General features: G+C 48.1%; 7 protein-coding genes and 1 long non-coding RNA gene across 14 annotated transcripts; all 8 read left to right on the forward strand.

Moving 5' to 3' along the window:
* Positions 1–8,563: 8,563 nt before the first annotated feature.
* LOC137305931 (HHIP-like protein 1) lies at positions 8,564–37,459 on the forward strand. Its single transcript, XM_067974886.1, is given in 11 exon segments — positions 8,564–8,760; positions 12,920–13,108; positions 18,411–19,057; positions 22,931–23,074; positions 28,379–28,707; positions 31,595–31,721; positions 33,693–33,838; positions 35,070–35,151; positions 36,181–36,263; positions 36,675–37,140; positions 37,142–37,459. Coding segments are annotated over 10 exon segments (2,460 nt in total). The 5' UTR covers positions 8,564–8,760; positions 12,920–12,973; the 3' UTR covers positions 37,443–37,459.
* A 2,918-nt stretch (positions 37,460–40,377) lies between these two features.
* Positions 40,378–50,992, forward strand: kcnk6 (potassium channel, subfamily K, member 6). The gene is made up of 3 exons (XM_067974888.1): positions 40,378–40,858; positions 44,754–45,149; positions 46,674–50,992. The coding sequence occupies exons 1-3, from the start codon at positions 40,540–40,542 to the stop codon at positions 46,928–46,930; spliced, it is 972 nt and encodes a 323-aa protein (XP_067830989.1). The 5' UTR covers positions 40,378–40,539; the 3' UTR covers positions 46,931–50,992.
* Positions 50,993–53,523: 2,531 nt separating this feature from the next.
* On the forward strand, positions 53,524–83,792 carry ppp5c (protein phosphatase 5, catalytic subunit). Its single transcript, XM_067974889.1, has 13 exons — positions 53,524–53,616; positions 57,186–57,427; positions 64,597–64,744; positions 65,458–65,579; positions 68,065–68,130; positions 69,158–69,256; positions 70,828–70,933; positions 73,893–74,035; positions 75,513–75,600; positions 76,563–76,603; positions 77,550–77,728; positions 79,155–79,236; positions 79,678–83,792. The coding sequence occupies exons 1-13, from the start codon at positions 53,532–53,534 to the stop codon at positions 79,738–79,740; spliced, it is 1,464 nt and encodes a 487-aa protein (XP_067830990.1). The 5' UTR covers positions 53,524–53,531; the 3' UTR covers positions 79,741–83,792.
* Positions 83,793–86,037: 2,245 nt separating this feature from the next.
* ppp1r13l (protein phosphatase 1, regulatory subunit 13 like) lies at positions 86,038–126,724 on the forward strand. Of its 3 annotated transcripts, none has more exons than XM_067974892.1 (13): positions 86,038–86,266; positions 109,132–109,307; positions 110,564–110,712; positions 113,474–114,113; positions 114,972–115,070; positions 115,682–115,764; positions 117,095–117,443; positions 118,319–118,779; positions 119,836–119,973; positions 122,538–122,671; positions 123,431–123,597; positions 124,707–124,906; positions 125,735–126,724. In XM_067974892.1, exons 2-13 carry the CDS (start codon positions 109,262–109,264, stop codon positions 125,768–125,770), a joined length of 2,502 nt encoding a protein of 833 aa, XP_067830993.1. In that variant the 5' UTR covers positions 86,038–86,266; positions 109,132–109,261; the 3' UTR covers positions 125,771–126,724. The 3 variants fall into 3 exon arrangements, with proteins under 3 accessions (XP_067830993.1, XP_067830992.1, XP_067830991.1); XM_067974891.1 differs by lacking the exon at positions 86,038–86,266 and adding an exon at positions 90,896–90,985; XM_067974890.1 differs by lacking the exon at positions 86,038–86,266 and adding an exon at positions 107,479–108,284.
* A 12,604-nt stretch (positions 126,725–139,328) lies between these two features.
* LOC137305936 (uncharacterized) lies at positions 139,329–142,514 on the forward strand. Its single transcript, XR_010958787.1, has 3 exons — positions 139,329–139,417; positions 142,253–142,296; positions 142,428–142,514. It is a non-coding gene; the product is annotated as an uncharacterized lncRNA (long non-coding RNA).
* A 61-nt stretch (positions 142,515–142,575) lies between these two features.
* Positions 142,576–156,822, forward strand: LOC137305935 (bone morphogenetic protein 2-like). The gene is made up of 3 exons (XM_067974893.1): positions 142,576–142,660; positions 152,643–153,004; positions 154,993–156,822. The coding sequence occupies exons 2-3, from the start codon at positions 152,650–152,652 to the stop codon at positions 155,817–155,819; spliced, it is 1,182 nt and encodes a 393-aa protein (XP_067830994.1). The 5' UTR covers positions 142,576–142,660; positions 152,643–152,649; the 3' UTR covers positions 155,820–156,822.
* A 21,332-nt stretch (positions 156,823–178,154) lies between these two features.
* On the forward strand, positions 178,155–221,138 carry LOC137305937 (protein phosphatase 1 regulatory subunit 37-like). 2 transcript variants are annotated; one of them, XR_010958788.1, is made up of 14 exons: positions 178,155–180,574; positions 189,006–189,103; positions 193,585–193,630; positions 195,401–195,501; positions 196,425–196,544; positions 197,599–197,749; positions 199,875–200,030; positions 201,520–201,632; positions 203,394–203,535; positions 204,795–204,961; positions 207,193–208,225; positions 210,242–210,334; positions 211,613–219,034; positions 219,130–221,138. XR_010958788.1 is itself a non-coding variant. In XM_067974894.1 (13 exons), the coding sequence occupies exons 1-12, from the start codon at positions 178,549–178,551 to the stop codon at positions 210,322–210,324; spliced, it is 4,236 nt and encodes a 1,411-aa protein (XP_067830995.1). In that variant the 5' UTR covers positions 178,155–178,548; the 3' UTR covers positions 210,325–210,334; positions 211,613–221,138. The 2 variants fall into 2 exon arrangements, 1 of the variants encoding a protein (XP_067830995.1); XM_067974894.1 differs by having other exon boundaries at positions 211,613–221,138.
* A 6,619-nt stretch (positions 221,139–227,757) lies between these two features.
* On the forward strand, positions 227,758–271,878 carry clasrp (CLK4-associating serine/arginine rich protein). 4 transcript variants are annotated; one of them, XM_067974896.1, is made up of 22 exons: positions 227,758–227,816; positions 228,292–228,365; positions 229,346–229,486; positions 229,642–229,739; positions 231,208–231,309; positions 233,007–233,086; positions 234,730–234,814; positions 236,467–236,612; positions 238,231–238,327; positions 239,010–239,088; positions 239,206–239,279; positions 240,520–240,561; positions 243,006–243,224; positions 248,200–248,448; positions 249,759–249,962; positions 251,340–251,379; positions 254,499–254,559; positions 255,571–255,629; positions 257,643–257,689; positions 261,999–262,081; positions 269,270–269,297; positions 269,943–271,878. In XM_067974896.1, the coding sequence occupies exons 3-22, from the start codon at positions 229,388–229,390 to the stop codon at positions 269,983–269,985; spliced, it is 1,935 nt and encodes a 644-aa protein (XP_067830997.1). In that variant the 5' UTR covers positions 227,758–227,816; positions 228,292–228,365; positions 229,346–229,387; the 3' UTR covers positions 269,986–271,878. The 4 variants fall into 4 exon arrangements, 3 of the variants coding, with proteins under 3 accessions (XP_067830997.1, XP_067830996.1, XP_067830998.1); XM_067974895.1 differs by lacking the exon at positions 228,292–228,365 and having other exon boundaries at positions 227,760–227,816; XM_067974897.1 differs by lacking the exon at positions 228,292–228,365 and having other exon boundaries at positions 227,760–227,816; positions 236,470–236,612.
* The last annotated feature ends 13,800 nt before the right edge of the window (positions 271,879–285,678 follow it).

A 285,678-nucleotide genomic window follows, 5' to 3' on the forward strand; every position in this document is an offset into this window, starting at 1 on the left:
CCCCCCCTGCCCCTTTCCGGTTGGTACAAGCTGGCATGTGGCTTGGATCTGCTTCCACCCTTGTCTATGTTGAAGGGGCACTAGGATGGATCGCAGGGCCCCTGGGCTAATGGGATGGAAATCATCCATGATGCCTGCTCCTGGTAGCAATCCATGACCCCACTGGAACTCAGGAACAGGACTATTACATAGAATGTACAGCACAGAAACAGGCCATTCGGCCCAACTGGTCTATCCCAGTGTTTATGCTCCACATGAGCCTCCTCCCTCCCCTCTTCATCTCACCCTATCAGCATCTCCTTCTATTCCTTTCTTCCTCATGTGTTTATCCAGCTTCCCCTTAAATCCATCTACACTATTCACCTCAACTACTCCTTGTGGGAGCGAGTTCCACATTCTCACCACTCTCTGGGTAAAGAAGTTTCTCCTGAATTCCCTATTGGATTTATTAGTGATTATCTTATATTGATGGCCCCACAAGTGGAAACATCTTCTGTATGTCTACCCCTATCATACCCCTTCATCATTTTAAAGTCCTCCATCAGGTCACCCCTCAGCTTTCTCTTTTCTAGAGAAAAGAGTCCCATCCTGTTTAGCCTTTCCTGATAAGCTCCTCTCAGTTCTGGTATCATCCTTGTAAATCTTTTTTGCACCTTCTCCAGTGCCTCTAAATCCTTTTTATAATAATATGGAGATCAGAACTTTGCACAGGAGGCCGCTCAGCCCCTCGAGCCTGTTCCGCCATTCAATTAGATCATGGCTGACCTGTAACTTAACTCCAATTACCCGCCTTCCATATCCTTTGATACCTTTACATAACAAAAAAACAAAAGGTTGCCTCCTCTCTCCCTTCTTTCCTTGCAGTTTTTCTGTTGGTTATAATAAGACTTGTCAAAAACCATCACCTCAACCCTATAAATTCTAATCTGTTTGCTGTTTATCTGTATGTGGACAGCGGCCAGTGTAATAAACCACCTCCGAGCTCTTAGAAATCTCACTGTCAAGAATAAAGAGATAGTAAATTTTGTCTTTTGCAACAAACCCTCTCAGATTTGGAGACAGACTGTTATATCGGCCCAGAATTTGCCGGGAGACTATCAGCGAGTTTAATGGCGCCAGCCGTTATTGGTGTGTAAATTGTCCAGCAACTTGTGGGGAGGAGAAGATACGCCGTGAATTGCAAATCGCCACGAGTTGCCGGACGATCCGCGCTGCTCCACCCGTTACCCTCGCGAAAACGGCACCTCGCCCTCCATCAGTTTCGTGACGTTGCTGCATTTGGACCTTAAATGCCAATTAGACTCACTGCAGAAAGTTAGGGCTGGTACTTAACAGCGTAAGAACCCTTTAAAAGAAAAACTTGCATTTATATAGCACCTTTCACAACCTCAGGATGCCCCAAAGCTGGTTGTGATGTAAGAAAGGCAGCCAATTTGCACACAGCAAGCTCCCACGAACAGCAATGTGATAATGACCGGATAATCTGTTTGGTTGAGGGATGAGTATTGGCCAGGACAACAGGGAGAACTCCCCTGCTCTTCTTCAAATAGTGCTGTGGGATCTTTTACATCCACCCGAGGGGGCAGACCTCAGTTTAATATCTCATCCGAAAGACGGCACCTCTGACAGTGCAGCACTCCCTCAGTACTGCACTGGGAGTGTCGGCCTGGATTGTGTGCTCAAGTCTCTGGAGTGGGACTTGAACCCATGAACTATTCTAACTCAGAGGTGAGAGTGCGGCCCAGTGAGCCACGGCTGGCACTTAAACTGATGAGATTTATGTTCCTGCAATGCATAAATTAACCACTCTGGCCCAGGAAGGGAACAATTTAAACTGTGGAGTCTCATTCCTGCAAGCAGTAAATTGTTGTTCGAGATTTTTTTAAATTTACATTTTTTTTTCTTATTTTTCCTTTGTATTTTTTTTTTCTCTCTCTTAATTCAACCTTTCTTTCCCTCTCTTTATTTCTCTTTCCATACCTGATTTTATTCTAATTCACCCAATTTCCTTCTCCGCCATTTCTGTTTCTTTCTCAATCCTTCCATCTCTTCGGTTAAGGAGACTGTGGGTCCCGCCCTTCACTAAGGTCCCAGGCACCCCGTTATCAGCTCGCACGGCCAGCAAGTTACAGGGCAAAATATTTTCGAGCTGAAGGGTGAGAGAGAAGGTCTAACTAATGGGACACACGGTGAGATGCCCCGTTCCAGCAATTCTGTGGCAGCACAGCCTCCGGCCTACTTTAAACAGCCACACAGGAAATCCACTTGTACGTTTAATAAATGAGGAAAAAGTATGACCTCAACGTTCCCCTGATGGCTTAGCAAGTTTCTCCAGCGAGCAGCTGAGCTATACGGACCGGCCATGAGGAAGAGTTTCACGTGACGGGAGGGTATTTTGGGAATTCGTTACTTAAGAACGTAAGAAATAGGAGCAGGAGTTGGCCATACGGCCCCTCGAGCCTGCTCCGCCATTCAATAAGATCATGGCTGATCTTCGACCTCAACTCCACTTTCCCGCCTGATCCCCATATCCTTTGATTCCCCTAGAGTCCAAAAATCCATCGATCTCAGTCTTGAATATACTCAACGACTGAGCATCCACAGCCCTCTGGGGTAGAGAATTCCAAAGATTCACAACCCTCTGAGTGAAGACATTTCTTCTCATCACTGTTCTAAATGGCCGTCCCCTTATCCAGCAACTATGCCCCCCTAGTTCTAGACTCTCCAGCCAGGGGAAACAGCCTCTCAGTATCTACCCTGTCAAGCTCCCTCAGAATCTTATATGTTTCAATGAGATCACCTCTCATTCTTCTAAACTCCAGAGAGTATAGGCCCATTCTACTCAATCTCTCCTCATAGGACAACCCTCTCATCCCAGGAATCAATCTAGTGAACCTTTGTTGCACCGCCTCTAAGGCAAGTATATCCTTCCTTAGATAAGGAGACCAAAACTGTACACAGTACTCCAGGTGAGGTCTCACTATACAACTGTAGCAAGACTTCCTTACTCTTGTGCTCCAACCCCCTTGCAATAAAAGCCAACAAACCATTTGCCTTTCCAATTGCTTGCTGTACCTGCATGTTAACTTTCTGTGCTTCATGTAAATGGACACCCAAATCCCTCAACACCAACATTTAATAGTTTCTCACCATTTAAAAAATATTCTGTTTTTCTATCCTTCCTACCAAAGTGAATAATCTCACATTTCCCCACATTATACTCCATCTGCCACCTTCTTGCCCACTCACTTAACCTGTCTATATCCCTTTGCAGACTCTTTGTGTCCTCCTCACAGCTTACTTTCCCACCTAGCTTTGTATCATCAGCAAACTTGGATACATTACACTCAGTCCCTTCATCTTAAAGATTGTAAATAGCTGAGGCCCGAGCACTGATCCTTGCGGTACCCCACTAGTTACAGCCCGCCAAACTGAGAATGACCCGTTTATCCCTACTGTCTGTTTTCTGTCCGTTAACCAATCCTCAATCCATGCTAATATATTACCCCCAACCCCATGGGCCCTTACTGTGTGTAACAACCTTTCGAGTGGTACCTTATCGAATGTCTTTTGAAAATCCAAATATACCACTGGTTCCCCTTTATCTACCTGCCAGTTACATCCTCAAAAAACTCTAACAGATTTGTCAAACACTATTTCCCTTTCGTAAAACCATGCTGACTCTGCCTAATCATATGATGATTTTCTAAGTGCCCTGTTACCATGTCCTTAATAATAGATTCCAGCATTTTCCTGAGGACTGATGTCAGGCTAACTGGCCTGTAGTTCCCTGTTTTCTCTCTCTCCCTCCTTTCTTGAATAGCGGGGTTACATTTGCCACCTTCCGATCCGCTGGGATTGTTCCGGAATCTAGGGAATTTTGGAAGATCACAACCAATGCATCCACTCTCCCTGCAGCCACCTCTTGCAGGCCATCGGGTCCAGGGGATTTGTCTGTTTTTAGTCCCACTGTTCTCATCGCAAGTGTGCTGATCAGTAAAATCTACCCGGCGCCCCGCATCGAATGAAAATCAACAGCAACATTTCCGTGCAGCAGGTGGACGGCCCCTGGCCTGTGTGGGCACCGGGGGGGGCACTGCTGGAGAAGAGGATTTCAGTGAACAAGCTGTCCCGTTAATTCATTCCTCCGCCACTGTCGAAATCCACATTTAATTCACTGCGTCCGATTTTTGTCCCGTTTACACCGAAACAAAAACTGTCCGGTGGTGGAATCGAAATTGGACTGAAACCCGAACCGCCAGAGGATGGAATTGTCACTGGAAACAGATGGAAAGAGGGGGGGGCCTCGTAAAGAAACAGAGGTCAAAGGACGTCAAGACCCCAATGTCATTTTCATCCCTACCTGCATTGCTGCTGCCAATTCCTCCACGTGCCTTATCTGCTCCATCGCCAAGACCGCCGACTCCCACCTCTGTGATATCACTCGTCTCCACCCCTGCCTCAGCTCATCTCCTGCTGAGACCCTCATCCATGCCTTTGTTACCTCCAGGCTCAGCTATTCCAATGTTCTCCAGGCCGGTCTCCCATCTTCCACCCTCTGTAAACTTGAGCTCATCCAAAACTCTGCTGCCCGTATCCTAACTCGCACCAAGTCCCGTTCATCCCTCACCCCCTGTGCTCGCTGACCCACATTGTCTCCCGGTCCAGCAACACCTGGATTTTAAAATTCTCATCCTCGTGTTCAAATCCCTCCATGTCCCTCACCCCCCCCTCCCCATCTCTGTAACCTCCTCCAGCCCTACAATCCCCTGAGATCTCTGCGCTCCTCCAATTCTGGCCTCTTGCGCATCCCCGATTTTCATCGCCCCACCATTGGCGGCCGTGCCTTCAGCTGCCCAGGTCCTAAGCTCTGGAATTCCCTCCCTAAACCTCTCCCCCTCTCCCTCCTCCTTTAAGACGCTCCTTAAAACCTGCCTCTTTGACCAAGCTTTTGGTCACCTGTCCTAATATGTGGCTCGGTGTCAAATCAGGAGGAAGTGTTTAGTCAGGATGCTCCGGCCATTATGAGTGTGGGTTTGATGGACCAGCTGGTCTTTTCCTGTCCGTCAATCACGTGTGTTCACCCTGTATATTCCATTGGTGGTATATCCCGTGTACCCCCAGGTATTGTGTCACTATTAAAGCTGCCTCTAGTGTCGAGCTCGTCCTGCGACACAGTTTCCTCCAGCTTCCTTCCTCACTCTCACCTTTCACCTCCAACCTTTCACCTCCATCATGCCGTCACTCAGCGGACATGTGCAGTACAGTTTAATAAAAAAAGTGCATATTATTCACAGAGAAAACCCCTTGACTGAGCGAGTGGAGTCAGACCTGTGCTAATATTCTCAGTCTTTGCTCTCGCACTTTACGATGCTATCGGAGAGGCTTGATAAAACGCTGCCTTGGAAATCACTGACGACCATTTTATTGCCCTGTAAGTAACAGGCAGGTGTGAGGCACCTAATTATAACTCACGAGAACAGAAGGCCCCTCATAGGCTGGTGAAATATCAAACTTAATCATTTACAACATTCTTATTGAGTGTTTTCACTCATCAATTTGTGAAATGTCAGTCGGATACAGAGTAAAGCTCCCTCTACACTGTCCCATCAAACACTCCCAGGGCAGGTACAGCACGGGTTAGATACAGAGTAAAGCTCCCTCTACACTGTCCCATCAAACACTCCCAGGGCAGGTACAGCACGGGTTAGATACAGAGTAAAGCTCCCTCTACACTGTCCCATTAAACACTCCCAGGGCAGGTACAGGGTTAGATACAGTGTAAAGCTCCCTCTACACTGTCCCATCAAACACTCCCAGGGCAGGTACAGCACGGGTTAGATACAGAGTAAAGCTCCCTCTACACTGTCCCATCAAACACTCCCAGGGCATGTACAGCACGGGTTAGATACAGAGTAAAGCTCCCTCTACACTGTCCCATCAAACACTCCCAGGGCAGGTACGGCACGGGTTAGATACAGAAAAGGGGAACTTCTTAACTGATTTGGTTAATATTACATTATATTACTACAGGACTACCTGTATTGAAATGATTTACAAATGTTCGTCGTGTTTAATGCAGCTTCAAACTACTAATCAATTAAACCTTAAGAATGCAGCCGTGCTGTCCTCTGCTGCCCAGGTGGGAGCAGCTCTGATCGGCGATGAGTTAACTAATCTGTACCCAGGGCAGCAATGAACCGTTGCATGTTGCGTCAATGCCCCGGAGGCTAGGAAGGGCAAAGATCAGAGGTTTTCTGACCTGATCAATGTCCAGTGACCCTGCTTGACGAAGGGATCAGGCAGTGCTGTGGGGTACTGCCCCAACAACACTGTGCATTTATATAGCACCTTTAACGTAGTAAAATGTCCAAAGGCACTGCACAGACAAAAATTGACACCGAGCCACGTAGGTAGATATTAGGACAGGTGACCAAAGGCTTGGTCAAGGAGGTAGGTTTTAAGGAGGGTCTTAAAAGAGGAGAGAGAGGGGGGAGAGGTTTAGGGAGGGAATTCCAGAGCTTAGGGCCCAGGCAGCTGAAGGCACGGCCGCCAATGGTGGATCCACGAAAATCGGGGAAGCGCAAGAGGCCGGAATTGGAGGAGCGCAGAGATCTCGGAGGGTTGTAGGGCTGGAGGAGGTTACAGAGAGAGGGAGGGAGTGAGGCCATGGAGGGATTTGAAAACAAGGATGAGAATTTTAAAATCAAGGACCAAGACCCAATGTAGGTCAGGGAGCACAGTGGGTGACGGGGGAACGGGACTTAGTGCGAGTTTGGGTACAGGCAGCAGAGTTCTGGATGAGCTCAAATTTACGGAGGGTGGAAGGTGGGAGTCTGACCTGGAGAAGAGATACTCGAGCAAGGAACGGCATAAATCAGCATCTGCCAGAGGAAAGAATAAGGAGGAGGAGGAGCTGAGAACCTAATGGAAATTCACTGAACGATCTCTCTCCCCTGCTGTAACCCGGCACGATACTGGGAAATATCTTGGTGCAGTGCCCGAAGGTCAGCTGACCATGGTTGACCAGCTCGAAACAAAACGCCAGGGATGGGATTGGCAGGATACCCAGTAAGAAAGCACGTGGGTCCCATGGCAACAGTGGAAATTCCCCGTCAGCATAATTTCACTGTCAAACACGATTCCTCCGGAAAAGTCAGTCTGATGTTAAAAGAGACAACAACATGGTGAAAAGTGTATTTAAGGAAGTTCTCAAACACACAGCATAGTGTCATCATGATAAACTGGTGTAAAGCATCCCCTCTCCCCATTCCCACCCCCCTCCCCCTCTCCACCCCCACCCCACCCCCTCTCCACCCCCTCTCCACCCCCTCCCCATCTCCACCCCCTCCCCATCCCACCCCCTCTCCCCACCTCCACCCCCCATCACCACCACACCCCCCTCTCCACCCCCTCCCCATCTCCACCCCCCATCTCCAACCCCTCTCCCCCTCTCCACCCCGTCCCCCTCTCCACCCCCTCCCCATCTCCACCCCCCATCTCCAACCCCTCTCCCCCTCTCCACCCCGTCCCCCTCTCCACCCCCTCCCCATCTCCACCCCCCATCTCCAACCCCTCTCCCCCTCTCCACCCCGTCCCCATCTCCATCCCCTCCCCATTTCCACCCCCCCATCTCCACATCCATCCCCTCATCTCCACCCCCTCATCTCCACCCCCTATCCCCACCCCCTATCCCCATCTCCACCCTTCTCCAAACCCCCTCCCCCATCTCCAACCCCTCTCCCCCATCTCCATCCCCCCGTCTCCCTCCCGCTCTCTCCCCATCTCCTTCCCCCTCCCTACCTCCATCCCCTCCCCACTGACAAAGCGAAATTTGAGATCAGTTAGGCCACGAAAAGAAAAAAAAAAGATGCCTCGGAAATATTTTCACAGAAGCCGTTCGATGCCAGTACCCTCTTTGTTGATGAGCCCCTGAGCTCCTGCCAGAGCTCAAATAGAGAGACTGTTCATCCTGTGCCAGCAGCTGTGAGCAAACTTCCAATTTTCAGATATATTTGACAATCAGAAGCAAAACTTTTTTTTTTCCCCCCTCTCTCTGACATTCATAACATTTGTCGAGTCCTCGAGCCCACAGATCACAGTCTCCGACAGGGGGGGGTGGGCGCAGGCCAGGGTCACAGAGGCATGGAACGAGCTAGAGACAGACAGCATAAACAAAGTCAAGAGACAATTAGACGTGTTTCTGAGAGAGACGGGATTGAGGGATATTTAATAGAGGGTTTTTCAAATTCTGCTGGAGTGAATAGGGAAAGATTATTTCTTTTGATGGGGGACTCGGTGACAAGAGGTTGTGAATTGTCAATAAGAGAGTGAGGGGAGCCGTTAGGAGAAATTTATTTATACAGAGGTTTGCCGAAGCACGGAAATGCTTTTCCACAGGGAATAGTTGAGGCACGGATCTCCTAACAAAAAGCCAGAGAACCCCACAACTCCCTGTAAAAGATCGACTGTCCCGAGCCCCTCCTCCCTGCTGCTCTCTGAGAGGACGCCAGGCCACAGCTGGTTGAAAATCAGGATCAAACTTCATCCCGCAGATCTCCCACTGAATCCTCGATCCCGTCTCTTCCTGTTTTCACAGGCTGGCTGTTCCCAGGGGATGGGACTAACTTGCATTTATATAGCGCCTTTAACGTAGTAAAAACGTCCCAGTGTGCTTCACAGGAGGGTAATCAGAGAGAATTTGACTCCGAGCCACATAAGGAGACATCAGGACAGGTGACCAAAAGCTCGGTCAAAGAGGTAGGTTTTAAGGAGCATCTTAAAGGAGGAGAGAGAGGCGGAGAGGTTTAAATCCAGCCCGGAATGGTGGGATGAGATTGTCCTCCACGTGCTGGCTGTAAGGGCCATACGTAAAATGAGTTTAGAGGGAGCATGGCCTCCCATTGCAAACGCCGAGCCTGATGCTAATTAGTGCAGGATGGCTGGCGCAGGAAACACAGTTTATTACACTAGTGCTTTAGGAGGTGCTGCTTTGAAGTTGGGGCTGAAACATGTTGAACAGGCAGTGTCGAGGAAGCTTTGCTCAGTAAATACCCACTGTTGTACCTGCCCTGGGAGTGTTTGAAGCTGACAATGTGCCTGCAATGGAAAGCGTTCCAGTGCTAACATCACTGACCTTGATGAGCATGAAAATCCCTACAATTCTTTTAATGAGAAGTTGTGTGTGAGTGTTAGAGGCTGTGTTATAAAGAAAGAAAGATTTGCATTTCTATAGCACCTTTTACCATCTCAGGACATCCCAAAGCACTTTACAGCCAATGAAGTGCTTTTGAAGTGTAGTCACTGTTGTAATGTAGGAAACGCAGCAGCCAATGTTGCGCACAGCAAGATCCCACAAACAGCAATGTGATAACGACCAGATAATCTGTTTCTTTAGTGATGTTGGTTGAGGGATAAATATTGGCCCCAGGACACCGGGGAGAACTCCCCTGCTGTTCTTCGAAATAGTGGCCGTGGGATCATTTACGCCCACCTGAGAGGGCAGACGGGGCCTCGGTTCAACGTCTCATCCGAAAGACGGCACCTCTGACGGTGCAGCACTCCCTCAGTACTGCACTGGGGGTGTCAGCCTGGATTATGTGCTCAAGTCTCTGGAGTGGGACTCGAACCCACGACCTTCTGATGCAGAGGTGAGAGTGCGGCCCACCGTGTGAGCCACCTTAGTTAGTTCTACTGAGTGTGACAGACCTCGATCTGGTTACCAACAAACATTTGAAAGCCGTCTTGCTGTTCTCATCTGGCTGGTACCAGGTCAGGGATAAGATAAATCCATGATATATGTTTTTGTCTGACGACGATCTCCAGCCGTTATAAACATGTTTTCTCCTCCCCGTTTCCTTCTGGTGACTCACTGCTGCTCCTTAACCCTCTCCCTGCAAAGAGAACAATCCAGCTCTCAAAGCTGTGTGACTCCGCAGTTCTGCGAAAGCAGTCGGTGGGACGAATGAGGACAAACGGTGAGGAGGAATTTTGAAAGCCACAGAATAGAGAAGAGGCCTCGGACTTCCTGGGTTGGGAGAGGGAGAGGGTGTAATCCTGGAAGCTGCCTCCGCAGGGATTCCATTCCCCGTCAGAGCCCACCTTTAAATTCCGGTTGTGGAGAGGGCTTCAGATATTCAATCAAATGGCACAACGCTCCCTTGGCAAATATTCTAAAATTATACGACAAAAACTTGCATTTATATAGCGCCTTTAACCTCCCAAAACGCTTCACAGGAGCGATTATCAAACAAAATTTGACACCGAGCCACATAAGGAGATATTAGGACAGGTGACCAAAAGCTTGGTCAAAGAGGTAGGTTTTAAGGAGCATCTTAAAGGAGGAGAGAGAGGCGGAGAGGTTTAGGGAGGGAATTCCAGAGCTTAGGGCCTGGGCAGCTGAAGGCACGGCCGCCAATGGTGGAGCGATTAAAATAGGGGATGCGCAAGAGGCCAGAATTGGAGGAACACAGAGATCACGGAGGGTCATAGGGCTGGAGGAGATTGGAAGGTGATTTGCCATAGAATTATTATATAGAAATTACAACAGGGAAACAGGCCGATCGATCCAACTAGTTGGTGTTCGACCTCCTTGCATTGTCCTAATCCCATGTGTTCTGTTCCCTAATCCCTTTATTCCCCTTTCCTTCACCCACCTATCTAACCTATCCCTAATTCTTGACGCAATCTCTACTTGAATCACAAACGCCAGTAGTGAATTCTGCAGCCTCTCAACCCTCTTGTGTAAAAAGGTTTCTCCCACTCTCTGCCCTAAATCTCTCACATTTACTCTTATCTGCCTTCGTTCCAGGCCCTTCAATCATTGGAAACAGATTGTTTCTATCCACTTGGCCCCGTTCCTTCATAATTTTAAACACCTCTATCAAACCAACTCTTAATCTCCTCTGTTCTAATAAAAAATAGCCCTAATTTTTCAAGTCTCACTTTGATTTGTGTTTTCTCATTCCAGGCAGTGTCCCAGTCAATCTGTGATGAACCCTCTCTGTTGCCTCAATATCCTTCCTGCTGTGTGGAGTACTCCAACTGTGGCCTGACTAAGCTTTTATACAGATTCACCATTACATCTCGACTTTTATATTCTACACCTCCTGGTAAGGAGAAGCTGTTTCCAGTGGCAGGAGGGCCAGTAACCAGAGGGCACAGATTTAAGATAATTGGCAAAAGAGCCAGGGGGGGTGAGATGAGGAGAAATTTTATAACTCAGTGAGTTGTCGTGATCTGGAATGTGCTGCCTGAAAGGGCGGTGGAAGCAGATTCAATAATAGCTTTCAAAAAGGGAATTGGATAAATAATTAAAAAGGAGAAGAAAAAAAATTGCAGAGCTGTGGGGGAAAGAGCAGGGAGGAGTGGGACTAACTAATAGGACAGCCCTTTCACGGGCACGATGGGCCGAATGGCCTCCTCCTGAGCTGTATGATTCAATGAGATTTCAGGATTTCCTTTTTTGAACGGAACCTCTGGTATTATGGAGCGTGTTGGGGGGTTGTTTTGACGGCTGTGAGTTAAAGGCACCCCAGGGGCCCACCCCCAAAGCCTCGTTAGAGAAGACAGGAATCAGGAAACAGGGTTCCTGAAAGTTCAGCAGCAGGGCCTCAATGCTCTGTGCTAATTACTTTTCATTTTACTGCCCAGCATCAGTCAATTGACAAATACACATCAATAGCTCAGATTCTCAGCCTGTGCTCCCACACACCAGTATATACAATTTAACAAATTAATTAAATACGATTCCTTACATTAAAGTCATGATCCTAGTTATTGAATTAATCCTCTAACCCCTGAGATTTCTCCTCTTTTTTGTTTTCTCTTCGCCCTCCCCCCGAACTTTCTCTTTCTCCTATTTCTTTTTCTCCTTCCTTCTCTCTTTCTCCTAACTCTCTGTTTTGGTTTGCTTGGCCAATGTCTCCCCCTCTGTGTCCCTTTTTGTTCCCGTCCCCTTCTCGCCCCCTTTCACAATGGGAGTTCAGCCCTTTCACGCACAGATTCTGCTGGCTCAAAACTTGGATCAGATTAAACCAAAGACACGTGTCCAAAAAAAAAACCGAGCAGCCCTCCTCACTGAACAAAATCAACACAGAGCTTAGAAGCACTGAGGAAAGAGAGAGAGAGAGACACACACAGAGAAAGAGAGAGAGAGACAGAGAGAGAGAGACACACACACACAGAGAGGGAGAGACAGAGAGAGAGACACACACACAGAAAGAGGGAGAGAGACAGAGAGAGAGAGAGAGAGACACACACACACAGAGAGGGAGAGAGAGACAGAGAGAGAGAGCGAGAGAGACACACAGAGAGAGAGAGACACACACAGAGAAAGAGAGAGAGACATACACAGAGAAAGAGAGACACAGAGAAAGAGAGAGAGACACACACAGAGAAAGAGAGAGAGACACACAGAAAGAGAGAGAGACACACACACACAGAGAAAGAGTCAGAGAGAGAGACACACACAGAGAGAGAGAGACATACACACAGAGAAAGAGTGAGAGAGAGAAAAAAAAGCAGAGAGGCATAGAAACAGAGAGAGGTACACTCAGCACAAGAGAGAAAAAGGTCACAAGACTATAGAAAGAAGGTAGGGAGAGAGAGCAAGGCACAGAGGTAAAACAGACAAGGAGGGAGAAACAGACAAAGAAAGGGAGAGAGAGAAAAATATTGACAGACAGGGAGAGACACAAGCAAGGAGAAACAAAATTGGAACAAGAGAGTGAGAAGCAGAGAAAGAGAAAAGCACAGAGAGAGAGAGAGAGAGATTCACTTTCCAACACTTAGTGAAGTTTAAGTCCCAATTTTCCTGTTTAGAATGACATTCCTTTGCAGTGTGAATCATTTCTTCAAGGGCAGTCTGATCCTTCTGATCATTTCTTTTCAAATGCTGGCTGTTGCATCTCACCCCCAGTGCCTGGATTTCAAGCCCCCGTTCGAGCCCTCCGAGCCCCTGTCCTTCTGCTCTATGTACTCATCCTTCGGATGCTGTGATGCTCGCAAGGACTCTGCCATTGCCCGAAGGTACCGTCACATCCTCAGCTACTTCCATGATTCTGGGATCTCCGTTTGTGCAAAGTACATCCAAGAGCTCCTGTGTCAGGTGAGGTCGGGGTGGGGAGTGAGGGGGGGGATCTGATAGAGGGCGTGGGATTCGGGATTGTGTTTGGAGTTTCGGATTGGGGGCTGGTTTTGGGGGTTTATTTTGTTTTGGGGTTTTCTGGTTGGGGTTTTGAGTTGGGGTCTCTGGCTGCGGAAATAGAATTGGGTGGTTTGCAATTATTGGTTTCTGATTGTGAATTTTTGGATTGGGATTCAGATTGGGCTGTGATTCAGATTGAGAGATTCTGATGAGGGACAAGAACCTCAGATTAAAGTTTCCCCTCCCACGCCACTATTCGAAGAAATGATGTGGAGATGCCGGTGATGGACTGGGGTTGACAATTGTAAACAATTTTACAACACCAAGTTATAGTCCAACAATTTTATTTTTAATCCCACAAGCTTTCAGAGGCTTCCTCCTTCCTCAGGTGAACGGTGTGGAAATAACATTTTCGAATCCTTCGCATTTTAAAATCACAGAACAACGCCTGGTGATTACTGCCCGTTGCCAAGGCAATCACAGTGAGCAGACAGAAAGGTGTCACCTAAAAAGGCCACCGAATATACAAACCCCCAAAAACAAAAAAAGAGAGAGAGAGATAAGGAAGACAGTCAATGACCCGTTATATTAAAAACAGATAACATTTGTTCGCTGGTGGGGTTACGTGTAGTGTGACATGAACCCAAGATCCCGGTTGAGGCCGTCCTCATGGGTGCGGAACTTAGCTATCAATTTCTGCTCGACGATTTTGCGTTGTCGTGTGTCTCGAAGGCCGCCTTGGAGTACGCTTACCCGAAGGTCGGTGGATGAATGTCCATGACTGCTGAAGTGTTCCCCGACAGGGAGAGAACCCTCCTGTTTGGCGATTGTTGCGCGGTGTCCGTTCATCCGTTGTCGCAGCATCTGCATGGTCTCGCCAATGTACCATGCTCTGGGGCATCCTTTCCTGCAACATATGAGGTAGACAACGTTGGCCGAGTCACAGGAGTATGAACCGTGCACCTGGTGGGTGGTGTCCTCTCGTGTGATGGTGGTATCTGTGTCGATGATCTGGCATGTCTTGCAGAAACATGCCAGATCATCGACACAGATACCACCATCAACGAGAGGACACCACTCACCAGGTGCACGGTTCATACTCCTGTGACTCGGCCAAGGTTGTCTACCTCATACGTTGCAGGAAAGGATGCCCCAGAGCATGGTACATTGGCGAGACCATGCAGACGCTGCGACAACGGATGAACGGACACCGTGCAACAATCGCCAGACAGGAGGGTTCTCTCCCAGTCGGGGAACACTTCAGCAGTCATGGACATTCAGCCACCGACCTTCGGGTAAGCATACTCCAAGGCGGCCTTCGAGACACACGACAACGCAAAATCGTCGAGCAGAAATTGATAGCTAAGTTCCGCACCCATGAGGACGGCCTCAACCGGGATCTTGGGTTCATGTCACACTACACGTAACCCCACCAGCGAACAAATGTTATCTGTTTTTAATATAACGGGTCATTGACTGTCTTCCTTATCTCTCTCTCTCTTTTTTTGTTTTTGGGGGGGTTTGTATATTCGGTGGCCTTTTTAGGTGACACCTTTCTGTCTGCTCACTGTGATTGCCTTGGCAACGGGCAGTAATCACCAGGCGTTGTTCTGTGATTTTAAAATGCGAAGGATTCGAAAATCTCATTTCCACACCGTTCACCTGAGGAAGGAGGAAGCCTCCGAAAGCTTGTGGGATTAAAAATAAAATTGTTGGACTATAACTTGGTGTTGTAAAATTGTTTACAATATTCGAAGAAAAGCAGAGGAGTTGTCCCTGTGTCCTGGCCAATATTTATTAACAACAACAACTTGCATTTATATAGCGCCTTTAACGTAGTAAAACCTCCCAAGGTGCTTCACAGGAGCGATTATCAAACAAAAATTGACACCGAGCCACATAAGGAGATATTAGGACAGGTGACCAAAAGCTTGGTCAGAGAGGTAGGTTTTAAAAGCGTCTTAAAGGAGGAGAGAGAGGGGGAGAGGTTTAGGGAGGGAATTCCAGAGCTTAGGGCCCAGGCAGCTGAAGGCACGGCCGCCAATGGTGAGCAATGGAAATCGGGGATGCACAAGAGGCCAGAATTGGAGGAGCGCAGAGATCTCGGAGGGTTGTAGGGCTGGTGGAGGTTACAGAGATAGGGAGGGCCGAGGCCACGGAGGGATTTGAATACAAGGATGAGAATTTTAAAATCGAGGCATTCCCGGACCGAGAGCCAATGTAGGTCAATGAGTGCAGGGGGTGATGGGAGAACGGGACTTGGTGCGAGTCGGGAGACGGGCAGCAGAGTTTTGGATGAGCTCAAGTTTACGGAGGGTGGAAGATGGGAGACCGGCCAGGAGATCATTGGAATAGTCGAGTCTGGAGGTAACAAAGGCAGGGATGAGGGTTTCAGCAGCAGATGAGCTGAGGCAGGGGGCGGAGACGGGCGATGTTACGGGGGTGGAAGTAGGCGGTCTTGGTGATGGAGAGGATTATGGGGTCAGAAGCTCATCTCGGGGTCAAATAGGACGCCGAGTTTGTGAACGGCCTGGTTCAGCCTCAGACAGTGGCCGGGGAGAGGGATGGAGTCGGTGGCGAGGGAACAGAGTTTGCGGCGGGGACCGAAGACAATGGCTTCAGTCTTCCCAATATTTAGTTGGAGGAAATTTTGCTCATCCAGTACGGACAAGCAGTGTGACAAATGAGAGACAGTGGCGGGGTCGAGAGAGGTGGTGGGGGCGTAGAGCTGGGTGTCGTCAGCGTACACGTGGAATCTGAGGTTATGTTTTCGGATGATGTCGCCGAGGGACAGCATGTAGATGAGAAATAGGGTATCCATCAACCAACACCTAAAACAGATTATCTGGTCATTATCTCACTGCTGTTTGTGGGATCTTGCTGTGCACAAATTGGTTGCCGCATTTCCTACATTACAACAGTGACCAGGCTTCCAAAAGAGCTTTGGGGTGCCCTGGGGTCGTGAAAGGAGCTATAGAAAAGCAAATCTTTCTTTTTTCATAAGGTTTGAATCCCTGTTCCCATTAATTCCCATCTATCTGAAGTTGCCGGTCCTAACAGATCTCAGCGTTCTGATTTAGGATTTAACCAACAATGAGGGAACAGCGCTAAGAAACAGATTGAGTTACAGAGCAGCAAAGGAGGCAGTGACCGGCCGCCTGGTTACCTACTGACTCTTACCCAAATCACCTCAAGATGTGCGATGCTTTAAGGCTTTTGAGCGATGCAGGAGACGATGGGACGAGTCATTCCCCAGCTTGCAACTGTGCCCCCCCCCACTCTGCCACCCACCTCTCACCCCCCCACACCCACCCCTGCCCCCACCAAGCCCACCCAAGCCCCCTCCCCTACCTCCCAGTCCCACGTCCAACCAAACCCCCACTCCGCCACCCACTCCAACTCCGCCCCTGCCCCCCCCTGCCATGCCCGCCCACCAAATCTCCCCCCACCCGCCCCCACCCCCAACCCTCTCCCACCCCCGCCCCCCCTTCAGCAGGGTTCCTTTGCCACCTTCGTGCCTGGGTGCTTCAGATTACACTGATATTCTACTTGTAACAGAGAGATTCCTGCAGACACCCAGCTGATTCAGCCTTTCTCCAGCTCGCCCGCTATCCCCAGGCTAAAGGAAAATATAATTAGATTTAGTCACATACTATAAAGAAGCAAGCAATTACGCATTTTTGAGGGATTAAGGTGGGTTTTTTAATCTTTATCTTATGTTTCTAGCAATGAATCATCTTCATCCGAAAAAAAATTAATACAAAAAAATTAACTCTTCAGAGACAGTTTCATGCTAATAAAAATGGAACAAAAATTGGGAGAACAGCACAAATCACAGACTCGAGGCACCACAAACATCTGCAATAATTAGAGAGACACGCTGACTGTACAGACTCACTGTTTATTCAGCAGGGTAAGGATTATTCACTGTGTAAATGTACAGAGTTACCCCAGTCTCTGTTTAACCCTGAGCCCCAGACATACTCATGGTACAGTACATGGCCAGCTTCCAATTGCCCAATTTGTATGTGTGAACTCAGACAGTAAGCAACAATAGACTATTCGGCCATGGCAGGCATCAATGTTGAGCCCAAACCTTTCCTCACCTGACACTCACATGGACTTTACTGGGAACCCTGTCTGATTCACTCACTAACCCAGGGGGCTCTGAGAGACCGGCTGTAGCAAATTTCCCTTCTCATCGTGGGTATTGCTAACACATCTTGACCCAACTCTAAAGTCACTGCAGGTCCCCGGGCCGTGTGTGTGTCTGTGTCTGTGTTGATTCCCAGTGTGTTACTGAAACAAAATTCTGCCTGCTCCCCCCTCCCACGCCCTTAGTCAGCCGTGGCTCAGCGGGTGGCACCCTCACCTCAGAAACTCATGGGTTCAAGCCTCCCTCCAGAGCACAAAATCCAGGCTGACACTCCCAGTGCAGTACTGGGGGAGTGCTGCACTGTCGGAGGCGCCATCTTTCGGATGAAACATTAAACCAAGGCCCCCCCGTCTGCCCTCTCGGGTGGAGATAAAAGATCCCACAGCCACGACTGGAAGAAAAGCAGTTCTCCCCGCTGTCTTGGGCCAATATTCATCCCTCAACTCAAAAATCACTCAAACAAAAAAAAAAAGCAGATTATCATTTATCACATTGCTGTTTGTGGGATCTTGCTGTGCGCAAATCGGCTGCTGCGTTGCCCACATTACAACAGTGACTACACTTCAAAAAAAAAAGTACTTCATTGACTGTAAAAGCTCTTTGGGCTGTCCATTACTAGACAAGAGTTAAATTACGAGGAGAGATTACACAAACTAGGGTCCAATTCCCTGGAATTTAGAAGATTAAGGGGTGATTTGATCAAAGTTTTCAAGATATCGAGGGGAACTGATAGGGCGGATAGAGAGAAACTATTTCCGCTGGTTGGGGGAGTCTAGAACTAGGGGACAGAGCCTAAAAATTAGAGCCAGGACTTTCAGGAGTGGTTCTTCGCAAAGGGTGGTAGAAGTTTGGAACTCTTCCTCAAAAAGCAGTCGATGCTAGCTCAATTAATAATTTTAAATCTGAGATTGATAGATTTTTGTTACCCAAAGATATTAAGGGATGTGGGGCTAAGGCGGGTATATGGAGTTAGGTCTCAGATCAGCCGTGAACTGACCGAATGGCGGAAGGGGCTCGAGGGGCTGAATGGCCTCCCTCCTGTTCCTATGTTTTTGAGGTGGTGAAAGGCGCTATATAAATGCAAGTTCTTTCTTCTCTCTCTTGTAGCAGTGCTCCCCGTACGCAGCTCACTTGTACGACGCGGAGGACGCTGAGACTCCAGTGCGACAGCTGCCGGGGCTTTGCCCCAATTACTGCTCTGATTACTGGAAGCGCTGCCGTTCCACTCTCAGCCTGCTGACCGGAGACGAGCGCTCCGTGGAGCTGGAGTCAGACCGGGAGCGGTTCTGCAGCTACCTGGAGCTCGGCGATCGGGACTACTGTTACCCCAACGTGTTGTCCAGCAGCCGTCTCAACTCGGGCCTGGGGAGGGTGCGAGCCGACCCTCGCGGCTGCCTCCAGCTCTGCCTGCGCGAGGTGGCCAACCGTCTCCGCAACCCGGTCGCCCTGCTCCACGCCGGGGACGGCACTCACCGCTTTTTCGTGGCCGAGCAGCTGGGCCTGGTGTGGGTCTACCTGGCCAACGGCTCCAGGGTCGAGCGGCCCTTCCTCAACCTGACCCAGGCCGTCCTCACCTCCCCCTGGCTCGGCGACGAGAGGGGCTTCCTGGGCCTGGCCTTCCACCCCAGCTTCAAGCACAACGGCAAGGTCTACGTTTACTATTCGGTCTACGTGAGGAAGACGGAGAGGATCCGGATCAGCGAGTTCCAGCTGCTCACCAGCAACGCCAACGCCCTGGACCACACCTCGGAAAGGTGAGCAGCACCGCGCCTCTTAAAGGGCCGGCTCACCTCTGAATGGCCCACAATTTAAAGGGGCATTCCTCCTCCCTGAAATAACAATCCCCCTCTTTCCAAGAGCATTGTTGTTTGATTTTTTTTACGGGTTCCCCTGGTGCTGACTCTCACTGGGGTACAGTTCCACAGACACTGACTCTCACTGGGGGTCAGTTCCACAGACACTGACACTCACTGGGGGACAGTTCCACAGACACTGACTCTCACTGGGGGACAGTTCCACAGACACTGACTCTCACTGGGGGACAGTTCCACAGACACTGACTCTCACTGGGGGACAGTTCCACAGACACTGACTCTCACGGGGGTACAGTTCCACAGACACTGACTCTCACTGGGGGTCAGTTCCATAGACACTGACTCTCACTGGGGGACAGTTCCACAGACACTGACTCTCACTGGGGGTCAGTTCCACAGACACTGACTCTCATTGGGGGTCAGTTCCATAGACACTGACTCTCACTGGGGTACAGTTCCACAGACACTGACTCTCACTGGGGGTCAGTTCCATAGACACTGACTCTCACTGGGGGTCAGTTCCATAGACACTGACTCTCACTGGGGGACAGTTCCACAGACACTGACTCTCACTGGGGGTCAGTTCCATAGACACTGACTCTCACTGGGGTACAGTTCCACAGACACTGACTCTCATTGGGGTACAGTTCCACAGACACTGACTCTCACTGGGGGTCAGTTCCACAGACATTGACTCTCACTGGGGGTCAGTTCCATAGACACTGACTCTCACTGGGGTACAGTTCCACAGACACTGACTCTCACTGGGGGTCAGTTCCACAGACACTGACTCTCACTGGGGGTCAGTTCCACAGACACTGACTCTCACTGGGGTACAGTTCCACAGGCACTGACTCTCACTGGGGTACAGTTCCACAGACACTGACTCTCACTGGGGGTCAGTTCCACAGACACTGACTCTCACTGGGGTACAGTTCCACAGGCACTGACTCTCACTGGGGTACAGTTCCACAGGCACTGACTCTCACTGGGGTACAGTTCCACAGACACTGACTCTCTCTGGGGTACAGTTCCACAGGCACTGACTCTCACTTTGGTACAGTTCCCCGGGCACTGACTCTCACTGGGGTACAGTTCCACAGGCACTGACTCTCACTGGGGTACAGTTCCCCGGGGCACTGACTCTCACTGGGGTACAATTCCACAGACACTGACTCCCACTGGGGGTCAGTTCCACAGACACTGACTCTCACTGGGGGACAGTTCCACAGACACTGACTCTCACTGGGGTACAGTTCCACAGACACTGACTCTCACTGGGGTACAGTTCCACAGACACTGACTCTCACTGGGGTACAGTTCCCCGGGCACTGACTCTCACTGGGGTACAGTTCCACAGACACTGACTCTCACTGGGGTACAGTTCCCCGGGCACTGACTCTCACTGGGGTACAGTTCCATAGACACTGACTCTCACTGGGGGTCAGTTCCACAGACACTGACTCTCACTGGGGTACAGTTCCACAGACAATGACTCTCACTGGGGTACAGTTCCACAGACACTGACTCTCACTGGGGTACAGTTCCACAGACACTGACTCTCACTGGGGGACAGTTCCACAGACACTGACTCTCACTGGGGTACAGTTCCACAGACAATGACTCTCACTGGGTACAGTTCCACAGGCACTGACTCTCACTGGGGTACAGTTCCACAGACAATGACTCTCACTGGGGGACAGTTCCACAGACACTGACTCTCTATGGGGTACAGTTCCCCGGGCACTGACTCTCACTGGGGGACAGTTCCACAGGCACTGACTCTCTCTGGGGTACAGTTCCCCCGGGCACTGACTCTCACTGGGGTACAGTTCCCCGGGCACTGACTCTCACTGGGATACAGTTCCACAGGCACTGACTCTCACTGGGGGTCAGTTCCATAGACACTGACTCTCACTGGGGGGACAGTTCCACAGACACTGACTCTCACTGGGGGACAGTTCCACAGACACTGACTCTCACTGGGGGTCAGTTCCATAGACACTGACTCTCACTGGGGTACAGTTCCACAGACACTGACTCTCACTGGGGGTCAGTTCCACAGACACTGACTCTCACTGGGGGTCAGTTCCATAGACACTGACTCTCACTGGGGGGACAGTTCCACAGACACTGACTCTCACTGGGGGACAGTTCCACAGACACTGACTCTCACTGGGGGTCAGTTCCATAGACACTGACTCTCACTGGGGTACAGTTCCACAGACACTGACTCTCATTGGGGGTACAGTTCCACAGACACTGACTCTCACTGGGGGTCAGTTCCACAGACATTGACTCTCACTGGGGGTCAGTTCCATAGACACTGACTCTCACTGGGGGTACAGTTCCCCGGGCACTGACTCTCACTTTGGTACAGTTCCCCGGGCACTGACTCTCACTGGGGTACAGTTAGCACTGACTCTCACTGGGGTACAGTTCCCCGGGCACTGACTCTCACTGGGGGACAGTTCCACAGGCACTGACTCTCTCTGGGGTACAGTTCCACAGACACTGACTCCCACTGGGGGTCAGTTCCACAGACACTGACTCTCACTGGGGGACAGTTCCACAGACACTGACTCTCACTGGGGTACAGTTCCACAGACACTGACTCTCACTGGGGTACAGTTCCACAGACACTGACTCTCACTGGGGTACAGTTCCCCGGGCACTGACTCTCACTGGGGTACAGTTCCACAGACACTGACTCTCACTGGGTACAGTTCCATAGACACTGACTCTCACTGGGGGTCAGTTCCACAGACACTGACTCTCACTGGGGGACAGTTCCACAGACACTGACTCTCACTGGGTACAGTTCCACAGGCACTGACTCCCACTGGGGTACAGTTCCACAAACACTGACTCTCACTGGGGTACAGTTCCACAGACACTGACTCTCACTGGGGTACAGTTCCACAGACACTGACTCTCACTGGGGTACAGTTCCACAGACAATGACTCTCACTGGGTACAGTTCCACAGGCACTGACTCTCACTGGGGTACAGTTCCACAGACACTGACTCTCACTGGGGTACAGTTCCCCGGGCACTGACTCTCACTGGGGGACAGTTCCACAGGCACTGACTCTCTCTGGGGTACAGTTCCCCGGGCACTGACTCTCACTGGGGTACAGTTCCCCGGGCACTGACTCTCACTGGGGTACAGTTCCACAGCCACTGACTCTCTCTGGGGTACAATTCCCCGGGCACTGACTCTCACTGGGATACAGTTCCACAGGCACTGACTCTCACTGGGGTACAGTTCCACAGACACTGACTCTCACTGGGGTACAGTTCCACAGACACTGACTCTCACTGGGGTACAGTTCCACAGACACTGACTCTCACTGGGGTACAGTTCCCCGGGCACTGACTCTCACTGGGGTACAGTTCCACAGGCACTGACTCTCACTGGGGGACAGTTCCACTGGCACTGACTCTCTCTGGGGTACAGTTCCCCAGGCACTGACTCTCTCTGGGGTACAGTTCCCCGGGCACTGACTCTCACTGGGGTACAGTTCCCCGGGCACTGACTCTCACTGGGGTACAGTTCCCCGGGCACTGACTCTCACTGGGGTACGCATCCCCAGGACACCTACACACGTGCCCCTTCCAGCTGGTGAAGAGGAATGGGTACCCTGGCCGATTTCCCCCTCCCTAACCCAGGGGCACTGTGGCCCCTACTGGCACCCTGGCTGATTCCCCCCCTCAATCTCTTGACCTTCCTGGCCGGTCTACCTCAGTGTGTCTGCGCAATCCCGGCTGGTCGACTTTCACAGGAATTTAATGGAACTTTAACTCCCGCAGGGTGGTATTGGAGATGGTGGAACCTGCATCGAATCACAATGGAGGGCAGCTACTGTTTGGAGACGACGGGTATCTCTACATCTTCACCGGCGATGGCGGCCGTGCAGGAGACCCCTTCGGCAAGTTTGGAAACGCCCAGAATAAGTAGGTTTTACGCTGGGTGTGTTTGTTCTTGATTGACCTTCCAGTGGCATCGCTCGGTGCTGTCCGGCGCACGGTTTGGGTTTTTTTTAAAGAATGTCTTGATTATTGACCGTTTAACACATTTTGAAATTAGTTTTTCCCGTCTGTCCGAGCCTGAACTGGTTTTTGTGCAGTCAGGAACGTCATACCATGTGACGCACGATGTATTATTCTGCTGCTAAAGGATTTAACCTGAGAACATAGGAACAGGAGGAGGCCATTCAGCCCCTCGAGCCTGTTCCAACATTCAATCAGAACGTGGCTGATCTGTATCTTAACTCCATCTACCCGCCTTGGTTCTGTAACCCTTAATACCCCCTTACCCAACAAAAATATATCAATCTCAGTTTCGAAATCTTCAATTGACCCCCAGCTTTTTGTGGGGGGAGAGTTCCAGATTTCCACTCCCCTTTGTGTGAAGAAGTGCTTCCCGACATCACCCCTGAACGGCCTGGCTCTAATTTTAAAGTTTTTATATATATAAATACATGAGAGTAATTGATCTCTCGGCAAAAATTAAAAAATATATATACTGGGTGTCTTGCTCCTGTTGTCACCGTATCTCTACTTATCTTCCTGCATCTTAATTCTTCCTGGCTCTCTCCCTCTCTGTCTTTCCGTTAAAGTATTCCCAGAGTATTAAACCACAAACTTAGTAACAGTGAGCATCTTCGTCCAATTACAGTTCTACCTGTGGTACCAAAGATTGGCAGCGTTGATTGAGGGAGGGGCTGTCGGCCTGACCTCGATCAGCATCGATCTGGACACTGGGGAGGGGGGCGACGAGGTGCGTGGGGAGCTCATTAGAGTTTGTGGATGGAATCTGGCGTTGGTTTGACTTGGCCGTTCGTACAAAGAGCTGCTGTGCCGTGAGGGGGAGGTGATTGGAGAATGCAGAGCCCTCTAACCTTTGGGACGTCCTGAGGTCGTGAAAGGCGCTATATAAATGCAAGCCCTTTCTTATTTTTGCTTCCGCCCCTGATCCGACTCACTGGCTTTTTCTGTAAGATGCAAATTTTAGGACGGACTACGTCTCTCCACACCCTGGGTAAACTGACCGGACACCTGGAAACGGTGAGAGGGAGTGCATCGTGGATCAGGCCTCCCGTACTGCTCGCAGGCCCCCGTATATCCACTCCTCGCCTCGTCTATTCCTCGACAGGATTGTCTCAGCAATAAATCATCATTAGATCGGGAAACTAACTCCACAATCTGACCCAGGGACTCTCCCCGCCAGTGGCACCAACCGCAGGCTTCTCACCATCCTCTGCGATGGACAATCCTCACCGTCTGATGTGAGGTTAGGGACTCAGAGAGTGGGGGCAATCGGGAGGAGGGGGGGGGAATGGAGGAGTCCGGGAGGGGGGGAATGGAGGATTCTGGGAGGAGGAGGAGGAGTGGAGGATTCTGGGAGGAGGAGGAGTGGGTAAGGGGGAAAAAGGGGGGAAGAGGGGGAGGGTAAGCGGTGGAGAAAGGGAAGGGGAGGGGGTGGGGGTGGGAGGAGGGGAGGGGGAGAGGGGGCAGGGAGAGTTGGAGGGAGGGGGGACGGGGAAAGGAGGGGGGAAGGTGAGTGGGTGGGAGAGGGGAAGGGGGAGGGGGAGTAGGGGGAGGGGAGAGAGGGGGAGGGGGAGTAGGGGGAAGGTGAGTGGGTGGGAGAGGGGAAGGGGGAGGGGGAGTAGGGGGAGGGGAGAGAGGGGGAGGGGGGAGTAGGGGGAGGGGGAGAGAGGGGGAGAGAGGGGGGAGGGGGAGAGAGGGGGAGGGGAAACCAACGATTCATTGTCCAGAAAATAAAATGATCCCGCCTTTGTGCTGAAGAGGTGAATTAAAGGTTAAAGTGCAAAGGACAAGGGAAAAATAGCGACAAAACGAGAAATGCTGAGTGAATCAGCGCTGAGAGAATATTAAATGGGCTCCTGCTTCCCTCCAGATCCTCACTCGAGTGATCATTCTTCACGTGTAATCCTCGGCTTTGTGCCTCAGCAGCTTTTGGACCAGGGGGGGCATCATATATAGGAATTGCCAGACTGGCCTACGTCACTAGGTTCTAATTCCCCTTTCGCCATCCTCATACGATAATGGAGTCGTTGCCTCCCCCGCTCCCCCCAATCTCTGAACCTCCTCCAGCCCAACTACCCTCCGAGATCTCTGCGTTCCTCCAACTCTGGCCTCTCGTCCCTCCCCAACTTCCTTCACCCCACCATCGGCGGCCGTGCCTTCAGCCGTCTAGACCCCAAGCTCTGGAATTCCCTCCTTAGACCTCTCTCCCTCTCTCTCCTCCTTTAAAATCTCCCTCTTTCACCAAGCTTTTGGTCACCTGTCCCAGTCTCTCCTTCTTTGGTGTCAATTTTTGTCTCATTTACGCTCCCGTCTTGGGACGTTTCACTACGTCAAAAGCGCTATATAAATGCAAGTTGTTGTTGTTATGGTTTTCTTAAAATTGTGATGACCCCCACAGTCAAATAGCCATCCGACATTCACTTCTTGGGCCAACACGCGTACCGGTCAGCAACCGTTCCCATGGGTTCGGCCATCAAGAGAAAAGGCTAGAAAACTGAAAGATAAAAAAGATGATACATTAAAATAGCTGACACTTTTATAGCAGACTGAACGAGCCTCGATGAAGATGAGTGAGCATTGGGCAGGACATTATCCTCACTTCAAGTTCTGGGGTATCTGGAGACGCTGCGTTCAGTTCTGGGCACCGCAACTCAGGAAGGATATATTGGCCTTGGAGGGGGGGCAGCACAGATTCACCAGAATGATTCCGGGGCTAAAAGGGTTAAATTATAAGGACAGGTTTCGTAGACGAGGCTTGTATTCCCTCGAGTGTAGAAGATTAAGGGGTGATCTAATCGAGGGGTTTGAGATGATTAAAGGATTTGATAGGGTCGATAGAGAGAAACTATTTCCTCTGGTGGGGGGAGTCCAGAACAAGGGGGCATAACCTTAAAATTAGAGCCAGGCCGTTCAGGGGTGATGTCAGGAAGCACTTCTTCACACAAAGGGGAGTGGAAATCTGGAACTCTCTCCCCCAAAAAGCTGTTGAGGCTGGGGGTCAATTGAAAATTTCAGAACTGAGATTGATAGATTTTTGTTGGGTGAGGGGATATTAAGGGTCACGGAACCAAGGCGGGTAAATGGAGTTAAGATACAGATCAGGCGGGATAGGCTCGAGGGGCTGAATGGCCTCCTGCTGTTCCCGTGTAGGTTCTCGATAAACAATAAACCGTCCTCGACTTCCGAACGCTTGCCTTATCCCACCCCCCCACCCCCCCCGTAGATTTCCTTGCATTATGCTAAACGAGAAGAGCTGGAGGCGCAGAGCAGGAGCGACAGAGAGGACTGGGACTTAGGGAAAGGAATGTGTCTGGTGGTGAAAGGGTCAGGCTGCAGGCTTCAAATGGAATTCCTTTCAGCCGGGTGTTCCTGAGCGAGCTCCCGGCTTGGCAAACCGAAACAGAGAGAGAGAAAAAAAAAATGGCTCTGTCACTTGCTGACTCAATGCCTGAAATCTCTTTGCGAGTCTCTCTCTCTCTTAATCTCTGGCTACACGTCGAGGAGGGAGGGAGGGGGGGGGAGTTCAGTATGAATCAGACCCCACCTCTCCCGTCCATCACTCCTCACTTTGAGGACCAAGGCAATTTGGTTAATTAATCGCCATGGTAACGAGGGTCAGCCCAGCTGCTTGTCTTATGTAGGTCAGAGTAGGCCTCAGGCTTGTAGGCTCATCCTGGAAAGATGAAAAGCATAACAAGCTGTTCCTCTCGGTTTACGTCACTCAGCGAAACCCCCCCTCCCGCCCGACTCCTTCACTCCCTCCTCCCTGTTCCTCCTTCAGACATCTGACTTGACTTTGGCACCGTGCGTTGGCAGACACTCGCCATTTCAGTCTCAGTTCCTTTACACGTTGCTTTTTTTTTTTTGTTTTGGCCCACACTCCCGGGCCACCGAGCTTCTACAAACAGCGACCCTGGCTCTCCCTGCCACCGTCGCCTTTCCCTGCAGAATAAAGAACAGGCACAAATTATCAACGATAAGTGGAAAGATGTGGTCTCCATCACTCGCAAATACACCGTGGGCTCCTTCAGGTGCCAGCGTTCAGCGCCAGAGAAATGGGCCGAGTGCCCCTCGGTCGCTGGGCCAATGCTAACAGTGTGTGTACCCGGTATTCATCGAAACCACCCAGCATGGGGAGCCTGTATCCTCCATTTATTTACACACTGAATTGATTTTTCTGTCTCGTTCATTCCAGGCTTTTCACAAAAATTCTCGGCACTTTCTGCATCTTCATAGTAGACAGGGCTGATGGCCGGCGCGGACACGATGGGCCGAAGGGCCTCTATCCGTGCTGTATAACTCTATGACTCTATAGTGAGTTTTATATCCGTCAGGTTTGTTATACGCAGCACAAGGTAGAATATTGCTCACCCTCGTCCCATCAAACACTCTCAGGGCAGGTACAGCACGGGTTCGATACAGAGTAAAGCTCCCTCTACACTGTCCCATCAAACACTCCCAGGGCAGGGACAGCACGGGGTTAGATACAGGGTAAAGCTCCCTCTACACTGTCCCATCAAACACTCCCAGGGCAGGGACAGCACGGGGTTAGATACAGGGTAAAGCTCCCTCTACACTGTCCCATCAAACACTCCCAGGGCAGGTACAGGGTTAGATACAGAGTAAAGCTCCCTCTACACTGTCCCATCAAACACTCCCAGGGTCAGGTACAGGGTTAGATACAGAGTAAAGCTCCCTCTACACTGTCCCATCAAACACTCCCAGAGCAGGTACAGGGTTAGATACAGAGTAAAGCTCCCTCTACACTGTCCCATCAAACACTCCCAGGGCAGGTACAGGGTTAGATACAGAGTAAAGCTCCCTCTACACTGTCCCATCAAACACTCCCAGAGCAGGTACAGGGTTAGATACAGAGTAAAGCTCCCTCTACACTGTCCCATCAAACACTCCCAGGGCAGGTACAGGGTTAGATACAGAGTAAAGAAAGCCCACCTCCATGTTATCAGGGCAACTAGGGATGGGCAATAAATGCCGGCCTTGCCAGTGACGCCCTCATCCCGAAAATACATTTTAAAAAGAAGTATGGCTCAGTGCGATCCCAGGGGATGAATCGCCCCTCCCCCCTTGCCCCTCAGTCACACCGCGCTGAGTGAACCCGGGCGATGGCGGAGACGCACGTGCGTTGTCGCGGTGAGGAGTGCGTCTCCCATGGGGACTGATGTGCTTTCCCCCTCCCCCCCGACACAGGTCGTCCCTGCTGGGAAAAGTGCTGCGGATCGACGTCAACCACAACGACAACGGCCCCCCTTACCGGATCCCGCCGGACAACCCTTTCACGGGGGACCGGGACGCGCGGCCCGAAGTCTACGCCTACGGCGTGCGGAACATGTGGCGCTGCTCCGTGGACCGGGGGGACCCGGTCACGGGCGCAGGGAAAGGGCGGCTGTTCTGCGGGGACGTGGGCCAGAACAAGTTCGAGGAGGTGGACATCATCCAGCGAGGGGGAAACTATGGCTGGCGAGCGAAGGAAGGCTTCTCCTGCTACGATAAGAAACTCTGCGCCAACTCGTCTCTGAGTGAGTCACTCTTCTCCTTGTGTGTTTGTTCTTCTCCGGGGTGAATATTGACACCGCTTTGTGTGTCAGCCAATGAGTTGGAGGCGGGGACGGGACTTGAGAGTCTCCGAACTCATGACCGAAACTACAGCAAAGTCTCCCGATTACAGCAGGATTATTTCTCTTTACTTACAGCAGTGCGGTCTCCGGGCTTGATTGGCGGGGGAATTACCCAATCATCTGCATTCTGGCCGGGACTTGTGGTGACACGACATGCAGCCATGTTTTCCCCCCCCTCCTGGTTTTTTTCCTCCCCTCCCGTGTCCTGCGGGCGCTGAGCCTCACCGGGGTACGGGTTACACAGGCAAGGCCCGACCTCCGATTCCTCACTCAGGCGGCCATTCTTCATGGGTGAGCCCGGACAGCGAGTGTCGCCAGGATATTCGATTGTGCAAAAAGCACAAGCACACTCACGCGCACACACTAAATGTGCATACTCGCGCACGCGCTCACACTCATGTATTTGCACTTGCGCTCACACTCGTGCACACATTCACGCTCACACTCACACACGAGGTCCAGCAGGGGTCACTGTGTAGCGATCGTGAGCTGAATCCCGAATGATTCCTCTCTTCCACCCACCCTCCTCTCCCTAGCCCAGAGGCCAATTCTAGTGCTCTAGTCACAGCCCTGATAGAGAACAGTTGCCGCAGTCCACACCAGGGATGGAAATTGGCACTGTCCTTCTCCATACGGCTCAGGGCCGGCCTGAGACTTTTACTAACTGAACCATCGGTGGGAGGGGGAAGATGCTTAACGACTATTGGTGTGGTGGGAGGTGTTTGAGAGACGACTTGGGCGACACTCCCCTTTAATAAATTCATCCTTCCCCCCGGCCGGCCGCCCGCCCTATGGGAATACCTCAACACATCTCACTGCCAGCAGTCACATCTGTAAGTAATTTAGTGATTGGAAATGTCTGAACCGATCCTGGAAACAAGATCAGGCCCACGGCACTCACCGCATGTGCAGACATACCGGATAAGAATAATTTATATCCTCCCTCCCATCATCAGAATACTTTCTCACCCTCGTTTACCCCTTCCCTCATCACCCAACTTTTCCAGTTTGAAGAATTTCCTGACATCAGTCCTTAATTTGCCTTTGCTGCCTCTTCTCCTCCCTCAATTTGGTCTTTTTTTTTTATTATTCGTTCACGGGATGTGGGCGTTGCTGGCAAGGCCGGCATTTATTGCCCATCCCTAAGAGGGCAATTAAGAATCAACCACATTGCTGTGGGTCTGGAGTCACATATAGGCCAGACCGGGTAAGGACGGCAGGTTTCCTTCCCTAAAGGGCATTAGTGAACCAGATGGGTTTTTACGACAATCCGGTAGTTTCATGGCTATCATTACTGATACTAGTATTTTAATTCCAGATTTTTATTTAATTAATTGAATTTAAATTCGCCAGCCGCCGTGGCGGGATTTGAACTCGTGACTCTGGATTTTTTAGTCCAGGCCTCTGGATTACTAGCCCAGTAACATAACCACTACGCTACCGTACAGTCTCCAGCTCTACCTTTTCCATCTGTCTTTTCGCCAACTTATGCGCCTCTCAGTTGCCTCTCCTTCCAAGGCCGAGTCACCACTGAGCCCAGGCGTGACACTGAGGGACTCTCTGGTTCACTTCAGAGGGCATCATGTGGGACTGGAGTTCGAGTGTAGGCCCAGAGCGGTAAAGGACGGCGTCTTTCCTTCCCCGAAGGGCACTCATGAAGCAGTTGTGGTTTTTAGCGACAATCTGACGGCTTTTATGATCATTTTCTTCATCCGATGCCGACTGAGTTCAATTTCACAATTTGCCAGGGTGGGATTTGAACCCATGACCTCTAGGGTGTCGATGCCAATCCCATACCCACTACCGCACTATTTGTACTTTGTGGCACACACCCGGTCGCCACGGCAACACGTTACGGAATCACCAGAGACCGCGTGCTGTGATATCATCGACGCATCGCACGGCCTCTCCGCACTCCTGCAGGAACAACACCACCCGCGGTCTGCAAGATCCAGGGGGCCGCCAAACCCACGGCAACCAGTGTTAAACGTCTCGCACCTAGACCCTCACAGCACAGAGGGCGGCCATTCGGCCCATCCTGCCTGTGCCGGCTCTTTGAAAGAGCAATCCAATTAATCCCGCTAATCCCCCCCCACCTCTGCTCTTTCCCCGTAGCCCTGTAAATTTTTCCCCTTCAAGTATTTATCCAATTCCCTTTTTGAAAGTTATTATTGAATCTGCTTCCACCGCCCTTTCAGGCAGCGCGTTCCAGATCAGAACAACTCGCTGCGTTAAAATAATCCTCCTCATTTCTCCCCTCTTCCATTTTACCCGGTGGTCATGAAATTCACAATGCAATTAAAATATAAGGAAGTCAAGAAGAAGAATTAGATAGAATGTACAGCACAGAAACAGGCCATTCGGCCCAACCGGTCTATCCCGGTGTTTATGCTCCACACGAGCCTCCTCATCTCACCCTATCACCATATCCTTCTATTCCTCCCTCCCTCATGTGTTTATCCAGCTTCCCCTTAAATGCATCTACACTATTCACCTCAACTACTCCTTGTGGGAGTGAGTTCCACATTCTCACCACTCTCTGGGTAAAGCAGTTTCTCCTGAATTCCCTATTGGATTTATTGGTGACTATCTTATATTGATGGCCAAAACAAAACAGACAGAGTGGTGGAATATTGAGTGTAAGTGGGGTTCGAGAGACAATTTGAGTGAGTTTCAGGAGAAGGCAGCGATGAGCAGGTCAGGTTGATTGATGAAACAGGACAGGCTTCTCAGCCCCTGTTCCGTTCCCGAATGTCCTTCTTTATTTGGGCCTTTGCCTCTGTTGCAGACGACATCCTGCCAATCTTTGCGTATCCTCACAAGCTAGGCCGGTCGGTGACGGGCGGTTACATCTACAGAGGCTGCGAGATGCCCAATCTGAACGGACTCTACGTGTTTGGCGATTACATGAGCGGGTACGTCCTCTCTCCTCGCACGCGCGGAGCAACCTCTGATAGCGCAGCCCCCCCACCTCACTCCGCAATCCCCTCACCGCATCCCGAGCAATCACCTCCGTTTTTAATGGATCTCAAATATATTTTTGTATCAAACAGAATAAATAAAAAGAACTTCCATTTATATAGCGCCTTTCATGACCAAAGGACGTCCCAAAGCACTTTACAGTCAATGGAGTACTTTTTGAAGTGTAGTCACTGTTGTAATGTAGGAAATGCAGCAGCCAATTTGCGCACAGCAAGATCCCACAAACAGCAATGTGATCATCTTTTTTATTAAAAGATGTTGGTTGAGGGATAAATATTGGCCAGGACACTAGGGAGAACTTCACTGCTCTTCTTTGAAATAGTGTCATGGGATCTTTTACATCCACCTGAGAGGGCAGACTGCGAGATGCCCAATCTGGTTTAAAAATCTCATCCGAAAGACGGCACCTCTGACACTGCAGCACTCCCTCAGTACTGTGCTGGGAGTGTCAGCCTAGATTTTGTTCTTAAGTTTCTGGAGTGGGACTTGAACCCACGACCTTCTGACTCAGAGGCGAGAGTGACACCCACTGAGACACACATAAGAAATGGATGAGATGGTGGAGAGCTATCGGCAAGAGTCAGAACCTCCGGAGAGGAGAGGTGAGAAATATATGAATGGGAACAGGAGTCCAATAAATGATAGAGTGTAGATAATTCTCTGCTTATTATTTATTCGCGGTGTCTGTTCCTCCTCTCCCAGCCCACACTCCTGGTTATAAAATCTCACACTCTTGACTTTGCTCACAGATCGCCTGTGGCATTGCTCATTGGTGATCAGAGGAGATGCTGGTTTCTAAGTATAGGAGTGTTATATTATGTAATGCATAATGTATTATCCTGTGTTGGTGTTGTGTTGTGTTTTAAATACCCCCTGAATATGTTGTGCTGTGTTGTGATGGTGTTGTGTTGTGCTGGTGTTGTGATGGTTTTGTGATGTGTTGTGCTGTGTTGTGCTGTGTTGTGCTGTGTTGTGCTGGTGTTGTGATGGTGTTGTGATGGTGTTGTGTTGTGATGGTGTTGTGTTATGATGGTGTTGTGTTATGCTGGTGTTGTGATGGTGTTGTGCTGTGCTGTGTTGTGCTGTGTTGTGTTGTGATGGTGTTGTGTTGTGCTGTGTTGTGTTGTGATGGTGTTGTGCTGGTGTTGTGTTGTGATGGTGTTGTGTTGTGCTGTGTTGTGCTGTGTTGTGATGGTGTTGTGATGGTGTTGTGTTGTGATGGTATTGTGTTGTGCTGGTGTTGTGCTGTGTTGTGATGGTGTTGTGTTGTGATGGTGTTGTGCTGTGTTGTGATGGTGTTGTGTTGTGCTGTGTTGTGCTGGTGTTGTGCTGTGTTGTGTTGTGCTGGTGTTGTGCTGGTGTTGTGCTGTGTTGTGTTGTGATGGTGTTGTGTTGTGCTGGTGTTGTGCTGGTGTTGTGCTGGTGTTGTGCTGTGTTGTGATGGTGTTGTGTTGTGCTGTGTTGTGCTGTGTTGTGATGGTGTTGTGTTGTGCTGTGTTGTGCTGGTGTTGTGCTGTGTTGTGATGGTGTTGTGTTGTGCTGTGTTGTGCTGGTGTTGTGCTGTGTTGTGTTGTGCTGTGTTGTGCTGGTGTTGTGCTGGTGTTGTGCTGGTGTTGTGCTGTGTTGTGATGGTGTTGTGCTGTGTTGTGCTGTGTTGTGCTGGTGTTGTGCTGTGTTGTGATGGTGTTGTGCTGTGTTGTGCTGTGTTGTGCTGGTGTTGTGCTGTGTTGTGCTGGTGTTGTGCTGGTGTTGTGCTGTGTTGTGCTGGTGTTGTGCTGGTGTTGTGCTGTGTTGTGCTGTGTTGTGCTGGTGTTGTGCTGTGTTGTGCTGGTGTTGTGCTGGTGTTGTGCTGGTGTTGTGCTGTGTTGTAGACACCCCCCTGAATGTGATGTGTTGTGTTTCAGGCGGCTCATGGCTCTGAAGGAGGATGCCCTCTCTGGGCAGTGGCACTACCACGAGATCTGCATGGGCCGTGGGCAGGTGTGCAATTTCCCCAAACTCATCAATAACTATTACCAGTACATCATCTCTTTTGCTGAGGATGAGGCAGGTAACCTGTCCTACTACACACCACAATTCTTTCACCTCTGGGTTAATGTAAACCTCCCATTTTTGTTCCAGTGTTTTCTCTGCTCCTCTCCTGAAGGCACGGACTCCGACTGGGACACAAGCCCGAGGCACTGGCAGCCCTATAGTATCTCACTCAAGTGGCCATTCTTTGTGTGTCAGGCTAGGTAGTGCTGGCAGGCTGCTCAACTGTGGAGGCCAGCACAGTTGAACCCAACTATGTCCTATGTTGGGGTTCACACAAGAGCACTTTCAATGGGGGGGGGGGCGGAGAGGGGGTGTCACTGGCTCGTGATCAGGACCCAAAGCGCTGGCTTATTTCTCCCTTTCCCCACCCCAAGGGAGATTATCACTCTCTCACCGGAGTCAGAAGGTCGTGGGTTCGAGTCCCACTCCAGAGACTGGAGCGCAAAATCCAGGCTGACACTCCCAGCGTCAGTACTGAGGGAGTGCTGCACTGTCGGAGGTGCCGTCTTTTGGATGAGATGTTAAACTGAGGCCCCGTCTGCCCTCTAAAAGATCCCACGGCCACTATTCGAAGAGCAGGGGAGTTCTCCCCAGTGTCCTGGCCGATATTTATCGCTCAACCAACATCACTAAAAGCAGATTATCTGGTCAGTATCACATTGTTGTTTGTGGGATCTTGCTGTGCCCAAATTGGCTGCCCCGTTTCCTACATTACAACAGTGACTACACTTCAAAAGTACTTCATTGGTGTAAAGCACTTTGAGTCGTCCTGAGGTTGTGAAAGGCGCTGTATAAATGCAATTCTTTCTTTCTCTCTTTCTCCTCCTCCACCGTCTCCCCTTCCTCTTCCTCCTCCTCCCCCTTCCTCCTCCTCCTCCTCCTCCTCCCCTCCCTCTTCCTCCTCCACCTCCCGTTCCTATGGTGCCTTTAACATGGAAAAATGTCCCACAATGCTGCACAGAGGCCCACTCGGTAACCGGCCCAAAGCAGTCGGATTGAGATCGGGAGTCAATGTGAGAGCGATCGCAGGATCAGACCTGCCCGTTGCTCCAAGCAAGACGATGGCTCTGCTTGTGGTCTTAGCCAAAAAAAAAAAAGTCAGTGAGAAACTCCGAGCTGGGGGTACAGAGGAAAGAAACGTCAGCAGACTGTGACAGTCTCCCCCTTCACGTCATTTAATGGTTTGCTATTTCTGCGATGTGTAAATGTACAGAAGGTGGTGGCACAGCCTCTTTCATTCCTTCCAGGTGAACTCTACTTCATGGCCAGTGGCAACCCCAGTGCGTATGTACCAGCTGGGACTGTGTACAAATTAATCGACCCTTCTCGGTAAGTGGCGAGCTTTTTAAAATGTTCTCATTTACAATAGTCCCCATGTTTATGAGATAAATAGAAGCCCTTCGACCTGCTCTGATTTGGACTCTCCCTATTCGTGCTCATCTCGTAAGACAACTTCCAGAGTTACAGGGCTGTGAGATCAGCCCCAGCGAGAGCCTAACAGAATCGTAGAGGAGTCGTAACTAAAGGCACTGCTGCTCTCTGACCGATGCCGCCCTCTGCTGCCCAACTTAGGACTTGCATCTAAAAAATAGCCCCCCCAAAAAAATGCCCTGTACGTTGACATCTGGGCAAAGGGAAAAGCACACAAGGTCATTAAAGACGAGGCAGGTCATCTAACGGAACGATGATTAACTCTGAGCTTTTTACCCTCATTATCCTATCCGTACTTCACAACCAGTGACGGACTTTTTGAAGTGTGGTCACTGTTGTAATGTAGGAAACACGGCAGGCAATTTGCGCACAGCAAGATCCCACAAACAGCAACGTGATAATGAGCAGATCATCTGTTTTTTTAGTGATGTTGGTTGAGGGATAAATATTGGCCCCAGGACACCGGGGAGAACTCCCCCTGCTCTTCTTTGATTTTTTTAAAGTCATAAATGAGAAGTTTCCGTTTCTTTCTGTTGGGGGAGATCTTACCAGCTCAAGACAGGGGCATTCACAGAGAGAGAGTCCGTACCTCTAAGTGTGAAAACTTACTTCCTGGTGCATTTCAGTTGTTTCTCTTTATTGACTCTAATGTTGCAGCCGAGGAACCATAACAGAATCTAAACATAATTTACAGAACTATGACAGATGAAATTTAATGCAGGTAAGTGCATCACATTCCTATGTCTCTTCTCTCTCTCTCTCTCTCTGCTTATTGAATCTTCCACACATTCCCACTGCCCGCTTTGCTGTCTTTTCCCTGCTGATTTAATCCACAATCTTATTATCCTCCGACTTCCCTTCTTGCTCCGAATGTCCTTATTTTTAACCTGCGATCCCCCACCTTGGGGTCTTCTCTTTCTGTTCAAGGCGAGCACCGCCAGGGAAATGTCGCATTAACCCGACACCCGTGACCGTGAAGGGAAAGTTGCTACGTTTTCGGCCGAGGCAGAGTAAGTCCGTCCTAATCACGATATATATATATATATAATCTAGACTATATTAAGAGCCTTGCCCACCATGCGTGCTTCCTGTCAGTGTCACATTTACTTCCTGTCACACTTACTTCCTGTCACACTTACTTCCTGTCACACTTACTTCCTGTCACACTTTCTTGAATGACGCAAGGTAAAATGGCAGCAAATCAGAAAGGAAGAGGTGGGGAATGTAAAACAAGTGACACTGAGCCAGGTCACTACATAATGAAGGGACTGCAAGGACTGTGGGTTACGGAGAGCGAGACAGCGTCCATTGATTTCGTTGCATGCTGTTTGCTGAGGGTTGGCCTGTGGGTCGAGGGAGGGACCTAGAGGAGAATGAAATCAATTCAAACTGATGTGAATCCGCTCTGTTTGCCTACGCAGAACTCATCCTGGAATCCAAAACCACAACTCCTGCTCCTCCGAAAGCTACCACGGCAACCGTCGCCGCCACCAGGGGTCTAACGCGGAGGCCAAAGGTCGTGACCTCCAAAGCGACGGTGGCTCAGAAGGAACGAACCCGGCAAACGACCCCTGCCCCGCGGCCGACCTCTCCGAGCTGGTACCACCGGCAGGTCCCGGGCACGGTGGAGAACCGGGAGTCGCGGCGCGTCACGCCCAAACCGCCGCCCAAGAGCCAAAGGCCGCAGACCACGTTGCCGAAACCGCCCACCAAAGCCGACGGGGCTCAGCCGAAAGAGAGCAGGCCACCGGGCGGCAAGAGGAAGGGCGGCCGAGGCTCAGCGGGCAGCAGGGGCAAAGGCCAAGGGTCGAGGCGGGGCAAGGGAAGGCGCAGGAAGCCGCGGGAGGGAGCAGTGCGCCTGGCCGGCGGCAAGGGGGGAGGGGGGGGCGGCGGCGGGCCGGGGGAGGGTGGAGGTCTACGTCGGCGGGGAGTGGGGCACGGTGTGCGACGACTCGTGGGACTCCAAAGCCGCCGCGGTGGCGTGCCGCCAGTTGGGGTACCCGGCCGCGGTCCGCGCCGCCAGGAAGGCGGAGTTCGGGGCCGGGCGCACCCTGCGGATCCTTCTGGATGACGTGCAGTGTGTGGGGACGGAGAAGAACCTGCTGCGGTGCCGCCACGCGCCGATTGGGGAACACAACTGCTCGCACGATGAAGACGCTGGCGTCATCTGCGGCAGCGAGGACCAATAAACTTTCTTTTGACAGAATGAGGATCCTAAGTTTGAATATTTTGCCTCTTTCTTTATGGTTGAACGGAGATACACTGCTCTCAGTCCCAATGTCTTGACTTCGCCATTACCCAGCTTCAAAAGCGTCCGTATTTTTTTTGCTTCTCAAAGCAGTCTGAATAACTTCCACCTCAAAACGCGCGAGCACCCCCATATCCCGCACCAGCTCTGATTCATTCTTAAAACTAGCTGACCTCCCGTGGCATTGCGCACATCCAAGCGTGGTCTTCCGATGAAGTGAGGTCGGAGGGCAGGGGGAGATAATTGAACCAGGGCCTGCTGATGTAACTCAGTCCGATTTTAAAGTCATACATTCTGTCCTTATCGCAGAATCATACAGCACAGAAGGAGGCCATTCGGCCCATCGTGCCTGTGCCGGGTCTTTGAAAGAGCTATCCAATTAGTCCCACTCCCCCCCGCTCTTTCCCCATAGCCCTGCATTTTTTTTTCCTTTTTGAGTATTTATCCCTTTTGAAAGTTACTATTGAATCTGCTTCCACCGCCCTTTCAGGTCATAACTCGCTGCGTAAAAAAAATTCTCATTTCCCCTCTCCCCCTCCTTTTTTGCCAATTGTCGTATCTTTGCATTTTTATTATAAATTCCCATGTCCACATTTAGAATGGAAACTGCCTATGTAAACTTGTCACGTTACACCCTCCCCCTAGTGGAAGCTCTGCAGCACCGCCACTGGTCGGAGGGTGTAATCACAGGGTAACAAAGCTTATTTCGACAACACCTCCCAGCCCCGCGATCTTTACCACTGAGAAGGACGTGAAAAGCAATATCAAAGGAACATCATCACCTCCAGGTTTCCCCCTCCATGTCACGCACCATGTCACTTGAGGTGCTGAGCACCTCCGCTGGCGGAGGGTGTAATTACAGAGTGACAAATTTCCAATATCAATGGGGACATAAAGAGTTAGATTGGAAAAAATTGACCAGACAGAGATGCAAGATTTTGTTTTTATGTATTATAGATAAATACAGACAGATATACCTGCAGTGATCCCCATCAGTGGTACACGATGTAGCCAGTGTGCCAGCAATGGATTGGGGTGTATACTGAGTCTGAACAGAACAGGTCTATTGGAGGACCCTGCCATTCAATGCCAGATTTGAGCTGGGCTATTGCAGGATCAAGGGGTCCACTGGTCAATCAAAACCTCCTTTGTGGAGATCCTGGAATGTGTTTGGTTGTACTGGGAATCATAAGACAATTTTTAGGAGCGGTGAAAAGGCCATTCGGCCCCAATTAGCCTGCTCCCCTTCATGGATCACCACTCCGCCAATCCCATCTTGCTCCAGAAACTCATCCAATGGCCTTTCAAACCCATTTATACTTCTCTGCTTCAATGTCCTTCACTTATTCTACAAATCTATTTCCCTTTGAATGATAAAACTTCTCCCAGACTTCCCTTCACACTCCTAACTTCCTGATTTTTAACTGGTTTCCCTGGGATTCGAACTCTTTGCACGCTGATACAGCCAAACCCGGCAACTTTACAAAATACAATTGCAATGTGTACGTTGGTGTACACCAGGGTCTATTTATAGACACAAACTGGAGGCATGGACTGTCTCAGTGAAATGATTAAAAGGCAAACCCGTCCTCCCCGTGGAGTTTCCAGCCTGCGGCTCGCGAGAGCCTTGCTGTGGCGCCTCCTGATGGTGAGTCTGGGAGTTGGACGAATTGTTCAGAATTTGAAGGCGAGCTCCCTTCAAACACGCTGGTCCCACTGACTCAGGTTCTGTTCTGTGGAGATCCCCAGAAAAAGCCCAATTGACAAGGCACAGAGTGCTGTGTCTGTGCATCACCCCGTGGAATGTCCCGGCGAGCGGAGACCGCAGCTCCGGCTCTGAATTCCAGCGGGATACTCACGTCCGGTGGGTGCGGGCGCCTCCCCCTCATTGAAGGGGTTGTGGGAGCCCCTAAACCCTCCTGCCATACAGGACTAACCCCCCCCCTATCGCCTGGGATAAAGATGGTATAAAAGGCATGGAAGAAGCACTCACATCGCAGCCTGTCAGACTGATAATCAGCCTGCAAATAAATCCTTCTATTCTCCAAGGGAAGAGTGTGAAGATACAAAGACAACATCTCCTCAGAATGAAATTTACACCAGCAACAGAAACCCTGACCGAGCCTCCCCCATGGTTCAGTGCGACTTGATCTTGGTCGAACTGTTTGGCTCAGTATCACACTGGGTGTATATTACAGGAGGGAGTTTCTCACTCACGAGTGTATATTACAGGAAGAGTGTATTTCACTGAGTGCATATTGTAGGGTGTATATTACTGGAAGAGTATTACACGGCGTGTATATTGCAGGGTGTATATCACAGGAAGAGTATTACACAGGGTGTATATTGCAGGGTGTATATTATACTGAGTGTATATTGCAGGGTGTATATTGCAGGAAGAGTATTACACAGGGTGTATATTGCAGGGTGTATATTATACGGAGTGTATATTACAGGAAGAGTATTACACAGAGTGTATATTGCAGGGTGTATATTGCAGGAAGAGTATTACACAGAGTGTATATTGCAGGGTGTATATTATACGGAGTGTATATTGCAGGGAGAGTATTACACAGGGTGTATATTGCAGGGTGTATATTGCAGGAAGAGTATTACACAGGGTGTATATTGCAGGGTCTATATCATAGGGGGTGTATATCATACGGAGTGTATATTGCAGGGTGTATATTACAGGAAGAGTATTACACAGAGTGTATATTGCAGGGTGTATATTATACGGAGTGTATATTGCAAAGAGTATTATAGAGTGTATATTGCAGGGTGTATATTATACTGAGTGTATATTGCAGGGTGTATATTATACTGAGTGTATATTGCAGGAAGAGTATTACACAGAGTGTATATTACAGGAAGAGTGAGATTTTACAGACGTTTCCTCTGAGCCTCGATGCTCTCTTAAGGCAGGTAGCAGCAGAGCTTGACACTGGGGCGGAAACCTAGCTGCGGGAAAGTTTTTGGTTTGTTTTAGGGACTGGGCGGCGGGTCCAGGACTCCAGCCGAAGGCAGGGATCCGTCGGATGGCGGGGATCGGGTGCTCGACGCTTCTCCTGCCGCTCCTGTTTCTCTTTTACCTGTGTTACCTGCTGCTCGGGGCCCTGATCGTTTCCCTGGTGGAGCAGCCCCACGAACGCAGACTGCGGGAGGACCTGCGGCTCCTCAAGTCCCGGCTCCTGAACAGCAGCTCCTGCCTCGCCGAGTCCGACCTCGAACGCTTCTTGGAGCGGGTGCTGACTGCGGACCGATACGGAGTCTCCATTCTTAGCAACACATCTCACAATACCAACTGGGACTTCCCGTCTGCTTTCTTCTTTGCCAGCACGTTAATCACCACAGTGGGTGAGTCTGACAAAGTCCTTTTTTTAAAAAGAAAAGTTTTTGAATAGTTAAAAAAAGTTTTTGAATAGTTAAAAAAAGTTTTTGAATAGTTAAAAAAAGTTTTTGAATAGTTCATAAAAGTTTTGAAAAGTTTTAAAAAACTTTTTGCGTATGTTTCAACCAAGCACCAGATGGGAGATGAGGAGACATTTTTTTTTAAAAAGCAGCCAGTTGATATGATCTGCCCTGAAAGGGCGGTGGAAGCAGATTCAGTTGTCACTTCCAAAAGGGAATTGGATAAATACTTGAAGGGGAGAAAACTTGCAGGGCTTTGGGGGATTGGGACTAATTGCGGTGGCTCTTTCAAAGGACCAGCACAGGCGTGATGGGCTGAATGGCCTCCTTCTGTGTTTTATGATTCTAAGCCTTAAAAAAAGAACTTGCATTTATATAGTGCCTTTCTCAACCTCAGGACGTCCCAAAGTGCTTTACAGCCAATTAAGTACTTTTTGAAGTGTAGTCACTGTTGTAATGTGGGAAATACGACAGCCAATTTGCGCACAGCAAGATCCCACAAACAGCAATGTGATAATGACCAGATAATCTGTTTTTAGTGATGTTGGTTGAGGGATAAATATTGGCCCAAGACACCAGGGAGAACTCCGCTGCTCTTCTTCAAAATAGTGGCCGTGGGATCTTTTACATCCAGAGAGAGAGAGCAGACGGCACCTCTGACAGTGCAGCACTCCCTCAGTACTGCACTGCGAGTGTCAGCCTAGATTTTGTGCTCAAGCCTCTGGAGTGGGACTTGAACCCACGACCTTCTGACTCAGAGGCGAGAGTGCGCGTGGGCTTCCGATTTGCTACCGACAAAGACCAATTTCACCCCGACCTTCTCGGCCGCCTCCTTTCCAGCCCGGGAGTCTCCTCTCCGCACTCCCTCCAGGGCCGGATTCTGTCCCCTAGTGTCTGGGTGACCAGGACTGGACGCAGTGGTCAGACCCTGCCTCCGGTTGCCAACTCTGGCTGGATGTATTCCTGGAGGTTTCATCACATGGTCTCGTTCCCTTCGACCGCCCCGCCCCCGCACTCCCGCCATTGGTCGCCCAACACGTCCATCCTCACGGTGCCCCGCCTTCCCACAGCCAATTGGAAAGCGGACAGACTCTTCGTTAACCCGATTGGGTGATTCTTGACTGTCGGTCGAACAGCCCTTTTCTATCCCATCACCAACGTTTTTATAACTAATAAATAAAAATGTTGATAGGAATTTTTTTTCAATGCCCTCTATGATTTTTCTCCTGGGTTTTTGCCCCCAGCAGTGTCCTGGAGAATAATCTTCAATTCCTGGAGACTCCAGGGCAATCCTGGAGGGTTGGCAACCCCTAACCCTGCTCAAGTGGCCATTCTTCATGTGCGAGCCTAGACAGAAGGCATCGGCAGGCTATTTGACCGGGGGGGGGGATGTGGGGAGGTGCAGGCAGCACAGCTGGAACGCGATCCAGTCCACATCGGGCGTCCACGTTAGTGATCAGCCTGGGAACTCCTCTTCCACCACTCGAGGTGATCTTTGACTCCCAGTAAATGAAAACATCTGGGATCTGGGTTGGGGAACGATGATGACTTCGCTCCCAGAGGGACTCATACTTGGCCTGGGCCAGGGAGCAACTTGCATTCAGGAGCCTCAGCTCGACTCAGACTGATGTTTACCCCGCCGCTGATGTATTTACGTCATGTGTTTAGAGAGCTGCGCACGTACTTCATCCAGACGGAACATTCCAGAAGAACAAACTGCCTCAAATGAAATCTTGCGTACAGTTCCAATTGTGTCCACTTGATTCCTGGGGGAGGGGCGGGTGGAGGAGAGGGGTGAGAGGGGGATGGGGTACAAGACAAGAGCTGAGGGGTCCTAAGATAGTAAGACTTGCATTTATATAGCGCCTTTCACAACCTCAGGACGTCCCAAAGCGCTTTGCAGCCAATGAAGTACTTTCGAAGTGTAGTCACTGTTGTAATGTAACAAACGGGGCAGCTAATTTTGCGCACAGCAAGATCCCACAAACGTGATAATGACCAGATAGTCTGTTTTTAGTGATGTTGGTTGCAGGATAAATATTGGCCAGGACACCGGGGAGAGCTCCCCTGCTCTTTTTCAAATCTTCATGTCTGCCTGAGAGGGCAGACGGGGCCTTGGTTTAACGTCTCATCCAAAAGACGGCACCTCTGACAGTGCAGCACTGCCTCAGTACTGGCACTGGAGTGTCAGCCTGGATTGTGTGCTCTCAAGTCCAATGCTGGTTAATTGTGCGTAGCTGCAGTGATTGTTGTCACCCTCGATCGCACAGGCCTAGGGCTGGGCATCGGGCTGTTTGTTTTTGGACATGACAAGTCTGCAGGGCGGTGGCTGAGTGGGAGCAATCTGTTCTACACCCTTGTCGTTTGTGTGCAATCCGGAATTACCTCATGTCTGAGTGCTGAGACTGCACAGCTGAACTGCAGCAGAGACTGTCAATGCATTCCCAGCGCCAGTGAGGAAAAGCGAGCAGAGCAAGCCAGCTTTTAGCGTCACAAACAATGGCGGCCAAGAGCTACACATCCTTTTGTCTCTCCAATGAAGTGTAGTCACTGTTGTAATGTAGGAAATGTGGCAGCCAATTTGCGCACAGCAAGATCCCACAAACAGCAATGAGATAAATGACCAGGTAATCTACTTTAGACGTCGATCGAGGGATAAATATTGGCCCGGACTCGGGGGGGGAGAACTCCCCTGCACTTCTTCAAGACAGTGGCCTTGGGATCTTTTCCATCCACCTGAGAGGGCAGACGGGGCCTCGGTTTAACGTCTCATCCGAAAGACGGCACCTCAGGACAGTGCAGCGCTCCCTCAGTACTGACGCTGGGAGTGTCAGTCTGCTCAAGTCTGGGGAGTGGGGCCTGAACCCACGACCTTCTGACTCCGAGTTACCAACAGGAACCCTTGAAAAATTTGGACGTGATCAAAAAGTTCAACTGTTTACATTCCAACCTGACATTTTCTGCTTTTATTCCCACCTTACTGCGTGTGCACAGCTGATCCGAGCTTAATTCTCAGTCAGCCTCCGCATCCTGTACAACTGACTCATCCAAATTACATTTAGTGGATAAATTGGGATAAATTTAACCTCTCGATGCCTGGTTTGTAATTTTTCTTTCTGGTTTTGTCCTTTTATTCCTCCCCCATCTCTCCTGAAGGTTCTGACTCATGCCTGGGGACAGTTTGACTGCTGCTTGTCTCAGTCTGCCAGTTACCATTCTCCCTGACGGTCTGTTCTGTGCTTCGTTCGCTGATCACGGACATGACACCAGTTGGGACGCTGTACTATCCTAAATTCGCACCGAGTCCCGTTCACCCACCAAGCCCCGTGCTCGCCGAGCTACATTGGCTCCCCGGTCCAGCAGCGTCTCGGTTTTAAAATTCCCCCGCTCCCTGTCTCTGTAACCTCCTCCAGCCCTGAGTCAGAAAGTTGTGGGTTCAAGTCCCACTCCAGAGACTGAGGGAGCGCTGCACTGTCGGAGGGGCCGTCTTCCGGATGAGACGTTAAACCGAGGCCCCGTCTGCCCTCTCAGGTGGACGTAAAAAATCCCACGGCCACTATTTTGAAGAAGAGCAGGGGAGTTCTCCCCGGTGTCCTGGCCGATATTTACCCCTCAATCAACACCTAAGAAACAGACTATCTGGTCATTTATTTAATTGCTGTTTGTGGGATCTTGCTGTGCGTAAATTGGCTGCTGCGTTTCCTACATTACAACAGTGACTACACTTCAAAAAGTACTTCATTGGCTGTAGAGCGCTTTGGGACGTCCTGAGGTTGTGAAAGGCGCTATAGAAATGCAAGTCTTTATTTTTATAATTGTAATTAAAATTTCTGCTCTGCAGGTTATGGCCATACAACTCCGCTTTCCAATGGAGGAAAGGCTTTTTCCGTCTTCTTTGCTGTCCTGGGCGTTCCCCTTACGATGCTGGTCCTCACCGTGGCTGTCCAGCGGCTCATGATCTTCCTGACCTACCGCCCGATCCGTTTGTGCCAGGATAGGCTGGGCTACACCAAGAGGCAGGTGACTCGGGGCCACCTTCTCCTCCTGCTTCTGCTGGCTCTGGTCTCCTTCTTCCTCATACCTTCCGCCATCTTCAGCGCCATCGAACGGAATTGGTCCTTCCTCGACGCCTTCTACTTCTGCTTCATCTCCCTCACCACCATCGGCCTGGGTGACTATGTTCCCGGGGAGCAGAGCGAGCAGGCACTGCGCCCACTCTACAAGATATCAGTCACCTGTAAGTAATGGTTCATGAGCTGGAGATATTCTTGGTTATAACATTGTTCCATTAGGATGGATCTCTCTCTCCCCCAGTCTCTCTGCCCTCTCTCTCTGCCCCCCCTCACTCCCTTTTCCTTCCCCTCTCTTGCTCCTCCCTCTCTCTCTCCCCCCTCTCTCTCACTCTCTCCTGTTCTCTTTCTCTCTCTCTCTCTCCTGACCCCTCTCTCCCGTCCTCTCTTTCTCTCTCCCGTCCTCTCTCTCTCTCCCGTCCTCTCTTTCTCTCTCCCGTCCTCTCTTTCTCTCTTCCGTCCTCTCTTTCTCTCTCCCGTCCTCTCTTTCTCTCTCCCGTCCTCTCTTTCTCTCTCCCGTCCTCTCTTTCTCTCTCCCGTCCTCTCTCTCTCTCCCGTCCTCTCTCTCTCTCCCGTCCTCTCTCTCTCTCCCGTCCTCTCTCTCTCTCCCGTCCTCTCTCTCTCTCCCGTCCTCCCTCTCTCTCCCGTCCTCTCTCTTTCTCTCTCTCCTGTCCTCTCTCTCTCTCCCGTCCTCTCTCTCTCTCCCGTCCTCTCTCTTTCTCTCTCCCCCCTCCTCTCTCTCCCCCTCTTTCTCATTATTTCTCTTTTTCTCTATCGATCTTTCTCGTGCTTGAGCTCACTCACTGCAATAAATAAATCCTCTAATTGGTTCTAATCCCACAATCTGTCTCTGAGAAGCCCCAAGGGCTCCAGCAAGTGATGTGTCCAAAACAAGCAGAAAATACAGAATATGTGGTTCTGCCATTGGGGTGAAAATATTGGGATGGGGGAGAAGATTATCTAAGTGGTTGCTGCCTGCTGTGAGTCACCGCACTGAGATATTTAGGCTTTATTTGTCAAAGAAAGAAAGAACTTGCATTTATATAGCACCTTTCACAACCTCAGGACGTCCCAAAGCGTTTTATAGCCAATGAAGTACTTTTGAAGTGTAGTCACTGTTGTAATGTAGGAAACACGGCAGCCAATTTGGGCACAGCAAGATCCCACAAACAGCAATGTGATAAATGACCAGATAATCTTTTTATTAATGTTAGTTGAGAGATAACTAATGGCCCCCGGACACCAGGGAGAACTCCCCTGCTCTTCTTCTAGACAATGCCGTGGGATCTTTCACATCCACGGGCAGACGGGGCCTTGGTTTAATGTCTCATCCGAAAAACGGCACCTCCGACAGTGCAGCGCTGGGAGCGTCAGCCTAGATTTTGTGCTCAAATCCCTGGAGTGGGGACTTGAACCCACGACCTTCTGACTCAGAGGCGAGAGTGGTACCCACTGAGCCAAGCTGGGGGACGCTAGATAAGTACATGAGGGAGAACAGAATAGAAGGATATGGTGATAGGTTGAGATGAAGTAGGGGGAGAGGAGGCTCGTGTGGAGCATAAACACCGGGATAGACCAGTTGGGCCGAATGGCCTATTTCGGTGGTGTAGATTTGATGTAATTTGGTTGCCTGAAATGCTGGTGGGGGTCACTATGCCCGATGAATAATGCTGCCTTCTGTTTCCCCGCAGTGTACCTCCTCTGTGGCCTCACCATGATGCTGCTCCTCATCCAGACATTCCACAAGGCGGCAGGGCTGCACGGCCTGACCCACTTCTTCAACCTGCCCCTGGATGAGGACGGGGAGGACGGGGAGGAGGAGATGGTCTTACATCCGACGGACCCTCGCCCCTCCCTGCAGAGCAACGGGCTGAAAGACGATGCTCAGACACCGAGCAACACCGACCTCCCTTCCTACCAGTCCATTTTGCCCTCCGTGAACAGGTGATGGAGCCAATGAAGGGGTAGGGGGAAGGGTCACGGCGGGGTCGGGGTTCATGACCTCCCCACCACCCCCGCCCCAATCATTTGGAGGTCAGCCATCGCGGCTTTGGGGGACCCCCCTTCATTACGCTCCCAGGAACCCCTGCCCCTCCCCCTCCACCTCCTACTCCACCCCCCACCCCCCCCCAGCCCCCCCCACCTTCTTAGGCCTCCAGGTTCGGCCTGCAGGTCTCTGCAGATCCCGGCAAGGTCTTGGGACTAGGGTATGACAGCACTGCCCGCTTCCCCTTGCTGCCAAGTTGGCCCAATCTTGGGTTCGGACCCCCAACCCCCTCCCCTCCCCCCACTCAGCCAAACCTAGCTCCGCCACTGCCTCCCTCCCCGCCCGTCTCGTTCCACGTATCTTTTGAGACATTGAAACTGGTTGGATTGCTACTGTGAAATGCCATCTTCCTTCCAGGTTGAGCGGGCTCGTTTAGAATTGTATTAAATTATTGTAATTGTATTTACAAAGAAAAATGTTTAATAACTGACATGCCCGATGGCTCGGTGGCTAAGCAGGCCATCGTGTGTGGTAAAGACGAGGAGGAGGGCAACCCCGATCGCTGGTCTATGGGTAGTAGGGGTGCAACCATTGACCTCAGGATTCCTGGGATGGGGAGGGAGAATCAGCCATCCTTCCTGCTCCTGTGACCCTGCCTGAAAAACCTGGATGTTGGGAATGGCAGCGATACCTCCATTAGTGGAATAGCCTGCCAAACATATTCTCCCCTGAACTGAGCTTCAAAACCCCACATTCCCTCCATCCAATACCGCCTCTTTCCAACTGCGGAATGTTTCCCACTTCCACACTTGCACTGCTGAAACCCATATCAATCTTTTCTCTCCTCTAGGTCTATTATTCCAAACCCTTCTTTCTATTGCCTTCCATCCTCCACCCTTCACACCTCTAACCTGACCTTCACTAAGTGCCACTCGCACGTTCTTGCTGACATACACTGGCTCCCTGTCCCGAAACTATTAAATTATAAATCCATGTCTTCAATGTAAAAAGTCGGATAGCCATGTGGTGAAGGATAGAACACTAGAGCCTGGTCTTCAGTTGCTTCCAAGCCTCTATTCACAGAGATCCACATTAGCCATCGTGCAGCCCCTAGATAAGCTCCCTCCTATAAATGGATACAGGAGAGTCTCCAATCGATACCCATCACCTGAATATAATTAACACTAATTGATATAAATCACATGGATTAACATTCAAATCCCTCTGCGGCCTTGCTCCATCTATCACTGCAACCTCCTCCAGTCTTAAATCATTCCCTCTCCCAGCACGACTTGGTCCTTTGCTTCTGGCCTTTAGTGCAACCACCCTCATCAGTGGGCAGCACTCTCGCCTCTGAGTCAGAAGGTCGTGGGTTCAAGTCCCCACTCCAGAGACTTGAACACAAAATCTAGGCTGACACTCCCAGAGCAGTACTGAGGGAGTGCTGCACTGTCGGAGGCGCCGTCTCTCTAATGAGACATTAAACTGAGGCCCCGTTTGCCCTCTCAGGTGGACATAAAAGATCCCACGGCCACTATTTCGATATCCTGGGGCCAATATTTATCCCTCAACCAACATCACTAAAAAACAGATTATCTGGTCATTATCACATTGCTTTTTTTGGGATCTTGCTGTGCGCAAATTGGCTGCCGCATTTCCTACATTAAGCCAGTGGCTACACTTCAGAAAGTACTTCATTGGCTGTAAAGTGCTTTGGGATGTCCTGAGGTTGTGAAAGGCGCTATATCAATGCAAGTTCTTTCTTTCTTTGCCCAACCATTTCTGGGACAGCCTCCAGTCCGCTTCGCCCAACTATCTGGAACTCCCTCCCTAAATCTCTGCGCTTCTCTCCCCTCCTTCAAAAGCCATCTCAAAACCCATGATTTCGACCAAGCCTCCTAATCTCTCTCCCTCCTTGGTCCATTCTTCATTTCCCTGTCTTATATCCATTTGGGAACTGCCTTGGGACATTCATTGCATTAACAGGAGATCTTTCGTTGCATTGTTATTATTGGCCTGGACTCGCCCGTGAAGAATGGGGAGTTGGGCATGAGGTACCAGAGGAAGGGGGGCACCCACATGGACCCCTGCAACACTCAACACCGTCCGGAGAGGAGAGGAGGAAATAAAGTGAAGATTAACATTGATGGCCCTGCCTATGGCCGTACTCACTACAGGGGGGAAGCCTGTGTGCAGCTGCCCTTGACTGTAAGGTAGGGTTGCCAACTCTGGCTGGGCGTATTCCTGGAGATTTCATCATATGACCTCCCATCTCCAACCACCCCACGGGGTCAAATAGCCTTTTTTTCCCCCAACTCCCAATATTTTAGAACTAAAAGAAAAAAAGTACACCACATTTTGTTAAACACCCCAACCATTTATCTCCTGGGTGTTTGCTGGCAGCAGTGTCCAGGAGATTAATCTTTAATTCCTGGAGACTCCAGAACAATCCTGGAGGGTTGGCAACCCTACTGTAAGGTGACTGTACTTTGGCAGGTGTATGGTGACTGACTCTTTTGTTTAATATGTTATTCCTGATGTCAAAGTGACCTCATGCTGTGAGTAACAATTTATTTTCAGAGTGTGACTGTTTGCCAGGTTATGTCAGTGCAATTTGACTAATGGCTCATTGTGTGTGTGCGTGTGCTCGAACACACACACACGCAGAAATAAGAGGCATCGTTACAGTCAATCCTCTTACATCTCACTAACACACTAGTGCAGCCCAGAGATTAGCTCCTTGACCAACTAAGGTAACCATCACACACACACACACACACATACACCCAAGCACGCACCACGTGTCTGCATCTGAGTGCTGTTCTCCCAGGTTTTTAAAAATTCGTTCATGAGATGTGGGCGTCGCTGGCGAGGCTGGCATTTATTACCCGTCCCTAATTGCCCTCGAGAAGGTGGTGGTGAGCCGCCTTCTTGAACCGCTGCAGTCCGTGTGGTGACGGTTCTCCCACAGTGCTGTTAGGGAGGGAGTTCCAGGATTTTGACCCAGCGACGATGAAGGAACGGTCGATATATTTCCAAGTCGGGATGGTGCGTGCCACGGAGGGGAACTTGGAGCTGAAGGTGTTCCTGTGCTGCCCTTGTCCTTCTAGGTGGTGGAGGTTCCCAATTTTCATGCAAAACTGTCTTGAGGGAGATTGCCAGTAATGTGCTACGTTTATGCTCTGGGCCCAATTCTACTTGAAACTGGTTTGAGGGGGTTTATGAAGGTGCCACAAAAGAGATTTTCATCCCATCAGTTTGGGCTGGAGTTAAAGCCGGGCCTTAGAGGAGAAAAGTCAGCCTCTAACCCAAGCCAAGATCCAGGCCTCCAATTGGATACATTTCATTACAACAGCCGATTCTGGAATGAGCTGCCATTTTAGGCCCGATCACATTAAGTTACACTCTGTAAAATACCTCAGCGTGATGTCACAGTGTTCCAGACACTTGATTCCAGTTCTCGATGGGTAAACGTGTGGTGTGTCACGGAGATATACACACCAGGAAGGCCTTGATCTCCCCCCCCCCCTCCCAGTGTCTGCTGAGTCAGCTGGGCCAGCGATAGGGGATGCTATAGTTGGCCTCAGTGCCCCTGAGCTAGAAAGGGAGGAAAGGTCAGCCCAGGGTTCCCCAATCCTGATCACTATCCAGCGGTCCCTGCTGAAAAAAGGGCATCGATGTTGGGTGACGGCAACTCCCAAGGTCGAATAGCCTTCTGACATTCGCTGTCCGGGGACACAGAAGAAAAAAAAAATAAGTGAGGGACTGTACCCCAGCAGGAGTCAGCGCCTTCGGGGGAAGGAGGGGAGAACTGGGGATAAGTTTTTTTTAAATTGTAAACACTCCTGTATGAGAGACAGCGTTGCAATTGTGTGGGGGTTTTAGCAATCCTGGGGCTGGGTTGTCGTGGGTGAGTCGGTATGTTTTTAAAAACAGAATGTAAATAGAACAGAGTGACAACGAGAGGACAGGAAAATACTGAGTACACGTAGCATCGTTAACTAATAAAGCCGCTACATTAAAGATGCTCGGTGTCGAATCATTCTAACGTGATAAGTATGGTGGGTGGGATGCAGTGACACTTTTGTTTATTAATTATAAAAATATTGGAGGGGGGGCTGTGAATAAATGACTGTTTGACTGACAGACAAGAATCATCCAATCGGGTAAAGGAGAATTTGAACGGTTTCCAATTGGTGTGGGAAGGCGGAGCACCGCGAGGATGGATATGTCAGGTGACCAATGGCGGGAGAGTTGGGGGGGGGCGCGGGTGGTTGGAGGGTCATGTGACTACACCTCCAGGAATACGTCCAACCGGAGTTGGCAACCCTACACTGAGGGCAGTTAGAATGTGGAATTCTCTGCCATAACCTCATGTTGAAGCAGAGCCTCTCAATTCTTTTAAAAGGTTGCAAAGTTGCTTCAAGAAGAGAAATTTTAGTCAAGATTTACAAGGATGACACCAGAACTGCGAGGTTACAACTATCAGGAAAGATTGAACAGGCTGGGGCTCTTTTCTCTAGAAAAGAGAAGGCTGAGGGGTGACCTGATAGAGGTCTTTAAGATCATGAAAGGGTTTGATAGGGTAGACGTAGAGAAAATGTTTCCACTTTGGGGGAGACCAAAACTAGAGGTCAAGAATACAAAATAGTCACTAATAAATCCAATAGGGAATTCAGGAGAAACTTCTTTACTCAGAGAGTGGTGAGAATGTGGAACTCGCTACACAAGGAGTAGTTGAGGCGAATAGTGTATGCATTTAAGGGGAAGATAAATAAGTATATGGGGGAGAAAAGAATAGAATGATATGCTGATAGGGAGGGAGGAGGCTCGTGTGGAACATAAACATCAGCATAGGCCAGTTGGGCCGAATGGCCTGTTTTTGTGCTGTAAATTCTATGTAATTCAATCTCCTGTGGCATGCACATGGGGAATCTTCAGGTGATGCCTGCAGAAGTAAATCATAAAGTGTAACCTTATTATATTTCCAATATAAATTCCAATGTCCACATTTGTAATGGGATCTGCCTCGGTCTGTTCTGCTGTAATTACACCCTCCTGTCAGTGGTTGCACTGCAGCGCCTCCACTGGAGGAGGGGATAATTACAGTGTGACAAGTTTACATAGGCAGTTTCCATGGGGAGCAAAGACCAAACGTGACAGTGTTAGAGGTTGGAGGATAATTGCACCAGGACCTGCAGATATAATTCATATATTGTGCCCTTATTTTTTGATTTTCATTGGAAATGTCAACTACAATAGGAATCTACAATGGAAAAAGTTGACAGGAAGTGCAAGATGTAAGATTTTTAATGTATTATAGATGGGGACTAAGCAAGAGAGTGGGGTGAGTCTATGCAACTGGTGGAGACTCAGACTTGGTGGGTGGAACAGCCTGTTTCTGAGTTGGAATATTCCATTGGAACATAGGAACAGGAGGAGGCCTTTCAGCCCATCGAGCCTATTCCGCCATTCAATTAGATAATGGCTGATCTGTGTCTTAACTCCATCTACCCGCCTTGGTTCCTTAGACCCCCAATACCTTTACCCAATAAAAATCTTTCTATCTCAATTTTGCAATTTTCAATTGACCCCCAGCCTCAACAGCTTTTTTGCGGGGAGAGAGTTCCAGATTTCCACTCCCCTTTGTGTGAAGAAGTGCTTCCTGACATCACCCCTGAACGGCCTGGCTCTAATTTTAAAGTTATGCCCCCTTTGTTCCGGACTTTCCCCACCAGAGGAAATAGTTCCTATCTACCCTATATCAAACCCTTTAATCGTGATTGCAGGTGGAATCATAGCAAAAGGAGGCCATTCGGCCCATCGTGCCTGTGCCGGCTCTTTGAAAGAACTATCCAATTAGTCCCACTCTCCCCCGCCCCCCCCCCCCTTTGCTCTTTCCCCCACAGTCCCCCGTGCACATTTGAAATAAACAAAACAGAAAATGCTGGAGACACTCAGCAAGTCAGGCGGCAATGTGCGGAGGAAGAAACAGAGTTAACCCTTGGATGACCCTTGGTCAGAACTGGAAGATGCACATTAGCAACATAGGAACAGGAGTAGGCCATTCAGCCCCTCGTGCCTGCTCCGCCATTTGATAAGATCATGGCCGATCTGTGATCTAACTCCATATACCTGCCTTTGGCCCATATCCCTTAATACCTTTGGTTGCCAAAAAGCTATCCATCTCACATTTAAATTTAGCAATTGAGCTAGTATCAATTGCACCCCCCCCCCCACAACTCAAGTATTTATCCAGCAATTTTTTTTAATGTCCTATTTCCAGCCCTTGCAGTTATTTTCTCCCCTGTTTATGTGCTTAGATTGGTTGCGGGGTTGGATTTTGCATTGCATGGGGCGCTGAGCCTGTCTTGGGGGATCCCGCTCCTCTTCCTGGGACTCCCCTGTGCAGCCAGCGTGTGACGTCAGCGCCGGGGGACTCCCCTGGACGTCACTTTACGACACCCAGGAGAGCCGGGGGGGGGGGGGAGCCCGCTGTTTATTTTACGACCGGTTGCTAAGGCAGTGGGCGAAAGGGCGCGGTTTACGGCAGCGTTGCAAAATGGCGGAGGGCGCGGATGGGGCGAGCGGCGAGAAACAGGATCAGGCGGAGGGGCTGAAGGCCAAAGCCAACCAGTATTTCAAAGGTGAGGAGGCGCTCGCCGGGTGACGGTCACCCCGTCCCCGACCCCCCACCCCACCACCACCACCACCACCACCTCATCCCCCCCGGGTAACCAACCATGCCGGGTGTGGGGCTGCTGCTGCTGCTGGTGGGGGGGAAAGGAGCCCGGCCCGAGTTGGGAGGAAATGGCCTGGTGTCGACGTTGCCAGATAGTGAGGCATTAGTAACTATTGGGAGAGGCTGCCTGCCAGATAGTGAGGCATTAGTAACTATTGTGGGAGGCTGCCTGCCAGATAGTGAGGCATTAGTAACTATTGTGGGAGGCTGCCTGCCAGATAGTGAGGCATTAGTAACTATTGTGGGAGGCTGCCTGCCAGATAGTGAGGCATTAGTAACTATTGTGGGATGCAGGATGCCAGATAGTGAGGCATTAGTAACTATAGGGAGAGGCTGCCTGCCAGATAGTGAGGCATTAGTAACTATTGTGGGATGCAGGATGCCGGATAGTGAGGCATTATTAACTATTGTGGGAGGCTGCCTGCCAGATAGTGAGCCAAAGGGAATACTAGAGAGAGTGGCATTATTTGGCAGATGGGGAACTACCTTAAGGCACTGCAATGATGTCACTGATATGTTTAATATGGTGACTCTCTCTCTCTCTCTCACCAATCTCTTGTATATCTATACAAGTCTAGTGTATGTTCATTGCACTTTGCAAAATAGTTTTTTTTAGCCAGTTATTGCTCAGGAGCCTGAAATTTACACGGAGTTAGTATTTCCATCTTATTGACCTCAAACAGCTCCAATTACCAGCATTTACCTGTTTAAGATCACTGACTCACAGGGAGTGCTTGAGTAATGGTCTTAAAGGGATAGGCCAGGTTAGATGTCAAACATAATCATGGTCAAGATCCCATGTTACCACTGGGCAATGCCATGGGGCATCTGCTAGTACGTTTTAATGTAGTGTGATATGCTTTTTGTCTTATTCGCCCCTCAAATTGCTCCACCGCTTCTACCACCAGTATTTCACTCTAGTGTTCGGCTCCAAGTGCTGTCTTTAGACACAGCCCAAGTTTGGAAAGGCAGAATCTAGAATTGTACTGCTGGGTGTTTTGTAGTTCAAGGGAACACAGTTCTTTCATGCAGCCGCCATTAGCCCTACTCAGTCACCAGTGATGGTACAGTTTGACCTAGAAGTCATACTGAATGGGATTTACAGCAGGGGGTGAGACTGATTGAACTGGAGAGAATCTATGTTCATTTTCAGTGAGTGCACAGTGCAGAAACAGGCCATTCGGCCCAACTGGTCTATGCCGGTGTTTGTGCTCCCACCCCACTTCATCTCACACGATCAGCATATCCTTCTATTCCTTTCTCCCTCATGTGTTTATCTAGCTTCCTCTTAAATGCATCTTTGCTATTTGCCTCAACTACTCCTTGTGGTAGCGAGTTCCACATTCTCACCACTCTTTGGGTAAATAAATTTCTCCTGATTTTTCTTATGGATTTATTTGTGACTGTCTTGTATTTATGACTCCTAATTTTGGACTCCCCACAAGTGGAAACATCTTCTCTACATCTACCCTATCAAACCCCTTATCATCCTTGTAAATCTTTTTTGCACCTTCTCTATTGAATTACAAATGGTTTAGCAAGAAAGATAGTGCAGTTGGGTAGTCAGAGTGAGGGGAAGGAGCAAAGCAACAGGACTTGAAGTTTAATCCAGTAAGACTGGGATGGCAAGCTTACAGCGGGCCCAAAGATATAGCGTAATGCCTCTCCAAGAGTGAGTTGCAGGCTGAAATCTAATTGAAGTTCCACAGAATAATGGCCTCCCATCAGTGATCATTGGGCTCTAGATAGGCACTAACAAAAGGCAAGCAAGACAAAGTGATGGTGGACAAAAGGCCTCCCAAAAATTGAATATATTCAGAAGATTGCACAGCTATTACATATAACTTACCTGCTTTCATGACCTCGGGACATCCCAAAGGCTTTAGAAGTGTAGTCAGGGTTGATATGTAGGCAAAAGTGGCAGTCAATTTGTGCATAGCAAGATCCCATACACAGCAGTGAGATGAGAGATCAGTTAATCTGTTCTTAGTGGCGTTTGGTTGAGGGACGAATGTTGACCAGGACACTGAAGGAACTCCCTTCAAGTAGTGCCACGAGATCTTTTGCGCCCACCTGAACAGGCAGGCGGGTGCTTGTTTTAATGTCTCATCCAGAAGGTGATACCTTTTACAATGCAGCACTCAATATTGTACTTAGCCTGGATGCTGGGTCAGTTGAATTTTTTGTGACTGAGCTCCATAGATTTTTGTTTGTTGGGTAGAAGGCGGGTAAATGGAATTGTGGTATGGATCAGCCATGATCGGATTGAACGGCAGAACAGGCTCGAGAGGTTGAATGGCCTATCCCTGTTCCTATGTTCATGATCTCAAATCCTGGAGAGAGGCTTGGATCCACAACTCTCTGAATTAGAGGCGAGGATGCTGCTGCTGAGCTAAGCTGTCGAGGTATCCCCTCTGGAAAGAGCTGATGCTGAAGAGACTCCATGCATTTTAATTCATTCTTAAAATCACTTAATTTCCACTGAGAGTGCTCATTGAACAGTTTGTGCTACATTTGCTGCGAAAACATAAATCAAAAGTAATGGGTCCCCTGTCCCAGTACCAGGGTAATTCCACCCCTGTCTGCCAGCACAGTGATATATATTTTGTTCCTGATTAGAGGCCGATGATCCGAACTTGGAAAAGGCATGCGAACATCGGGTGATGAACATCTTGGCGCTGATAGGAACAGGAGTAGGCCATTCAGCCCCTCGTGCCTGCCCCGCCATTTGATAAGATCATGGCTGATCTGTGATCTAACTCCATATACCTGCCTTTGGCCCATATCCCTTAATACCTTTGGTTGCCAAAAAGCTATCTATCTCAGATTTAAATTTAGCAATTGAGCTAGTATCAATTGCCGTTTGCGGAAGAGAGTTCCAAACTTCTACCACCCTTTGTGTGTAGAAATGTTTTCTGATCTCACTCCTGAAAGGTCTGGCTCTAATTTTTAGACTGTGCCCCCTAGTCCTAAAATCCCCAACCAGCGGAAATAGTTTCTCTCGATCCACCCTATCCGTTCCCCTTAATATCTTATAAACTTCGATCTGATCACCCCTTAACCTTCGAAACTCTAGAGAATACAACCCCTGATGCTGCCCGTAGCTGAACAGCCAGCAAGTGCTCAAAAGCCTAGGCTCGCACAAGGCGGCTGGGCAGTCGGGAAAGGTGCCTGTGACGATGTAGCCTAGCACCTTCAGAAAAGGATGGGAGAGAATTGATGGCTGGGGGGGTGCGGGGAGACCGTTTTGAAGGTCCAGTTTAGGGTATTCACCCCTGGATTCTGCCTTGTGGCGCTTCATGCAACACCTGCAACAAGTGTTGGCTTTGACCTGAAGATATTTAAGTAGCGACAGTGCCCAATACAGTTAAGAGCCAAAGTACCTAATTGTGTGCAATTTCTGTTTAACACTGCAAGCTCTGGTAGGTGCGTTGCCTGTTGAAGTTTTCTAATGACGGCTTCTTATCCTTGCAGACAAGGACTACGACAATGCCATTAAGTATTATACACTGGCCATCGAACTGAACTCGCAGAATGCTATTTATTACGGGAATCGTAGTTTGGCGTACTTACGGACTGAATGTTATGGATACGCCTTGTCAGATGCCACCAAGGCAGTGGAACTGGATAAGAAATACATTAAAGGGTACTACAGGCGGGCAACAGCCAACATGGCACTGGGCAAGTTTAAGGCTGCACTCAAGGACTACGATGCGGTGAGTGAATTCTCCTGATTTTTTTTTGTTTTATAAAGCAGTTTTTATACTTGCATTTGTGTGATGAGACTCTCTTTCATGGGGCACAATCAGACTTTTTAGTTTTGTGAATAAAAGAAGAGCAAAATTAATCAACGTTGGGAGTCGGAAACAAAAATGCTGGTAACGTCCAGCAGGTCAGTCCGCATCTGGAGAATCAACAGTTTTGTCGACGGTTAGGACTTTGGGGCCCTCCACATCTGCAAATTAAGAGACGGACAAACATAATGCAACCAGGAAAGAGGGAGAGAAAAACAGTCAAACAAACCGAGAGGAAGCATCATCAGAATGATTGTTGGATGATAATGTCACAGTCAAATAATGGAGAGAAGCCTTAAAGAAATTGGAAGACATTAAATGGACAAAGAGAGGGTCGTGGGTAGGTAGCTGAGATAGTGGGAAGCCTACGGGAAAGACAGGAATGTGGGAACGGTGGAATCCAGAAAACCCAGGGATCGGGTTTAAAAATAAAAGATACCAACAAAGTACAGTGGGCCCACCACGAGAGAGAGAACTCGGCAGGAAGGGTACAGCCCCCTCTCCGTCTATCCGTGTCCTGTTTTCTTCCCCCCCCCCGCCCCCAAAGCACTGTGTCTGATGAAGGGTCTCCCTCCAATCCTAAGATGGGTTGTTGGCGTTTTCAGTGGGGGCAGACCCATCATCAGAACGGGTTGGGGGGTGCACGAGAGATGGGGCTGGGGCTGCTGTCCTGCGCTTTCTCCTTTCAGAACTGGTGGACCTGCTGTACTTTTGTGGCATCTTTTTGTTTTAAAAAAATAATTCTAAACTGTTGGTTTCCTGTTGTCCACCGTTCCCACGTTCCTGTCTTTTCCGTAGGCCTCCCACTGCCTCAGTGACAGGCCTGTAAGTGCCAGTGCACTCAGTGGTTGGACAGAGCCAATTATGACAATTTTGCACACTGTTCACTGAAATCTCTAGTGACAAAACTGTAAAGGGAAATGCAACATTGCACTCCTATTTTCAAAGCATATGCTAACCGATTAATCCCTGCGATTAGTATTTGAAGCTGTGCATCATCTGTTGTTTCACTGAATTTATTATTTCCTGTGTCAGTTGTTTCATTTCTGGGAGCTACGGTACAACTTTTAAAATCAGAGCACTTTTTAGAGGCCTGTTTGTACTCGTTTATCCAAGTTAATCACAGCCCAGTGACACCAGGACAACTTCAAGTGCCCTCCACTCTGTACAAAATAAAAATGAGCGTCAGTGGGGTCAGATTATAAATTTCTGAAGTTCAGAGGGAAAGGGAATTTCTTCACACAGATTTTTCTGAGGGTTTGTTTCAGTGCTTTTATTTTTCGAAAAGAGAAAGTTCGCTTTATTTGTTAGCATCAGTTTGGCTCAGTTGGCAGTGCACTCGCCTCTGAGTCAGAAGGTTGTGGGTTTAAGCTCCACTGCAGGACTTGAGCACTTAATCTAAACTGACCTTCCAGCGCAGTACTGGGGAAGTACTGCGTTGTCAGAGGTGCTGGCTTTCAGGTGAGAGGTTAAATCCAACCCTGTTCGGCTAGGCATAAAAGATCCTGCGGCATTTTGTCAAAGAAGAGCAGGGAGATCGTCCCATATCCTGTCCAACATTTATCCCTAAAGCAACATCACCAGTACAGACTGACTGGTGATTCATCTCGTTACTGGTTGTGGGACCTTGCTGTGCGCTCACTGACTGCTGCATTTTTCTACATAAGTGACTACACTTCACAAGTAATTCATTGGCTGTCAAGCGCTTTGGGGTGTCCTGAGGATGTGATGGGTGCTATATGAATGCACATTCCTTCTTTCTCTTGTTATTTATCTGTTGGAACTGTGAGCCTTGGGTTTGTTTTATTCTTGGTTGTTTTTACACTTTCTCTTCCCCTGAATGTGCTAAAGTGTTGGGGTGCAGTTCCACAGAACTGGTCGTTCTTTCACGTGTGATCCTATACAGTTGAGCTTGGTCAGGCTGTTCGACTGTGGGGTCTATCGCAGCTGAGTGGAATTCTGTCCTTTCTCTCACTCACACACACATACCCTGTGGGTTCCAACAGGAACTGCAGGAGCCTTGACTAGTTAAGAGGAGAGAAAAATGTGTGGAACTCAAAGCACTGAACACAAATGGGGGGAGGAAGCGATTTGTAGGATGGACTTCAGTTGGTATTTACAAGTGCTGTGACTTCACAGTGTGTCCAACCAAGATGTCCTCCCGTCTGACCACACAGACCTCTCTGCTCCGAAGCGAGGGAAGACAGTCCTGTTACTGCACTGTGAGTTTATTAAAAAAGGGATATGTTAAGTCCAGACATTTCCCTTTTGACTGACTCCCGATGTTGGTCCTTTGAGCCGATTGTTTTTTTATTCAGCGCGATACCCTCCAACAAATCCTATAAATGCTGGCAAACGTTTTAACAGTTGCTGCCGTGCGTTGTCAGGTGCATGCACAGAAATGTCAGGGTATTTATAGCAGGGCAGTAAGGACGATGAATCTTCTGTAAAAGCTTATTAGAAAATCATTCCACATACAGTCAACTCTTATAAATACAAATTGGGGGCATTCACAACTTATTTTAGCAGCAGGCTCGTCAGTCCCATTCTATTCCCCCCAAGAGGGTACGGTAGCATAGTGGTTATGTTACTGGGCTAGTAATCCAGAGTTCCTGGACTAAAATCCAGAGTCATGAGTTCAAATCCCGCCACGGCAGCTGGCGAATTTAAATTCAATTAATTAAATTCAATTAATTAAATAAAAATCTGGAATTAAAATACTAGTATCATGGCCATGAAACTACCGGATTGTCGTAAAAACCCATCTGGTTCACTAATGTCCTTTAGGGAAGGAAGCCTGCCGCCCTTACCCGGTCTGGCCTATATGTGACTCCAGACGCACAGCAATGTGGTTGATTCTTAATTGCCCTCTGAAATGGCCTAGCAAGCCACTCAGTTGTAAAAATCTCGCTACGAAAAGTCATAATAAGAATAAAACCGGACGGACGACCCGGCATCGGACCACTAGGCACCGGACACGACAACGGCAAAACACCAAGCCCAGTCGACCCTGCAAGGTCCTCCTTACTAACATCTGGGGACTTGTGCCAAAATTGGGAGAGCTGTCCCACAGACTAGTCAAGCAACAGCCTGACATAGCCATACTCACAGAATCATATCTTTCAGCTAACGTCCCAGACTCTTCTATCACCATCCCTGGGCATGTCCTGTCCCACCGGCAGGACAGACCCACCAGAGGTGGCGGTACAGTGATATACAGTCAGGAGGGAGTGGCCCTGGGAGTCCTCAACATTGACTCTGGACCCCATGAAATCTCATGGCATCAGGTCAAACATGGGCAAGGAAACCTCCTGCTGATTACCACCTACCGTCCTCCCTCAGCTGATGAATCAGTCCTCCTCCATGTTGAACACCACTTGGAGGAAGCACTGAGGGTAGCAAGGGCACAAAATGTACTCTGGGTGGGGGACTTCAATGTCCATCACCAAGAGTGGCTCGGCGGCAGCACCACTACTGACCGAGCTGGCTGAGTCCTGAAGGACATAGCTGCTAGACTGGGCCTGCGGCAGGTGGTGAGCGAACCGACACGAGGGAAAAACCTACTTGACCTCGTCCTCACCAATCTACCTGTCGCAAATGCATCTGTCCATGACAGTATTGGTAGGAGTGACCACCGCACAGTCCTCGTGGAGATGAAATCCCGTCTTCGCACTGAGGACACCATCCAACGTGTTGTGTGGCACTACCACCGTGCGAAATGGGATAGATTCAGAACAGATCTAGCAGCTCAAAACTGGGCATCCATGAGGCGCTGTGGGCCATCAGCAGCAGCAGAATTGTATTCCAGCACAATCTGTAACCTCATGGCCCGGCATATTCCTCACTCTACCATTACCAACAAGCCAGGAGATCAACCCTGGTTCAATGAGGAGTGTAGAAGAGCATGCCAGGAGCAGCACCAGGCGTACCTAAAAATGAGGTGCCAACCTGGTGAAGCTACAACTCAGGACTACATGCATGCTAAACAGCAGAAGCAACATGCTATAGACAGAGCTAAGCGATTCCACAACCAACGGATCAGATCAAAGCTCTGCAGTCCTGCCACATCCAGTCGTGAATGGTGGTGGACAATTAAACAACGAACGGGAGGAGGAGGCTCTGCAAACATCCCCATTCTCAATGATGGCGGAGTCCAGCACGTGAGTGCAAAAGACAAGGCTGAAGCGTTTGCAACCATCTTCAGCCAGAAGTGTCGAGTGGATAATCCATCTCAGCCTCCTCCCGATATCCCCACCATCACGGAAGCCAGTCTTCGGCCAATTCGATTCACTCCACGTGATTTCAAGAAACGGCTGAGTGCACTGGATACAGCAAAGGCTATGGGCCCCGACAACATCCCAGCTGTAGTGCTGAAGACTTGTGCTCCAGAACTAGCTGCGCCTCTAGCCAAGCTGTTCCAGTACAGCTATAACACTGGCATCCACCCGACAATGTGGAAAATTGCCCAGGTATGTCCTGTCCACAAAAAGCAGGACAAATCCAATCCGGCCAATTACCGCCCCATCAGTCTACTCTCAATCATCAGCAAAGTGATGGAAGGTGTCGTCGACAGTGCTATCAAGTGGCACTTACTCACCAATAACCTGCTCACCGATGCTCAGTTTGGGTTCCGCCAGGACCACTCGGCTCCAGACCTCATTACAGCCTTGGTCCAAACATGGACAAAAGAGCTGAATTCCAGAGGTGAGGTGAGAGTGACTGCCCTTGACATCAAGGCAGCATTTGACCGAGTGTGGCACCAAGGAGCCCTAGTAAAATTGAAGTCAATGGGAATCAGGGGGAAAACTCTCCAGTGGCTGGAGTCATACCGAGCACAAAGGAAGATGGTAGTGGTTGTTGGAGGCCAATCATCTCAGCCGCAGAGCATTGCTGCAGGAGTTCCTCAGGGCAGTGTCCTAGGCCCAACCATCTTCAGCTGCTTCATCAATGACCTTCCCTCCATCATAAGGTCAGAAATGGGGATGTTCGCTGATGACAGCACAGTGTTCAGTTCCATTCGCAACCCCTCAGATAATGAAGCAGTTCGAGCCTGCATGCAGCAAGACCTGGACAACATCCAGGCTTGGGCTCATAAGTGGCAAGTAACATTCGCGCCAGATAAGTGCCAGGCAATGACCATCTCCAACAAGAGAGAGTCTAACCACCTCCCCTTGACATTCAACGGCATTACCATCGCCGAATCCCCCACCATCAACATCCTGGGGGTCACCATTGACCAGAAACTTAACTGGACCAGCCATATAAATACCGTGGCTACGAGAGCAGGTCAGAGGCTGGGTATTCTGCGGCGAGTGACTCACCTCCTGACTCCCCAAAGCCTTTCCACCATCTACAAGGCACAAGTCAGGAGTGTGATGGAATACTCTCCACTTGCCTGGATGAGTGCAGCTCCAACAACACTCAAGAAGCTCGACACCATCGAAGATAAAGCAGCCTGCTTGATTGGCACCCCATCCACCACCCTAAACATTCACTCCCTTCACCACCGGCGCACTGTGGCTGCAGTGAGCACCATCCACAGGATGCACTGCAGCAACTCGCCAAGGCTTCTTCGACAGCACCTCCCAAACCCGCGACCTCTACCACCTAGAAGGACAAGGGCAGCAGGCGCATGGGAACAACACCACCTGCACGTTCCCCTCCAAGTCACACACCATCCCGACTTGGAAATATATCGCCGTTCCTTCATTGTCGCTGGGTCAAAATCCTGGAACTCCCTTCCTAACAGCACTGTGGGAGAACCGTCACCACACGGACTGCAGCGGTTCAAGAAGGTGGCTCACCACCACCTTCTCAAGGGGCAATTAGGGATGGGCAATAAATGCCGGCCTTGCCAGCGACGCCCACATCCCGTGAACGAATAAAAAAAAACTTTTAAACTCAGCACAACAAAATTACTGCTAACTCATCTCCGTCCCGACAGCTTTAGGTTTAAGGTGAGATTCTCTGTGTATATTTTTCCTTGTGTACTTGTTGGCCTCGACCGATTTTGCTCTGAGCTGTGAGTATTTCGTGTGTTTTACACCTGCAAATTTTTTTGTGTGCCAGTCTTGGTGGTAAATAGGCTGCTGTGCATTTCCGAGAGTCCAATTGTATCCAGTCTGGCATTTAGTTGTGTTTCTGGACAGTCCCAACTAAGGATGAGGTCGTTAATTAACCCTTTTAAAGAAAAATCCACCTCAAAAGTTATCCCTAGTAAAGTATAATGATGAATATATGCCATTTTCGTACTGTTTCTAATGGAATGCAATTCTAGATTGTGTCTTTCCAACCCTAGGTTGAGTCTGGAAAATTTTGAGCTGTGACACACTGATGGTTACAGGTCTGTTGCTTGTGATGGGAACAAGTTGAGGAGATGGATTAAGATTCAGACGCAAAGCAGATCACACACCATTTAATGTGCACAACATTTACCTGAGGAAGGAGGAAGTCTCCGAAAGCTTGTGAATTTAAAATAAAATTGCTGGACTATAACTTGGTGTTGTAAAATTGTTTACAATTGTCAACCCCAGTCCATCACCGGCATCTCCACATCATTTAATGTGCATTGGGCTAAGCGTGACTTCTCAGTAGTGTATTGGCACCAATACACAAAATAAGCCCCAGCGACAACACTCGGATGTGAGCGAGCCAGGCAGTCTCCAACGTGCAGACAATCTCATATTTGAGTGCCGTTATTTGACTTCAGCTAGCTGTTTATACTGTTGGCCCCCCCGCCAAAGTAAGTTTTTAAATTGAAAAATCCACATAGCAAGTTTGGCAAAGCTGGAAAACTCCCTGGTCCCTAGTCTTCACCTGTGTCGTCTGTAGTCAAGAGATGGCCAACAGATTGGGATCAATGGATTGAGAAGAGGGGGGTAGGGAACAATGACTTTGGAGGGAGAGGGCTTGATGGGCAGAATGACCTCTTCTCACTCCAGACTTTGTTCTTATGAGTGATTGCCCGGATGGGTTGGAGCGACTTATTTTTCGGAGATGGGTCACTCTCTGCATCTCTCCTCATGATAAACCCTCCGCGGTACACAACATGCGGTCGGATATAACCTTTGTGCCCGTCTGTTCTGCTGCAGGTGGTTAAAGTGAAGCCAAATGACAAAGACGCTAAAATGAAATACCAAGAGTGTAACAAAATTGTCAAACAGAAAGCCTTTGAACGTGCAATAGCAAACGATGAACTGAAGAGATCGGTGGTGGACTCTTTAGATATAGAGAGCATGAGTAAGTATCGGAGATGGCTAACTTTAAAAATGGAGACCTTGCGTTTCTCACTGGGGACACTGGTCCTGGGTCTGGATCCAGCTTGTGGAATCATACAGCACAGAAGGAGGCCATTCGGCCCATCGTGCAGTGCCGACTCTTTTGAAAGAGCTATCCAATTAGCCCCACTCCCCTGCCCTTTCCCCATAGTCCTGCAAATATTTCCCCTTCAAGTATTTATCCAATTCTCTTTTGAAAGTTATTATTGAATCTGCTTCCACCGCCCTTTCAGGCAGCGCATTCCAGATCATAATAACTCGCTGCATAAAAATTCTCCTCATCTCCTCTCTGGTTCTTTTGCCACTCTAACTGAAAATGCTGATTCTTGCTGGGATACGGGTACCGGGAGCTCTCGGCATTCTTCTCGTGTGAGCTTAGAGGGCAAGTGCTGCTAGGGTATTCGACCATGGAAAGCGTCACAGTGTGAACTCTGGTGATATTTACCCACAATACCATCAGGTGTGCTGAAGTTTTTTGAGTTGGGATAGAGTGTAGAACAAACCCCTCCCTCCTTTGCTTATTAATCGGTTTCAAGATTTCTGTGATCTTTGAGGAGACCCCCAGTGCTAGCAGTGCGCTGTCTCTCTCCCCCCCGCCCCCACCATCTAAACCTGTATTTTGATCCTGTACGTGTTGCAGTCTTTCATTCTCCTGGTTGTTTTTTGTGTGTTTAGCAATCGAAGATGATTATACTGGTCCCAAACTGGAAGATGGGAAAGTCACTTTACAGTTCATGAAAGATCTAATGCAGTGGTTTAAAGACCAGAAGAAATTGCACAGGAAATGTGCTTATCAGGTAGGTAACAGCAAATCCTGGGCACTTCTCAGAACTCTCGTGTAGATATCTAAAGAGGAGCCGCTTCGCCCTCGGGTAAGGTGCCTTCTTTCGCTTCCGTTACTCATTATTATCCTTGGCTGTTTGTGACTTCTCGTGGTACAGCACTTTGTGATCTTTATTCCAACCACCCCATAACCTTTACTCTTCCCTGCTAAGTCCTTTTCAAAGACTTGCTGTAGCGCATTGTAACCAGGAGATGTCAGGGTGGTAATGGCACAAGATGCTACAAATACGGTAACCCATAACCCACGTCTTAACCAGAACACTGTAGGCCATATCATGGAAGCAGCGTCTTTATTTTTTGTCTGATTACACTGCTGTGAAGCGCCTTGGGACGTTTTACTAAGTTAAAGACGCAATATAAATGCGAGTTGTCGTAGGCCAACCAGTTTTATTTGTTTTTGTTTTCAGCTTACAAATTGTGACAATTAAACAATCACTAACATTACAGTAATAAATCCACTAGAATTATTTTTATTACTATAGTAACCCATAAGACCATAAGAGATAGGAGCAGGAGTAGGCCATTCGGCTCCTTGAGCCTGCTCCACCATTCAATGAGATCATGGCTGATCTGATTTTTACCTCAACTCCGCTTTCCCGCCCTTTCCCCATATCCTTTGACTCCCTTGCTGATCAAAAATTTGTCTAACTCAGCCTTGAATGTATTCACTAACTCAGCCTCCACAGCTTTTTGGGGTAAAGAATTCCAAAGATTCACAACCCTCTGGGAGAAGAAATTCCTCCTCATTTCCGTCTTAAACGGGCGACCCCTTATTCTGAGACTATGCCCCCTAGTTTTAGATTCCCCCATGAGGGGTAACATCCTCTCAGCATCTACCCTATCGAGTCCCCTTAGAAACTTGTGTGTCTCAATAAGATCTCCTCTCATTCTTCTAAACTCCAATGAGTATAGACCCAACCTGTTCAATCTTTCCTCATAAGACAATCCTTCCATACCCAGAATCAACCCAGTGAACCTTCTCTGAACTGCCTCCAATGCAGGTATGTCCTTCCTTAAATAAGGGCACCAGAACTGTACGCAGTACTCCAGGTGTGGTCTCACCAGCACCCTGTACAGTTGCAGCATGACTTCCCTGCTTTCATACTCCATCCCCCGAGAAATAAAGGCCAATATTCCGTTTGCCTTCCGGATTACCTGCTGCACCTGTATGTTGACTTTTTGTATTTCATGTACGAGGACACTCAGATCCCTCTGTACCGCAGCATTCTGTAGTATTTCTCCATTCAAATAATATTTTGCTTATTTATTTTTCCTCCCAAAGTGGATGACTTCCCATTTTCCCACATTATATTCCATCTCCAAATTTTTGCCCAGCTCTTTTTTCCCCCCTCATCTTTTATTTTCCCTCCCCTTCTTACCTCCTCCCCCCCCCCCCCCCACTCAATTTTTATGTTTAAAATATTTAACTTTATTCCTGTCTCCCTGCTCCCTCCCACCCACCATTCGCAGTGGCAGCCTTTTTTTTGAAGAAGGTTTTCACTGTAAACCTGCTTTAAAGGTTTTTTTTTCCTCAGCTTATGGGAAAGCTATATTTAGAAGATCACCACTGGCATTATGTAGCTGTGAATGTTGCATTCAAACACAAGTAAACTTGTCCTGAATCCTGGCAGTCTGACGAGTTAAACTGGTCTGTGGCGCTTGGGAGGGCTGCAGCTGTTTAAAATGCAGTAGATCACAAACCTCCTAGTTTACATAAGAACATAAGAAATAGGAGCAGGAGTAGGCCAATCGGCCCCTCGAGCCTGCTCCGCCATTCAATAAGATCATGGCTGATCTGATCCTAACCTCAAATCTAAATTCATGTCCAATTTCCTGCCCGCTCCCCGTAACCCCTAATTCCCTTTACTTCTAGGAAACTGTCTATTTCTGTTTTAAATTTATTTAATGATGTAGCTTCCACAGCTTCCTGGGGCAGCAAATTCCACAGCCCTACTACCCTCTGAGTGAAGAAGTTTCTCCTCATCTCAGTTTTGAAAGAGCAGCCCCTTATTCTAAGATTATGCCCCCTCGTTCTAGTTTCACCCATCCTTGGGAACATCCTTACCGCATCCACCCGATCAAGCCCCTTCACAATCTTATATGTTTCAATAAGATCGCCTCTCATTCTTCTGAACTCCAATGAATAGAGTCCCAATCTACTCAACCTCTCCTCATATGTCCGCCCCCTCATTCCCGGGATTAACCGAGTGAACCTTTGGTTTGCCTGGATCCTGGATCGTGCACGTTGTTAAAGCAGCAAACATATTACCCCCCACCCTTCACTAAATGGGAGGTCAAGTTCTGATACCAGTTAGTATTTTTAACATCTATTCTGCTCCCATATATCCGTATCTCGTGAGTTTAGAATTAAGGCTCCTGTTCAATTCTTAGTCCCACTCTCCGCGTTGTGCATTTGACTTTTCTCACCTTCTCTTACAGATTCTGGTCCAGGTGAAAGAAGTGCTGTCGAAATTACCCAGTCTGGTAGAAATCACACTGGGCGAGGTAAGGTCTATGATGGGAGCTGGTAATGTTTCTGTCACCATAATGACAGGGGAGTGGAACTAATTGAATAGCTCGTTCAAAGAGCCGCCACAAGCACGATGGGCCAAATGGCCTCCTGTGCTGTATGATTGTAGAATCCTAGAACCATTCCTTATTCTCTAGTTAGTTAGTTAGTTATAACCAGAGAATAAGGAAAGCGCAAGATGCGCTAATGCTAAGACTGAGCACTTGTGCAGGAAACGTGGGGTCTATAATACACAAGACCCTACTTTTCCTGCACAAATGCTTAAACTCCTTGCCCAGATGTCAACACCAAGGCTGCTCTGACACAGAACCCCAAGAGCAGCTCAAGGTCATTTTCCTTTTTCTTCTATTTTTTTTCTCAATCGTTTGTTCCTCTTCTTCCCAGAAACTACTCCAGGCCAATGGCAGCCCTCCTCTGAGTTCCCATATTCCTGTGTGAACCTGGATATCGAGTGATGATAGGGGACTCAACTGGGGCAGGCATCACAGCCAAGCCCAATCCTGATGTTGCGCTCTCGTTCTCTCTCTCGTCCTCCCTCTCTCTATCGTCCTCTCTCTATCGTCCTCTCCCTCTCTCTCTCTCTCTCTCTCTCTCTCTCTCTCGTCCTCTCTCTCTCTCTCTCTCGTCCTCTCTCTCTCTCTCTCTCTCTCGTCCTCTCTCTCTCTCTCTCTCTATCGTCCTCTCTCTCTCTCTCTCTCTATCGTCCTCTCTCTCTCTATCGTTCTCTCTCTATCGTCCTCTCTCTCTCTATCGTCCTCTCTCTCTCTCTCTCTCTCTCTCTATCGTCCTCTCTCTCTCTCATGCATGAGTACAGTGACTGGAAACTGAACCAAGGACCGTCCTGGTCTATTGGGCTCAGATTCTCTCTGCACAAACTCCTTGAGACATCACAGAGTCCGGTGTTACTTTCTTTATATTCTTTTGTGAGAATAGTGATTAGACTGTTGCCTGCATTTGTGGGTCGGTGACTTGTTTGTACGCAGCTGCCTGTTTCTCTTTCAGAAAGAGTCCATTACCATTTGCGGAGACATTCACGGACAGTTCTATGACCTGTTGAATATATTTGAACTCAATGGATTACCTTCAGAATCTAATCCTTATGTATCCTTTTCACATTGAGGGAGCCCTGGTAAAGTGCACATGGTGCAAGTGGCCGCAATGCAATTCAGAGAGGGACAGAAATTAATAAAGAACTTGCATTTATATGGGGCCTTTCAAGTCCTCAGGATGTCACAGCCATTGAATTACTTTCTGGAAGTGCAGTCACTGGTGTTATGTGCGGCAGCCAATTTGCACACAGCAAGATCCCGCAAACAGCAACGAGATGAAAGACCACTTAATTTGCATTGGTGATGTTGGTTGAGGGATCAGTGTTGGCCAGGACACTGGAAGAACTCCCTACTCTTCTTTGATAAAATGCCTCAGGATCTTTTATGTCCACCTGAACAGGCTGGCGGGGTCTGATGGAACTTCTTTCCTCTGACAATGCAGCACTTCCTCAGAGCACTTCTGTAATCCATCTGAACAAGCAGGCAGGGCCTCATTTTAACATCTCATCTGAAGGACAGCACCTCCAGTAATGCAGCACTCCTTCAGTACTGCACTGAAGTGTCAGCCGGGATTACGGGCTCAAGTCCTGGAGTGGGGATTGAACCTACAACCTTCTGCCTCGGAGGCAGGAGTATTACTCGCTGAGTGCGGATGATTGAAAGAAGGGTACTTATTCCGCTGGTTGATGGGTAACAATGTGTCACGTGTTTGGGCTTGACTGTGATATTACTGATGAGAAACCAGTGTCCAGGACATGGTGTCCCTCCCACCCCATTTATTTGTTTTTTCCTCGCTGGTTTTCTCCACCAGCATTGATTCCTTGCTAGTGTCCTGTTCCAGAGGTGTCAGCGTTCTGGTACCTTGCCCACTCTTCCGTATGAGTGTCAACAAGACATTCGACTATGGGCGGCATCGCAGCCCAGCCCAATCCTTTCTGCCTACCATCCACAAGTTCCCTTTCCGGCATGGATCGCTATATAGTGATTAGGAGCAGGAATCCTGGTTGATTTCCCTTCTTCTCTCCACCCTCCTATTCCCTAGATCAGGGACGCTGAGGCCAATTTTAGCAGCCTAGCTAAGATTAGTAAGCGCAGACCAGAGATGAATTTGGCCACATGGCTCGGTTATTCGCTGTGTAAACTCGCTGAGCCGTTTGTACTGCAGAATGGATTTCAGCGGTACTGGTTCCACAATACGGTCTGGCCGCCTGTATTCGAAATCTGCCCCATGAACAGCAGGAACAACAGAATGGCAGCATAATCGCTTTGTGCCTTTTACTGTTCTGTGCATGGGCCTCTTCAGCCGTGCACACGGCCCCAACGATTGTGAAAATTGCCTTACCCGCCACTGGCACCCCCTCCGTCTGAAGCAGCTCGTTACACTGTCCTCTGCTTCTGGCAGCAGTCGCGACACCTCAAATTATATTCCTCCAGAGGTAGGACTGGAACCAGAAATTGTGGGGGTCGTGTACATTGCCCCCCCCCCCCCCCAAAACCAGGCAAGGTATTTCGTCACTGCTCACCCCACGTCCCTTCGTGTAACAGAGGAGCCAAATCCTGTTTGATTTCATGTGTTCTCCACTGCTAACCCAGCTCATGGTCCTTAATGTGCTCGTCGCTCAGTTATTTAATGGTGATTTTGTAGACCGAGGGTCTTTCTCCGTGGAGGTTATATTAATCCTGTTTGGATTCAAGCTGCTCCAGCCAAATCACTTCCATGTTCTTCGAGGTAAGATTTGTTTTCCCTTTTTGTCCTGTGTAAAACAAAGAACTTGCATTTATATAGAGCCTTTTATTAATTGTATCCATGTGATTTATATCAATTAGTGTTAATTATATTCAGGTGGTGTGTATCAGTTGGGGACTCTCTTGTATCCATAAATAAGAGAGCTTATCTAGGGTGTGGTGGGTGTCATGTGGAGCTCTGAATAAAGGCTTGGAAGCAACTGAAGACCAAGCTCTAGTATTCTATCCTACCCACCGGGCTATCCAGTTTACAACACCTTTCACTACCTCATGACATCCCAAAGCGCTTTACAATGAAGTACTTAAGAAGTGCAGTCACTGTTGTAATGTAGGAAACGCAGCTGCCAATTTGTACACAGCAAGATCCCACAAACGGCAGTAAAATAAATTACAAGATCATCTTTTTTTTCAGGTGTATCTTGTCCCTTTTGACCTTCTTAAATGGGTGTCTTCTCTGATTCTGGGGGAGGGGTCTCCACACCAACCCAATCAGTTTCCCTTTCTCCCCTGCCCCCCACCCTCCCAATAAAACAGTCCCATCTAGTCAGGGTCCTGGTTTAAATGAGGCACGACACCGTGCCATGAATCAATGCCAAGAAAAGAAATGTGCCATGAGCGAGTGTGATGGTGCAGCAGTTTTGACGGATAAAAAGGCTTTGTAAAAAAAATCTCTTCCCACTTCAAAATGGAGAGGGGCAGATTAGAAAAGAGGCAAGAACATGGGTTAAACGAAAGCGGAAAAAATAGGGACAGATAGGGGGAAATTGAAGTTCTTGAATAAGGGAATAACTTGGAATGAGAGTGAGGGTTGGCGGGGGGGGGGGGGAATAAGAGCGATGAGTGGGCAGAATTCAAATTTGGACACTTTTTTAGTTGAGATCAGTTTGGGTTTAACGCTCCAGACAGGACAGTTGAGCATTTTAGGTGGAAAGGGGTCACTGAGCAGGAGAAGGGGAAACATTTCGGGGTGGTGGGGCGAATGAGGAGAGGAAAAGAGACCAAAGGAAGGCAAGATGGGAGGTAGTACAGCATAGTGGTTGTAGGGGAGAATTTAAGATGCGAGGAGGGGGATCAGTGGCAGAGAGCAGACTGGCAACTTAGACACTCCTTTGTAAATAATGCTCCTTGCCATATAGCCTAGACACTAGGTATTAATGCAGATGAAACAGTTTAAGCCTGTCTTGGCTCATCCTTTCCATGGGAAACAGATGGGTGGCTACAGAGCCTTTCATGACCTCAGGGCACCCCAAAGTGCTTTAACTGCCAGTGAAGTATTTTTGAAGTGTTGTCACTGCACAGCAAGATCCCACAAACAGCAATGAGATAAATGACCATCCAAGATGATCCATCTTAGTGATGTCGGTTATGAGATAAATATTGGCCCAGAACATCAGGGAGAACTCCCCTGCTCTTCGAATAAGCCGTGGGATCTTTTATGTCCACCCGAGAGGGCAGACATGACCTCGGTTTAACATCTCATCCGAAAGACAGCACCTCCGCCAGTGCAACACTCCCTCAATACCGCACTGGAATGTCAGCCTGGATTATATGCTCAAGTCTCTGGAGAAAGGGTTGAACCCAAGATCTGTGCTACCACTGAACTTGAGGCTGACATCTAAGATTATTTGAAGTTCAAAGCAATAAATTCTCCTGCTTGGTGACAAGACGTTATTGTAACATGGTGTAATATAATCCCACTGGGCAAGCTCCTGACACATAGGGAGGGAGAGAAAGAGCAAACAAGACACAAATACCACAAAAGTGAGTGAAAGTGAGAAAGGGGAGGCAGACAAAAGCATGAGCAAGGAGGGTGCAAAAAATAACGGCTTGCACGGCAAGAAAGAGTAAGAATAAATTAGTGTGTGAGCTGCAGCAAAAGAGCATCCACTTGGCGAACATTAGCTGATCCACTTCCCTTTTATGTGTCTTTTTTATTCCCCCAGGATTTTTCCTGGCTCCCCCCACTGGGGTGCCTTGCCCAGGCAGCCATTTTGCATAGAGTGACATAGAAATTTACAGCACAGATACAGGCCATTCGGCCCAACTGGTCCATGCTGGTGTTAATGCTGCACATGAGCCTCCTCCCGCCCGACTTCATCTCACCCCATCGGCGAATCTAAATTCATAGCTCACGTCCCTGGATTTGTTGCCTGCAAGTCGAGACTGAAAGTATCTGCAGGTTGATTGACCGTAGGAGAGATTGCAGCCGAGCCCAGCCCCGTCTCTGCACTTTTCAGCTGGGGGTTACTAGATTGCAGCCTGGAGCAGCGGGAGACCTGCCTGTCTGTTTCTCCCCCTCCCACACCCTGTCCCCTTTCCCTGCTTGGCTGAATTCTAGCAGGGAGCCCAGAGGCAAGCTTAGCTCCCCTGCTGTCTTGCACTGAATGGCTTGTGACACCATTCACTCTCTTCACCACCGGCGCACAGTAGCTGTTGTGTGTACCATCCACAGGATGCACTGCGGCAACTCGCCAAGGCTTCTTTGACAGCACCTCCCAAACCCACGACCTCTACCACCTAGAAGGGCAAGAGCAGCAGGTACATGGGAACAACAACACCACCTGCACGTACCCCTCCAAGTCACACACCGTCCCGACTTGGAAATATATCGCCGTTCCTTCATCGTCGCTGGGTCAAAATCCTGGAACTCCCTTCCTAACAGCACTGTGGGAGAACCTTCACCACACGGACTGCAGCGGTTCAAGAAGGCGGCTCACCACCACCTTCTCAAGGGGCAATTAGGGATGGGCAATAAATGCCAGCCTCGCCAGCGACGCCCACATCCCATGAACAAATTTTTTTTTAAAAAGGGAGGATTTCAGACAGCAGCAGGTAGATTTTGAGAGACGGCAGCAGGCCATTGCAATTTGCAAAGAAGTTTGACGTATGGCAAAAAACAGTGATGCCTGTGGTTAACGGGAGGCGTGTTTTGGCCATTGCAGGTAACCACGAAACGGACAACATGAACCAAATGTACGGTTTTGAGGGTGAGGTGAAGGCCAAATATACGTCGCAGATGTTTGAGCTCTTCAGCGAGGTGTTCCAGTGGCTGCCTTTGGCTCAGTGCATCAACAGTAAAGTATTGGTGAGGAAGCCTTGGTATAAACTCTCCTGTTTCGGTAGCGTCTGACACTGACCGCTGTTTCTTGGCTTTCCAGGTTCTCTCAAGAAAAGGTCAGAAAGCCACTGATTAAAAGAAAGAACTTGCATTTATATACATGAATTCCAGCATGGACTCGATAGGCCGAATGGCCTCCTTCCGCGCTGTAACCTTTCTATGATTCTATATCGTGCTTTTCACAACCTTAGAACGTCCCAAAGCGCTTTACAGCCAATAAAGTACTTTTTAAGTGTAATCACTGTTGTAATGTAGGAAACGCGGCAGCTAATTTGCGCACAGCAAAATCCTGCAAACAGCAACATGATGAATGATCAATTAAACTGAATTTAGGTATTGGTTGATGGATTAAATATTGGCCTGGACACCAAGCAGAACTCCCCTCCTCTTTGAATAGAGCCATGGGATCTCTTACGTCCACCTGAGAGGGCAGACGAGGCCTCGGTTTAACGTCTCATCCGAAAGATGGCACCTCCGACACTGCAGCACGCTCTCAGTACTGCGTTGGAGTGTCGGCCTGGATTTTGTGCTCAAGCAGAATTATTTTATTTTATTGCCTTCTGGGTTTTTCTAACCTCCACCACCCTCTGGTGCGGAGGTGGGTACAGTTCCACAGGCACCATTAGCCCTCTGGCGCCTCGCCCAAGTGGCTGTTCACGTGTGAACCTAGACAGTGAGCCTCACCAGGCTATTTGACTACAGGAGGGAGGGGGACATCACAGCTATGCCAGACAGTGTCCGCGCGTACAGGGCTCGCTGGACAGTACCCCGACTGCTGCCTGGACTGAATTCAGCCAACTTAGCATAGGCTGGGTCTTCGCGATCTGTTTACCTCAACAACTTGCATTTATACAGAGCCTTTAACGTAGTAAAAGCGTTCAAAGAAGCTTCATCTAGACAAAATTTTACACCAAGCCACATAGGAGATATTAGGGCAGGTGACCAAAAGTTTGGTCAAAGAGGTAGGTTTTAAGCAGCAACAATGGAGGAGAGCGAGGAAAAGCTTTAGGGAGGGAATTCCAGAGCTTGGGGCCCAGGCAGCTGAAGGCACGGCCGCCAATGGTGGAGCGATGAAAATTGGGGATGCGCAAGAGGCCAGAACTGGAGGAGCGCAGCGATCTCGGAGGGTTGTAGGGCTGGAGGAGGTTAGGGAGGGGCGAGGCTACAGAGGGATTCGAACATCGAGGTGTTGCTGGACCGGGAGCCAATGTAGGTGAACGGGGCATTTGGTGCGAGTTAGGATACGGGCAGCAGAGTTTTGGACGAGCTCAAGTTTACGGAAGGTGGGAGGCCGGCCAGGAGAGCATTGGCATCGTCGAGTCTGGAGGTAACAAAGAATACTTTTTCGCTCGACCGGGGAGGGCTAGGTGAGGTGGGGGGGCTGCTACAGGAAGATACTGGACTGTGCAGCCTTCTGATCGATTTAAAATTATTCACCATATAGATTATGCACGGAGGGCTCTTCAGTGAAGATGGCATAACCCTCGACGACATCAAGAAGATCGAGCGGAACAGACAGCCTCCAGACTCGGGTATGAAATCCCATCCTGCCGCTCTCTGACGGGACTCTGAGCATGTTATCTGGCCGAGGCTTCCATGATTGGTGGCCTGTGCCCATGACTGAGTGCAAGATGTGCTGGGGCCTAGCTGAGATCAAACATAGTGGAGGCGTTGACGCCTTATGAAATAGATCAGTGTAAAAATTCGATTTTGTTTCTTGAACCTTAAGTCTTTTTCTTAAAGCTATAAATTTTTGCGTTTACACTTCAAGAGGGATTATACATAGAAGTGTAAAGCTTTAATCTTACTGATTTAACCCCTCAAACACTGCCCTGAATGTGATGTGTGTGTGTGTGTGTGTGTGTGTGTGTGTAAGTGCACGCTTATACACTAGTGCCAAACGCATTCCACTCGTTTAAGTGGAATAAGTAAATAAAGAGAAACTATTCCCATTGGCGGAAGGGTCGAGAACAGAGGACACAGATTCAAGGTGATTGGCAAAAAAAACAAAGGCGACTTGAGGAACAATTTTTTACGCAGTGAGCAGTTATGATCTGGAACGCGCTGCCTGAAAGGGCGGTGGAAGCAGATTCAGTCGTGGCTTTCAAAAAGGGAATTGGATAAATACTTGAAGGGAGAAAATTTGTAGGGCCATGGGGGAATGGGACTAACTGGATTGCTCTTACAAAGAGCCGGCACAGGCTCAGTGGGCCGATTGGCCTCCTGTGCTGCAATCTATGATTATCTTTTATTTAGAGCAGTCACACGGAGATTTCTAAGCTACAAATGAAGAGGCTTTTTTGTTTCTCATAAGTTAACAAAGGTTTTTTTTTTGAACATACGAAGAAGCAATAAATTGATCTGTCTCTTTCCTCTGTCTCACTGCCATATTTCATTGTATCCAATACCAGGCTTACTGTTTCTCTGTTCCTGAGTACTGCACTCCTCCTACCTTTTTTAAAATATTCTCTTTTATCTGCTTGTTTTGCAACAGGTCCAATGTGTGACTTGCTCTGGTCAGACCCACAGCCTCAGGTAAGAGACCAAAACCAGGACAGACTCCGGCCAAACCTCAGCCATTCTTTGTGTCAGCCTAGACCAGAGGCATCCAGTGTCCAACCTGTGAACCTAGGACCACATGGGTTTCTTCCCCCGTCCCGTCGGCGCCCCAGAGCCTTGGTAATCGAAGCCCATACAGCTCCCAGTTGTGCTTTATTGTTTGCTGGTTTGTCCTGTTTGAATTTTCTGGGCCTGGACGTTTGCAAGGACTGTTCACGCTGTTTTCTCATTGGTGGATAAATCCTAAGTCAGAACACACACATCTGTACTGGGAGAACTCACTCGCTGCTGCTGTGAGAGCTTTTACGTCCACCTGAGAGGGCAGACGGGGCCTCTGGTTTAACGTCTCATCCGAAAGGCGGCACCTCCGACAATGCAGCACTCCCTCAGTATCAGCAACCCGAGATATCTGCAGGGGTAATGGGAACAGGATTTCAAAAATTGTGCTTCCCCGAGGCTCCATGGTACGATCTACACAGCCCACGAAGGCAGAGGCTCGGACACCTGTGGCCGAGGGCAGTGACTGCTGGCAGACAGTTCAGCCATAGGAGAATTGTCGCCAAGCCTGGCCCTGGGCCCTCTAGACATGCGTGCCCTTCCACTGGATAGTGTTCAGGGGCTGGATTTCCCCCCACTGCCCCTGATTCCTTCCCTAACCCAGGATTCCAGATACCCATTGTGGCACCCCAACTTCACCAATGTCGCATAGCTGGGATCAAACCTGGGAATGTTCTGATCCGTGGGGCTCCGTACCATACTGAGCAATGCATTTTCCCAGTTAGCCGTCAGAGGAACTCTGCCGAAATCCTCTAACCCTGCTGCCCACACCCCCCGAGTAGTTGCGTTAACGGCAGTTGTTTTTGTGGTATGTCTTGCCCAGTGCCCAGAGTGAAAAGTGCCCACGTCTCCGTTGCCTTTCCAGAACGGGAGGTCAGTCAGCAAGCGTGGCGTCAGCTGCCAGTTCGGACCGGATGTCACCAGCCGGTTCCTGGAAGAGAACCAACTAGATTACATAATCCGGAGCCACGAGGTGAAGCCAGAGGGCTACGAGGTTACGCACGACGGCAAATGTATCACTGTGTTCTCGGCACCAAACTATTGGTGAGTATTCTGTACTGTTCCAGTGACTCTTCGGAGCACCGTGGATTGGTTCTGCCCAATGAAAGGAGGGGTGGGGGGGGAACTGCTGCCCGTTCACCTTTTACTGCCCCCACCAATTCTTCTCCCGAAGGCGCCGGCTGACTCCACGAGTTTACAGATGGAGGCCATCCGGCCTGCCACGTCTGTGCTAGAGCAATCCAAAACGTAATCCCACTGCCCTGCTCTCCTCCCCACCTTCCTCTGCCTCAAATGTTTATCCAGCTTCGAGCAGAGACGGTTAAGGGGAGATTTAATGGAGGGGTTTCGATAGAGTAAATAAGGAGAAACTGTTTCCGTCGGCAGGAGGGTCGGTAACCAGAGGACACAGATTTAAGGTAATTAGCAAAAGAGCCAGAGGGGAGATGAGAATGTTTTTTTTACGCAGCGAGTTGTTCTGATCTGGAATGCGCTGCCTGAAAGGGCGGTGGGAGCAGATTCAGTAATAACTTTCAACAGAGAATTGGATAAATACTGGAAGGGGAGAAAATTGCAGGGCTTATGGGGAAAAGAGCAGGGCAGTGGGACTAATTGGATAGCTCTTTCAAAGAGCCGGCACAGGCACGATGGGCTGAATGGCTATCATTTTTCCCTTTAACAGGTGAATGGTCCCTGCCGTGGCCACTCTCTGTGGCAAAGCATTCCATGCTCCAACTTTAGCTACATCATTAAATAAATTTAAAACAGAAATAGACAGTTTCCTAGAAGTAAAGGGAATTAGGGGTTACGGGGAGCGGGCAGGAAATTGGACATGAATTTAAATTTGAGGTTAGGATCAGATCAGCCATGATCTTATTGAATGGCGGAGCAGGCTCGAGGGGCCGATTGGCCCACTCCTGCTCCTATTTCTTATGTTCCAACAACCCCCTGAGTAAGGAAATCTCTTCCATACCTCTCCTCACTCGCTCTGTGACAATTTTAAATTAATGCCCCCCCTCGTCACTAATTCCCCAGGCAGAGAAATTAGTCTCCAAAGCACTTCACCCGAGTGGCCTAGATAGCAGTTGGTGACAGGAGATCCAACGATAACAGCTGCACTTGAGCTTCTGAGCGTCCTAACATCCAAACAATGGCCTGCTTTCCAGTAGGAGGCCATCGCTGAATATTGACCGGGAGCAAGAATCTTGTCTGATTTCCCTCCCTATCCTAGGGGTGCCCTTGGCTGAGATCAACAGACTCAGCACAGATCACGGGTACATACGGAATTGAGGGACAGGAAAAGTCCAGCTGGTCCATCAAGCCTGCCCCGCACGCTCGTGAGGACTGGAGCATCAGGACTAGATGCTCCCTTAGTATCGCAGCACTGGACGCCCGCTGTCTCCGGTCCTCGTTCATAGTAATTGCCTGTATCTGAAGCCGTCTCTCTTAATGAACGCTCTTTCTGTTGCAGTGATCAGATGGGAAACCAAGGGGCATACATTCATCTCAAGGGTTCCGACCTAAAACCCGTCTTTCATCAGTTTAAAACTGTGGTGAGTTAAGTTTGGAAATAGTGACTAAAATGAGCTTGGAGGTGGTGAGAAGGAGCTGGGTTCGTATCCTGTGAGGTGGGGAAAAGGAGACGTGTTTCACAGCGGAGCAGGAGTGGGAAATCAGTTTGTAATGTGGGGAAAGAGGAAGGGGGGTGGGGGGTACAGGGATTGAGGTTGGGTGACCTGCCACAGGGTTTTCATGGGAGGAAACTAGGTGGCGGGCCAGAGACACAGTAAAGGACCGCGGGCAAGAGAGGAGACATGTGGTACATTGAGATGCAGTGATTAAGCGACACCGAGTTTGGGTTTTAAAAGCCTAAACGAGGGTGGGAATACTGAAGGAGATGAGAAGTTGCACAATTTCGACTCCTGGAGGTTGGTAGTGCGGGGGTGCGTGTTGGGAAGGTTTTACCAAGTAACGCACGTGTTTTTCTCTTCCAGCCTCACCCGAACGTTAAACCGATGGCGTACGCTAACTCGCTACTGCAGATGGGGATGATGTAGCATCCGAGCGTCTGGTTTGGACAACAACCCCTCCCACGGGGGTGTCAGGGTTTAATTTAATCTTCCTCACTAGCTCTGCCATCTCTGAACCAAGTCTCCCGCCTTCCCAATACCACGGCCCTCGCTGACTTGTGTTCCGTGAATTGCAGGGTCCCCCTCGTGCGTAGAGTATAAATCACACTCGCATCCCGGTTAAACGGGTGACTCGTGTGCTGTCTCTGGCACATGATGCCTACACGTACATGCGTGCACTGCAAGCATGGTTTCAGATCAAATTCTTAATATCTACACCGGTTAGACTGTGCAGAATAAATTAATTTAATTTCCTTACCTGCTGCGGTTTCTCTCTCTCTCTTTCTCTTCATCTCCCCCTCGCCCGCTCCCCCACCACGATGTCCAGCCCAGTAATTGTTTTCAGCCCTTACCACCTTCACGCATGGAGGAGGGCAGGCGATGAAAGAATGTAAAGTCGGTCCTATTCCACTAATTGGTTGATTGAGCAGGGTAGCAATGGTGTTCTCTTTTTCCTGATTCTGCTCTTCCATTCCCTCTTCCCCCCCCCCCCCCCCCCCCCCCAAAAACTGGACCCCCTAACGTTCCATAAACAAATGACAAGGTCCGAAAATATAATAGAACACTTAGTTAATTGAGATGCACAGTGGTTTTACACGGGGAAAGAAACTTGGTAGCACGAGTGTTGGAATAGGTTGCAACTCCTCCGTGTACCCTCCCTGCCCTGGGTTGTTCAAACTGTCATCAGTGAGCCTCGGCAGTCCAACCCTTGGCTCCCACGCAGTTTGGTTTCTATCTGCGTTTATATTTCTTACTCACTGCCCTGTTTCGATTACATGGGCGCGGGGGTTTCGACTGGGCTGTTCTTGACGCTGCTGCCCGATTGGCGGATCAATCCTAAATCAGAACCTGTTGCTGTTCGCAATGTGAGATATATGCAAATTAATGGGAGCAACAATTTTTGGCTCCGGAGCTACACACCTGTAAACAGCTGACAAACAGCATGTCAGTTCTAGTTAAATCTATTTGTGGCATGAGAAACCTGCAGTTTGAGAAGGCGAAGAGCTGCATTAATGAACAATGAAAGCAGCGCGTTTTATCCAGTGGCAAAATGCTGATTTTTTTTTGGGGTAGGAGTAGGGGGAAGGAAGAGGATTGGGGATAGAACCATTGCATTACTGCACCCTTGTCAGTGCAGATTAAGAGTTGTGCAGCTGAGGTTGCGTTGTTTATCAGACGACACTCGTGAGAGAGACCATCTAAGAAAGAAAGAGAACTTGCATTTATATAGCGCCTTTCACAACCTCAGGACGTCCCAAAGTGCTTTACAGCCAATTAATTATTTTTGAAGTGTAGTCAGTTGTAGTGTAGGAAACATGGCAGCCAATTTGTGCACAATCAGCTACTACAGTACAGAGCAGGAGTCAAACATCGAGCCATCCTGCTCTCTTAACAGTCCAGTGCCACGCTGGACAGCGCATTTACGCATCACCATTAGGAGACTTGGGCCCAGACCAAATGGGAAATGCTGCTTTAATATAAAGTTCCAGTATCATTAATTCTGTGCATTGATAGGGAATTAATGTTTTGAGTTAGCAGATCACAAGATCCCTACGGATGAATGGGGAGGGTCATTTGGCCCATCCAGGCTCATCCACAGTTTCCCCCCATCCCAGCATCCAGCTGTTTCTCCAACAGTTCCATAGCTATTGCCTCTGCTACCCTACCTTACCCTACTCCATTCCATGTGTTGGTCACTGTGCGTGAAGAACTTACTGATGTCCATTCCAAATTTGCCTTCTGTTAATTTGACCGTGCCCCCTTGCCCTATTTACACAGTTTAGTTTGACGTTGTGTTCAATTTATCGTTTCTATCCCATCACCTCTCTTCAAGGGTGAACAGTCGAGGTTTCTCCAGAGGGCGAAGTCTCTGAATTTTGATGGGGGTGGGGGGTGGCTCCATTATTTATTGTCTTGGGATGCGATTCTATCCTCCCTCTTCTCTTTCTCCACCCCCCCCCCCCGGCCCAATCTTCTCCACTGCAGAAAACAGCTGGTCTCTCACTCCTTTCGAGGTTGTCAAAACCCAACTTGCCCTTCTGGTGTCTCCTGGCTGTTCTCCACACTGATTCCTACTGCAGTTCCTGTAATTAAAATGTGCGAATGGTCCTTTCAGCAGAGGCCACCCTTGCACAATGGGGTTCCTTTTTAATCTTCAGCAGAACGCCCTGAGTGAAAGTTTAGAGTTGGCATTTCTAGTTCCTGATATATTTAATTAAGAAGTACATCATAACTGGTGACTAAAGTAAGTTTACCAAAGGATGTTTGGTAACAGACAGGCTAGCGTTTTATTCCAGCTTTTCTTATGGATATTCAATTCCTGTAATAGCCAGCTTTCCGGTTGAGATGTTAAACCTGTTCAGATGAACATACAAGGTCCCATGGCACTGTCTGAAGAGCTGGGAATTTTCCCCGGTGTCCTGGCCAATATTCACCCCTCAACCAACACCACTTTTTAAAAAAAACATTATCTGGTCATTCATCTCATTGTTGTTTTGGGACCTTGCTGTGCGCAAATTGGCTTGTCACCTAAAGCTTCAAAGTAATTCATTGCCCGAGAAGCACTTTGGGACGTCCCGCGGATGTGAAAGGCGCTATATAAATGCAAGTTTTCTTAATGTGTACACGTGAAGGTCCCTGCAGCTTCACATTCACTAGAACGGACACTGCCAACAGAAGAAATTTTAAAGAGCCTTATGCAGTTGAATAGCCTACTGGACATTCGCTGCCTGGCTCGCACTTCAGCACAATCCCATTAGCCCCTGCTGCCGGTACGTACACTGTGAATGCCCACGGGAAGGATGGGGAGAAAGTTAGAGGGGCGCGAAGGGAGGAGTTTTGTTTAGATTTCAAATCATACATTGGTTGGTGCTGGCTGTTTGTTCCTGCGCAGCCAAGTTAGTTCAGCCTTGGTGAATAGAAGTCTCCCACCCGAGATCAGTAACTGAGGGATGTGTTTCCTACTTTACGATTACTCTGCCATCTGTAACTGGCAAAGAAAATGCTTTTCAGAACTTTTTAACGGTTTCGAAAATTTATTAAAACTAAAAGTGACGGAAGTAAATGGGGTAAGGAAGGTTTGGGCAATCTCATCCCAGCATCTAAGGCACTGGGAGCACATTCAGTCTATAAACTAGCAGGAGGTGCACTGGGGAAAACCCTGATCTTGGAATGTACGCCTATTTCAGGGGGAGGATCGTGGATATTCATCAACTGAGTTTAAATTTCTTCACTTAACATCCAATATTTGTAATTTCTTACCCCCTCCCTCCCCAAGTTATTTTTACCAAAATGCTCCTAGTTCTTCCCACCGTTAATATTCCTTGTGAATCTTCCAGGGTAAATTCCCATGATCCGTACGCCCATGTTGTATTGACTTCTATACAAGAGGAGAGAATGAGAGGCCTGCTCCAATGGGGAATGTGACAATCGTTCAGAGCCTCTAGGAAGTCCTACAAGGTAACAATTCCATGACCGTTTTCCCCCCTGGAATTTTCCGCACCTCTGGGAAGCACTTTGGCCGTTACAAGCCTGCAACGGTGGCTTTTCCTGCCGAGGGAGTAAAGGCTGACGCAGTGTGAGATAGATTTCTTTGTTTCTCTCCCCTCCTCGATAGCTTGGTATTTCGTGACCTTGACACTCCCTAGTTCCAAGACCATGTCTGATCTACGGGCAAGAGCCCCATAGGCATCGTGTGTCTTGTAGACTTCAAGCCTGCTCGCAGTTTGATGTTGAGTTTGAAACAAAAGGGGGGGCGGGGGGAGACTTGACGACCTGGTGCTCAGTTTAGGCACAAGAGTTTTATAATTGTACGTGTTTGCCATCATAATGTCACTGTCAAATAAAAATTTATTCAAATGTTAGAATTCTGAATTATATTTAATGACTGTGCATTGTGGTGTTTGAAGGCTTGCAAATTCTTAAGACTGTATTTGCCAAGAGGCAGCAATATGTTGAATAAACAAACAGATTGCAAGGAACTTGTGTTGGCCGAGACCTTGTGGAATGTATCGCGTGGACAGGTTCGGTGGGTCAGGACACTGCGCCTTCATCTCGGGGGGCCTTAGGTCCAAATGCAACACTAGAGGATGAAGATACCCTTCTCTCTGGAGTTAGCCGAAGGGAAATGTAACCTAAAGGTTGTGTGTGGGGGAAATTGTGCTCAGTGTCAGAGCAGCTGATTGATGACTGAACAGCGCGAAGCGAGAGCTGATTGTAGCACGCTGCAGTTGGGTATACAACTGGTCCAACTTTAATCCCAATCATTTAACAAGTTTGTCGATGATTTTTAAACTGGTTCCCAGAAAATCTTTGGCCTCTATTGTTAATAAGCTCGTAACATCACTTAGTGTCAACGTATTGGCAACACCCTAAAATCTCAACAGTTCTTTCAAACATCTTCCACTGGACATAGTTATTCTAGGCAACGTGATGCAGAGCCCATTCTCGAAATAATTGTACAGTCTACTGTCTGCTCCTAACACAGCAAAAACCTGCTCACTGAAGGATTGAATCCAATTGAAAATCAGACGCCTCATTAAATCGGCTGCTATGTAAATCCCACTTGAAGGGGAGTCCAAAACTAGGGCTCAGAAATATAAAATAGTAACTAATAAATCCAATAAGGAATTCAGGAGAAACTTCTTTACCCAGAGAGTGGTTGGAATGTGGAACTTGCTACCACATGGAGTAGTTGAGGTGAATAGTGTAGATGCATTTAAGGGGAAGCTAAATAAATACATGAGGGAGAAAGGAATAGAAGGATATGCTGATAGGATGAGATGAAGTTGGGAGGGAGGAGGCTCGTGTGGAGCATAAACACCGGCATAGACCAGTTGGGCAGAATGGCCTGTTTCTGTGCTGTAAATTCTGTGTATAAATGTTAAAATCCTGGCGACATCGTCATACATGTCACGTAGGTTAACTATAATCACATGGTACCAGGGACGAGGGACATCAGTCACATGGTGAGACTAGAGAAACTGGGATTGTTCGCCATAGAGCAGAGGTACTTAAGGAGGGATTTAATAGGTGTTCAAAATCATGAAGGGTTTTGATGGAGTAAATAAGGAACTTTCCACTAGCAGGAGGGTCGGTAACCAGAGGACACAGATTTAAGGAAATTGGCAAAAGAACCAGAGGGGAGATGAGAATTTCACAGTGAGTTGCTATGATCTGGAATGCGCTGCCTGAAAGGGAGGTGAACAAAAGGGATTTGGATATAAACTTGAAAGGGAAAAATTTGCAGGGCTATCGAGGAAAGAATGGGGGAGTAGGACTAACTGGATAACTCTTTCAAAGAGCCGGCACAGGCACGATGGGCCAAATGGTCTCCTGTGCTGTATGATTCCGTGCTCTCAGGCCATACATAATAAGGCACCTGCCTTATTCAGTGTGTTGCTGAGCTGTACAAACCAGGTGGGCCCCAGGTTCGATCCATGGTCTGTGTTGGGACGTTTAAGGCACTGTATAAATGCAAGTTGTGTTGAGTTATCTCAGTCGAGGGCATCAGTAGGGGTGCTGTAATTGTTCTCGATGCCCCTGAGCTATGTGGGGGGGTAGGGTACCAGCTTAGGCTTCCTGCTATCCAGTAACCCTTATGAGAAAGTTCATGAGTCAAAGGATGACAAATTCAAGCTTGGTTGGTGCATAACCCCATGGTCGGATAGCCCACTGGCTCAGTGCCTAGACTCGTACTTTAAGCAGAGTCCATTTAATAAAATGCAAATGTAACCCATAGCCCAACCAGAGTCCAGGAGACGTGGGAAAACTGGTGAGGGGAGGCCGCTAAATTTGGTCAGGAGGATTTAGCCGTGGCTAAGTGGGTAACCCTCTCGTTTCTGAGTTCAGGACCCACGCCAGAGACTTGAGCACAAAATATAGGCTGATACTCCAGTGCAGTACTGAGTACTTGTTTTTTAGCTGTTGGAATGAAGAGCAGCTAAAAACAGTTTCACCTACAAACGTATTTTGTTTTAAATAAACAGAGGTTTAGGTTGCATTTATATTATAATTGGTGTCACTTCATACCAATGTTAAAGTTTCAGTGCGAATCGGGGCATGGACCAGCCTGACTCCGGAGCCAAGCAGAGACTCGTTCTGCTCCGGAATCAGATTTACAACTACAACTTTTACATAGAATTTATAGCGCAGACATGAGCCACTGGGACCAACTGATCTGTGCCAGTGTTTATGCTCCACATGTGCAGTCTGCAGCAGTACTATTGTGTGAATGCATTGCAGTACTGCATTCCATCCATCAGGACAGGCTTGTGGCTCTTTTTGAACAGGACAGTGATTATCTTTGTGGATTTGATCGATGTTGACACTTTATAACCATTTTAAATTTTCTCTTCTGACGGTACTGATTCTTGTTGGGATACCGTACTGCTGGCTCCCTCTTACCCCGCCCAACTGGCCATTCTTCGTGTGAGAGCAGAAGCGGTGACTGTTGGTGAGTTATTCAACCTTGTAAGGCATCACACCCGCACCCTATCTTGTCCTAATTTGACATCTCACGCAAACTTTCCGCTGGACAGTGATCAAAAATGGCGAACCCTGACTGAATTCCCCCTTCTCCAGTTATTATGGGGTCTCCCTTTCCCCGGAAATGTTAACTTGCCTCCTCTTTCAGACGCTAACTTGTTGCCGTGTATTTTTCCATATTTTTTTTTGATTTCATTTCAGATTTTCTGCATTGGCAGGTTTGGGAGGGGGGGCTGGAGTTTGGTATCTGATCTGGAATCTGAGTTGTGCTTCAGCCTTGGCCCGAGTATCGGGAGCCAGCAGCTAAAGTAGGGGGAGTGACTGCACCCATCTCTCGGTCTGCCAGCTGTGGTTTTGTCATGACAGGAATGTGCCTGTTTGATCCACACAAATCTGTTACTCTTAACTCATTCTTCCCTGTGGCCCTGAAACTGCAGAACGCAATCTCCCCTCGATCTTCCCTTCCTCCTACAATCAATAAACTTTTAAATGCCCAACTATCCACACATCACACACAATTGCTCTATGACCGTGTGATGGGTCTAAAAGATTAGTTAAAAATTAACGTGTGCTACGTAGTGTTGACGTGTAGTTCTTGCCCAAGAGTTGTGGAGTGTTTGGCTGTGGCACAGTGGGTAGCGCCCTCGCCTCTGAATCGGAAGGTTGTGGGTTTAAGTCCCACTCTGGAGACTCTGAACAGTGCAGTAGTAAGGGAGGTGCTGCTGTCTTTCAGATGAGATGTTAAACCGAGGCCCCGTCTGCCCCCTCGGGTTGATGTAAAAGATCCCGCGGCCACTATTTCGAAGAAGAGCAGGGGAGACCTCCCCGGTGTCCTGGCCAGTATTTATCCCACTAAAGCATATTATCTGGTCATTATCTCATTGCTGTTTGCGGGATCTTGCTGTGCGCAAATTGGCTGCCACGTTTCCTACATTACAACAGTGACTACACTTCCAAAAAGTACTCAATTGGCTGTAAAGCGCTTTGGGATGTCATGAGGTTGTGAAAGGAGCTAATAAATACAAGTTCTTTCTTTCTTTGTTCTGATAATGAAAGGTCTTCCTGTACATTTTCCCTCAATTTTTTTTTCCCCCCAGATTGAGGTCGTTCACTCTGTGTGCATCTCGACATCCTCCTGAGCCCCAACTACGACTTTATTTCCATGGCATTCTCTAGGCTGACATTGCAGTGTAGTACTGAGGAATGATGCATTGTCAGAGGTGCCCCGTTCAGGTGGATATAAAAGATCCCATGGCACTATTCATAGAGCAGGGAGCTCTCCTGATGTTCTGGCCAATATTTCCCCCTCCACTAATGCCACCAAAAGCAGATTAGCTGGTCACAACTCTAAAAAGGGTGGAGGAACAGAGAGATCTGGGGGTATATGTGCACAAATCATTGAAGGTGGCAGGGCAGATTGAGAAAGCGGTTTAAAAAAAGCACATGGGATCCTGGGCTTTATAAATAGAGGCATAGAGTACAAAAGTATGGAAGTCATGATGAACCTTTATAAAACACTGGTTCGGCCACAACTGGAGTATTGTGTCCAGTTCTGGGCAACGCACTTCAGGAAAGATGTGAAGGCCTTAAACTGGGTGCAGAAGAGATTTACTAGAATGATTCCAGGGATGAGGGACTTTAGTTACGTGGATAGACTGGAGAAGCTGGGGTTGTTCTCTTTGGAACAGAGACGGTTGCAAGGCGATTTGATAGAGGTGTTCAAAATCATTAAGGGTCTAGACAGAGTAGATAGAGAGAAACTGTTCCCATTGGCGGAAGGGTCAAGAACCAGAGGACATAGATTTAAGGTGATTGGCAAAAGACCCAAAGGTGACATGAGGAAAAACTTTTTTACACAGCAAGTGGTTAGGATCTGGAATGCACTGCCCGAGGGAGTGATGGAGACAGATTCAATCATCTTCAAAAGGGAACTGGATAAGTACGTGAAAGGAAAAAAGTTGCAGGGCTACGGGGATAGGGCGGGGGAATGGGATTAGCTGGATTGCTCTTGCATAGAGCCGGCGCGGACTCGACGGGCCAAATGGCCTCCTTCCATGCTGTAACCTTTATGATTCTATGATTTCTTCTTGTTTGTTAGACTTGGTTCTGCATCAATCGATTGCTGCCTTTACCTAAAAGACACAAGTAACTACGCCTCATAAATAATTCTATAGGCTGTGAAGCCCTTTGGATAGGATTTATTCATTCATTCCTATCATCTTTAGTTCCTGAAGAAGCCTGTCTGAATTTTGACCGGGGAGGGGTGGGGAAGCTCACTTGGGATTCTGTTTAATGAGATTTCTGCTCTCCTGGTTGGACCAGGGGTGGATCGGAATATCCAAAGTAAATGGAGGTAGACTATGAAACCCGTACTTGCTAGCGCACTTGAGATGAGCACAAACCAGGAGTTGAACCTTGAACCTTTGGCTCTGGTCTTGGCTCCTTTCTCACCCCCCCCCCCCCCCCCATTCTTAACACTTGGCTATTTTATCCAATGGTAAATGCTTCTGGGATGTTTGTAAACAATTTTACAACACCAAGTTATAGTCCAGCAATTTTATTTTAAATTCACAAGCTTTCGGAGGCTTCCTCCTTCGTCATTTTCACATCGTTCACCTGACGAAGGAGGAAGCCTCCGAAAGCTTGTGGAATTTAAAATAAAATTGCTGGACTATAACTTGGTGTTGTAAAATTGTTTACAATTGTCAACCCCAGTCCATCACCGGCATCTGGGATGTTCCCTGCGCATGCTTCTTGGCTAGTTTGGTGATGTCATTGGCATGTATTGCAGTGCTCTCTGGGAGTTGTAGTTCAATCAGCAATGGGAAGCTACATAGCCTGTAATTGCAGGAGGAAGGAAAGACTGAGGGAGGTAAGGAATTCCACAGTTTTCGGACCCTGAAAAGGATGACAGAGTGGGAGACAGCGCGACGAGTTTTAACTTCAACCACAATGGATGTAGGGAGGGGAAAACATTGATCGCAATTTTATCGATTTTTTTTTTAAAAGTAGAGAAAAAAGATTGTGACAAGGAAAAGGATCAGGTGTCAAACTCGGCTACTACCAAATTAAGGCATAAACCCCAGTCAGGAAAGTACCGTTTATCAGACAGGAGAAACACTATCAGGATTTATGTGGCTGTCAAGGACTAGACTGATGATAACCTTTTCAGAATGGCCTCCATAGTCCTATCCTGATAACTCTCGTTTGAAAATGCACATTCCACATTCCAAACTGCGGGCTACAGATATTTAAAGGGGGGGTGCATTCCATTGCAGCATTGCCTAAGACTAAATGCATCATGGAGACTGGTTTTGTGGTTTTACTCTGTTTCGTGGTGTCAGTCTGCTAGATGAATTGTAGCCATTTAGTGTGTGACTCAACATGTTGTGACATTGTGAATGGGAATGGACGGATTGAATGTGGGGCACCGAAGTCTGATCTTGATGTTGGTCAAGGTGAGAACTCATGGGGTGCCAGTTAGCGCCTGATGAGAGTTCACGGGTGTTGGGTAACCAGGAGGGGTGGTGCGCAGGGCGTTCGTTTCAACCACGGTCTCGAGCGTACGTGATTTTTAGCTCGAGTACTGTGTGCGTTGCCCGTATTGGGTGCCTGCTTAAGGTTGCAAACTCTGGTGGAGCTTCCATCGCACGACCTCCAGCCTCCAACCATCCCGTCCCAACCATGCTTCCGCCATTGGTCGCCCGACACGTCAATCCTCGCAGTGCCCAGCCTTCCCACGGCCATTTGGAAAGCGAACGCTCTTCATTACCAGTTTGGATGATTCTTGACTGTCAGTCAAACAGCCTTTTTCTCCTTCCTCCCTCCCCCCCCCCCCATCTCCAATACTTTTGCAACTAATAAACTAAAGTATGAAAAGAAAATGAGAAAAAAAACCCACAATTTTTATTAATGCCACTGTGATTTTTTTTTTCTCCCTGGGGTTTTGCTCCCAGCAGTGTCCAGGAGATTAATCTTTAATTCCTGGAGCCTCCAGGTCCATTCAATGCCAGGGCCGCGGGGGCTGCCGGGAGCTGGAGTCCTGGCACCGGGAAAGCACTACAAATCCCAGCATGCACCGCGGCGCCGCGCCTGCGCACTGCTGCCTCCCGACGCTCACCTGGGGGCTTCACCTGGAGACGCGAGCGGACAATGGCGGCTGCGCCCGGAGAGTGTGGAGGAAAAGTTTGAGGAGGGGAAGGAGGAGGAAAAGTTTGAGGAGGGGAGGGGAAGGAGGAAAAGTTTGAGGAGGAGGAGGAAAAGTTTGAGGAGGGGAGGGGAAGGAGGAGGAAAAGTTTGAGGAGGGGAGGAGAAGAAGGGGGAAAAGTTTGAGGAGGGGAGGAGAAGAAGGAGGAAAAGTTTGAGGAGGGGAGGAGAAGAAGGAGGAAAAGTTTGAGGAGGGGAAGGAGGAGGAAAAGTTTGAGGAGGGGAGGTGAAGGAGGAGGAAAAGTTTGAGGAGGGGAGGAGAAGAAGGAGGAAAAGTTTGAGGAGGGGAAGGAGGAGGAAAAGTTTGAGGAGGGGAGGGGAAGAAGGAGGAAAAGTTTGAGGAGGGGAGGAGAAGAAGGGGGAAAAGTTTGAGGAGGGGAGGGGAAGAAGGGGGAAAAGTTTGAGGAGGGGAGGGGAAGAAGGGGGAAAAGTTTGAGGAGGTGAAGAAGAAGGAGGAAAAGTTTCTCGCCCGGAACGGAAGGTCTGCAAAAACTTTTTTTTAAATTAAAAACTTTTCTTTTGTTGTTTTTATATATATATTGTATTCGAGTCCGGAGCCGGAGCTTCAGTTGAGCGAGTGCCCGCAAGGCACCGTCCGCTCCGGGCTGCAAGAGGGGTTCGCACCCCCTCTAGGGCTGGGGCTATAACGCCCCCCCCCCCAAAAAAAAAGCCTGCACCCCTTGGGACTTGTGGCTTTATTATCCCCCCCCCTTCTTCCTGAAGGCTTAAAAAGACCTTAGGGCACGGTTTAGTAATCGGCGGGCTGTTCGGCAATGGAAAGCATCGCGGCCTATTTTACCGTGGGGAGCATCGTCACGGTCATGCCCTCAACCGGGCGGCCTCTGGCGGAGAGGCCAATGCATAGCGATCAAGAACAGGTTACCCCGGTTGATTAGCCGCTCCCCAGCTTTGTGGGGGGGGGGGTGGTTTGAAGCCAATTGTAACCCACCCCAAAAAAACCATCTCCCCAGCTGGGATCAGTTAACCCAGCATTCTTGGGTTTTCATGCCATTTGCTTTTGTTTAGATTATTTTAATTTGAAGGCTTCTGATGTTCTGGTCCATTATGCTGTCTGATGTAGGGCGAAATATGTTTTATGCTAATACTGTGAACGTGTCTCAAGTCCGGGATTTCACACCATCAGTGCTGTGAGGTTTTTTTTTCTCTCCCCAGTTGAACAAAGCAACTATTACTTTGCAAAGTATAACATAACCACACTGTGGTATTGGTATCTCGATTGATGGTGGTAACCTTTCATGTCTATGTTGCAGTCCTCAACCTACAATGGTGAAGGTTTCCTTCACAAATCCTTAGAAGTTTAAATAGTTTCTGAAAGAGTAAGTCCTGTGTCGCAGAGAATAGTAGTAGTTGTAATTCTGCCTTGAGGATTTTTGAACTGGTGGCTGGGTGATTGTTGTGAGCTGTCTGAAATCACAGTTGTGTTGGACCAAATGTGGTGAGACTTGCCCAGTTTCCAGCCCAGAGCCTGTAATATAACCTCAGTGTTTGAGCTGAGTTTTGAAAGAAGTGAATTGCCCACTTGTGACAAATGATTCCAATACAGGGATCACTGCTGGGACCACTGTTCACAATTTACATTAACGATTTGGGAATCAAGTACAATTTCAAAATTTGCAGAAGACACCAAATTGTGGGGGTGTAGTTAACACAAAGGAAGAATGCGAAAAAATGCAAGAAGACATTAATAAACTTGCAGAACGGGTGTGCAATTGGCAAATGAATTTCAATATAGATAAGTGTGAGGTGGTGCATTTTGGTAGGAAGAATAAGGAGGCCACACACTGCTTGGATAATAAGAGTCTGAACGGGATAAAGGAACCAAGGGATCGAGGGGTACGTATTCACACCACTAAAAGTAGTGACGCAGGTTCGTTAATACGGCCAAAAAAAGACAAATCAAGCACTAGAGTTCATTTCTAGAGGGATAGAATTGAAAAGCAGAGAAGTTACGTTAAACTTGTATAGAACCTTGGTTAGACCACACTTGGAGCACTGTGCACAGTTCTGGTCTCCATATTATAGAGGCATTGTAAGAGGGTGCAAAAAAGATTCACAAGGATGATACCAGGACACTGAGGTTATACCCATCAGGAATGATTGAACAGGCTGGGGCTCTTTTCTCTAGAAAAGAGAAGGCTGAGGGGTGACCTGATAGAGGTCTTTAAAATTCTGAAAGGGTTTGATAGGGTAGACGTAGAGAAAATGTTTCCACTTTGGGGGAGACCAAAACTAGAGGTCATCAATATAAAACAGTCACTAATAAATCCAATAGGGAATTCAGGAGAAACTTCTTTACTCAGAGAGTGGTGAGAATGTGGAACTCACTCCCACAAGGAGTGGTTGAGGTGAATAGTGTAGATGCATTTAAGGAGAAGCTGGATAAACATGAGGGAGAAAGGAATAGAAGGAAATGCTGATAGGGTGAGATGAAGTAGGGAGGGAGCAGGCTCGTGTGGAGCATAAACACCGGGATAGACCAGTTGGGCCGAATGTACAGCTATGTAATGGACTCGGGAATTCCAACCTGCACCTTCTACCTCTCTCTACCTTTAAAAAACTTTCTCAAGACCCGACTTTCCCACCAAAGTTTCAGGAATCTCTCCCTCCGTGGCTCAGCATGCATTCCCAGTCCCATCTCTCTATCTGTGAAGCTCCTTGGGGTGGGTTTTTTTTTAAATTTTAAAGGTGCTCTATCCAAGCAAGTTTTTTGCTGTAAGAAGGCAAGTTAGATAAGCCCAGACAGACTTGAGTGAGTTCGACCAAAACTTCCCTCGCCCTGCAAAGTTTTTTGGGCGCTCAAACCAGGAATGGCCACTTAGGACAGGTATTGGAGGCCAGGCTGGTGCACGTGGAGTCACAGGAGCAGGAGGAGGCCATTCAGCCCCTTGATCCTGTTCTGCCATTCATTTAGATCATGGCTGATCTGTACCTCAACTCCATTTACCCGCCATTGTTCCACATCCCCTGACGCCCTTACCTAACAGAAATCTGTCGATTTCAATCTTGAAAATTACAATTGACCCTCCGCAGCATCCACAGCCTTTTGGGGGAGAGAATTCCACATTTCCACTGGCCTTAGTGTGGAAAAGGTGCTTCCTGATTTCACTCCTGAATGGCCTAGCTCTAATTTTAAGATTGTGCCCCCCTTGTTCTAAGAATTTAAGAAATAGGAGCAGGAGTCGGCCATACGGCCCCTCGAGCCTGCTCCGCCATTCAATCAGATCATGGCTGATCTTCGACCTCAACTCCACTTTCCTGCCCGATACCCATATCCCTTGAGTCCAAAAATCTATTGATCTCAGTCTTTAATATACTCAAGGACTGAGCATCCACAGCCCTCTGGGGTAGGGAATTCCAAAGATTCACCACCCTCCTGAGTGAAGAAATTCCTCCTCATCTCAGTCTTAAATGGCCGACCCTTTATCCTAAGACTATGCCCCCTAGTTCTACACTCTCCAGCCAGGGGAAACAGCCTCTACCCCTCAGAATCTTATGTTTCAATGAGATCACCTCTCATTCTTCTAAACTCCAGAGAATATAGGTCCATTCTACTCAATCTCTCCTCATAGGACAACCCTCTCATCCCAAGAATCAATCCAGCGAACCTTCTGGACCAGCCACGGAAAGAGAGGGTGAAGAAAAGATGACTTTTTAAAAGAAAAATGCTATATTGATTTTATATTGGAGACTGACATTCACAATTGCTGACACTCAGTCTTGCCCACTGTGCCAGTAGATAGTGACACAGGAAAGCTATGCAGGTTGGTGATTTGCATTTTAAATCAAGCAGCCACTGACAGATATGAGCACAAACCTTTGCAAACCAGGTTGCTACATGCCACAGAGTAAAACACACAGACGGATTTGCACGGCAGGGCAATGGGCCAGACATTTGCCTTTTGTGTGAATCACCCCAGTGACGACAACGCTGGCGTACGTCAGCTGGTTGGAGGTCGATGGGTCAGATTTACACGAACCGGCTCTTTTGAGTTCAGCGGCTCAGTGAAATATTTTCTGGTGCACGTCTTTCCCCCCCACCCCAAGACGAGGAAAATCTTCAGACACGTGCGGCTGTCACAGGGGATATTCATTAACCTTCTGTCAGGCCCTCAGAACCCGCCCTCTGCCTCCGTGAATCGACTGCCCGGTGTGGTACCGAGCGGTTCAGTCCAAGGAGATCCTGGTTCCGTCCTCGGCCTCCGCTACTATTGTCCACACGGGGTTTGCCGACCTCGGTTAGTATCCGTTGACCTGCGGCCCCTTGCACCAGGCGGGGCCAGACAGCATTGGCTCTGCCGCGAGGCCTTCCACGGCTGAATAGCTCAACGCCGCACGACGGCTAGGCTCGCCTGCGCAGAATGGTAGCTTGGATTCGGTTACGAGACGGTGTCGCTACATAAAGAAAAGGAGGGGCTGGCTTTTTTTTAACAAAAAAAACGCCGTACCAGGTATTTACCACTTCACTCAAGATGCATTAAGTTGAAGGACAGTCACTGTTGTTATGTGTCAGACGTTTTGCACACGCAGCAACTGAGATGAATGAGAAGTTAGTCTGTTTTTGGCGTTTGAAAGAAGAACTGGGGCCAGGACACCATGAGAACTATGTGCTCAAACAGAATGAACTCATTAGTTCACACATTCTGTAGCTCAGTCCCAACGACAACTAACTTGCACTTAATAGTGCCTTTTAACAGAGAAAAGGAAAAGAAAGAGTTGCTTTGTGTTTTAAGATTATGAAAGGGTACGATGAGGGTAGACGTAGAGAAGATGTTTCCACTTGCGGGGGGAGACCAGAACTAGGGGCCATAAATATAAGATAGTCACTAATAAATCCAATAAGGAATCCGAGAGAAACTTCTTCACCCAGAGAGTGGTGAGAATGTGGAACTCGCTCCCACAAGGAGTCGTTGAAACGAATAACACAGATGCATTTAAGGGGAAGCTGGATAAACACGTGATCTGATTGAATGGCGGATCAGGCTCGAGGGGCCATGTGGCCTGCTCCTGCTCCTACTTCTTATGTTCTTATATGAGGGAGAAAGGAATAGAAGGATATGCTGATAGGGTGAGATGAAGAGGGGAGGGAGGAGGCTCGTGTGGAGCATAAACACCGGCATAGACCAGTTGGGCCGAATGGCCTGTTTTATGCTGTACATTCTTACGTGTCTGAAGATTTTCCTCGTCTTGGGGGGGGGGGGTGGGGGGGAAGACGTGCACCAGAAAATATTTTACTGAGCCGCTGAACTCAAAGAGCCGGTTCGTGTAAATCTAACCCATGTAATTCTTCCCCCACCCTTCACTCATGTTTTCTGTCTGTGAGCCCCTCTGAATGCTGCAGGACAGTGGGGCACTGACACTGTATGAAAGGTGAATTTGAGGCCACCGTCCCAGGGCTCTAGAACAATGATGCCTTTGCTCCTGCCGGCTTGAGACGTGTCTGAAGACAATCCAAGGCCTGGATATTCAATTCTCTCCTTGGTCTCACTCCCACCCCCCCCAAACCTCCTCCAGCCTTACAGCCCTCCGAGATCTCTGCGCTCCTCCAATTCCGGCCTCTTGCACATTCACCATTTTAATCGCTCCACCATTGGCGGCCGTGCCTCCAGCTGCCTCGGCCCTAAGCTCTGGAATTCTGTCTCTAAACCTCTCCGTCTCTCTCTCCATTAAGATGCTCCTTAAAACCTACCTCTTTGACCAAGCTTTTGGTCACCTGTCCTAATATCTCTTATGTGGCTCGGTGTCAAATTTTGTTTGATAATCGCTCCTGTGAAGCGCCTCGGGATTTTTTGCTATGTTAAAGACGCTATATAAATGCAGGTTGTAGCTGGATATAAATGTGGGCATGTTTGGATCTGAAAAATTGTGCTTATAACATCAGGTTTATCCTGCCCGCTGCTTTTGAAAGTGAAGGGTGTGGCAAGAGATTGATATTGTGTGCTAAATAACTAACTTCACATTCCTGTGGGAGAGATGTGCTTTCATCCATTTTATTTCACCTCCTTTTGTCATCTGTGCGGTTTGCTTTTTTAAAAAATGATTGCATTGTAAGTCGCAAGGGAGGGTTTTTCTACTGAGATAAATTTTAGCTGTCAGCCATGACTCATTGAGTGGCACTCTTGCCCCTGAGTCAGAGGTTATGCATTCAAGCCCCATTCCAGAAACTTGAGAACTTAATCCGGGCTGACGGTCCCGGTGAGTACTGAGGGAGTGCTACACGGTCGGAGGTGCCGTCTTTCGGAAGAGACGATAAACCCTCTCTGGTGGATCCCCTGGCACTATTTCGAAGAAGAGCAGGGGAGTTAGAATCGTAGAATCTCGCGGCACAGAAAGAGGCCCTTTGGCCCGTCGCGCCTGTGCTGGCTCTTTTGAAGGAGCTATGGCCAATTTAGTCCCACACCCCAGCCTTTTCCCTATAACCCTGCAAATTAGTCCTCTTCAAGTTCTCCCGGTGTCCCCTCCAATATTTATCCCTCAACCAACATCATTAAGACAGGCGATCTGGTCGTTAGCTCGTCGCTGTGGGATCTTGCCGTGCACAAATTGGCTGCTGCGGTTCCTACATTACAACAGCGACTACACTTCAAAAGTACTTCATTGGCCCTAATGCGCTTTGGGGCGTCCTGAGGCAGTGAAAGGCGCTATATAAATGCAAGTTCGTTCTTTTTACCCAGCAGCAGAACTCTTAGATTCTGCCCTAAATTTTGTCTGGAGTTTGAGCCAAGTGACACGAGGGCACTGGTTTTCAAACTTTGACACACTGCTGAGGGCCCTGTGTAAATACTGACGCGCTGCCTGAATATCGAACTAGTAAGTCAACACATAACAGAATCCCTCAGACGCTGCTGCGCCCCCCTGTCACCCCATGGGAGGGGATGTGCACTTTTATCTCTACACAATGCGCTGAGCCACAGGGAAATTAACTAAAGAGAATAATAGCGAGACCAAGGGGCCGTGGAATAGAATTCGAGGGAATGTGGCCAGAAGACCAGCCTGTGAAAATGGAGTAAAGGGAATGAGGATCATGGATGGTGTGGGCTGGAGCTTCCCTGATGAGGCAGAGTTTTAATCTTGTGTAAACCTGTTGTTTTTCCCCTCAAATAAACTTCATACACTTAGCCAAATCATTCCACCATTGCCAGAAAGAATCGGATGTGTAAATAATCTGGTGCACAGACGCCACTCACTAAACGTTGCACATTGTTGCCGATGCAAAAACAAAGGTCAAATTTAGTTAAGGACCTGGAACCTGAAATTTAATATTAATTTCCTGACTTGAGCGAGTTGCAGGAAGCTCTTTATAACCTAAATTCCCACGGCAAGAGACAGGCCGGATCAGGAGCTAAATTTCACAACCCTGCTCCGGTATAGACTCTATCCGAGAGCAATGCCACGGGAGGTATGGTAAGATCTACATATTCATTCTTGCCTGGTTTCTGTCCAGAACCCTGAAAGAGATAAAAAAAAATAAAGACAGACTTGCATTTATACATCCCAAAGTGCTTTGCAGCTAGTGAAGTCCTTTTTGAAGTGTAGTCACACAGCAAGATCCCACAAACTGCAATATGATAATGACCAGATAATCTGTTTTAGATGTTGGTTGAGGGCTAAATATTGGCCAGGACATCAGGGAGAACGCCCCTGCTTTTCAAATAGTGCAGTGGGAATCTTTTACGTCAACCTGAGAGGGCAGACGGGGCCTCGGTTTAATGTCTCGTCGGAAAGACAGCACCTCCGACAGTGCAGCACTCCCTCAGTACTGCGCTGGGAGTGTCAGCCTGGATTATGTGCTCAGGTGTCTGGAGTGGGATATGGACCCGCGACCTTCTGACTCAGAGGCGAGAGTGCTAGCCACTGAGCCACGACTGACACCTTCAGGGTAGGAGGAGGGAATGGGGATAAAGAGGAGAGGGTGGATAGCGATGAACAGCAGGAATCCTTATCCTGCCCTAATTGTTTACTATTTCGCGTCATCTGAGGAAATCTTCAATCCTCGACCAGCTGCCCACATCCTTCGAAGCTACTGATCGTTAGAGAATTTGGCCCACGTCCAAGACTGTGTCTCTCTCACTCTCTCTCTCTCTCTCTCTCTCACACCGGCCCGCTAGATCGGCAGCTCGGGGAAGAGTCCCCGTTATTATTAAGTTTAGCTAACATCACGTCCTGGCTGCAGATAAATTCCCTCGTTGCAACTTGGGGGTTACGGTCGTGTGTTAACGTTCACAATCCCTCCCGCGCAGACCCCTCACCGTTTGAAGATCACCGTGTGATTCAAGCCCACTGAGATTAGCGACAGCTTGAGCGGAGCCTGACTCAGTTGTTTATTGAACTAAAAATTCCCTGTGTGTGAGGCACAAATGTGCAAACTGAGGCCGGACTCTGTGGGTGGTAACATGTAGGTTTATATATTCGTTCAACTTCCAGAGACTGATGCGCATTCCTTCAGTTTGTTAAACCTGTCGTGACGCTCGCGTTCTGGAATTCACACCGTTGCCACTTCCTCTCCACTGGAGGTCCCTCTCCCTCCCGACCTAAAGGTGCCGACTCTCATTCAGGTACCTGCAGGCCCCGTTGTGAGCCTGGACGTAAGGCCCCTGATTTTCCGATCGGCTTTGTTTTAATGAATGTGGCCAGTGGCATTGTTAAGACGACACCGGGCAGAAAACCTCGGCTTGAGTGTAGGCGAGTTATTTGACTGTGGGGGGCACCACATCCGAGCCCAAACCTGTCCTCACCCGCAACCACGCTCTTTTCAGCTGGGGTCACTGAATAGTAATCGGAAGTAGGAGCCCTGGCTGACTACATCCCTCCCTTTCCTAGCTCAGGGTGCTCAGGCCAATTGCCAAACCCCTATTGCCACCCCCAGCGGAGATCTGGTGATTCGGCACAGACTAAAAATTGAGCCAGAGAAACTTCAGCTCCCGGCGTCAGGGAGGGGTGGGGGGCAAAGCTCTATTGTGGTCTGTACTCAGACCTTTGGTCTCCAGAGACAGCTGGTTTCCTGGGGCTGGCTGGTTTGTGGCCCTATAAGCTTACGAATAGCCTGTGTGTACCCCTCATTTGCATGTCGCTCTTGTTGAGTGAAATATCTGTTCACTGGTAACCAGAGTGGCCGGTTGGCCAGATCAGGCCCTCTACGCTGCTGCCATTATTTGTGAAATGTCTTGATCTGCCACCAGCATCTTTAATATTAATTGTTTTATTTTCTCTCTCCTATACAACCCCACAGCGCTATTTCGAAGAACAGCAGCAGAGTTCTCCCGGGTGTCCTGACCAATATTCATCTCTCAACCAACGTCACAAAAAAAAAGATTATCTGGTCATTATCTCGTTGCTGTTTGTGGGATCTTGCTGTGCGCAAATTGGCTGCTGCCTTTCCTACGTTGTAACAGTGACTGCAGTTCAAAAGTACTTCATTGGCTGTAAAGCACTTTGGGACGTCCTGAGGTCGTGAAAGGCGCTATATAAATGCAAGTCTTTTTCTTTTACCCTGTCACCACACCAGAGTGTAAGGATGCACTTTTTAAATGCTCCTCCAGTGTTTGGATGTTAACAGTGATGAGCCTTGCTGTCCTCCGCAGGTCCCTAACGGAGCTGGAGTTACCTGGGTTAGATTTGTCCCCCTTTGTAAAAATACAGACATTAGATTGCTTCCTATCCCAGTGTGACACTGAGCTACAAGAGACCAGAGAGCTCCCAGATTACATCGAATGTACAGCACAGAAAAGGGCCATTCGGCCCAACTGGTCTATGCTGGTGTTTATACTCCAGACGAGCCTCCTCCCTCCCTACTTCATCTCACCCTATCAGCATATCCTTCTATTCCTTTCTCCCTCATGTACTTATGTAGCTTTCCCTTAAATGCATCTACACTATTCGCCTCAACTACTCCTTGTGGGAGCGAGTTCCACATTCTCACCACTCTTTGAGTAAAGAAGTTTCTCCTGAATTCCCTATTGGATTTATTAGTCATTATCTTCTATTTAGGGCCCATAGTTTTGGACTCTCCGACAAGTGGAAACATTTTCTCTACGTCTGTCCTATCGAACCCCTTCATAATCTTAGAGACCTCTGTCAGGTCACCCCCTCCGCCTTCTACTTTCTAGAGAAAAGAACCCCAGCCTGTTCAGTCTTTCCTGATAGTTGGTGCTGAGTTAGCTAATTCCAGTGAAGTCTGACTACAGTCAGTCTGAGCAACTCTGGAATGGTGAGGAGAAAACCAGCCAGAGTTGCTTTGTCTGATGAAAGGCTCCTGCGAGAAAGCGTGGCTGAGTGAGATGCTGGTCAGGACAGCAGTCTCCTGGGTTGTGGCAGGTGTGTAAAGGAGGGAGGGCGAGGCAGTTGTGTAAAGGAGGGAGGTGTGTAAAGGAGGGAGGGCGAGGGAGGTGTGTAAAGGAGGGAGGGCGAGGGAGGTGTGTAAAGGAGGGAGGTGTGTAAAGGAGGGAGGGCGAGGGAGGTGTGTAAAGGGAAGGGCGAGGATCTCGGGCAGTTTTAACCCTGGGGGTATAATACCCGATGATTTAAGAAAAAAATACACCTTTGGAGTCGTTCAATGCAAAAATCACAGGTAAAACTGTGGGCGTCACCAGAAAAAGGTACACACACCTGCAGGATTGTCAAATGACCGGCTTTACTTGTGTGTCTGTGTTTTTCTATGGAATGATTGAGAGTGCAACTTGAGTTTGTACTCAGGCTGATGTTTCAGTGCTGAGGGGTTGCTGTATTATCATTCGAATGAGATGTGGAACCAAGGCCGTGTCTCCCCTCGGGCGGAAAGAGGTGCTTGACACGCTATGCAGCAGAGCTTCTTGGAGGCTGTTCCGTTTGAGATCAGAGGAGACACAGAGGCCCAGAATGTTGATGGCGAAGAGCTTTCCAGCGCCTGGGATGGGGGGCTAGGTAGATGTAGCTGTAACTCAGTCAGGTTCAAGTCCCACTCCAGAGACTTGAGCACAAAGTCTAGGCTGACATTCCAGCCTTTCTTATCTTCCCATGTTTCTCAATACTGTGGTCATTGCGGCTCTGAATATTCCTCCCTTGATGTATCTAAACTCCAAATATGCTGTTCCACTCGCTCTTCCTCCTCTCTACTGATATCGAGACCAATGCACTGTGCGGTGTCTTCTTTCCCTTAACACTGTGGTGCTCGTTACTTCCCTCAATCTGTCTTTCCTCCTGTCGTCCTCGGGGTTTTAAAGCCTGAACTTTGTTTTTATCCAATCTCCGCCTTGTCATTTACCTCATCTCATCTTTTAATTCTTTGCGACCTTGTTGGGTTTGGCCGTTCACCTCGGGTTCCTGAAAAAAAGTATAAGGGAGATCGTCCCACCTTTATTCTGATGGAAGACTAAAGTCACAGCTGACAAAGACTTTGTAGGAACATTGTCTACCTATTAATACAGGAGGGGAAATATCAAGCTGTGCCCAGCTTCTGCTTTGAGACACTGTTTTCCAGGTTGCGAGCTAGATCCATGAGCTTTGTGTACGTAATCTCTCTAACCTTGATGATTGTGGTTAGATCTTTTTCTAACCCCGGTGCCTTCAGCTCTTGGACTAATTGTTTTTCCTATTACGTGCTCTCCCTATTCTTCCAGGATTACAAGCTTTGTAATTGCTTGTATCGTGGGAATTAAAGTAGAACAGCTTTTAACGTTTGAACTACCTGTCAGTGAGTTCGCCTCTCGTAAACCTGATGCCTCGCAGATGTGTCCGCACTCTGCGCTGTGCGTGGGTGAAGGGGAATTGGCTGAGCGCCCGTGGCATTGCTCACATGTTCTCTCGGATCTGGAGCATGGCTGTGATGTTTAGCTGGCCTGTGTCTTGAAGCTTGTTGCTCTAACTGGTAGCTGCTTATAAGCTGCTGTGTCAGCGGTGGTTAGCGCACTCGCCTCTGAGTCAGAAGGTCATGGGTTCAAGCCCCACTCCAGAGACTTCAGCACAAAATCTAGGCTGACACTCCCAGTGCAGTAAGAACATAAGAACATAAGAAATTGGAGCAGGAGTAGGCCAATCGGCCCCTCGAGCCTGCTCCGCCATTCAATAAGATCATGGCTGATCTGATCCCAACCACAAATCTAAAGAACACAAGAAGTCGGAGCAGGACCCGGCCACACAGCCCCTGGGCCCTCTCCGCCACCCACAGGGCATTGACCGATCCGAACTCAGCTTCATGTCCAATTTCCTGCCCGCTCCCCATAACCCCTAATTCCCTTTACTTCTAGGAAACTGTCTATTTCTGTTTTAAATTTATCTAATGATGTAGCTTCCACAGCTTCCTGGGGCAGCAAATTCCACAGACCTACCACCCTCTGAGTGAAGAAGTTTCTCCTCATCTCAGTTTTGAAAGAGCAGCCCCTTATTCTAAGATTATGCCCCCTAGTTCTAGTTTCACCCATCTTTGGGAACATCCTTACTGCATCCACCCGATCAAGACCCTTCACAATCTTATATGTTTCAATAAGATCGCCTCTCATTCTTCTGAACTCCAATGAGTAGAGTCCCAATCTACTCAACCTCTCCTCATATGTCCGCCCCCTCATCCCCGGGATTAACCGAGTGAACCTTCTTTGTACTGCCTCGAGAGCAAGTATGTCTTTTCTTAAGTATGGAGACCAAAACTGTATGCAGTATTCCAGGTGCGGTCTCACCAATACCTTATATAACTGCAGCAATACCTCCTTGTTTTTATATTCTATCCCCCTAGCAATAAAAGCCAACATTCCGTTGGCTTTCTTGATCACCTGCTGCACCTGCATACCAACTTTTTGATTTTCTTGCACTAGGACCCCCAGATCCCTTTGTACTGCAGTACTTTCCAGTATCTCGCCATTAAGAAAATAACTTGCTCTCTGATTTTTCCTGCCAAAGTGCATAACCTCACATTTTCCAATATTATATTGCATCTGCCAAATCTCCGCCCACTCACCCAGCCTGTCTATATCCCCTTGCAGGTTTTTTATGTCCTCCTCACTCTCTACTTTCCCTCCCATCTTTGTATCATCTGCAAATTTTGATATGTTGCACTCGGTCCCCTCCTCCAAATCGTTAATATAGATTGTAAAGAGTTGGGGACCCAGCACCGACCCCTGTGGAACACCACTGGTTACTGGTTGCCAGTCCGAAAATGAACCATTTATCCCAACTCTCTGCTTCCTGTTCGATAACCAATCCTCCACCCATGCCAGAATATTACCCCCAATCCCGTGATTTTTTATCTTAAGTAATAATCTTTTATGTGGCACCTTGTCGAATGCCTTCTGGAAGTCTAAATACACTATGTCCACTGGTTCCCCTTTATTCACCCTATACGTTATATCCTCGAAGAACTCAAGCAAATTTGTCAGACATGACTTCCCCTTCATAAAGCCATGCTGACTTTGTCCTATTAAATTATGCTTATCTAAATGTTCCGTTACTGTCTCCTTAATAATAGACTCCAAAATTTTACCCACCACAGATGTTAAGCTAACTGGCCTATAATTTCCAGCCTTCTGCCTACTACCCTTTTTAAATAACGGTGTTACATTAGCAGTTTTCCAATCTGCCGGGACCTCTCCTGAGTCCAGGGAATTTTGGAAAACTATCACCAAAGCATCCACAATCCCTACTGCCACTTCCCTCAAGACCCTAGGATGGAAGCCATCAGGTCCAGGGGATTTATCCGCCTTGAGTCCCATTATTTTACTGAGTACCATCTCCTGAGTGATTTTAATCGTATTTAGCTCCTCCCCCCCGAGAGTCCCCTGTTTGTCCAGTGTTGGGATATTCTTAGTGTCCTCTACTGTAAAGACTGAAACAAAATATTTGTTCAGCATTTTTGCCATCTCCATGTTTCCCACCATTAATTTCCCGGTCTCATCCTCTAAGGGACCTATGTTTGCCTTAGCCACCCTTTTTCTTTTTATATAACTATAGAAACTCTTGCTATCTGTTTTTATATTTTTTGCTAATTTCTTTTCATAATCTAACTTCCCTTTCTTAATCAATCCTTTAGTTACTTTTTGCTGTCTTTTGAAGAATTCCCAATCTTCTATCCTCCCACTAAGTTTGGCTACCTTATATGTCCTTGTTTTTAGTCGGATACTATCCTTGATTTCTTTACTTAGCCACGGATGGCTGTCATTTCTTTTACACCCTTTTTTCCTCAGTGGAATATATTTATTTTGAAAGTTGTAAAATAACTCCCTAAATGAACACCACTGCTCATGTACCGTCTTACCCTTTAATCTATTTTCCCAGTCCACTTTAATCAATTCCGCTCTCATACCATCATAGTCTCCTTTATTCAAGCTCAGTACGCTTGTTTGAGAATCAACCTTCTCACCCTCTAATTGGATATGGAATTCAACCATGTTGTGGTCGCTCGTTCCAAGGGGATCCTTAACTAGGACATTATTAAGTACTGAGGGAGTGCTGCACTGTCGGAGATGCCGTTAAACTGAAGTCCCGTCTGCCCTCTCAGGTGGACATAAACGATCCCACGAAGAAGAGCAGGGGAGTTCTCCCCGGTGTCCTGGGCCAATGTTTATCCCTCAACCAATATCTCTTTTGAAAAAAAACAGATTATCCGGTCATTATCACATTGCTGTTTGTGGGATCTTGCTGTGCGCAAATTGGCTGCCGTGTTTCCTACATTACAACAGTGACCACACTTCAAAAGTACTTAATTGGCTGTAAAGCGCTTTGGGACGTCCTGAGGTGGTGAAAGGCGCTGTAGAAATGCAAGTTCTTTTTTCTTCTATTGTAGCCAATCAGGGCGCTGTTGTAACTCCTTGTAAATTTCAGGCTCCAGCTTTTTGGTTTTCTTTATCACTTTTCTTAAAAGATTGTTTTTTGCATGTGTAACAGCGTGTGACGTCTGCAGTGAGGACGTACTCAACGTCTCCAGTTGCTTTATGGGGTGGCCTCCTAACTTCCGGGTCCCTACCAAGCCTTGGATACAAGTTTTGCTCCCAGCCAGCCCCCTTTGCACTGGGGCTTCATTGGGTGGGTGGGGGTTGTGGGACCTGCTCCTCTGCACGCACCATTGGATTATCATCCCCACGAGTTAGAGTCTTAGGAAAGAATATATCATAGAGTAGGAGATGGTGGGATGAGGCTTGTGTTCATCACAGTGGGGATGCACGGAGAAGGGTTTGTAGGACAGTGTATATGGTGCTCAATAGGGATAAGTGAGGAAAGTTCAGAGAAAGAAAGACTTGTATTTCTATAGCGCCTTTCATGACCTCAGGACGTCGCAAAGCGCTTTACACTCAGTGGGGTACTTTTTTGCAGTGTCGTCACTGTTGCAAGATCGACAGGCATTGTTGTACTGTTAAAGTAGGGAGAGGTGTAAGAGAGAGCTTTTTTTAATTAATTCTCAGGAAATGGACATCGCCGGCATTTATTGCCCATCCCTAATTGCCCTTGAGAAGGTGGTGGTGAGCCATCCTCTTGAACCGCTGCAGTCCGTGTGGTGAAGGTTCTCCCACAGTGCTGTTAGGAAGGGAGTTCCAGGATTTTGACCCAGCGACGATGAAGGAACGGCCGATATATTTCCAAGTCGGGATGGTGTGTGACTAGGGGAACGTGCAGGTGGTTTTGTTCCCATGTGCCTGCTGCACTTGTCCTTCTAGGTGGTGGAGGTCACAGGTTTGGGAGGTGCTGTCAAAGAAGCCTTGGCAAGTTGCTGCAGTGCATCTTGTAGATAGTACACACTGCAGCCACAGTGCGCTGGTGGTGGAGGGAGTGGGTGTTTACGGTGGGGAGTGGAGCTGCTTTGTCCTGGATGGTGTCGAGCTTCTTGAGTGTTGTTGCAGCTGCAGCTATCTAGGCAAGTGGAGAATATTGACCTGATAGTACTGTGGCTGTCATCTTATAATCTGTATATACCAAGACTGGAGACACTTGTTTGATAAACAGGTTTGTTAACATTTCTGTCAGATTATATAAACACAGTATTATGAGAGAAGCTACAATGTGTTCAGAGTCTGGTTTTACCTTACAATGGGACCCCGCCCTGACCCAGATTTTAACAGGGGGGTGGATGGAGGGAAAGACAAAGGGATGGAGCCATCTCCTCGGGCAGCTCGGAGTTTGTTCAAATCTTCAGAGCGCCTGCCTTAAGAGTCAGTTGTAAACAGACTTGTAGGGAGATTGGGGATAAGATTATCTGAACATTGAACATGATACTGTACTGTGCTGTGCTGGGAGCCTTGTAAACTATACAGATGGTAATAAATTAATTTGCGTTTTCTTAAAATTGCACCATAGTGCAGGCTGGTGGGGGAAGAGGACGTGGTCAGCTGGAATTTACAACAACAGCAACTTGCATTTATATAGCGCCTTTAACGTAGTAAAATATCCCAAGGCGCTTCACCGCAGAGTTATTGAACAAAATTTGGCATCGAGCCACATGAGATATTAGGGCAGCTGACCAAAAGCTTGGTCAAAAAGGTAGGTTTTAAGGAGCGTCTTTTTAAAGGAGGAGAGAGGTAGAACTCGGGAGTTCCGATGCCGCTACCTCTTTAAACCATGTGTAAATCTCTCAACCATACAAGATTGTTGAAGCACCCCTTCACATCCCGTGCAGCTGTTCTCTGCCTACCTCACATGCAAACCGAGATGTTTGCTCCATTGGGATTCTGTATGGGAACGAGTTTGACCTATTTGGATTTTATTCAATGGGAAGGCGTTTGGTCCCTTGGGATTTTGTACAGACAGTAAATGGGAAGGGGTTCAGTCCATTGGAATTCTATACAATGGGAAGGAGTTTGGCTTATTGAGATTCTAAATAATCGGAGTGAATGGGAAGGCATTTGATTTATTGGGGTTCTATACGATGAGACAAGGCATGTTCCATTGGGATTCTATATAATGGGAGTGAGTAGGAAGGGGCTTGGCCCATTGAAGTTCTAGATGGTGGGAGTTTGATCCATTGGATTCTATAAAATGGGAGCAAATCTTTTGGGATATGATATGGTGAGAGTAAATGGGAAGAAATTTGATCCACTGGCAAATCTCCCTTGGATGGGATTGGAGAGATGGTGCTTTCCCAATCTTGTTGCACCTAAGAGACTATCCCAGACAAAGACCTCTGATATGTTGGGAGATTTTTTTTTTTGTTGCTTTCTTACTCTTAAGGTGCTGACTGTCGCTGGGATACACTTCCCAGGAGCACCACCTTCTCTCCCCCCAAGCGGCCATTCTTAATATGTTGGCAAGATGTTCGACTGTAGAGGGCATCGCGGCTGAGCCCGATCCTATCCTCATCCTGCGTTCACACAGGCACTCTCCAGCAGGGGGGGGGGGTCATTAGACAGTGATCAGGTGTCGGGAATCTGGGCTCACTTTGTTTTCTCTCCCTATCCTCCCCCTTCTGCCATAGCCTAGTGCCATGAGGCCAATGATGGTGCCACGCAGAGCTCAGCTTACGTTGCTTGACTTGGTACTCTGGAAATCTGAATCAGCAGGTAAAGTGGCTGCACCCTTCCTGTGCATGACACCAACCAGAGAGACCGGTTGGGAGTGGCCTCTCCATCCAGAAACACTGGCTGACGTGGGTGTGTGGATCCGACCAGTGCGATTATACAAGTCTCCGTACCAGCTGTGCTGCCTCAGTGCAGTCTGTGCCTCAGCATTGCAGAGCGAGTCAGACCTCCGACTCCAGGTCCTAACAGTGTGGTCCACGCGCGGGACGTATTGAAGCTTTGATCGAGCGTTGCTGAATACCAATTCCTCCCTCCACCCCCCACAGCTGTCTGTTAAACAAGACCATTCATGTTGTAAGTAGTTTCAGATTCCTTGTCTGATTTTGGTGAGACCAGGTTTCAACAAGTGTCTAATTACTGATTTAAAGGCTGTCACCGACAGGAATGGTGGATTAATTTTTTTTTGGGGGGACGGTTCTTGTCCCAGTTTACTCTCTGAAACCATGAATTGTATATTGTCGCCGTTTTTCGATGGTTATTTTCTTTACACTTTATATTATTTTCTTTGACTGTGGTGGGGAATCTCTGACTCTGCCTGAGATCTCTCATCAGCGCACATTTAGACCAAGGAAAATTGTCCTGTTACAAACACTTTCAAAGAAAGAAAGACTTGCGTTGATAAAGAGCCTTTCAAGACCCAAAACGCTTTACTTTTGAAGTGTAGTCACTGTTGTAATGTAGGGAAACGCGGCAGCCGATTTGCGCACAGCAAGATCCCACAAACAGCAATGAGATAAATGACCAGATAATCTGTTTTTATTTAATGATGTTGGTTGAGGGATAACCGGGGAGAACTCCCCTGCTCGTCTTCAAAATAGTGGCCGGGAGGATCTTTTGCACCCATCTGAGAGGGCAGACGGGGCCTCGGTTTAACGTCTCATCCGAAAGACGGCATCTCCGACAGTGCAGCACTCCCTCGGCACTGTACCAGGAGTATCAGCCTGGATTACGTGCTCAAGTTTCTGGAGCGGGATTTGAACCCACAACCTCCTGACTCCGAGGCGAGAGTGCTGCCCACCGATCTGCGGCTGACGCGTTCAGCACCGGGATGGTCTGTCCTGTCAACGGGCCTGTTAGGTGGGCCTGGCTCAGCCGTACTGTAGCCTGTAGTGAGTTCATGTGTTTCCTGTTTTCTCTTTAGAATCTCCGTGTTACTGGAACAGCTGTGCACGAGAGGCACGCCGCGCACTTGCACGAGAGGCACGCCGCGCACTTGCACGAGAGGCACGCCGCGCACTTGCACGAGAGGCACGCCGCGCACTTGCACGAGGATGACGGAAGAACAGCGCTTGGGCAGTGTGTGCCCCCCAGTGTTGGGTAAGTCCATCTCCAAACCTGCACGGCCCTATCGCTGACACAGTGGGGTGCCTCGATCAAAAATGGTGACTGAAACCACGCCCCATCGCATTAGCTTTGTAAAAATCTATTTCCTTTTTGAATCTCTGCCCCCTTTAAGGTCCGATTACCCAGATAACCGCATGAGGGAGAAAGGAAGAGAAGGTTATGCTGATCGGTTTAGATGAAGAGGGGGGGGGAGGAGACTCGTGAGGAGCATAACCTAGTTGGACCAAATGGCCTGTTCTTGTGCTGTACATTCTACGTTATTCTTTTGCCTACTTAAGCCCTTCTAATCCCTCATTAGTGTTACATATGCATTTGGGTTTGTCATTTCACTGAAGCTAGTTGCATTGGAGAATGTCTTTGGTTTCTTCAATAGGGATATACAGTAGAGAGCTGTCAAAGAGCTACACCATTACACCAGTCATTGTGTATAGCGGGCGAATCGCGTTTGCACGAACAAGCCCGCGATACGTGGTGGGGAATGTTCTTGGGCTGCCCCAATCCGCCATCGGTATTGCGCTATCCCATTCTCATCCCTATAGAGTACTGCGTTCAGTTCTGGGCACCGCACCTCAGGAAGGATATATTGGCCTGGGAGGGGGGGCAGCGCAGATTCACCAGAATGATCCTGGGGCTAAAGGGGTTAAATTACAAGGACAGGCTGCAAAGACTAGGCTTTTATTCCCTTGAGTATAGAAGATTAAGGGGTGATCTAATCGAGGTGTTTAAGATGATTAAAGGAATTGATAGGGTAGATGGAGAGAAACTATTTCCTCTGGTGGGGGGGAGTCCAGAACAAGGGGGCATAACCTTAAAATTGGAGCTAGGCCGTTCAGGGGTGATGTCAGGAAGCATTTCTTCACACAAAGGGGAGTGGAAATCTGGAACTCTCTCCCCCAAAAAAAGCTGTTGAGGCTGAATTGAAAATTTCAAAACCGAGATTGGTAGATTTTTGTCAGGCAAAGGTATTAAGGGTTACAGAACCAAGACGGGTAAATGGAATTAAGATACAGATCAGCCATGATCTAATTGAACAGCGGAATAGGCTCAAGGGGCTGAATGGCCTCCTCCTGTTCCTATATTTATCCTCTTTGAATGTGACATCCCCAATAATACGAGACTTTCGCCCTTTAATAAGGAAACTGCCCCTGTACACTCCACTCTCTCGTGTCTAATTCACTGACGTCTCTCCCTTTGTTTGTGATTCTGGTTTTTTTTTTTAACACATGAAGAATGTTACACGGGCCACTTGGCTGATTCCGAGCAGATGAAGCTTAATGAAGCGACGTTTAAACTGGACAGATTATCGCAGGAGCTGCAGTCGATGTGGTCCACCCAGGGCAGCCCTGCAACTGCTGACATCCCACAGCACGAAGCCAAGGTACCCAAGGCGGTGGGCGGGGGGAGCGCGGAATATTTGGGCACCAGGAGAGGAGGGAGGGGCAATAAAAGAAAAAGGCAGACAGACTTGCATTGAAATAGCCTCAGGACATCCCAAACCAACAGTGTAGTCACTGCTTTAACGTGGGGAAATGTGGCAGCCAATTTGCGCACAGCAAGATCCCACAAGCAGCGGTGAGGTCATTGACCGGGTGAACTATTCTTTTAGTGATGTTGGTTGAGGGATAAATGTTGGCCCAGGACACCGGGGAGAACTCCCCTGCTCTTCTTCGAAATAGTGGCCGTGGGATCTTTTCACGTCCACCTGAGAGGGCAGACGGGGCCTCGGTTTCACGTCTCATCCGAAAGATGGCACCTCCGATGGTGCAGCACTCCCTCAGTACTGCACTGGAGTGTCGGCCTGGATTATGTGTTCAAATCAATGGAGCGGGGCTTGAACCCAATCATAGCAGGTGTAACACAGGAGGAGGCCATTCGGCCCATCGTGCCTGTGCCGGCTCTTTGAAAGAGCTATCCAATATTCCCCTGCTCTTTCCCCATAGCCCTGTAAATGTTTTCCCTTCAAGTATTTATCCAATTCCCTTTTGAAAGTTATTATTGAATCTGATTCCACCGCCCTTTCAGGCAGCGCATTCCAGATCAGAACAACTCGCTGTGTAAAAAAAAAAATGTTTCCTCATGTCGCCTCTGGCTCTTTTGCGGATCACATGAAATCTGTGTCCTCTGGTTACCAACCCTTCTGCCACTGGAAACAGTTTCTCCTTATTTACTCTGTCAAAAAACCGTTCATGATTTTGAACACCTCGATTAAATCTCCCCTTAACTCCCTCTGTTCTCAGGAGAACAATCCCAGCTTCTCCAGTCTCTCCACATAACTGAAGTCCCTCATCCCTGGGACCGTTCTAGTAAATCTCCCCTCTCTAAGGCTTTGACATCCTTCCTGAAGTGCGGTGTCCAGAATTGGATAAAATGCTCCAGCTGAGGCCTAACCAGCGTTGCATAAAAGTTTAGCAAAATTGGCCGTGATGCTGTGTGCATGTGACGATAACAGGCACAAGAGGCTTTAGTTGTGAAGAAACTGGGGGCTCTTTTCATTGGAACTAAGAGGGGACATGGTGGCGGCATTCAAAATTATGAAGGGTTCTGATAAGGTAAGTCAGGCAAAAATCTACTTGCACTGCTCTGTGTGTCGGCAACTAGAGGGCATAAAATTTAAGGTCATCACCGAACAAACTAAGGGAGAATTTAGGAGACTTTTTGTTACACAGCGGGTTGTTGGGATATGGAATGGCAGAAAGGTGGAAGCAGAATCCAGAATAGCGTTTAAACGAGAAAGTGATAAGTACATGAAGTGGAAAAGGCAGGGCAATGGGAACAAGTGGGTAGCTCTTTCAGAGAGCCAGCACAGGCACGATGGGCCAAATGGGCTGCTTCTGTGCTGGAAAATTCTCTACCTGTGTAGGTAACTGAACTCCCGTGGCACTGCTCACGGTAATTCAGAGAATGCTGAAGTTTTCTCCTTCCTCATTTACCTGAGGAAGGAGGAAGCCTCCGAAAGCTTGTGAATTTAAAATAAAATTGCTGGACTATAACTTGGTGTTGTAAAATTGTTTACAATTGTCAACCCCAGTCCATCACCGGCATCTCCACATCAGAAGTTTTATTAGGACAGGGACGTGATACCCTGTAACACACTTGGTGTTCGTCGTGCCATTTTTCTAACGAAAGCATTTGGGAAAAGAGTTGCTTTTAAGACTGGTGTTTTTAAAAGCAATTGTACCCTTGCCTGCTTAACAAAAGAGGCACCTGAACAAAGGTGGTCATTATGCTAAATGGGACTTGTGGTTTAGCCTGTGGGTGAAACAAGAGATTTATTAGCTTAGCTGGGTTTTCACTATTGTTTTGGAAATTCCGGTGATCTCTCTGTGAGGCGGGGCGGGGGGAGGGTGAAAGAAAGAAAGACTTGCATTTATACAGTGCCTTTCACAACCTCAGGACGTCCCAAAGCACAATGAAGTACTTTTGAAGTATAGTCGCTGTTGTAATGTAGGAAAGAGGGACAGGCTTTCTGGCAGAGTGAGAGAGAGAGACTTTAAAAAAAATATATACAGACATTAAAAAGGCAATCAGTGAACAAAGTACTGCTGGAAGGTTAAAAGACAGGAGACTTCAGGGAGAGAAGTTCTGCCCTGGGCTGTAGGACAGAATACAGCAGCGATATTCCGTATTAAGTCAGATAAGACAATTCTCCGATGTGTTCTTATACAAGATGACCCAACTGATACGCTGATAGGGTGAGATGAAGTAGGGAGGGAGGAAGCTCGCGTGGAGCGTAAACACCAGCATAGACCAGTTGGGCCGAATGGCCTGTTTCTGTGCTGTAAACTCTTTGTAATTGAACTAAGGGACTCTGATCATGCCTGACCAGGACTTTTAATATCGTCGATAGAACGGAATCACAAGTGATGTACCGGAGAGTGGGTTCCACGTGTTTTACCATAACCCAGCGAGAGCGAAATAAGTTCAGTGCTACTCGGGCTCTGGTTGCTGGGTCACCAGGAGCAAATCTGTTTAACAAACGGAAAATACTGCGGACGCTGGGAAACCTGAAAAGGCTAGAAAGCACTCAGCGGGTCAGGCAGCATCCGCGGAGAGAGAAACAAGAGTTAACGTTTCAGGTCGATGACCTGTCGTCAGAATTCTCCTCTTTCAAGTTCTGGTATTTTCTTTTTAAATTTCAGACCTATCTAAAAGATTGTCCGGTGGCCTCTCCAACAACCTCCAACACGTACGACTCCAGCAAGTCGGAATCGCAGAGTAAATACAACAAGCTACTGCCCGCCATTACTGTGGCTCAGAGCCCCTCCCCGCAGCCTTCACAAACATACACGCCATTGTTCCCAACCTATCCCTCCGATCGTGCTTCCTCTCCCTACAGTTTTGACCTGATAACGCCACCATTGCTTTATTCACCGCAGGAGCAGCACATCAAGTCAGAACAATCCCCCCCTCCCCGTCGGATAAATTCTGCCCCTTTGCTTTGTTCACCGCAGGAGCAACACGGCCAGTTGGAGCGAGCGCCCTCTCCCCGAGCAGGGTTTAGCCGCGTGCCTCAGCACGAGCACCTCTCCTCTCCCAGTAACACCATGGACCATCAGATAGGCTTGTTCCGTCAGAGCCCATCGCCCTACTCCGGTCCCTGCTATCCACCTGATCGGTTTTCCGCAGTCAGTCCGCGTGAGAATATTCAACCACTCGGCTCTACTGCGATCAGCGTTCCCGAGCGCGACAGGCGGTCTCCAGAACTGGAGGGGAGTTCGCAGGGAGGAAGGCTGAAGACTAACATTACACTGGAGCCCGGAGCGTTCAGCGTCAATACAGGTGAAGATTTGTAATGTGTTACCTTGACTGTAATATGGAGGAGCTCAAACTGTGTAGTTCTCCCCTCTTTTCCTCCTCCTCCCTCCCTCCGACCAATGGCTGTGTGGTTCTGAGTCGTACAGATCGGGAAAGTTGCAGGTTCCAATCCAGTCTTAAGTTGAATCATTCGATCTCTGAACTCGGGCATAGTTACTAATTATTCAGGATAAGGGTTACTCGCTGTGTAACTGTACAGAGTTACTATTCAGGGTAAGGGTTACTCGCTGTGTAACTGTACAAAGTTACTATTCAGGGTAAGGGTTACTCGCTGTGTAACTGTACAAAGTTACTAATCTGGGCAAGGGTTACTCGCTGTGTAACTGTACAGAGTTACTATTCAGGGTAAGGGTTACTCGCTGTGTAACTGTGCAGAGTTACTATTCTGGGCAAGGGTTACTCGCTGTGTAACTGTACAGAGTTACTATTCAGGGTAAGGGTTACTCGCTGTGTAACTGTGCAGAGTTACTATTCAGGGTAAGGGTTACTCGCTGTGTAACTGTGCAGAGTTACTATTCAGGGTAAGGGTTACTCGCTGTGTAACTGTGCAGAGTTACTATTCAGGGTAAGGGTTACTCGCTGTGTAACTGTACAGAGTTACTATTCTGGGTAAGGGTTACTCGCTGTGTAACTGTACAGAGTTACTATTCTGGGTAAGGGTTACTCGCTGTGTAACTGTACAGAGTTACTATTCAGGGTAAGGGTTACTCGCTGTGTAACTGTACAGAATTGCAGTCTGTGTCGCGTACGTGCATTCCCACTGACGCAAATCCTCGGCAGTGGAATGATTGTGGGTTAAAAATATTCCTTCTTTTCTCACAGGTGACTCTTTGAAGAAGAAAGCACCTAGAGTCTGGGCAGAGGCCGATTTGGATATAGCGTACGAGAAGAAGGCTTCACAGACACAGAGCTACGAAAACAGTGCGTATTGTAACTGGGCAGCAATTTGCTCGTTGTCTTTAACGCGGATTTGAAAAATTCGAATCATACAGCACTGAATGAGGCTATTCGGCCCATCGTGCCTGTGCCGGCTCTTTGCACGAGCTACCAATTAGTCCCACTCTCCCTGCTCTTTCCCCATAGCCCTGCATTTTTTTTTCCTTTTAAAGTATTCATCCAATTCCCTTTGGAGAGGCTGCAAAGAGGCAGGTTGAAACTGGGTCCAGTTGGCGGAAACAAACGAGGAAAGTACTCAGTGTGGGTGTTTATGTCTGTTGACATCTCTGTTACAGCATGGCTCTTCACGCAGCAAAGACTGTCACTGGCCAAAATTCACTGGCCTCTGGAAGTCAGGGAAGCTTAAAGACAAGGCCCTGGTCTTGCTTGAGGGTCTCTTGACTCCCACCCCTGCCCCCACCCCCAAACTACTGAAGGGACTCGGAAACAGAAGCCCTTGGCCTCTGAATACAAGCTGCCGAGGGGCGCTTGATATCTGGACCCCCCCACCTCAGTCCTGCTGGTTAAGGGTCTTTGACTGTCGGCGGCTGAGGGAGGGTAAAACTAATTGTGTTTGTGTCTGTCTTTTGCTACAGAGCGAGAACTGAACTGGAATACGGCCAAGCAGGGAGGCAGCTGGAGACAAACTGACCTCGATTTAGCGGTCTCGCCAAACAAGGTGAGCCTCGGTCTAAAGGTACTGACGGGCACAGAAAGACACCGACTGTTGCAGGGATGTGTGGTTGGGTGATTGGATCAGTCAGCCCCTCGGGCCTGTTCCGCCATTCGATGGCTGATCTGTAGCTCAACTCCATTTCCCTGCCTTTGCTCCATATCCCTTGATACCCTTACAATTGAGATGAGATAGATACATAATGTGTAATTATCACAGTGCGAGTTATTTATGCACCGCATGTGTGCTACGCCTTATACCAAAGTGTTGACTCCTGCAATTATATCAACGCCTTTTCAGTAACACCTCATCTCCAACACTTGGGGGTTGGGTGCGATGGAGACCGCCCTGTCTACTTTTCTAATCGCAGGTATTCATTTCTTGTATTAACGCACTTGTCAAATTTTTATCACACATGAGAACAGTGCGACAGAGATTCACGCCCTGGGATGGAGCACTGAGTCAGATGCTCAAAAACCCTCCGGCTTTTAGCTGGGACTGAAGTTCACGCTCAGAGGCTGGAGCCAGGCAGCTTTCAACTTGCGTACGGATAGAATCATACAGCACAGAAGGAGGCCGTTCGGCCCGTCGTGCCTGTGCTGGCTCTTTGAAAGAGCTATCCCAATTAGTCCCAGGCCTCCCGTAGCCCTGCAAATTTTTTTCCATTTTCAAGTATTTATCCAATCCCCCTTTTGAAAGTTATTATTGAATCTGCTTCCACCGCCCTTTCAGGCAGCGCATTCCAGATCATAACAACTCGCTGCGTAAAAAAAATTCTCCTCATCTCCCCCTCTGGCTCTTTTGCCAATTACCTTAAATCTGTGTCCTCTGGTTACCGACCCTCGCTTGTGGGGGAGTCTAAAACCAAGGATCATAAATATAAGATAGTCACTAATAAATCCAATAGGGAATTTAGGAGAAACTTCTTTGCCCAGAGAGTGGTGAGAATGTGGAACTTGCTACCACATGGAGTAGTTGAGGCGAATAGTGTAGATGGATTTAAGGGGAAGCTGGATAAACACACGAGGGAGAAAGGAATAGAAGGATATGCTGATAGTGTGAGATGAAGTAGGGAGGGAGGAGGCTCGTGTGGAGCATAAACACCGGCATGGACCAGTTGGGCCGAATGGCCTGTTTCTGTGCTGTAAATTCAAACATAGCAGCAAAGCCTAAAGTGCAGGACACCACTAAGGTTGTGTGAGGTAAGGTCAGAGGAGAAGTGACCATTGTAGCACAGAGAGGGAGATGAGAAAGGCTGTGATGGATGAGGAGGTGGTTGCAAGTCGCTGTGAATTAATTTTGTTCTGTCTCTCTCTCTCTCTCTCTCTCTTCGTAGGCCGCAGGAGGGCGAAGCAAGGCCTACGATTCGATTCAGATCTACGGGACCCTCCCCAAGGGCACCAACCTGCCCGCCTGGAGACATAGCGCCACACCCCCGAAGCAAAAGTGGCCCTTTATCCTCGGCTCCGCACAAACGCCCTGGGGATGGGCCAATCTCCCCTCTCCGGGACAGGCCCGGATCGGAGGGCCTCCACGAACCTCTCCCATCAAGGAGCGCAGGAACGTTCTGCCCCTGTCGGTGCTGATCAGGCCTACGATGGTGAACAGCCGAGCCAGGCTGCTGCCCGGACACTCTGCTGTCCCTACCGCCCGGACATACCCGCAGCTCCGGCAGCCACCGGACGGTGAGGCTCCGTGTTTTGTGTGTGTTTGAGATCCGTTGTTTACGGAGCTGTAGAAAAGAAAGAAGGAAGAGAATTGTTTATTTTATAGGAAGGGATTTGCATTTAAACAGCGCCTCTCATGACCTCAGGGCGTCCCAAAGCGCTTTACGGCCAATTAAGTATTTTTTTTGAAGTGTAGTCATTGTTGTAATGTAGGCAAGGCAGCCAATTTGCGCACAGCAAGATCCCACAAACAGCGATCTGATAATGTGTTTTTAGTAATATTAGTTGTTGGTCAGGACACCAGCCTCCAGCAGCTACAGTTTGCATTTATATAGCGCCTTTAACGCAGTAAAACGTCCCAAGGCGCTTCACAGGAGCGATTATCAGACGAAGTTTAACACCGAGCCATATGAGACATTAGGACAGATGACCATAAGCTTGGTCAAAGAGGTAGGTTTTAAGGAACATCTTAAAGGAGGAGAGAGGGGTTTAGGGAAGGAATTCCTTAGGGCCCAGGGAGCTGAAGGCACGGCCGCCAATGGCGGAGCGAAGGAAGTGGGGGATGGGCAAGAGGCCGGAATTGGAGGAGCGCGGAGATCTCGGAGGGTTGTGGGGCTGGAGGGGGTTCCAGAGATAGGGAGGGGGCGAGGGCCACGGAGGGATTTACACACAAGGATGAGAATTTTTGGAGTGAGGTGTTGTCGGTCCGGGAGCCGATGTAGGTCAGCGAGCACGGGGTGATGGGTGAACGGGACTTGGTGCGAGTTAGCGCCGGTAAAATGGACGCTGATTGGGGATTGGGTTCAGAGCTCCGTTGTGGTGCCGATTTGGCTGCTGACCGCTTGGACGGTTTGAGGATTAAACCGTGCGGTGTTTTTTTTTTAATGTCGCAGTCGGCAGATGGGCGCCCGAATCCTCGCCGGTACTCCCGGACGCCATGTTTGTGCCGGTCCCCCCGGGCGAGGTGGAGCCGGAGATCGTGAACATCTTGCGCCCTGTCAATTCCGCGGACGTGGAGAGCCCCGAGAGCGTCCCGCGGCCCCTCAGCCCCACCCGCCTCCAGCCCGTCTCTCTGCCGGGCACAGAGACCGTCCAGGACATGGAGGAGCTGCTGAGGATCAGAGCAGCCATCCCACGGGCCCTCAAGAGGCGGACCTCCATTGACCAGCCGGCCACCCAGCTGATCCCCATGCAGAGGCACACCCGCATGTACCAGCAGCTGACCAAACTCTTCAGCGTGGGCACCCCGAAGAAGCAGCAAGAGCAGGCCGAGGGCCAGCCCTCCGACCCAGACCTCGGCCCACTTCCTCTGCCCCCCTGCGTGGAATCTCCGACCAGCCCACCTACGTCAGCCGTAAGTACAGACTCAGTCACGCACTCTGCCCGTAGAATATGGGTCAGCCCTACCTCGTGGGCAACTGCCCCCCACCCCCCCTCCTTGAGAATGAGGACTGGCTGGGTGCATCTCCTCTGTCTGCTGACTGCCACAATTTCATGTGAAATGGGTTTGCCGAGCCCGGCTCCCAGTGGGCCCCTGATTCGGCAACGAGGATGGCAAACTCGGGGAGGCCAACAGATCAAAAATGTCACATTGGCACAGGAGGGGACGATGTTCTGAGGTTGGGACTGAGGCACTTTGTCAGGGCAGGGAGCTTTACTCTGTATCTAACCCGTGCTGTACCTGCCCTGGGAGTGTTTGATGGGACAGTGTAGAGGGAGCTTTACTCTGTATCTAACCCTGTACCTGCCCTGGGAGTGTTTGATGGGACAGTGTAGAGGGAGCTTTACTCTGTATCTAACCCGTGCTGTACCTGCCCTGGGAGTGTTTGATGGGACAGTGTAGAGGGAGCTTTACTCTGTATCTAACCCGTGCTGTACCTGCCCTGGGAGTGTTTGATGGGACAGTGTAGAGGGAGCTTTACTCTGTATCTAACCCGTGCTGTACCTGCCCTGGAAGTGTTTGATGGGACAGTGTAGAGGGAGCTTTACTCTGTATCTAACCCATGCTGTACCTGCCCTGGGAGTGTTTGATGGGACAGTGTAGAGGGAGCTTTACTCTGTATCTAACCCTGTACCTGCCCTGGGAGTGTTTGATGGGACAGTGTAGAGGGAGCTTTACTCTGTATCTAACCCGTGCTGTACCTGCCCTGGGAGTGTTTGATGGGACAGTGTAGAGGGAGCTTTACTCTGTATCTAACCCTGTACCTGCCCTGGGAGTGTTTGATGGGACAGTGTAGAGGGAGCTTTACTCTGTATCTAACCCGTGCTGTACCTGCCCTGGGAGTGTTTGATGGGACAGTGTAGAGGGAGCTTTACTCTGTGTTTAACCCCATGCGTGCCAACTACGCAGTGATCCACTGCAGGCTCCGGAATCTGTGCTCACATGACCTTCTTTCCGGCCCTCTTCCAGTTGAAGCGTTCGATCCTGAAGCGAGACGATTCGGTGAGGATATGCAGGAAGACGCGGGCCCGATTGGACCCGTTGGTGGTTCTCCTGGACGCAGCGTTACTCGGTGAGCTGGATGTGGTGGAGCGGGTGGTGTACGAGGTAAGGCCCAGTTGTTCTGCCATCTGCGGGTTTTGTCTCCCCTTTTGTCCAGTGTCATTCCATAAGAACATAAGAAATAGGAGCAGGAGTAGGAGTAGGCCATTCGGCCCCTCGAGCCTGCTCCACCATTCAATCAGATCATGGCTGATCTTCAATCTCAACTCCACTTTCCCGCCCGATCCCCATATCCCTTGATTCCTCTAGAGTCCAAAAATCTATCGATCTCAGCCTTGAATATTCTCAACGGCTCAGCATCCACAGCCCTCTGGGGTAGAGAATTCCAAAGATTCACAAGCCTCTGAGTGAAGAAATTCCACCTTACCTCAGTCTTAAATGACCAATCCCTTATCCTGAGACTATGCCCCCAGTTCTAGATTCTCCCGCCAGGGGAAACAGCCTCTCAGCATCTACCCTGTCAAGCCCCCTCATTCCCTCCCCCCACCCCTCCCGAGGCACTGGTCACCATCTGCTCTCTCATCATCACAAGGACACGGCGAGTGAATACGCAGAGAATAAAATCCATTCCGTAATAAACAGAAAAGGCTGAGAAATACTCAACAAAGTCAGGCAGCGTCTGTGGGGAGAGAAACTGAGTTAACGTTTCAGAATGGGAAGAAGTTAGAGATTGAACAGTTTATAAACAGGTGCAAAGCCGGGGGGAATAGAGGGGGGAGGAAAGACCAAAAGGGAAGGTCCGATAGGGTGGGGGGCAGGAGTGATTAAATGACAAAAGGGATGATGGTGCAAAAAGGGTTGGTACTGGGACAAGTCAACGGGGTGCAGGAACAGAGACCTGGGGGTGTACATCACAAGTCTTTGAAGGTGGCAGGACAAATTGATACGGCTGTTTTTTTTTAAAAAAGCATACAAAACCCTTGGCTTTGTAAATAGAGGCATGGAGTACAAAAGCAAGGAAGTTATATGAAATCTTTATGAATCACTGGTTAGGCCTCAGCTGGAGCTTTGTGTCTAATTCTGGGCACCGCACTTTAGGAAGGATGTCAAGGCCTTGGAGAGGGCGCGTAGGAGATTTACTAGAATGGTACCAGGGATGAGGGAGTTCAGCTATGTGGAGAGACTGGACAATCTAGGATTGTTCTCCTTAGAACAGAAGGTTAAGGGGAGTTTTAATGGAGGTGCTCAAAATTATGAAGGGTTTTGATAGAGTAAATAAGGAGAAACTGTAATAGCACGAAGCAACAGTAACTTTCAAAAGAGTATTGGATAAATACTTGAAAAGGAAATATTTTCAGGGCTATGGGGAAAGAGCAGGGGGGAGTGGGACTAATTGGATAGCTCTTTCAAAGAGCCGGCACAGGCACGATGGGCAGAATGGCCGCCTCCTGTGCTGTGTGATTCTATATGTGGAGACAGGACAACAGGTCTTGCATCTGCCACTGGCTATGGACGTCGGCACAGCAGCCAGCTGTTGAAGTGTGCGCGACTCTGACCATTTTCTAAATTGGAAATATTTTTTTAAAAGGATGGAACTAGTGATTATTTAGGTAAAATCTCTCGACCGCTGAGCTCTGGGTTTCATGGCTCCATAATGACCCCATCAGGCGCTCGGGGTAACTGCAGCAGTTGGAGGAAGTTTCTCTCTAACTGCAGTTCTCTTGAATGCCCCGGCAGGGTCACCGGAGCTGCAAAGTTCCCACACATCTGGAGACACTGGGCCACACTGTCCAGGTTCACTGTCCCCCCTTGAACCATCCCTTCCACACATTCCCCCACCCTCTGTTATTATCATCAGATATTCGTGCCATCTCTGCCTCTACACATTTACCAGTACTGATGTCCTGGATGTCTGACTATGCCCTCCTGGACTCTGTTGCCATCCTCCGCCCTCTTCACTACATTTCCATGTTTCGTGTCATCTGCCAACATTGAAACTGTGCCCTGTACACCGAAATCCAGGTCATTAATATATATCAAAAAGAGCAGTGGTCCCAACACCGACCCCTGGGGGAGACACCACTGTATACCTCCCTCCGGAGATTTAATAGAGGTGTTCAAAATTATGAGGGGTTTTGATAGTTTCTCCTTATTTACCCTGTTTCCAGTGGCAGGAGGGTCGGTAATCAGAGGACACGGATTTAAAGTAATTGGCAAAAGAACCAGAGGGGGAGATGAGAGTTTTTTTTACACAGCGAGCTGCCTGAAGCAGATTCAGTAATAACTTTCAAAAGGGAATTGGATAATTATTTGAAGGGGAGAGATGTGCAGGGCTATGGGGTAGAGCAGGGGGAGTGGGACTAATCGGATAGCTCTTTCAAAGAGCCGGCACAGGCACGATGGGCCAAATGGCCTCTTCCTGTGCTGTATCATTCTATGTAACGGACGTGTAATTAGATCCTCCTTCCACTAGAGGGTCCCCTATGTGAGCTACAACTGCCCCCTGCTGGCTGGATTGAGGAGTGCCCCTTGTCCCGACTCCCTCTTGGCCGGACCTGGTGTCCGGGAGGGTCTGACCCCTTCAGCGGGTTTGGGCGGAGACTGACCGGGTGGATTGGAGTCCCTCTCGCCCGGTGACCCGCTGATTTACGCTCCTTGTCTCTTTCCAGATGAACGACCCGAGCCAGTCGAACGACGAGGGCATCACCGGACTCCACAACGCGGTTTGTGGCGGCCATTACAACGTCGTCGAGTTCCTCGTCAACTTCGGAGTCAAGGTCAATGCGCCCGACAGCCACGGATGGTTAGTTTTCAAAATGGTTTCCGTGCCGTGCCAACTGCGCCCCCCACCCCCCGACGGGTGAATTCATTCCCTGGCGCGGTACAGACCAGGAACAACAACAACTTGCATTTATATAGCGCCTTTAACGTAGTAAAACGTCCCAAGGCGCTCCACAGGAGCGATTATCAAACAAAATTTGACACCGAGCCACATAAGGAGATATTAGGACAGGCAACCAAAAGCTTGGTTAAAGAGGTGGGTTTTAAGGAGCGTCTTAAAGGAGGAGAGAGAGGCGGAGAGGTTTAGGGAGGGAATTCCAGAGCTTAGGGCCCGGGCACGGCCGCCAATGGTGGAGCGAAGGAAATCGGGGATGCGCAAGTGGCCAGAATTGGAGGCGTGCAGAAGGCCCCAGGTTTGAAAATGAGCCTTCTGCCTGTTAGCGAGTTAGTTGTTCTCCTAGGGGACTGCGACAGCTCTCGGCATTCCTGGGAAGGGGAGAGGGGCCGGGGTTCCTGCTCCTGATCATCACCCACTGGTCCCAACTGGAAAGCGCGAGCGCGCGCGCGTGTCAGACGGTGTGATGCCTCCCGTGGTCGAATGGCCCACCAACGCTCGCTGTTCAGGCTCGCACACGATGAATGACCAGTCAGGGATTGGTGGGGGGTGGAGGTGGGGAGAAACCGCTTGGGGAAACGCAGCTCATGATTTAAAAGCGGACTCGTGGCCCGGAGATCGGGTGCTATGGGCGGTTTAACCTGACTGCTGTTGCGATATGTTTAGGACCCCTCTGCACTGCGCTGCGTCCTGTAACGACTTGCAGATCTGCACCTTCCTGGTGAGGAAAGGAGCCGCCATCTTCTCTATGACCCTGAGCGACGGTGCCACAGCTGCGGAGAAGTGTGACAGTTACTTGGACGGTTACGAGGAATGCGCCCGCTTTCTGTTCAGTAAGTACGCGCACCCGACCCGCACCTTCAGGAGCTTTCTCTCCTTTTTCTTAAACCCCCGCCTTTCACTTTCTAGATTTTTTTTCTCAGTTTTCTCTCCCTCCCTCTTTCAGTCCTGTTTGTCGCTGTCTCCTCTCGTGTCTGCTCTTTCTCCACTTTCTCCTGTCTTCTGTTCCACCCCTTTTGCACTTCCTTTCTCTTCTCTGCTATGATCGTCCTGTTCGCGCGGGCTCTCTCGCTCTCTCTCGCTCTCTCTCTCTCTCGCTCTCTCTCTCTCTCGCTCTCTCTCTCTCTCGCTTTCTCTCTCTCGCGCTCTCTCTCTCTCGCGCTCTCTCTCTCTCGCGCTCTCTCTCTCTCGCTCTCTCTCTCTCGCGCTCTCTCTCTCGCGCTCTCTCTCTCGCGCTCTCTCTCTCGCGCTCTCTCTCTCGCGCTCTCTCTCTCGCGCTCTCTCTCTCGCGCTCTCTCTCTCGCGCTCTCTCTCTCGCGCTCTCTCTCTCGCGCTCTCTCTCTCGCGCTCTCTCTCTCGCGCTCTCTCTCTCGCGCTCTCTCTCTCGCGCTCTCTCTCTCGCGCTCTCTCTCTCGCGCTCTCTCTCTCGCGCTCTCTCTCTCGCGCTCTCTCTCTCGCGCTCTCTCTCTCGCTCTCTCTCTCTCGCTCGCTCTCTCTCTCTCTCTCGCTCTCTCTCTCTCTCTCGCTCTCTCTCTCTCTCTCGCTCTCTCTCTCGCTCTCGCGCTCTCTCTCGCTCTCTCTCTCGCGCTCGCGCTCTCTCTCCTGTCTCTCTCTCTCTCTCCCTCCCTTGTGCATGCTCTCTCTCCTTTCAAACTCCACCTCTCCCCGCTCTCTCTCTATTGCCTGCCTCCCCTCTTTTTCTCCTCTCCTCTTGTGGACACGTTTTCTCTCTCGTGTGTACTCTCCTTTTCTCCGTTCATGTGGGTCTGCTCCCTCTTCCGTCACACCCTTCGCCACTCGTGCTTTCTCTCCGCTTTGTCTTTTCTCCCTCCGCTTTCTTTCTCTTTCTCCCTCCCCTATCTCTCGCTCTCGCTCATTCCCACTCTCCTATTGGACCTCTCGGGTCACCCTCTCAGTATCTCTCTTCCTTTTGCCCTCTCAGGTGCCGAGCAGCAGGCGGGGATGATGAATAACGCTGTCGTTTATGCGCTGTGGGATTACGAGGCGGAGAACAGCGATGAACTGACCTTCCGGGAGGGCGAAACAATAACTATCCTGCGGCGCGGGGACAAGGAGGAGTCCAGCTGGTGGTGGGCCTCGCTGTACGGCCGAGAGGGCTACGTACCTTACAACTTCCTCGGAGTAAGTGTTTGGTTACGCTCTTTGTTTTTCTCTCCCTCTTGCCACCCTCCCGGTTCCACGGCTCCTGTACCGTTCAGGTGTGATGGTGATATTCAGTCGGCTATTCGACTGGGTGGGGCATCGCAGGTCGAGACGATTCCTGTCCTCTTCTGACATCACCGCGCCCCTGCGCACCTTCCAGCAGGGATCACTATAGAGCCGTGAGGAGTGGGAGCCCTATCCCAGGATATCAACTCACTCAGCGCAGATCAGGAGGCGGGAGGTGGAACCTGGGCCGTGCTGGTCTGTGAGGCTCGTAACCTGACACTTAAGGTGTCGGCCGGGGCTCAGTCCGTAGCGCTCTTGCCTCTGAGTCAGAAGGTCGTGGGTTCAAGTCCCCACTCCAAGAGACCTGAGCCCCATAATCCAGGCTGACACTCCCAGTGCCAGTACTGAGGGAGCGCCGCACTGTCGGAGGTGCCGTCTTTCGGATGAGACGTTAAACCGAGGCCCCGTCTGCCCTCTCAGGTGGATATGCCACTATTTCGAAGAAGACCAGGGGGAGTTCTCCCCGGTGTCCTGGGCCAATATTTATCCCTCAACCAACATCACTTTAAACAAAACAGATGATTTGGTCATTTATCACATTGCTGTTTGTGGGATCTTGCTGTGCGCAAGTTGGCTGTCTGGTTTCCTACATTACAACAGCGATTACACTTCAAAAAAAAAGTATTTCATTGGCTGTAAAGGGCTTTGGGACGTCCTGAGGTGGTGAAAGGCGCTGGAGAAATGCGAGTTCTTTCTAATGGATGTTTTTGTTTACACGTTCATGATTGTTTTTTTTTCCAGTTGTTTCCGCGAGTCAGACCCCAGCGTCAGGTGTAGGAGCGACAGACGCGTTCCGTGTGCGGCCTCCAGCGGCCAGATTAGACAGCGGTGGGACGCCTGGCCACGGAGCACCCGGGACTAGAGCTTGAACTGTTGGAGTACAGCCAGGACCCCCTGCTGTTGGAGATTGGTCAAACCAAGGGCCGAGAGGTGGGGGGGCGGGGGAACGAGACTTTAAATCAGCTGTTTCTCTTTCTCCCGACTGTCGTCTGCTCCCCTGTGCATCCTGACAAGTGCTGCGGTAGCCGACCCACGTTCACACTGGCGTCTGTGCAGAGTGTCGGTATCGAGACCCTCCGCGGGCTCCAGGCGGACCCCGCAAGGGAAAGTATTGCTCCTTCCTATGTTCCTCAGCCAGGCGATATTGAGGATCTGCTGCTTTTTTTTTTCTCCGGCAGTATTTGAGGTGACCCAGTGATGTATTAAATATTGTCTCTGCTCCCCCTCCCCCGATCCACGCTCCGTCACCGTGGTTCCCGACCCCCCCCGAGGAATCGATCCCGTTGATTTACTGCACCGTCGAAATCCGCTAACGCCGACCGGCCGTGGCGGTGCAGCCGGGGAGAACGGGCGTCCTCTGAACTCGGCCACAGCTCCGAAGCGACGGGGAGGGCCGCCCCCCCTGTCAGTCATTGATCGAGCCGGGATAAAGGGGGCCCGGTTGGGGTACAACGCCCCCCCCTTTCCTCGGGGGAGGGGCTTTCGGTCTGATTCGGGGGGCGAGCAGGAGACTGGTAGCACAAACGATGAACTGTTCCAAGTGCCTTTTTTTTTAAAGCTGAATATAATCGAACTGCAATTGGGTTTAGATTTTATCCGGCATGGGAGACTCTCTTCACATCCAGATTCGATTTGGATCCACAGTGAGTGGCCAGAAAGTGTTGTCGTCGTCTAATTGTTTTCAAAATGTTTTAATGCTTTGTACGATTATTAAAATGATATTCGCAGTGACACAGGAATTTGCCGTGTCTTCTGTGCTCAATCCAGTCCACTGGGGGATTCCCATCAGGTGGAGGTCTGGACGTCACTCGGGGACCCCAGCGCCGTGACCAATTCGCCAATGCTGTGTCAGACGCTGACCTTTCAACTCGGGGGACCTGAGGTCCAACTCCAGCCCAGGACTGCTCGACTGAAAGTGTTCTCTCTCCACACTATAAGGGTCTCGCGTCAAATGAGTTTGGGCAATTCCCAATCCAGCTACTAATGGCCCTGGGCCTTCAGCACAAAACTGGCCCACTATTGGCGCGAAATGGGCAGTCTGAGTCAGAGGCCGCGAGATGGCAGGTGTAGGAAATGTCTGGCGCCTCTAGCCAAGCTGTTCCAGTACAGCTACAACACCGGCATCTACCCAACAATGTGGAAAATTGCCCAGGTATGTCCTGTCCACAAAAAGTAGGACAAATCCAATCCGGCCAATTACCGCCCCATCAGTCCACTCTCAATCATCAGCAAAGTGATGGAAGGTGTCGTCGACAGTGCTATCAAGCGGCACTTACTCACCAATAACCTGCTCACCAATGCTCAGTTTGGGTTCCGCCAGGACCACTCGGCTCCACTCATTATGGTCTTGGTCCAAACATGGACAAAAGAGCTGAATTCCAGGGGTGAGGTGAGAGTGACTGCCCTTGACATCAAGGCAGCATTTGACCAAGTGTGGCACTAAGGAGCCCTAGTAAAATTGAAGTCAATGGGAATCAGGGGGAAAACTCTCCAGTGGCTGGAGTCATACCTAGCACAAAGGAAGATGGTAGTGGTTGTTGGAGGCCAATCATCTCAGCCCCAGGGCAGGAGTTCCTCAAGACAGTGTCCTAGGCCCAACCATCTTCAGCTGCTTCATCAATTACCTTCCCTCCATCATAAGGTCAGAAATGGGGATGTTTGCTGATGATTGCACAGTGTTCAGTTCCATTCGCAACCCCTCAAATAATGAAGCAGTCCGAGCCCGCATGCAGCAAGACCTGGACAACATCCAGGCTTGGGCTCATAAGTGGCAAGTAACATTCGCGCCAGACAAGTGCCAGGCAATGACCATCTCCAACAAGAGAGAGTCTAACCACCTCCCCTTGACATTCAACAGCATTACCATCGCCGAATCCCCCACCATCTACATCCTGGGGGTCACCATTGACCAGAAACTTAACTGGACCAGCCATATAGATAATGTGGCTACAAGAGCAGGTCAGAGGCTGGGTATTCTGCGGCGAGTGACTCACCTCCTGATTCCCCAAAGCCTTTCCACCATCTACAAGGCACAAGTCAGGAGTGTGATGGAATACTCTCCACTTGCCTGGATGAGTGCAGCTCCAACAACACTCAAGAAGCTCGACACCTTCCAGGACAAAGCAGCCCGCTTGATTGGCACCCCATCCACCACCCTAAACATTCACTCCCTTCACCACCAGCGCACTGTGGCTGCAGTGAGCACCATCCACAGGATGCACTGCAGCAACTCGCCAAGGCTTCTTTGACAGCACCTCCCAAACCCGTGACCTCTACCACCTAGAAGGACAAGAGCAACAGGCACATGGGAACAACACCACCTGCACGTTCCCCTCCAAGTCACACACCATCCCGACTTGGAAATATATCGGCCGTTCCTTCATCGTCACTGGGTCAAAATCCTGGAACTCCCTTCCTAACAGCACTGTGAGAGAACCGTCACCACACGGACTGCAGCGGTTCAAGAAGGCGGCTCACCACCACCTTCTCAAGGGCAATTAGGGATGGGCAATAAATGCCGGCCTCGCCAGCGACGCCCACATCTCATGAACGGATAAAAAAATGTAGGGAGCACTGTTCAGAGGTTGGCTGTACCTGCCCTGGGAGTGTTTGATGGGACAGTGTAGAGGGAGCTTTACTCTGTATCTCACCCGTGCTGTACCTGCCCTGGGAGTGTTTGATGGGACAGTGTAGAGGGAGCTTTACTCTGTATCTAACCCGTGCTGTACCTGTCCTGGGAGTGTTTGATGGGACAGTGTAGAGGGAGCTTTACTCTGTATCTAACCCGTGCTGCACCTGTCCTGGGAGTGTTTGATGGGACAGTGTAGAGGGAGCTTTACTCTGTATCTAACCCTGTACCTGCCCTGGGAGTGTTTGATGGGATAGTAGAGGGAGCTTTATTCTGCATCTAACCCGTGCTGGGAGTGTTTGACGCTGACACTGAATGTCTAAAATGGAAACTGGTCCATTCCCTGCATTGACGCCCAGCAGAAGGATAATCACCAAAACCCCTCTCTCCCACACACCCCAGGTAGATGCTGCGGATTCTGGGACAATCACGGTGCACTTCCTGGATCTCCAGGAGCCCGGTCCTACGAATCCTGGGAGCCTGTCACTTTTTGTAGATCTTCTACTTCAGGAATAAGTTGTCTCTACGAGGCCTCCGAGCAGCAGAGGGGGGCTGCCCTGTGCTCGGGGGTATCCCGGATGAGGAATGCGCCGCAACACTTGGCCAAATAGTGATCATGGTGGAGTTGAGTGTTAGCCATGGCTCAGTGGGTAACACTCTCGCCTCGAGTCAGAAGGCTGTGGGTTTAAATCCCGTTCGAGACTTGAGCACAGAATCCAGGCTGACACACTGCAAATTGGAAAGAAAGAACTTGCATTTATTATAGTTCCTTTCACAGCCTCAGGGCAACCAATGAAGTACTTTTGAAGTGTCGTGAATTTGCGCACAGCAAGATCCCATAAACAACAATGTGATAATGGCCAGATAATCTGTTTTGGGTGTTGGGTTGAGGAATAAATATTGACCCAGGACAACTCCCTAACACGTGGGATCTTCTACATCCAGCTGAGAGGGCAGACAAGGCCTCAGTTTAACATCTCATCCGAAAGTCGGCACCTCCGACAGAGCAGCACTCCCTCAGTACTGGCACTGGAATTTTTTTGCGCTCAAGTCTCTGGAGTGGGACTTGAACCCACGACCTTCTGACTCAGAGGCGAGAGTGCTTACCCACTGAGCCAAACTTGACATTTCATTTAGTTTCCCCAGGAACAGTAGGCCCGTCACTCTGGGCAGTGAATATTGACCCTAGTGGGTTTGGGACACCTGGTAATCGGGACTGAAGCATCCAAAGTATTGCCTCTGGCCCAAAGCCCTGTCCACCAGGCTTGAAACCAGTTCTGTCTGGATTTTTATATGATCGAGCAGTAGCCAAAGGCTGTATTTACAAACACGGATGCTTTATTTGCGAGGGCCTTTGATAAGGTTGAGCTCTGCACCCACCTTTCGCAATTACTAGTATAAAGGTGAAGGTAATCTCAGCTGACACTCCCAGCGTCAGTGCTGAGGGAGCGCTGCACTGTCACAGGTGCCGTCTTTCGGATGAGACGTTAAAATGAGGCCCCGTCTGCCCCCTCAGGTGGACGTAAAAGATCCCACGGCCACTATTTCGCAGAGCAGGGGAGTTCTCCCCACTGTCCTGGGCCAATACTCATCCCTCAACCAACATCACTAAAAAACAGATTATCTGGTCATCATCCCATTGCTGTTTGTGGGATCTTGCTGTGCGTAAATTGGCTGCTGTGTTTCCGACAACAGTGACTACACTTCAAAAAAGTACTTCATTGGCTATGAAGCGCTTTGGGACGTCCTGAGGTTGTGAAAGGCGCTATATAAATGCAGGCCCTTCTTGTCTCACCAGGTGTAGTACTGAGCTGCACAGCGAAGTCCCAGGTTCAGTTCCTGCTCTTCGCTGAGTTAGCTGATCTTTGCCGGGACGCCCATGGGCTAGGGGAGGGGGAAATAATCACAGCTGAGTTCCCAGCGAGAGCTGGACCTGGTTCTGGCTGGGGTGGAGGTGACCTCCTACGCACGGTGGGCACTGCATGGTATTCTCAGGGCCAGAGTGATCTCCTGGACTGGCTTCCATCGCCTGAGAGGAATTTCCCAGGCTTTGTTTCCCCCAAATTGGCCTGGGGTTTCTATCTGGTTCTTTGTCTCACCCAGGAGATCACGTGGTTTGGGGTTTGGGGTGGAGAGTGTATATATTGTGATGCACAAGATATCACAATTGTGTCGGACAGGCTGGAGGGTCTTCAACTGTCCGCCATTGTTCGTATAGCCCCATACCACTCGGCTGGCGAACATGTGAACGTCAAGTAAAGACCAGATCAGGTTTGGCCGCGATGCTCAATGTAACGGTGAGGTATGTGGGGGGGGGGGATTGGAGCCTGTGGATTTGTACCCCAGCGAGAGACACCCCCTTTGCAGAGAGGAGGGGGCCCTGAAGAGAAACACGACTGGGGTGGCGAGCATCTCTGCAAAGCTGTTGCCTAAGGGCTAAAGCTGTGACGAGACGGTTCAGCGTCTCTGGGGAAGTCGAGCTGGCAGCACAAGGACGGGGAACGAGAAGTAACAGTCCCCTCAGGTGATGCAAATCTTCTTTTTTTGTAAATAGTTCTAACAGCTGCCGTGTATTTGTGAAGAACCCAGAGAGATGTCGAGGGGCCCTCCCAGTCGACTGCGGCGTGAAATCCAAGAACACTCGGGAGGGGAGAAGGAGACGCCCGGACTGATGTGAATTCCAGAGGTTGACGAGCTGTACCTCACTTGTCCCTCGCTGCGGGAGAGTGGACATCTTCAACCTTCAGTATTTCCCGTAGACACTGTCTCGTGCCCGTGAGCAGCACGGTCTCAGGAGACCCCCTCCAGTCGCTCAGATTTTCCGAGTCCACTTGTTACTCCAGCGGGGGTGGTGATTCTAATTTGGGTCTCCCCCCACCCCATTTCCTGTCCTATCTTGTCTGCGATGAATTCATCTCCTGACGACGTATAACCACTGCCTGCATTTGCTACATCCTCGCACTGTGATCCCAAGAGCCACTGACTGCTTTACACAGTAACCTGACCTCAATCTCAGGCCGGACACGTTTTAACCATTTCAGAGCTGGATGGTGTGGGCTTTTTTGCTCCTATTTCTCCTCTCCTGAAGGTACCGACTCTTGCTGGGATCATCGAGTCTACAGCACAGAAACAGGCCATTCGGCCCAACTGGTCTATGTCAGCGTTTATGCTCACGTGAGCCTCCTCCCACCCCTATTCATCTCACCCTATCAACATATCCTTCTATTCCTTTCTCCCTTGTGTGTTTATCGAGCTTCCCCTAAAATGCATCTACACTATTCACCTCAACTACTCCTTGTGGGAGCGAGTTCCGCATTCTCACCACTCTTTAGGTAAAGAAGTTTCTCCTGAATTCCCTATTGGATTCATTACTGACTATCTTATATTTATGGCCCCTAGTTTCAGACTCCCTGACAAATGGAAACATCTTCTCTACGGTCACTCCACGGATGCTGGCCACCTGCCAGAACCCAAGAGCTTTGCCAATGCACCGTCACCGGTGTGTAACACTGAGGCATACAGACCAGGGAGGTCCTGGGTTTGTGCTGAGATGGACGAGGTAAGCCTGGGTGGTCAGCCGTGGCTCAGCGGCTGTCACTCTCGCCTCTGAGTCAGAAGGTCGTGGGTTCAAGTCCAACTCCAGAGACTCGAGCACAAAATCCAGGCTGACACTCCCGGTGCAGTACTGATGGAGTGCTGCACTGTCGGAGGTGCCGCCTTTCGGGTGAGACGTAAATGATCCCGTGGCACTCAAAAGCAGGATATACCTTCTCATCTGTGTGGACTCTAGTTAGGTCGCTGTTGGAAACTTCTAAAAGTACAGTTTTAAGCACCCCATAGGAAGGATATAAAAGCAATGGCAATGTTGCAGCACAGATTCACTCGGATGTGAACTGGAATCAGGGGTTACAGTTATGAAGAAAGATATTAGAAGTTGGAATTTTTCCCCTGAGCTGAGAAGGTTGAAGGATGATCAACAGGAGCTCTTCAAGACTAGGAAGAGTTCTGATCAGGTAAATGATAGATTGTTTCCACGGCTCAGCGAGACAGTAACAAGAGGGCAAAAATTTAAAGTTAGCACAAAAAGATCTAAAGAAATTAGGAATAAAATCCTTCGCAGAGTGGGTTAGAATGTGGGACACTCTGCCTCAAACTATTGTTGAAGGGAGTCCATTAATTTTTTTAAAAGGGGATTGGAAAAGTTGGTTGTAAACTAGGAACATTAAATATTATGGTAAGTGCACAGAAGAGTGGGTTTAGACTGAGGCTCTTGGAGTCAACGGAGTAGTTATTTATTTATATATATATAGGAGATTTATTAGATTGGTACCAGGGCCGAGAGACTTCATTAATGTGGAGAGAGTTGAGAAGCTGGGGGTTGTTCTCCTTAGACCAGAGAAGGTTAAGGGGAGATTTAATAGAGGTAGGGGGGAGACCGGGTGCTGTGGAGGGGGAGATTGGCACTGTGAGTGGACCTGGCTGTATGAGTATGTGCAAGCTGCCTTGTTTGTTTGCAATAATTATTTCAGGGTGTTCCCTGGCAGCCAGCATCGTAATTACCCTGAGAGATCACAGACTGAGATGTGACATGAAGAAAATCCCTCGGGATAGTGGGGGGGGGCGGGGAGAATCCTGCTCCGGACATTCCCGGCCTCAACTGAGATCCCAATTAATCGCAGCTCCCCTGGTACTGGGGGAAATCAGAGCAAAAACTGTGGTTCAGTTCCTTATCTGGCATCATCATAAGTGACCAGTTATCATTCTAACTGTTTCCACTAGCAGGAGGGTCAGTGACCAGAGGACACAGATCTAAGTTAATTGACAAAAAAGCCAGTGGGGAGATGAGAATTTTTTTTACGCAGCGAGTTGTTCTGATCTGGAACGCGCTGCCTGAAAGGGCAATAGTGACTTTCAAAAGGGAATTGGATAAATACTTGAAGGGGAAAAATTTTCAGGGCGACGGAGAAAGAGCAGAGGGGAGTGGGACTGATTGGATAGCTCTTTCAAAGGGCCGGCACATCCACGATGGGCTGAAAGGCCTCTGTGGCGTATCATTCGATGATTCTCTCCAGCTTAATGTTGGGAAGGTCAAAGCCATTCAGATCAGGTCGGGTCAATTTGGCTTTGGGGGAAGGAGCAGGAGGGAACAGGCTCCCAGTGAAAGGCTGCTTAAAGTTCACAATCTTAGGTCACCGCCCCAGGTCATGTAATCGTGACTAAAACACTTCCAAGTGAAAGGTTATCGATTACACCTGGGACTGGAGCTGTGACCTCTCCCTCGCGCACCCCCCGCCCCCAAACTTTACACTTTTATTGAGATCTCCTGTCACAACCTAATTTGTTTTGGACCACATTGGGTTTCATTTTTATTTATGACTACAACAGAAATAAAAATGGGGAGAGATGTGAAACGGGCGGCCCATTCACTGTCACCCCTTTTACACATTTGCACAAAGTCCAGATCCCACGTGTGTTAGTGTGTGTGTTTCTCTCTCTCCCCCTGTCTATCAGTCTCTCTCGCTCTCTCTCCCTGTCTATCAGTCTCTCTCGCTCTCTCTCTCTCTCTCTCTATCAGTCTCTCTCTCTCTCTGCCTCTCTCTCTCCCTGTCTATCTGTCTCTCTCTCTCCGTCCCTCTGTCTCTCTCTCTCTCCGTCCCTCTGACTCTCTCTCTCTCTCTCTCCCTGTCTCTCTCTCCCTGTCTATCAGTCTCTCTCTCACCGTCCCTCTATCTCTCTCTATCTCTCTCCCTGTCTCTCTCTCTCTCTCTCTCCCCCTGTCTCTCTCTCTCTCTCTCTCTCTCCCTGTCTCTCTCTCTCTCTCTCTCTCCCTGTCTATCAGTCTCTCTCTCTCCCTGTCTCTCTCTCTCTCCCTGTCTATCAGTCTCTCTCTCACCGTCCCTCTATCTCTCTCTATCTCTGTCTATCAGTCTCTCTCTCCGTCCCTCTATCTCTCTCTATCTCTGTCTATCAGTCTCTCTCTCCGTCCCTCTGTCTCTCTCTATCTCTCTATTTCTGTATCTCTCTGTCTTTGTCTCTCTCTTTCTCGATCTCTCTCTCTCTCTGTCTGTATCTCTCTCCACCTCTCTGGTTCTCTTTCTCTCTGTCTGTTTCTCTTTCTATCTCTCTCTCTCCCTCTCTCTCTCTGTCACTGTCTCTCTCTCTCTCTGTCACTGTCTCTCTCTCTACCTCTCCCCGTCTGTCTCTCTCTCTGTCCCTTTCTCTCTTTGTCTCTCTCTCTCTGTCCCTTTCTCTCTCTACCTCTCTCTCTTTCTCTCTCTGTCTCTCTGTGTCTCTCGCTCTATCCCTCTCTGTCACTCTCTATCTCCCTATCGCTCTCTCCCTCTCCCTATCTCTCTCTCTCCTTACCTCTCTCCCTCTCCCTATCTCTCTCTCTCTCTGTCTCTCTCTCTTTCCCTCTCTCTCTGTCTTTCTGTCTCTCTCTATGTCCCTCTCTGCCTCTCTCTCTCTGTCTGTCTGTCTCTCTCTCTGAGTCTCTCTCTCTCTCTGTCTCTCTCTCTGTCTCTCTCTCTCTGTCTCTCCCACTCTATCTCACTTGCTGTCTCTCCCACTCTCTCACTCAGTCTCTCTTTCTCTCTCTCTTTCTGTCTCTCTCTCACTCTGTCTCTCTTACTTTGTCTCTCCCTCTCCCTCTCCCTCTCTCTGTCTCTCACTCTGTTTCTGTTTCTCTCTCTCTGTCTGTCTCTCTCTGTCCCTCTCTGCCTCTCTCTCTCTCTGACTCTCTCTCTCTCTGTCTCTGTCTCTCTCTGTCTCTCTCTCTGTCTCTCTCTCTGTCTCTCTCTCTTTCTGTCTCTCTCTCTTTCTGTCTCTCTCTCACTCTGTCTCTCCCTCTCCCTCTCCCTCTCTCTCTCTCTGTCTCTCACTCTGTTTCTGTTTCTCTCTCTCTCTCTCTCTCTCTCTGTCTCTCTCTCTCTGTGTCTCTCCCTCTCTCTCTCACTCTTTCTCTCCCTCTCTCTCTCACTCTGTCTGTCTGTCTCTCTTTCTCTTTCACTCTGTCTCTCCCCCTCTCTCTCTCACTCTGTCTCGATCTCCTTTTCTCTCTCTCTCTGCCTCTCTGTCTCTCTCATTCTGTTTCTCTTTCTCTCTCATTCTGTCTCTCTTTCTCTCTGTCTCTCCCTCTCTCTCACACTCTCTCTCTGTCTCTCCCTCTCTCTCTCTCTGTCTCTCTCACTCTGTCTCTCTGTCTCTGTCTGTCTGTCTGTCTGTGTGTCTCTCTCTCTCCCCTCTCTCTCTCTCTGACCCTTTCTCTCTCTGTCTGTCTCTCTTTCTCTCCCTGTCCCGCTCCCTTTCTCTCCCTCTCTGTCTCTCGCTCTCTGTCTGTCTCTCTCTTTCTCTGTCTGTCTGTCTCTCTTTCTCTCCCTGTCCCCCTCTCCCTCTGTCTCTGTCTCTCTCTCTCTCCCTATCTCTGTCTCTCTCTGCCTCTCTCTTTCCCTCTCTGTCTCTCTCTGCCTCTCTCTTTCCCTCTCTGTCTCTCTCTGCCTCTCTCTTTCCCTCTCTGTCTCTCTCTCTCTCTCTGACTTCTCTCTCTCTCTGTCTCTCTCACTCTCTATCTGTCTGTCTCTCCCTCTCTCTTTCTCTCCCTGTCTCTCTCTCTCTCTCTCTGCCTCTCTTTCTCTCTCTCTCTCTTTCTCTCCCTTTCTCTCCCTCTCTTTCTCTCTCTCTGTCTCTCTCTCTCTCTCTCTCTCTCTTCTCTCTCTCACACCCCTTTCTCCCACCCCATGGTTTCCGTGCTCTGAATGGAACCTCCTTCCACGATTGGCCGGAATCGGTCAGTGAGAGGGCGACGACTCTCGTTTCATTTGCAGCTCGAGTGTGGATGGAAGCAAATGTGATCAAAAGTAGCCAATGGTGGGGACTGCTCCGTCCCTGGCCGTGTTTACTGAGCACTGTGGACCATCGTCAGGTTTTTGCTGGAAGCAGGGAGAACTGGCTGGACGCACTGCCTACGGAGAGAGAGGAAACCTGCTCGAGCCTCGTGACTGCTGGAATAATCTGTTTGGTCTGGAGATAAGGAGCACAGGATGGAAAGTGAGTGTTTAGGAGGAAGTGGCTGCACGTCTGCGTGTTTATTTACAGATAAAAACTGCGTCCTGGTCAAACAGCGAAGGCTAGATAAAACCCCATGCCCCCGAGCCTCGTGTCCCCTGCTGTCTCCCACCAGACGCTCTCGTCCAGTAACCTTGCCAAACTTGTTGGACGCGATCACGATTTCGCTGTCACTGGCCAGACGCTGTTGTCATCCTGAAAAGTGATTCACGGTCGGCTCCCTCTCCAACCGGAATAAACTTCAGGCGAACTTGTTCAGTGTGTCGATAACAGGCGTCAAATCAGACACCAATTACGTCGCTGTGGGATGTGTTGCTTACGTGAAATTCATCCTCTCTTCCTTCCAACAATAACTTACATTTATGTGGCGCCTTTATAACGTAGTGAAACGTAAATCAGACAGAATTTGACACCGAGCCACGTAGAGATATTAGGAGAGGAGGAAACAACAATCTTAAAGGAGGAGAGGGAGGCGGGGAGGTTTAGGGAGGGAATTCCAGAGACTGAAGGCATGGCGGAGCGAAGGAAATTGGGGATGCTCCCCTCCTCTCCTGAAGGTGACGATTCTCATTGGGGTACAGATCCATCACCAGTGGCCACTCCCTGGTGCCTCACCCGCGTGACCGTTCTTCAGTCTAGACGGTTATTGGACCATGAGGGGCATCGCAGTTGAGCCCAAACCAGGCCTTTTGTCGCCTCCAGACTCGACTATTCCTCTTGGCCAGCTTCCACCCTCTGTCAACTTCAAGGCAGATAAAACTCTGCTACCCGTATCCTATCCCACACCAGGTCCAGTTCACCCATCACTCTGGTGCTCGCTGACTTGCGTCGGCTCCCAGTCCTCCAACGCCTCAAAGTTAAAATTCCCATCCTGGTGTTTAAATCCCTCCATGGCTAGATCACAGATCAGCCATGATCTTATCAAATGGCGGAGCAGGCACGAGGGGCTGAATGGCCTACTCCTGTTCCTATGTTCCCTCCCTATCTCTGTAACCTCCTCCAGTCCTACAACCTCACCCAAACTATACGAGCCTCTAACCCTGACCACTTGTACATCCCTCTTCCCTCTGCCTCTCCACTTCCATTTCCTCCTCTGAGACCCTTCTTAAAACCCACCTCTTTGACCAACCTTTCGAATCACCTTTCTCGATATCTCCTGCATTTTTTTTTTCTGATTCCACTTCTATTGTGTTATCCAATGAATTCTGTTTGTAAGTGTGTAAACTTTGGATGAGGGCAGGATTTTGCTGTGATGCCCCTCATGGTCAAATAGTCTTGTCACTACCTACTGTCTAAGCTAATATATTAACAAGAAAAAATATTTATATACATAAAAGTTTTCCTAGTACATGTCCGTCACACAGAGTCACGATTTGTTACAGGTGCAAAGGCAATATTAAAAATGGAGAGAATTATCGCCAATCATTGACCTGGAACCTGTATTTACAAAAAGTTGCAATTGCCCTCTGAGTGACCTCAAGAACTTATAAGTGGCTGCAATTGCCAGAATTTACCTATTTAGAGCAGTGGGCTTGAAAGGAGTGGGCAGGTTAACAGCTAAATATTGCAGCCAGGCTCCAGACCCTGGATTACCTGTGAGCAATGCCACGGGGGCTCTGCTCATGAAAACACATATAGGTTTTGCGACACACTTAAGGTGTCGCCCATGCAAATTTCTGTGCCGCACTTTTAAAAAAAAATGAAAAGAATGCTGTTCTGACCTCTAATTGACCTGAGGATCTGCATAAGACAATTAGCCTCTAACTGACCCAAGAAGGCACAGCAATTTGTCTTAAAAGTGAAAACTAAGTTACTTTCAGCTATGTGTGAGCAGTAGAATAGTACACTGTGTGTTACATGATGCAACACTCCTGTCCTTATAAAACGGTGGGGTGAAAATTCATTTGGGCCTGTTTTGGGGGCCCCCAACAGACAGGCCCGAGGCCGGCCCGAAATTGGGCCTGATGACCATTTTATGCACGAGCCTCTTGGCTTAACTAGAAAGTTTCTAAAAAAAAAAATTTACGGCAAAAAAAACCAGACCTTGTGTTGGCGGATGCTGAGGAATCCTGAGTGATGCCTACCTCACTCATTGCTGCACAATGTATGTGTGAGGGGACCTAGAACAGGCTTTCGGCCCCTCATTTGCATATTTAAGGGACCAAGCGCCTGTTTTAGACCGCTGACAGTGGAGGTCTGAAAAATGGCCCAACCCAATTTCGGGTCGAACGTTCTCCAGGCCTCCTCGGGGAGCAGGGCGTTGGTCCCCAAAATTGGGCATCGTTGCGCCCGTTTTATGCTTGTAAAATGGGCGCAACCGGGTCTAATTTCCACCCCACCGTGCCCGCCCAACATGCAGCTAACAACCACACAGGACATCACGAGGATCATTGTCTATTTGCCAGCCTCCTTGCCGATTTAAAGCTGCTCTTTTCACCAATCAAAAGTCCCGCTGCCATTGGGTGCTCTGGGCACAGAACTCCCTCAAACCCCCCACCCGCCCCCAACCCCCGTAATACGAAAACTGGGCTGGGGCTTGTTGCATGAACTTGTTTTGAACTCGCCCGTGCATTTACTGCGGGAAAAGGGGGCGGGGAGGTACCCTGCATTGAAAGTGCTCCCTCTGCACTTAACTTCCTGTGCAGAAGCAAATGGAAAAGTCTGCGACTGTGCGTGTCCTTGTGCGTATTATCGCTGCAGACAAACACACGGCTTGTGAAATTCATCTGCAGGTGAGCCCTGTGACTTTCTCTTTCGTTGGAAGGTGAAGGAGTGGGTTGGGAGAGGAGCAAGTGCATGGGAAGTGAGCTATATCTCGGTGAGCTGGATCCAGGCCGCCCCGAGCCCAAACGCCCGTTCCCCTGAACAGATGAGGCCTGTGGACTTGTATGCTCTCACTGAGCTCCAGTCTGCGTTGCGTCTATTTATGATTGGGTCTCGTTTCCACGTTCTCTCTTATTGTATTTTGTTTCTTTACTGTGTTTCCTTGCCACAGAAAAACAGATGAGTCACCCGTCTTCCATGTTTTCGATGGGTTTTTTTTTTTGTGTGGCTTCCGATGGGGAGAGGGAACATAACACTGTTGGAATGTACCGGAGAAAAGGCGGAAGTGATAATTAACCAGGACAGGAAAGGTAGCATTGTGTGCCCCCTGCTCTCGATTCACTGAAACCTCTTGCACAAACAATAGGGTAGAAAGAAAAGAATTCGGAGCATGTCCCATCTCTCAAGGTCCAAAGAGCGAGATGATATTATTGTGAATTTTATTGGAATATTTTAAGTGTGCTTTTTCTTTTGTTCTCTCCACTCCTGGAGATGTCGGGATACGGTTTCCATGGTCACCTCGCCCAATCGGTCAATCTCAATGTGGGAACCGAGATGTGTCGGCAGGATATTTGACTGTGACGGGCGTCACAGCCCGAGCCAGATCATGTCATCCCTTCGCATCTGCACGTGCTCACTTTTCAGTCGGGGAGGGGTCACCACGTGCCTAATTCAAGGGATATGGGGATCGGGCGGGAAAGTGGAGTTGAGGTCGAAGATCAGCCATGATCTGATTGAATGGCGGAGCAGGCTCGAGGGGCCGAATGGCCGACTCCTGCTCCTATTTCTTATGTTCTTATTCTTTTTCCTTAACTCGGGATCTTATGGCCGATTGGATTGTCTCAACTGCTGCCCTGGGTGAAATCAGGCAGCTCAACAGCAAACCAGGGATCAAACACAGAACATGTCTGGGTGACAAACTATCTCGTTCACTAGTGCATGCACCACTGAGCCATTGGGACAGCCTACAAACAACAACAAATTGCATTTATATAGCGCCTTTAACGTGGCAAAACATCCCTAGGAGCGTTATCAGACAAAATTTGACACCTAAAGAGATATTAGGTCAGGTGACCAAAAGCTTGGTCAAAGAGGTAGGTTTTAAGGAGCGTCTTAAAGGAGGAGAGAGAGGGGGAGAGGTTTAGGGAAGGGAATCCAGAGCTTAGGGCTCAGGGAGCTGAAGGCACGGCCACCAATGGCCCCAATCTCTTTCTCTGTTGCGCCCCTCTTCATTTCCTAGGCCCTCTTTCACTTCTCTCTAATCGAGATGCATCCCACCTGAAGCTGAGGCAGAGAGGCGGAGCTGAGGTACAGATCAGCCATGATATCAAGCCATGGCGGAGCAGGCTGGAGGGACTGAATGGCCTACTCCTGTTCTTGGGTCTCTTACTGAGTCTTTCTCAGGACCTGCGAGATTCTCGCTGGTTCTCCCCTCTACCCGAGGACCTCCCTTCTACAATCTACAGGCTTTAAAACCCAAACCTAACCTCTACTTCCTCTGCTTTATCTCATCTATGCTCCTACTCCATTCAGCCTTGGCTGGTATCTTGTGCTGTGCCCTGACTTTCTCTCTGTACAAAAGGATATGCTCAGCCTTCAGCCGGTGTTGGAGACTTGCCCCGTGAAGGAAAAGCACACACGAGCTTATCATCGTGTCGCAAACCAGTGCCCGATAAACTCTGCATCACCCGATCGCCTCAGAGACATCCAGCCCACCTGCGTCCAGGGAGCCAGGACAGCAGAGGCTGCAGTGGGGGGAAATCCAGAACAAAATAGCTCGAACTTCAAATTAGAGCTGGGATATTCCGGGGCGAAGTCAGGAAACATTTTTTCACACAAAGGGTAGTGGAAATCTGGAACACTCTTCCCCCCAAAAAGTTGTTGATGCTGGTGGACAATTGAAGATTATCTGGTCATTGCTGTCTGTGGGATCTTGCTGTGCGCAAATTGGCTGCCGCATTTCCTACATTACAACAGTGACTACACTTCAAAAAGTACTTCATTGGCTGTAAATGGGATGTCCTGAGGTCACGAAACATGTAAAATTCTAACAGGACTAGACAGACTAGATGCAGGGAGGATGTTCCCGATGGCTGGGGAGTCCAGAACCAGGGGTCACAGTCTCAGGATATGGGATATGCCGTTTAGAACCGAGATGAGGAGAAATTTTTTCACTCGGAGGGTGGTGAACCTGTGGAATTCTCTACCACAGAAGGCAGTGGAGGCCAAGTCATTAGATGTATTCAAGAAGGAGATAGATATATTTCTTAATGCTAAAGGGATCAAGGGATATGGGGAAAAAGCGGGAACAAGGTACTGAGTTAGACGATCAGCCATGATCATTTTGAATGGCGGAGCAGGCCCGAAGGGCCGAATGGCCTACTCTTGCTCCTATTTTCTATGTTTTCTATGAAAGGCGCTATATAAATGCAAGTCTGTCTTTCAAGACCGAAATCGATAGATTGTTGTTAGGGTCAAGGCGGGTAAATGGAGTTGAGGTACAAGATCAGCCATTGAATGGCGGAGCAGGCCCCCGAGGGGCTGAATGGCCTCCCCCTGTTCCTATGGGAAATTGTCCCCTCTCTCTGACTCCACCACAGGGGTCATTTTGTCAGGTTTTGCCCCTGGGCAAGGTGGAGGGAATTAAAATAAGTTCACCCTGAGTGGCCGAACAACTTTTGGGCTCTGAGTAAAACACCGAGTCTCGTTTATCTGGTTTGAATTGTGACCGTCTCTGTCTGCAGATCGATCCTATCGATTTCTGATCCAGTATTTGAAAGCCAATCAGGTAAACATTGATCTGCTCCCCAACCCAACCCTACAACATTTTGATGCAGTTTCTGACTGAAATTGACCCACCCCAGTCGATTTCTTTATGTCTCTTTGTGTTTTTTTTTTGTTTTCGTTTTGTTTTCCCAGGAATGTTTTTTTTAATAATATAAGGAATGGAATTGCCTGGCTGATCGCCACACGTGACATCAGCGTCTGGTCAAAAAGCAGCAGGACGGTGCGTGCGGGGTTTAAATGGACTGAGAGCAGAGAGGAGAGAGAGAGAAAGAAAGAGGGAGAGGAGAGGAGGAGAGAGAAAGTGCAACACTGCCTTGGGAGACATGGAGGAGAAAACAGACAACAGGAAAAAAAAAAGAAACAAGGTAAAGGGAGACTAATATATTTTTTTTTAAAGTGCGAAAGTCCTTGGCCCTGAAGGAAAGGGAAAGTTAATGAATTTAAAATAAGTCCCGAGTTACAGAGGGAGGCAGAGCTCACTCCTGGTCCTGGAGGAGAGAGCATTAGAACCATGGACTCTCCACATCTGCCGATCTCAGTGAGTTAAAATTAAAAAAATGTTTATTTTAAGATTGAGAACTTTTTCCCCTGAAAGGTTAACTTTTTGAGCTCCAGTAAGTTTGACGCCAGGAGTTGAGTGATCGGGGATTGTCACGGTCAGTAATTGTGACCCTCACGCACCCAATTGCGTTTTATTGGAATTTAAAGCTCCCCACAACACTGGGGGTCCCCATTCCCCACAACACTGGGGGTCCCCATTCCCCACAACTCTGGGGGTCCCCATTCCCCACAACACTGGGGGTCCCCATTCCCCACAACACTGGGGGTCCCCATTCCCCACAACTCTGGGGGTCCCCATTCCCCACAACTCTGGGGGTCCCCCTATGTACTTGACAATGTTCAGGATAAGGAGAGACTTCAGAAATCACACCTCAGTATCTCAGCAGTTACCTCCCAGTTACTATTTTAGCTGAACATGTATTTTTTTTGATGGAGGAGTTTGGGTTATTCTAATTATTATTTTTGTTGGGTAAAAGGGGTATTAAGGGTTACAGAACCAAGGCGGGCAGATGGAGTTAAGATACAGATCAGCCATGATCTAATTGAATGGCGGAACAGGCTCGAGGGGCTGAATGGCCTCCTTCTGTTCCTAAGTTCCTAATTTCCGCACCCCCTCTCCTGAAGGCAGTGACTCTTACGAGGGTACAGGTCCACGAACAGTCGGATCCCAGCCCAAGGGGCCGTTCTTCATACACGAGTTTCGCCTATTCGACCGTGGGGGCTACACCGTGAGAAGATCAGGAGCTAATTCCCCTCTCCCTCCCTATCCGGGCACATAGATGCTGTCCTGATGGCTCAATCAGTAAATGCACCACCCAGAGTCGAACTGAGCCCCATAGACCAGCAAACTATTAGGTTCCTCCCCCCCTCTAGCCCCCACAGACTGAGGCAGCTGATCAGTCCAGGTGTTCATTCTGCAGTTGCCCCCCCCCCCCCCCCCTCACAGGCTAGGGAGGGAAAGACCCTCTGGGTTCTTGATCACTATCCGGTGCCCCCTGCTTACAGTGCATGAGGGTGTGATGCTCCCCGTGGTCAAATAGCCTTTCACCGCCGAAGCTCACACATGAAGGATGCCCACTTGGAGGGGGCTCCCAAGACTTGTGGCATCGTACTCCAGCGAGGGCCAGTTTTCAATTTGAAATGTGGCACCCTCGACCTTTCTCGTTTCATTAACGTTGGCGGTAACGTGTGGATCGAGAAACAGGACCCGACAGCTTGGAAAACCAGGCAGTCTCGTGTTCACAGAGACCCCGCAGTCAGTACGTGCTGTGGGCAACACTTGGTGATATTACAGCCCAATGATAACCCAGCTGTGCCCTCTCCTGATGTGCGATCGATCCCCACCAGCAGTCAGCAGGGGGGCGAGAGTGTTCCATGTTCATCTGAACTCCAAGTGACGTTGCAGTTTATAGAGACCACCAAGTCTCGAGATGTAGATGTCCCATATGTAGAAACTGTAACCTTCTGATTTACACATTATGAAGGATGTCGAGGCCTTGGAGAGGGTGCAGAGGAGATTTACCAGAATGGTAGCCGGGATGAGGGACTTCAGTCACGTGGAGAGACTGGAGAAGCTGGGATTGTTCTCCTTAGAGCAGAGATTAATGGCGGATTTGTTAGAGGTGTTCAAAATTATGAGGGGCTTTCATAAAGTAAGGAGAGACTGTTTCCAGTGGCAGGAGGGTCAGTAACCAGAGGACACAGATTTAAGATAATTGGCAAAAAATCCATGGGGGAGATGAGGAGAATTTTTTTTACACAGCGAGTTGTTCTGATCTGGAATTCACTGCCTGAGAGGGCGGTGGAAGCAGATTCAATAATAACTTTCAAAAGGGAATGGGATAAATACTTGAAAATGGGAAAAAAATTCACAGGGCTATGTGGAGGTGGGGCTAATTAGACAGCTGTTTCAAAGAGCCAGCACAGGCACAATGGGCCGAATGGCCTCCTTCTGTGCTGTATGATTCTATGAATGCATCGTGTGTGAGTGACTGCTTTATAATGAAACCATTTCGCCTCACAGGGCATGAGGAAATAGAGCTGGTCACGCATGTTATGTATGACTCTGCACAGTGTGTGTGTGGCTTGCAGATAGCATGTACAGAGGACTAATGTAGATGATGATTATAATCTATCGGACAGACATGGCTAGATTGCCCCTTTGGTACAGGCTAAAAGAGTCCAAGCAAAGCCCATAATGACCTTAATCTCTCTCACAGACATGGGTAATATCAATCAAATATTTCAAATGAATGGGAAGGATTGCTGGCCAGAAACAGTCGAGGGATCGGGACTGCGCTCGCTGACCTGCATTGGCTCCCGGTCCAGCAACGCCTCGGATTTAAAATTCTCACCCTCGTGTTCAAATCCCTCCATGGCCTCGCCCTCCCTCTCTCTGAAACCTCCTCCAGCCCAATAACCCTCCGAGATCTCTGCGCTCCTCCAATTCTGGCCTTTTGCACACCCCCCCATTTTAATCGCTCCACCATTGGCGGCCGTGCCTTCAGCTGCCTGGGCCCTGAGCTCTGGAATTCCCTCCCTAAATCTCTCCCCCTCTCTCTCCTCCTTTAAGACGCTCCTTAAAACCTACCTCTCTGACCAAGCTTTTGGTCACCTGTCCTAATATCTCCTTATGTGGCTCGGTGTCAAATTTTTGTCTGATAATCGCTCCTGTGAAGCGCCTTGGGATGTTAAAGGCACTATATAAATGCAAGCTGTTGTTGCCTCTCTGAGAAGCTCCTCAGGACCATTCTGGGACTCTCGAGCAGTTTGAGGAATGTAATCTCCTCCAGCCCTACAATCTTTCCAGTACTCTGCATTCCTCATGTGCCCCCCTCCGCCACCCATCACCCCACCATTGGTACAGTTTCTTCAACTCCCCAGGCCCCACTCTCCGGAAACCCTTCCCTGAACCTCTCCACCTCTCCTCTCCTACTTTAAGTCCCTCCTTAAAACCTAGTTCTTTGACCGAGCTTTTTGTCACCCCCACACCCCCCTCCCTTTGGCTCGACCTTTTGTTATTCTCACGTCTCTGTGATCTGCCTCTGGGGCGCCATTTCCACATTTAAGGCACCCGTATAAATGCAAATTGCACTTGATTTTCCACTCTCTGACCGGGGGCACTGAGTCCAATTGTAATGGCCCTACTGTGATCAGCTGACTCAGCACAGAAAGATCCCAAGTGGCTCACAGAGCAGAGGCTTAAAAACCGTATCGTCCAGGGCACGGGGCAAACGTTTCTTGAATTAAATTGCCTCTCTCCGTAGCCTCGGCTGACCGGTGTCTAAGAGAAAGGACAGTGGGAGCACCTTGCTCCCAGGGCTTCTCTGTATCCAGTTGCACAAGGGTAGCCCGGGGGGACTCTCCCTACTCACGCTGCAGATGTGCCCAGTCTCCACTAAATGTTTCTCCCGGACACTCCAGCCAAGGATGGGAATTTACCATGAGGGCATCTCCGAGATACTGAGGGCTATTAACCCTTTCACCCACCTCCTCTCTGTTACAGTAAAATGTTGCGAGGGAGTTTGATGAAGGGTTAAATACGGGTTAATCTAATCCCATCGGTTGGGTTGGACTGTAACTTATCGTAACTTATAAGTACACTTGTGTTTTTCTGCCGCTTCAATCTCCTCTATTCCCCCACTTCTCCTCAAGTGACCATGTATGAGTCGACAGTGAGTGTCAGTAAGGCTATTCACAAAAAAAAGAAAAGCATTTACCTAGCACCTTTCACGACCTCAGGACATCCCAAAGCTCTTTACAGCCAAGGAAGTACTTTTGAAGTGTAGGCACTGTTATGATGTAGGAAACACGGCAGCCAATTTTCACACAGCAAGATCCCACAAACAGCAATGTGATAATGACCAGATCATTTTTTTTTAGTGATGTTGGTTGAGAGATAAATATTGGCCCCAGGACACCGGGGAGAACTCCCCTTCTCTTCTTTAAATAGCGACCGTGAGATCTTTTACATTCACCTGAGGCAGACAGGGCCTTAGTTTAACGTCTCATCTGAAGGACGGCACCTCTGACAGTACAGCTCTCGCTCAGAGTTGGCGCTGGGAGTGTCAGCCTGGATTATGCGCTCAAGTCTCTGGAGTGGGATTTAAACCCTCGATTTTCTGACTCAGAGGCGAGAGTGCTGCCCACTGAGCCACGGCTGACACTGCTATTGATAGTGGGCAGGCATCACACACCATCACCCAAACGCACTTTCCAGCAGTAGTTAGTGCATCTCAATTGTGAGCGGGAACCCTGGCTGATTTTCTCCTTCCTGACCCACGGGCACTGAGGCCGATTGGTGCCCCCATCTCCCACTCCTCCCCCCACCATCCCCCCTCCTTCCCCACCCCCCCAGTCAAGATTAGTTAACTCAGAACACACCCCGTGGATCAAATCTGGGGACGTCCTGATCTGTGAGGTACAGCTGTTCACTGGGTGAGCTCGCTGACGCTTTGGTGGGGGGGAGGGGGTTGAGCCCAGACACTGGATGTTGTCGGGCTGTTCGACCACGGGGAGCATCACAGCCGTGTCCGCTCTTGTCCTTAGCCACACGGGCTCACTTTCCAGCAGCGTGAAGTGGGTCAGTTTGCTCCCTCCTAACCTGGGGTGTGCCGTGGCCCAACACAGCACCACCCAACCCCCCCCCCCCACTTTACCCCCCACTGCCGTTTCCGCTCCCCCCTTTGGAGATCAGTATGGCGATTGAACCCGGGAGTGTCCCGATCTGTTTGGCTCAGCACCGCACACACCAGCTCAGAGCCAACTCACCCTTCGGGAAACACAGTGAACATACAGTTGTCATGTGTGCACATCACAAGTGGCACACGTACACACAACAACAACTTGCATTTATATAGCGCCTTTAACATCCCGAGGCGCTTCACAGGAGCGATTATCAAACAAAGCTGTTCCAGTACAGCTACAACACTGGCATCTACCCGACAATGTGGAAAATTGCCCAGATATGTCCTGTCCACAAAAAGCAGGACAAATCCAATCCAGCCAATTACCGCCCCATCAGTCTACTCTCAATCATCAGCAAAGTGATGGAAGGTGTCGTCGACAGTGCTATCAAGGGGCACTTACTCACCAATAACCTGCTCACCGATGCTCAGTTTGGGTTCCGCCAGGACCACTCGGCTCCAGACCTCATTACAGCCTTGGTCCAAACATGGACAAAAGAGCTGAATTCCAGTGGTGAGGTGAGAGTGACTGCCCTTGACATCAAGGCAGCATTTGACCGAGTGTGGCACCAAGGAGCCCTAATAAAATTGAAGTCAATGGGAATCAGGGGGAAAACTCTCCATTGGCTGGAGTCATACCTAGCACAAAGGAAGATGGTAGTGGTTGTTGGAGGCCAATCATCTCAGCCCCAGGACATTGCTGCAGGAGTTCATCAGGGCAGTATCCTAGGCCCAACCATCTTCAGCTGCTTCATCAGTGACCTTCCCTCCATCATAAGTTCAGAAATGGGGATGTTCGCTGATGACTGCACAGTGTTCAGTTCCATTCGCAACCCCTCAAATAATGAAGCAGTCCGAGCCCGCATGCAGCAAGACCTGGACAACATCCAGGCTTGGGCTCATAAGTGGCAAGTAACATTCGCGCCAGATAAGTGCCAGGCAATGACCATCTCCAACAAGAGAGAGTCTAACCACCTCCCCTTGACATTCAACGGCATTACCATCGCCGAATCCCCCACCATCAATATCCTGGGGGTCACCATTGACCAGAAACTTAACTGGACCAGCCATATAAATACTGTGGCTACGAGAGCAGGTCAGAGGCTGGGTATTCTGCAGCAAGTGACTCACCTCCTGACTCCCCAAAGCCTTTCCACCATCTACAAGGCACAAGTCAGGAGTGTGATGGAATACTCTCCACTTGCCTGGATGAGTGCAGCTCCAACAACACTCAAGAAGCTCGACACCATCCAGGACAAAGCAGCCCACTTGATTGGCACCCCTTCCACCACCCTAAACATTCACTCCCTTCACCACCGGCGCACTGTGGATGCAGTGTGTACCATCCACAGGATGCACTGCACTCGCCAAGGCTTCTTTGACAGCACCTCCCAAACCCGCGACCTCTACCACCTAGAAGGACAAGAGCAACAGGCACATGGGAACAACACCACCTGCACGTTCCCCTCCAAGTCACACACCATCCCGACTTGGAAATATATCACCGTTCCTTCATTGTCGCTGGGTCAAAATCCTGGAACTCCCTTCCTAACAGCACTGTGGGAGAACCTTCACCACACGGACTGCAGCGGTTCAAGAGGGCGGCTCACCACCACCTTCTCAAGGGCAATTAGGGATGGGCAATAAATGCCAGCCTCGCCAGCGACGGCCACATCCCATGAACGAATTTTTAAAAAATTGGACACCGAGCCACATAAGGAGATATTAGGACAGGTGACCAAAACCGTGGTCAAAGAGGTAGATTTCAAGGAGCGTCTTAAAGAAGAAGACAGAGACGGAGAGGTTTAGGGAGGGAATTCCAGAGCTTAGGGCCTAGGCAGCTGAAGGCACGGCCGCCAATGGTGAGGCGATTAAAATCAGGGATGGGCAAGAGGCCAGAATTGGAGGAACGCAGAGATCTCGGAGGTTATCGAGATAGGGGGGTGAGGCCATGGAAGGATTCGAAAACAAGGGTGACAATTTTATGTCTGAGGCGTTGCCGGACCAGGAGCCAATGTAGGTCAGCGAGCACAGGGGGTGATGGGAGAACGGGACTTGGTGCGAGTCGGGATACAAGGCAGCAAAGCTTCAGATGAGGCCAAGTTTACAGAGGGTGGGAGGTGTGTGACAGGTGTCTGTTTCCGCGAGACTGCGGCTATATCCGTGTAATCGTATGTGGTGGTGCGGCTTGCTTAAGAAAACAAACGGATTTGAGCAGGAAATGGGAGAATCTGACCTGTTTTGATCTCCCTCTCAAAATCAATGGAAGAGGAGCCAGCCAAGAAACTCCAGGCAATCTTTTCCTCCCTTTTAAAATGGGTTGAGTTTTGTTTTTTAATTCAAGGACCTGACCTCAGAGTTCCTGACTGAGGGAGGGGGGAGGAGAAGGGGAGTCGTCCCCAAGTTATCCCCGGGATTGCGCTCAGCGTTCCGTAGGGAAACGGATGCTCGAAGTAGGATCAGAAATACTGCCAGGAAGCTGACGAGAGAGTGAGAGAGAGGCTGTGCCTTGGGAAAGGATGAGAATTCCCGAATGGAAACGCAGAATCCCGCTGGTTAGTGCCAGTCGCATGGTACTGTTTCCTTTTTTATAAATGACCGGGGCTGCTGTCGGGATGAAACAATCTTAGGCAGGAGAGGTGGGCTGTATCTGAGCCGGGGTCAATCGGAGAGACACAGAGGAAGGAACTGATCTGCTTTTAAACTGCTTCGAATTTGATAGAGTTTTACAGCACAGAAACAGGCCATTCGGCCCATCTGGTCTATGCCGGTGTTTATTCTCCACACGAGCCTCCTCCCTCCCTACTTCATCTCACCCTATCAGCATTTCCTTCTATTCCTTTCTCCCTCATGTGTTTATCCAGCTTCCCCTTAAATCCATCTACACTATTCACCTCAACTACTCCTTGTGGTAGCAAGTTCCACATTCTCACCACTCTCTGGGTAAAGAAGTTTCTCCTGAATTCCCTATTGGATTTATTAGTGACTATCTTATATTGATGGCCCCTAGTTTTGGACTCCCCCTCAAGTGGAAACATCTTCTTGCTAAAGGGATCAAGGGATATGGGGAAAAAGCGGGATCTGAGTTAGACGATCAGCCATGATCATTTTGAATGGCGGAACAGGCCCGAAAGGCCGAAGGGCCGACTCTTGCTCCTATTTTCTATGTTTCTCCATAATCTACCCTATCGAACCCCTTCATAATTTTAAAGACCTGAGGGGAGGGAGAGGGTCTAAGACTTTAATTATAGAAAAGCAGAGGCTGTAGGATGGTAAAGAGGAGGGGGGAAAAAACAAAAAGTAATTCGAGGCAAAGTTAAAAGAAAGACAGAGATACAAATCCTTAATTTTAACCTAACCCCCCACCTTGGGCAGGAATGGAGTGGGTTCAGGTCCAGTGCCCATTTTACATGCCAGCCTATTTTACTCTCTATTGACGTCAATGCAGTGTAAAATCGAGCGGGGTTTAGACCAGGAGTCAGATCCGAACCCAAACCCGTCCCATCCCCGCCGGGCCAGTTAGGTTAAAGTCAGGGTTTGACTACAATTAGTGCGTTTACCTGAACACTCGAAGCCGTCAGCCGAGTTAGAGGCAGGTTCAGCAGGAGGAAGCAATGACACGGGGTTTACAGGGAAATAGTTCACTCAAGGCCAGGTTAAGCTTGTGATTGGAGAGAATCAGTGACCTCTGGTCACTAATGGGTTAATACTAGGGAGTAAAAAGTGAACAGTCGTTAGAGGCTTTCTCCTCAATTCCAGATTCTTTGATCTAAAGTCTATAAATGTTCAATATGTATGATTTCAGGGCAGATACTAGGCAGGGTAGGAGGACGAGGGCTAGCTTGATATCGTCAAGGGAATTTCTAAATGCAGGAAGCAGATATCCCAGGAGGAGATAAATAGTCTGGGTTGAGTTAATAAGCAGGCAGAAGGTTATTAGCAATAGGGGTCTCCTACAGGCTCCTGAGGAAGGATGGGGCTGATGGCAATGTAATATGATGAGATAAAAAGGCAGTATGCACATATAATAGACAATCGATCTACCTGTGATCAGTGCAGGTGAGCAACAGAACTAGTTTAACAGCACCTCCAACAGTATAACCAGAATAGTAGAGTACAAGTCCGCAATGGTTATGGTAATAATCTACAAAGCACCGTTCAGACCATACTTGGAGTACTGGGTTCAGTTCTGGTTTCCACGTCCTAAAAGAGACGCACAGACATTGGAAAGGGTCTGGAGAGTATGGGAAGGGATTTGCTCCATTGGGATTCTGTACAATCGGAAGAGATCGGGGTCAGAATTCTGCTTTTTATTGAGTATGTTAAAGAAAGACCTGCAATTATACAGCACCTTTCATGATATCCCAAAGCACTTTTGAAGTGTAGTCACTGTTCTAATGTGGAAAACGCAGGAGCCACTTTGCACAAACAGCAATGTGATAATGACCAGATAATCTCACCTGCAAGGCTGCACCTCAGCGTCAGCTTGGGTTTTTGTGTTGAAGTCTCCGGAGCGGGGCTTGAACCCGTGACCTGCTGACTCAGAGGCGAGAGCACTACCCACTGAACCACAGCTGACAACTGAAATGGTATCAATCAGTGCGAGTGTCAAGCAGCCTGGGACTTTAGTATGTGGTGAACTGGTGAACAGGGTACTTCGAATGATGAGCAGGCCTAAAACCCAGATATCTATCAGAATGACTGACCGTGAATTCAGTGCGAGGCTACCAAGAGCTGGCCAGTTAGCCTTAATAACGCTCTTGGCCAGCAGTACCCCTAACACAGCCAGGACAGCTGCGGCCTGTCTCCCCTGGACCCTGTGCCAGATCTGCGGCTGCATGATCCTGACTGCCCTAAACTCTGCGATGTGGCAATGATTCGAGGGGGTGGGAAGGAAAGAGAGAGAGGGTTTCAAAGGAAGTCAGTCTCGGCAGATGGTGTTGCTTTGTGGTGGGCCTGTGGGAATGGGCCTTGACTAAGATTCTTTGTGACCCTCATACCAGTGAGGTACGTGCTCTAAGTGAAAGCGGGGAGGGTAGCAGAGACCACATTTGTGTCTTCCCATCGAGCGCTAACTAAACCTTTGAATCTTGCCACACAGCTCCACCATGCTCCCTGCTAGTCTTCTGCTGATGGTTGTGCTGTTTCCCTGGGTCCTGGTGAAAGGAGAAATGAGCTTGTACTCTGAAGGAGGGAGGACCGCGTTGGATGCAAGCCTGAAGGAAGGAGCTTTCCATCCCATCCCCAACCCGGAGCTGATTCACACCCTCCAGAGGACGCTGCTGAACAGATTTGGCCTGAGTCGGCTCCCAGAGCCCAGCTCTGACGCCGTCGTCCCTCAGTACATGCTGGATCTGTATCACTTTCACACCGGGGAATATAACCACATCCAGGATCCCAGTTTCAACTTCTTGGAGAGACATACAGCGAGCGCCAACACAGTCAGAAGCTTTCATCACCTGGGTGAGTGTAGCTACTGGAGGTGGAAAAGGGAGGGGCCAGATAGCAGTAATGATGTATCCTACCCAAAAGGTTGACCTACCCTTTCCCTTTTAGAGGCTGATGGACCAGCGTTTTCAGCATAACCCCATCTCTTGAGGGTAGCCATTTTGTTTTCTCTCCCAATTTTTTTCCCCGTCTCTCCTGAAGGCGCTGACTCCCAAACCCATGATCTCCACCACCTAGGGCAGCGGGCACATGGGAACACCATCATCTCCCAAGTCACACACACCATCCCGACTTGCCCGTTTCTTCATGGTCGCTGGGTCAAAATCCTGGAAATCCCGACCTAACAGCACTGTGGGAGAACCTTCACCTCACGGACTGCAGCAGTTCAAGAAGATGGCGGCTCACCACCTTCTCAAGGGGCATCGAGGGGATGGACAATAAATGCCGGCCTCGCCAGCGGCGCCCACATCCCCAGAATGAATTTAAACGAAACTCTTTCTGACGTGCCAATATCTCACCTTAGTGACCGGTCTTCATGCGTCAGCCTAGACAATGAGAATTGGGAGATTGTTGGGGGCAGGGGGAGTTATGATTGAACCTGATTTTGACTGGCCAGTCCTACATTTTTTAGGAAGGGGAGGGCGTGTTATGGGATAGTTCAGGAACGGCAGGTTCATTAGCTCATTAGTTGCAACTGAGACCGAGTGACTAGGCACAGACTGGATTGGGGATGGTAACGTGTTTATGTATCTGGACTATTCATCCAGCGGCCTGAACTAATAGTCCAGAGAACATGAGTTCAAATCCCACCGTGGCAGATTGAGAATTTGAATTCAGTTTAAAACAATCTGAAAACAAAAAGCTGGCACCAGTAGAAGTGACCGTGAAGCTGTCGGATTGTGCTGTGCCGTCTTTCGGGTGAGACATTAAACCAAAGCCCTGTCTGCCCCTCTCAGGTGGATGTAAAAGATCCCATGACACTATTTTGAAGAAGAGCAGGGGGAGTTCTCCCCAGTGTCCTGGGCCAATATTTATCCCTCAACCAACATCACTAAAAAACAGATTATCTGGTCATTATCACATTGCAGTTTGTGGGATCTTGCTGTGTGCAAATTGACTGCCTCATTTCCCTACATTACAACAGTGGATACACTTAAAAAAAAAAAGTACTTCATTGGCTGTAAAGCGCTTCGAGGCATCCTGAGGTTGTGAAAGATGCTATAGAAATGCAAGTCTTTTAAGATTTTATCCTTGCAGTTCGGGTTATGGCACATTTTTGGGGCAGTGTAGAGGAAGCTTTGTTCTGCATCTAACCTGTGCTGTACATGGCTAGGTCAATTGAAAATTTCAAAACTGAGATTGATAGATTTTTTGTTATGCAAAGGTATTAAGGGTTACGGAACCAAGGCGGGTAAATGGAGTTAAGATACAGATCAGTCATCGAACCGTAAGGGTTAGATGAAGTAAGGTGGGAGGGAGGTGGCTCGTGAGGAGCATTAATGCCAGCATAGACCAGTTGGGCCGAATGGCCTATTTCTCTGCTGTAGACTCGATGTAAAACAGGCTCAAGGGGCTGAATGGCCTCCTCCCATTCCTATGTTCCCAAGTGCTTGATGGAGAGTCTAGAACTAGAGGGCAGAGTCTCAGGATAAGGGGTCGGCCATTTAAGACCGAGAGGAGGACAAATTTCTTCACTCAGAGGGTTGTGAATCTTTGGAATTCCCTACCCCAGAGGGCTGTGGATGCTCAGACACTGAGTATATTCAAGGCTGAGATCGATGGATATTTGGACCCTAAGGGAATCAAGGGATCTGGGGATCGGGCGGGAAAGTGGAGTTGAGGTCGAAGATCAGCCATTGAATGGCGGAGCAGGTCGAGGGGCCGAATGGCCGACTCCTGCTCCTATTTCTTATGTTCTTAACAGTGTAGAGGGAGTTTGGCTCTGCATGAAACCCCACGGCCTGTTATTAACCCTATCGGTACGTTTGTTTGGTTTTTGACAGAATACTTTGAGGAGGTCCCTCAGTCAGAGGGAGGAAACCTGCACCATTTCATCTTCAATCTGACCGCCATCCCCGACCAAGAGCGAGTCACGTCGGCCGAGCTGCGGCTGTACAGGGGACGGAATGTCAAGGGGGCCGATCCTGGACTACACCGGGTTCACGTCTACGAGCTCTGGCGGCCTCTCGGCGGCGAGATGAGACACCGGCTGCTGGAGAGGCGGCTGCTGCCGGCCGACCGGACCCGCTGGGAGAGCTTCGACGTTGGCTGGGCCGTGGCCAGCGCCCGGAGGGCGGGCGAGAGGGTGGTCGGGTTCCTGGTCGAGGTCGACCGGAGCCCGCCCGGGCGGAGCGGGCACCCACGGCTCGGCCGGTCGCTGGGCGGGGACGCGGCCGGCTGGCCCGGGCAGAGGCCTCTGCTGGTCACCTACAGCCACGACGGGCGAGGGAGGTGCCTGGGCACCAGGACAAAGCGGCACGGGAGGGCGCGGAAGGCCAGGAAGAAAGGGCGAGGCAGCCCTCGGTGCCGGAGGCGCCCGCTGTACGTGGACTTTGAGAGCGTGGGCTGGAACGAGTGGATCATCGCCCCCCGCGGCTACGACGCCTTCTACTGCCAGGGCGAGTGCCGCTTCCCCCTGGCTGACCACATGAACTCCTCCAGCCACGCCATCGTGCAGACGCTGGTCAGCTCAGTCAATGCCAACATCCCCAAGGCCTGCTGCGTCCCCACGGAGCTGAGCCCTATCGCCATGCTTTACTTGGACGAGGACGAGAGGGTGGTACTGAAAAATTACCAGGAGATGGCAGTCGAAGGCTGTGGATGTCGTTGAGAATCCCACCTTGGGAGGGGGTGGGTGGGGGGGGCGAGGGCGGGGGAGGGGCTTTTTATTTCGCAAGTGGAAACCAGGTGAGCTATTTGGGGCATGAGACTTTGTGACCGATCAGAGAAGTTATAAATTTCAAGCACCTTCACCCACAAGAGTCCCGCAGTGACTAGTCTCGATACAACTCACACTGTAGACGGGATCCATATGTCCTGTGCCCTTGCCAACACGGTGGGCATTGTGGCACCATTTCTTTGACCCCGAGATAAGATTCTGACTTGGCTACGACTTCTCACCATAGAAAGAAAGACCTTGCATTTATATTGGACAGTTCACGACCTCAGGACGTCCCAAAGCGCTTTACAGCCAATGAAGTACTTTGTGAAGTGTAGTCGCTGTTTTACTGCAGGGAAACGCGGCACAGCAAGATCCCGCAAACAGCAATGTGACAATGATCAGAGCATCTGTTTTAGATGTTGGTTGAGGGATAAATATTGGCCCCAGGACACAAGGGAGAACTCCCCCGCTCTTCTTCTAAATGGGATCTTTTATGTTCACCGGAGAGGTTCATCCGAAAGACGGCACCTCCGACAGTGCAGCTCTCCTTCAGTACTGCACTGGGAGTCTCAGTCTGGATTTTGTGCTCAAGTCTCTGGAATCACCATGTTCGGAGAACACCAGAATTTACCAACACTTTTTGTCGCTTTAAAAACAATAGAGGTGGTTTAAATTTTTCTACGGCCTTGCGTTAAAGAGTGAGGGTCACGGTTAGGCCGGTTTCTCCCCTGAAGGTGATGGCCGTTGCTGGGGAACAGTTCCCAGACAAGCCCCCCACCCTCTGGTACCCTGTCCAGGTGGCGTGTGTGAGCCGAGACAGTGAATGCCGGCAGACTATTCAACCATGGTGGGGGGGTGGTGGTATCACAGCCGAGCCCGATTCAGCAGGGGTCACTGGGGGGGGGGTCACGAGATGTGAGGGGGAACCTGGCTGATTTCCCCCCCCCCCCCCCCCCCCCCCCCCAGTGGTTGCAGAGCCCAGTTGAAGCACCCCCTTACCCCAGTCTACTGACCGGCTGGTCTCGGAACCGAACCTGGACCTTCTAGTAGGAGGTCCACCTCCCCACAAGGCCAACCGATGGAGCCAATGCTTTCTGTCTTTGCTGGGCCAGTCAGTGCTGACAGTGTAAGGGAGACTAACATGGGGGGATTGCTGCGTAATGGATCTCCGGCCTTGCCTGTTTCTACTGATAAATCAATTGCTTCACACCATCAGGACCGGTTGCCCGTTGTAGCCAGCGCCCTGCGTTGCTAACTGGATCACCGCTGATATGAACCCAGCTCCCTCACACTGTCAGGCGCTTGTTTCAGTCGGGCAGCGGTTCTGCTAACACGCAAACGTTCGATATGCAGCAGAAACACAATGTTAATAGCGAGCGTTGCATCAGCCTGAGTAACTCCTCCCAGCCAGCACCCTGGATCTCAGACTGTGACCCCCACAGCATGCAAAACAAGGCAAAATCCCACTGAAGGATCTTAAACTCTTGATTTTGATTTTTATGCGTTGTGGGGATGTGGGCGTCGCTGGCGAGGCCGGCATTTATTGCCCATCCCTAATTGCCCCTTGAGAAGGTGGTGGTGAGCCGCCTTCTTGAACCGCTGCAGTCCGTGTGGTGACGGTTCTCCCACACTGCTGTTAGGAAGGGAGTTCCAGGATTTTAACCCAGCGACGATGAAGGAACGGCCGATATATTTCCAAGTCAGGATGGTGTGTGACTTGGAGGGGAACGTGCAGGGGGTGTTGTTCCCATGTACCTGCTGCCCTTGTCCTTCTAGGTGGTAGAGGTCGCGGGTTTGGGAGGTGCTGTTGAAGAAGCCTTGGCGAGTTGCTCAGGCCTGCAGGATAGTACACACGGCAGCCACGGTGTGTCAGTGGCGGAGGGAGTGGGTGTTTAAGGTGATGGGTGGGCTGCTGATCACTGCTTTTGATTTATGTCAGGGAGTCTGATGAAAAACTTTGCTGATTTAAAAAAATAAATAAACCTTTGTAGAAAATAGTTTTTCACATCAGACCTTGAAGCAGGGCTGCGTTTCTGCTGTTGACGGCCTTGCTGCCTAGGCTCACGCTTGAAGAATGGCCACTTTGACAAGGTGGCAGGGTACGGGCAGTGCCCATGGGTTTGCCCCAGCCCATGTCAGTGCCCCCAGGGAGGGGATGGGGGAGAGAGAAAAGGCACGAGCCTATCCATGAAAACAGGCAGGCACGCATTCTACTCCACTCAGTAACAAACAGGGGACTTAACCCTTTACTCAGCCCTGGCATCTGTGTCCCTGCAGTGCTACCAAAGCAGAATTCTGACCCTTTAAGGGTAATGTAGGACAGGCTGTTTCCGACTCCAGACAGATGCACCATGTGGTTTTATATGAAGTAGTTAATTATATTTTATTAATTATATTTATCGCTCCTTATGAATGGAAATTAATTTAAAGAGTTTTTAATGTTCCTTGTTATGACTCTGAATAGGGGCTGTAGTTTTGTTTGAGAACGTTACACTGTCTGTGTTCACACTCACATTTGTGTACACACACACACAAATTAACAATCACACGCACACAGGTCAATGTTCAAACAGTCACACTCACACTGGTGGACAGTCACACTCACAGGTCCATGTGTACATATACGCGTACACACAAATTAACAATCACACATGCACATGGGTTGATGTGCAAACAGTCACACTCACAGCTCTATACACATTTACACACACACACACACACACACACACACTAGTGGACAGTCACACTCACAGGTCCAGGGGCATTTATGCAAACACATGCTCATGAGCAATGCAGTTGTGAAAACACACCACTCACGAGCATGTATGCACTCGGGGCTAAATGCATATATTCAGAGTTCTAGACACTTGTACACACACACACACACACACACACACACACACACACACGAAGGCAATCCCTCATGCTGAAAGAACTCTGTGGAGGGGACTGATGCATATTATCCCCAACAGCACAATAGATAGAGGATGACTTGCACAGTTTATTAATAAACTATCTATAATATGATTGTAGATACATGTTACCATGTGTGTATTAATATTTAATCGTTGTTTAGTGATTCTCTTGTGGTGTGAATCATAGAATGATACAGCCCAGGATTGTGGCTGAAATGTGAAATTTTATCAGTGGGACTTCAAAATGGCAGAACAATGGGGGTTAGTCCTGTCGTCTGAACATGGGGCCTATTATTTGACTTATTGGGGCGCAGTCTGCTGTCCCACAATGTGGATGGAATATTAGGGAACATGTAGCAGGGTTTTCCCATTTGTAAGAACACTGTTGCTTATAATAATAAAACTAAAGATACCTTTAAGCTCTGGTATCTTTCTGGAGAATCTGCGCTGTACCCATCCCAAGGCCAATGTATCCTTCCTGAGGTACGCAGAACTGAATGCAGTATCTCCAGGTGGGGTCTGCCCAAGGCTCTGTACAACTGCAGCGTGACTTCCTCCCCTTTGTAATCCAGCCCCCTTGAGATAAAGGCCAACATCCCATCAGCGTTTTTTTAAAATTACTCCTTGGGAAAGTGCAGGTGTGGACATTGGGTGAGGAAGGGATCTGGCTTGGCTGTGACGCCTCCACAGTCAAATAGCCGACTAAGCTGACATTGTGAAGAATGGAAATGTACCAGGGTGGGGGGGAGGTACCCATTGGAACCACCTTCAGGAGAGGACAACATTTTCAAGAAAGGCAGTCTTCTGTCTCTGAAGCGTACTCTGTCTTTCTACACCTCTCACGGTGGGACATCGCTATTTTGAGGGAGGGGGAATCCGAGACCTTTGTTGCAGTTGTTGCTGGGTATCGCTCACTCCTCCTGTGTCAGTCTGCTATGATCGAAAACACCTGTGAAAGTGTGGTGGCCCTCCGAGAGTTACCCCTGTAATGTGGACGCAGCTTTCAAAGCTGTGTCTTTTTCTCTGCCATGTCGGAGGCCGTTCCCACTCCCTGCAGGCTTCTGAGCTTCGGATTATTAAAGTTTATCCTGATCTAAGCTGACCGTGCGTGTGTGTGTGTCTGTGTGTGTGTGTGTCATTCTGTACCGCCCTCCCAGGAAAAAACACAATGCTGGGAAACACAGTTGTTCTCCTTGTCGCTGTTCCATGTGTGAATCCCAGTTTCCCTCTTACTCTCCTGTTTCTGATTCTCTTGTTGGTTCTCTCTCTCTCTCTTTCTTTTCTGTCTTCTTCATTCTTTTAGCCTTCCCTTTTTCTTCTCTTCTGTTTTCCTCGGGAAATGATGTACCGCAGCTGGTCTTGGTCTGGGTTGCACCCAAACAGTAACCCATCTTTCCCCCTGCAGACCGGGCCAGAGAGACCAAGAGCTGCTCTGTAGGTCCTTCTCCCTCTCAAACCCCAATGTCATCAATGTTATGGAAGTCCAATTCTGCTTATTTTGGGGTCTCTGTTACTCTCTCTGCATCTCTGTTACTCCCCCTTATTACTCTCTCAGTGTCTCCGTTACTTGCTCTTGTTACTCTCTCTCCCTGTCGTTCTTCCTTATTACCCTCACCCTGTCTCTGTTACTCCCACCTGTTACTCTCTCCCTGTCTCTCTTACTCCTCGTTACTTTCTCCTTTAGTCTCTGTTACTCCCACTTGTTACTCTCTCCCTGTCTCTCTTCCTCATTACTCTCTCCCTGTGTCATTCTGTGCCTCTGTTATTTTCCTCTCTGTCACTGTCTCCTTGTATCTCTGTTACTCTCTCTTGTTACTCTTTCCCTCGGGTCTTTGTTACTCTCTTGTTACTCTCTTCCTGCATCTTTCAGGTGCTGACTAACCTGCAGTGGCGCCGAGCGCTTTCAGCAAAAAGCCGCTTTGGTTTCTTTTAGAAAGTAGCAGAGTTACTTCCTGTCTGTAGCTCTTGCCCCTGAAAGTGTTGACTCTCTTGTTGGCTTTTGGTCGTCCTTTGGTGTCTGGGCCAAATGCAAGTCTGGACACTGAGTGTCAGCAGGACATTTGGCCGTGAGGGTGGGCCCATCGCAACCCAATCCTGCCCAATCCGACATCCCTACACGCGGCTATTAATTGGGAGCCTCACTTGACAATGCTCAGGAGTTGGCCATTCTTCATGTGTGATATTTGACTGTGGGAGCCGTCACACCAGGATCGTGATCAGGATCAGCCACCCTGGCCGCTCTCCTCCCCTTCCTAACCCAAGACCCCAATGCGAATGTCTAACTCGGCACAGAGTGGGGATTAAACTTACAACCTTCCTGGTCTGCGTGTGGCTCAGGTCCTCATTGGGAAAACCGGCTAACAGGTCAAGAAGCATCAATGGGATTAAAGAGAAGATACAGTAGCTGTTGGTTAGACCTCCCCAAAAAACATGAAGCAGCTGTGCCTTTTGGCCACTGAGCACGGACGTAGGCTATCAGGGTGTATCGGAATTGGTTTGGGAATTCATATTAAATGGGTCAGGTCAGTCAGTTCGGAAAAATTCCTCCTGAATTTCAGTACGAAGGAAACCGAGAAGCCCACGGGAAGAGCGGGGTTCAGAGTCGTCTCTGGGCAAAGAATTAAAAGCCCTGCTCTAGCCACGGACTGTCGGTCCTGTGGCAGGTTCAGCATCATAAACTTTCGCTCCCTCTCCCAGGGAAACCCTTTTTTTTTTTCCCTGAGAATTGTCTCTCGTCGGCGGAAAGACAAATGGTGTTTGCACAGATGTGTAAGGGGCAGCGTGTCCCTCCCAGCTTGAGTTACAAGCACAGCGCACGCAGCCACTCCCAGCCTGTCTCCAGCAGTCAAGGCACTCACTGGCTTGTCAGGGGTCTCATTCAAGGGTGATGAGAAAAACATCATTTCATCTCGTGCACCCCCCCCCTGCACAAAATTAAATATCATTCCCACAGTCGTATTGAAGGAAGGGGTTGAGAGAACCATGTGTGAATTGTGGCCTGCTATAATTTATTTAGAAAACTTCAAAACTTCAAAAATTAACTAGCGTTAAACTAACTTAAAGGATTAGATTAACTAGCAACTGCTAAAGCGAAGGATTAGGTTAATTAGCGATTGCTAATTCAAATGATTAGATTAACTAGCTCCCGCCAAATCAAAGGATTAAATTAATTAACACCCACCAAATCAAAGGATTAGATTAACGAGCAATCACTAAATCAAAGGATTGGATTAACTAGCAATTGCCAAATCAAAGGATTAGATTAACTAGCAATCACTAAATCAAAGGATTAGATTAACTAGCAATCACTAAATCAAATGATTAGATTAATTAGCAATCACTAAATTAAAGGATTAGATTAACCAGCGATCATTAAATCGAAGGATTAGATTAACCAGCAATCACTAAATCGAAGGATTAGATTAACCAGCGATCGTTAAATCGAAGGATTAGATTAACCAGCGATCGTTAAATCGAAGGATTAGATTAACCAGCGATCGTTAAATCGAAGGATTAGATTAACCAGCGATCACAAAATCGGAGGATACAGGAGTGTTATACCATGTAACGCACAATGTATTATTCTGCCCCAAAAGTGGAGTTTCCTTTAATGTGGTCTGACCCTTTAAGGCCACCAATTCTAGTGGCTGTTAGTCAATTGGCAGTGAACTACTGTTAATTATCATTGCTTAGGGATGCTTGTAGGTTGGCAGATGCTTGTAAATCCCTGGCTCCGGGTCAGAAGAAACCAGAAGGAAATCACTGGCCTTTTATACTTGCTTGTTCATTGGAAAGTTCCCTATCTGTTCGGTTGCATCTTGTTGCTATTTTATGAATGTGATATTTGAGCCGTTCAGCGACACACACTTTAAGGTATGATGGGCCTGCACTGGACAGGCCGGACTAAGTACAGTCAAGTGTCAATCAGACAAAACTTAACACCAAGCCACACAAGGAGACAATAGGACAGGTGACCAAAAGCTTGGTCAAAGAGGTAGGTTTTAAGGAACATCTTAAAGGAGGAGAGAGAGGCGGAGAGGTTTAGGGAGGGAATTCCAGAGCTTAGGGCCTAGGCAGCTGCAGGCACGGCTGCCAATGGTGGGGTGATGGAAATCGGGGATGGGCAACAGGCCAGAATTGGGGGAACACAGAGTTCTCGGAGGGTTGTAGGGCTGGAGGAGGTTACAGAGATAGGGAGGGGTGGTGAGGGCCATGGAGGGACTTGAACACGAGGGTGAGAATTATAAAATCGAGGCATGGATTACAGGAGGAGAGGGAGACAGAGAAAAGGAAGGAATTTCACAGTATTGAGGTCCTGGGAAAGAATGAATTAGAAGAGGGGACAGCGCGTTGATGCTTGATTTGAACACGTTGAGGATATTTGTGCTTGGTGATGAGTTAGACAGAATCCCAGGGCTCAGTCAGAAATTATTGTCCAAATGCATAGTTTTTTCCACCCTTTCCTGATGCTCGGTGCCTGTACAGAAGCGCTGTTTAAGCGATTGACGCTGATTTATGCTTTTGGAATCTTGTTATTGTAGAAGATTAAAAACACATTTGAGTCCGAGGGAAAAACACGACAGCTTTCGAAGCCACTGGGCCTCCGACCAAGAGCCGAGAGGAAAGCCAGACAGAAACTCAGTCGCTGACAGAGCTTTTACAGGAGTGATTCGAGCACCTTGCAAATTCGTTCATCGATCAGCGCTGCTTTCACAAGCCCTCATGTTCGCGAACAGCTTGCCGTGATTCCTTTACGGGATGAGCTTCTCGCTCAGCCCCGAAGGGCTGGTCGACGATGGGGGGCTCACCCCTTCGGTTATCGGCCGTCGGGAGCTCGTTCCTGTTTCCGGCTGAGCTGAATTCCCTTACGGATTCTGGAAAACCGTTTAGGTCTGCATGGGTGGTATTCCTAACGGTCAGGAGCAAATGGTGTGGAGCCAGCCTTTGGCTCAGTGGTAGCATTCCCGCCTCTGGGTTAGAAGGTGCGGGGTTCGAACCCCGCTCCAGGTAGTCCAGGCGAGTGGAGGCCGGAGCTCCTTGTCTGAATTCTGGGTGGACGACCAGCGGGATTCTCGTGTCCAGTAAGTGTGGGTGGCCTCTCTCTCTCTCTCTCCCCCTCCCCCCCCCCCCCCCCATTGCATGGGTTGTGGGATCCCATAAAACCCTCCCCGTACAGGACTAATCCCGCTATCAGCTGGGATAAAGATGGTTACGGCCATGGAAGAAGACGTCCATGTCACGGCCTGTCAGACTATTAATCAGCCTGCGAATCTTCGCACTGTTCCCCAAGAATACGACAGCAACATGGCTCCCACTCTATGCTCCTCCCCCAATGTGGCCATTTTATTAATCAGTCAATAAAATCGCACCCCCACACCCCCCAAACACAATCCTGTTCTGCAGGCACTGAATCTTGCTGGGGTACGGGTCCACGCATTCAGACAACTACGCTGTACCTTGCCCACATGTGAACTTGCATTTATATAGCGCCTTTCACCTCAGGACGTCCCAAAGCGCTTTACAACCAATGAAGTACTCTTGAAGTGTAGTCACTGTTGTAATGTAGGAAACACAGCAGCCAATTTGCGCACAGCAAGATCCCACACACAGCAATGTGATAATGACCAGATAATCTGTTTTTTTTAGTGATGCAAACTCTGTGTCAGATTCCGCAGTGCCAATTGCATACTGGCACTGGGCAGGCCTGTGCTCGTTACTCTTTGCTCTCTATCCTGGATGACTATGGAAACTGGTTAAGTAGTTACTGTATGCCGGTAACCTTGTAAATCAGTGATGACGCAGTGATGGATGCCTCACAGTCTGTACAACACCCAGGAGCGGATCTGGAAGTCCATGATGACAAGGAGATGGATCTCTCACAGAACGCAAAGCATCAGCAACACAGAAATGGATATCTCTACGGACCCTGAGCCTTGGCAATGCAAAGGTCCATTTCCCCACACACTGCAAGGCCCCGACAATGCAGAGGCCGCCTCCCCTGAGATTCAGAAGCCTTGACAACCTAGAGGTGGATTTCTGGCATCTCTGGGGAGCGCTAAGGAAGAAAAGTTTAACCGAAGGAAACATCTCAGAATAATTTTACTTCTTAAAAGTGCCGTGACTATTGTAGTTGAGGGATTAACGCTGGGAGGGCTCCCTGCTATTCTTTAAGCAGTGCTGTGGGATCTATAACACCATAAACGGAACAGGCAGACAAGGGCTTCAGTCTAAAGGCTCATCTGAAGGATGGCACCTCCGACAGTGCAATACTCCCTCAGTAATACACTGAGATTTCAGCCTAAATTATGTACTTGTAGGTGAATAAAAAGAAAAGAAAGATTTGCATTTATATACATTTTTCACGACCTCAGGACGTCCCAAAGAGCTTTACAGCTAATGAACTGTAGTCACTGTTGTAATGTAGGAAACGCAGCAGCCAATTTGCATACAGCAAACTCCCACAAACAGCAATTTTGATAATGACCAGATAATCTGTTTCACTGATATTGGTTGAGGGATAAATATTGGCCAGGACACCAGGGATAAGTCCCCTGCTCTTCAAAATAGTGGCTGTGGGATCTTTTACATCCACTTGAAAGGGCAGACAGGGCCTCGGTTTAACACCTCATCTGAAAGGCAGCACCTCCAACAATGCAGCACTCCCTCAGTACTGCACTGGAGTGTCAGCCTGGATTTTTGTACTCAAGTCCCTGGAGTGGGATTGTGAAACCATGACTGTCTAATTTATAGGCAAGAGTGCTACCCACTGCGCCACCGCTGATGCTTTTGTCTCAGATAATGACCAGATAATCTGTTTTAGTGATGTTGGTTGAGGGCCAAATGTTGTCCCCAGGACACCGGGGAGAACTCCCCTTGCTCTTCTTCGAAATAGTGCCATTGGATCTTTTACATCCGCCTGAGAGGTTTAACGTCTCATCCGAAAGACGGCACCTCCTCTGACAGTGCAGCACTCCCTCAGTACTGCACTGGGAGTGCCGGCCTGCATTGTGTGCTCAAGACACAAATTTCTGACTCAGAGTAACATTATATGCGCCTCTGATGGAGTTTAGTCAGTGTAGGGTAAAGCGTTTTTGACTGCAATAAAAATGGGAACATAGGACATTCCCAATAGTGGGAGTTTGTTATGTAATTTTGCCCTCTTGTGGCTACAATAGGAATATCATACAATAACCAACCGTACAGGTTTATTGTTCTATCGACAAGACAGCAACCCCAACACGCTGACTAACTGTACAATGTTATTTAACATGTGCTTCCCAAATGCACCACTGAGTCCTACAAAGCAGGAGGTCCTTGGCTTGATCCCTGGTCTGTGCCGAGTCTCAGCTGGGACAGTCGCTATAGTTGGGCTCAGCACCACTGTAAGCTGCAGGGCTACGGACCGGATGCTGGAAGGTGGGATTAGAATGGGCACCTGGTTGTTCTTCGAGCCGGCGCGGACACGATGGGCCGAATGGCCCCCTTCTGTGCTGTATCTTTTCTCTGGTTTTATGGCTCTATTATCTGATCATTACCACATTGCTGTTTGTGGGATCTTGCTGTGCAAAAATTGGCTGCTGTGTTTCCTACATTACAACAGTCACTACACTTCACAAAGTACTGCATTGGCTGTAAAGCACTTTGGGATGTTCTGAGGTTGTGAAAGGTGCTGTAGAAAAGCAAGTCTTTCTTTTTTATTACAATAGTAAAGAGACATCACAATGCAGATGTTGCTGGCTTTTCTGCACTATGAGATTAACTAGAAATACTGACGATTGTTACTTTCTAATTTTTCTCAAAGTTATTTTGTACATGGAACAAGGCATGACCAAGCTCCATGTGAGACAAGCATTTCACCCTGTGAGGTACCCACAGCCACTGTTGTAATGTGGGAAACGCAGCAGCCAACTTGCGCACAGCAAGATCCCGCAAACAGCAATGTGATAATGATCAGGTAATCTGTTCTAGTGATGTTGGTTGAGGGATAAACATTGGCCAGGACACCAGAGAAAACTTCCCCGCTCTTCTTTGAAATAGTGGCCGTGGGATCTTTTACGTCCACCTGAGAGGGCAGACGGGACCTCGGTTTAACGTCTCATCCGAAAGACGGCACCTCCGACAGTGCAGCACTCCCTCAGTACTGGCACCGGGAGTGTCGGCCTGGATTTTGTGCTCAGGTCTCTGGAGTGGGGACTTAAACCCACAACAGTCTGACTCTGAGGCGAGAGTGCTACCACTGAGACAGAGCCGACACTTATTTAACAACCAAAACCATCGGGGGGGTTAGAGCCAAGAGGACGAGGCTTGTTTCTAATCACTGTTTGGGCAGCGAGTGAAACTTTACCAAACTTCAGAGAACTCATTGTGATGTCACCGCTGCGGAATAATCCAGTCGCAAGATTCACAGGGGGGTTGTAATAATGGCACAACCCAACAACAAGGGGGCAGGGTATTGTAGGGTAACCAAACCCGCTGGGAATGTTAGATAACCACTTATTTTACAGCCACGAGTGAGTAAAAAGCTGCTTTTCTTTAGCAAGGGATTGCCAAAGATATAAATGATATGCACAAAGTTGCATAGAGGGTAACAGCAGCTGGGTGATCCCCTTGGGATATGAGCAGACCACATCTCTTATATAATTCCACGTCTTCTGACGCCTAAGGTTTTGAAGCATATGGTGTGATTGTTCGCTGTTAACCTGACCTGTCCCATTAAGGCCACTAAATAAGTAAATCCAGGGAACTGCCAGGACTGACCTCCACATCAGGACTGATAAACTGCGGAGGTCAATCAGAGGGCCATTTCAAATACTTGTAAATTTCAGGCTACAGCTCAGACTGGCTTCATATTTAAGATTGTTCCACCTTTTCAACAAAGTGTGACATCTGCTCTGTGACATCTGAAAAGTAACAGCATTCACTGGAGACAAGAGGTGGAAATGACATGTAACCTGTATGATGTATACTGTGTGATTCCCTATACAATATGTAATGGCTGTGTAATCTGTACAATATATAGTGCACCATCACTGTACAATAAGAAACAGCAGCGTCGGTTCGACACAAAAGAAAGAACTTGCATTTATATAGCGCCTTTCACAACCTCACAATGTCCCAAAGTGCAATTAAATGCGTTTGATGTGAAGCCACCGTTGTAATGTAGGAAACGCATTATAATACAAGCACTGTCCGATTTTCTAGAAAAATTATTAATTTCTATGCTAATTTCCCAACTTTGTAAGGAGAGATACTTTTCTGTATCCTTAGGTTCTCCTACCACATGATGCAATACAGCCGCCCTGTGACACCGCCCCACTGTCATCCTCAGACTGGCAGAGTGGCAAATATGTCTAGCAGGTGGCAGATTCAAGAGCAGATAGGAGCTTTACGGAAGCGACAAGCTACCCTGCAACGTAACGAGCGGTAAAAGCAATAGTTCCCTAAAGCCTCGGCTGGTTAGGAACAGGAGGAGGCCATTCAGCCCCTCGAGCCTGTTCCGCCATTCAATTAGATCATGGCTGATCTGTATCTTAACTCCATCTACCTGCCTTGGTTCCGTAACCCCTAATACCCCCTTACCCAACAAAAATCGATCCATCTCAGTCAATTGACCCCCGGCCTCAACAGCTTTTTGGGGGAGAGAGTTTCAGAGTTTCACTCCCCTTTGTGTGAAGAAGTGCTTCCTGACATCACCCCTGAACGGCCTGGCTCTAATTTTAAGGTTATGCCCCCTCCTTGTTCTGGACTCCCCCCCACCAGTAGGTTAAGGCAGCGTGGAACTGAGCCAGACCAACCAGGAAAATCCCGAGTTGTCCATCCCTGGCCTGTGCAGCAGATAAGGTGCTTCACACGTGGCCTCGGTAACCCTGCTCAGGATCACTGTCCAGTGACCCCCCTGCTGGAAAGTGTTTGTGTGCTGGACCTCAGTCAGGGGAGCACAAGATTGGGCTTGGCCGTGATTGTCTCTCCCGTCCCCTCTCCCCTCTCCCCTCCCCCGCAGGGTCGAATAAACTAGTGACATTCACTCTTCAATAGATAACAAAAAAGACTTATATTTTATACAGGGCCTTTCACAACCTCAGGATGTCCCAAAGCGCTTTACAGCCAATGAAGTATTTCTTTGAAGTGTAGTCACTGTTGTAATGTAGGAAACGTGGCAGCCAATTTGCGCACAGCAAGATCCCACAAACAGCAATGTGATAAATGATCAGATTATCTGTTTTTTGTTGGTGTTGGTTGAGGGATAAATATTGGCCCAGGGAGAGCTCCCCTGCTCTTCTTCGAAATAGTGTCCGTGGGATCTTTTACGTCCGCCTGAGAGGGCGGACGGGTCCTCGGTTTTAACATCTCATAGGTTAGATGAAGAGTAAAGCAACCCCTTCACACTGCCCCCCACCCCCCCAAGTTATGCCGTGATCTCCTCATTGAATCCGTCATTTATCATGTTTAGATATTATGGCAAAGGTGGAAGGCATCAAGTGAGTGGTCCGACGATTAGGAACATTCCCCAGGCAACCATGATCAGCTGTCCAAACCTGGAGAAGACAAGGCGTGTCCCTGACTCCTACAGCAACTCTCAGGACGAAGGCAGGCCCCAGTTTTACAGTGACGGTACCCAGAAGAGTCAGCTGAAGCTGACATTCACCAACTGGAAGGGCCCAGGGAACAAAAACGTGCCGAGATGCCAGATACTTGGAGCCATCCCCGTTTCTAAGTCTTCGGGTGAATTGAGCACCGGATTGTCAGTTGGACACATGAGGTTGGAGAAGAGAGAATGCGGTGCAGGCTTGTTCGGTTGTGCCGACAAGAAAGGGGAGTTAAAGAACACGGAAGCTCTGGCCAGGAGTAAAAACTACTCTTTGGGTTCCACACAGGGTGAGTGTTGACATGGTCGGTAACCAGAGACCACAGATTTAAGGTAATTGGCAAAAGAACCAGAGGCGACATGAGGGGAAAAAAAAATTTACGCAGCGAGTTGTTCTGATCTGGAATGCGCTGCCTGAAAGGGCGGTGGGAGCAGATTCAATAATAACTTTCAAAAGGGAATTGGATAAATATTTGCAGGGCTATGGGGAAAGAGCAGGGGGAGTGGGGCTAATTGGATAGCTCTTTCAAAAGAGCCGGCACAGGCACGATGGGCCGAATGGCCTCCTCCTGTGCTGTATCATTCTATGATTCTATAATTCGATGATTGCTGAGTGAGTCATTGACATCTTTAACAGCTCAACATTTGACTCCAGCCCATGGAGTGGAGGAGGTGTCTGTAATCAGCATGTGGGAGCTCCGACCTCTCCCGTATGGCCTGACATCAACTCAGGACGGTCAGGGAAATGCAAGAAAATCTCCCCCAAATGGCTCAGCGAGCGTAAAATTCTGAGGAATAAAGACCAGGCAGGTCCCATCTCAGCAGCTACAATTGGTCTCAGTGTCCCTGGGTTAGGGAGGGGGATGCCAGGAAGATCAGCCAGGACCCCTGCTCCTGAGCATTATCTTGTGACCCCCCCACCCCACCCCTGCTGGGAAATGTGCGTGTGTGTGAATATCGCAGGATTTGGTCTGTTTATGATGCCATCCCTCCTGTAGTTGAATAGCCCGTGGACACTCACTATCTAGGTTCACATGTGACTAATGACCTGGATTTTGACCCAGCGACGATGAAGGAACGGCCGATATATTTCCAAGTCGGGATGGTGTGTGACTTGGAGGGGAACGTGCAGGTGGTGTTGTTCCCATGTGCCTGCTGCTCTTGTCCTTCTAGGTGGTAGAGGTCGCGGGTTTGGGAGGTGCTGTCGAAGAAGCCTTGGCGAGTTGCTGCAGTGCATCCTGAGGATGGTGCACACTGCAGCCACAGTGCGCCGGTGGTGAAGGGAGTGAATGTTTAAGGTGGGGGAGGGAGTGGGTGTTTAAGGTGGGGGAGGGAGCGGGTGTTTACAGTGGGGGAGGGAGCGGGTGTTTAAGGTGGGGGAGGGAGTGGGTGTTTAAGGTGGGGGAGGGAGTGGGTGTTTAAGGTGGGGGAGGGAGCGGGTGTTTACAGTGGGGGAGGGAGCGGGTGTTTAAGGTGGGGAGGGAGCGGGTGTTTAAGGTGGGGAGGGAGCGGGTGTTTAAGGTGGGGGAGGGAGTGGGTGTTTAAGGTGGGGGAGGGAGCGGGTGTTTAAGGTGGGGGAGGGAGCGGGTGTTTAAGGTGGGGGAGGGAGCGGGTGTTTAAGGTGGGGAGGGAGCGGGTGTTTAAGGTGGGGGAGGGAGTGGGTGTTTAAGGTGGGGGAGGGAGCGGGTGTTTAAGGTGGGGGAGGGAGCGGGTGTTTAAGGTGGGGGAGGGAGCGGGTGTTTATGGTGGGGGAGGGAGAGGGTGTTTAAGGTGGGGGAGGGAGAGGGTGTTTAAGGTTGGGGAGGGAGCGGGTGTTTAAGGTGGGGGAGGGAGAGGGTGTTTAAGGTGGGGGAGGGAACGGGTGTTTATGCTCAATGCTAATATTTATAAAACCCAAAATGCTTTGTGCCTTTTTTTAATGGCTGGATATCGACCTGCGCTCACATTTTCACGGAATTATGTGTATAATAGACAGGATCGAGTAAGTTAGCTGGAAGGTCACTGAAGTAAGTAGTTTATATAAAATGGATTGGTTTCAAGGGTTAATTTGATGAGCTTCTGCAATGATTGAAGGATCTGGTGGGGGAGTGGGGCTGAGATCCATCGGGGAAAAGTGGGCTTGTTGGATTGGAAGGCCTTCCTTCAGCACCCCAATCCACTGAATTAAACACCCACTCCCTCCGCACCGTGGCTGCAGTGTGTACCATCCACAGGATGCACTGCAGCAACTCGCCAAGGCTTCTTCGACAGCACCTCCCAAACCCGCGACCTCTACCACCTAGAAGGAGAAGGGCAGCAGGCACATGGGAACAACACCGCCCCCAAGTTCCCCTCCAAGTCACACACCATCCTGACTTGGAAATATATCGGCCGTTCCTTCATCGTCGCTGGGTCAAAATCCTGAAACTCCCTTCCTAACAGCACTGTGGGAGAACCTTCACCACACGGACTGCAGCGGTTCAAGAAGGCGGCTCACCACCACCTTCTCAAGGGCAATTAGGGATGGGCAATAAATGTCAGCGACGCCTGAGAATTAATAATAGTAATTTAAAATGTCCCTTGTTCCTATTGATTGTCTTTGTCTTTGTTGAAGGTTTGAAGAGTCAAGAGGGTAAAATTGAAAGGTTGTTGAAGTTCCCAGTGACTGATGGTTTATCTGCCTGGAAGGCGACAGATCCAGTGGAGGATGAGTACGTACACAAAACCCAAACAAGACAAACCCTTCCCAAGTGGCAAGAGAAAAACCGCAAATGCTGGGAACAGAGAAAATGCAGGTCCTCCAGGATCTGAAGGAAGGGTCAATGGTTTTGGTTTATGACTCTTCTCCAGAACATCCAAATCGTTCACATTTCCTTCTCTTTCAACTTGACTCGCTTTTTTGCATTTTCTCCTTCCAAGGGGGTTGTGTCGATATTGTACAGAATGAATCCATCCAAGAGGGCACCGCCTTCCTGAGTGATTCTAATTCTGCGTCTAATGGATGGCTCACTGGGTTGTACGTAAGGCCAGGTGTAGAACTGAGCCATACGGAGCAGGAAGGTTCCCAGGTTTGATCCCCTTTCTGTGCTGAGTTAATTGACCTCCGCCTGAGCAGCAGGTAGGGGCGATAGACTCCAGCTAAATGTGAAAGCACTGCCACAGTCCAGTAGCTTGTCGAGGCTCACACATACATAAGGACTGGGCCAGTTGAGTGAGGAATCGGATGGGTGCGAGCAGCTGTGAAACTGTATGAATCAGCACCTTCGGGGGGGAGGGCAGAATATCGTGGTGGATAAATTTGGGGGAGTTTTTTTTAACAAAACTGCACAGTAATGTGAGGTTAGAATGCTGCATAATAAGTTTACTGGTTGCATGGCAACGCCTGATAATTACACCCTCCTCTCCGCTCCCCCCCGCCCCGCGAAAGATGCATTGAAATATTCGGTTGAAACCCCATAATATCCAGAAATGCCAATGGAAGCTTATTGCGATTCAGGAATGATGCTTACTGCCACTTTCCCCTTTTGGAACAAGTTGCCCATCATCTCTCTGTACCGCTAGGCAGCCTCTAAGTGAAAAGCCTGTATCACAATGATGGATGGGGAAGGTAGAGCATTTTGTGAAGATGGTTGTAAAGATTATTTACTCCTCCCAAAATTTCTTTTATTCATTCTCAGGATGTGGGCGTCGTTGGCAGGGAACATAGGAACTGGAGGAGGCCATTCAGCCCCTCGAGCCTGTTCCGCCATTCAGTGAGATCATGGCTGCTCTGTATCCTAACTCCACCCACCCGCCTTGTCTCCATCTCCCTTAATACGCTCGGCTAGTAAAAATCTATCAATCTCAGATTTAAAATTATTACTGGAGCTAGCAAATGTTTTTTTGGTCTTTATTGCAAGGGGGTTGGAGTTGAAGAGTAAGGAAGTCTTGCTGCAATTGTACAGGGCTTTGCTGAGACCACACCTGGAGTACTGTGTACAGTTTTGGTCTCCTTACCTAAGGAAGGATATACTTGCCTTAGCGGCAGTGCAACAAAGGTTCACTAGATTGATTCCTGGGATGAGAGGGTTGTCCTATGAGGAGAGATTGAGTAGAATGGGCCTATACTCTCTGGAGTTTAGAAGAATGAGAGGTGATCTCATTGAAACATATAAGATTTTGAGGGCACTTGATAGGGTAGATGCTGAGAGGCTGTTACCCCTGGCTGGAGAGTCTCGAACTAGGGGGCATAGTCTCAGGATAAGGGGTTGGACATTTAGGACTGAGATAAGGAGGAATTTCTTCACTCAGAGGGTGGTGAATCTTTGAAATTCTCTACCCCAGAGGGCTGTGGATGCTCAGTCGTTGAGTATATTCAAGACTGAGATCGATGGATTTTTGGACTCTAAGGGAATCAAGGGATCTGGGAATCGGGCGGAAAAGTGGAGTTGAGGTTGAAGATCACCCATGATCTGATTGAATGGTGGAACAGGCTCGAGGGGCCGAATGGTCTACTCCTGCTCCCATTTCTTATGTTCTTAGCATCTACTGCTTTTTATGGGAGAGATTCCACACTTCTACCACCCTTTGCAGAAAGAGGTGTTTCCCAACTGCTCTCCTGAATGGCCTGACTCTGGTTTTAAGTTAAGTCCTTTGACCTAGACTCTCCCACCAGTGGAAAAAGTTTCTCTCTATCTACCTTATCAATTCCTTTCAAAATCCTAAATCAAATCACCCCTTAACTTTAGGCTGGCCTTTATTGCCCATCCCTACTTCCCCTTGGTACAACTGAGTAGCTTGCTAGTCCACTTCAGAAGGCAGCTAAGAATCAATCACATTGGTGTGGGCCTGGAGTCACCCAGACAGGGTCAGGGCAGCAGATTTCCTCCCCAAAAAGGCAACAGTTAGGGTTTTACGACAATCTGACAGCTTTATACTGATTTATTTCTGAGCTAAATTCAAATTCTTGAACTGCCATGGTAGGATTTGAACATATAGTTTTAACTGAATTATCCAGGCCTTAATCCAGTAACATAACCACTATGCTACCGTATTTACTATGTAAAACAGAGAATTGTTTTGCCATTTAATCCCCAAATTCTAGTTTTATTTTTGACCCAAAAATATTTGGACTCAGTTAGCTGCATTGACTTCTGTGTCTCACTTCAGGACTTGAGAATGTAAGCTTGTTTGGCACTTGAGTCCAATGAGGGAGTTTTGGTTCTTTAGCTGAATATTAAAACATCCCACGGTATTAACTGGCCAACATTCCTTCCTCAGCTGACACTTAGCTAGTCGTTCATAACATTGGTGTTTGTGGAATCTTGCTGTGTGCAAAATGCCTACATAACAGTAACGCCATTCCAAAAGTAATCCATTGTATGTCAAGTGCTTTGATATGTGATAAGGTGCCATGTGAATGTTTACATTTATAGTGGGGCAGAATTGTCTCCCTGTTCATATTCCATGATATTCTCCTTCTGTTTCTCTTTAGGCAGCCAGCTCAACTATTGAGGAAGCCGTGCAATTGTCCTCACATTAATGGCATTTCACTGAGTTACAACCACTGAAGTATCTCCATCTAAGGACCGTGTGTCTTTTCACCCATTTCCACTGTACCTTATTGCTGATACCAGGGGCCAGAAATTCCCTCTAACTATTGGTGCGAAAATAACATTTATCATAATAAAAGAAAAACTACTTTGCAGCTCTACTTGATATCTGAACCCCTTTTTAAAATCACTCTATCGCATAACTCATGAAGTTATGGTCCTGTTTACTGTTTGTATTAGAATAACTCAACCACGTTGCCTACTCATTACCTGTTTATCTCACTTTCCTCCCAGTTTTCGGTTGGCGTCATATCCCACCAATGGGGGGATGGGCAAGAGACCAGCTCCTTGTGTCATGCATCATTCCCAGTCATGAGGATAGGCAGGAAACCAGCTCTACACTAGGGTTGCCAACCCCTCAGGATTGACCAGGAGTCTCCAGGAATTACAGGTTAATCTCCTGGACACTGCTGCGAGCAAATCTGGGAGTAAAATCATAGGGGCGTTAAAAAAAATGGTGGTTTTTGCCCCATTATCTTTGAACATTTATGTTTATTAGTTATAAAAATCTTGGAGATGGGGGAAAAAAGGCAGTTCGACCGAGTGGACTGTTGGAGGCAGGAGGTTATGTGATAAAACCTCAAAGGAATAAGTCCAACCAGAGTTGGCAACCCAACAGTTGGAAACAGATACTGATGCAGCGAGTTGTGATGATCTGGAATGCACTGCCTGAAAGGATAGTGGAAGCAGATTCAGTAGTAACTTTCAAAAGGGAATTAGATAAATACTTGAAGGGAAAAAATTTACAGGGTTATGGGGAAAAAGGAGGGGAATGGAACTAATTGGATAGCTCTTCCAAAGAGCTGGCACAGGCATGATGGGACGAATGGTCTCCTCCTGTGCTGTACCCACTATGATACTATGATACTCTGCACTGGAATTCAATGTAGACAAATGTGAGGTCATCCACTTTGGATCAAAAAAGGATAGAACAGAGTACTTTCTAAATGGTAAAAAGTTAAAAACAGTGGATGTCCAAAGGGACTTAGGGGTTCAGGTACATAAATCATTGAAGTGTCATGAACAGGTGCAGAAAATAATCAAGAAGGCTAATGGAATGCTGGCCTTTATATCTAGAGGACTGGAGTACAAGGGGGCCGAAGTTATGCTGCAGCTATACAAAACCCTGGTTAGACCGCACCTGGAGTACTGTGAGCAGTTCTGGGCACCGCACCTTCGGAAGGACATATTGGCCTTGGAGGGAGTGCAGCGTAGGTTTACTAGAATGATACCCGGACTTCAAGGGTTAAGTTACGAGGAGAGATTACACAAATTGGGGTTGTATTCTCTGGAGTTTCGAAGGTTAAGGGGTGATCTGATCGAAGTTTATAAGATATTAAGGGGAACGGATAGAGTGGATAGAGAGAAACTATTTCCGCTGGTTGGGGATTTTAGGAGTGGGGGCACAGTCTAAAAATTAGAGCCAGACCTTTCAGGAGCGAGATTAGAAAACATTTCTACACACAAACGGTTGTAGAAGTTTGGAACTCTCTTCCGCAAACGGCAATTGATACTATTTTAATAAATTTAAATCTGAGATAGATAGCTTTTTGGCAACCAAAGGTATTAAGGGATATGGGCCAAAGGCAGGTATATGGAGTTAGATCACAGATCAGCCATGATCGTATCAAATGGCGGAGCAGGCACGAGGGGTTGAATGGCCTACTCCTGTTCCTATGTTCCTATGCACTTGTAGCATTGTCACCTTTCACCAGCACAGTGGGGATGGGAAATGGCTCTACTGACTTTTGCTACGCTGCTGATTATAATTCATTGAAAACCTTCATTACTAAGACTAGCACAGAAATAAACAGAAACATTACTTCCATTTTAAAAAGCAAACTCTAAGTTGCTACCACAAGATAATTATGGACGAGGAAAGCCATTCAGCTCATCTTATTTCATCAACAACTTGCATTATGTAGCGCCTTTGACGTAGTAAAACCCTGGAGTCTCCAGGAATTAAAGATTAATCTCCCGAACACTGCTGTGAGCAACACGCGGGAGAAAAATCATAGGGGCATTAAAAAAAATTCTTTGCACGCTTTTGTTTATTAGTTATAAAAGTATTGGAAATTGGGGGGAAAAAAGGCTGTTGGATTGGACTGGGCATTTGGATATGGCAGATTATGTGATGAAACCTGCAGGAATCCGTCCAACCAGAGTTGGTGAGCCTTTAACATAGAAAAAAAATCTCAAAGCTCTTCACAGGGGCGTAATCAAAAAAAATGGATGCTAAGCCAAAGAATATTAGGAAGGGGGTGAACAAAGCTTAATCAAGGGGTTGGGTTTCAAGGGGGGGGCTTAAAGGATGAGAGGGAGTTTGGAAATGAAACCAAAATCTGAAGTGAAAAGAAATCCTGAAGAAAATCCGTGAAACATAATATTGTGTACATAGAATGGCCAACTCTGGATGGATGTATTCCTGGAGGTTTCGTCACACGACCTCCCCCCTCCAACCATCCAGTCTAAAAGGCTTGAGTGGAGCATAAACACCGGCATAGACCAGTTGGGCCGAATGGCCTGTTTCCGTGCAGTAAATTCTATGTTAAAAGCCTTTTCCCCCCCATCCCGCCTCCATCTTCAAATATTTTTATGATGTGGAGATGCCGGTGATGGACTGGGGTGGACAAATGTAAGGAGTCTTACAACACCAGGTTATAGTCCCAACAGCTTTATTTGAAATCACAAGCTTTTCGGGAGCTTGACGAGGGAGGAAAGCCTCCGAAAGCTTGTGATTTTCAAATAAAGCTGTTGGACTATAACCTGGTGTTGTAAGACTCCTTACAAATATTTTTATAATCGATAAATGGAAGTGTTGAAAGAAATTTTTTTTTAAAAATGTACACAATTTTGTTTAATGCACCCTTATGGTCCATCTCCCGGGTTGGTTGGAAGCAGTGACCCTTTAATTCCAGGAGACTCCAGGGCAATCCGGGAGAGTTGGCAACCCCCCTCCTTCCAGCGGTGTTTACCCGACTTTCCAAAATGGCAGCCCAGGCAAGGCGGAGTAAAAGAAAAACACCCACCAGTCGGCAGATTCGTCGCACTGTGATGAGCCCAGTTCACGACGGAATTAATTCCGAGGAGACGAAAAGGTGATCGATAATCACCGGTGATTTTTTTTTAAAAATGTGTGTGGGGTGGGGAGGGTTGCAGGTTTTTTTTTAAATTTTGTTTTGTTGTGCTCTCTGTGGTGTTGGCGGGGGTGGTGAATGTGCGGCCGGGAGCTCGGCTCAGCTCGAGCCCAGCCTGTTGTCCGTCAGAGTCGGAGCGCCGCCCCCCCTCCCCCCAAACCTCAACAATCGCATCGATTAGTTGCCCACAGGCGGTATCGGTTTTAGCGTATCGGGTCGGTGAAGGAAGGGAAGGGAAGGGGAGGGGGGGGTGGTGGAGGATGTGCCGTGAGCCGATGTCGGAGCCCGGGGAATGAGGGGCCCGGAGGGCCGGTAACTCTGGAGCCCGAGGAGTGGGGGCGACAAACCCGGAGCGAAGGGAGCGGGCGGGCAGGCGGGCGGGCGGCTAGTGGCCGGAGTCAAGGAGGCTGTGAACCGGTCAAGAGTAAATAATAACCCCCGGGAGAGGCCGATCTCCACCACCGGGGAGAGATGGAGGTTAGTAATACCCCTGGAAGGGGAGGCCAACTCCACCAGGGAGAGATTAGTACTAACCTAGGAGGGGGCAACTACTACAGTCAGAGTAATAATACCTCAGGGGAGGTCGATTACCACCAGGGAGAGATTAATACTAACCTGGGAGGGGGCAACTACTACAGTCAGAGTAATAATACCCCAGGGGAGGTCGATTACCACCAGGGAGAGATTAATACTAACCTGGGAGGGGGCAACTACTACAGTCAGAGTAATAATACCTCAGGGGAGGCTGGTTACCACCAGGGAGAGATTAATACTAACCTGGGAGAGGGCAACTACCACAGTCAGAGTAATAACACCCCAGGGGAGGCCGGTTACCACCAGGGAGAGATTAATACTAACCTGGGAGAGGGCAATTACTACAGTCAGAGTAATAACACCCCAGGAGAGGCCGATTACCACCGGGGGGAGATAGAGGTTAGTAATACCCCTGGAAGGGGAGGCCAACTCCACCAGCAAGAGATTGATACTAATCTGGGAGGGGGCAACTACCACAATCAGAGTAATAACACCCCAGGAGAGGCCGATTACCACCAGGGAGAGATGGGGGTTAGTAATACCCCTGGAAGGGGAGGCCAACTCCACCAGCAAGAGATTGATACTAACCTGGGAGGGGGCAACTACTGCAGTCAGAGTAATAACACCCCAGGGGAGGCCGATTACCACCGGGGAGCGATGGGGGTTAGTAATACCCCTGGAAGGGGAAGCCAACTCCACCAGCAAGAGATTGATACTAACCTGGGAGAGGGCAACTACTGCAGTCAGGGTAATAATAACCCGGGAGAGGGCGACGAGTACAGTCCGGGGAGTGGAGACCATCCGTGCCAGGGAGAAGTGGAGATTAATGATATCCTGCCTGGGATAATGGTTAATAACAGATCAGAAGCTGAGGAAGAGATTGTTCACCAGCAAAACGGGAAAAGTGGGAGAGGGGGAACGGGAGATTGTCTGTTAGAAAATGAGGAGGCGAAAGAAGACCCAGAGGAAGAGCAGATGCAAGAGGGAGCATTTGTGTCGGTGGCTGAGAGAGGAAGGGGCACGGAAATTGGGAGAAACGAGCTGGTGTTGGAGGAGGCAAACTGTGTGGCAGGAAACATTATATCCACACAGGAACTAGAGAGAGTATCAAAGGGAGAAATACAACAAGAAGCAGGAGAAATACAACAAGAAGCAGGAAAAAACAGCGTCGGAGATAAGGATGTGCCGACAGAGAAAACTGCGGAAAGGGGGAAAGAGGAGGAAATAAACCAGGAGCTCCAGCACCCCGGGGTAAATTGCGTAGACAAGGAATGCACGATGGAGGAAGACTGCCGAGAAACAGACACACTGGAAGAAAAGGGGAGAATACAGAAAATGTCTGAGGTAGAAAAGGTAGATAAATTCACACAGTATATGTCAACAGAGGCAAGACTGCAGGAAGTAAAAATTGAAGCAGTGCAGAAAGAAGAGCAAAATACAAGCGGAGAGGCAAACAGCAAAGAGATGAGCAGTGAGGAAAACTGCCAAAGCTTGGAATTGACTGTGGTGCAGCAGGAGGATAAGAATGCATCTGGAGAGACCATTGAGGAGAGAGGTGTCAATAAGGAAGTGGATAAAAAGAATTTTAAAACGGTTTTGGAATCGGAGAGTACTGCAGATATCCAGTTGGATAAGGAGTGCAGGGGAACTGAATCAGACAGCGAGGGGCCGTTACTTACGGCAGCCAGCACTGACAGGTTGCAGAGGTCGGATTCAACGTGCGATAGTTGTTCTGGGCATTCTGCCTCCCCTCGGATACGTTTGGATTTGCTCTCCCCCCTTGGAAAGGACAACACCCACCCACTTGCAATGATTCCCTCCACTCCGGACCAGGCCAATGATTCCACTTTGCTCTCGCCCACGGCAGACGGAAGGGCAAAGCACGGCGTGAAGCGGGTAACTTTTCCCTCGGATGAGGATATCGTCTCCGGTGCGGTGGAACCTAAAGACCCTTGGAGACATGGTAATTCCCAGAAATATTTTATTTTCCTGTTTAATTTCTCTGGCTTTATTCTCCCTTCACAAACCTCGTGGATGAATGAGTTAAAGCCTTCATTAAACGTATCTGCCAGAAATTTGCATGTCTCATTTTGTATTAATCATCCTGTGCTGAGTCACCTGATCTAAGACAGAGTGGCAGCAGGGCTGCTACAATTGCCCTCGATGCCCCTAATCTAAGAAAGGGAAAGATCAGCCCGAGTTCCCACTCCAGATCGCTCTCTTGCTGGAAAGTGTGTGGATGTCATAGAAGTTACAACACGGAAGCAGGCTGTGTTGCTGTTTATCCTCCACTTGAATAGTGGCCCTAATCCCTGCCCACTAAGTTCCCGCAAGTCAGGTGAGGACAGGATCAAGCTTAGCTGTGATGCCCTATATGGTCAAATAGCCTGCAGACACTGCCTATCTAGGCCCAAGGATAAAGAACGAACACTTAGATGAGATACCAGAGGGTAGCTTGTGCCCGTGGAGCCATACGTTACAATAAGTCGGTGTCTTCAGGAGAAAAGTGGTTATCTGCATCAATTGGATAACAAAAATTTGATTAATATTTTCTTGAGTTATTAAATAATGGTTGTGATTCTTTTTGATAAAAAAGAATTAGAGAACTATCATTAATGTTAACATTTGTTTTTTTTTGTTCTGTTGGGCTTGGTAACACCTCCCAGTCAAGTCACCATGATGTCATCAGCACTCACTCCTTAAACAAAAAATATACTTAAGTCAACAGTGAGAAACAAATAAGTGTGTGTGTGTGAGAGAGAGAGCCGGCAATACGTGCAGTAAGACTGGGACTCCATTCATTGCCACCACCTCCGCTGAGTTCCCAATCCCACCTACATCACTGTTAGGAGAGGAAATCAAAAGGATTGGGCTACACTCACTGGTTTCCAAGTGGGAGGTGCAGGTTCGTGTTTGTTGGGGGGGGGGGTGCTTTGAGCAAGTCGCTGGCCTGCATGCCATGTTTTGTGGTTTGAGTTGGTTTGAGGGGATCATAATGCATATTTTCCTTTCCTGAAGGCACAAACTTCTAACGGGGTACAGTTCCATGTGCCTTCTGGTCCCTCATCTAGTTGGCTGATGTGTGAGGCTAGACAGTGAGTGTAGCCATACAATTAAAACTGTGGGGCGTGGAGGGTGGGCTTCATACCTGAACCCAAATCTGCCCTCACCCGACATCTACAAACTTTACAAAACAGATCAGTGGAAAAAAGCAGAAAATGCACAGTAGATCGGTGTCTGAAAAGGGAAAAGATGTTGAGTATTGTGCCTACAGTTTCTCTTTCACTGAGGTTCTGGAAAGATCAGACGAATTGCTGCACCGTTATTACCAGCAATTTCTTGCATCACTTGGGCATCAATAGTATACCTATGATAGCAACAATGGTATAGCGTAACGGTTAGCTAGACGGAGAACCAGTATGCTGGGACTGCATCCCCAATTTTGTCCCCATCACTCCTGAAGCTCCTCACTCTTGCTGGGTTATGGTATCGTGGGGGCCATCATCCCTCTGTTACCTCACCCGCATTTGAGTCCAGACAGTGTTGACAGGCCCATAACCAACCCCAATTCCGTCCTCACCAGTTCTCCACAAATGCGATCTTTCCGGCCAGGGCCACTGGGTTGCGATCAGGAGTGGGAAGCCTGGATGCCTGATTTTTTTTTCCACTGTAGCCTTTGGTCACTGATTCAGGCCAGTTCTAGATCCCCTGCTGCTGCTTCATCTTACATGAGGTAACTCAGCACAGACCAGGTATCGGATCTGGGATCTTCCGATTCGGTATGACTCAGTACCGTACCAGATCGTGAATCTGTTTACTGACTGGTAATCTTCTCCCCCTCTCCATAAGCTGAGTATTGCCATGTTGCCTGCTGACTTAGAGGAAAGCACAGTGGAATGTTGAATAGAAAAATGTGCACACTGATGGTAAACACACTAGCTTTGCTGATGTTCTGTTGTCTCTTTAAGGCAGATTTCACTGTATTTGCTATGTAGATAGTCAACTGTTTTACACTAATACAAGAATATTCTTGCTAGTCCCGCTTGCCCACTTCATCGCTAAACAAATTCTCGATTGTACCGACAGTTACAGGTGTAATGCTTGTTGGCACCACCCAATGCTGATTACCAAGATAACATTAAATTAGTTTTATGTTACAAGAGAAAGTTGTGCCTGATGGATAGGTAGAGTTGTGCAGCCAGAAGTTAGGTGTAAGCAAGCAAAGAGTTGCTCCAGTTAGAAAAGGGGGTTTGTAAATTTGGTGCCTTTGCCGGGAGATTGTAGGGTGCATCAGGAAAGACTGAAAAATTAATTTCAAGACTGGTGCACACTGTGGCAGTTTGTTTTTTTATGTTTCCAGTTCAGGAACAAACTTAAGAAATGGAGTAATCCCACTTCTTTTTCCACTTTAAATTTCTCCCCTTTCTGTGCTGAAGGTGCACACTCTCTCAGGGTTGCAGTTCCACTGGTGATGGCTGCTCTGCAGCACATCATGCAAGTGGACATTTTTCACGTTGTGAGCCTAGGAGATGAATGCTGGCAGGCTATTTTGATTGTGGGGGACACCACAGCTAAGCCTGACGTCATTTGCGTGTGCTTCCTAGCGGTGGTCACAGGACAGCAATCAGGTCAAGAAACCCGAGCTGATTTCCTAGATTAGGGACACTGAGATCCCCCACTTGTGCCCAACTGAGATTGACTAACTTGGTTCAGATAGGGGATTGGCCTTTAAACCTTCATGCATGGTATGGTATGGCTCACTATCACACTGGGCATCGCATTTTACTCATTCTGAGCCTGTATTTTTTTAAGCAATTGATTTTCTTTTTTAAAAAATGTATTTTCCATCTTCTCTGTCCTCTTCCTGTTTTTTTTTTTAAGTACTTGCTTTCTCTTTAATTTCATGTCCCCACACCACTTCCTTTCAGCACCATATGTTTGCAGCCGATGGAGCAATGTCTTCTTTCCAAACTCTGCCGATGCCACTTTGCAACTGGTTGGACAGCGGGGGTTGTCAAAACTTGACCCATTGTTTAATTTAGTTTTGCCTTACCTGGAAGTCCAGAGTGCAGCACAACTCCAAGGTTGAAATGAGTAGGAGATCATAGAATTCTTAGAATGATGCAACACAGAAAGAGGCCATTCAACCCATTGTGCTCTTTGAAAGAGTTATCCAATTAGCCCCACTCCCTTGCTCTTTCCCCGTAGTCCTGCAAGTTTTCTCCCCTTCAAGTATTTATCCAATTCCCTTTTGAAAGTTGCTATTGAATCTGCTTCCACCGCCCTTTCAGGCCGTGCATTCCAGATCAGAACAACTCGCTGCGTAAAAATTTTTTTCCTCATATGACCTCTGGCTCTTTTGCCAATTACCTTAAACCTGTGTCCTCTGGTTACCGATCCTTCTGCAACTGGAAACAGTTTCTCCTTAGTTACTCTATCAAAACCCTTCATGATTTTGAACACCTCTATCAAATCTCCCCTTAACCTTCCGTGCTCTAAGGAGAATAACCCTAGTTTCTTCAGCCTATCCACATAACTGAAGTATTCATTCTAGTAAATCTCTTCTGCACCCTCTGTAAGGCCTTGACATCCTTCATAAAGTGTGGTGTCCAGAATTGGCCACAGTACTCCATCTGGGGCCTAAGCAGTGTTTTATAAAGGTTTAGCATAACTTAGAATAGAATCATAGAATGGTTACAGCATGGAAGGAGGCCATTCGGCCCATCGAGTCCGTGCCAGCTCTCTGCAAGAGCAATTCGGCTAGTCCCACTCCCCAGCCCTAAACCCATAGCCCTGCAAGTTTTTCCCTTCAAGTACTTATCTAGTTCCCTTTTGAAAGCCACAATTGAATCTGCCTCCACCACCCCCTCAGGCAGTGCATTCTGGATCACAATCACTCACTGCGTAAAAAAAGTTTTTTTGTCTCATGTCGCCTTTGGTTCTTTTGCCAATCATCTTAAATCTATATCCTCTGGTTCTTGACCCCTCCACCAATGGGAACACTTTCTCTCTATCTACTCTGTCCAGACCCTTCATGTTTTTGAACATCTCTATCAAATCTCCTCTCAACCTTTTCTGCTCTAAGGAGATCAACCCCAGCTTCTCCAGTCTATGCACATAACTGAAGTCCCTCATCCCTGGAATCATTCTAGTAAATCTCTTCTGCACCCTCTCTAAGGCCTTCATATCTTTACTAAAGTGCAGTGTCTAGAACTGGACAAAATACTCCAGTTGTGGCCGAACCAGTGTTTTATAAAGGTTCATTATAACCTCCTTGCTTTTGTACACAATGCCTCTATTTATAAAGTTCAGGATCCCATATGCTTTCTTAACCGCTTTCTCAATCTGCCCTGCCACCTTCAACGATTTGTGCATATATACCCCCAGATCTCTCTGTTCCTGCACCCCTTTTAGAATTGTACTCTTTAGTTTATATTGCCTCTCCTCATTCTTCCTACTGAAATGTATTACTTCACAATTTTCAGCGTTGAATTTGATCTGCCACGTGTCCGCCCATTCCATCAGCCTGTCTATGTCTTCTTGAAGTCTATCACTATCCTCCTCGCTATTCACTACCCTTCCAAATTTTGTGTCATCTGCAAATTTTGAAATTGTGCCTTGTACACCCAAGTCTAAGTCATTAATATATATCAAAAAAAGCAATGGTCCTAATACCGACCCCTGGGGAACACCACTGTGTACCTTCCTCCAGTCCGAAAAACAATTGTTCACCACTACTCTCTGTTTCGTGTCACTTAGCCAATTTTGCATCCATGCTGCCACTGCCCCTTTTATTCTATGGGCTTCAACTTTGATGACAAGCCTGTTATGCGGCACTTTATCAAACACCTTTTGGAAATCCGTATACACCCCATCAATCTCATTGACCCTCTCTGTTACCTCATCAAGTTGGTTAAACATGATTTGCCTTTAACAAATCCGTACTGGCTTTCCTTTATTAATCCACACTTGTCCAAGTGACTGTTAATTCTGTCCTGGATTATCGTTTCTAAAAGTTTCCCCACTACCGAGGTTAAACTGACTGGCCTGTAGTTGCTGGGTTTATCCTTACACCCTTTTTTGAACAAGGGTGTAACATTTGCAGTTCTCCAGTCCTCTGGCACCACCCCCATATCTAAGGATGATTGGAAGATTATGGCCAGTACCTCTGCAATTTCCACCCTTGCTTCCCTCAGCAACCTAGGATGCATCCCATCCGGACTGGGTGACTTATCTACTTTAAGTACAGCTAGCCTTTCTAGTACCTCTTTATCAATTTTTAGCCCATCCAGTATCTCAACTACCTTTTCACTTACTGTGGTTTTGGCAGCATCTTCTTCCTTGGTAAAGACAGATGCAAAGTACTCATTTAGTACCTCAGCCATGCCCTCTACCTCCATGCGTAGATCTCCTTTTTGGTCCCTAATTGGTTCCACCCCTCTTCTTACTACCCGTTTACTGTTTACATGCCTATAGAAGACTTTTGGATTCCCTTTTATGTTCGCTGCCAGTCTATTCTCATACTCTCTCTTTGCCCCTCTTATTTCATTTTTCGCCTCCCCTCTGAACTTTCTATATTCTGCCTGGTTCTCACTTGTATTATCAACCTGACATCTGTCATACGCCCCTTTTTTCTGCTTCATCTTACTCTTCTATCATCCATGGAGCTCTGATTTTAGCTGCCCTACCTTTCTCCCTCGTGGGAATGTATCTAGACTGTACCCGAACCATCTCCTCTTTACAGGTCGCTCATTGTTCATTTACGGTTTAACCTGCCAGTCTTGGATTACATTTCACCCGGGCCAGGTCCGTTCTCATCCCATTGAAATTGGCCCTCCTCCAATTGAGTATTTTTACTTTAGAGTGGTCCTTGTCCTTTTCCATAGCTATTCTAATCCTTATGACACTATGATCGCTGTTCCCTAAATGTTCCCCCACTGACACTTGGCCCACCTCATTTCCCAGAACCAGATCCAGCAATGCCTCCTTCCTCGTTGGGCCGGAAACGTACTGGTCAAGAAAGTTCTCCTGAACACACTTCAAAAATTCCTCCCCCTCTTTGCCCCTTACACTATTTATATCCCAGTCTATATTAGGATAGTTGAAGTCCCCCATTATCACTACTCTATGGTTCTTGCACATCTCTGTAATTTCCCTACAAATTTGCTCCTTGCTTTTGCACACTATGCTTCTATTTATAAAGCCCAAGGATTCCGTATGTCTTTTTAACAGCATTAGAGGTAATATGAGATACGGTAAATCAGGAAGTAGTGATCAGCAGACACCACACTTGGACTTTGTAGATTGTAAGAGGAAGGGAAGACAGAGGGCGATACGGGGTTCCACAGTTTGAGGTTCTGGGAAAGAAGATAAAGTAGGAGATGGTGTGATGAGTTTCGATTTCCACACACTAAGGTTTCAGGAAGATGCAAGACTGTGTAGGATGCTGCATTTGAAGTTTAGGAGAGAGAAAATTTGTTCTGCCAGTGTCACACTGACAGACCAGACACTTGATGTGCAGACAGTTATGGATGTGAACCCTCGTCCGAACCTGGACACGTCTTTTACACCGCAGTCAGACTGTTTCCTGTGAGCTCTGTCTTGTGGTGAAGGTGCTGTGAACCATGCAGCCTAGCCCGGTGAGATCATATAACACAAGGCAGACACAATGCTCACATGGAAAATCTCAATCCATCAACTGCACATTACACTCGTTCAGAAACTGGGACAGATGGACTGTACTCACTGTAGCTGCAGTCTTTCCAGAACATTATGGGGGGGAATACAGAACTCAGTGATGTGGCCAAATGAGTATATAAATTAGACAGTATCACAAGGTTCCACAGGAAAATATTCTGCTATAAGGGAAGGGTTCTACAATTAATACAATATTTTTAACACATATAGCCTGTTCAGACAATAATAAAATCTCTTAGCCATCTGTTATGTGATGGTGGGCCAAAGAAGATGCTTCTTCTGATTTTTCCATCCCTCTGGGAGGTATTGCCTGGTCTCTATCCAGTGCCTCTCTGCATGTTAGGATTGATATTGGGGAATCTGCTCCTGCATCCCTCTACTTGGGTGACTCGTTAGGGTATGGTTCAATCGAAGCTGATAGTCATGCAGTAAGTCGCCCAGAAGAACCAGCCTTCGTTTGTCGGCCTAGACGTTGAATGTTACCAAGCTATTTAATCATGGCGACATCCTTGTTGAGCTTATTCACGTCCTCATACAATGTACATGTTTCAGCAGGGGTAACTGGATAGCAGTTAGGAGTAGTAACCCTGGACTATTTCTGAGGCCACTAACCCCTGAGGTTGTGTTTCGTCCTTGAAACTTATTCTTATGTATTGTGTGAATTCCAGAGGAGTCAGCATCTGAAAGAGAAAAAAGCAGGTTAATGTTTTTGAGATAACCCTAAGAAAGTAGTTAAATCTTTTCATTAAATTTCAACTCAGTCACCAGACTGAAGTCTTCTTGACCTGGGTACAAGGCACACTCCAGGATGTGAGCACATAATCTAGGATGACACTTCAGTACAGTAGTAAAGGAATGCATGCCTTATGAGAAACACTGTTTTGATGAAACTTTGAACTGAGGCCCCGTTTACCTGTTCCAGTGGTTCAGGAAGATGGTGACGGTCAAATTGCATTATTCAAAGAAGACCAGGAGTTCTTCTGTATTCTGCCCTTAACCAACACAATTTAAAAACAGAATAATTGCGCATTCATCTCATTGCCATTTGTGGGATGTTGCAGTCGTGAATTAGCTTCTCTGTTTACCCACTTAAACAGTCACTGCAGTTCAGAGTAATTCATTGCATTTGAGATGCTGTGGTTGGATGAGATGAGATGCTATACGAACTCGAGTCTTTTTTTTGTTCATTGGTGTATCCATTCAGAACCTGACCATGCGAAAAGGTTCAGTTCTTACAGACATTGTGCTCTGTGTCACAGCACATCAGCTACCACCAGAGTAGATTATCGTGTTGTTTTACGCTGAGACCATCCTTCCCACAGAATGTTCCTGTAAGGGTGCTGTGTTTGGCCACTCCTGTGAAGCGCCTTGGGACGCATTACTACGTTAGAGGCGCTATATAAATGCAAGTTGTTGGGTGCTGGGCTCCTATGAACTACCCAACGAGAAATCAATCTCTTTATGAGATGGGGTGAAGGGGAGAACTGTAGGCAGAGAATATTAGTGTAAAAACAAAAATAAATTAAAAATAAATATTGTCAGGCACTGGTGTGTGGCTGTGTATCTGGTACTTGGGTAATGGCATTGTGCATTTAAACAATTCTCACTCCGCCCTTTGTGCACAAACTCGAGAGAATAATTTGCTCCATTTGTTGAGCCAGTTGATGTGTGATACAGAAATGTTTGCTATCTTTCAGCTCAGAATGTGACGGTAGAGGAGATTACTGCTGCCTACAAGATGGCCTGTCAGAAGCTGAACTGCAAGCCGATTAACAAGCTGCTCAAACAGATCCAAGTAAGACTGAACATTCAGAGCATAGTCATCTGTACAGTTCAGGGGGGACTCTCCTACGTAGTTTTTGCGTGGACTAATATTTGAACAGGAGAAAATTTTCAGGGCTATGGGGAAAGAGCAGAGGATAGCTCTTTCAAAGAGCCGGCACAGACACAATGGGCCGAATGGCCTCCTTTTGCGCTGTGAGCAGGGTCAGATCAAATCTGGTGGAAGTAAAACTGGGAAGATCATTGTGGGTAAATGAAAGTACCTAAAAACAGGATAATGCACATTCTGCTGTAGGGAATGGGCCTTATTGTATTTCATCTGAGGATGGTTTGTCCCAATTCCTCTGGCATCTTTTTTCCTTAGGTCAGTTTTACTGATTTGCACTTGCTGCATAACTTACTGACCTAGTCTGATCAGGTGTACTTCATTTCTATAGGTTGATCCCATGATGGCTCAGCGAACAAGTTCACTGCAAGCTGTTGTATGGATCAGAAGGTCCCAGATTTGATCCCCGGTTTGGACTGAGTTAGCTGATCTCAATGGGAAATGATATTATGGGGACCGCAATTGGTCTCAGCACCCCTGGACTAAGCAAGGCAAAAATCAGCCATGGTTTCTGCTGTTGATCAATATCCAGTGACCATTGATGGAAAGTGAATGTTTGTTGACATTGAGTGAGGACAGGATCAAATTGAGCTGTAATGTCCTCTATGACTGAACATCCCACTAACCTTCACTATGTTGGTTCTCCACTGAAGAACCGCCACTTGGAAGAGGTACTGAAGGCTCGCGAATGCCAGTGGAATTATAAACCCTGGGGAAGGAGGGGTTAGGGAGAAAACGAGAGGCTGGCAAGTTTGCTTTCTGTGCTCATTGATACAATGGTTAGGTCTGAACTGGCCCAGAGCAAAAACTATTCCCTGGTACAAGCTCTGATGTGGATTCAATCAAAGTTTATTGTGGGCGGTTACATAATAGGGTGGCAGGTTGCTGCTCCGCCCTGTGAAGCAGAACAGAGGATTTGTGTGAAACCCATGCCCCACCCTCCTGTAGCACAGCGTGTTGGAATGCCAGTTGACTGCGTTTCTAATCTAGTACAGAGACCCCCCCCCCCCCCTCCTCCACATCTGTATTTCCCATCAGTAAGCAGGGAAATCCGAAGGCCTTGTTGCGAGAATCCGCGTTTGCTTTTGGGTATGGCTATTGAGCCACTTATGATGTGGTTGGCATGATTTGGATAATACTGTGCCAACCTTTCAGTACCCACCCAAAATGACTGCATAACAACAACAGTACCTTTAGCTTATGGGTACAGGAACAGGCCAGGTACAGTCAGTCCTATTCTTTTCTCCAAACTTGTTCAGACAATATATATCTGTGCAATTCTCCGCTTTATCAGTGTTTAACAGAGCATACAGTTGATTACAGCTCACATGTTATCAGTGACCGCCTGGAGTGCTGTTTACAAGTGGTCACAAGCTTTTGGAGTGCTCTATTGACATAACAACTGTAAATATGGGTTTGTCCCAGCTCCAGTGAAGTACTGTGCTTGGCAGATCTATATTTTTAAGTGGCTTAGTGCTCTACTCCCAGCCAAAAGGCCTAAAACACTTCTCCATACAAAGGGCGGTAAAAGTTTGGAACTCTCTCCGCAAACGGCAGTTGATGCTAGCTCAATTGTTAATTTTAAATCTGAGATTGATAGATTTTTGTTAACCAAAGGTATTAAGGGATATGGGGCTAAGGCGGGTATATGGAGTTAGGTCTCAGATCAGCCATGATCTCATTAATGGTGGAACAGGCTCGAGGGGCTAAATGGCCTACTTCTGTTCCTAAAATGCAAGTTCCAGGGCTGTGTCCATCTTGTTCAAATTGATTTTGGTTTAGTGAGTGTTCTTTTCAATTTTTTTTTCCCCCATTGTCTCTTGAAGGTGCTGACTTTTGCTGGGTTGTGGTTCCACAGATGCCAGCCACCCTTGCTCAAGTGTTCATTCTTCACACACTAAGCCTAGATACTGAGTGTTGGCAGGCTAGCTGACCATGGGGGGCATCAAAGCCAAGCATGGCACTGTGACCGCCCCTCGCGAAGAGAGAGATTAGGAGAAATGTCTACGGAGCATGGAATGCATTTCTACAGGAAGACAAGCTATGGTATCTTTTAAAGAAAAATTGGATAAATATTTGCAACAGGGGAAGGTTCAGGCCTATGAGGAGAGAGCAGCACAGTGGGATCAGATTTGGATTGGTCTAGCAAAAAGCCAGCACAGACATGATGGGCTAAATGCCTCCTTCTGTACTGTAAGCTTCTATGGTTCTCCATTGGTTCAGTTGGTAAGTACATCACGCAATGTGGTATTGAGTCATACAGACCAGCAATATACCAGATCATCAATTCCTGGCCTGGATTGAGTTGCTGATCTAAGCCAGTACAAACATGAGGGCGATACAACTAGCTTCAGACTTCTGGACTAGGGAGGGGGAGAATATGAGCCAGGATTCCTGCTCCTGATCCCTGCGCAGTGTTTCTTGATGGAAAGAGAGCTTATGTGTACGTTGAGGATAGAATCAGGATAGACTGTGATGCCTTCTGCAGTTGAATAGACTGCTTACATATCAAGAATGGTGTCGGGGGCTGATAGCACCTAAAAAAAAAAGCAGGAAATTAGGGTGGGCAGGCAGAAGAAATTAATATGTTTCTAAAGTCTTTTAACAATTTTAAATGATTACTAACTCTGTGAGCCACAACACATCAAACTTATTACTGATGTCTGTTACTGAGTAAAAGGTATAATTTCATGGCTTTTCAAGGTTCTCTCCTTCCCCTTATCCAGCAGAATCTGTGTCTATTCCCATTGTCGGTTTCCTGTAGAATTTGGGAACTGCTCTGTAAAGGGGCAAGTCTTGCTGTAGTCACTTTGACAGTATGGTGTGACATTCTCCCCCTCTCACTAGCATCCTGCTGATCAAGAGTCTGTCAAATTCCTGTCCTCTGACACAACTGCTTTCACTACAGCTAAACCCTGAGTTTCCATGCCATAACTATTAAATACTCCTTTGTTAGATGGTGGTTTTTATGCTCTTTAATTCTCTCCCATGCCCCATCCTGCACAATGTTAACTCTTGTTGGCAACTGATCTACAAGTGGTGACCGTCACCGATACCTCACCCAAGTAGCCATTTTTAACGTGTAAGCCCAATTCACAAGCCACGGCATTGAGGGGGCATCACAACTGAGTGTGACCTTGTCCTCGCCCTTGTCCACAAGCTCTGGCTGATTTCTCCCGCCCCCCCCACCCCTTTATAGTTTAAGGGCACTGAGGGCCAATTGTAGCACCCCCAGTGCTGCCCCGGTCAATATCAGCTAATTTAGCACAAGCTTGGGATAGAAACTGGAACTTTCTAGTTAGTATGATTGTAAACTTCAACTTGAATAGATAAAAAAAGAAAAGAAAGAACTTGCATTTATATAGCACCTTTCACAACCTAAGGATGTCCCAAAGCGCTTTACAACAATGAAATGCTTTTTGAAGTGTAGTCACTGGTGCAATGTAGGAAACATGGCAGCCAATTTGCGCTCAGCAAGACCCCACAAACAGCAGTGTGATAATGACCAGATAATCTGTTTTAGTGATGTTGGTTAAGGGATAAATATAGGCCAGGACTCTGCAGAGAACTCCCCTGTTCTTCCTCAGAATAGTGCCTTGGGATCTTTTACATCCAACTGGAGAGCGGAGTGGGCCTCGATTTAACGTCTCATCCGAAAGGCGGCACCTTCGACAGTGCAGCGCTCCCTCAGTACTGCACTGGGATTGTCAGCTTATATTTTGTGCTCAAGTCTCTGGAGTGGGACTTGAACCCATAAGCCTTCTGAGTCAGAGGTGAGAATGCTACCAATGAGCCACGGCTGACACCTGGATATCAGGGGGGAATCCACCAGTTGGCCCAGAACCTTGGCAGTGTCGGAGTCAAGGGGAAATCACTGTTGGCTCAAATATATTCATAAAATAGCAGCAAATCACAAGTGACTGCTTTCTTTTCAGTGAGCCAGCCATGTCAAATACCTTTTGATTGGTGAATAACCTAATCAAAGTCAAGGGACCTTCAGCTCCAGATGCTGTCTTGTATCTGTTAACGATAAGCTCAAATAGTATTAGCATAGGTATCTCAACAGCTCGCCTGGCCAGTCTTTGGGCTGGGGGATCCAAGATTATTGAATGCTTCAGAAAGCTATGTTAATGTCATTGTGAGACTGGCTTATACCTCCAATTTCTATAAGGGGAGATTCCAGTCTTGGCTGGATCAACAAGGGGAGGTACCAAGCAGGGGTTAGGAATTTGCCTGTCAAATATTGACACTGTTCTTGGCCTCCATTATATAGTGCTTTCAGATGTTAAAACACAGCGAAAATTACATTGTTATAAGCAGTCATGTTGACTGTTGATGAAAACATTTGCTTTTGCAGGTAATTATTGGTCATATTTCCTGTTTTGTAGGAGTTTAAGGAACTGTCACAGAGGTTGGATTGCCTGGATCTAAAAGGTAAGGCTGATAGTAAAATGTTTATTGTGAACTCTGGTATGAGAGTGGAGAGGATGTCTCCATGCCAAAAAATGCAGGAACTTGAGATAACTACAGTACAATTCTGAGATGGGATCTATAGGAACATTTTTTTTTGAAACTGGCAGCTTACAGGATGCTCACAGCAGCTTGCCTGTTTGTGTTTAGTAGTATAAATTTTTTTCAGTGTGGCATTGATATATCCTCCTATTGGCACCGGCAACCCTCAATACTTCACCCAAGTGGTCATTCTTTTTGGGGAGGACTAGGGGACATGAGTTCAAACTATACAAGAGTAGGAATAGACTGGATGTTGGGTAGTTCCTCTTTTCCCAGAGAGTAGTGAGCCTCTGGAATATGTTGCCAGCTGGTGTGGTGGGTGCTGACACTCTGTAGCCTTCAAGAAGGGGCTGGACCAATTTTTGACTGGGGCAGAGATCGCATCAAATAGAAGGTAAGTGTCTTTATAGATAATACTTGGTCTATGTGATCTCCTGAACTGGTTTCGATCGCCTGAGGGAGTCAGAGAGGAGTTTTCCAGAGTATTTTTTCCCCATATTGGGCTGGGTTTTGTCTCTGGTTTTTGCCTCTCCCAGGAGATTACATGGCTGTGGGTGTTGGCGGGGAGGGGCGAGGGAGGAAGTGTCTACTCATGAGGTGAGGGGCAGACTTGATGGACCATCTGGTCTTTTCCTGCCCATCAATTTCGTATGTTTGTTTCTTTATGGGTTAGCTTAGGTGGTAAGTATCAGTAGTGTTTCTTTATGGGTTAGCCTAAGTGGTAAGTATCAGGCTATTCAACTATGGGAAACATCAGGGCTGAATCCAATCCTGTACTCACCTGACATTCATGCAGCGCTTTCCAGCAGGGCTTACCGGGGGGTGCTGAACTGCAGTCCCAGCTGAAATCAGTAAACTCAGCACAGACAGCCAACCATCTTAGGATAGTACCATACTGGGTGGTGCTTTTGCCTGCTGAGACACTGGGGTAAGTTGTTGGCATTACTTCTTAAATTGCCTTCAAGTGCCTTTTTGTTAAAAACCTTTACCATAAATCTGTATGGGATTCTGAGAAAACATGATGAGGGCTTGCAATGAAAGACTTAGGCAAAGGGCACTGTAGTGGACGGTAGACAGTCTACCTGAAGGTGGCACACTGCGCAGGACTGCGTTGTAATTTTTGTCCTGACGGGGTTGATCAGTCTAGCACACTGGTAGCCTGACTGTATCATGTACCCTGTTAATGGCAAGGTCCATGTAAAAGGAGTGATGGCTGGAATTGGCAGATCTCCGATGGGCAGCAGTTGAGAAGCTAATTTTGTCCACAGTGCCCCTGGATTGGGGAAGAGAAAAATCAGCCAGGATTTCGTCTCCCAATCGCTATCCAGTGATACCCTCAGGGAAGTGCACACGTGACAGGATCGGACTTGGGTGCAGTGCCTCCCATCCAAATAGTTTGTTGACCTTCACTGTCTAGGTTCAGGCATGAAGAATTGCTCTATGGGGAGGTAGCAGAGGGCAATTAAGGCCCATGAGACCATATCCCAGCAGGAATCCGGAAAGCAAGGAAGAAAATTTTTGGATGAGAAAAAGCAACAAAGAAAAGGTTGCGTGCACATTTTCTTGAAACTTGGGTAAGTAAAGCTGTTACAGGTGTGCCTAACTAGATATAGTACCTGAAAGAGCATAGGGAATCTTATCAGTTAAAGCAAAGCTTGAGTTTATTCAAAAGCAGTTTCTTTTTTCTTTCAGGCGAAAAACTGGACTACAAAGCTTCTGAGGCCTTGGAAGAGGTTTTCAAACGTGTTCAGTTCAAACTGGTAGATTTGGAGGCAACCAACCTGGATGAAGATGTGAGCTGCTTAATTTTTTTTAGATATATATATTTGACATTTTAACTCTATTTTGTGCTTTCCTGCTGTCTTTCCAGATATATTATACATGCATATTTGAAGTCAGGTTTCAACTGATTTACACATTTGAATCGATGCCAATTTAAACAACATGTATCTTGGTATTGTCGTTTGTGTGCCAGTGCCATTTTGGATGGATTCCTGCCGAGTCAGCCGGCACATCGATAAAACCCCTCTCTTCCTGCTTACAAATACTGCAGCTCCCTTGTACTGTGCACCATACATATCCTGCTTCTCCTACTGTTCTTTTGACATTGAATAGTTTTAAACACGTTTCCCCCCCCCCCCTCCCTCTTTCCCCCTTCGGATATCAGTCAGGGTGTGCGCAGTTGCACTGCTCCAGTCAATCTGAGTATCTGGGCTGGGGAGAAAGAAATCAGCCAGGATCCCTACATCAGGTCACTACCCAGAGACTCCAGCTGGATGTATACATAGGGGGCATAAGGTTAGGACAGAATTGGTTCTTGGCGGTGTTGGGCCATGCACTGAATAGCCCAAAAAAATCTCATCGTCAAATTAGCAGCAAAACGTCACTATGGCATTCGAGATCCAAGACTACCAGTGTGCAAGACCACAGGAGATCTGTGTATAAAAACCAGCAGTTCAAGTCAGTATCTGAGAGAGAAAAGTTAATGTTTCTGGTGTGACCCTCCATCAGAACCATGTTATTTATAATCTAGATAGTGAGTGTGTTCTCATGTCTATTCTCATGCTGACACATGGCTGGGGGTGTGCGGGGAATTCAAAAACATGGCCCCAATGGTGAAAAGTGATAGACAATCATGCCACACTACAGAAGGTTTTATTTTGTGAAAGTTGTACAGAATTTCCAAACAATGTTTACTAACTGTTTGTTTCTTTAGGGTGCCTCAGCATTGTTTGATATGATCGAATATTACGAGTCGGCCACTCAGCTCAACATCTCATTCAATAAACACATCGGGACTCGAGGATGGCAGGCTGCAGCTCACATGATGAGGAAGGTATGCGGGAATCCTTACTGCATCATTTGGCCTGTGAACTGTTTGCAACTTTGCTTTTTATTGTTGTTAAATTCCTTCCTTTCACCCTCATAGCCCCCCCACTCTTCTCTTTCCCCTCTCCCAACGCACCACCACCAAGGGACCTCAAGGGTAATGGCATCACTTGATGTAGCACTAAATCAGAATGCCCCAGATGTGATCCAGGTCTTTCTGATTTCAGCTGGGACACCAATAAGTATGTTGCAGTTGAATTCTCGGGTCCCTGGCAGGGTAGGGCACAATTGGCCAGAGTCAGTGACCAGTGCCTAACTTGCCGTTGTTTAGGACAGTGAGTGTTAGACCTTTATTTGATCATGGGGGGTATCACAGTCAAGCCCAACCCTGTCCCAAGCTGCTACTCCCCCCCCCCCCCCCCCCCCCCCCCCAAAACCTGGGATGCTGAGACCAATCAAAGCACAGCTACAGCTGGCCCAGCTGATGTCAGCTAACTCAGCAATGACGTGGCAATTGGAACTGGGACCTATTGATCTGTATGGCTGATCTAGCCGGTGGATAGACTTGCTGAGCCATAAAGGGAGTTCCCAATCCCTACTTCAGTCATCCACTCTGCGGTTCAACCTAAACAAAAACAAAAGAGAATGCTGAATGCAGCTTGCACAAAAAGTCACTGGACTCTAAGCTGGCCTGCTGTCTACCGGTGACTGGAATGGGAGAACTGTTGCTGGGGGCTTAGCTTTAAATGGGTTCAAAATTAAAGGGTTGAGTGCTTCCCCAATGGCTTGGTTAATAAGTTTATCACCCAGTGTAGTACTGAGCCATACAGCCCAGGGCGTTGGATGGTGTACACTGGGATTGAATGGAAAGTGGTTTGGTCCCTCTTGAATGTTATGTGCAGGTAAGTTTTGTTTGCTTGCGCTTGAATACGATCGACCAATTGCAATAAACCTCTATAAAAGCCCTTATTGCATTGCATGAGTATGTTCAGGCATTCTTTGCCTCACAAAACAGTCCTTGTTAATCTCCTCCTGGTGAATGTTGTTCTCCTGTGTTGCAGACCAGCTGCCTGCAGTACCTGGACGCAAGGAACACACCTCTGCTTGATCACTCTGCACCCTTTGTAGCTCGTGCTTTGCGGATCAGCAGCAGCCTGATGGTACTCCATCTGGAAAATGCCAGCTTATCTGGCCGACCACTCATGCTCTTGGGTAAGAAGTAAGATTCAGTAATAGTTTGCACAGGTGGGATGGGTCTGGTTCTCCAGGGTTTTAAAGAAGGAAAGACTTGTGCTTATGAAACGCCCAATCAAACATCTCGAAGTGCTTCATATGCAAAGAATTACTTAAAAATTCAGTGACTGTTGTTATGTAAGCAAATGCAGTAACCGTTTTGTGCACAGGAAGATCCCTCCAACAGTAATGAGATGAATGACCAGTTTTTATTAAATGATTGGGGGAAGAATGTTGGTCAGGACAAAAGAACTCCCTGTTCTTCTTTAAATAGTGCCATGGGATCTTTAATGTCCACTGGAAGAAACATTTGATTTAACATCTCATCCGAAGGACGGTACTTCCAACAATGCAGCACTCCCTCAGTAGTGCACTGGAGTGTCAGCCTAGATTATGTGCTCAAGTCCTGGACTGGGATGTGAATTCCTAACTTTGACTCAGAGATGAGTGCTACCAACTGAGCTAAGCTGACATTACAAGTACCCATCAGTTACATTGGAGCACAGAGAGAGCAACATAAAATTGAAGCTTTGTAAATGATTCTGAAACTATTGAGACTGACTGAACATCAGTTGAGATACAGTTATGAGCTCCCCTGTGGTTTACTGAGCAAATATGGTGGCCATTGTGGTACTGAGGCCATAAAGACCTGGATGCTTGATTTCTGCTGAGCTAACTGACCTCAGCTGGGCAGCAGTATTGGAGCCGCAACTGATTGTAGTGTCCCTCGATTAGAGAGAGAAGAAAGTCATTTAATGCTCCTTTAGCTGGGATTCACTCCTAACACGACTATTTATATGGCCACTGAGTGTCGAGTTTACGATGCACTTATACTGCCATTTTCACATTGCTGTGCAGCAATGACGAGGTTGATGGGTACATAATTCCTTTCCATCCTGTCTTTGACCATAATTCATTTATTCTTTTGATTGGTGGTTATTACTTTAACAAATGGCCGTACATCAATTCACAGCTTCTTTGCAACAAAATCAGTTTACCTCCGTTATATTTTTTGGTCTCTTGATGATTTCCTCCCCTCATCTGAAGATCCAGGCTATTGCTGGGGTTCAGTCCCATAGGCCCCAGTCATCCTCTGGTACCTCAACCAAGTGGCCATTCTTCATGTGAGCCTAAACCGTAAGTGCATGAGTGCCAACAGTCTGTTTGAGCCTGGTTGGGGGTGGAGGGGAGGGGAGGGTGTGGCATAGCCGAGCCTGATCTTGTTCTTGCCTTACGTTGACACACAAGGAGCAGAAGTCACTGGATAGCGATCGGAAGCAGGAGTCCTAGCTATTATTTTCTGTTCTTCTACCTCGCCATGGTCACGGAGGCCAATTTCAATGCCTGTAACATTGCTCCGGCTAACATAGTCAACTCAGCATAGCCCGGGCTTCAAACCTGGAGACTTCCTGGTCTGTACGGCTTAGCTATTCACTGGGTAAACTCACAACTTGGGGTTGCCTTCGTTTTGTTGCCAGTTTGATCTCTAAGAAATTAGTTCCCACCCCATCCACTTCTGCCGAAGCCACTTTCTTTTATTGGAATAAAATTGCCCGCTCTCAGATACCTGTCTGGTCTGATGCCTATCCAGTGACATTGCTGGAAAGTAAGTGTGAGTGTGTGGATGTCAGGTGATTATCTTTCCCACCGCATGCATGAGTGTCGATAGACTTATTGCATCGGCTGGCGGGGGGGGGGGGGGGGGGGCATCACAGCTGAGTCCAATGCTGACCTCATTTGACCTCCACACATATGCACTTTCCAATAGGGAGTCACTGGAATGGGAGCCCTCAATTATTTTTTTTCCCTTGATTTCACTGTACTGTCAATTTTTAACTGTCACTTCTGGTCCATAATGAACAATTTGCCCAGATCAACATATCAGTTCCATTCATAATCTTGAAAACATCAATTAGGTTACAGAGAACAAACCCAACTTCCTCAAAAGTTTAAATTCCTGATGCCTGGAAAACTAAAGCCGAGTATTTCAGTTCATGGCATTCAAGAGGCAGATTAGTGAAACCTTGCACGTGTCATAGGGAAGTGTACCATTGTTGTACGAGTATCTCGTGTCTTATTGCACACCTGTTATTCCTCCTGGCAGCAACCGCGCTGAAGATGAACATGACGCTTCGAGAGCTGTTTCTAGCGGATAACAAATTGAATGGACTACAAGACTCGGCACAGCTAGGGAACCTCCTGAAATTCAACTGCACTATCCAACTGATGGACCTGCGCAACAACCATATTCTAGACTCAGGTACGCAGCATGATTCCTCTGCCACATGCAATTCTCCAAAGTCAATTTTTTGATTCAGTGGATACTCTTATCAGTATGTCCGCTTACACACAAATAAACAGGTTCCACTATAGATCCAGGTTTATGACGTCCATGATGGGGTACACTGGGGTACATAGCTACATTGGGGGTCCTTAGCCTGTCCAAAGCACCTAATATTTTCTTCTTGTATATCGGATTGAATGGAAGGGGCATCACTGGCAAGGCCAGCATTTATTGCACATCCTTAGTAGCCCTTGCAGAATGACGCCAATGTTAAATACGTTGGGTTGGATATTATGGTGGATGCACACTACAGGTTCAGTGTCGGTTCACCTCTTTCAGGTGTCTGGCAGGTCCTGACTCTAGATTCAGGTTGCATTTATATTGTAAGTACAGCATCAGCTTGAAGCGAAACCACTTTGCATTGAGGCTACAGTTATAATGTGAATGCACCCTTAGCCTGTATATAGTGTTGACTTTCTTTTTGTAGTTTGTGATGCAATCTAAAAAATGAGTGAAATTTTATTCATCAGCTGCTCCAGTGCCTGTGGTTAAAGGCACTGCCTGGTGTAGCACTGAGCCCTACAGACTAGGAAAGGAACGGATTCAATTCCCAGTCTGTGCTGAGTTAATTGATCTCGGACGAGGCAGCAGTAGGAATGCTGCAGTTGGCCTCAACGTCCCTGGACGGAGTGGGGGGTGCGGTGGAGGAAACTTAGCCATGGCTCCTGCTCCTGATTACTATTCAGTTACCTTCGCTGACGAGCGCATGCGTATGAATGTTAGAAAGAAAGAATGAAAGAACTTGCATTTATATAGCGCCCCTCACAACCTCGGGGCGTCCCAAAGCGCTTTATAACCAATGAAGTGCTTTTGAAGTGTAGTTGCTGTTACAATGTAGGAAATGCGGCAGCTAGCTTCCACAAACAGCAGTGTGATCGTGACCAGATAATCTGTCTTTAGTGATGTTGGTTGAGGGATAAATATTGGCCAGGACACCGGGGAGAATTCCACTGCTGCTCTTTGAATAGCGCCATGGGATCTTTTACACCCACCTGGGAGGGCAGACGGGGTCTCAGTTTAACGTCTCATCTGAAAGACGGCACCTCTGACAGTGCAGCACTCCCTCAGTACTGCACTGGAGTGTCAATCTGGATTTTGTGCTCAAGTCCCTGGAGTGGGACTTGAACCCACAACCTGCTGACTCAGAGGTGAGAGTGCTACCAACTGAGTCACAGCTGACTCTCCAGTTGGGTGAAGACAGGATTGGGTTCAGCTGTAACGGTGTCTCCCACAATCAAATTGCCAATGCATGTAAAATGGCCACTAGGGCGAGGTACCAGAAATCTACTCCAGCAAGAACCCGTGCCTTCGGGAAAGGAGGGAGAAAAAAATTGAAGAGGTGAGCCATGGATGGATCCCATAAGTGATGGACTAATTGAGAGCGGGCACTTTGCTTTATTCGCAGGCTTGGCATACATTTGTGATGGGTTGAAGGAGCAGAGACAGGGTCTGGTAACTTTGGTCCTGTGGAACAATCAGCTGACCCACAACGGGATGACCTACATGGCAGCCGCACTGGTGAGTGAATAACCAGGGTTGCCTTTTGATATGGGCAATGTTGGAAACTGTGTATCCCTTCACTGTAATCTCTACTTTCAGTGAGTAAAACTATATATTAAAAATCTTGTGTGTGTGCACACTTGTTATTTCCTTTTGTCATGAGTTTTGTTCACCCTTTTTATGTCAACATTTAACATTGAAAATGCCTATGTAATCAGTTATAATGGGATTTCCCTATGAACAGATCCAGGTAACACTTGAGTTGTTGGTTGCAGCCACAAGGTGATGTTGTAGCCCCACTGTATCATCTGACCCATCATGAGCAATGCCACAGCAGATCTACTAGGAACTTTAAAATATATTGTTTTATTTCCTCTTTTCTCTTCTTTACGTGTTCCATTTTAACCCCACTTTATTTCTAACTTGTACCAGCCTTTTTCAGCTGAGGCGCACTTGAGAAGATAGGGATCCTTCTTGTAGTAGGTTGAAACTTGCCGGGTCCCTCTTGCCTTCTAGTTCTGTTGTGAGTATCCCCTATCGCACGTGGATTAAAATAGCACGTACGTCAGCTCCCCTCATGGATGAAGGTACCATTCAGTACGTTACCGAGCAGAAAGGATCAGAAAGTTCCAGAATTGGTTGATCTCAACCAAGAAGCAGCTGAGGTGCATCAGTTGGCCTCCAGGTCCTCATACAGCACAGAAAGAGGCCATTCAGTCCGTCGTGTCTGTGCCAGCTCTTTGAAAGAGCTATCCAATTAGTCCCACTCCCCTTGCTCTTTCTCCTTAACCCTGCTGGGAGAGTAAAATAAAACAGCCAAGCTTCCCACTCCTGATCACTGCCCAGTGAACCCTGCTGAAAAGTGCATGTGGGTCAACATTTGATGATGCACTCCATGATTGAATAGCCAGCTGACGCTGTCTGGGCTCATGTGTAGGATGGCTATTTTGACAAGGTACCCAAGGGCAGTGGAAGTGTACCCCAGAATCAGCACCTTCGGGAAAGCAAGGAAGTACAAAATATGTGCACAACTGACAAGGAAACCAACATTGGCATCCAAATGGTGTGGGGCTGTGAAGTGAGCACCTTAGCTGGTACACTGACATGCCCCTTGAAGTCTACAGTGAAAATAATTTGTGAGTGTATTGGTCTAAGACTAAGTGGTTAAAGTTATTGGGCTCTGATTCGCTGGGTTCTGCACCAGTGGTGCTAGTAAGTTATAGAAATTCTATAGTGATCTCCAGTGACAGCAATTGGCTGTTACAAGACTGCGATAAGAATTTTTAAGAAGAAAATTAGGTTTAATAAATCTGCTACTTTTACATAGTTTACCTCCTCAATCCTTTCTCTCTCCAGAAATATTTCTAATTGTTTTTAGTCAGCTTTCCAAGCTAACTTATTCCATAGCTCTACTACCCTTTGGGTGAAAACATTTTGTCTGAATTCTCTTATTCCTAACTTCCTCATTTCTTAACCGTTTTCCCCGGTGTTGAATTCTTCAATGAACAGTTTGTAAATCCCTTCATGATCTTAACTCCGGTTGAGTCATCTTGTAGGCTCCTCTTTCCTAAGCAATTTCCTTAATCAGACCTTGTGAATTAAGTTAATACCTGTGTGTGTGAAACTTTTCATTGAACTACTGGATTTCAGAGGGGTTGTTTTCTGCTGCTCTGCACCTTCAAGGGGCTCCAACTGGGAAAGTCTTCGGTGCAAAATCAGCAAGACTGATTTAAGTTACATTTAAACAAGAGACTCCCCTTCTCTCTCTTCCTCTCTCAGCCCTACACGTTGAGTCTGGAGACGTTAAATCTTGGTCACAATGCTGTTGGGAATGAAGGCGTACACAAACTAAAAGATGGACTGATTGCAAACCGATCAGTTCTGCGGTTAGGGTTGGCATCTACAAAGCTCACCTGTGAAGGTAAGAGCCAAAAAGAATAACATGCAAGTGTGAATCTTGCATCCTGAATGTGCATGTTGCTGGCAAATTCGTTTCTCAATAGTTTCTCTTTAATTGAGCCGTTTAAGATCTATTTAGCTGAGATCCCTTGATGGATAAATTGGTGACTTCACTGCCTGGTGTGCAACTGCAGACAGGAAGGTCCCAGGTTTTATTCCCTGTCTATGCTGAATTAGTTGCACTCAGTCAGAGATTTGGTTGGAAGCTACAATTGTCCCGGGAACCCCTGGGTTACGGAGGGGAAAATGAGATAGGATTCCCACATATGATCGCTATCCAGTAACTCCCCCTCCCCCCACCACTGGGAAATGTGTTGGTGAGGATAGCTATGGGTTCAACTGTAATGCTGTCCACAGTGAAGGAGCCCAGTGACACTGTCTGGGCCCATATAGGCATCTGTACTCAAGGAACAGACAGCACGTTCAGGGGGGGGAAAAGGTAGATAATAACAAGAAATGTAGATTAAAGAAATTCTGTAATTTGCAGAAATTACTATTATTTTGTGTATTGATCTTGACAGTTTTCAATCTTCTGAAAGCGTTGACTTCTTCCTAACATACAGTTCCAGGAGTACTATGTCCTTCCAGTATCTTGTTTAAGTGTTTGTTACTCATGTGTGAGTTTAGACAGTAAATACCAACTTCACTGATCCGAGCTGGGATGACAGTTCAGAGTGCTGTTATTGGCTTCAGTATTTCTGGGCTAGGAAGGGGGGATAAAATAGCTGGGGTTCCTGATCCTGTGAACCCCGCTGGAAATGCACATGTGCGGATGTTGGGTGAAGGTAGGATTGGATTTGATTGAGATGTCCTTCAGATATACTACCTGCGCATGTCTAGGCTCACCTATGAAGGGTACCCACTTATGTAAGGTACTGGAGGGTGGCCCATACCCATGGAACCATCCTATGCAAGAATCAGTACCTTCAAGAGGGAGGGAAATTAAATTGCATGTTTTTGCTTAAAAATGCATAAGCTTGTGTAAATTGTATATTCCCTTGGCTAGCTGTAAGTCATCGAATTTATTCAACATGTAAGTGGGATCTTTACAGCACAATGATAACTTTGTCATTCCTGAGTTAGTTGCTTGGGTAAATTCCATACTGAGGAGCTAATCATTGAGTTTCTGGTATTTACAGTTGTGTTGCAGGAACTAGCAGTTTTTTAACTTGCTGAGTTAATGTAGATGAAAGGGTTAGATTTCCGTGATCTTTTTCCCAGGTGCTGTGGCTGTGGCAGAGTTTATTGCTGACAGTCCCCGCCTCCTCCGGCTGGATCTGCGTGAAAATGAGATCAAGACTGGTGGACTTATGGCCCTCTCGCTAGCTCTCAAAGTGAATCATTCCTTATTGAGGCTTGACCTGGACAGGGAACCCAAGAAAGAAACGGTTAGTATTTTCGTCTTCCCCATTTTGAAATCGAAGACCTATCGCACCACCTCTTACTCTAACTTACTCTTTGCCAGGATCTCAAAATTGGAATTCATTAGCTCCCTCTGTCTTCCATTTCTCCAACATTCTAAAATGCAAGCTTGATATCATCGAGCCACTACTTCCTTGTCTTCACTTCTACTCATTTCAATTTTGGTGGTGTCCAACACAAGCCTTTGACCCTCCATCTAGCTTTCTAAGCCTTAAAATTTGTTACAGACGCAAGGGTTCTGTTAAATATAGGCCAATGCAGGGTTCTACAGTCTGAATATGTGATAGTGAGAGTGTTCAATAGAGATTGATTTGATGACAGTAGGAAATGATTCACTCATGGAAGATGTATGTGAGCATTAAGGAAGCGGGAACTAATGGAGCCTGTGAACGCGGACACTGGGGACACCAGGGACAGGGTCAGCACGCTGAGCTGCTTTGTTATTTAATTGAGAAACCCAGGTGAAGGGCTGAGACAGGGGGACCACCAAGGTTCAGGTAAATAGGAACAGAAGGAGGCCATTCAACCCTCGAGCCTGTTCCGCCATTCAATTCGATCATGGCTGATCTGCATCTTAACTCCATCTATCCGCCTTGGCTCCGTAACCAAGGGTAGATAGAGAGAAACTATTCCCTCTGGTGGGGGAGTCCAGAATAAGGGGGCATAACCTTAAAATTAGAGCTAGGCAAATACAATGTAATTATATTTTAAAATAAAATATTTTCAATTAAAATGTTTTCCCTAGTGATTGAACTTTAGTTTTGTGCTAACCCTTAATATTCTCACCCAACAAAAATCTATCAATCTCAGTTTTTAAATTTTCAATTGACCCCTAGCCTCAACAATTTTTTAGGGAAGTTCCCGATTTCCGCTCCCCTTTGGGTGAAGAAGTGCTTCCTGCCATCACCCTTGAACTGCCTAGCTCTAATTTTAAGGTTATGCCCCCTTGTTCTGGACTCCCCCACCATAGAATCACAGAGGGTTACAGCACAGAAGGAGGCCATTCGGCCCATCGAGTCCGCGCCGGCTCTCTGCATGAGCAATCCAGCTAGTCCCACTGCCCCGCCCTATCCCCGTAGCCCTGCACATTTTTTCGTTTCAAGTACTTATCCAGTTCCCTTTTGAAGGCCATGATTGAATCTGCCTTCACCACTCCCTCAGGCAGTGCATTCCAGATCCCAACCACTCGCTGTGTAAAAAAAGCTTTTCCTCATGTCCCCTTAAATCTGGTTCTTGACCCTTCCACCAATGGGAACAGTTTTTCTCTATCCACTCTGTCTAGATCCTTCATGATTTTGAAATAGTTTCTCTATATCTGCTCTATCAAACCCTTTAATAATCTTAAACACCTCATGGTGTAAATCAGGAATTATTGGTTAGGCAACAGTAAGCTTGGGTATTAAAGTGTCTTTAAGCGTTTCTTCAAACTTCATCTCTCTGTTTTCTCAATTTCTGTGTTCCTTCTGGAGAGATTTTTTTTGCTGAGCAAAAGGCTGTGACTAGCCAGTACAGTCTGGGACACCAATAGAATAAGTGATGGTTAGTGTAAGCTGACACCAAATAATGTTGAGGAAACTTCAACACGTGACGATATAAGGAAGGTGGCCACTTGGGTAAAAGTCAGCTCTCAAATACAATGTAGTTAGATTTTAAAATAAAATATTTTCAATTAAAATGTTTTCTCTACTGATTGAACTTCAGTTTTATGCAGAGTGTGATTTTGGTGTTTTTGTGTTATGGGCAGTCTATGTGATTGTAAGAATAGGGACAAATTTCTGATTTAAGGAATAGTCTATGCCCCCTGGTGAAGGTGAATCAAATAATATTCGCAATACTTACATTTATATATAGTCTGCTCCTCTTAATTCAAAGTTAATCAGTTAATTTAAATCATGTTTTTAAAAAAAGCCTCCTGTGCTGTTTTATTAAAATGGTTTAATTCATACTACTGGATAATTCCATTCCTAGCAAAATTGCCTGCTAGTTCTCAAGAATTGATTGTAGCATTTTATCATTTTGAAGCCTCTCAAAGTGTTTCACACAATGAAGTGCAGGGAATGTGTTGTGACCTCTGGTACTCCACTCAGCCTCCCTGTGAGAGAGGAGAGCTTTATCCTGTCTGTCTAGAGCGGTTGTGAATTATATTAGGACACCAGATCCTTGGCTTCTGTAACCGACCGCCCCGTTTTCTCCTCAGGTCAAGAGCTTCATCGAAACTCAGAAGGCTCTCCTCACAGAGATCCAAAATGGCTGCAAGAGGAACTTCATCCTGGCAAAGGAGAAGGAGGAGAAGGAGCAGAAGATGCAGCAGTCTGCTTCGATGCCGGAGATCACTGTGACGCTATGTGATAACACAGAGGAACCCCCAAGGAGCCAGGTCGGCCCAAAAACAGGGGAGGCATCAGAAGGATCGGGAAATGGAGTCACCCAAGAAAGTGTACCGTCCGTGCCCGACAATACTGAGGAATTGGGAAGCCCCGGTGAATCGGGTGTCAGGCCCCCCTCTGTGGAATGTAATACACAGCCTGCAGTACAGGACGAGTCGGTGAGAGTGCTACAACCAAGTGTGGTTGCAACGCCAAGCTCTGAAAAACAGCAGCAGCACCAGGACCCTTCGGAAACCCATTGTGAAAAGGAGTCAGTCACAGACTGCGACGCGAGGGATGGGAACAGCCCGGCAGCGATTAGTGAACAGGGAATGCCGATTGCCACTGAATTAAAATCCACGGGGTCTGAGAGCCCAGTGTTCATCAGCTCACCGATAGAGATCCCGCCGAGAAACAATGAGCGACTCGTGTCCAGTCCAGGCAGAGGACACAAAATCTTCGTGGTGACCAGAGTGGAAAGCCCACCAGAGGACCCCAACAGTCAGGACATGCAATGGCTAAAAGAAGCACTGCAAAATAGAAAGAGTAGGACCTCCGAAAAAGAGGCAAAATCCTCGTCTGAGCCATTGCCTTGCTCAGGGTTAGACACTCAGACAGCTTTGACTGTTCCAGCCTCTGCCTCTGATGATAGCCTCCAGTCCGGGAACCCATCAGAGTTGGACAGGTGGGCAGATAACACTGGACACGACTTTGAGACGATCTGCGCTAAAGACTGCGATCATGTGATTCGTGGAACTGCCTTACCAAATGGACTGAAAGCGGAGCTGGTGCACCGACTGCCCGAGTCAACACTGTTAACCACAGGCAGGGATGGCAAAGCAGTGAGCTGCAGCATTGAGCATGGTGAGTGTATGCTCTTAATGCGTAAAGCCTGAATCCTAATAAATCTGTAGCTGATTTTCCTATATTTTAATCAATAGCACTATGGTCCATGCTGCACTGAGCTTTTCTCTCTTGTTCCTCCTAAGCTGCAAATAGATCATCTTACACACACTTCCACCTTCCCTGTAACCTCACTATATTGAACTCGACTCAATGCATCATCTCCTACTCTAACATGTTCTTTCACAGGACCTCATAACTATTGAACTCCTTACTTCCTTCTATCTTGTTTTCTTTGGCCCTTCGTGTAGGCTTCTCAATGTTTTTAAATAAAAGAAGCATTAACTATTGGATAATCAGTCTCCTTATTCAGCAACCTTTAATTGGACAGACTCCTTCAGTGACCATTAATCTAAAATTTAATTTGGGTTGATTACAGTTTATAATTGATTTTCACTGTTCAGTTAATTGGCAGAGGCCTAATTTACGTAGCAACTGTTCATCAAGTAAAATCAACTGAAGTTGAATAATAGATACAGTCTCCCCCCACCCCCCCCCCCCCCACCTCCCCGGGCTCATTGAATAAATGCACTACCATCCAGCGTGGTACTGAGCCGTACAGAGCAGAAAGACTGGGGTTGAACTCCTGGTGGTCTCTGCTAAATTACCTGATCTCAGCCGGGGCGGACAAGGAAATACTACAACTGGCCTTAGTATTTCTGAGATCTGCGGAGATTCCCCCGCTCCCCCACGGTTGAAAAGCCCGATAGCACTCACTGTCCAAACTCACACATGGGGACTTGGGTGAGAGATTAGAGAGTTCCTAGTGGCTGTGAAATAGTTTCCCAGGGGAAATCAGTGCCTTCGGGGGAGGAAGGAGAATTTTTTTTAAAAGTCAGTAAGTACCATTCACATAAGCCCATAGCACCAATCTGGGAAGCAGGAGAGTGAGAAAATTATGGCAGACCAGGGTCCCAATCCAGACCTCTAGCCTTTTCGCTTGGATCTCCAAAGGTTTCGATGGGATTTGTTACACTTGAACCAGATTAACATCCTACTTACATTACATTACGTTACTTACACAGTAACGGACATCAGGAACTGTCAAGAATCGTTCTTTAAAATGTATTTTCCTCACTAGACTGAGTACGATGTCACAATTTTGGTAATGGGAATTTTGGGCTGGGGGGGTGAATCTCTCGCCCAGACCCCCTCCTGCTCTAGTTGTTAATACTCTGTGTGTAGGATAGGTGACTTGGTGCAGTGAGACGTGCTACGAGTTTCTACACCATAACATGTCATTGTGATTTACTGCATGAGGGCAGCAATTTTGCATTAAAAGATCCTGGAATCAGTGAAAATACTAATGTCTGAATGGATCACACTTTTTGTTGTCGTGGGCTACATAGAAGTTCTGTGGCCGCATAGAATTATATAAAGTTTAAGTCCCTGTTCCCATTAATTCCCATATATCTGAAGTTGCTAATACTAACAGACCTTGGTGTTCTGATTTAGGATTCACCCACCAATGCACAGAAGAAATCTTTCCAAACCTCCAGGCCCACAAAGTTCAAACAGGACAAACCAGCGAATAAGAAAGGGAAGCACAAATAGAACTGAGTTTCTTGGACTTCATGGGCTAGATTGCTGGGACTCGCAGGACAGTTATGACCCACAGACCATCGTTCGGACACCCCTGTTCTAAACCATGATAAATCCAGACTCCAGTTCGCTTCCCTCATTCAATCAAGAGCACTGGCTGATTTTTCTCGCTCTAGACTGGGTATGCTGAGGCTACTTTTATGAGCCCACTGCCACCCTAGTTAAGACAGTTAACTCAGCACAGAGCAGGGATAGAATTTGAGACATTTCCTATCACATTGTGTGATGCATTTACTCACTGGACGATCAGGGGAGCACCCTAATGCTTTTAAATCAGAAATGAAATCAATTTACCCATTCTCTTCTCTTCTGACAAAGCCCTTGTTCTTCCCCTTCCTGTTAATGGTTCTGATTTGTTTTGTTTTTTTTAAAAAGAGTTTACATCCCCCAAAACAGAAAAGGAGTTGGAGGAATTATTGCTGGAAGCGAGTCAGGAGACAAGTCGTGAAACATCGTGAGAGTGAGCCGGTAAGAGAGTGTTTCACTTCCAAAAAAAAAGTCATTTTAACTATCGTAAGGCCCCTTTAACCCTCTAATGGGGCTTGACCGACCAGAGTGATGGGTATGGTACTGAGCCTGTTAGCTCTGCGGTGTCAGAAGATCAGCCTGTGCAATGGGGTAAGCATCAGGCTGTAGATGGGTATGAATGCACAGCTGTGGTTTGTTCAGTCCACCCACAGTGAACGGCAGCAGAAGGCCGGTTATGCAAAACGTTCATTTGTGGGGATTACTTTTTGTTGTAAATAATGCTTTTTGCATCTGCCAGTACTCGTGGCACATTTCCCTTATCACTTCCCTTATTCCTCCTCTGGTAAATACTGAACAAACCAGCAAAAGAGGTGAAACCACTGAAAACCCACTAACGTCACTGAGGGAACACGGTCTTGGTGTCACTCCAACATTTCTGTGTTGGTTTATTTCTCCCCAACTCACACTGGGGCATGGGTCTGTGGGTACCAGCCGCTCTCTGATACCTCACCTGAGGGTCATTCCTCACATCCCCACCTAGGCCGTTGGATGTGGAACACCTGCTGTCCATACACGTGCTTCGAAAAGGAGTCACTGAATAGTGATCAGGAGCAGGGTGGTGTAGCCAATTTTAGCCCAAACTGCTGACCCAGTTGAGAGATAACGTGACACAGATCAGGGATATAATCTGGACCTTCTGATCTGTATGACTCAGTATCACACAAGGTGATGGAATGCACCCACAGCCTTTGGGGCACTTAGAATCATAGAAGTTTACAGCACAGAAGGTGGTCATTCGACCCATGTGGTCTGTGCTAGCTCTTTACTAGAGCAATCCACTGCCCTACTTGTCACCCCATATTCCTGCATCCTCCTCAGCTTTAATTGTTTAGCTACTCTTCCCTTAAAGGGTGCAGAAGTCTCTGCCTCAACTGCTCCCTATGGCAAAGAATTCCATGTTCCAGCAATCCTGTACAGATAGAAATTTCTCCTAAACTCTTTCCTCACTCTGTGAGAATTTTAAATTGATGACCACTTGTCACTGACTTCCCAACCAGAGGAAATACTCTTTCTCTGTTCACCCCATCAAAACCCGTCATAATTTTAAAGTCCTCCATTAAATCTCCTCTTGGCCTTCTCTATTCCAACATCCCAGTATCTTAATTCTCTCCTCCGAACAATAGTTTCTCATCCCTTGTTGCAGTTATTGACACTTGCCTATCTGCCCTTGACATTAAATCAGAATTAACTTAATTACTTAATTTTGTTCTTCTGCAGTGTCTTTCGGGTCCTGCTGGATGTACTGAGGCTGTCCTTCAAGATGCCTGTGTGGCTTTTTCCCCCCTCAACAACAACAACAAAAAAAAGTATTTTCTCTCTTGCCCTCTCCTCGCTGTCTCTCTCAAATCAGAGCAGGGGCCGTTGGACTGTCTACAGTAGAACCATGTCACTCATCACCCTGTCACTGTGTTCCATTCCATCTCGCCTCCAGGGAAAGGGTTTCTGTGACCTGTTTTTGATTGGGGTGTGAACCAAAAAAGCGCCACAAAGAGAAAGTTAGATTGCTGTTGGACCCTGTCCGAGGGGGTGGTTCCTCCTCACTAGGGCGGAGACCACCTGACAGAAGAGATGCGCCTGGGTCACTGAGCCTGTGTCTGGAATCTAAACGAAACAAGGAAAGTGCTAGTCGCGCTGTGGTCTTCCACCCTGAGAATGTGTGTACATCATGACCGGGCTTGGATTAATTCTTACTAACTAGTAAACTGCAAGTCTATTTCCCTTCCCTCTTACCGTTTTCACTCGTGATTTCATCCACTAGCAAAGGGCAGGACCAATATTCAAGGGACCAGCCCCCCTCCATCCTGACTGTTGGTCCTCACTGTGACCTGATTTCTCCTGACAGTGAGCGGATTTGCACTGGGAGGGGGGGGGGGGGGGGGGGGGGAGAAAAACAACAATGGTAAATTTAAGCCCTGGTACTATTTCTGTTCTAGTTCACCAGTGAGGTTTTCCTTTAGATTAGATGTTATTTATTTTAGTTGTGATGTTTATTGATGTCCGTTTAATGTTTTAAAGAGCGGCTGTGTGGGAGGTTGCTTGAGGAGTTGAAGTTTGAATGCTTTAATTTTAATGGAGGTTTGAGTTGGCTGAGATCACACTAAGGGTTGTATCTACTGGGAGAGATGTCAGAAGCCCCCTAAAGTCACTTAGCTGCAGGCAGGTATTAATGACCTCATCAACCCGCAGGCAGCTGGAGATTAACACTAATTTAACTAGCTGAACGCTACTAGGTTTGGTCAGTGACACTAGTCATCTTCCCAACCATTTGGTAAAAGTAGACCATTCCCTCAGGGTTTCTGCATCACACTTGTTAATCTTTGAGGGGAAGGGAGGTTGACAATGATAAACACCACTTTTATAATGATTCCTTTTAAGATTGCCAGAAATGCGCAGTGATATTTAACGATATGCAATATCTTTTCCTTGCCCACACCTCCTACCACCAAGGCACCAATTGTTACTTTTGTTTTCCACAACTTAATTTGCAAGGCAGCATGAAAATAGTAATCTGAGTCCTTCTCAGCAGAAATAACCTATAAATGCAGACGGCAGCAAATGAGACTAAAATTGCACCCAAGAAATGGGCTCGTTCTACGGGTCAGGTTCTTTGTGGCTCACCCTTCTGCTACGCTCTGTTTTCCTGATCTGCGCCATGTTTTAAGTAGAGGTTCTGAGCAATGCTGAAAACCACTTCATGTGCACCGGTGACTGCTCAGAGCCTAAGCATTTTAATAGTTCCCTTCCTACCACAAGCCCCTCACGTGGCATCCTGCACTGCTATAGGAACAGTGTGGAGAGAGACTCCACGTTCCCTTAGTTCTCTATCTAATTATTCATGTCAATGTAATTTATTCAGAATCGATCAAACTTGGCATGTAGCGAAATAAAAACAGAAAATGCTGGACAAACACAGGAGGTCAGTCGGCATCTGTTTTTAAAAAAAAGACCAGTTATGAATTTCAGGTACGTACCTTTCATCAGTCAATCAGTACAGATGTTGACTGACCTTCCTTTTATTTCCAACATTTTCTTGTTTTTAATTTCAGATTTCCAGTACTTTTTGCTTTTTAATTTGCAGTGTGCAATCCCTCGATTCTCAAAGAGGGGAATAAAGCACACCACAAGAAGAATATAATAATGTATTTATATATGCATTACTGCACTGCAGTTACCTGCCTGTCCAGTGAGTGTAATAGTCCAACCTAGGGTCAGTGCTGATCCTTGAATCTCTATTTAGCAATTTATCTTAAGTATTCCCTGCCTGTCCATACTGGTTTACATTCCTTTCTCTGACTCTCCTCTTTCCAACCCCTAAATAAAAACCACCCGCTAAGGATAATCGTTATTGGGAGGAGGAAAAAGGAAAAGGACTTGTTTTCTGATTTTAGATACGGCTGAGAGAGAAACCGGGAAGGAACTGCTTGCTTTGATGTTTCCTGATGCGCCATCTGGATGTGGAGTCACACTTCATGGAACTTCATCCATCTCCCTTCAGCATCAAAACCTCCCTGTGAAGCCTGGGCAGATTGCCTCGGTGGGACAGGGTAACTGAACTAAAGCAATACGTGGTCTTGATGTTTTGCTCCCCCTATTGCACAGGATGAGTGGGGGATACAAGAAGACCGTTTGAAGTTTTTCGCTATAAACCGAGGCGATCTTACCCAGCTTTCACTGTAAATTGGAGTCATCCCATCATATTACCACAGAATTAATTTTAGGGTGTTCATAATTAATTCAAATGTCAACATTTTCTTTGAATCGATTACTCCCGGAAAGCAAACTTTCAAACATTGAAAATCTACAGCGGTCGAAATGTATCTTGTCTCCCTGTCTGGGACCGGCAGACTGCGCAAAGAATTGCAGATGGACTGTTAGGTTCCACGGGGACTAGACTGGGTCAGGAGTGGGACATTTATTCCCAATTCTACCTCAGTGAGCAGATAGATGTGTTTTCACTCGCACTGTCTCTCTGTATTACACTCCCTTACACAGGGGGGAGCTTCATAGCCATAAAAGCGACAGTAAGGAAAGATTAGTAATAACAGAAAGATTGGAACTGTGCTGGAACACAAATGGGGTAATTTTTTGTTTTATAACTCATTACACAAAGAAAATGTGCATTCAAGGTTTCAATATAGGCTGTCTGAGTTCCATTCAGCATTAATTCATTCAAGCTTTTGCTCTTGTGGTTTCTGACATCACCCAAACTTATGATGTGTGCGTGTGTGTGCCTGAGCCACCTGTTACTCTGAAATGGGGATTGGCTTGCTTGTAACTTTGAGAAGGCAATGCCAGCATGCTGTGTAAGTATCTGTTGTGTCCGTGCATCTTAACCTCAGTTGCAGCTCAGATGAGTAGAGTTTATTTGGGGAAAAGACTATCGTTTTCTGACTCCTTACCCCCGGAACAGACATTCGGTACATTCCCAAACTGTGTCCACCTCTGAAAGTTTAAGTTGTTGATGTATTAAGATTCCTGTGCTGGTTGGTTCCCCTGACTGGCTAGCAATGGCCAACAAAACATTCTCAGGCACCAGTGCATGGTCCAACTGCAATGGTCACCCCAGAAATCGTCATTTTTTTTTGAGGCCTATCTAAGAAACACAAGGAATGGAAATACAAGTTGTTGCTGTCCTCAGATGTTACATTTGGATAAATGTTGGCTCGGTCGTCGATCACAAATGCTTCTCAAACTGAAACACGTGATGCAGGATTATGCGAAATCACAAAACAAAAATGTGCAAACTGACTGTCTTGAAGACTACAGCGATTGTGATGTGCCACCAATGGTACGAACTGGCACGTGACCCCCTTTGAGCTGCCCACAGCTGTGACCAGTGCTTTAAAGGTTGCAGTTGTGAAGGACTGCGAGAGGATAGAAGTGGGGAGAGGAGAGGGAGAGCTTAAAGTATGCAAGTACATCCTCGTTTTCTAAAAGATTATGTATAAAACCTGTTTTGTGGGGGGGGGGGGGGGGGGGGGGGTGGTTTTGCTCCACAAGTTGCTTCAGAGAAAACATAAAACTAATCCAAATTGAACAGGAGGATGGCATTGGCCCTGACAGGCTGCGTGCTAGAATCCAAGGTTCTTTTTAAAAGTGCAATAAATGTTTTGGGGCAGTGCATCGACAGGTACTTGCATGCAAGTTACAGTAGGATATGTATAAATTGACTCTGTAATTTTCAAACCCTGAGGTGCAGAGGATCTGATTATAGTATAACACTATGTATAGAGATGTGTGTTAACTAGTGACGCTGGGCTTCTTCATGTCTGATCGAATCTACTTTCGTTTCCTGATGTTTTCTCCTGTTGGGAGTTTGTTGTGGTAATAATTGTGTGGGGTTTTTTTTGCGGTTTCTGTTTATTGTGACAACTCTGGTACACTTGAGGAATAGCTTGGCTGACCTAGAGATGTTGGTCGAGGCCACCCGCTGCCAATGCGGGCTGGGGAGAGGGGAGGGGAGGGGGGTTGGGGGGGGTGGGGGAGGGGGGATAGGTGCTTTGGATGCACGTCCTGGCGACTGACATCAGACAGTTGGAGCCCGGACCGTGATTCCTTTTCATTTCAGTGGGGTTTTTTTTTTAAAAGATCCAAGAGGAATTGTCCACAGTACTTGGACGCTCTTGCCTTCTCTTGCAGATGAAGCAGTTTATATTGGTTGCTGGTTCCCAAAGTCCGATTGTTCAAGACCCCAAACAAGAATATACACACACACAATACAAAACCAGCTCTTGAGGACGACTGAGGCACTTGGGATCCACGCCTGAAGTAGGGCGGGGGGGAAAATCAGTGGGGTCGTGGCTTAAAGTCTGAGGTTTGCTTTGCTGCTAATGAGAATGAATTGAAAATCCCAAGAGCTAACGCCACCGCCTCGTGGGATACGTAGAAAAACAAATGGACTTATTTTACAGCAACAGACTTTGTGTCTGGTTTACATTTTAGAAATTTCTGGTCAGCCCAATTGAAAACCGTACAACGGTTCCAACCCTAGACATAATATGTAAATGGAATACAGTCTAGGACTCTCCTAGGTGTCTGTTTATTTACACCTGTCTGTAGATGGGTTATGACCTTCCTGATCATTTTTGTAAATCCTGCTTGATTTGGGGACCGACCTGTTCCCAATGCTGTGGATGTAAATGATGTAGATGTTTATGATACGGCACTGTTCTAGGGGAGAGAGTTTGCTTGTTTTTTAAGTGAACCAAGCAGCTGTTAGTTTTAACAGAAGCAATATTTTGGGACGGGGGTCGGGGGGGAAGAGAAGCTAGTTTATTCTGTGACTGTGCTGTTAGGATTCGGATGATCTGTTTGGATCCACATCAGTAACAAAATTTTAAAAATTCATCCTGAGGCCCTCGGGAGGCTCACTGGCTAAATGAGTTTACCACCGAGCCGGACCAGATCAGGAGGATCACTGGTTCCATCGCTGGCCTGCGTTGAGTTACCTGATCTCAGGCGGGCCAGCAGTGAAGGAGTTACAATTGGTGTCAGCACCCTGGGCTAGGGAGCAGAAAAATCAGCTAGGGTTCCTGTTCTTGATGACCATCCAGAGGCGAGAAGTGTATGCTGGGTGAGGACAAGGTTGGGTGCTGCCCTTCCCTGCTCTGGCATACCCTGCCGACGTTCAGCCAGGCTCACACACAAAGAATGACCAGAGGGGAGGCATTTATCATATAGAGCTGGATGCCAGCAAGAGTCGGAACCTTTGGCAATGGGGGGGGGAAGAAACTAGGGATTAAAAACAGATTGTGGTGCTGTTTGCTGGCTGTTAATGATTTTTTTTTCAATCTTTGGGACTGACTGGCACCAGCTGTTTGTTTCTATAGGAGAGAGACACAAAGCTGTAAGCAGAGTGTGTACCTCCAGCCCTGTTTTCGATCAGCACCACTGAAATGAATGGGAAGGGATGTGATGGTGATGTGGGACACTAATATATCGAAATTTGTAAATCGCACAGTAGTTGTATGATCAGAAATCACAGTAATCGCGAACGATCAAGACAAGAAGGGGCATGAGTGAGAATAACAAAGATTTTCTACTAGAACAATGATAACTTTTTCTGGGGGTGGGAGGAGGGAAGAGAATGATTGTTCTCAGCATGACAATTGGTGATTTCTGATGATACTGCTTTTAAATGACTGTTATACCATGTAAGAATTACTGATGGTAGAGGATGGCCCTCCCAGTACGTGGAGTGCATCAGATGTGACTCTGCTCCCAGCAGGTTCCAAGCAGAGCTGGTTGCTGCCCCCTTTCCAACAAACAACCCAGTACAGTACACTGAGCAAAAGCCAACACCGACTGCGTCCTTATGTTCCTGACCCCACAACGGTTTGTGTTTAATTTCTTTTTTGTCTTGTACCAACACCAGCAGGAGATGGATCGCAATCCACTCTTGTTACCAATTAAAATGACCTCATGTGACGTCAGTGATTTCCGTACGGGACCTACTTCTGGCAGCACTCGTTGAAAATGGATGGAAGCTTCTTGGAATGTTGTAAAAAGATGTAGGAAAGTATTGGTGATCTGGGAACAGGATTCTTCCTGTATATAGACGGGTACAAATGTCAATCAGGGTGCATTGACTCCACAGTTAAAATAATTTTCACAAAGCAAGAGAACTGGTAATTACTTAGAATTCCCACTTGTCCTGGACCAATAGTTCCCTCAGAGATTCTTCCAGCTCTGGACTTTGAGGGAAGCGGAGGAGCAGGAGATGAGTTGACGATACTGAGGTTAAAACTGGTTAGAAAACAGGCTAAAATGCTTTCCCTGCTGGGCTGATGTCCATTGGTTGATTTGCTCTTTTTCTGTCTTCCCCCCCCCCCCCCCCCCCCACCACAGGTGCTGACTCCTGGCACAGTACCGTTTCACGAGGAGCTGACTCCTGGCACAGTACCGTTTCACGAGGAGCTGACTCCTGGCACAGTACCGTTTCACGAGGAGCTGACTCCTGGCACAGTACCGTTTCACGAGGAGCCGGCTCCTGGCACAGTACCGTTTCACGAGGTGCCGGCTCCTGGCACAGTACCGTTTCACGAGGTGCCGGCTCCTGGCACAGTACCGTTTCACGAGGTGCCGACTCCTGGCACAGTATCGTTTCACGAGGAGCTGACTCCTGGCACAGTACCGTTTCACGAGGAGCTGACTCCTGGCACAGTACCGTTTCACGAGGAGCTGGCTCCTGGCACAGTACCGTTTCACGAGGAGCTGGCTCCTGGCACAGTACCGTTTCACGAGGTGCTGGCTCCTGGCACAGTACCGTCTCACGAGGAGCTGGCTCCTGGCACAGTACCGTCTCACGAGGTGCCGGCTCCTGGCACAGTCCCGTTTCACGAGGTGCCGGCTCCTGGCACAGTACCGTTTCACGAGGTGCCGGCTCCTGGCACAGTACCGTTTCACGAGGTGCCGGCTCCTGGCACAGTACCGTTTCACGAGGTGCCGGCTCCTGGCACAGTACCGTCTCACGAGGTGCCGGCTCCTGGCACAGTCCCGTCTCACGAGGTGCCGGCTCCTGGCACAGTACCGTTTCACGAGGTGCCGGCTCCTGGCACAGTACCGTTTCACGAGGTGCCGGCTCCTGGCACAGTACCGTTTCACGAGGTGCTGGCTCCTGGCACAGTACCGTTTCACGAGGTGCTGGCTCCTGGCACAGTACCGTTTCACGAGGTGCCGGCTCCTGGCACAGTACCGTTTCACGAGGTGCCGGCTCTTGGCAGAGTGGGTGTGAGGTGCTGGCTCCTGGCACAGTACCGTTTCACGAGGTGCCGGCTCCTGGCAGAGTGGGTGTGAGGTGCTGGCTCCTGGCACAGTACCGTTTCACGAGGAGCCGGCTCTTGGCACAGTACCGTTTCACGAGGTGCTGAGTCTTGGCACAGTACCGTTTCACGAGGTGCTGGCTCCTGGCACAGTACCGTTTCACGAGGTGCCGGCTCCTGGCACAGTACCGTTTCACGAGGTGCTGACAGCCCTCCACTCTCTTGCTCTGGTAGACACTCCCCCTTGTGTGAGACTCGACACTGAATCTCAGTGGGCTGCTTTACCTTGTGAAGCACCACAGCTGAATCTGATAATGGTGTTCACACGTGCGTGCTTTCCAGCAGGAGTCATGAAACAGAGACCAGGAGTGGGGTGCCCTGGCTGATAAGATTCCTCTTGATCTGGTTCCTGATGTTTTCGAATTGCTGCCTGAAATACTGTTGTGTTTGAATCTCTGGTGACGCTTTCCTTAAGAGTGGAAGAAAAATCCGCACTGTGTGAATTCTCGCCTCGCCATCGAGCGCATGACATTTCCGTTCCTCAGCGACATGGTGGCGATGCCGCTCGTTAGTTTGCTGCTGCACAACTGCAACATCTGGTGTCATAGTGGGGCCGGGAACCATGCTGGGGAAAACATCCAACTTCAACAGGTTAAATTTCTATGTAATGCACAGCAGACTGTTCAAGCATTTCACGTAGAATTATTTGTTAATTTATTTTACGTCCATGCCCAGTTGCCTTTTCCCTTGCAGTTCCAACAGCCAGTACTATAGATTAATCACTGTTTTTAGGCAAATGGCACTCTTTCGCAATTGCACTCACTGTGCGTTTAATTCTGGGGTCTTTGACATGTGAAAGCAGAGCAACCCATATTCCTTTGTTAGTCATGCAGTTGTTTTCAAAGCAATTGTTGGGGTGGAAAAATGAGAGATTTGTAAATGGTTTATAACAGCCACAGCCCATCGAATTCTCATCCATTTTTGAAGTATTCTGTTCTAGATTGACTTGCTACAGTAATACACCGTTACAAAGTAAAAGGACCCAGGATCAAATGGTCAGTGGAGGGAGGGAGAATGGGTCATGTTTACTTTCACTACACTTCCCAGCTCAAACACTAGAGGTCTGAAAGCACTTGGGGAAATTGTGTTTGTAGGAGCCTAATAATAACTAAAATAATGTCTTGCATTTTTACAAAATTATTATAATGTAATCACTTGTGTTCATGTTTCTAGCTTATCTGGGTTTTCCACACTGTGTGTGTCACTCTGTCTGTCTCCCTTCCCCTCTCCCCTATGCAAGTGTGTGTCTCTATCTGTCTAATTTTCTTCCATATCTCGTTTTCTTCCTTTCCTACAGTTTTCTGGAACTCCCCAATCCCTTCCAATTTAGCCTTGCACAACATAAATTTCCCTAACTATTTTGCTGGCACATAGGACCAAAGCAGCAGCCTGTTTGCTGTGATTATTGTTTACCTTCACTGACTATTAAGACTGACTACAGTTCACACTGGCCATTGCCATGTTTTTCTGTTGACCTTTCTGACCAGGTGACTGACTAATGCCGAGTAGTGGATGTTTGCCGTTGTATAGCAATGCTCTCGTTTTTGTTTTTATTAATTCCTGGAATCTGTCATTCTGTGTTTGGTGTTCTTTACAAGAAGTGTCCAATCCCTTTATCTCCAATAGTGGAAGCTTTTAAAGTTCAGATTCTGCCCCAAGTCGGTGTTGTCTTTTGTCATTGTACCTACGGGTGGTGGAGCATGCGTCTGCCCATGATTAATGAATGTTGATGCCTCCTCGAGTACCTGCACTTGTACAAACTACTTGATTAATCTATTGATTCTGTTGAAGTGGACGTTCTTCCACCGAGCCTTTCCAGGCTCTGAGATGAACCTAATGCAATTATGTGAGTTTTACAGAATCTTTGGGTTTATTCAGAATCTTGGTTAATAATTAAAAAATAAAAGATTTCTTAAATTATACCTAGTCGTTTTGTAGTTTTCTCTTTTGTCCACTCATCGCCATCTGGAAACATAGTAAACTGACTGACCCCTGTACAAGAAAAGGATGTTCTTTAAATTGTCCCATTGCAATAATTTGATTTGCTGTCATATTTGGACAGCTTGGCACCTAATAAGAGACAACTTGATTTTCTTTTTCCACAATCAAAAATAATCTTTCCTCTTCCTGCCAATTCTTCCCCTCCTGAAGGCATTGACTCATGTCTGGGTGCAGTATCACAAGGTGCTGCTCATTCAAGTCTCCATTTTTGTGTGAGCCTCGACAGTGTCAGCTATCCAACCATGTAACTCATCGGCTGTGAAATAGTTTGGGATGTCCCGTGGCCATGAGAGGTGCTAAATCAGCGCAAGTTCTTTTTTAGGGAGGACATCACAGATGAACTCAATTCTTTCCCTGCCCAGCATCCACACTTTCAGCGGGGATTGCTGGATTAACAACCGACTGCCTGGATGAGATCTCACTCTGCACAGACCATGGATCTAACCTGGGAACCTTCCTGGCCTGTGGTCTGTATGATGTAGTACCATATTGGATATTGTGTTTATCAACTGAGCAATCTGAAAAAATTTCCTTCCCCTCTCCCCATAAAATTAAAATACATAGTGTCTTGTATGGCTGCTTGGTTGTATGTTGCAGCAATTTATTAAATCACGTGCAGCCTGTCACGTCAGCTCATTGCTCACTGTTTAGAGCAAGTGCATTGATACCTGGCTGTTAGATGCAATGCCTGCCTTTCTATGCTGGGTAGGGTTGCCAACTCTGTAATCCCAGAAGTTTTATCACATGACCCCATGCCTCCAAGTGCCCTGCCCCCACACTCCCGCCATTGGTCGCCCAACACGTCCATCCTCACTGTGTCCTGCTTTCCCACAGCCATTTGGAAAGCGAACAGACCATTACCCAATTGGATGATTCTTGACTGTCAGTCAAACGGCCTTTTTTCCCATCGTCAATATTTTCATAATTAATAAATGTTTTTAAAAAAAGAAAAAAAACAATTTTTTTTAATGCCCCTATGATTTTTCTGTTGGGTTTGCTCACAGCTGGAGATTAATCTTCAATTCCTGGAGACTCCAGGCCAATCCTGGAGGGTTGGCAACCCTTAGTGATGGAAAAACCCAGCGTTGTCTGACTTGGACTTCTGCAACAGTGACGGGCTGTGGAGTGGCACAGATGGTAGATACACCAAATGAGATTGTAGCTGAGGTCGTCTTGTAGTGAAAATGACCCAAAAGTGCTTCTTAAATACGTCCTCAAAGTGGGGTTTGAGCAGATAAGCTGAACTTTGAGAAACCGAACGAGCTAATGCTAAAAAGAATGATGAGACAAAGCTTCACTCGCACGAAGCAGACCTAAGCTGTCAAGGTCGCAGCTCAGAGATAGCGTTAGAAGACTACAAATATATCAGTTTTTATCTGAATTTGTGTAGTTTCTTTGTTTAAAAGAAGGCTGAGAAGTTATGGGAATGAAGCCGCCATGTCACGTCTGTTTTTTTTAATCCCACTGTTTAACCTGAGCTCACGATTCCCTAATGTGGCTGCTAATTAACACCTAAGGGATGAGCTCTTGTAGTACACGTGTCACTCAGACTGATTAAAGATAACACTGAGGAGGTGTATTTGAGAATCAGAGGTTTATAAGATGGTTTTTGACACATTGTTGATTAAAAATTAAAATGAATTACATTAAAAATTAAAACTTTAAGATTAAGTGTTATTGTGTTGGAGTTCTCTGTACAGTTATATGCATTTGTGTGTGTAAACAGGGCACAAAGTGCATCTCCAGGCAAAGTTATCTCTCATTGATTTAAAGGCCAGGAGAGAGAGGGTACGAAGTTAGGGGAGACTTACCTGCCAAATAAAAATGTAAGGAATCTTACAACACCAGGTTATAGTCCAACAAATTTATTTTAAAATCACAAGCTTTCGGAGATTATCTCCTTCGTCAGATTCATTCATCTGACGAAGGAGATAATCTCCGAAAGCTTGTGATTTTAAAATAAATTTGTTGGACTATAACCTGGTGTTGTAAGATTCCTTACATTTGTCCACCCCAGTCCATCACCGGCATCTCCACATCATGCCAAATACAGGCAGACAAGTGTATCATTTAGATGTACGAGACGTTTCCCTGAGGCTAAGGGAAGAAAGATTTAAGCCAGCTGGTCCAAATACAGCTACAGGCACATAAGGTGGGTCTACCCAGGAACAGAGTCTCCATTACATCACTCTGATGTCTCAGGAGGCTGATGCCATCATCCCAGAGGAAGGTGAAGCGACCAGCTCTACTACTACGTCAACATAGAAGGACAAGGTCTTGAGTTTTTTGAATCATCACGAAAGCTGCGAGCATATTAGCAATAAGTTGAATTAAATAGTCTTCTAATATAGCCAATAGATTTTCTATCTAAGGCTGCTAACTGATTAGCGATATAAGGTGTCTAACCATAAACCAATCTCACCAATTTATATCAATCTTAATATCCACTTAAATTCAGCAGGCGGTTCATGCTGAATTACTGAGCCATAGATGAACTACCTTTAATTCCATTTGTTGACTATATCTACTAAATAATTTGCAGCTTTAACATTTAAATGCTAATTGTGATAATAAGGTGTTAATAAACATTAGTTCTTGACTTTATGGTGTGACTTTGTTGATGATTTGTCAAGAAGAGGTTAATTCATTCACTCAGTAGCTAATGCATTCCTAATAGGGGGAATGGTAGTGTAAATGTTATTATAATCCGAACTGGTTGATATAAGGCAGTTCAGTGTGCCAAATTAAGGCATCAAACACTTACCCTCGATGGGGACAGTGAATTTGCAGATGATTCTCTGATGAGCAATTAAGGCGAAGGAGTTAAAGGTTCATCTCCCTGATTTTCCTCGACCTCCCTGCAGCCTTTGACACGGTCGACCACACCATCCTCCTCCGTTGTCAAAGCATCTCTAGCAATGGCTTCTCTTCCCACCCTTACATTTACCTCTGGAGTCCCCCAAGGGTCTGTCTTTGGCCCTTTCCTCTTTCCCAGACTATTTGCAACTTTGGCATCATATTCAACCCCGAGTGGAGTTTCTGACCCATGTCCTCTCCGTCACAAAGACCGCCTACCTCCGCCCCTCTAACATCATCCACCTCTGCCCCTGCCTCAGCCCTCCTGCTACTGAAACCCTCCTACATGCTGTTAGTTACCTCCAGACTCAACTATTCCAATGCTTTACTGGTCAGCCTCCCATCCTCCGTCCTCCGTAAACGTCAACTCATCTAAAAGTCTGCTGCCCGTTTCCGCTGCGAGCCCAGCCCCCAATGCCTCAGATCTAAAATTCTCATTCTTGTGTTTAAATCTGTTTGTGGCCTCACCCCTCCCTCCCTCCCTCCCTCCCTCTGTAACGCCTTCCAGCCCCACAACACTCCCAGAACTCTCCATTCCTCCGCCTCTGGCCTTTTGTGCATTCCCTCCCCTTCACCCCACCATTGGCAAATGCGCTTTCAGCAGCCTTGGTTCCATGCCCCTCCGCCTCTTCACATCCCTCTCCTCCTTTAAACCCTCATTAAAACCCATCACTTTGACCAAGCTTTTGGTCACCCCTCCTAATCCCTCCTATCTGGCTTGCCGTCCATTTTGTTATGGTTATGCCTTTGTGAAGTGCTTTGGAATGTTTTTCATTAAAGGTGCAATATAAATATAAGTTGTTGTTTGGTGCCCTTTGTTAAACCTTCCTTTCAAGGTTTATTAGGGTACCAATCCCTATAGAACTATAGGGAGGCCACACTTGGAATACTGTGTACAGTTCTGGTCACCCTATTATAGAAAGGATATTATTAAACTAGAAAGAGTGCAGAAAAGATTTACTAGGATGCTACCGGGACTTGATGGTTTGACTTATAGGGAGAGGTTGGATAGACTGAGACTTTTTTCCCTGGAGAGTAGGAGGTTTAGGGGTGATCTTATAGAAGTCTATAAAATAATGAGGGGCATAGATAAGGTAGATAGTCAAAATCTTTTCCCAAAGGTAGGGGAGTCTATAACGAGGGGGCATAGAGGGGAGAGATACAAAAGGGTCCAGAGGGGCAATTTTTTCACTCAAAGGGTGGTGAGTGTCTGGAACGAGCTGCCAGAGGCAGTAGTAGAGGCGGGTACAATTTTGTCTTTTAAAAAGCATTTGGACAGTTACATGGGTAAGATGGGTATAGAGGGATATGGGCCAAGTGCAGGCAACTGGGACTAGCTTAGTGGTATATACTGGGCGACATGGACATGTTGGGCCGAAGGGCCTGTTTCCATGTTGTAAACTTCTATGATTCTATACAGAGTTTGACACTATCAATGAGGGAGCCCTGGGACTGAATGGAGCTCTGTGGCATTATTCAGCTCACAAATGAGTGAAAATTGTTACCTTTCTTATTCACATTTGTTACTTTTTTGTTGCTTTAATCTGTTTTTAATAAAGATTTTATTTTTGTATTTTAGAAACTTTTTCTCCGATGTGACTCTTGACATTCCATGGCAAAATAACAAGCTACACACTCGGATACAGAAGGAAAACAGGAAGGAAGGTAAAGCCAATTAAATACAGCCCTAGATCCAAGATCCACAGGGACCCTCGGATTGCAGCCTGTTTACGACCGTCTCCTCTAGAATCCCTCAAATGTTGGGTAAGATCCACACGGAATGATGTGCTGGAAACAGAAAGGGAACAAAATCTAACATTGACACGAGATACAAAAGCTGAATTCCAGAGGTGAGGAGAGAGTCACTGCCCTTTACATCAAGGCAGCATTCGATCGAGAGTGGTACCAAGGAGCCCTCGTTAAACTGAGTTCAAAGGGGATCGGGGGGGGGGAAGACTATCCAGTAGCTGGAGTCATACCTGACACAAAGGAAGATGGTTGTGGTTGTTGCAGGCCAATCACCTCAGCCTCAGGACATTGCTTTATCAGTTCCTTAAGGCAGCGTCCTAGGCCCAACTATCTTCAGCTGACATATCAATGACCTCACTTCATCGGTCGGTCAGAAGTGGAGCTGGTCGCTGATGATTGCACAGTGTTCAGTTCCATTTTCAATTCTTCAGATAATGAAGCAGACCACGCCCACATGCAGGAAGACCTGGACAACTCCCATGCTTGGGCTGATAACTGGCAAGAAATATTCCTACCACGTAAGTGCCAAGCAGTGACCATCTCCAACAAGAGAAAGCTTAACCACCTCCCCATGACACTCAATGGCATTACCATCACCGAATCCCCCACCATCAACATCCTAGAGCTCACTATTGCCCAAAAACTCAACTAGACCAGCCACATAAATGATGAGCGTACTAGAGCAGGTCAGAGGTTGGGTATCCTGTAGCGATTGGCTCACCCCGATTCCCCAAAGGCTCTCCACTACCTACAGGGCACATCAGGAGTGTGATAGAATACCGTCCACTTGCCTGGATGGGTGCAGCTGTAACAACACTGAACATACTTGACACCATCCAGGACAAAGCAGTTCACTTGATCAACACCTCATCTACTGGCATAATCATCTGCTCTCTCTACCACCGACACACCATGGCTGCAGTGTGTACTATCTACAGGATGCGCTGCAACAACTCGCAAAGGCTTCTTCGGCAGCACCTCCCAAACCTGCGACCTAGCAGGACAAGGGCAGCAGGTGAATGGGAACACCTCCACGTTCCAACCAAGTCACACACCATTCTGACTTGGACATGCATCGCTGTTCCTTCATCGTCGTTGAGTCACAATCCTGGAACCCACTATGTCACTGCATTGTGGAAGTACCTTCACCACATGGACTGCAGTGGTTCAAGAAGGCGGCCCACCACCACCTTCTCAAGGGCACTTTGGGATGGGCAATAAATGCCGGCCATGCCAGCGAAGCCCCATATCCCGAGAATGATTTTTTAAAAATTTATACCCACCTGTAGGTAGCACCCTTGTCAGAAAGTTCGGGATTCAAGCCCCACTCCATGGACGAGCACATAATCTAGGCTGACACTTTAGTGCAGTGCTGAGGGAGTGCCGCACTGTTGGAGGTGCCAGCTTTTGGATGAGATGTTAAACCAACGTCCCATCTGCCCTTTCAGGTGAGCGTAAAAGATCCCATGGCACTATTCAAAACAACCATACTTGAAGCCAAGTGTGGAAGAATCCTTTGCCCTCAGTGACAAGTCTACCCCATCAATGTTCCATTATTGACTCAAGCTGGCGAAAGAGGGTCGATTTTGTTCTGCATTTCCATGTGTCGTGTTGGAACCCCCTTGACCTCAAGTAGGTCCTGCTTACATCCTCCAAGAAGGCCAATACTTTCCCACAAACCCACTGTTTTTTTTAATCATTCATCAATTTTTTTTTGTGTTCAGGCCCTTTTCATAAGAAGGGTGTGCTTTATTTTTATAAACACACTGTTAGTGCAGTGCAGCACCCCGCGGAACTTATGTTTGGTGGGGAATCGTGTGGTTGCAGCAAATAGCCGGCGGATTGTTTTGGTGGAGTACTTGGAGCGGGGCGGAAGTGATCGTGGGAAGCGTTGAGCGGGGCGGAAGTTGCCGGGGGGAAGTTTTTTTCTAAGGAGCCAGAAAGGGGAGGGGGGGGGAAGATGGCGGCGTGAAGTGCGGCTGGTGGTGCTTCAGGTAAAAAAAAAAGAGCTGTGAAATAGGCGGGGAACGGCAGCTGGGGCGAGAGCCGTACCGAGCAGAGTGAGAGCAGTTGGGAAATGAAAGCCGTGGCGGTGGGGCAGCGGGCCGAGGCTGGGAGCCGGGAGTGGGCCTCACAGAGCCTGGGTTTGGGGGGGAGGAGGGGCAGGGAATGGCCACTGGGCCTGGAGGCGGACATTGGGCAATGGGGTAAATCTCCCTCTGGGGCCTGGGAGAGGGGCGGGGACGAGCCACTGGGCCTGGGAACATTTTAAAATTGCTTCCATTTAACTGATGGGGGGGGGGAAGAGACTGGACTCTGGGCGAAATTTTACACTGAAATGATTTACTTCTGTAAAATGCTGTTAGAAGTAGAACTAAAAGTACTTCATTGGCTCTGAAGCTCTTTGAGACCTGAGGATGCAAGTTTGTTCCATACTGATACCTGTCACCTGATGCTGTCTATCTTCAGGTCAAATGCCACTGCCCACTATTTGCCTTTTCACCTTCTTTGAAGAGCTGCTCAGCGCGCTGGGCACGGGAGAAGTGAGTAACTAATGTTTTTATTGTGATTAAACATTTCCCGCCCCACTCTCCAGCCTTTTGTGTACCCCTCTGCCTTCCCTGCCGTGTCTTTCAATGGCTTAAGTCCCACTCTCTGGAATCTGTTCCCTATATCCCTCAGGCTCGCCGTCACCCTGTTTTCCTTTCAAGACTCTCCTTAAAACCCACCCCTTCTAATCTCTTCTTTGGCACTGTGTCCATTTTCTTCACGCCTCAGTGAAACGCCCTGGGATGTTTTTCTACGCTAAACGTAACCTCGTCCTTGGTGATTTCAAACTCTATCTCAGCTCCCTTTGCCCTCTCCCCTTTTGAATTCACTGTCCTGCCTAAACCCCTCTCACCATATAAACTCCTACCCGTATTCATGCCATCTCCCGCAGTTGCTTTACTCCCATAGTCACAGCCTCCTATCCACTTCCAACCCTACTTCCTTTTGCATCTGTGCCAGGGTGCGATATAAATGCAAGTTGTTGTTGAAAGCTAAAAGAAAGAAAGACGTGCATTTATACAGCGCTTTTCAAGACCTCAAGATGTCCCAAAGCGCATTACAGCCAATGAAATATTTTTGAAGTATAATCACTGTTGTAATGTAGGAAATGCGGCAGCCAATTTGCGCACAGCAAGCTCCCACAAACAGCAATGTGATAATGACCAGATAATCTGTTCTAGTGATGTTGGTTGAGGGAAAAATATTGGCCAGGACACCGGGGATAACTCCCCTGCTCTTCGAAATAGTGCCATGGGATCTTTTACGTCCACCTGAGAGGGCAGACGGGGCCTCGATTTAACGTCTCATCTGAAAGAAGGCATCGCCAACAATGCAGCACTCCCTCAGTACTGCACTGGGAATGTCAGCCTAGATTTCACGCTCAAGTCTCTGGAGTGGGACTTGCACCCATGACCTTCTGACTCAGAGGCGAGAGGGATGATGTAGAACTGTAATTGCTTCCCTTTCTTTTCAGACTTGCGGTTTTGTGTAGTTTGTGTCTCAATAAGAATCCAGAATGTGGCACGAAGCTCGGAAGCATGAGCGCAAACTGCGCGGGATGATGGTGGATTACAAGAAGCGCGCGGAGCGGCGCAGGGAGTACTATGAAAAGATTGTGAGTTTTTCACATTATGTTGTAATATTCACTGTTTTGATTTAAGTTTTTGTAACGTTAGGGTCAGTTAATGTAATAAAGTTTTGAAAATTCATTTTTCAAAGTTTGGTTTAAGTTTTTGTTTTCTAAAGTGTTCTGCAATCTTTGATTTTCAGAAAAAAGATCCAGCACAGTTCCTGCAGGTGCATGGTCGAGCATGTAAAATCCACCTGGATTCAGCTGTGGCACTGGCTGCGGAGAGTCCCCTCAATATGTGAGTAATAATGTGTCTGACCGGCTTGTTTGCTATAATCTGACACCTGTCAATCTATTCTTTTTCCCTTTCCCGGTTATGCCCCCTCCATTAGACTTCTGTCTGGTGGGGGGTTGCTATGAGCTGGGATGTCGCCTTGTGCTGCATTGATGGTGCTGCTTTCTGCTCAGTGATTGGCATGTCTTCTCCTGGGTGATGCATGGTATGCAGTCTTCTGTACACAACAATCTGAATAGACAAATTGCACAGCACTAGCTATTCTGAATTGGGGATTTGGGTACGGTTATCGAACATTTTTACAGCATTATGGAGCTCCTATACTGGCTGTGCTAGGATTTGTACATGTTGCTGGGTCAGGTTAGGATCTGGTCACGGAGGTGGGACATCATTATAGCATTGTATGGCTCCCACGCTGGCTGCTTCAAATAATTATTCTGTTCCTCCACATGTTCCAGTTCCATTTTGATAAGTGTGACTAGTAAATTGCTCATGGCAATGCCCACAGTAAGTTGACAAATATGTTTTTTTATATGCACAAGATGTTAACGGCGTTTGGAGAGAGATTTCAGAAACCCACTCCTCAGCAGCAGCCACTGGCTAAGACCTGCAACTACATAGCTACAGGCTACTGTTTACATACAGAATTTCCATTCTAAATATTTACACAGGCAATTTCAACATTAAATATTGACACAAAAGCATGACGATAAATGACAAAAGAAAGTGAGTGCATACACATGATTTATAATATATATAGACTAAATAATGAGTCACTGTACGCTCCAACCCGGTATGGTATTTATCAGTTGATCTATTTCTTTAGGGGCAGAGTGGGGTGGTCCTGTATGACAGATCTTCTAGTGGCTCAGTGGTTAAATATGCTCCCATGTGATGAGCTGAGCCAGGCAGACTAGAAGGTCCCGGGTTCGATCGCTGGTCTGTGCTGCTCTTAGCCACGGCAATAGTAGGAACATATAGTTGATCTCAGCAGCCCTGGGCCAGAGATGAACATTAGCCAGGGATCCCACTCTTAGCACTAGTGATGCCTGTTGAAAAGCACACGTGCGGATGCCGGATGAAGGTGGGGACTGGGCTCGGCAGTGTTTTGCCCCCTCCCCACCCAACCTTCACTGCGACTCCACTGACGTTGTAGGCTCATACGTGAAAACCGGCCGCTTGGGCAAGATAAAGGAGGATGCCCAGTTTCCAGCAAGAGTTAGAACCTTTGAGAGGAGGAGAGCGGTTTGGGTTGGGGAGCGACAGTGCTGTATAACACTATAGGGAAAAGGGAAGTTTTTTTCTGTTCTGTGTGAACAGGGACCTAGATCCCTGCTAATCAGGCTGTGAGTACTAAAAATAATTTTGCTTCCCCCAGAGATTATTCCTGTTTGTGTTATCTGTACACAGTGTTGTGTGCACCCCTTTGTCGCTCAGAACTGCTGAATGATTCTGGTTTCTATTCTCCTAGGATGCCCTGGCAGGGTGATACGAACAACATGATTGATCGATTCGATGTTCGGGCACATCTGGATTACATTCCAGAGTACACCCCGCCTTTTCTGTGCGCTCTGTGAGTATCAACGTGTGTAATCCTTATGGGATGGGGGTGCTTCTTCCCTTCATTTGTGAAATAAAGAGAATTCACCTCCCCTAATTGGCAGGAGGACAGGGAACCCTAATACCACCTCCATGGCCACCAAAGACTGAGGGATTGGTTTCTGAGCTTGATGTGTATTACTGGAGGATAACGCAAAATTACATTTTAAAAGGAATAGTTTGTAGTTACATAGTGCACACTTAATCCAGGTAGTCACCAGGCTCCCTGATGGCCTACTGAGTAAACACACTGCGTGGTAGTGTAGTCGGCCATACAGATCAGGAAAGTCCCATGGGTGAATCAATCCCTGCTGAGTTAGCTTCTCTAAGCAGGGCAACAATTAGGGTGTCAAAGCTGGCCTCCATCTCTTGGAATGAGGATTGGGGAGAGAAATGAGCCAGGACTCTCACTCCTGATCGCTGTCCGTAACTCCATCCAGAAAATGTGTGTATAGTGTGGTGCGGGTGTGTATGTGGACACCGAGCAATGACAGGGTCCAGTTTGGTTGTGATGCCACCTGTTGTTGACTAGCCCGCACATGCCCACAGTCTGAGTGAAGAGTGACCACTTGGGTGGGATTATAGAGGACTGCTGATTGCAATGGAACAGTAGCCCAGCAAGAGTCCATGTTCAGGAGAGGTGGAAAGGAAAGTGGAAAGCCTGGGGAATATGTTCTGGTTGTCATCCAGTCAGCCTGTCTTGTACTAAAGGTACATTTCCGTGGTAGAATTGCAATATTAACAACTTCAAAGCAATAAAGGTTATGCCACTTTAAGTCTAAATTATAAGTAAGTGTGGCTCCGTATCCTGCAGTGCATTTCCCCAACACCAATTTGATATATTCCCATTCTTCTTGACCATTAAATTGTAACCCACAATCATTCTGCTGACGGTAAAGAGGGCCCCGTAGGGAGCTGCTGCTTGTTCAGGGTAAGGATTATTCACTGTGGATGTATATACACCTCCGATTTGTTCAGCAGGATAAGGATTACTCCCTGCGTAATTGCAGAGTTCCTGTTTTTTGTCAAAATTGAGAGTTATGCTGTTGTGGATAAACATCCTGCTAAGGTCTGAATGATGCGGATTGGCAGATTTGAATGCCATTTGAGACCTGGGATTCACACATGTACCCTGTGGCAGTCCAGTACTCCATTGCTAGAGCTACTGCTCATCTAAAATTTACAGGATAAAACAACTGATATTTATTTACAGCTGAACAGGATATGAAACACAACATTTAGGGAAATGCTAGGTGGTACGAATATTCTTCAACTGAAAAATAAAAAGCTGTTAATATTTTAAACAAAGCTGAGGTTCGTAACACAATGAATTCAGGTGGTTTCATCTTCTAAAATTCTCATCAGTGTGTTGTATAGTAAAGAATGATCTCATAGAGGGGGCAGTTGAGTGCTTCATCTGATGCCTTAATTCTTTTGAAGTAGAAATTTGCAGTCAAGCTTAAGGATGTAAATATTTAAGTGTATACTGCAAGTGTGGAAATAAGCAAAATTCACACAACCCAGTCACAGCTTCACACAAACTTGTTCAGGGAGTTGCAAACCCAAATAAAGCCTATTATACAATTTTGATCTTTTGAAGAACAGACACTCTCCCATTTTTAAAAAGATAACATTTAGAACTTGTGATGAGCATTTTTTTCTTTTATCCAGCTCTCCAGAACATGACAATGATGAACGGAAGTGTAATTACGAGCGATACAGAGGTCTGGTTCAGAACGATTTTGCAGGCAGTAAGTGTCCATGCCGTTTGCTCAGAAACTTGACCAGTAGAACCTAGCTACATTTATATTAGTGGAGCTGTCGTGATGGTTCAATGGGTAAATGCCCAACCTGGTGGTGTCCTAATCCACACGGATCTAAACACACCTGTTTCATGCTGCGTTACTGGATTCCAGCTGGGGTGCAATGATTGGCCTCCTCATCCGTGGGCGAGAGAGGTGGCAAATCGGCCAGGGTTCCAGCTTCTGATCACTTTCCAGTGACACTCTTGCTAGAATATGCACATCTGTGGATGTCAGGTAAAGACAGGATTGGGCTTAATGCCTTCCACTGTTGCATAGTCTGCTGATCTTCACTGTCTAGATTCACGAGAAATGGCCACTTGGCTAAGGTATTGGAGTGATCTCGGTGCCCGTAGAACGGTACCACAGCCAGGACAGGGGCATGAGTGTGGAACGTAATTATGTGAATAGTGGGACATGGCATGTGAGATGAGCGAGATTGCCAGTCTTAAGATCCTGAAAGAAAATGGATATTGAGAGGGTTTCTTCTTGGACTTTGTTGTCCAGAACGCTGTGGCTAAACCCCTCCCTTCCCTTTTGGATTAGCCTCCTGGGATCTTTGTTATCCAACAGGTGGGGCAGAAGTATCTAGCTGTAATATATAAAATTAGCTATCTGTTGCGGACTCCTTATTTGGACAGCGTCGTTTTGTCACGCCTCTAGGTAGCATCTCAATGGGGTTTCCCCATTATAAAGCTAACTGTCACACCTGCAGCTGCAGGCTTCTACTGGATGAAGTTTCCTAAACTGCAGACCCCCCCCCCCCACAACCTATATCCACAATATCAGGGAAATCTGCTTTACATAGAATTTACAGCACAAGCAGACCATCGGGCCCACCGCCTGTGCCGGTGTTTATGCTCCACACGAGCCTCCTCCCTCCCTACTTCATCTCACCCTATCAGCATGTCCTTCTATTCCTTTCTCCCTCATGTGTTTATTTAGCTTCCTGATAAATGCATCTTTGCTATTCGCCTCAACCACTCCATGTGGTAGTGAGTTCCACTCTGAGTTCTCCTGAATTCCTTATTGGATTTATTAGTGACTTTCGTATATTTATGGTCCCTAATTTTGGTCTCCCCCATAAGTGGAAACATCTTCTCTACATCTAGCCTGTCGAACCCCTTCTTAGAGGTCTTTAAAATTATCAGGTCACCTCTCAGCTTTCTCTTTTCTAAAGAAAGGACCACCAGCCTGTTCTTTCCTGATAGTTATAACCTCAGTTCTAGTATTGTCCTTGTAAATCTTTTTTGCACTTTGTCCTGACTATCCATGGGCAGTGCCTTGGAACATCAACTTATTTTTTGTTTAAAAGGTAAAAATGAATTTTGCTTGAGTTGCATTGGCAGCATCACTGTTAACAGTCTCAATGCTAATCGCTATGTAAAATAAGAAGAAAATGCTGGAAATGCACAGCAGGTCTGCCAGCATCTGGAAGAGGAACAGTGGGTTAATGTTTCAAGTGGGAGACCCTTTGTCAGAACTGAAACCGTAGCCTGTCTTCTCTCTTTCAGACCCAGTAATTTTTGTTTTGACTTCAGGTTTCCAGTGATCGTTCCCTTTTTTTAACCTTCTGTTCTTTTGTGTTTCAGTTGCTGAGGAGCAGTGCCTGTACCAGATATATATTGATGAGCTGTACGGGGGCATGCAGAAACCCAACGAAGATGAAAAGAAAAAGTATGTACAGAATCCAGGGGGAGGGAGGGAGGGTGGAAGGATTAAACAGCATGGAGCTATGTATTGCCTTTTTTTGTTGTCTAGTCTCTCTGATACATTAGTGGCCAAATGGACCCAGGTTTGTGGTGAGTGAGTTGACCTCATTGGGGGCTTGTGCAATTGGCCTTGATGTCCTCTTGAGCTTGGATGGGGATGGTGGGGGGCAGGGATGGAAAATCAGTTCTGGGCGTCGCACCTCAGGAAAGATATATTTGCCTCGGAGGGGGTGCAGTGCAGATTCACTAGAATGATATCGGGGCTAAAAAGGTTAATTTATGAGGACAGGCTGCAAAGACTAGGCTTGTATTCCCTCGAGTATAGAAGATTAAGGGGTGATCTAATTGAGGTGTTTACGATGATTAAAGGATTTGATAGGGTAGATAGAGAGAAACTATTTCCTCTGGTGGGGGGAGTCCAGAACAAGGGGGCATAACCTTAAAATTAGAGCTCGGCCGTTCAGGGGTGATGTCAGGAAGCACTTCTTCACACAAAGGGGAGTGGAAATCTGGAACTCTCTCCCCCAAAAAGCTGTTGAGGCTGGGGGTCAATTGAAAATTTCAAAACTGAGATTGATAGATTTTTGTTGGGTGAGGGTTACGAAACCAGGGCAGGTAAATGGAGATAAGATACAGCTCAGTCATGATCTAATTGAATGGTGAAAGAGGCTGGAGGGGCTGAATGGCCTGCTCCTGCTCCTATGCCACGTTCCTACTCCCAATCGCTATCCAGTGAGGATACGAATAGGGCTCGGCTGTGATGCCCCTGCAGTATAATAGTTTGCAGATACTCCCTGTCTGCATAAACAGTGGGCACATGGACAAGGACTGCCAGTGCCCATGAAACTTATATTCGGCCTTCAGGAGAGGAAGCGATAAAATTGGGAAATACTTCAACTGCTGCGTTGACAAGCGTGGTTGTGTGAAAAACTTGGGTTTTAAATGCCCCTGAATTCCATAGCGGGGTTGGCAACATATTGGCCAAAGCAGCGATCCCTCTTGCTTTGAATTCTTTGCCTTTCATTTCATACAGTACATTGATATTGGGGGTGGTGGGAGAGCGAGTGTCAAAAGGTAACCCTTTGCATCAGAATTTAAATTGAACCACACCAGTAGGGAGTGTAAAGCTTTTCCCTCGACCGGCTGAACTTATATCTGTAAATCTTTAACCGTTCATTGTGCGCTCTCCAGATACTGATACCGACCAGTTAAAGAAAGATCTTCCATATTTGTAGTGGCTTATCATGTCTCATAGAATTACATTACATAGAATTTACAGCACAGAAACAGGCCATTCAGCCCAACTGGTCTATGCCGGTGTTTATGCTCCACACGAGCCTCCAGCCACTCTTCTTCATCAACATATTCCTTTCTCCCTCGTGCTTATCCAGCTTCCCCTTAAATGCACCTATGCCATTCGCCTCAATTACTCCTTGTGGTAACGGGTTCCACATTCTTACCACTCTCTGGGTGAAGAAATGTGCTAAAGAACTTAACGTACAGTGAGTTGCATTGAAATGCTGTGACTGCTGTTACATAGGCAAATGAGGCCGCCATTAGCGCACAGCAAGATCCCCCAGGTGACTAGTTTGACCATCTGTCCACCTTCCTCCCAAGCAGACTGGCAGAAAAGAAAGCATCAATTGGCTATACTTACGATGACAGCTCAGTAACCACAGATGAAAAGATCGAGGAGAGGGATGAAAACGATGAGGACGATTCAGATGAGAAGAGTGATTCGGACGAAGAGATCCCAGATATAGGTGAGCTGCTGCACTGCATCAGAAAGCTGGCCCTGAACCTCCATACCAGCAGAGGGTGCTGCTGAATGTTTAAACAGGAAAGAATGTCAAGGAAGTTTTTTTTTTGTTTTCCCAGGGTCTAGTTAATTCATAATAAAGGTCAAATTTCTGACCCCAGTGGAGACCTGTGTGTTACCCTGGGGTTGGGCAGCTCTGGTTTGACTTCCAGAAGGAGAGAGATTTGAGAGAGAAAGTTAACGGGGTTAAAAATAAGATAAAACTGGGAAATCTGAAATAGGAGGAAATGCTGGAAATACAGAGCAGGTCAGCCAAGTGTTTGAAAAGAGAAAGGACAGGTTAATGTTTCAGATGCTGACGTCTTGAAGGACTTTCATACTGACAGAGCATCTGCAGCCTGAAGCATTTTTTCCCTTTTGATATGCTAATTAACCTGCAGTGCATTTCAAGGTTAAGTGAGTTCTCTATAAAGTTATATAAAGTATTATTAAGTGGTGTAGATAAGCTGAAACAAGAATATTACTTCAGGGTAAATCAGAAGACTTTTGAAGTTAAACATTTTTGTTATGTAGGGAAATGTAACAGCCAATTTGCACACAGCAAGGTCCAACAAACAGCAATGGGGAGAATGACCAATAAATCTCCTTTTTGGTAGTGTTTGATGGAGAACGACGCTGCTTTTTGAATACTGCAATGGGATCTTTTATGTCCACCTGAGCAGGCAGATGAGACCTTGGTTTAACATCTCATCTGAAAGACAACACCTCCGACAGTGCAGCACTCCCTCAGTACTACACTGAAGTGTCAGCCTGGAATACTTGCTCAAGTCTTGGTGTGGGGCTCAAACCCGCAATCTCACGATTCAGACGAGAGTCCTACGAACTGAGCCAAGCTGACACTTCAAATTTAGATTGCACCTTAGAAAATAATTCTTTACTCAGTGATCAACATTTCCAGTTACCTACCAGGTAAGGTAATGGAGTCAGAGACATTCGGGGAGTTCAGAATGCCATTGGATGTTAGGCTAGATGAGGTGAAGTACCAGAGGGACGAGGTCAATGGGCTGAATGGCCTTTTTTTTTAACCTTGACTTGTTCTTGTGTAAACAGCAAGTCTTGTGTGCGCATGCGCAATATTTCCCTCGATAGAAATCGCTGTCCTCGTGAACATGGGTCACACACATGAAGCAGTGAAATCTCTAGATGATATTACATAGAATTTTACAATATAAAAACAGGCCATTTGGCTGAACTGTTCTATGCCAGTGTTTATTCCCCACACGAGCCTCCTCCCACCTTACTTCATCTAATCCTATCAGCATATCCTTTTGATTCCTTTCTCCCTCATGTACTTATGTAACTTCCCCTTAAATGCATCTATTAAGTATCAACTTGTTACAAATTCATCATGGAGCTGACCAGGCACTGGTTTATACAGAGAACCCATAATGTGAATGTTGTTAAGAACTAGGAAGGGAGAGTGGCATCAATTTGTTTCCGAACAAGCAGTTGCCGCCTTTGTCTTTGATGAAAGTGATGCTCGGCTCAGGGTGTTTTGCTGCTGCTAGTCTGGATCATTAGTGGGTTTTAAGTTTTCTGAATATTTACTTCCCGCCCCTAAGATGTTGAAGTGGACGTTGATGAATTAAACTCTGAACAAACCTTGGAGCTGAACAAACTCGCTACCACTTACGGGATGTCTGAAGGTGACTTTGTCAGGTGAGGCTAATGTAGAAGTTATTAAAACGTATCTGTCGTTCAGTGGGCAATTGTGCCATCTCGGATGGTCCTGAGCCAGTCAGAGCAGAAAGGTTCCTGGCTAGTGTGTGCTGAATTAGTGGCGGGGGGGGGGGGGGTGTTGTAAGGGTTACAGTTGTCCATGGTGCCTTTGGATTAAGGAAAGAAAGAACTTGCATTGATATATCGCCTTTCACGTCCTCGCAAAACGCTTCACAGCCAATGAAGTGCTTTCTGAAGTGTAGTCGCTGTTATAAATGTGGGGGGGGGGGGATAAAGCTCATGGAAGAATGATTGATTGGGAGAAAATAGCTTATGGAATAGTAGCCCAGCAAGAGTCAACGCCTTCAGGAGAAGGGGATTGAAAATAAGAAGAAAGGAAAAAAAAAACTTTTTTTTTTCTCTCCGTCTCCCCTCTTCATCCCCCGCCATGTTGCTCGGTGGAGAGGGTGGGCAGGTGACTGTTCTCAAGCGTCTGATGGCACTCTGTGAGCAGACAACACAGAGGGTGACTGCGGGGAACTGCCTGACCATCAGTACCTGCGGGTACAAAGCCCGTCCCCCCTCGCTGCCTGGCGCATGGTGTTCTGGAGGGGGTAGGGTGACATGCTGCCTGGCCTGCTAAGTTGCATTTTAAAACCAATCCTTGTTTTCTGTTTTGAAGGATGCTGCGCAAAGACAAAGAAGAAGTGGAGGCAATAAAACACGCCAAGGCCCTGGAGGAGGAGAAAGCGATGTACTCAGTAAGGACGTTCATTCTTATTTTCGCTGTACCTAACAAGTGAGAGATGGTGTGCCTATCAGGCAGTGTTCGGCTCAGATGAGCAGTGTAATTATTTTGCCCTGTGCTTTGTTTGCAGGGACGGAGGTCTCGACGGCAAAGGAGAGAATTCAGAGAGAAACGTTTGAAGGGGAGAAAAATCAGCCCACCCAGGTACAGACCACCTTTCCCCACTGTTTCGGCTCAGAGCCTCTTCCTTTCAGCCCCCTTTTTTAATCAGGAACGTACCCTCTTTCCTAACCATGGCCGCTCGTCAGCTCCGATCAGCATGACACTGGCCTGGTGAGATTCATGAGATTTTTTAAAATTTTAGTTTTCTCCTGTCCTGAAGGTGCAGATAGATGGGCTCAGTTCCATTCCATCCCAGGACATTCTTTGGTACCTCACCCAAGTAGCCATTCTTCATGCGTGAGCTTGGACAGTGAGTGTCAGTAGACTATTCGACTGCAGAGAGCATCACAAATACACACAACTCTATCCCTGCCCAACATCCCCACGTGTACATTCCACCAAGGGTCACTGTAAAGTGATCCCAGGCTGGAGACCAGGCCGATTATTTTTTTAATCTGCCTGGCTGGCTGCTGAGGAGAGTTTTAGTCCCCATGTGCCACCCCAGCTGAGATCAGCTAGCAGCACACAGACCGTGAATCCAACTGGGGACCATTCTGCTCTGTAGGCTCAGTTACACATTAAAGAAAGACTTGCATTTATGTAGCGCCTTTCATGACCTCAGGACGTCCCAAAGCGTTTTACAGCCAATGAAGTACTTTTGAAGTATAGTCACTGTTGTAATGTAGGAAACGCAGCAGCCAATTTGCGCACAGCAAGATCCCACAAATAGCAGTGATAATGACCAGATAATTTTTTTTTTAATGATGCTGGTTGAAGGATAAATACAGGCCAGGACACCGGGGAGAACTCCCTGCTCTTTGAATACTGTCATGGGATCTTTTATGTCCACCTGAAGGGGAAGACTCAGTTTTACATCTCATCTGAAAGACGGTACCTCCGACAGTGCAGCACTCCCTCACTACTGCACTGGAGTGTCAGCCTGGGTTTTGTGCTCAAGTCTCTGGAGTGGGACTTGAACCCATGACCTTCTGACTCAGACTAGGGTGCTGCCCACCACGGCTGACACTTAAATATTCTCCAGCTGACCTTAATACCATTGATGGTCGGCACCTGGTCTTGGGTGCACGGTTGGGATTGAGAATTTGGAGGAGTGAAGCTGTGTCCCACCATTCCATGATATAGTGGTGTTACCGCCATTTCAGGCAGGCTGGACTGCCTATCGGCAGGGCTATCACTTAAGGGGAGAGATGTTGGGGGAGGGAGGGCAGGGGTAAACGCAATTCAGAGCCGTTGTTTGATGTGCTGCTTTTTTCTTTTTCAGTTATGCCAGGAGAGACAGTCCAACGTATGACCCATATAAAAGGTAAATTCATAACCTTGAGCTGAAGTACGGATCAGAGAGTTAAAACTAATAGGGAAGTCAGCTCCTGTATGGTATTGCAAATTACAGAGCCACAAAGACCCAGAGTGAACGATTTACAGAACTATGCTGGATGTTCTAGCAGGAAGAGTAATGGGGGAAAAAAAGTTGTTTTTTTAAAAAAAACCTTCCTTCCTATTTACACCAATTATCTTCCCTCCTCTCTCAAAGGCATTAATTCCTTGTCCCGTTCCACAGGCCCAGGTACCTTCGTTGTATCATAGTAGGTACAGCACAGAAGGAGGCCATTCAGCCCATCGTGCCTGTGTCGGCTCTTTGAAAGAGCTATCCAATTAGTCCCACTCCCCCTGCTCTTTCCCCATAGCCCTGTAAATTTTTTTCCTTCAAGGATTTATCTAATTCCCTCTTGAAAGTTATTGAATCTGCTTCCACCGCCCTTTCAGGCAGCGCATTCCAGATCATAACAACTCGCTGCGTTTATATTTTTTAAAAAAGTTGTTTCCTCATGTCGCCTCTGGCTCTTTTGCTGATCACCTTAAATCTGTGTCCTCTGATTACCGACCCTTCTGCCACTGGTAACAATATCTCCCTATTTACTCTGTCAAAACCGTTCATGATTTTGAACACCTCTATTAAATCTCCCCTTAACCTTCTCTGCTCTAAGGAGAACACCACCAGCTTCTCCAGTCTGTCCACATAGCTGAAGTCCCTCATCCCTGGCATCACTCTCGTAAATCTCCTCTGCACCCTTTCTAAGGCCTTGACATCCTTCCCGAAGTGCGGTGCCCAGAATTGGACACACTACTCAAGCTGAGGCCCAACCGTGTTTTACAAAGGTTTAGTGAGACTAGACGGTCAGTGTTGGCATGCTGTATCAGTGCTGAGCCCGATCCTGTCCTCACCTGACGTACCCATCCAAACTTTTCCAGCAGAGGTTGCTGGCTGGTGTTCAGGGCTGAGCACTCAGCATGGTTATCCCGGCTGTAGCTCACGAGAGCATCTCTACTGAGATCCTGTCATCTATGCCTTTGCTACTTTGTGTCTTAGACAGTTGAGCCACCAAAGGAGACCCTTAAATAAATGCATACTTGTAGAGAAACTGGCCTCCTTCCCACCCCCTCCTGAGAGCACAGACTCATAGAATCAGGAGGAGGCCATTCAGCCTCCTCAAGCCTGTTCATGATCATTAGATCATGGCTGATCTGCATCTCAACTCCATTTACCTGTTGTTGATTCGTATCCCTTGATACCCTTACCTAACAAAAATCTATCGATCTCAGTCTTGAAAATTTCAATTGACACCAGCATCCACAGCGTTTTGGGGGAGCAAGTTTCAGATTCCCGCTACCCTTTGCGTTAAAAAGTGCTTCCTGATTTTCTAAATGACCTCGCCATTTTAAGATTGTGCCCTCGTGTTCCGGATTTCCCCCACCAAGTGGACTGTTGATCTATGTAGTCTCATGCACTGCATTTCCTAGTGATCGTGGTTGCACAGCACAAAACTGCCCCTAATTCAGCCCGAAGCTAGAAGTGGAAATATTACCCTGGTGCAGTCAGGGATGCTCATCTATGCTGGAATGCACTTTCACAGCAACCTCCAGTACCTTGGAATCGGCCTCACTTTATGCCTGAGGAACAGGGGATTACAGATTGTCATATTTAACGTGGAGACATGCTAAATCTTTCAGTAAAATCCAAAATTTTCAGTTTGCAAAACTTCCGAGTTTGTAGTACCATCCACAGTGCTGGTGTGTTGCAGTTAGGTCCAGTTTGTGCAGGTATGGCGCGGACTGTACTCCCAGTCGCACTCAACAAGAATATCTTGCCCTTTTGTGATAGACTACGGCAGGTGAGCAGGCCAGGCAGTAAGCCCCATGCCAATAATAATATCAGACAGCTATACAGATACAGCTCCTTCTGTTCTGCTGTTTCCCAGTTTGATTTATGATCTCTGGGATTACTGGAGGGCAGCATGTTGTCTTGGATTGTTGATCTATGTAGTCTCATGCACTGCATTTCCTCGTGATCGTGGTTGCACAGCACAAAACTGCCCCTAATTCAGCCCGAAGCTAGAAGTGGAAATATCACCCTGGTGCAGTCAGGGATGCTCATCTATGGTTAGAATTAGGACAGTCATTTGAGGCAGTCTAGAGGGAGCTTTACTCTGCAAACTCGCCTGTGCTGTGCCTGATCTGGGAGTGTGAGATGACTCAGAGTAGACTGAGTGTGATTACTCTGCGCATAACCTTTACTGTATTCATCTGGGAGTGTTTGATGGGCAGTGTTAGGGGCACATTACTCTGCATCCAGCCCGTGTTGTATCGGTACTGGTAGTGTTTGCTGGAGTCCCTCACCGTCATGCGCACAACGTGATCACAAACGGAAGAGATTTCTACAGTGTGAAGTAATACTTGTGGCTCTTCCAGGTCGCAGTCTGAATCTAGCTCAGGGACGAAATCGCGGTCACGTTCGAACTCCCCTACCCACGAAGAGAAGATCACTTACATCACAAGCTTCGGGGGCAGCGAGGACGAGGGTGGATCGACAGCACAGACAGGAGGGGCCTCGGCCAAGGCCCCGTTGGGCAAGCATCGGACCTCCAATTCGCAGCAAAGCTCTGGCACAGGTCATACCAGCTCTTCCCGGTCGGTAATTTTCATAATCATTCCTTTACCGTTCCCAAAGACGCTGCTTGTTCTTCTAGGGTGAAAGGTCAGAACTTCCAAGAGGGGAAGCTTTTGCATTTAGCTGTCTTCTGTTTTGTTTAATTATGAGACAGGCAGGCGATAAGGCCATTGGCCCACTCAGTACAGGTCATGTTGTCATTGATGAAAAGGGGTAGCAGTGAAGATGAGATGAATCAGAAAGCAGTGGTTAGTTGACGCCAAGCTTGGCTTTTAAAAATCTCTGGATTATAGAGAGAGAGACTGGGGGAGGTCCGGAGTTCCAACAGTCTTGAGGTCCTGGGTGCGAATGAGTAGGATGTACTATGCCTGACGGAGGGTTAGACTGTATCTGATCTGTTTTGCCTTAAAGCGTCCAGTAGATCAGGACACCCAAACTGCAGGCTATGGGCCATTTGAGGCCCCTGAGCCCTGTCTCTGTGGCCCACGGAGCCAAACCCACTCAGCCCTATTTGGTTTTTTTTCCTATTTTTAATGTGTGGGCCAGGAGGTTTGGGACAGGCTGTCACCTGTGGTCGGTCAATCCTAGATCACCAAGATGTGTTGGTATCAGCAGCCTGAAATAAGTCTAAATTAAGGGGATCGTGGATTCAAACTTTATATGTGGTCCTGAGGCTCCACCACCCCTGAGGTACAGACACATAGGTAAATCGTAATGGATATCACAGATCTAAAGTAAGTCTGTCTATTTGTCCCTTGACGTGTTGTATTGCTGCAGATTATAACAAATAGTTGGTGTCTGGTCAACTTGTGCCTGTACATGACTGCTTGGTGTGAGTCAGAGTCACCTCGTGCATTGCTGCATGCTGCCAGGAGGGTAGATAGGCCAGGTAATAAGCCCCGTGTTGCTGGAAGGTGGGGGGAAGGGAGGGAGGAGAACAGGCCAGGCAGTAAGCCCCATGTCACTGGAGGTTTGTGAACAGGCCAGGCAGTAAGCCCCATGTCACTGGAGGTTTGTGAACAGGCCAGGCAGTAAGCCCCATGCTCAGAGAGTGGGCAGTCTTAGTATAAGGACCGTGCTGCTGGGTGGCCAGAACTAAGGCCCCATGACCTGGAGAGAGTGAGCTGGTGACTTTACCATTGATGTCCAGAGCCTGTACCAGATTTTATTAAATTCATGATCATAGGCCTGTTTACCTAGGCTGTTGTTTTAAAGAAAACACTAATATTTCATCAGCTTTAAAATCACTGTCTAAATCTCAATTCCCTGAGAGGCAGACAGAGATTCTGAACAGTGAGGTCCAAATAAACCAATGCCTAGCTTTACATTTTTGATTTCTCATTGTCCAGCTAGTGTCATTTTTTTGGCAAGCTAAGCTGCAACAGAGGAAGTTGAAATGACGATGTCTTACTGTACGATGTGACTTTAAAAAAAACTGGGTATTGTACAGTGACTTAATAAACTGGGTTTCAAGAATTGAGTTATGAGGAAAGGTTAAGGAAGTTGGGTTTGTTTTCTTTGGGAACAAAAGGACTTTTAGGAAACCTAATTGAGGTTTATAAGCTTATGAAGGGGAACTGACAAACTAACTGTGGCAAATTATTTAGCACAGTGAAGGGTTCGAACAGCAGGAGACACAGGTTAAAATTAGAAAGGAATGAGAAGCAAAATCAGGCAGATCTTTTTCACCCAAAGCGTTGTAGCATAACTTAGCAGGGAGAGCCATTGATGTGAGCGGTATAATGCTGATCTTTGAAAATGGAACAGGCTTTTGGAGTCTAATGGCCCTTCCTTGGTCCCAAAAGTTATTTTGTTCTAAACTGAGGGACTTTGGTCATGTATATTTGCTGTTTCTTCCCTTCAAAATAATTTGATTTTTTTTCAGTAACTGGTGTAAATTAAAATAAGTGCACTCTGTCGTATTCTTGTGTTTCTGCTCCCAAAATATTGGGCTCCTCTTAATTCCACGTCGAGCAACCACTTCCACTGCATTAAATGCAACATTAGAAAAAGTTAACAAGCACGAGGTTAACAACATTACGCTCAATACAGTGAAGCATCCCAAGGCGTTTCACAAAGGACGACAGCAGACACCAACCAGGAAGTTGGGGAAAGGTGACTGGAGTGTAGCCCAGCGGTAGGTTTCTCAGGAGGTTTTTTGAAGGAGAGAGAGAGATGTAGCAGAGTGGGGAGGTTTGAGAATGGTCGAGAGCAGGGGCCTGATGGATGAAGCTCTGCAGCTGATGGTGGAGCAGCAGGAGGGGGTGCACCATGAAGGGGTCCATGCTAGGGCGTAGTCCTGGAGAAGGTCGGTACAGGATGGAACTCCGGCTTCCAGTTAAAAGTGCACTTGGAAAACTGAGCCTGGGTGGTGACACGTGTGGAATGAGGGTTTCAGCGGCAGGTGAGAGTGAGCTGGGACAGAGGTGCAAAGAGAGGCCTTGTTGACTGGTTGGAGGTTTGAAGGTGGGAGCAGACCACTGAGTTTGATCGTTATTGAGATCAACCTGAGTGGGCAGGGGAATGAAACCGGGCCAAGATGCAGAGCTTCCGGTGAATAGGATGGCTTTGGTCTTGCCAGTGTTTAGCTGGAGGAAGCCCTGGCTCATTTACAGTCTGATATCGATTGGGCAGTTGGACAGCATAGCAGCTGTTGTTGAGGTAAATCTGGGTGTCTTCAACATAGATGTGGTTGCTGGCCCCATGTTTACAGGTAACATTGCTGAAAGGGAACTTGTAAATGAGGAATAGGAGGAGCCCATAAATGGACACGGCAGAAGTTGCTGGGAGAAGAGGCCATTGCTTGAGCTTTGCTGACAAATGAAATGCTGGTGCCACCTAGGTGGACCGTAGAGAAGGAGCGTTGGCATGGTCGACCGTGTTGAGAAGACCAACAAGGGATAAAGCGGCGAGTCATGGATTTGCTGCTGTGAGTGGGCAGAAGCCAGACTGAAGGGATTCAATTGGGAAATTTTGGGAGAGATGGAGTGGAGGTGGCCATTTGTCTCGAGGAAGGGAAAGTTAGAAATGGAGCAGTGGTTAGTGAGCATGGAGGGGCTGATGGTGGGCTTTTTAAAGGGGCGGGGGGTGTGATGGTGTCAGTTTTGAAAACGGCGGGGAGTTTGGGGGGGGCGGGGAGGGAGAATCAGTGCCTAAATCAGGGGAATGGTTCATATCATCAAGCGTTGGGCTAAGGAGCGATGGTCGAATGGCCAGGAAGTGGTTGAGGCAGCACGTGGGTCTTGTGGAGATAAGTCTGTTGAAGGCGGGGCTTAGATGGGGGGGGTGAAGGTGTAGAGTATTCTGGTGAAGGAGACGGCCTGGTATGTTGGGGCCAGAGGAGGTGGTGAGGTAGCTGAGCAGATGGGCCTAATTTCGGAGATGGAGAAATCAAAGATTTGTTTTTAAGAATCAAGGACACGGAGTGGCAGCTCTGGGCTGCTGACTGGCTACAGTTTTTAGTGCAAATAAAGCATCAGTAATATGTGAGTGTGTTATTTATAAGGAGAATATTCACCAGGCGTCTACCACATTGTCTTCTTTTCGCTCCCACTTATTTTCCCTCTTATTTACCCTTAGCCCCTTTCTCCTGGATGTGCCAATTCACGTCAGCGTACGGGTTCCATGGGTATTGCCAGCCCTCCTATAGCTTACCCAAGTAGCCATTCTTCACGTAGAGCCCAGGCACGTGTAGAAAAGGTTCCGCACTTGGGCCAATCTGTGTAGGAGCCGTACTGAGGGAGCGCTGCGTTTTCTTTCAGATGAGATGTTAAACGAACGCCCCATCCTACCTGTTGTAACAGATCCTATGATCGTATTGAGAGAGGGGTTCTCTTGGTCTCCTGACCAACATTTATCCCTCAACCTACACCACCGAAACAGATTAACTGGCCCTATACCTCGTTGCTGTTTGTGGAACCTTGCTGTGCGCACATTGGGCGTTAAGTTTGCCTGCTTGACAACAGTGACTACACTTCAAGAGTAATTAATTGGCAGCGAAGTGCGAAAGATGCTACATAATGCAGGCTCTTCCTTATTTACGAAATTCTACTTGTTTCTAAGCCTTCTACCTTATTTCTTCACTTAGTTGAAAACAGCAGACAGAAGCAAGCCAAGGACGTGGCACAATAGAGCAAAATTGTGTGGGAGTTATGTTCAGTGGTGTTTGCGGCCGTTTTAAAACGAGCAGCAAGCTGGCACTTGTGCTGGCTGTTGATGCATTAAATGTCAATTTTTGTCAAGCACCTTGAATGTTTTAGTATGTTAAAGGCGCTCTATGAATGCAAGTTGATGTTCTTGTAAACTGAACCGTGCTCAGCCAACTTCACTGGCTGCAAAGCTCCCATATTAAAGGAAGAGGTTTTCTGAAATCTTCAGGGCACGATGAGCAAGGACTAACAAAAAAAAAGACTTGCACTTGCATCATATCTCTCAAACAACTCCACATTTCACACAGTTAATTTGAAGTGCAGCGATTGTTGTGTTGGCAAACAGCAGCCATTTTGCGCACAGCAAGATCCCACAGAACTGTTGAGATGTATAACCAGATAATCTGCTTTAGGTGTTGGTGGTCAAAGGAACGTTGGTCAAGACAGGAAGGTAGCTCTATGCTCTTTAAATAGTTCCTCCTGAACCACCACAACAGGCAGATGGGGCTTCTGTTTAACATTACCTTACTTGAAGGACGGCACCTCTGACAATACAGCAATCCCCTCAGTACTTGAGCAGAGCGACATGCCTAGAATAAGTGCTCAAGTCCCGGAGTGGGGCAAAACCTTCTGTCTCAGCGACAAGTGGAACTACCTGAGCCACGCTGACACTGAAATTTAAAACCCAACGAAGGGACTCTGGTTTCCAGTCAGTCGTCCTGGTTTTTGCGTTTGTGATTCTATGATTGTTGGGTATAAGAATAAGAAAGTTGCAGCGTGATTAGTCTCGGTGCCTGCAGACTGAAATGTAATTTATTCTTTTGATTTTCATTTTTCTTTTCTTCAGGCGTCGTTCCTCTTCCTCTTCCTCCTCCAGATCTCGCTTGGACTCTCGCAGCCACAGATCCCGCGGGCACCGCCGGTCGAGTCGCTATTCCCGCTCCCGGTCGCGCTCGCGCAACAGGCATTATTCCGGGTCCCACGGGAGGTACAGCAGAGGGGGGTCCCGAGATGGACGTCGCTGTTCGCGCTCACCATCTCGTTCAGCTGACAGGACTCGATACGTCAGCTCCCGCAGCCGCGGCAGACGGTCCAGGTATGCCGTCAGATCTACGATTGAAGTGGTGATACAGCAGATTATAGGTTATAGCTATCAGGATCAACTGTCTGTGGGGCTCTTTTCTCCTGAAAAGAGAAGGCTGAGGGGTGACCTGATAGAGGTCTTTAAGATTATGAAAAGGTTTGATAGGGTAGACGTAGAGAAAATGTTTCCACCTGTGGGGGAGACCAAAACTAGGAGCCATAAATATAAAATAATCACTAATAAATCCAATAGGGAATTCAGGAGAAACTTACTTAGCCAGAGAGTGGTTAGAATGTGGAACTCCCTACTGCAAGGAGCGGTTGAGGCAAATAGCGTAGATGCAATTAAAGGGAAGTTAGATAAACACATGAGGGAGAAAGGAATAGAAAGATATGCTGATAGGGTGAGATGAAGAGAGGTGGGAGGAGGCTCCTGTGGAGAATAAACACTGGCATAATTGGGCCGAATGGCTTGTTTCTATGCTGTACATTCCATGTAACAAGAACGTGCATTTATATAGTGCCTTTTACATAGAGAAATGTCCCAAGGCGCTTCATAAAGGTGTGAGGAAAAAGATGGAGAGTAGGATGGGAGACCAGAACCTTGGTCAAAGAGTTGGATTTTAAGGAGGGTCTCAAAGGAGGGGAGGGATGGATGGATGGAGTAGGTATTTTAGGGAGTGTATTCCAGAGTGGGGGGCCTAGACAGCAGCCCGTGGTGGGGTGATGCATTGGAGCTGGAGTTAGGATTTAGGGAGTTGTAGGGTTAGATGGGGAGGGGGAGAGGCCATGCAAGGGTAAGGACATTAAACATGAGGCGTTGGAGGACTGGTGATTTGTTTCTAGCTAGCGTAGGTCAGTTTTTCCTGCTGGAAAGTTCAGGTGAGGAGATGGTTAGGCTCGCCTCTGATGCCACATATCCCGCTGGCACTCGCTGCCTAGGTTCACTTGTGCAGAATGACTGGATACACTTAAGGGGAAGCTCGATAAGCACATGAGGGAGAAAGGAATAGAAGGATATGCTGATAGAATTAGATGAAATGGGGCTGGAGGAGGCTCGTGTGGACCATAAACGCTGGCATAGACCAGTTGGGCCGAATGGCCTGTTTCTGTGCTGTAGACTCCACATAATTCTATGTAATACATGTGAGGCAGCAGAGGCAGGTGACACCGTGGAACCGTACCCAGCAATAGTCAGCACCTTCAGGAGAGGTGGGCAGAAAATTGTGGCGGTGAGGGGAAGTGGTTTGTGCTCAAATCACCCATGTACTTACCCCTCCCACCCTCTCATGCTGTTCATTTGTCTTTCCTTCCTATTTTAAGATCAAGGAGTCGTTCCCGCTCGGACGACCGTTACCGCCGGAGCAGCAGGACAAGCTATAGCTCGAGCCGGCGGAGAAACAGCAGCAGTCGGAGTAGCAGCGACAGCCTGAGTGGCTCTCGCAGCCAAAGCAAATCATCGTCCCCCGTCAAAGAGAGCCTGGGGAAAATGGCTGCTTCACCCGCCATGGGCGAAAAACTGAAAAAGTGAGAGCCGGTGTTCAGAAAATTACTCGAATCGCTCATTCCTGTGACCACCCCCCCCCCCTTTTGTTTTTTTTTTTTAAGGCTGGTACGTTACTTTGTGAGTGGGGAGAGTTTGGAGCAATAATCAGAAGGTGCCGATCTCTCATAGCTGTCCTGTCTTAATTGGGACAGCCCACCATGCATGCAGACTCCCAAGCCGTTTGGCTGCTTCCGGTGAAAGAAAATAACACAATCCCACCTGAGGAGCTGAGCCAATTTCCACCTTTCAGGACCGTGTGGAGTGAGGGCCCACTCGCTCTGGGGGTTGAGAACGTAGTGCGGTGGGGCTGTCGGGTGAATACACTTGACGGCGAGCTAAGGTACAGCAGCCGGAAAGGAGTTGAGTTGAGTTGAGGTGAGGGTTTGGGTGCGTTTGTGGGGGGACCCTCCACTTTTGAAGAGGGCATGCTGCCCCTTTCTAAATTTAAAAAAGTTCCGAACAACGTCTGGGAAAGGAGTCCATGAGCCGGACAAAACTGAATTAAAGCATGATTGAAGTGTGCTCGTCCTTGTTACTGACTGTATCTCTGCTGATAATCCAGTTCTTATTAGTCTAGCTCAGTAACTCCTGATTGGTGGCCTGTGTTAATGACTCTTCATTATTTTCTGTACATCTCCACACCCCCTGCTTCCCCCCCCCCCCCCCCCCCAATTTTCTGCCGCCTTCGCAAGGTGTTCACGCTAGCAGGGATACAGCCCCACAGGTGCTGGCTGCTCCTTGCCCTCCTGTCCGCTCTTCATAATGAGTACTGTCTGGCTATTTGACCAGGTAGGGCATCATAGCCAGACTGGCCTCTGTGTATACAACAACAACTTGCATTTATATAGCGCCTTTAATGTAGTAAAAACGGCCCAAGGCGCTTCACGAGCGTAACGAGACAAAATTTAACACCAAACCACATAGAGATATTAGGGCAGAGGACCAAAAGGTTGGTCAAAGAGGTAGGTTTTAAACGAGCGACTTAAAGGAGGAGGGAGAGGTAGCGAGCCGGAGAGGTTTAGTGGGGGAGTTCCAGAGCTTAGGGCCTAGGCAGCTGAAGGCACGGCCACCAACGTACACACACAGCGCACACTTTCCAATAGGACCCACTGGGTAGTAATCAGAAGCATGGACGTTAGTTGATTTTGTACTGTCCTTTTGTAACATATTTACTGCTGCCTGTTCAGATAACTCAGCACAGACCAGCGACTGAACCTGGGACCTGCTGATCTGTATTGTTCCGTACCGCATCAGGTGGGGCAATGCACACGCCGAGCCACAGAGAGCTGCTGGTTTAAATGCATTGTGTCCTCCTAGCCACTCTCTTAACTTTGCTGTCTCTCTCTCTCTTTTTCCAGGTCTGACACTCCTGTGGGTAAAGAATCCGGAGCTGCCAAAGTCAGTAAGAATTTTACCTCACCTCCGTTAAACACAGCCCCTCTGAAAACCTCACAGAAACATTCACGCAGCCTCAAGTAGTCTTTCAGCAACTTTTATTCGCTTTTTCTTTCTAACCTGAAATTGTCCTTGAGGCCGTGTTACCGGTAACACAAAGCAGAATGCACATCAGTTTGGCAGTACCTTGCTCACACACTGAAACTGTTTTTATTTTAATGAGTTCCTAAGATGTTCCCTTTCAGCGTTCCTCAAACTGTGCTAAACATTCGAAGGCAAGGACTTGTGGAAGAGACGGGCCTTGTTGGTTCTAATGTTTTCTCTTTCTTATGATTTTATTAATGCTATAAAGTTACTGCGAATATATTTTAGAATTGGCTATGGGTTTTTAATTTGTTACAGGTTTTTTCATTGACTGCTTTACCAGCTGTTGTCTGCTGTCTATCTTTTGTAGGATGCAGACTTCCAGCCAACAAACCTTACTTCCTTTTTATTACAATTTTTGGTTATGCATTTCCTATTCAATTTTGCTATGTCAACTGTCACAACGTAGTTGCAGGTGCTGGTCATTGGGGGGGCACTGTTGCGCGAGGTACAAGAAAATGGTCAACCCTCATGGAGTTGTACCCCAGTAAGAGTTAGCACCATACAGAGAGAAGGGGGAAGATGATTAGAGGGGAGATAAGAGCTAAAACCGAACTCATCCTCAATTGGGTTAATGTCCTATAGTTAGCTGAACAGGATGCATTACATTCAACGTACTTGAGATCCAGCAGTGAATGGTTCTCGGTGCTAGATTTAAAGCGGTAAGGTGCTTGAGCCCTCAGGCTGCTGTATTTGGATAACCATGTAGAGTTCTGTAAATAGGCACGGTGAGGGTTTAAATACTCATGGGATCCCGGGGGCTCGACATGTTAGCTTTGATCATGTATTGGCTGACCACCTGTCTAACCCTGAGCTCCTAAAAGCAGCTGTTTAAAGAAGTGGTTTTCAAACTCCTCTGTGTGAAGGGAGACCCCGTGGAAATAAGTGGCACACTCCTGGGGACCCCCCTACAAGTTTTAAAACTGACCCTGGGACCCCCTGTAAATTTTCACACTGTCCATTGATCCCTTGTTCTAATTTCCACAAGACTGTTGTTAGCCACCCAAAGACAGACTGTGCTGTGGATAAGAACCCACGTTTATATAGCACCTTCAAGTCCTTTCAATACCCCAAAATGCTTCACAGCCACTAAATTACTTTTGAAGTGCAGTCACTCTCCTTATGCAGATAGACGTGGCAGCCAATTTACGCACAAATAGTAATGAGATAAATAACCAGTGTTTGGATGAGAGATAAATGTTGAAGAGGATACAGAGAGCTCACCTGCTGTTTGAATAGTGCTATAGAATCTTTTACATCCACCTGAACTGGCAAATGGGGCCTCAAATTAACATCTCATCTGACAACGCAGCGCTTCCCCCAGTGCTGCACTGAAGTGTTAGCCGTGGCTCAGTGGATAGCATTCTCGCCCCTGAGTCAGAAGGTCGTGGGTATGAGTCCCACTCCAGAGACTCGAGCGCATAATCTAGGCTGACACTTCAGCGCAGTGCTAAGGGAGTGCTGCACTGTTGGAGATGCCGTCTTTCGGATGAGACGTTACACCGAGGCCCCGTCTGCCCCCCTCAGGTGGATGTAAAAGGACACTATTTTAGAGAAGAGCAGGGGAGTTCTCCCCGGTGTCCTGGCCAATTTTTATCTCTCAACCAACATCACTTCAAAAAAAAAACATTATCTGGTCATCATCACATTGCTGTTTGTGGGAGCTTGCTGTGGGAAAATTGGCTGTCGCGTTTCCTATATTACAACAGTGATTACAAAAAAGTACTTCATTGGCTGTAAAGTGTTTTGGGACATCCTGAGGTCTTGAAAGGCGCTTATATAAATGCATCTTTCTTTTATGTGCTGGAGTGGGGCTTGAACTCAACCTTCAGATTCAGGTGAGAGTGCTATCAACTGAGCCAAGCTGCCACTGGTTGCAGAAGACATGTTTTTATTAGTATAAGACAACAGAAATAATGCACCATTAAGTCGACAAACAGTGGGGAAAAAGTGGATACAGAATTTGTGACACCCCGTGTGTGATGTTCAGGCCCAGACAGGGAGATCTGAGCTCACACCTGCCCCTGAAATTTCCTTGTGGAGCCCAGGCTGAAAGCCCCAGGTTCGAAGATGAGTTCAATTTCTCATGGTCAGTTGTGCTTCTTTTGTAACTGACCTGCCGCCTTAGCGAAGCACACCTTCCCTCGTTGGTCACTGACACATCTCCGCACCAGAATCAAAAGAAACCTCACTGTGGCATTTAACACTCTTAGTTCTTAGTGTAATCCAGTGTCCAAAGCTGAACAAGAAATCAGTTCTGTCAATTTTTAATAAACAATTAACTCCCAAAAGGTTAGATTGCAAAACTGGATGAATTAGTTTGTGACATTGGCATGACTGAGGCTCAAGGAACTGTTTTAATATTCAACAAAAAGATTGCAACAGAGTGCCCAAGGTTACACTGTGTCGTGCACTTGGGTTGAGGTGCTCGGGGACTGATACTGTGTGTTAACTTCCTAAAGGGCTAGGTATTAAACCGAGGATTTGCCCCGGTGCTGCGATCAGCGCGCTCTGCGTCAGTACTGTACTTTGTTTCATGTTACGGGAGGTTTTGTTTCATGGGTTACCAAGGCTGTGGGGTGGGGCATGGATCAGCACTGCCCTCTAGCTGTGCTTTGTGGCACGGTTGTATATTGCAGAGAATTCAAAATCAGATTGCATCTATTTTTATTGAAGTGTTGCTGCATGTTTTGTGTGTAATAAACCCTTACTTTATGTTTACATTCTTCTAGGTTACAGAGAACCTTTAAATGTAACTTGAAATGATGGAACTTTAATGTAAATCTCCCTGGTCTGTGTCGTACTCTTGATTTCCCACAGGCCGATTTGTTGACTGTCGATAAGGCAGTTGCAATTTCCAGGGTGAAAACTGAGCACCATTTTGTCCTGTTCCTCTCGATGCCACGCTGCAGGATTTTATACTTGTCTGACCCGGTGGAAGATTTCCTTGTGCAAATGTTACTATATTTTTTTTTCAGCCAAAGCTGACGCCACAGGAGAAGCTGAAACTCCGCATGCAGAAGGCACTGAATAAACAATGTAAGGAGCTTTTGTCCTGGATTGTATCTTCTAACCTTTCGGGGGGGTTTTTTGTGTAAATTTTGTGCCCTTCAAGGTGAGGGGTGTGTTAGTACTTTGACTAAGTGTCAGCAACAAGTACTCCCAAGTCTGGTACCAGTATGGGTTACATACATAGTAAAGCTACTTCCACACTGTCCCGTCGAGCACTCTGTGGGCAGGTGCAGCGCAGATTAGATTTCAGAGTAAAGCACCTCTACACTGTCCCGTCAAACACTCCCAGGGCAGGTACAGCACGGGTTAGATTTGGAGTAAAATTCCTTCTGCCCTGTCCCAACCATGTGCCTTAGATGAGCTCCTCTATTGCATTGTTGAGCTATTTTCTGCACAGTTCCACAGGTGCAAGTTGCGCCCCAGTATACCTCCCATGTGGCCATTCTTCACATGTAACCTTGAACAGTGATGGCTGAGTGCCTATTTGTCTCTGGAGGGCTTCGCAACCAAACCTGATCGCACCCTCGCCCAATGCCCACTGTCTAGGAGGGTCATCAGACAGCAATCTGGAGGAAGGAATCCCGGACTGATTTCTCCCCCCTCCCCCCTGGCTGCCGAACCCAGGTGTGCTGAGGTGATTCGTAGTTTCCGCCGCCCGCTGGCCCCAGAGAAGGCGGGCTAACTCCGTGCCGACTGAGGATCGCACCTGGTGCCTCCTTGGTCTGCAAAGCTTGGTAACACAATCAGCAGTGAATCTACCAAATCAACACAGCCCACAGGAATTGTGAGTGGCTGTAGCAGAAGGAAAGGGGGAAGTGATCAGTTCCAAGTGCAGACACGCCTTGTATCCGCTGTAGGAGCAGTGACCCTGGCAGGGTGTTTGTGGATTAGCATGCAATACTGATAGCCATAGTTGCTTGTCTGTGGAGGCGGGAGCAGATGGATTAAGATGAGTTGGGGATAGAGATGTGCAAGAGGGGAATACTTGGGACTGCCTTATACACGCATAAAAAAAGTAACTTTGTTTTTTGCCACCAGTTAAAGCAGATAAGAAGGCGGCGCAGGAGAAACAGCTACAGCAAGAACAGGAGCGACAGGTAACCTCCCAGAGCAACAGCAGCACTCAAACCACTTGTAGTGTTGATGCAGATGAGAGGAATTTAGAAACATAGGAACAGGAGGAGGCCATTCAGCCCTTCAAGCCTGTTCTGCCATTCAGTTAGATCACGACTGATCTATCCCTCAACTCCATTGCTCCATATCCCTCGATACCCTATCGATCTCAGTCTTGAGCATTTCAATTGACCCCCAGCATCCACAGACTTTTGGGGGAGCAAGTTCCAGATTTCCACTACCCTTTCTGTGAAAAAACGTGCTTCCCGATTGGCCTGGCTCTAATTTCATTGTGCTCCCTTGTTCTGGCTTTCCCCCACTAGAGGAAATAGTTTCTCTGTATCAACCCTATCGATTTCCTTTGACGTTTTAAACGCCTCAACCATCTAAACTCAAGGGAATACAAACCAAGCTTATGCAACCTGTTCTCATGTTTAACCCTTTAAACCCAGATATAATTCTGGTGAATCTGCGCTGCACCCCCTCCAAGGTCAGTATAGCTTTCCGGAGGTGCAGTGCCCAAAACTGTACTCCAGATGGGGTCTGACCAAGGCTCTGTGCAACTGAAGCATAACTTCCTCACTTTTGAATTCTAATCTCCTTGAGATAAAGGCCAACATTCCATTAGCCTTTCTGATTACTTGATAGACTTGTATTTAAGGGGCCTGTATCATGTCTCATTATCCCACGTAGGTTGTGTTCAGTGCAGATCAGGGCTCTGTGTACAGGGCTACACACCATGGAGTCCTCGGGGGGACCTCATAACATTTAAATCCCTGTTCCCATTAATTTCCACGTATCCCATGTTGCTGGTGTTCCGATCGAGGATTTATCCACCGGTGAGCAACAGAATTAAGAAAAGCCCCAACAAAGTTCAACCAGTAGGAAATATAAGCACAAATAGGGCTGAGTTGCCGCACCCTCACCCTGATTACATTCCCCACACTGCCACTTGCTCGGCTGAACCCATCATTGTGTGACTTGGGTGTCCTGTTTGCCTCAAGCTGAGCTTCAGACCCCATATCTGCAATATCACCTGCATCTGTCGAGGGTTTTGAGATTTCGGGGCCAGACGTGGCCGCCGTTTGGACCCCCCCTACAACCCCGGGCCAGGTCTTGAACTTCTTGAATGCCTTCCAGAAGTGTACGTTTAACTGGCTTCTCCTGGGCTATGTGGTTCCACGTGTGTCACAGACCATTGGTATCTGATCTTGGCCAGGCTATGGGAAGGGGTGGAGACGGAGAAGATAGTTTGTCGTTGCGAAGATTGCTCGGAGTAGTCTTTATCCTTCGGGTTAATCATAGGGCAGCAGGATGACTTTGCCGCAGAGCGAGGGACAAAGTATTTCGTAGTGGTTCAGCCAGATCTGGGCGGGTGGAACATCAGGCCAGCCTGCCGCTCTCAGACTTGACCATGTGGATGTAGGGATTGTATGCGAGGGAGGGCAGGATATAGGAGACTGAGAGACTGGGTGATGACATTGAAGCCAGAAACAAGGGAGCTGTTCAGCAAGTTAGCAGTGTCAGTGATATAGGAAGGCCAGAGGAGAGAGCACTGGGGGTACTTTATTCCGGGGGGGGTGGGGGGAATGACATTAACAGGGTTTGATCAAGATATGGATGTTGAGCGAGACATTGAAGTGATCAGAGAAACTGGAAAAGAGTGGGCAGGGGGAATTTTAGGTCACGGTTAAAATCGTCAAGATTGAGCAGACGGTGGCAAGAAAGCAGGTCAGCTGGAGAGCAGTGTGGAATGAGTTGGGAGACCGAGGGGGGCATGATACACGGAACAGAGATTGGGTATAAGAAGGAGCAGGGGTAAAGGGAAACAGGAAAACGGTGACAGTGCGTGTGACTGGCAGCCAAATTCGTGCACAGGTGGGCGCAGAGAAACCTTGTTACATGCAGAAACTGTAGAACGATCTATTCGTGACTGAACAAACCACCAGGGACCCTGTGACTCATTTTTGTTTAACTGTGTGTTCTGTTTCTTTCAGGAGCGTGAGGACGAGCTGCGAGCAATGGCTCGAAAAATCAGACTAAAGTAATGCTTTTCTGCTCACTCCATGTTTCTATCTGTTTGTCTGTGCACGGTAAATTCCTGTAAAGCTGCCACAATCTGCTCTCGTTAACAGGTTGATTTCCAATTGATTTCACTGATGATGAACAGATGGTGTTGCATGGATCAAACTCTCTTAGAGACAAATATCTTTTTTTAACTTTCTGCATTCTCGTGTTTTTTGAATGGATTGGGCGATTCTGTAACCTACAATAGATTTGTTTTGTCTTCAGTGCTGCTCGCAATTCACCTGCCCTCCCTCCTGCACTTGTTCAGTTTTCTCCCCTTTTTCAAAGACACCGACTCCTGTTGGAATCGCGCTCTATCTTCATGTCTGAACCCAGGCTGAGGCATCAGACATAAGGTCGATCTTATTCTCACATTGACACCCTCACTCCCCCCACCCCAGCCTTACTCACTGAGGCCAATTACTGCCCTGCCAAGATCAGCTAAATCAGCACCGACCGCGGTCTAACCCACCACCTTCCTGGACTCTGTGGCTCAGAACGGACTATTGTGGGACTTGCAGTCTTATTTTTCGATCTGAAAAGTTCAGTACAGAGTAGGAGGTTAGCGCTGTCCTTAACTAAAACTGGTTGCTGAAGAGTACAGGCATTGTTTGTACATGTTCTAATTCTCCAGCAGAGGGCAGGACTATCAGCAGTAAAGGATTAGCACACTGCTTATTCTGTACTGAGCTCCCACGAGGTGTCTCCTGAGCTCTCTCATCTCAAAATGAATGGAACATTGATTCCTCAGAGTGTAGCCGAAACTAGTGTGATCATTTGCACTCCAGTATCTTTTTGTGCTTCCTTCAGAATCTGCTTGTGGCCTAGTTTCATCAACCACAGCTAAAAGAATTATTTTCCTTGTTAAAAGCAGTACAGTCATAGAAGTTACAACATGGAAACAGGCCCTTCGGCCCAACATGTCCATGTCGCCCAGTTTATACCACTAAGCTAGTCCCAATTGCCTGCACTTGGCCCATATCCCTCGATACCCATCTTCCCCATGTAACTGTCCAAATGCTTTTTAAAAGACAAAATTGTACCCGCCTCTACTACTGCCTCTGGCAGCTCGTTCCAGACACTCACCACCCTTTGAGTGAAAAAATTGCCCCTCTGGATCCTTTTGTATCTCTCCCCTCTCACCTTAAATCTGTGCCCCCTCGTTATAGACTCCCCTACCTTTGGGAAAAGATTTTGACTATCGACCTTATCTATGCCCCTCATTATTTTATAGACTTCTATAAGATCACCCCTTAACCTCCTACTCTCCAGGGAATAAAGTCCCAGTCTGTCTAACCTCTCCCTGTAAGTCAAACCATCAAGTCCCGGTAGCATCCTAGTAAATCTTTTCTGCACTCTTTCTAGTTTAATAATATCCTTTCTATAATAGGGTGACCAGAACTGTACACAGTACTCCAAGTGTGGCCTCACCAATGCCCTGTACAACTTCAACAAGACATCCCAACTCCTGCATTCAATGTTCTGACCAATGAAACCAAGCATGCTGAATGCCTTCTTCACCACCCTATCCACCTGTGACTCCACTTTCAAGGAGCTATGAATCTGTACTCCTAGATCTCTTTGTTCTATAACTCTCCCCAACGCCCTACCATTAACGGAGTAGGTCCTGGCCCGATTCGATCTACCAAAATGCATCACCTCACATTTATCTAAATTAAACTCCATCTGCCATTCATCGGCCCACTGGCCCAATTTATCAAGATCCCGTTGCAATCCTAGATAACCTTCTTCACTGTCCACAATGCCACCAATCTTGGTGTCATCTGCAAACTTACTAACCATGCCTCCTAAATTCTCATCCAAATCATTAATATAAATAACAAATAACAGCGGACCCAGCACCGATCCCTGAGGCACACCGCTGGACACAGGCATCCAGTTTGAAAAACAACCCTCGACAACCACCCTCTGTCTTCTGTCGTCAAGCCAATTTTGTATCCAATTGGCTACCTCACCTTGGATCCCATGAGATTTAACCTTATGTAACAACCTACCATGCGGTACCTTGTCAAATGCTTTGCTGAAGTCCATGTAGACCACGTCTACTGCACAGCCCTCATCTATCTTCTTGGTTACCCCTTCAAAAAACTCAATCAAATTCGTGAGACATGATTTTCCTCTCACAAAACCATGCTGACTGTTCCTAATTAGTCCCTGCCTCTCCAAATGCCTGTAGATTCTGTCCCTCAGAATACCCTCTAACAACTTACCCACTACAGATGTCAGGCTCACTGGTCTGTAGTTCCCAGGCTTTTCCCTGCCGCCCTTCTTAAACAAAGGCACAACATTTGCTACCCTCCAATCTTCAGGCACCTCACCTGTAGCGGTGGATGATTCAAATATCTCTGCTAGGGGACCCGCAATTTCCTCCCTAACCTCCCATAACGTCCTGGGATACATTTCATCAGGTCCCGGAGATTTATCTACCTTGATGCGCGTTAAGACTTCCAGCACCTCCCTCTCTGTAATATGTACACTCCTCAAGACATCACTATTTATTTCCCCAAGTTCCCTAACATCCATGCCTTTCTCAACCGTAAATACCGATGTGAAATATTCATTCAGGATCTCACCCATCTCTTGTGGTTCCGCACATAGATGACCTTGTTGATCCTTAAGAGGACCTACTCTCTCCCTAGTTACCCTTTTGCCCTTTATGTATTTGTAGAAGCTCTTTGGATTCACCTTTGCCTGATCTGCCAAAGCAATCTCATATCCCCTTTTTGCCCTCCTGATTTCTCTCTTAACTCTACTCCGGCAATCTCTATACTCTTCAAGGGATCCACTTGATCCCAGCTGCCTATGCATGTCATATGCCTCCTTCTTATTTTTGACTAGTGCCTCAATCTCCCGAGTCATCCAAGGTTCCCTACTTCTACCAGCCTTGCCCTTCACTTTATAAGGAATGTGCTTACACTGAACCCTGGTTAACACACTTTTGAAAGCCTCCCACTTACCAGACGTCCCTTTGCCTGCCAACAGACTCTCCCAATCAACTTCTGAAAGTTCCTGTCTAATACCATCAAAATTGGCCTTTCCCCAATTTAGAATTTTAACTTTTGGGCCAGACCTATCCTTCTCCATAGCTATCTTAAAACTAATGGAATTATGATCACTGGTCCCAAAGTGATCCCTCACTAACACTTCTGTCACCTGCCCTTCCTTATTTCCCAAGAGGAGGTCAAGTTTTGCCCCCTCTCTAGTCGGGCCATCCACATACTGAATGAGAAATTCCTCCTGAATACACTCAACAAATTTCTCTCCATCCAAGCCCCTAATGCTATGGCTGTCCCAGTCAATGTTGGGAAAGTTAAAGTCCCCTACTATTACCACCCTATTTTTCTTGCAGCTGTCTGTAATCTCCTTACATATTTGCTCCTCAATTTCCCGTTGACTATTTGGGGGTCTGTAGTACAATCCTATCAAAGTGATCTCTCCCTTCTATGTGTACCCAGCACTGTACTCATCCTACACGTACATAGATGCCGTGCTGCTCTATGTGCAGCTCCTGTGCACAGGCTTGGTACGTTTCATTTATTAACAATGCTGTGTAGCTTCTCCAGTCGTTCAGTGAGTGAGACATAGAACATGCCAGGGATCAAAGTTTTGTGTTAGCTGATCTCAACCAGGGCAGAAACTGGCTGCAGGATTACTGGCTTAGGGAGGGTAATAATCAGTCGAGGTTCCTGTTCCTGATCACTATCCAGTGATTCCTGATGGAAAATGCATGTGTGTAGATGTCAGATGAGACAGGATTGGGCTTGGCTGGAAAACCCCCTCCCAACCGACTTGCAAACGCTCAGCCAACACTTAATCCCCAATTTTGACCAAACCCGCTGGGCGGGAATGAAGCCAGGTTCGAGTCCATAGCCTGCTTTACACCCCATCCGATTATGTGAAGTCAATAGAGGGGAAAAAATCAGGCAGGGTGCAAAACAACCTGAACTCTCACTATTCCTATTGGGTGGCTCAGGTTAAAATCATGACTTCGGTGCTTAGGCTTACACGTGAATAATGGCCCCTCGGGTGAGGATCCGGTGTCCGAGGACATTCCCGGGCCAGGTTCAGTGACTTCAGGGGAGATGCAGAGAAGATGTTTGGAGGTGGGCGGAGAAATAATTCAGTTTCATTTGAAGCTTTTACCATAAAGATTCTTTTCATCTAGGCACCCAGGTAGTATCAGTATCGGGGAGTTTGGAACTGTGTGATTGTCTGGCAGCGTTTAGGGGCACAGGTGATGCAAGTGCTGTTTTTTTTTTGCGCAGGGAGAGGGAACGCAGAGATAAAGAGCGGGACGAGTGGGAGAAAGAGTACCCAAGAAGAAGTCGCTCCTCCTCGCCAAGGCACGGTGCGTATGAGCTGTGAGCAATGTCCTTGTGAAGGGAGCGATAGTGGCGGAATTCCAACTTGATTTCGCTCGCTGCTGTAGAATATTTAGCATCAGCTCCCCATATCCCTCCGGAGGAGGGGGGTAAGTGCACTGCCCACTGTGGGATTGAGCCATCAGAAGAGGAAGGTTCTGTGCCGTTAAGTGTCGGCCGTGGCTCAGTGGACACCACTCTCCCCCTCTGAGTCAGAAGGTTGTGGGTTCAAGCCCCACTCCAGTGACTTGAGCACAAAATCTAGGCCGACACTCCCAACGCAGTACTGTGGGAGTGCTGCACTGTTGGAGGTGTCGTTTTTAGATGGGGTGAGAGGAGGATCGTGTGGAGCATAAACACCGGTATGGACCAGTTGGGCCAAATGGCCTGTTTCTGTGCTGTAAATTCTATTATCCCCAGTCTGTGCCAAGTTATCCAATCTCGGCCAGGGCAGCAGTAGAGGAGCTGCATTTGACCCTGATAATTCTTGAGCTAGGGTAAGGGAGCAGGGCTCCAAATCAGTTGGGAACTCCTGCGCCAGAGGTTGGGGGTGGGGTGTAGTGAGGAAAGGAATTTTAAATCAGTCATAGTTCCTGCTCCGGATCACACTCCCCTGCTGAAAGGTCCCATGTGTGTGGGCATTGGGTTGAGGATGGGATCGGGGGTCAGCAATGAGGTCCCCATGGTTGAATGGTCCTCCAATACTCATACGTCAACAGTGGGTGACTTGGGCACTAGGTATTAGTGGCCAGTACTTGTGGAACCCTTAGGAGAGAAGACTGAGAGGTGACCTGATCGAGATCTTTAAAATTATGAAGGGGTTCGATAGGGTAGACATAGAGAAGATGTTTCCACTTGTGGGGAATCCAAAACTAGGTGCCATAAATATAAGATAGTCACTAATAAATCCAATAAGGGATTCAGGAAAAAATTCTTTACCCAGAGAGTGGTTAGAATGTGGAACTTGCTACCACAAGGAGTAGTTGAGGCGAATAGTGTAGATACATTTAAGGGGAAGCTCGATAAACACATGAGGGAGAAAGGAATAGAAGGATATGCTGATAGGGTGAGATGAAGAAGGGTGGGAGGAGCCTCGTGTGGAGCATAAACACTGGCATAGACCAAATGGCTGTAAAATTCTGTGTAACTTGGAAAATGATCGGTTCAGGCTGCCTTTTTGTTTCCGGTTCAATTTCCGTTGACACTGGTTAAAGCCGCTGGGAACTTGGTGTTGTTTTACAGTCTGCATCGTTACATTTTAAAATGCCTAGTGAAAAGTGTTTAAGGTTTTGTTTCTAAATTTATTATAAAGAGACCAAGTGCTGACAGATCTGGTTGACAGGCAAACGCACTGCTAGCTGGGGCACTGAATCATGTTTCCAACTTGGCATCCGTTCTTCAGATGAGACGCTTAACCGAGACCCCGTCTGCCCTCTCTGCTGGACATAAAAGATCCCACTGCTACTGTTTCGAAGAAGAGCAGGGGGAGTGCTCCCACGGTGTTCTGGTCAATATTTATCCCTCAACCAACATCTAAAACAGATAATCTGATCGTTACCGCAGTGCTGTTTGTGGGAGCTTGCTGTGCGCAAGTTGGCTGCTGCGTTTCCTACATTACAACTTCAAAAGGGCGTTATTGGTTGTAAAGCACTTTGGGACGTCCTGAGGCTGTGAAAGGCGCTATATAAATGCAAGTCTGGCTATATTTGATGTGTTGCAGTAATGCATTGTGCCACCAGGTGGTGTTCCAGCTTCATTGTGTCTGAATCCTCCAGCAACCTGCAGTGACCCTTCAAACCTAATAACAGATGAGGTTCACCGAGGAGCTGTTCGCCCCGTCCTTACAGTGAGCTTGGCTGAGGACAGAACCCATCGGCAGCAACTTCAGTATAAACCCACCCACCCCCCCCACCCTTGCCTGATGCCACTGACAAACTTTGAAAGGGAATCTGGTATACACTTGAAATGGAAATGTTTTCAGGGCGAGTGGGACTAATTGGAAAGAGCCGGCACATGCACAATGGGCCGAATGGCCTCCTCCTGTGCCATATTATTCTATGATTCCAGTGCTGGCAAATACAAATTGTTTCCCCTGGCTAGAGAGTCTAGGACTAGGGGGGCATAATCGCAGGATACAGGGTCGGCCATTCAAGACTACGACGAGGAGGAATTTCTTCACGCAGAGGGTTGTGAATCTTTGGAATTCTCTACCCCAGAGGGCTGTGGATGCTCAGTCGTTGAGTATATTCAAGGCTGAGATCGATAGATTTTTGGACTCTAGGGGGATCGGGCGGGAAAGTGGAGTTGAGGTCGAAGATCAGCCATGATCTGATTGAATGGCTGAGCAGGCTCGAGGGGCCGAATGGCCTACTCCTGCTCCTATTTCTTGTGTTCTTATAAAACAGCTGGCGCAAGCGGCTTTGGGCCCAGGTCAGCATTGCGCTCTCAGCGTTGCTGGTCTGTACAGCCCGTCTTCTGAGGAGTTGCGACCCTCTTCCAACTGCACGTATCCCTGGGTCGGGACTGTTCCTTCAGGCCGGTTGTGTGCTGTCCCTTATTTGTCGTCTGCGGTGCAGTAAAAGCTCTGGAACAGCCAGGATGGTCGTAGGAAGATCGAGGAACTGGACAGAAAACAGCAACCATTCCTCTTACTGCCCTCGCTACTGTGTCCAGCTTTACCATAAACTTTATTAATTGAGTTCCAACGGTAACATTTCTTTACCCAGCACGTGTTAGTGTCATGAGATTTCTGGCCCATGCGCATCCACCATTTCCATTCACCTGTCCTAATATCTCCTTATGTGGCTCGTGTCAAATTTTGTTTGATAATCGCTCCTGTGAAGCCCCTTGGGATGTTTTACTATGTTAAAGGCGCTATATAAATGCAGGGCGTTGCTGTTGACATTACCTCGTGTGTGTGTGCCCCCCCCGGGTTGGTGAGGGACGGTGGTGGCCTCTGCGGAGTTTCCCCCAGGACGTGCAGCGCTGCTTAATCCTCTTACTGTTCTGCTCTCAAGTTTCTGTTGGTCACATGAAGGAAATCTACTTTTGTGGAAAAGCAAACCATGTGGGAGGGGTCAGAGAACCAGCCCGTTCTGTTTTTTTTATCCTGTTGCGGTGCAGATTATGTGCGTTTGGCGCGGTTAAGAGAGAAAGAGCTGGCATTACATAACAACTTATCACCTCTCTCAGTGACACCCTAAAGCCATTAAAGCTGAATGAACCTGTTATTGGCCTGACTTTTTTTTAAAATTCCAGTCAGTCTTGCCTCTCCTCTCCTGAAGGTGCTAACTCTTAATCGGGGTCCAGTTCCAAAGGTGCCAGCCACCCTCAAGAGGCCCAATCCTTGCGTGGCTAACAGTAGGATATTCGACTGTGGAGGCATCGCAGCCCAGCCCAGTCCTGACCTTAATGCGTACAGGTGCACGCTTACCACCGGGGCTTACTGAATCGTGATCAGGAATGGGAGCCCTTTTTAGTATTCCGGCAAATAGCGCCCCGACTGCATTCTTGGCTGTGGAGCTAGCTTGTCACAAACCAGTGATGGAACCTGGGGCTGTTCTGGTCTATAAGGAGCAATACAAACCAGAGGAATGAATTTACCAATGAATGCTTTTGTGGAATATGCTTTACAAAGAGGCATTCATCATTGAAAGAAAGAAAGACTTGCATTTATATAGCGCCTTTCACAACCTTAATGACGTCCCAAAGCGCTTTACAGCCAATGAAGTACTTTTGAAGTGTGGTCACTGTTGTAGTGTAGGGAAACGCGGCAGCCGATTTACGCACAGCAAGATCCCACAAACAGCAATGTGATAAATGACCAGATAATCTGTTTTAGTAATGTTGGTTGAGGGATAAATATTGGCTGGGACACCGGGGAGAACTCCCCCGCTCCTCTTCAAAATAGTGGGATGGGATCTATTACGTCCACCTGCGAGGGCAGACGGGGCCTCGGTTTAACGTCTCATCCGAAAGGCAGCACCTCCGACACTGCAGCACCCCCTCAGTGCTGGCACTGGGAGCGTCGGCCTGGATTTTGTGCTCAAGTCTCAGGAGTGGGGCTTGAACCCACGACCTTCTGACTCAGAGGCGAGAGTGACACCCACCAAGCCCCGGGTGTTAGCTTACCTGTGAGTTGCCATTAATTGATGGGGTATTTGGACTAGCACAGTTCATCTGGGCTCCATCGGGGGAAGTCAGCCCTTGGCGCCCATTTAGTATCACCTTATTTAACACCTGATACTTTAAAAAGCCTCATTCATATTGTAGAGCCACCTCCAATAAGAATGGCAGTGTTACTATCCCTTACTGATGGCAGCATGCCTGCGACCACAAGGAAGTGGCAGCCTAACTGTAAGACAACGCCCTTTATTGCCAGCCGTGCATTACCTCCAAAAATGAGAGACGCCGCACCTGAAATGGACTTCCCGTTTGGTTTATTTTTCTGCTTGTTGCCATAACTGTTGGTGAGGCATCGCTAACCGTACGTTGCCCAGAACAACACTTGTCATTTCCCCCCCCCCCCCCCAACTCGTACGAAACTTGCCGTAACCTCCCAATAGTCCTTTTCAGGTCGCTGTTTATGCAAATCGCTGCCCCCCTGCTGCTCAGCAGACAGTGCCTTGATCCAAACCACTATCTTTATTCATGAGTGGGCCTAGACAGGTCAGACAGGATTACATCCCCCTCAGCCTCTGGGGTCCCTGTGCCTACCAGCCTTTCAGTTCACCGTAGCCGGAACATAAAATGTATCCCAAGTGTATAGTGTGTGTTTGTATATTAAATAAAGATGCATGCATTATATGAGCGCTATATATAATCGAGGGCAGTGATTTGTAGCTCTCGTGGAAAAATGGGACAGAATCGAGGAACATAATTCCCACAACGGCTGTAAAAATTCCCAACGTTCCCCCTTCGGTTAAACGGGAATTTGCCTTGTGCGGTTACTGTACACCAGTGGTCCTGTCTATAATGTGTTATGAGTCACGTGCGTCACCCTCATGTTCACCAATCGGACTGTTAATAGCCATGGTGGTGGGGGGTGCGTTCAGACCGACATGATGTACCAGACAGAGCCCAATCAGTTGGGACTCCCATTGGGGTTAGAGCTCGAACATCAATACAGCCCCCCCCCCTCCACTCGCTCGCAACTAAAAGGAACGGTGTCACAGGAGGCCGGCCTGCCTTGTCTCAGACCGCCCTCTGTCTTGATGTGTGGAATTCCACTTTTTTTGTGTGTGCGTGTGTATGTATATTTTCCATACACGAAGCAGAGAATCACTCCCTGCCTCAGCTCATGAATATCGCTGATCTCATTTGCACGTTGGGCTGGAGGCGACAGCAGAGCCAGAGTGAAACCTGCATCAGCAGCTTGTGTGCTGCGCAGGATGAGTGACCAGTATTGGAACAGGTACGGGGCTATCTTCCCCCACTCCCACCCCCATCAGTATCAGACTCCTTCAATGCCTCCGTGCCTGCGTTTATATAGTGCCTCCATCTCACAGAATCGTGGAATTTTACAGCTTAGCAGGAGGCCGTTCGCCCCTTCATGCCTGTGCTGGCTCTCTGAAAGAGCTATCCATTTGATCCCATTCCCCTGCCCTTTCAAATTTTTTGTTTTTCAAATACTTATTCTCCTCCCTTCTAAATGCTATTGTGGTTTCTGCTCCCATCACTATTTCTGATGGGACTTTCCATGTCCTATCTTTTTTTAAAAAAAATTCTCCTGACCTTTTATGTAGGTGATGATCTGTTCTCTAGTTACAGACTCACTGACCAGTGGAAATAGCTCCCCACCCCCATACCCCCAAATTACTATATCAAAACACCTCAGAGTTTGGCACGCCTCTATCAGATCTTTTAGCTTTCTCAAGATGTCCCAAAACACTTCACAAAAACTATTTAATTAGACATACAGTGACAATTGGTTTGTTCGCAAACATGGCAGCCACTTTGCAGGTAGGGCGAGGAACTTGATGCTGAAGGAGGTGCCAGATTCAGTCCCTGATCTGCTTTGAGTTGGCTGATCTCAGCCAGTTGGGGTGTGAGAATTGGCCTCTGCCCCCCAGGGTGTGGAGGAAATAATTCCCCCCTGACGAGTGCTGGGAGAAAGTGAGAGTTTGGACAGGACTTGGCTCCGATGCTCCACGTGGTTGAATAGCCTGCCAATACGCCATGTCTAAGATGTCGGCCACGGCTCAGTGGGTAGCATTCTCGCCTCAGAGTCAGAAGGTCATGGGCTCAAGTCCCCACTCCAGAGACTTGAGCACAAAATCCAGGCTGGCACTCCAGTTTCAGTACTGAGGGAGTGCTGCACTGTCGGAGGTGCCGTCTTTCGGATGAGACGTTAAACCTGCCTGCCCCCTCAGGTGGACGTAAAAGATTCCACGGCCACTATTCGAGGAAATGCAGGGGAGTTCTCCCAGGTGTCCTGGCCAATATTTATCCTTCAACCAACATCAAAAACAGATTATCTGATCAATTATCACATTGCTGTTTGTGGGATCTTGCTGTGCACAAATTGGCTGTTGCGTTTCCTACATTACAACAGTGACTACACTTCAAAAGGGCTTCATTGGCTGTAAAGTGCTTTGGGACGTTCTGAGGTCATGAAAGGCACGATATAAATGCAAGTCTTTCTTTTTTCTGTGTCTAAACTCACTCATGAAGAGTGGCCTCTTGGAGGAGAAACCAGAGGATGGGGTGTGTTGCTTTAACTGTTCCCCAGTAGAAGTGCCTTAAGGAGGGGGGTGGGGGCGTAGTGTGTGTGTGCTTTACAGAGGACTGCATATATCACTGGTCAACTTTCTATTGGAAGGATATTCTTTCCCTTAAAGGGGTCCAGCTTGGGGTAACAGAGATGATTCCAGGTCTTGGGAATCTCCAGGTTATTTGGGAAGGGTTTGGTTCAACATCTCACCTGAAAGACGGCACCTCCAACAATGTGGCACTCCCCCCAGTACTGCACTGGGGTGTCAGCCCAGATCTGTGAAAAGGGGATAGGCTTGTTGGGCTGAGTGGCCTTTTTCTAAGAATTGCATTCCTCTGGCTGTGTGTGCTCTGCGTTATGTGCTGTGCAGAGGACTGAATCAATGTTGTTGCATGTATCGGGTCACAACGCAGGGATTCAGTCTCCTGATACCACTGATTTTCTCTTCTCCTTTTCTCTGAAGGTCGTGATTACAGCAGTTCATCGCGGAGGTAAGAGAAACCAATCTGCATGATGTCTTTCACTGGAGTGACTTTCAATAAGCTGGCTTTCCCTGTCTGAGTGGTTGTGTGCGTATTGTGGTTTTGAGTTGTAGGAGTGTTCCAGTTTCGCTGCTCAGTCTTTGCTGAAGTAGCTGATCTCAGCCAGGAAGGCCTACAATTATCCTCTGCAGCCCAGGGCTAGGGAGGGGAGGGGGGTGGGGGGAGGAGATCCTGTGTTCCTGCCCCTCAGCATTATCCAGTGGCTCCTCGCTGGACTGTGCGTGTAAATGTTAAGTGAGGACAGGATTGGATGTGGCTGTAATGCCCCCTCCTTCCTACCCCACTCCACCCCCAAACCCACACAGTTACAAATCCTATCAGCACTTACTGTCCAGACTTGTGCGTAAAGATGGTCACTTGGATAAGGAGGTGATCAGCCCTCGTCAAGTCATAGGAGGCCATTCGGCCCATCGTGCCTGTGCCGGCTCTTTGAAAGAGCTATCCAATTAGTCCCGCTCCCCCCTGCTCTTTCCCCGAGTCGAACTGTTCCCTACAAAGATGCAGTGCTTTTGGGAAAATATTGGCGGGGGGGTGGGGGGGGAAGAGAAATGAATATTTTCTGAGAATAACCTGTTTAAATCTCTTGTCATCTAGACGATCTCGCTCGCGTTCGAGAAGCCCTCACCATCGCCATTAGACGCCATCACTTACCCTCCAGCTGACACGACGACTGTTGGAATTCCTGTTAATCTACAGACACGGCTGGTGACTCAGCGCTGACTCCACGGAGAGCAGCCCAAGAGCCAGCTGCAGGAGCCATGCGTGTAATAACTGTGTGTGTGTGCGTGCACATGTGTGTATGTATGTACATATATATATTTATCGTGCCAGCTAAGTACACAGATCAGTTTCAGGTTGTATTTGCAGTCCTGCTGTGTATAACCTGGGGTTGGAGGTAATTGTGTCTGTAATCGTCACAGTTTCACATAGTGCAGTAAAGCAGTGGCCGTGTTTCAAAAGACTTTAAGGTACCTGCAAACGGCTGTTTATTGCTTTTTTTTTTCCTCTGAAAACTAATCTTTTGTCTGCTTTCCCAGTCAAAATATGGCGTGTGCATCTTTATTTGATGTCCGCTTTCAAAGTCTCTGACGTATGGGGGGGGAGCGGGGTGGTGTTGTGACCTGTCCCCCTCGTGTAGCACACATAACTTCATGGTGCTGGAGAGGGTACAGTTAGGAGCAAGGGTAAAGAGCGGGTAACGTGAGTGACACTGGACACACCGGACTTCCGGCAGCGCACACTCTGGCATGTTTGGTTTTCCTTTTCTGTTTTAAGGCCTCAAACATAAGTTGGTGTCTCAGGTTGCCTGGGTAGTGTGGTGACTTTGGGAATTTGTGCCATTGTCTTGTCAAGCCAAGCAAAGCTCTGCAAATGAAGTTTGGCAGCGAGTTAACGCACTTGCTGGCCTGAGCTGGAGATGCCCATCCATACCACAATTTGCCCCCACGCAGTGAACTCCTGGGCTGTAGTCCCCCCCCCACAATGGGTCGATGCCCTTGGGGAGGTTACAGGGGCACCTATCTCTGTGACTGTGTAGTATAAGCAACTGTGCACTCAAACTTTCATCTAGTCGAGAAAAAGACAAAAGACTTTTTTTTTTAAAACGTTCTGCTGTACTTCCTTGCTTCCTGTCACAGCTCTGGCGATAACTGTTGTACCCTTTTGCCCACATGTGCGTTCCTGTATCACTCTGTGTCCCAGAGCGAAAAGTGCTGCTGCAAAAAGTTTCTTGCGTCTCTGTAAATAATTTAAGCAACAAAAAAAAACTATGCACAAACTGGACGAGAGCAAAGCATCGAACCGGAAAAAAAATGATGCACAGGAACTGCCTGGGCACAACACCGAGATGGACGGTCTCACTAGGAGGAAACACCTGTCTTATTTGGTGTTGGACTGTTCAGTTTCGGGGGAAGGACCTTGCCTGGTGAGTTTTCGATCGCTGCATTTAAAAAAAAAAAAAATTTCTGTACGTATTTGTGAGCAGAAGTTTCTTGTGTTTGGAGAATTTGCTCGGGCCCATCCCCTACCCGTGTGCCGGGCTTTTAAATGCCCTGCCCCTGTACTGGCTCAAAACGGTTCCTGCCCTGGCCATCACCTGCTCTAGAATTCAGATGCAGCGCAACATTGTTCGTTTTTTCAAGCACCGTCTTTTATATAAACTTTCAGCTGAACTGGAAGGTCCATTTTCAGTTTTTTTTTTGTTTGTTTTGTGTTTTCTCTCCCGAGCTCATTGCCCAAATCAATTTAGGTTGTATTAACAAGTAGGCTTGTCTTTCTTGCTGAGAGTTCAATCACTAATCTGTAGCGAAAGGAGGGAACCTTCATGTGAATGTGTAATTCGGTGATTATCATCTCTCACCTTCCCCGATACACTCACGCAGGAGACTGTTTGATTCAGGCTCTATCAATCTTTTGAGACAAACATTGAAACTTTTTATGGAGTTTTGTCTTGTACAGTTTGTAATTTTTGCCTCAATTTCTGTAAATTTTTCTCCTTTAAGCAAAAATAAAAATTTTTGTTTTCTCCTGATGCTGTTTTTTTAATTTGCTTTAAGTACGGGTGCCGGTCAGGTACAGCATCGGCTAAATACAGAGTAAAGCTTCTATGATGTCCCATCAAACACTCCCATTTGATAGAATCGTACAGCACAGAAGGAGGCCATTTGGCCCATCGTGCCAGTGCCGGCTCTCTGAAAGAGCTGTCCAATTAGTCCCACACCCCCGGCTCTTTCCCCACAGCTCTGCAAATTTTTACTTTTCAAGTATATAACCAATTTCCTTTGAACATTACTATTGAATCTGCTTCCACCACCCTTTCAGGCAGCGGATTCCAGATCATTACAACTCTCTGTATAAAAAAACATTTCTTCTCATCTTCCCTCTGGTTCTTTTCCAAATTATCTTAAATCTGGTTACCGACCCTCCTGCCAGTGGAAACAGTTTCTCCTTATTTACTTCATCAAAAACCCTTCATAATCTTGAACACCTCTATTAGGTCGGGTACAGCACGGGTTAAATACAGAGTAAAGCTGCAGCACTGTCCCATCAAACACTCCCAGGTCGGGTACAGTGCGAGTTAAATGAGGTCCCATTCCCATTCACCGAGCAAAACGTCTTGGAAATAATTGTGTTTGTCAGTAATACTCGCCAGACACAGCTTCCCCATATAATTCAGCAAATTATTCCTGAGCATCACATAAAATTCCAAGGTAGTACATCCAGACATTCTCTTGTTTGTTCTCCTCCCTGCAGTTCCACAGGTACCAGCTTCCCTCATCCCAGTGGCCATTCTTGATCTGTAAGCCTAGACCATTAGAGTCCACCAGCTGTTCAACTGCAGCATGCATCACAGTCAACTTGGTTGTAACCTCACTCTTTCCAGCAGGAACATTGGAGAGTGATGAGGAGCAGGAATCCCCTCTCCCTACTCCAGGGATGCTGTAGCCCATTGTGGAACCCCTACAGGTTAGTGCCTATTGGACCAAGCACAGAAATATTTAAAGACTCACCTTACTGGAAACTTATTCCCTGTGAAATAAACTAAACTGAAGAAAATATATAAAAGATATTTTCTTTGTTACATTAACGTGGGTAGCTCACTCGAGGAGCAGGTGCAAACGATCAGGTTATTGAGGTGACGACCCTGGGAAACTAAAAGCAGCGAAGCCTCGCAATCCCCGTTCAGTCAGTCGTGCTGGGGCAGCGTTTCTGCTGGAGGCTTAAAATACTGCTGGAGAATCGTCATGGTCGAAGTGGGCTGAATTACTGGAACTGTCAAAAGATTAGGGAAAGAAAGAACTTGAATTTATATAGCGCCTTTCACAACCGCCGGATGTCCCAAAACGCTTTACAGCCACTGAATTACTTTTTGAAGTGTAGTCACTGTTGTAATGTAGGAAATGCGGCAGCCAATTTGTGTACAGCAAGATCCCACAAACAGCAATGAGATAAATGACCAGATGATTTGTTTTTAGTGATGTCGGTTGAGGGATAAATATTGGCCAGGACACCAGGAAGAACTCCCCTGCTGTACTTCAAAATAGTGTCATGGGATCTTTTACATACACCTGAGAGGGCAGGAAAAACACACAATTTTTTTTAATGTCACTATGATTTGTTCTCCCAGGTGTTGCTCGCACTTGTGTCCTGGAGGTTAATCTTTAATTCCTGGAGACTCCAGGCTAATCCTGGAGGGTTGGCAACCCCTAGGGTGGGGGCGAAGAGGGGATGGGAAGGGGGGGCTGCCCCTGATTTGTGCTTGTATGTCACCTGGCCACTGGCAGAAGGTCGACAAGTCGGTCACTCTTCCAGTCACCGTCTCACCTGAAGTAGACACATGATGAGCAGGGGGAGAGGGAAAGAGAGTGACTGACCCTCGACTGATCTGGGGAAAGGACTTCGAGGAGCTCCCCGGAGAAGCTGCGAGATGCGGCTGCCCATTCTCACCCCCAAGCTCCTGGTCTGGGATGGGGTAGAATTTACCCCCACGGACAGGAAAGGGAGGAGGGAGAGAAAAAACAACAATCTCCCAAAGCTGTTCTCTTGGCTGCGTTTAAGGGGAAGCTGGATAAACACAAGAGGGAGAAAGGAATAGAAGGATATGCTGATAGGGTGAGATGAAGAGGGGAGGGAGGAGGCTCGTGAGGAGCATAAACACCGGCATAGACCAGTTGGGCCGAATGGCCTGTTTCTGTGCTGTACATTCTATGTAACTCCTCCCCCAAAAAGCTGTTGAGGCTGGGGGTCAATTGAAAATTTCAAAACTGAGATTGATAGATCTTTGGTAGCTAAGGGTTACAGAACCAAGGTGGGTAGATGGAGTTAAGATACAGATCAGCCATGATCTGATTGAATGGTGGAACAGGCTCGAGGGGCTGAATGGCCTTTTCCTGTTCCTCTGCTTCTACTGACAACAAGCTTATAGGGAGAGGCTGGGAAGAGGATCAGTTGCCTCACTCACTCTCTGGGAAGGGAAGACATCTCGTGTGTGTGTGTTTGTGTTTGAAACGAATGGGCTGTCAGGGGAAAGTGGCAGGTACGAGCTCAGCCCGACCGCAGTGAGCGTCTGCACTGACCAGCGTGACTGTGTGTGTTCGCTGGTGGTTTGGGGGGAGCTCGAGGCCGTTTCCTTATCTCTCTAACCTGCCATCCTGTTTGCCGGATGCTGTGGCTGCTGAGGGCAGGTGGCTGCCCAGCCCGGGAGGGGAGCAGAGGTCACGATTCATTCTCAGAAAGCCTCTCGCTGCCAAGAGCTGCCGCTGCTTCGATCGGAGAAGCTGGGACAGTGAGAGGCGCCAAGATGATACAAAGGGTTGTTGCTTCTCGCTCACCCTGTCCCTTTCCCCCCACCCCGACTGAGAGTCTCGCCTAGATACCGAGTCGCATGGATGCCCTCCGGTACCTCGCATCAGCCGCCTGTGAGCGTCGCTGGGCAATTCCACCATGAGGGGCATCACGGCTGAGCCCAATCCAGACCGTCCACGACCTGCCATTGTACCGACACTTCAAGTCCCTCCATGGCCTAGCCCCCTCCCTATCTCTGTAACCTCCTCCAGCCCTACAACCCTCCGAGATCTCTGCGCTCCTCCAATTCTGGCCTCTTGTGAATCCCCAATTTTCATCGCTCCACCATTGACGGCCGTGCCTTCAGCCGCCCGGGCCCTAAGCTCTGGAATTCCCTCCCTAAACCCTTCTCTCCTCCTTTAAGACGCTCCTTAAAACCTACCTCTTTGACCAAGCTTTTGTTCACCTGTCCCAATATCTCCTTATGTGGTTCAGTGTTAAATTTTGTCTGATTTACGCTCCTGTGAAGCGTTTTGGGGTGTTTTACTACGTTAACGGCGCTATATAAATGCAAGTTCTTGTTGACACTTCTTTAGTTAGGAATCCATGAGCCTGGAATCTGCTGTTTCCTCCACTCTAAACTGGCTCATCCCAGCGACAGGCTCACGGAGTGCAAATCCGGACTCAACAAGAGCCTCGTCCCCCTCGCTCGCTCGCGCCCCACCCCACGCTGGCAAGTGCGGGGTCGGCACAAACGAGGATCGTGTTTGCCCGTGACGCTCCCCACGGGGGAGTGGCCTGTGGATATTTGTTGCCCGGACTCAGGCATGAGTGGACACTTGGGCTGGGTACTGAAGGGTCCCTACTCCAGAGACTTGAGCACAAAATCCAGGCCGACACTCCCAGTGCAGTACTGAGGGAGTGCTGCACTGTCGGAGGTGCCGTCTTTCGGATGAGACGTTAAACCGAGGCCCCCGTCTGCCCCCTCAGGTGGATGTAAAAAATCCCGCGGCCACTATTCGAAGAAGAGCAGGAGAGTTCTCCCCGTGTCCTGGCCAATATTTATCCCTCAGCCAACACCTAAAACAGATGATCTGGTCATTTATCTCATTGGTGTTTGTGGGAGCTTTCTGTGCACAAATTGGATGCCACGTTTCCTACATTACAACAGTGACTACACTTCAAAAAGTACTTCACTGGCTGTAACGTGCTTTGAGATATCCTGAGGTGGTGAAAGGCACTATATAAACACAAGTTCTTTCTTTAGATAGACTCAGCCCCCTCCCCCTCTCGTCACATCCAGCCACCAAATTTTACAGACCAGAATTGGTGGAGGACAGGAACGTAGAACTAGTCTGAGCCTGTCCAGGGATAGTGTGCGGCATAAGCAGATCACCGAGACTGGAATCGGAGAGAGAATAGAAAAAAATAACTCATTCTACCTCCCCCACCTCAAGAGAAAACAGACACTGCAGCGGCGAGGGCAAGTTTGGGTGTGTCTTTGTCTCTGTAAATGGAGCTTTTCTCTGTGAGAAGATCGCTCATTCCCAAGGTATTAGTGACAGGCAGACAGACTGTCTAATCCCTTCCACATCCCTCCAGGCCTTCAACTAACAGTGATATTAACCTCCCCGACACCTATCAGACACTGGGATGATATCAGCAGGTCCTTAACCACATTCTCTGCCAACCCAGTATGGATTGGCCTCGCTATTAATGGTGTGATTTTTAAAAAAAAATTTTTTTTGGTAATCAACTTGCATTTATATAGTGCCCTTAACGTAGTAAAACGTCCCAAGGCACTTCACAGGAGCGAACAAAATTTGACACCAAGCCACATAAGGAGATATTAGGACAGGTGACCAAGAGCTTGGTCAAAGAGGTAGGTTTTAAGGAGCGTCTTAAAGGAGGAGAGGGAGAGGTGGAGAGGTTTAGGGAGGGAATTCCAAAGCTGAGGGCCCAGGTAGCTGAAGGCATGGCCGCCAATGGTGGGGTGATTAAAATTGGGGACGCGCAAGAGGCCAGAATTGGAGGAGCGCAGACATCTCGGAGGGTTGTAGGGCTGGAGGAGGTTACAGAGATAGGGAGGGGCGAGGGCCATGGAGGGATTTGAACACAAGGACGAGAATTTTAAAATCGAGTCATTGCCTCAATCGGCGAAGCTCGGCTGGTGAGATGCACAAAATGATATGAAACTTTTTTGTTTTTCCCTTTTCTCTTTACTGAGATGATGCATGAGAGAGTGACAGAGTGAGGGACTGAGTGAGTGAGTGAGTGAGAAACAAAGTCATGGACAGAGAGAATGATAGCGATAGAGAGAGCAAGAGAGAGTGACAGTGAGAGACTGAGTGAGAAACAAAGTCATGGACAGAGAGAGTGATAGAGATAGAGAGCAACAGAGGGTGACAGAGTGAGGGACTGCGAGTGAGAGAGTGATGGAGAGCAAGAGTGTGAAGAACTGAGTGTGTGTGAGTGAGACACAGTGACAGAGAAAGAGAACAACAGATGGTGAGAGCAGTGAGAGTAACAAAGAGTGAGTGAGGGACTGAAAGTGTGACAGTGACAGACTGAAAGTGAATGAGGCAAACTGGAAGTGGGACAGAGTGAAGGAGGGGGAAGTGAACATGTACGTTAGATCCTTGAATACTTTTACACAACTGTCTTTGCTGCTATGCTTCAGGTTCCCAGAGGTCCGAGTGTACAGTGTGTATGGAGTGAGTTTACTGTGAAAATCCAGCTGTGCTCTTTCTACTAAAGGAGAGGTATAGTTGGAGTAGTGGGAGGGTTAAAACATGCAACAGAAAGATAAGCATGAAAGAGTGTGAGAAAATGCTGCAAATGAGAGAAAGCAAGAAGATAAACTTAGAGACACAGGGAGACTGGTCAGCTCCCTCCCGATCCAATTGAATTCATCAGGTTACTTTACATTTGTGTTTTTTATCTTTAAATGTCTTTTCTGCCAGTGGTTCAATGATGAAGCTCACTGCCCAGTTTAGTACTGAGCCATACAGAGCAGGAAGATCCCAGGTTACTTTGCTGGACTGCAATCAATTAACTTATCTCACCGTGACAGTAGGAGTTGCTGGTGTCCATGGTTTCGAGGAGGGGGGGGGAAATCTCCCAGGGTCCCACTCCTGATCCTAATCTGGGGATTTTCCCCTCCCCCTCCCCCAAAATGGTGGGTGGGGAGAGGATCTGAATTGCTCTCTGCTGTGTTATCTCCCCATGGTCGAACGTCCTGTCGACACTCACTCGGGCTGCATTAGGAACCACAAAACCAGTCCAATCGGACAAGGCCCCGGGCCAGTAAGACTTGCATTTCTATAGCGCCTTTCATGACCTCAAGACGTCTCAAAGCGCTTTACAGCCAATGAAGTACTTTTTGAAGTGTAGTCACTGTTGTAATGTAGGAAACACAGCAGCCAATTTTTGCACAGCAAGATCCCACAAACAGCAATGTGATAATGATCAGATCATCTGTTTTAGATGTTGGTTGAGGGATAAATATTGGCCCCAGGACATCAGGGAGAACTCCCCTGCTCTGCTTCGAATAGTGGCCGCGGGACAGACAGGGCCTTGGTTTAATGTCTCATCCGAAAGACGGCACCATTAGACAGTGCAGCACTCCCACAGTACTGGCACTGTCAGCCTAGACTTTTGCTCTCGCAAGTCTCTGGAGGGGGGACTTGAACCCACGATCTTCTGACTCAGAGGCGAGAGGGACACCGAGAGTTTACTCGAGAGGGGCTGACGCTTGTGGGAACTGCACCCTCGCAGCAGGAGTCTGTGCCTTCAGCAGGCGGCGGGGGGAGGGGGCAGTGAAGAACCAGGAGAAAAAAGGGGGAGAAGAGCACGCCGTCAAGGGGGCGCGATCTGCTCTATATTTAATCTGTGCCTCCTTAAATCTCTCTAATGATTCTTTGCAATATCCAACTCTGCCAAATGACACAAAGCATTTGCAGATGCTGTGAGCTGGAAGGACTTAGTGAGCTGGAAAAAAAAAGGCAGCCACTATTTTCACAGTCTGAGCGGCAAGCTGGGGATGCGAGACGCTGGGGTCAGGGTTGGAGGTTACTCTTGACGATTCCTTCCCGGCTGAAAAGGTTCCTTGACCCCGGATGACCAGACAGCGGGGTCGCGAGGTCACCCGAGCGCGCCCAGACACAAGAGTAGCCCGAGGTGCACAGACTGGGAGCTCCTTGCCCCTGCTACTTCTCCACAAGAATTAGACACCTGTGTTATTCAAACACCACCTGGGGGGGGGGGAGGAGTTGGACTCTGGGATGGGGGGGGGGGTTGGTGGGGGATGGGATGGGGAGGCCCAGGAGGTGTCTGAAGGGGAGAAGGGGTGGGGGGGGGAGGGGTGACACTGTGAAAAATGTTTGAGAATCCATCACAGCCTGCAGACAGTGTTCACCAGACTCTGACTGGGAGATTGCAAATCAGCCCATTAACTCTTTGATGTCCGAGTATCAGAATACAGCCATTCTACTTTTATATCTAACTTCCCCTCATCATTGCAATCTTATCGATCTGGGTCTGTTATTACTATCCCCCCTCACCTCCCCAAATAGAAAAAAGAACTTGCATTTATATAGCGCCTTTCACGACCTCGGGACATCCCAAAACGCTTTACAGCCAATGAAGTACTTTTGAAGTGTTGTGATGTAGGAAACACAGCAGCCAACGTGCGCACAGCACGATCCCACAATCAGCAATGTCAGAATGAGCAGAAAACCTGTTTTACTGATATTGGTTGAGGGTTTATCATTGGCCCAGGACACTGGGGAGAACTCCCCTGCTCAACTTCCAAATAGTGGCTGTGGGATCTTTTACATCCACCTGAGAGGGCCGCAGTTTACTGTCTCGTCTGAAAGACCACACCTCCGACAGTGCAGCACTTCCCTCAGTGCTGGCATTGGGAGTGCCGGCCTGGATTTTGTGCTCCAGTCCCAGGAGTGGGACTTCGAACCCAAGACCTTCTGACTCAGAGACACACATGCTACCCACTGAGCCATTAGGTTCATGCCCAGCTGGTCCCTGCATTCCAGAAAAGGACTGAGGGAGACCTTCAGCCAATGTCCACCTGAGGTGCCCTCTCTCCAGGTCTCCCTCCTGTCAGAGCCCAGCTCTGTGATGTTTGTGAGACGGACTCAGCAGGTGTCCGTTTTAATAGGGCTCTCGTTATCAATGCTGCTTTCAATCCTTGTGCCAGTCAAGTCTTCGTTTTACCTTTCACCTCTGGGGTCCAAGGTTATCCCGGAGAATGCCCAATCAGGGAGGGAGCTGGAGTTAAATTAATCCCCCCTGCAGGGTGCAATAGTTCAGGGTTAGCCAGGGCCGAGGCTCAATTAACTCCTTCCAGACTGCAGTACAAGTCCATATAATTAACAGAATATACAAATAAAATCCAAATAACTAAATCAACAAAGAATAGTTGCAATGTGTGACAAAACTTACTTAGTTATTGAGAAACCCAAAGAGAAAGAAAAGAAAGAACTATAGGGCCTTTCACGACCTCAGGATGTCCCAAAACGCTTTACCAATTAAGTACTTTTTTGGCTGTAGGAAACTCAGCAGCCAATTTGCGCACAGCAAGATCCCACAAACAGCAATGTGATGATGACCAGATCATCTGTTTTTTTAGTGGTGTCCCCTGCTCTTCTTCAAAATAGTGGCCGTGGGATCTTTCACATCCACCTGAGAGGGCGGGGGGGGCCTCAGTTTAAAGTCTCATCTGAAAGACGGCACCTCCGACAGTGCAGCACTCCCTCAATACTGCACTGGGAGTGTCAGCGTAGATTTTGTACTCAAGTCTCTGGAGCGGGGACTTAAACCCACAGCCTTCTGACTCAGAGACACGAGCATGACCCACAGCACTAAGAGGATCAAAAGCGATCGGTCGCAAATCATAGGGTTCAAATTTGGGAAAGGGTTTCCCAAATGTGGAGATATCATTCACTATGGGAAAGGCTGCCTCCTTCACAGCAGTGCAGAACCCAGCTTCTCTCCTGGGCCCAGGGGACATGTGGGAGCTACGGGAGGGCTCCTGGGCCCGCCCTTTCTCCTTTCTTGTTTCTGTTTAGTGGGTTCACTCGAAAGGGGGTGGGTTATTGGGTGTAGTTGGGAGTTGGAGGAAAGTTTATACCATACTTTGTGATGTTGGCGTTCCACATCTTGTACTGATTATCCTGCGAGGATCACACGGTTTCTTATTATAGCTTGTAGTTCACATGTAGCGACGAGGGAGGTCGTTCCTCCCATTTAGGTCATCCTTCCATAGAAAGCTACAAATCCCCCATCGCAGCAGCTAACCACCCCTTGAATGACTCCAGAGTTTTTGCATCCAGCGGAAACCATTCCAGGCTTTGATCTCTGTGAACGAAGAAGTTCTCCCCGACACAGTGCCAGCCGTGGCACAGTGGGCAGCCCTCTCGCCTCTGAGTCAGATGGTTGTGGGTCCACGTCCCAGTCCAGGGAATTGAGCACAAAATCCAGGCTGACACTCCCAGTGCCAGAACTGAGGGAGCGCTGCACTGTCGGAGGTGCCATTTTTCGGATAAGATGTTAAACCGAGGCCCCGTCTGCCCCGTCAGGCGGAGGTGGAAGATCCCACAGCCACTATTTCAAAGAAGAGCAGCGGAGTTCTCCCTGGCATCCAGGCTCATATTTATCCCTCCAACTCCTGAAAAACAGAATATCTGGTCATTTATCACACTGCTGTTTGTGGGATCTTGCTGTGCGCAAATTGGCTGCTGCGTTTCCTACGTTACAACACTTCAAAAGTATTTCATTGGCTGTAAAGCGTTTGGGACGTCCTGAGGTCGTGAAAGGCGCAATTTAAATGCAAATTCTCTCCTTTCTTTTTTCTCCTCCATTCCTGATCACTGTCCAGCGACCCCTGTTGGACGCACAAGTGCGAAGAGATTGGGCAGGGGCTGGGATTGAACAGGATTCAGGGGAGGAGGAGGAAGAGAGTAACAGCGACGGTTGTTGTATCCATTAGTCTCTTTGTCATCTGTTTAGTTTATAAAGATCAGTGAGGTAATGTTCTCTGGCACTGGGCATTGCCTGCAACACTGACCTCTGTTGTATCAGGCCTCCTTGGCAGCTGTGTTACCTCAGTGAGCAGTAGCTGGGCACTCTGCCACACCAACCTGCCAGTACCACACCAGGACTATAATTACTAAGCTGCTTTGTGTCCAAGTAGAAATTACCTACATCTGTTCCTAGCCTCCTGGGGCGGGGGGTGGGAAGGGGGAATCTGTCTGTTGCAAAAGCAGCGAGCCACATATCTCCTATATCTCTTAAATAGGGTGCCGTGGGGGGTCGTGACCTCTCGTCGAGACCAAATCTGGCAGGGGTGGGTGGGAGGGAATGATCGGGGCTCGAGTTCTGAGATTTGCTTTGCTGCCAATGAAAGTTTCCACTTAATTAACAGTTCTATGTTGTGAGGCATGGATATAAGTGGGAAAAAGCTGGATCCATAGAGCCTGGTTCACGTTTCCAGACGGTCCGCTCGATAAACCAGACTTCCCGGTTCAAAATCACGTGCTGTGCTGGGGAGGAGGGGTTGGGTTTACCCTCACAATGTGTTAGGGTACAGCTCCATTCACCCTCTCTCTGTCGCTAGTTTGAAATTTGATTCTAATTATCTGGCTAGGATGTGGTCTGTTCATCAATCTGAGATCAGTCCACTCCGCAGCAAACTCTGCTCCTTAAATGGCATCTTGTACACGAGGTGGGTTTTTGTTGGAAGAGAAGTGAACCTGGTGCCCCAGGACCCAGTGCCCATGGAACATGGCACCCATGGGATCCAGTTCCCATGGAACATGGCCCCCATGGGATCCAGTGCCCATGGAACATGGCCCCCATGGGATCCAGAGCCCATGGAACATGGCACGCATGGGATCCAGGGCCCATGGAACATGGCCCCCATGAGATCCAGTGCCCATGGAACATGGCACCCATGGGATCCAGAGCCCATGGAACATGGCACGCATGGGATCCAGGGCCCATGGAACATGGCACCCATGAGATCCAGTGCCCATGGAACATGGCACCCATGGGATCCAGTGCTCATGGAACATGGCACCCATGGGATCCAGTGCCCATGGAACATGGCCCCCATGGGATCCAGTGTCCATGGAACATGGCCCCCATGGGATCCAGTGCCCATGGAACATCGTACCCATGGGATCCAGTGCCCATGGAACCCAGTGCTCACAGGATCCAGTGCCCATGGAGCCTGGTGCCCATGGGATCCAGTGCCCATGAAATGTGGCACCCACAGGACACAGTGCCCATGGGATCCAGTGCCCATTGGATCCAGTGCCCATTGGATCCAGTGCCCACAGGCTCAACAAGAGTCAGCACCTTTAGGAGAGAAGGGGCAAACATTAGAGGGGAAAAGAAATCTTCATAACATGTTGATAAAGGTAGTCACAGGAAGTCGAAAAGAGGAACAGAGACTTTTCATGAGATTGTGTCAGAGTGTCAGATGGCCAGGAGTTCTATGCTTTGCAAATTGATAAATCGGGGACATCGTGACCTTTGTCCCTCGTTATTTGAACAGACAAGGCTGTCTCTTGGACCTAAAGCACTTTCAAATTAAAGAGGGCTGCAGACTGCCAATTGGAAGTCTAGCTGACCTGGCAGCAGTGACCGTGGGTTTCTGATCGAGGGAATTCCCTCGGGTCCTGGGGAGAACAACCAAGGAGGGGGTGTGGGGGGGCTGGGGTGTGAAGGGAGTGGGGTTGCGGGGGCCGCGATTGTGGCCACACACCTCTCTGTACTTGACTGCCCAGTGACCCCTGCAGTTCACAGGTCACAGTCAGTTGGTCAGGTCAGGTCCAATCAATGGGAATCACTGCCTGCTGTCTCCAGCCATACACTGAGGCAGGGACTGAGTGACTGGGACCCATTTCCTTTGGTTTCTCACCCTGCTCAGGTGAGCAGGTCAAAACCCTTCAGGTGAAATGAACATCTGCTTTGGAAATGTTCCTTTTGCGAAAAAAAAAAGGATATTTTCTTTCCTTCTTCCGTTTAGAATCTCCCCGGGGAACATCGGAGAGGTCAGGCTGGAGATCTCCTCCTCAGACTCTGCCTACGTGCCGCGGGCAATGTGTCCCATGCCCGTGACTCCCTGTCTCTCTGTCTCTCTCTCTCTCATTTTCACAAGGGTTCATTCCATGCTCCCAGTAGAGAAGCCCCTTCTCAGAGAGAGCACAGGTCACAGCCCCATTGTCATGGAGAGCATGGGATCAGAGAATTTAGCCCCAAGTATCAGCTTGGTTCTGTCTGAAGCACTCTCACCTCCGAGTCAGAAAGGTTGTGGGTTCCAAAACCCCACTCCAGGGCTTGAGAACAAAATCCAGGCTGACACTTCCGTGAGGGAGTGCTGCATTTATGAAGGATCCATCTGCCCCTTCAGTAGGGGGTTGCCAACCCTCCAGGATTGGCCTGGAGTCTCCAGCAACTGAAGATTAATCTCCAGGACACTGCTGCGAGCAAAAACCCGGGAGAAAAATCCTAGGGGCGTTAAAAATGTAAGCGTTTTTTACATTTTCTTTGAACACTTTCGTTCATTAGTTACAAAAATATTGGAGATGGGGAAGAAAGGTTGTTTGACTGACAGTCAAGAATCATCCAATCAGTTAATGAGGAGTCTGTTCCCTTTCTAATTGCCCATGGAAAGGCGGGACACCGCGAGGATGGACATGTCGGGCGACCAATAGCGGGAGTGTGGGAGGGCGGGGCGGTTGGGGGCAGGAGGTCATGTGATGAAACCTCCAGGAATACGTCCAACCAGAGTTGGCAACCCCACCGTCAAGGTGGATGGAGAAGATCCCACGACACAATTTGAAGAAGAGCAGGAGCGCTCTCCCGGTGTCCTGCTCAACGTTCCTGCCTCAAACCAGCACCACCAGAAACAGGTTAACTGGTCATTTCTCTCGTTATTTGTGACACCTTGCTGTGTGCAAATGCAAAAACAATGACTGCACTTCAAAAATAATTCATTGCCTGCCAAGTTCTTGGAAACTTCCTCAGGATGTGAAAGTGACTTTATAGCAACAGGAACAAATTACATTTATATAGTATCTTTTACGTAGAAACAGATCACAATCTGGTTCACAGACGTAATCTGCCCAAAAAATGGACTCCTAGAAAAAGAAGCAGCTTTAGGGAAGGGCAAACCTCAAAACTGGGTTAAAGAGGTGGGTTTTTTCAGAGGGTCTTAAAGGAGGAGAGGGAGGTGGAGAGGCGGAGAGGTTTCGGGTGGGAACTCCAGTGAGCGCGGGGCCTGGGCGGCTGAAGGCACGGCCGCCAATGGTGGGACGAAGGGAGGGCGGAGGCACAAGAGGCCGGGGTCAGCGCAGTGGAGATCTCGGAGGGTTGCAGGGCTGGAGGAGGTTACGGAGAGAGGGAGGAGTGAGGCCATGGAGGGATTGAAACATGACAATGACATTTTTAAATTGGAGGCATTGGTTAGCGGGAGTCGGGGGGGGGGAAAACACTAGGAGCCAGTGTAGGTCAGTGCGGACTGGGAGAATGGGCGAGCGGGACGATTAGGGCTGCAGAGATCAGCATCAACTGAAGTTTATCGAGGGTGGTTATTGGAGACACCCGCCAGGAGAGCATTGGTCGAGCCTGGAGGTGATGAAGGCATGGATGAGGACTTTAACAGGTGAAGTAGGGATGGAGGTGGACAAAGTTACAGAGATGGAAGTAGGAAGTCTTTACGATGAGGAGGATGTGGAGTCAGATGCTTGTCTTGGGGTCAAGTAGATCACAGTAGCTATGAACAGCCTGGGACAGTGGCCGGGGAGAGGGATGGAGTTCGATGGCAAGGGTGCAGAGTTTGTGGTGGGGGCTGAAGACGCTGGCTTCAATTTTCCGTCAGCTGTGCCTCAGTCTGTGTCATGCTCGCCTCGGAATCAGACGGTCATGTGTTCAATTCCCACTCCAGAGACTTGAGACAAAGTGCAGGCTGACTCTCCCAGTGCCAGTACTGAGGGAGTGCTGCACTGTCGGAGGTGCCGTCTTT

This window comes from Heptranchias perlo, chromosome 41 (genome assembly GCF_035084215.1).
Source record: "Heptranchias perlo isolate sHepPer1 chromosome 41, sHepPer1.hap1, whole genome shotgun sequence".
Lineage (NCBI taxonomy): Eukaryota > Metazoa > Chordata > Chondrichthyes > Hexanchiformes > Hexanchidae > Heptranchias > Heptranchias perlo.

Excerpts from the sequence above, each read along its gene's own strand:
- clasrp (XM_067974896.1), top strand. The coding sequence starts at position 229,388 with ATGTGGCACGAAGCTCGGAAGCATGAGCGCAAACTGCGCGGGATGATG. Across the intron at positions 240,562-243,005 it reads ACGTATGACCCATATAAAAG|GTCGCAGTCTGAATCTAGCT; the intron begins GTAAATTCATAA and ends TGGCTCTTCCAG. Across the intron at positions 269,298-269,942 it reads TACAGCAGTTCATCGCGGAG|ACGATCTCGCTCGCGTTCGA; the intron begins GTAAGAGAAACC and ends CTTGTCATCTAG.
- LOC137305937 (XM_067974894.1), top strand. The coding sequence starts at position 178,549 with ATGGAGGTTAGTAATACCCCTGGAAGGGGAGGCCAACTCCACCAGGGA. Across the intron at positions 203,536-204,794 it reads TACAAAGCTCACCTGTGAAG|GTGCTGTGGCTGTGGCAGAG; the intron begins GTAAGAGCCAAA and ends TCTTTTTCCCAG. Across the intron at positions 208,226-210,241 it reads GAGCTGCAGCATTGAGCATG|AGTTTACATCCCCCAAAACA; the intron begins GTGAGTGTATGC and ends TTTTTTAAAAAG.
- kcnk6 (XM_067974888.1), top strand. The coding sequence starts at position 40,540 with ATGGCGGGGATCGGGTGCTCGACGCTTCTCCTGCCGCTCCTGTTTCTC. Across the intron at positions 40,859-44,753 it reads CACGTTAATCACCACAGTGG|GTTATGGCCATACAACTCCG; the intron begins GTGAGTCTGACA and ends TCTGCTCTGCAG. Across the intron at positions 45,150-46,673 it reads CTACAAGATATCAGTCACCT|TGTACCTCCTCTGTGGCCTC; the intron begins GTAAGTAATGGT and ends GTTTCCCCGCAG.
- LOC137305935 (XM_067974893.1), top strand. The coding sequence starts at position 152,650 with ATGCTCCCTGCTAGTCTTCTGCTGATGGTTGTGCTGTTTCCCTGGGTC. Across the intron at positions 153,005-154,992 it reads CAGAAGCTTTCATCACCTGG|AATACTTTGAGGAGGTCCCT; the intron begins GTGAGTGTAGCT and ends GGTTTTTGACAG.
- ppp1r13l (XM_067974890.1), top strand. Across the intron at positions 109,308-110,563 it reads TGTGTGCCCCCCAGTGTTGG|AATGTTACACGGGCCACTTG; the intron begins GTAAGTCCATCT and ends TAACACATGAAG. Across the intron at positions 118,780-119,835 it reads CCAGCCCACCTACGTCAGCC|TTGAAGCGTTCGATCCTGAA; the intron begins GTAAGTACAGAC and ends GCCCTCTTCCAG.
- ppp5c (XM_067974889.1), top strand. The coding sequence starts at position 53,532 with ATGGCGGAGGGCGCGGATGGGGCGAGCGGCGAGAAACAGGATCAGGCG. Across the intron at positions 68,131-69,157 it reads TAGAAATCACACTGGGCGAG|AAAGAGTCCATTACCATTTG; the intron begins GTAAGGTCTATG and ends TTTCTCTTTCAG. Across the intron at positions 75,601-76,562 it reads CAGACAGCCTCCAGACTCGG|GTCCAATGTGTGACTTGCTC; the intron begins GTATGAAATCCC and ends GTTTTGCAACAG.